We start from the raw sequence: 288,358 nt of genomic DNA, 5'->3' as shown, positions 1-288,358 counted from the left end.
CCTGCTGGAAAGATCAGCATTTGTTTCTTGGTCTCAAAGATTTTATACCATTTCCATAGACCACAAAACTAATAAGACAACTGTGAACAGAATATTGGAAACTACAGAAACCAAAATAATGTCTCCCAAATTAGCATTTTTAAAAAAATCTTCTTTTCTAGACTTGCTTTCTAGAAACAGCCCTTTTCTCGTCTTTGCTTTTTACTGCGGTCTTTCCCTGATCTACACAGATAGCAAGAGCAGAGCATCTAAATTTAGATTCAGATCTCCTTGCCTGCAGTGAAGCTACAGTGGTAATTTCCCCCTAGGCATGGGCTGCTAGACCTAACAAGGGCACGTGTTAGGATTGCCAACTATTCTTCAGACTGTTTTCAGATTTTTCACGTTGTGGATTAAATGGTATTGTTAAAACACTGGCGTTTATTAATTTTACTATGAATATAACCAAGCCTGACTTCTGACTCAATTTTGGTGCAAATTAGTGGCAAGTGAACAATCCTTAGGTCAAACTGTGCTCCGAACTGTACTCTGATGTATATGTTTGTGTGTGTGTGTGTGTGTGTGTGTGTGTGTGTGTGTGTGTGTATGTCGTAGCCAATCTCTTATATGTTGGAGGAGGGGGGCTGGGAAGATGTCACCTGTCTTATCTCTTCAAGTCTCAAATTCTTGATCTTAATTTCAACCATAAGTTCTTAATATATATATCTCTAGATCTGTTCTTTTTCCTAAGCCTTCCCCCTGTATTTCTAATCAGACAGTTAGGGATAATAATTGAACTTACTAGGGCTGTAGATGGGTAAATGAGATGCCGTATAAAATCACATAGGACAGTGCCTAACAGCCAAGTGATAATTATTATTATTGTGGCCACGGGGAGTGAACCAAATCAATAAATCTATCAGCTGTGATATACTTCATGAGAAATGGTATAGGTGTGTATGTGTGTGCATGTATGTATGTGTGTGGTGTTAAAATAAAAATCGTTCAAAGTCACACAGTCACATTTTTCTTTAAAAAGAAGCTGTGACTGAGAAATACTACTCTGTCTGACCTAGAATTTCCCTCTTCTTTTGCTCTGAACTTCGCAAATAATAAGTAGTTAGTAAATGTTTGGTACTTGTTAAAATGAGTTCACTAATATGCAGGTTTTTTAATGAGCCTAAGATTCTCTACTATTAATATATACATATTAATGTGTTACTATTAATGACATTTATAGCCACATGCCAGTCATTATTAAGTGCATATCATACGCCATCTCATTTAAACCTCACAGTTACACCTGATGGTATATTTTCTCTCTATATATTTTGCGGATAAATATACCGGTATGCAGAGCAGTTAGTAGCTGACACATACAGGAGCATGTGCCAAGTAACTGGGACATGCAGGAATAGAACTCAGGGTCAGTTGTGTCTAAAGTCTATTCTTTTCACCAAAATATTGTACAAAATTTAAATGTGTGTGTGAAAATATCAGAACGGCTACAGAACAGCAGTATTTACACCAATAACACAATCTTGGGACATTTTTCTGTAGGCCAGCCTGAGAGAGGTGCCCGTGGCCTCGCTCTCCCAGACAGGCAGGTGTATGGAAATACAGAATTCACCTGCTGCGGGAAATGCCAGTCAGAATTGTCAAGTGTCCCTTACTGATGTTTTTTGGCTTTGGATTGTATTTGAGATTTCATCTGGCTCTGAGAGGGAACAAAAGAGAGAAGGAGATTCAAAGAAAGAGCTCTGATACCCATCACTCTTTTGTTCCCAGTACTAGCCTTCAAAAGAAAATGCTTTCCAGTTCATCTTTCTCTGGCTAACATGCAGATATGTGATCAGTCATCAGGATGATCAGATGCACTCAAGAGAGCCTGTGAACGACCCAAAGGCAGCTTTAGCATCTCAGCAGACCAGCGTCATTGTCCAGGAAATTTGCAGGTAACATTTTTAGCTGCAGTGGAGAAAGGCTGCCATAACAATGCATTTGACCCTTTGGAGGAACGTTTCTCATTAGAATTTAACAGAGCAGTTTAAAATTATCAGAAATGGTAGCCTGGATAAAGTCCCTGTTGTGGCTGTGGATCAGTTTTTCTACTGCTGCGTAACTTAACTACCAGAAACTTAGAAGGCTAGAACAGTACACTGTATTTTCTTGGAGCTTCTGTAGGTCAGACATCTGAGCACAGCATCACTGGGGCCTCTGCTCAGTGTCTCCCAGGCTGCAATGAAGGTGTTGCCCAGAGTTACAATCACATCTGAGGTTTGGGGTTCTCTTTCAAGCTCCTGCAATTTTTGGTAGACTTCAGTTCCTTGCAAATATAGGACTGAATGCTTCAGTATTAAAAGTCTAAAAAAAAAAAGTAAGCTACTTTATAGTAACATAAAGCAAATCAGTGATGACTGAGGGAAGGAGGCAGGGTAGGAAGGGTGGATTGCCAAGGGGCAAGAGAACATTTTGGGGATGATGAATTTTTTATAATCTTGACTGTGGAGGTGGTTTCACAGGTGTTTACGTATGTTAACATCCAACAAATTGTTTACTTTAACTGTGTGTAGCTTATTGTACATCAGTTGTATTTCAGTAGGTTTTAAGAACTGAACATAATGGAAGAGTGACCGACATGCAAAATATAAAGTCTTCCTGTGATGAAGAATTAAGATGCCCTTAGCTTGTCACAGTGGAAACAGATTTGTCATGAGACCGACCTTTGCCTGGCCAGCTCGGCCAAGATTTAATTATTTGGCATGCATTTACTGAGCATCTGCTATGTGCCTTGCACTGCGTTAAGTACTTAGTATGTATTATCTTAGGAGATCGTCACGATAACTCTGCAATACAGTAACTTTGAGTGGCTCACTCCTTCCATAAAAATAAGTGCTTTGAGGCACTACACACAAAAGCGTTAATAGCCATTCACCCCAAACAGAGATCAGCAGTGTTCTGAGCGATGCTGCAGCAGGGGCCTCTGAGTTACAGGGTACCACAAATAAAACTGGCTGGCTTGGTGATGCAAATTTTTCTTCATAGACTGTATCTAAGAGTTTTTCTGGTTCAGAAAGCAAAAAATTTTGGGAGGAAAAGGGAGAGATTTCTCTGTCCCCTGATATTTAAGTCCATGAACAAGAAAATCTCTAGCCAGTAGAAGGCACTGCATGAAATGCATCAACCTTGTGCCACCTCTGTTTATTCCAAAGGGCAGCAAGGTCGATGTTGAGCTTTACTGGGAAAGGAAACTGTCTTGAGATGAAGGAGTGGAAAGAGGTCAAGATCTGAGATAGTATTGACCCAGATTAGTGAATTCTTACATGAAGAAATGAGATATTTGAATGAGAAGCAGAGTCAGAATCAGAGCAGTGCTTTCAAAGTTGCTGCCATAAAATGAGAATGAAGTGGTTGGGAGGAGAGGGTAGTGTCACAGTTATGTCTTAATCAGGCCTGGAAACTTGATGAAATGAAATCAGACTAGTGAGATGAGCCAAGACTTTGAAAATCATGGTTTTGTAGCTAAGGGACATCTCTGAGTCCTCGGTTCAGGATTGCTCATTCAGGTCTACATGCAAATGTATATCTAAAGTAATGTGGTTTATGGAATTTCTTTGATTGATTATGCATAAAAGCTGCAGACACCCAGCCGGAAGGTTCAGGAAACTGGCCTGTTGATCACGTGCGTGAGTCTAACCCACCCATGGAGTGGACATGACACGAGTGAAGATACTAAAGAGCTTTAAGAAGGATGATTTAAAAAAAAATTGTTTCATGCCTCAAATTCCATATTTACTAATAACTTCATTTTGAAGCTCTGACTGCTATTAAATGAAGACAATCTCTGAAGAGGTTAATATGCCTAGATGCCAAACATTTGAGAGTTGGAGGAAAGGTAATAATTAGGAGAAGAATTAGTTGGTTTTATGAATTTGTGCAGATGGAACTTTAAAATAACTTAGGAATTACAATTATAATTATTATATATTAGTATCTATAAATTATATAAATTGTAAATATAATCGAGTAAATTACAATTTATTATAGATACTAATATATAATAATTATAATTTATAATTTTAATACTATAATTATGATTCTATTGTTTAATTATAATTTATTTGATTACAATTATAATTATAGTATATAATTTTACAATTTATAGTGATAACATTTTAAGAATGATAAACCAAATATTTAAGATAAGGTGCGTACATTGCTTTTTGGCCTTTGTTTCCAGTGAAGTCTAGTATTTTCATGCAGTAGGAAAGTTGTTAATACAGAAGTATGTGCAATGTTAGATCACTTCACTGGGCTCTTAGAAATGTATCCACTACCGGTAAAGAAGGGGCTTAGATACAAAGGAGAGGAAATTTTTAAAAACTTCAGCTGCTGTATCATTAGACAAAATCATGCTATTGCAGGTGACTTGAATCTGGAAAGTAGTCATTGGAATCTAATGCAAAACCATCACTGATGATAACGTTGCTATGGCATCAGGATCATAGAACTAGCAGCATCTTCCGGAGTGAATGGTGGAAATTTACCTTCAAGGGCTGTGGAGCACCTTTTGTCTTTAGAGACTTGGTCAAGCGAGGCAGTTTGGGGCTCTGCGGGTATGTCACCAAATGCTTGTAACACACTTGAGCAGACTGAATCCGTCCCTCTTGACCTCTCCTGTTTCAGATTCCTTTATCTTCTGTGGTATAAATGTGTAGCCAGTCAGCAACTAAAAAAATTAAAACACAAAAAGAATTATCTTTCACATTGGGCACAAGTCCGGTTTTCAAAATTTAATGAAATTTTAAATTAAAGTAGCACATCAAAAGATGTTTCCAATGGCTAGAACTTGGTTCGATGGAGCAAAATTTGTACTAGGAGAGGTGCTTTTTCATTCTCTTGCTTTTCAAAAAATGAGTGGTCTTTTTACCGGTGTGATAGTGCTCATTCTAAATGTAGAAAACCTTGCTTAGAAACTCTTTTGCTTGGTTGTCAGCTCAGGATTTTATTATTTTTACATATTTATGATCTTCTCCCAAAGCAGTAATAGTAAAGAGATGCTAGCATGCCTTGCACATACCCTATGAGGGAACCATGTCATCTGTTTGCTGGACTAGACAATACATTGTCACCTCTTTGTCTTTGCAAGTCTTATCCTCTCTGCTTAGGACACTCTTCCTTTGTGAACCTGGGCATGGATTTGTTAGAAAAGATGATAAAATAATGGACCCTTTTCTTACAAATAAGCGCACATGCACAGAATTTTGCATGCACTGCCTGGCTTAGACCCAGCCCCCTTCAAAGTAATCCTTAACGCCGCCAGAAGTTGAAGCGTGCCCACATGTGTCATGGTATTTTGAATATTTGTTTATATATTTGACTATCCCCAGTATGCTGAACTCCTGGAAGATGAGGTCTATCCCTCATTCAGGTTTTATCACCAGGACGCTCAATAAATATTTGTTGAATGAATTGATTCCTCGAGGTTCAGCTACTTGAGGCTCAATTTGTTACCAATGGTAAATATTTACAAGCAAATTCAAAGGCTTGACACAGAGAGGCTTCTCAACAAAAGTGGAATGAATGTTCCAACATTTCAATTGCCTGAATGTTTGATACTTTGTAATGTAAAAGATGTTTATCATGTATTAATTTTGTGTATAAGCCAAGACACTCTCTCTCTCTCTCTCTCTCTCTCTCTCACACACACACACACACACACACACACACACACATGTTCTAATTAGACCTGGACAGTATAAAGAAGCTACTAAAATAGCCACTCATTCATATATAACAAGACATTCATATATATTAAATACGTTGATGCTCTGGGATTGTTATTAAGGCTCCTACCCAAAGATAGAGAAGTATCAGTCATCCTGTATTTCTGCCTTTCTGCAGAGAGTCGTCAGGAAATTCAGTCGGGTATTTCCTGGCTTGCTCTAAGATTGTTGAATTGGCGCTGTTGCCTCCTGGATATCATGCCAGCGCTGACCCCACCTTAAGATGGCAGGAGAGGAACTGAAAGGGAAGAGGGGCTGTGCCAGTTTTCTGTGTCTGCATGGCAACTGGCTCAGTGGCCACAGGCTGAATGCCTTAAAACCCACATGAATTTATTACCTGACAGTTTCCCTGGGTACGGGTTAGCTGAGCCCTCTGCTTAAAGTGTCACAAAATTAAAATCAGGGTGTCAGCCAGCCTGTGTCCTTATCTCAGGGCTCTGCTTAGGAAAGTTTGCTTTCAAGCTTCCTCAGAAAGTTTGCACAATTCATTTCTGTTTGCTTATAGGACTGAGGTCTCCGTTGTCTCACTTGTGCTGATCCTCAAACTGCTTTCAACTTCACGAGGCCATTATCAGGCCCCTGCCATGTGGTCCCTGCCATTGTCCCTCTGCCTGGAGGAAGGGAAGCCCCAGTTTCTTTTAAGTGCTAATCTGATTAGATCAGGCCCATCCAGGTATCTCTCTTTTGATGAACGTGAAGCCAGCTCATTAATAACCCACTCAGGGGGTCATATCCCATCACAGTCATGGGTTCTGCTCAAGGGGAGAGCGTTACACAAGGCATGTGCTCAAGGGGCGGGAATCCTGGGTGCCACCTGGGAAGTTTGCCACCACAGAGCTATTCTGGGAGGTGTTATGGGTGGAGCTGAGTCAGCGCAGGGAGAGGTTGTCTGAGATGGAAAGGGAAAAATCTCGCTTCTCACTGGGTCGTAGCCTGGAGGTGCCGTTGGACGGGAGCAGAATATGGTAGGAGATTTCCTCGGAGGGTTTGATGCACATTTCCTGAAGTTTGTGGGTATATGTAAAAATTGTTACTTTTTACAGCCAGTGTGTTTTTGGCAAAAGCAGAAGACGTGAGGGAATACTTGGCAGCGGAGAGGCAGTCACAGATGGTAATGATGAGGACAGAGTCACCCCCTTCCAGTTTCCTAAGGCTCCCAGGGAGAGGGCAGGGAGACACGGCCACTGGGCAGGGAGGCGTTGGGGCGTGGACTGCCTGAGAGAGGCTAGAGGGAGACAAGGCTGCCTCTTTGAAAGGCCTCAGGGCCTGAGGAGGCTGAGGGAACGTTTGAATCCTTCCCAAGGAAGCCATGCACAGAATCTCTTGTGAAGACCGTGTTATCAGTAGAGCAGACAGAATGGACCTGAGCCTAAGACCCTGGTGGCCTCCCCACCACCAGCAGGTGACCAGTTACTCCAAGAGGTCTCTGTCCTCCCTATTTCTCCTTCTGGTTTCCCAAATCAGGGGATCTGAGCTTTGAAATAGGGAAGGGAAGGAGTCACCAAGATCAGACCATTCCTTAACCCCGCTACAAATCTTTCCCATGCAAACCTGGTCTGCTGGGGAGAGGAGGAGATGTGGGTGGGAAGATGAGCAAATGCGATTTAAGCCAAGGTGAGATGAGAGTCTTAAACAGGCCTGGGCTTCTAGTGAAAGGTGTGGCACATTTCCAAGGTGTCCCTAAGGAATAATGACATGACACTGGACAGAGAAAGATTGAAAATAGTGACTGGAGAAGAATTAAAACATTTCGTGTTATAAACCCATGCTGAGGCTACTCAGTACAACAAATTACATGTGTGTTTAAAAATTTCTCCAAGCTTCCAACTTTTTTAATATTCAAAGCAATTTTTTCCTCCATAATTCCCAGTTTTCCAAGAAACAAATGATATCACTAAGTTACATAGCAGAGTGAATTGGATTCAGATATATTTCCGAAGACCACATTTTGATAAGGAAGGCTACAGTGAAGTCAGGGCACAGGGTGTATTAGTGGGATGGTGAAGAAGGGATGCCACGAAAATTGCCAATTAGGGAAATAGCATTTCTGGAGGGAAAAAATAACACATAGTTTGAAACATTTGCCTGCATAGGCAGGACATTAAAATGAGGTCCTACTATTTGTTTCTGAATGCAGCCATTATCTCTTGTTATGCACGGCATTTTAAAATAATGTGAAGATGCATCTGAAAATACAAAAGTATTTCACAAGAACTCAAAGAAGCCAGGAAACCATGGAAACAAAGCTGATTCTGTACATCCCTCTCTAAAATACGTTGACTCATTATGAGGTGAAAAAAGTAGTTCCTGTGATAATCATCTGAATATAATTGTGCTGAATGTAAATTGTGTCTATAAAACTTAATGATAAGAGGTAAATCCACTTGTTATTCTTGCATTGCTGGCTCAACTGATACCCATTCCAGTTTGAATTCCCAAGGTATATATAAAACAATATGCGTATGTATGTGTGTGTGTGTTTATTTGTAAGTCATCACAGTGATGCAGGAAAAACAGATGTGGGGCACGAGGAGGGCCGTGTCCCAGGTATCATTGGAGCCCCTGGGATGTGCCCCGCCAGGTCTGGGTCCTTGGCTTCATGCAACAGAATTCAAGAGCGAGCCACAGTTGAGTAAAGGTGGATTTATTTAGAGAGATCCATAGTGCACAGAGTGTAAGGCAAGAGAAAGGCCACAAGGTGTGGGGGTTGGGTGCTCAGGTTAAAGTAAAAGTAGGTACACACTTGATACACGGAGTGCAGGTTGTCTCCAAAGACGAGGGAGCAAGACAGGCTGCCACGAGGCGTGGTGTTGCCAGTTTTGTATCGCTTCACACGTCTAACAAGTGGGAGGACTATTCCAACTGCCCTGGGGAAGGGGCTGGGATTCCCAGGATTTGGGCCACCGCCCACTCTTTGACCTTTTGTGGTTAGCCTTGGGGCTGTCCTGGCGCCTGTGGGCATGTTATTTATCATGCTAATATGTTACAATGAGCATATAATGAAGCTCAAGGTCTACTAGAAGTCAAACCTCCCTCCATTGACATCCTTAAGGCCAACTGGGAGTTGAATCTTCCACCATTTTGGTGCCAATGGCTGTCATTCCTTGAATGGCTGTGCCCTGCCTCCTTCCCTCCTGTCTCAACAGCATCTTAATCATGGTATAAACCTTTAGAAAGATTTATCTTTAACTGTAGGCAAGCAGTAGTAAGGTCAAATTAGCATCAGGAGAAACCAGTCTTTTCCAATTTAACAATGAAAAGTATTAACTTTAATAGTAAATGTCACGTTCATATGTTGAAGAAAACCACGTGTCCCAGCAGAAGGAATAATAGGCTACAAAGAACTAATTTAATTTTGCTGGTTTGGCACATGGATAGCCAGCACAACAAACAGAACATTTGAATATTAAAATAACTTTGAAGACCTAGCACCATTAGAATCCAGTTTTGTGAAACTTCTTGGTTTAAGACCATTTTATGTAAAATTTCAGTCTTTTACAATAAATACTCCCAATATTTGGAATTTATTACTTCAAAGAGAAGGACCGTTTTGCTAGGAAATCCTGTGTGCCACATATTTCATGTATGGGAAACAAAACAGGAAGGCACCGATGTAATGTGAATATAGTGGATGGCAAGGCACTGATGATCGGTGAGCCCTTGAGTATGCAGTTGAGTAGTAACTGCATGCATTGTGCATGATTTTAAATATGATAACAGTATTATGAGATTTATTCTCTTCCAAGAGCAGACGTACCTTTTCATAAAGGAGAACTTGCTGTCTTAGACTGTCGTTAGGATGTGGATTTTTTCTATTCTGGATAGTTGAGAAACTGCTATATATACAGATATACCTAGATATACATACATGCATAAGATGTATACGCTTGCCTGTGCGAAGGATACTTTTGGATGGTAAGAAACCGATAGGAGCGGTTGCCCTGAGGTTTAGAATAGCGTGGTCAGGGATGAGCGGGAGGGCGTCTTAGCTTGGTTTTCTTCCAGAGTAGGTCCTGAGTTGAGAACTCAGGTGCAGGAAGCACAGGGATAGCAGTGGGGAAGGTGAGACAGGAAAAGGAGAAAACCCAATGAGCACATCGCCATTGTGGGCATACAGGGCTCAGGTCCTCCTGGGACGCTCTCAGAAACCGCGTGAAACACGCTTCAAAACGTTCTCTCCAGAGGTGCCACCCACTCCCACTCTTAACCTGCCCCCCTCCGGGGTTGACAGCACCCCAGGGGCGTTTTCTCCACACTTGCTGTGCAGAGAAGAGAGACTCAGATGCTGGAGGTGGAAGCAGTCATCATCTGTGCACAGATTCTCTGAGGTCCTAGAAGGCTGGGGAGAATGTGTTTAATTTCCTCCGGCTCCTGCTTCCACTATTCTGCACTGGGTTGCTCCCTGTTAGATCCCGCCTCCCACCCCTGGTCCTGTAGCCACCCCTACACGCTTCTTGCACAAGGAAATGTATTGAGCAGACTTTACTAAAGGTTCTGGCTCACCGAGCCTGGAACACCTTAAACAACTTAGAATTAATTATTAGCATCTCTGTTCTTAAAAAGCTTTTGGGGATCTCCCGTGCACCACTGCAGGGGTTCCCACCAGACCCTTTTCACCCTGGTTCCCCGCCATGTAGTTTCACCTTCTCTGTCTCTTCTCTAAAGCCCTTTCCTCTACCCACTTGCTGTTTGCAGGATCACAAATTCCCAAACTTCTTGGGCGGAGTAGTTTGACTCTAGGCTTCGCCACTTACTTGCAGATGTTTCACAAAGCTTTCACCTTCTCCACCCAAGGTGCGCTACCAAGTTATTCTTACCAAAGGCAGTTCTCTCCCTCAGAGTAACTTTAGCTCTTACTCTTAAGATAACAATCAACTTTTTTTTTTTTTGCTACATATGTAAGGTTGGTGTGCAAGAAATCATTTTAACAATACAGTGGGTTCTGATAGTGTTATGTATTGTCTTGATTCAGTCTGGGTCTATTTCTTAGGTCCTCAATTGGCTCTTTTTTTCCTACATAGTCTATGTTGGAATGTCTGCCCCTAGTTTCCAAGCCCTGATCACTGATGTCTCTTAGACTTTTTTACCCTAGGAATCACTGTGTAATGCTCTGTGCTACCACATAACTGGAGGTTAACTCTCCTGTGCCTCTGTGAAGGACTGATGTTCCTACAGCAGAAAGAGATTTTTCAAGCTTGTATTCAAACGGAAAACAGCACCCTTCCCCACTCAGCAATTTAATCTTCGTTCCCCCATTTGGTTCAGGCTATGGCACTTGCTGAGTGACACCATTAAAACATCAGAAGCTCCAGATATTAACTGTTTAATCATGGACATTCCAAAGGCACCTGTTGATTTCCTTTAATAACTATCACAGGGTACGTGAGGGATTCTCAAACTGAGTTTGAGAAAGACTTGTATTTCAAGCTGCAAGTCCTCTATCCTGAGCTGAGCTGAGTGGTTAATTTTAGGAAAACTTTAGGGAAATAAATTATGTTATTTATTTGCTCTGGAGCTTCTAATGTTGACATTACCCTCTCTTACAGTGAGGGAGTTTGACTAATGGCTTAGCCAAGGCAATAATGGCTAGAAATGAGAGAAGAAAAAAAGTGAGGGCAAGATTCTCTCCAGTCCCCACTCCCACCCCAATTCCCAGGCCGAGATGCACTGTTTACCCGGTCATCCTCTTAGGAGGGATATGAGTTCTGATGAAAATATGACTGGAAACAAATGCTAAGCCCAGCTTTCCTTCTTAATAATCTTGTTGGTAATTGGTCACAATGATTTCCCAAAAGGTTCTTGCAAATTAACATTCAGTTTAAACATGCAACTTCCAGTAAGCCCTTGAGCCAGGCCATGTGCGTTTAAGACAGCACAAATTTATCTGCTGAGGTTTTTAGGTGCCTGTACAGCTAGGCTTGTCCATTTTCAGGCAAACCTCTTTCCCAGAGGTTTGTCATTCTGCAGACAGCCTGGAAAGTCTAATTCTTGCTTTACCTCTGTCTCAACCCTCAGTGTCTCTCACGGTCAAATGCAAATAACACTGTCAAGCTGTCTAACATCATTGCAGTGACTCATAATGAACAATTCTTATTATAAAGCACTTTCCAATTGTACAAACGATAGCTTGTCTTAGAAAAGAAATAAGCTAGTATATGGAAAATATTGGATACAATGGTAAAATACATACCCTACCACCTGCTTCGTGTAAAAATGTCTCAAATGGGAATTTAAAGTGACTATTTCCTTAACCTAAACATGCAAAAGACCTGACTGTCTATTTGTCTATTTATGTATTAGTAAGTAATCACCTTTTAATGTTTAGGGAAATTTTTGCTTTGTTTTATCACAGACAGACATGCGCAGGGAACAGGGGGAAGCTAGGACGCAAGAAAAGCAAATCCTCCTTCCCTTCCTTTTCCTCCCTCCCCTCCACGCCCACCCTGGGTGACTGGTTGCAGCTGAAATGTACACGCTCCTTCTGTGAAGTCAGTGGACTCAAGTAAAGATGCTGACGTGAATAATACATTTGCGTGTAACACTTACATCTTACCGTTTCCAAAACGCTTTCACATAGATTGTTTCATTTAGCAAGAAGCATTGCACAGATGTTTTGTGGATTTGCAACCATTAAAAGTGCTTTCTGATTAAACTAGTCTAATATTTCAGGTTCTGTTTCACTCCTTATTTTATCCTGCCTTCTGGTTCGCAAAGAGATTTTATTATGCTCATGTAAAGTGTCGGTCATTTTCCAGTTACTAAAGCTCTTCCTTAAATGAAATCATAAGACAGGTTAAGTTGCAAAGAACTTTGGAGAAATTTTATTCTAACCCGTTTATTTTGTAGATGAAACAGTATATTTCAAAGAGACTTTGTGAATTACCCAGGGCCTGGCTCCATTTTCTGCTCTGAAATCTGCAAGGTTTGCTGATATAAAGTTTAGGTCTTTTCCTAATTTTTTTTTTTTTTTTACGCTTTCTGTGTTTTAGAAAAGACTTTTCAGAAGAAAATTTGATATTTGAAGTGAATGCTCCCTTTTTTTCTCTTGCCCAATGTTACCAGATATCTTTTACTTTTTTAGTTAAATCAAAGGGTTTTAAATTCCTAATCAGGTGTTGTTTTCACTCTCTTCTCTTTAGCTCCTTATAAGAATCTTGTAAAAGGGGCACAGCAGGTATTATTAGTCCTATTTTAGAGTTACAGAATTTGATGGCCAACAGGGACATGAAAAGATGTTCAGCATTGCTAATTATTAGAGAAATGCAAATCAAAACCACAGTGTGGTCTCATCTCACACCAGTCAGAATGGCCATCATCAAAAAGTCTACAAATGATGAACGCTGGAGAGGATGTGGAGAAAAGGGAACTCTCCTACACTGTTTGTGGGAATGTAAATTGGTGCAGCCTGGAGAACAGTACAGAGGTTCCATTAAAAAAACTAAAAACAGACTTGCCGTATGGTTCAGCAGTCCTACTCCTGGGCATATATCTGGAGGAAATTCTAATTCGAAAAGATACATGCACCCCAATGCTCATAGCAGCACTATTTCCAATAGCCAAGACATGGAAGCAACTTAAATGTCCATTGACAAATGACTGGATAAAGATGTGATACATATATTTACACACACACATACACACTGGAATACTAGCCATAAAAAGAATGAAATAATGCCATCTGTAGCAACATGGATGGGCCTAGAGATTATCATAAGTCAGACAGAGAAAGACATATATGATATTGTATGTGGAATCTAAAAAAATGATACACATAAGCTTATTTACAAACCAGAAATAGACTCACAGACATAGAAAACAAACATGATTACCAAAGGGGCAAGTGTGGGAAAAGATAAATTTGGAATTTGGGATTAACAGGCATACACTACTGCATATAAAATAGACAGACAACAAGGACCTACTTGTATAGCACAGGGAACTATATTCGGTTCTTAAAATAACCTATGATGGAAAAGAATCTGAAAAATATATATATATGTGTGTAACTGAGTCAATTTGCTGTTCTGGTAATATATGATCATATTTCTTTAGGATATATGCCCAGGGTTAGCATTTCTGAGTTATGAGGCATGTGTGTGCTTAAATTTAATGGGAGATGCTGTCAATTTTTCAAAATATCTGTACCAGTTTATGCACCCAGCAGTAGTGAATGAGAATTCCTGTTATTCCATTTTTTTTTAATACTTGGTATCTTCAGAATTTTGTATTTTTTTCCAATATAGGCAATATGTGCAGAAGTTGGCATCTCATTTAATTCCAACTTAATGTTTTTAAGAACGTTAATGAGGTTTAACACTTTATCATGTGTTTACTGATCATTTGAACTTTCAATTTTGTTTTATGACTGTTTACAACTTTCCCTCCATTATCCTATTTAAATTTATTTTTCTTATTTATTTGCAGAAGTTCTCTATTCAAGATATAAGTTCTTTATCAGTTATATATACTGAAAATTCTACCTAAAATTATCTGACTTTTCTTTTCATTCTTTTTAATGTTTTTCGAAAAATACAAGTTCTTAATTAATGTAGCCAAACTCTTTTAATAAGGTTAGTCTAGTCTAAATAGAAAAACTTGGCAAGAATATTACAAGAAACAAAATTAAGAACAAACCTTTCTCAAGAACACAAATGCAAAAACTCTTTAAAAATTGTAACAGGTAAAATCCTGCTTTATACATACACACACACACACACACACACAGAGTCACCTGATGATGACAGAGTGGCTGTGCACTGCAAATGGGAAAAATAATCTTTGCAAAATTAATACTGAGTCAATTGGATCTACCTATGGAGAGAAAAGTTTTCTGATCTCTATGTCACACTCATAACTGAATAATGTAACAATTGTATGGGAAAATATAAAACTGACTCTTTTCACAGACTACACAATTATCTATGTTAAAAAAAATCCTTAGGAATCTACAAAAAGCTAGTGGAACTAATAAGGGAGTTCAGCAAGGTCAAGGACACAAGTTTAATACATAAAAATTAAATGAAAGTTCTGCAGACTACAAAATTGAATTTTTGAAAATACCATTTACAGTAGCAAAAAATAATATTTGGGGAAAATTTAACAAAAAGTATGCAATGCTTGTACTTTGAAAACTACAGAATATTGCTGAGAGAAATTGGAGAACTAAACACGTGGAGATAAACAATGTTCATGGATCAGAAGACTCAGGGTTGATAGGGTATCAGCTCTCCCTCATATATTTCATATAGTCCCAAAAAATATTTCAGCAAGTTGCTTGTCAAATTGAAAAGCTAACTCAGAAATGTGTATGGGAATTCAAAGCACCTGTAAGAGTGAAAAAACCTAAACAATGAGAAAGATTGGAGGACTTATACCTGATATCAAGGTGATAGTTGTCGTAATAGCATAGCGCAGCCTTGAGGACAGGCATTCCTGTCCTAATATTTCAGGTTCTGTTTCACTCCTGAACAGAGAAGAGAGTCCAGAAATAGACTCACAGACATGATCAACTGACCTCCTACCAAGGTGCCTGCATAATTCAGCGTGGCAGTGACAGTCTTTCAAAAACGAATCTTAATGAATCTGAAAATAATTATGCTAGTGAAAGGAACCAGACATACCAGACAACATACTAACTGATTTAATTTCTATAAAATCCTAGAAAAGGCAAAACTGTAATGATGAACAGGAGGCTGCTAAGGGCTGAGAGTAGTTTTACTGCAAAGAGGCACAAGAATTTTAGGGGGACGATGGAGATGTTCTATATTTTGACTGTGATGATTGTTAAAAGAATATATACATTTGTCAAAACACAGATTCATGCAGTTAAACTCGGTGATTTTTTATTTTACCTCAGTAAAGCAGATTAAAATAATTTTTTAAAACTTGTGAAAGCAAACGCTCCCTCCGTGGGGATGGAAAATAGCGTAACTTAACAACACATTGAGGCTACCTTGGGAGTCGTCATTGGAGCAGCACCAGAAATGGTAAGTTCTTGGATCTCGGACACAGTGTTGTGTTCACTCTATCACATTTCTCTCACTTGTTAAAGAAATGCTTGTTAAAATTATGTTTGGTTGTTTCTGACAAGCAATACACGTATAAAATTAATTGGAGAATGAGGTGATTCTGCACATTTGTTATTTAACTATGGTTGGCCAAGATAAAGATGACTATCTATTTTAAATAGCCCGCATACCATTTCACTGGTAACAGAGATGAGGAAGTCATCTTTAGATTTTATACTGTGATTGATTTCAGGGCAAAAGAAAGAGGTGCATTACAACAGCAATGGTACTATTACCAGGTCTCATAGTGTGGAAATGAAGTCTCAGTCTATGCTGAGTGTCTGTACAAATCCCATGGGGCAACTTTTTTTAGTGAGTCAGCCTTTCCAACACCTCAATCGCTTTTCCTCTTTTTCTTTTTTTGCTAGAGTTTATATTTATCAGTACCAGTTTGTGCTAAGAAGAAAGAAGGAAGGAAAGGAAGAAAGGAAGGGAGGAAGAAAAGGGAAGGGAGGGGAGGGAAAGGAGGGGAGAGAAAGGAAAGAAAAACAGAAAAGGGAAGAAAACCTAAAATACCTAACATTGAATTATTAAGACTTCAAGATGCCAGGAATTGTGTCTCTGTAGTTTGAGTAACTTATCACCAGATAGCACTTTTACACACCCAGGAGTGCAGAATGTGCCATAAATTTCCAGCCAGTACTATGAATTGTGACTCAAGTTTTCTTAAATAAGCTTGTTATTGGCAGAATACAGTTACATAACTTGGTCACTTACTCTTCTCTACCAGAAATATTATTTGAACATGGAAATTCATGTTCAAAACCAAGCCTTTGATTCAATTTTTGATTCCTTTTACGCCAGCCCCAACCATATTCAAGGTGTTATAGGCAACAGGAAGACAGATAAAGCTTATCTGAAGGGCTCTGAGGGAGATCAAGCTACATATAAATGCTAATATTGAAAACATTATAATTATAGTACAAATAAAGTGCCTTAAAGTCTTGAGAAGATACTGATTCTTGCTGGTAAAATCAAGAAAAGTTTTATTGATGAAATATGAAATCCTCTGATTTTCTTTGTCTTGCAGTTAAATTGTAAATACACTGCCAGCATCTCTTCCAGTTAGAAACTTTCCATTTCTCCTCTTGAATGAGATGATGAAAGACTCAACATAAGTGCTCAAGTGTCTACCCCCTCTTCCCTGACCAGTACACCCAATGTTGGTTCTGACTGTACTAGGCAGTTTCAGCCTGCTGAAAACTTCCATGAAGGAATCACAGCTCATCTGTTCTTGAAACCAACTTAATACTAGTGTTCTTTACTTGTAATCCCTTCTTCTTCATGCCTCTCCCCCCAACTCCCCGTACATACTTGTATATAACAAGAATCCTCATCTTCCAGCCAGAAAATAACTAGTATTTATTGAAAGCCTATATGCACCAGGGCCAGTTAAAAACGTTTTATGTACATTGTCTCAGGATTTATTACGTGTGATACAATTAAACTCTCTCATAACACTCACACAAGAATGTGCGTTTATTAGAGAGGAGCAGCGTGGCGTAGAATAGAGAGGTCAAGAATTTCAGCCCTGATTGACACAACATTGTAAAATAATTATAAATCAATAAAAAATGTTTTTAAAAAAAGAATTTAAGCCCTGAAATCAAACTGCCTGGATTTAAATCTTAGCTCTAGTGCATACTGTCTGTGTGTCCCTAGGCAAGTTAACGTACTTTATCGTGCCTTAGTTTTCTCATTTGTACATGGGCATGATAATAGCATTGCTGTGGGCTTGGGCAAATTATATTGCCCCGAGATGGCTGGAATTACATCTCTCATCTCATATGTTCTTCTTACAGTGTGACTTTGCTATTTCCTCTCTGAGAGTTGGGATCTCTTCCTCCTGACGCTGGGAAGAATTCTGTGACTGCTTCAACCAATAAAGAGTGACAGAAATGAAGTTAGGTGACTTCCAAGGCTGGGTCAGAAACAACCATACTGCTTCTGCCTGGCTTTTTTGGGGGAGGCTCACTCTTAGACCCCAGACCCCGGGAGGAAGCCTGCGTATGTAGGCATTCCAGCAGTCAGCCCTAGATGAGGTCCCAGCCAGTAGCCACTATTCAGTGCTGAACATGTAAGTGAGAAGCCTTTGAAATGACTTCAGCCCAGGCACTGCCAGTGCATGAGAGGTCCTGAGGGAGGATGGCCAGCTGAGTCAAACCATGAAAGATAATAATAAAATGATTGTTGTTCTAAGCCTCTACATTTTGGGGTGATTTATTGTAAAGCAATAGATAGTTGATACAGATCAGCTGGGATTTTGGTTGGAACTGCTAGATGCGGCCTCTTCATGTAATCTGGGCTTCCTTACAGCATGGCGACTGGATTTTGAGAGCACATACCCCAGGGGCCTTGGAAGCTACATTGCGTCACTTCCTCTGTAGTCACAGACTCACTCAGATTCAAGGGAAGGGAACATAGATCCCACTTCTCAACGGGGTAGACGTAAGTGTCACACGTGGAATGAGAAATCTTACTGTTGCCATCGTGAAAAGCACAATCTCTTTATGGAACACGCACAAATTAAATCTGGCATTGTTTTTAGAATACTGCCTAGATCAATTTTATGAATGTTATTTTTGGTAATTATTGCTCCCAGATATAATCTAGGACTAATGGTGCGAAGAGAAAACAATCTGAGTAGAAGTCAGCCAGTGATTAAAACAAGAATAAATGTGGACTGCCCCAGACATGCCAGGATATGGTCTCTCTCTGTATTTGATCCTTTTCCATGTCCTGGTCCCCTTTCCCCCTTCGTAGGAGGTAACATTGTTATACAGTTCACGGGTGTATATCTAGAACATTTTCTCTGTACTTACATTTGTAAGATTATACCGTTTTTGATTTTCATTATATTTTTCCAAAATATCATATTGTAATGTACTAATTTGCAGTCTTCTTGTTCGGTTTTGATCTTTTGTCCTTTTTGTTTACTTAATCTTGCCTTAGGACACCTGCCATGCTAGTGTATGAAAATCTCCCATGCTAGTGTATGAAAATCTCCTTCATTCCATAGTTCCCCTCCCCCCCAGTAATAGCCATTCGACTTGTTGCCAATTTTTCATTCTGTAAACAAAGCCAGGGTTTGCATATTTTCACTTTTAACAGAGCCTCCCAAGTTGTCCACCACAGTGGCTGTACTGATCCACACACCCATCTGCACTGCAAGGAGCACATGTTGCCTCATATCCTGGTTGACAGTGGGTAGTATTAAAATTTTACACTTTGCCTCCCTGTGAGATCAAAAGCTGGTAAGTTATTTTATTTTAATTTCCATTTTTGTGACTGTCAGCAAAAGAGAACATATTTTTATGTTTGTGGGTCAGTTAAGTCTCTTACTATGTTTCTATCCCTTGCCCATTTTTTCTGCCGGGTTGTTCGTCTCTAGCTGATTGGTTTTGAAGGGGATATGCATATAAATTATGTAACACAGTCACGTTTTCCTGGATATTAATTGACTGTCTGCTATACATGTTGCAAATATGAGCACCCAAGGTAATAATTACTTTTTCACTTCACTTTTCATTTCGATGTAGACGAAGTTGTCGATTTTTTCCTTTATGGCGTTTACCTTTTGTGTTTTGCTCATTAAGGTCTTCTTTTCCCCCAAAGCATAAACACACCCCACCGTATTCATTACTAATACTTCAGTATTTTCATTTAGGTTTTTGGACTAGCTAGAATTGATTTCATTTAATGGTTTGAGATAATGCCTCTACTTCTGTACCTTTTCCTTTACCTAAAATATTGAGGGAGTTCGCCATCCTTTCCCACTGGTTTGAAATGCTGGCCTTTATCATATATTAAATTATCACACACACCTGAGTAAAATTCCATATTTTTCCATATTTCCAGAATGGAAAGTTCAGAACTTCACTCAGATATATATGATTAATCCATTTTGTCCTGTATCATGCATGCTACTTTGTCGCTATTTTATTATTATTTGGGAGGGGAAGAGGGGAAAGGTAATTAAGTTTATTTATCTATTTTAGATGGAAGTACTGGGGATTGAACCCAGGACCTCATACTTGGTAAGCATGTACTCTACCACTTGAGCTATACCCTCCCCCCATCACTATTTTAATTTTAGTGCTATACTTTTTTTGATGTCTAGTTGAGTACATCACATAATGGCTTTCTTCCTTTTCAAGCTTGTCCTGGTTATTCTTAAGCATTGGCTCCACCATATGAAACCACTGTATCAAGTTCCATGAAATTCTAGTGGGGATTTTCGTTGCAATTTTATTTAATTCATAGACTGTGAGTAATTAAAATATTTACAATATTGAGTATTCCTATCCATAAATACAGTTTACTTTCCACTTATTAAGTTTTTCTTTAGATCCTTCAGTAATATTTTATAGATTATCATAACTTGTTACACAATTATTGGTACATATAATTCAATAAAGTTTTTATTGCTTCTTAAATGCAGTCTTTTAAAATATTTACATAATCTGTTTTGTGTGTGTATGTAATGGAAAGCTATTAATTTTTCTTTGCTATCTTTCTGTCTGGTTACCTTACTGAATTCTAGTTCACACAGTTCTAGGTAAATAACTTTATCTGTTTCTTTTTATTTATTTATTTATTTATTTAACATTTTTTATTGATTTATAATCATTTTACAATGTTGTGTCAAATTCCGGTGTTCAGCACAATTTTTCAGTCATACATGGACATATCTGTTTCTTTTGAATCTATGTATTTACAATTTATATACAATTTATTTATTGTCTTCAGTATTCTCGCCTACCGATGTTTGAATTAACGTTTTCTTTCTTTTTGCTTATCTAAATTTTCTGCAAATAAACAGAAAAGTCAGAAAAGAATCAGTAAGTATTGTTTTTAAGGAAAAGGCTTTAGTGGCATTTCATTTTTCTTAAGTATCCCTAATTTTTAAAAATATATGTTGGAGAAGATAATTAAATATTTAATTTCAAATTTTAATTCACTGTCTTTTACTACTTTTTTCAAAAACTTGTTGTATTTTATTTCTTCTGTTAATTCTTTTAGAAAAACATTCAACTTTAATATTTGTTCTCAGGATCTATTTAAATCTGCTTCATGAAGTTTATGTTCACTACATTTACTCTTGGTTTTTGAACACAAAAATGGAGCTTGTAGCTCCATCTGGATTCTGAAGATGATCATTATACTTCCTCTTCCTGAGATTTAACTAGTCAAGCTAGCTTTACTTGAAACTTATCAGCAGCACTGAAAGGCATTATATTTACATGAAGTTTGGTCTTATTTATTTGCCTTTGCATCACTCTGCCTAATTGCTCCCTTGTGTTTCATTTCAACCATTAAGTTCAGTGATTTACTTTTGCAAATTGTTTATGGAGAGTTATCAATTTCTTTCCCCAAATTTCCACATTTACTATGGTTTATTTTCCTGTCATCGTGTATGAGTGTGTGTGTATGTGTGTGTGTGTGTGTGTGTATGTCTGTCTGTATATGATGTACATGAATGTATGTGTACACAGATTTAACTCACACACATACATTACTGTGTATCAGTGTATCTCAAGTGGGCTTTCGTGACTTCTCAGAGAACATCTGGAATCACTTTCCTGTAACATTGTTTCCAAATAAGTTGTGATACATATTTTAAGAGGAGAGCCAATATTTCACTTTTAATTAAAAATAATATTCTCTAAATATTACAGGAATCCAGTACTACCTTTGCATATTTCAGTAGGCATAAGCTGTGTCTGCCAATCTAGGCATCCTTCATCACTGGTGATGAGTTATTCTATAACATGAAGTCAGTTGATAGTTGTTTCTATGAGAATGGGGTCCATGGATACCTTTTACTTGCAGTGAGTGTGTATCTGTTATATGGTTTTTGGCATTGATCAGAGGAAAGGAAATAAAATGTGACTGGATAGTTAACCTGTCCAAATTCTCTATCTTTCTCTGTGTCTTGCATATGTCATTCTTAGTTTATAAATCCATGCAGTGGTGAGGTATTTGCTGTACCTGGAGTAGTTGGATATACAAAGTCCAGTCCCAAAAGAACAATGATTTCCTACATAATTCCTACAGAGAATTATGACTGTAATTTTGAGAGCTGTTTTTAGAGAAAAGTGGTATTTTGGCTTATGGAGCTTAGACCAGGAAAAATGGCATTTCTCCAGATATTACCCTTAAAAATCAAAATCTATGAGACTTCTAATAAACAGCCTACTCAGTAAACGTTAGTAGCAATTAAGAGCCATTGCAATTTCTTTTTCCTGAATGAGAGTTACTTAACTTTGATAGAGTTTCCAGTTAACTTCATTTCAAATATTTGAGCTCATTTCAAATTACTTTTTATCCTTTCATGTATTATTTAGCTACTTTTACTCTCCTAATGGTCATCCTTGAGAGCATATTTCCACAGTATGTCTTTAAAAAGGTCAACTCCCTGAAGTGGAAAAAAAAAATGTAAAAAGAGTCTCCAAACTTGAGTTGGTTTTTCTCCATCTCCTTCAGCAAAGAGAAATTAATAAATTCAGCTCAGCGGAGCGGGTTGGATGTTGTGATTATTGATGCAGATTATCAGCCTGTGTTGTTCCAGGTTGAAAAGAAGATGACAAAGTACGATTTTTGGCAAAGTTCTTGTGCTACTTTGACACATAGCATTGCAGGCATTGATTTTTATTCACATGATTATCACATCAGTGAAGAACTAAAATCAATGTTTGTATGAGTTCCTTTTCAAATAACAAAAGAGCGATGACTTTTTCTGAAACCCTCTAATGTAGATTCAAACTGGTCATAATGTACAAATAGACCCCTCCACTGGTGAACCACCCTTAGGCCCTGATGAGCGCTCAAAGGGTTAAAGGGTGCTTGAACAGAGAGGGCAGCTTCTCCCTTTAAACTTCCCTCTGGTTTTCTCCCTTCTCTTTGTCTACATTCTGATGTTCTGCAGTCTCTCCTGAAACTCCCTTCGGCATCTGTATTTTATTCTAGCTCTGTCCTGCAGTACTGCTGGCATGGCCAAGGAGAAGAGGCTGAAGTTAGGCAGTTGCCTCTGGCACCATGCCTGTTCCCAAAGTTGACCAAAATTTGATGACAGTAGGAAAAGATCTACAGTGTCATGCCTTGTATATGAGCCAGTTTTTTTTTTTTTTAACTTTCTGTTGTGTACTTTATATCTTTTTAAGAGAAATCCTACATATCTTAAAATCAAGGATATTCTCGTATATTAAGGTTTATATTTTTCTTTTCTCCATTTAGATCATTAATCAAAGTGGAGTTTCTTTGTTGACAGGACAAGGTAGAAATCCAACTACTCTCCGCTCCCCCCCCTACCCCGCCATGTGGATAATCAGTTGGCCCAGTACCATTTGTTTGCTGGTCATCTTCACTGATTTGCCTCTGTGTTGTATGTCATGTGTATCTAGAAATAACGAACTCTCTATTCTGTTCAATTGGTGTCTTTGTCTTTCTGTGCCCCCTGCCATACTCTGTTCATTATTATGGCCTTATAATTATTCTGGAGTGATACCTGAAGAATGAGTAGTCACATATTCTTCTCTTTCAAGGCCATCTTAGGTACTGTACATTGCTTTCATATAAACTTTCAAATCATGATCACTTTTATAAAAGTATCTAGTGAGATATTGTTTAAAATGACATAAAACTTGTAGATCTATTTGAAAAGAATGGAAATCTTTATTGAGTCTCCCAACCAATCAGCGTGGGTTGTCTATCCATTTATTTAGGTCTTTTTAAAAGTCTTTCAATACAGTTTAAAACTTTTCTTCAGGAAGATTTTGTGTATCTCCAGTAAATTTATTTGTAGCTGTTTTACGTTTTTTGTGGCTAAGTGACAGATTTTTAAAATTCCAGTGTCTAATTCTTCCATTGATACTAATATGTAGAAATATAAACATTTTCTACATTTATTTTTCATTCTCCAAACTTGGTCACTATCCTATTAATTCTAATAATTTATCATTTGGCTCTTCCGTATACACAGCCTTATTGAATGGCAGAGGTTGGCACTCTTGCTCCTTGAGCTTCTGGGCTTGGCCTGAACTACATCACCAACTTTGCTGGTTCTCCAGTTTGCAGATGGCTGATTGTGGACTTCGCGGCCTCCATAACCATGTGAGTCAATTTCTATAATAAATCTCCTCTTGTATATATCTGTGCATTTCCATCCAGTTGGTCCTGTTTCTCTGGAGAATCCTGACTAATACAGAGGCAGGTTCTTCCCCATAGCCTCCAGATCAGAGCCCAGCCTAGCCCACAGCTGGATTATAATCTTGGGAGGTCCTGATAAGCCCCCTCAGACTTCTAACTCACAGAGCTGTGAGATAATACATGAGTGCCGTTTTGAGCAGCGAAGTTTGCGGTAATTCATTACATACCAAAGGAAAACGAATACACTTACTTTTTTTTTTTTTCTGATTTCTAGTTAAATCACATCTTGGTTAGAGACTATGACACATACATGGATACATAGATACTATGAGTGTTACAAACTTTTGGACATTTGTTAAGACACATTTTATGACCCAATGTGTAGTCATCTTTTGTAAAAGCATGGTGTGTCCTTGATAAAAATATGCCTTCCGCCAGTGTTCAACACTGTCACACACACTCGTAGACACACACACATTCTCTAGATAAAACTTGTTATTTGTGCTGTTCACATCTTCTCTTCTGTATCTTTAAGGTTTGATTGTTTCTGCCTCCTCGATCTGTCAGCTTCTTAAAAATGTGCATTAAAATCTTTCATTATTCTAGTAAATTTTTCCATTATTAAGGCAACCATTATTAACTGTGGTCCATGTGGATTACATTTTCACATGTGCAAATATCTTTTTGTAGGAGAAGGTTATAGTCCTGACCAGACCCATCTCAAGAAAGGAAGAGAGGTTCTTCTAATATTAAAACAAACAAGTAAGTAAATAAATGTATCAGTAGCATTTTATTCAGTTTGGAAATCTGAATGAACCACCATAAACTACGCTTACTATGGAGCACAACTAAGGAACAAATAGAAAAATAACTAATATTTTTCATGTGAGGAAAGAAAGCATTGAAAGTTTGAAATTATTTACCCTGAAAATAAGACGTGCCCTGGAATCAGTCATGGAATTTTAGTGCGTGTCAGTGTACCCTCCTTAATATTCTAATTTAGTAAGTTTAGGGTGGAGCCAGAGAATATGAATTTCCAATAAGCACCTCAAATGTTGAGACAGCTGGTTCATGAACAACGATTTGAAGCGTACTGCCTTAAATCCTCTCACTGTGTGTAAAGAACACGGTAACCATTTCAGGCACTAGCATAGCAGAGGAATGAGTTTACTTCTTTCTCCCTTTGGCTTTGAAGTGAGACAGCTTGGGTTTAGACGCCTGCCCTGCTGCCTTGCTGGTCTATGTTCCCAAATTGATTAGTAACCCTTTTTGAACCTCAGCATCTTCCTCTGTATAGCACGCGTCATGATACCTACCTTGCAAGATCATTGTAAAGATGAATGATCTACATATGGTGTAGCACATAGTATTTTAGTGATTACTTTTATTTAGCATTTATAATTTATACTCTAAGTAAGAAAGACAATTTGTGGTACTTTGTCATTCTATAATAAGTTTTTACATATAATGATTATTTAATTGTTATCCAACCTTGTGAAGCAGTTCTTCTTTTTTTTTTTTTTTTTTTTCATTTTCCATATTAAGAAACTGGTGTTCAGGCAGATTAATGACTTCGCCAAAGCCAGGCAGCTAGGACTCAGTAAGTGCCCCAAATCCTTGGACTCCATGTCCAAATTTCTTTTCATTAGACCACACTAAATTTCTTTGAAATAAATACTTGTTAATATATTATTTGTAACCTAATATAATTAATATTTCGAGTCGGTCACATATAACTTGTACATCAAGGCAATGTTGTAGGTGAAATATGATTCCTATCTAATAATTTATTTGGTAAATAAGTAGATACTGTCTCTGAGCACTGTATTTGCCAATGTAACACATTATGATTTATTATCCAAAGTACAGTTTTGTAATTGCAACGTGATATGATGGATACACTCACCATTTTTCATGTGTATGTGTGTATATTTATCTTTGAATAACAAAGGAGCAAACATTTCTACCCTAGCAATGTTTAAATTAATCTGGGCCTAATTTGTTTGGATGCATATTTATCACCATCTTTACATGGGTTTCACTTGCACGATTTCTCAGCGACCGCTCAAAGCAGAAATGTTTCTAAGAAATTAATATGCATTTACATAGACTCAGAGCCTTTGTATTATTACATATTCTTAGGTCACAGGAAAGTTGTTAATAGGGATGGAATGCCACATGAATGTTACTGAATGAATATGCCCATGTTAAGACTGGGACCAATTAAATACCCTGACATAGCAAACTGGAAGTAAAAAACTGAGTCAATCAAAAGATCTGAGTTCACGTCCCACATAATTGGCTGGTTGTTGTGGTGCCATATAAACACAGTCTTAGTTTATTCCTTTGTGCTGATGAGGTTGACATGAGTAAAACTTAATTTAAAAACTTAAGAAAGGCTAGAAGTTTCTGTGACAGTTACTGGAAGTTTTTCAACTCCCCCCTCTTTCTGGGCCGTTGTGTTAGTGACTGTGGTTTTTGACTCACTGACAGTTGGAAGAAACTTGAGAACTTTTACAGGCTGCCGTTTCTTCTCTATTAGAGCTAATCTTTGTCGGGCTGTTGGCAGTATCATTTGGCTTAAGACTGTGGTGAAGCTTAAAATGAGTATCATTTATTCCTAGACTGCCTAACACTACTGCTTTGATCTAGTTGTTGGGGAAAATGTGCAGGTTCTATTGGAGTTAGAGTTGTACCTTTTGAGCAAACATGTTTTCTGATTTTCTTAAGCGATGAGAGAAGTTTCATGGGGAATTGAATTTTAATCAAAGAATCTGATTCAGAAATTTCTGCTATTGTAAAAGAGGGAGTTTTTTTCCCTGCCATTGAAAAATATATTTTCTCATGTGTACTGTAGCCTGCTTTATTGCTAAGAATATTTCAAGGTTTGATCTTTAAAAATGTGGATCATAAAGGCATCCCCCACACTGGCCCAAACAATGTCTCTGATGCAGTCGCTTTTATTTTTTCTTGTCTGAAGAAATAGGATAATGTATTAAAGGTGACAATTACTTGGCCATAATTATTAGGAGAACCTGGGTTGTCCGATGGGTTCATGAGAACAACATGCTATGAGAGGTTCTGGAAGGTGCCTGTATGGAACAGCACTGATGGGCGAGTTCTTAGGCAGTTGACTGAATGCACATTTAACCCCTTACTCCTGGCTAACCTTGCTCAAGCTGGATCTTCTACTTCATACCAACCCAACTCATGTTGTGTGACTGCCTCACAAAGGCACAGTGAAAAATAAAATGGTTTTGTTACCCCTGAGTGGCTGGATCCTTTCAGTTTGGCATTAGCTCTAGACTTTTTTAAATGAAAGGTTTATGAAAATCTGATTTGCTCAGGTGGTGTTGAAACAGACATGGAGGCTGTGACTTGCTCAAGGTCACACAACTAGAGGCAGAGCCAGGACTTGTCTCCAAATTTACACAAGCGCTCTTTTTTCCCAAGCAACAGAGCCAATATCAAGTTCTTTACATCATCAGAGAATGCAGCAAAACAAGCAAGGTATCTCTCCAAAGCAAGCCCTATCCTTTCCTAACTGTACTCTGAGATATCAGAAACAGAGCATGTTTGATTTTCGACCCTGAATCATCCACATGTATTTATTTTAAAAATGGTAACCCTTGTGTTAGATTGTGCAGACCTACATGGTCACATTACAATTCATTGAGAATTTAGGACAGATAAGGCATTTACTGGAAAGTCATCTTCTGCTCAGCTCCAGTTCTTAAGTGAATCCATTTATCTGTAGCACTAAATTTCATATCTGTCCAAATTTTCTCTTCCTGTTAGCTATAACTAAAGCTAAATGAGATTTGAAAGCTTTAAGGTAATGTCAACTAAGCTGATAAGACAAGTAACTGACATAAGTAGTTGAATGGCATGGTTAAATGGTCATGATGTAAACCATGAATATCAAATTTCCTGGCCCCACTCTTTTGAAGTGGTCCAGATCCAAAGAAGGGAACTTTGAAAGGATATAGAACTGAAAATAATGGCCATGAGCATGTTTATACAAAAATGAACTTTTACCTTCTACCCTGGGAAGCAGAAAGAAATGGACAGAGGCAGGTCATGTCAAGAAGAGTCAGGTATTTGATTTGCATTTTGTGCTTTGATGGATTTTAAGGGACGGTGCCGGGGAGACCCTGCCTGTTGGAGGGGCTTGAGGGAGCTTTCATCATCCTACTCGGGGAGGTTGTCCAACCCTCTATGAGTCCCCATAGGCAGTCCCAAGGCCATCGTGTAGTTAACTTCATTCCAAATGCAGCAAGAGCAACCAAAAGAAAACATTTAATACTGAAAGCAATTTTAAGAGAGGTAGTTAGATGAGAAAAGAAGGAAGAGGTGGAGGAGGAAGGTGAGGAGGAGGAGGAAAAAAAGAGAGATTGGTATCAGTCTGTGGAATATGTCAACCTCAAAAATTACAGCCCCAAACTAGATGACTCTAACTCTTGAAACACCGTCTGTGACCTCAGTTTGAAACTCATTTATAAAAAAATGGAAGTAATGTGTTCTTTAAGAAACAAAGGGACACATATTAGGCAACTTCTTTCTTGTCTAGGTTGGGTATTCTGGACTGAAGTCCTACAGAGTTCTTGCCTGAGAGTTTACTAATGTGATACCTTTCTCCAAACAAAGTCAGGAGCTCTCAGCCAGCCTCACAGTTTTGTGATATTATGACAGATCAGAAGAAAGTTCTTTTTAAAAGCTGCTGCATTCCATTTGCTAAATTGTTCAGGCACATAGTTAATAACAGAGCAAGTAGGAAGAAGCAGCATTGCTTACAACTATTAGTTCTTCCTTGATTTAAGGAAATAAAGTTGAGTAACCAATTCCAGCTTGCCCTGCTCTGTATTTAAAAGGCTACCATGTAACAAAAAACTGACTTGGCAGTCTGAACAGGACAGTGTTCTGGGTTCAATCATTTTGTGGGTCAGCTAGCTATGTTGTGCTCTAAATTCTGGCTAACCATTTCCCCCACGTATACTGTTGCTTGGAAACAGAAAGCGAAATAATATGTGAAAAATCAAATCCATCCCTACTACTGGAAAAGCAAATAAATGTGCTCAAAATGTGTTTCCTACATTGGTTGATGGTTGGTTGGTTGATTGATAGCATTGTCTTCTTGTACAAAGATGAGCCAAAAGAAAAAAAATTTACCTCCCCCCAAAATGACAGACATTAAAGTCAAAATGTATCTAGATCATTGTTTTCTTAAATAGAATACACATACATGTGTATCATAGTTTGTGGAAGAACTCACAGGAAGATACATTAGATTCAGTTCAACACATTTTTAAATGTCTCAGGAGCAACAAGAGACAATATTTATAGCTTCTCTGCTGGTAGTGGAGCCTCATAATAAGTTGGTTTCTATCAAGCATCACCCCCTACCCCTAAGATTCTTTTTTTAACTCTAAGACTTCGTAAATGCATACATATTCAGTTTTAGTTTGGACTCTATTTTGAGGTTCTTGGATGAAAAATGTCATACATTTTTGAGTAATTGTGTGAGTAACATTTAGCTAAAGATAGAATGTAAAACTTCTTATAAGTGGAAGGAACAGATATCCAGGTATAGTTTTACTTTTAGAGCTATAGTTAACTACCCTAAGGGATTACTTCCTAAGGGATTACTAAGCATATGGGGTTACCAGTCTACGAAGCATTTACCCAAAATGGTCCAAGTGTATGGAACCTCTTAGGTCTGTGCTGAACTATGTATGAAATTGAAAATGTTGTGATTGATCCCATTGAACGCAATGCGCCACGAGGAAGAGTCAATTTCATAATGATTAATGAAGGACAGGGTACAATTCAGGAAGCTCTAGGAAAAAGGAGAAACTGCTTAATCCTCCAGGGCAGCCAGCTTCTCTGGTTCTTCTGTAAAGTTGAGTAAAGTAAATCAAACCCCATCAGTTTCCCTAAGTTCAGATCTAATGAGGGACGTGGCATTCATTACATCCAATTGTGTAGCCATCTAGATCCATCATGATTTCTGATTTAAGTTGATGCAAGTATCCCAAGGAAGAGCTGGTTCTTTTTTGGGGAAAGGGTGGGGAGCACGTTTCAGATTTGAAATACTCAGCTCTGAAAACTTTCCAATGGACATTGGCATGAGGTTTATCAAGGAGGGGAAGGCAGCCTTCAGTCCCAGCAGAATGTGCTGTGTGCAGGTCCACTGCTGAACTATGGATTGAATAACTGAGTGTCAAATTAAATTTTGTTGCTATAACAACCAAACTAACTGGCCCGTTAAGGGTCGTTCCTGGTCAGTAATCCAGTCTGTTGTTCAGAGTATGACTGTGTTGAATGTCTCCAAAACTAATTCCATCAGAAGACGATTGAATTGGTGTCATCAGGCCTTACAATGTTGTGAAAGGACATTCTGAGACCTTTGGTTTCCTTCCTGAGTGTGCAATGACACAAATGCAAAACAATTATGTATTTGTCTCCAGTTATGGCATTTGGCACTTGGGGGGCACTTCGAAAGTAGAATGAATACTTTTGGTTGAATTTAAAACAAGCGGAGGACAGCCAACAATACAAGGACTTCATTGGCTCCAATCACATTTCAAAAGCTTACATTTTTTAACACATATCAGAGCTACAAGAGGAAACAAAAAAGTAACCATATAAATGAGAATGATTAAACCTGCTAGGAATCCGAGAAATGCAAATTAAAATGATAATAGAGATTCTGTGAGATTGGGCCAGAAGAGCCAGCATCCCTGACAGCTGCCAGGGAGTTGACATTGTAAATGTGTAGAGTCATTTTGAAGAACAATCTGACAGTAAATTTTAAGAATCAGAAAGTATTACTCTGCTTCTGAATATTTTTATCCTAAGGAAACAGTTCACAAGCAGAAAAAGGTTAGAGTTGCAAAAAAGTTTATGGCAGCCAGACTGGTTCATCCTTGTAAAAATGTGGGAGGATCTGAAATGTTAAGGCTTAGAGGAATGGAAAAATAAGGAATCTTTACTAAACAGTCAGGAAAAGTCATCAATGAAGACATAATGGAGCAATGGGAAAAATGTTAAGTGAAAAAAAAAAAGGGAATACAAAAATCTCTATTTTCTCCCTGATTACGGTATGTGGTATATGTTTCTATATGGACAAGAAGTGAAATGGGACAGAAGAAATAAAACCAGTTGTGCTTGAGTGGAGAAAATTTGGGGTCATATAGATTAAGAATCCCAAATGTATATATAAGAGCAAATGGAATTCTTTCGAAATTGCTAAGTATATGGTATTGAAATGTAGTTAAAACACTACATGAACCAAAAATAGTCCATTGTGAACTTTGGAGCATTTTGATTTTGAGACTTAGAGAACATAACCCTAAAAATGTTCCTTGTAGCTACTTTTTTGCTTTCTCGATACAACCCCCTCCAACCAAACTTGTATACATTTAAAAAATTATGAAAGCAACGTAAATACACAAAAAAGCAAAAGAACAATCTGCAATACATCCCTCCCCTGTCTCTCACCTTATTCCAGCCCTGCTACCACGAATACTATTTAACGTTTGGAACAAAGTAGTCTGAATTTGTAAAGCCAACTTCTATTGTTGGACAGTTTCTCTCCTTTTTTCCATCACCTACTATCAGCTAGCAGCAGCGACCATTTATTGATTCAGTCAGAGTGCTGGTTACTGTCCTGTTTGTTGTAGGGCAAATATCAAGGTGCTGATAAGAGAGAGGTCTTAGCCCAACCTTTATCGAAATGAGAGCCCTGAAATCCAGAATAAAATAGTTGGTAGGTGGTAGGGCTGGACATCCAGAGCCGTTCTCTGTGACTGCAGAACGCATGAATATGTCTGCTGTAAGCAGGACCCGCACTTACATCAGGGCAACCTTCAGGGGGAGAAGGGGACCCAGCTTCAGCTCTCCCCTCCCAAGGGATTCGCTTTGCAAAGCCCTCTGTCGGGGCTGGGATTGGCCAAGCAGGCAGTGTCAACGAGCCGAAGCCCCTGGTCCACACGTGCCTTGTTTCCCTGCTTTGCGCTCTCTCCCGTGCTGGACCACGTGCTCCGGGGGGTTCTGGTGCTGGGTGCTCACAGTGGAGGTTGTCTCCCGGTGGGCCTGTGGTTGTAGCAGAGTGAGGGGCCGACTGCAGGCCACTCCTGCTGACCCAAGTGGAATTTCTGTCACAGGATCGCGGGAGATTCTAACAGTAACACTGGGATGTCAGCTCACGTTCCTTCTGAAAGCCACTCTGATCCTAAGACTTGTTATTGCTATTACTTTTCAGCATGGCTGAGGCTATCTTACCATATTACATTAATCTGGGAGAATCCTGTTATTGTGGCATCTAAGGTCTGAATCGAGTGCTTGCCAGAACAACAGGCGAGTTCCTCTTGGCATGTGCTGCGCTATCCTCCTTTACATACTGAGAGGCCCCCGGCGTGCCTCAACCCAGGCTTCTCCAAAAGAAGCCTCCGCTTCCGTATCTTCCCCCTTGCGTCCCGAGAAAACCACTCACTGCTTTCTTCTGTCTCAATCAGGCAGACCTGGGTTAGAATCCTAATCCTGCCCCATACTAGTCATCCTGGGCCCTTCCCCAGTCTCCATTTCCTCGTCCATATAATGAATACATCGACATTTCATTTACAGAGTTTGTGAAAATCAGATGTTTAACATACTGCCCAGCACATGTAAGTCCTTGGAATGGTAGATCTATGTATAAGCTTTATTTACCGGTCCACCTGAACAGAGGCCAGGATTCAGCCGTTCTCAATCTGCCCCTCTATACCCTAGAAGTCCTTTTTTATTCTCTGTCCTACTCAGCATGCACATTCCTAGCCTTTACTGGCTGCCATCATCTGATTTCCATGTTTCCATTCCGATGCTGCTAATTACAGTATTATGCTGGCAGTTACTAACTCAGGCTCATACTCTATGCTCTCTGACCTCAGCCCACTTGGTCCTCACTGCAGTGTGTTGTTTCTCCCTACTAGATTGAATTCCTTCCCGAATCTGCATACTTTTAAAGAATCCCAGTTGCATGCCCACCTTCCCTACTCTCAAGAGACGATCTGGCCTCCTGTTACAAAGAACATCACCACTGTGTAACAAAGAGTGTGACAGCATAAAGAAATACTGTCATACTCTCTCTAAAGCTTTCCTATTAGAACTATCAGTTCTCTCTTGAAAACCATTCACTGTCTATCCTCCCATGAAAGGCAAGATCATGTCATGAGTTTGGTTTGATTTTATTTCCTTTTTACGCACACTACATTTCCACCAATCTGAACAAGAACCCCAAATCCCTGTCTATTCCACCTTTGCAAGGATACCGTGACCATTTCTTTTTTTAGAATGTCATTGCCCTGCATTTTCTATGTATCCAAATTCTTCCAGGCCTTTAGCAGCGTCATTAAAATTTCATATGCTCCATAAAAAAAAAAAAAAAAAAACCTTCAGTGATTGTTCCAGTTCACTTTCCTATTTTAAAACATACGGCTTTTTGTTCTGCTTTTAGGGTGCATTCCACCTTTTATTATGTCATTTGTCTACATTTCATCCCTCCTCTGAGAAAATGAGCTTCTTAAGAAAATGCAACCAGGAGTTACATGTATTTGTAGATTCTCAGGGAGCCGTTGTTGAAGTGGTGCACAGCCAGTGAAGAGGGCAGGTTTACAGGGCCCCCTCTGCTCCTCACCCTCTCTCTGCCTTTGAAGTCTCTTTGAAGTGAAAGAAACTCTACCCAGAGAAAAGCTCCTCAGGGAGACAGGTCAGGTGAGGATCAGGTCCTGTGTGTTCCATGGGGATCTTTGGAACTGAAGGGACAAAGAAGAGGAGAGAGGATCCACTTGAAATGTGGTCCAGGAGGCTCTGGTATCTCCTATTGCTGAACAGTGTCAATGACCCTGTACCTTTCTCTGACGCGGAGAAGTCACTTCAGTCCCAACCTTCGGGTTTTACAGATTAAAATTTTGCCGAGAAAAGCCCCTTCTACCCGGAGCTTGATTCCTGGTGATCTAGGTTCGAGGGTCTTACAAACTGAGAAATGCAAACCCTGCAAATATGTATTCATATTTGTCATACCTTTTCCTTAAAGAGCCTGGGTTAAGCACAGAAAGAATGGAGGGCCAGAAAGGAGGACAAAAAAAGCATTAATTCAAAATGTGTGTGGGTACATGTATGTATATACACGTATATATTCTCCTTACCTTCAGCAACGTCTAAAGAACAAGGCTTTTTATCTTTTATTAGATCTCATCTTATGCATGGTGACTCTTTGGAACTAGTGTAATCTTTTACTACAGTGTTGGGCTGAGCCTTCCAATAAAAATAAAGACTAAGTTCTTAAGCATAATGCTGGATTTCTCAGCATTTTTAAAGTAAGGAATCTTGTAAAATATTGGATTTCTCATTGCATATTTCTTTGATAGAACATTAATCCTAAATAGTTTTTAGAAACTTCTCTCCATGTAAAGTGGGGGGATCAGATCCCCTACATCTTTTTAAAGTATCCTGTTTACAATCAGAAAGGTGCCTCCTTACTTCTCTTTCTATGAAACAGTGACATCTACTGCTCGGTGGGGCTAATCCTGGGGGATGCTCTCAGGCTGGAACATCCAGTGTTGCCTTTGGAGCCAGAGGCAGGGCCACAGTCACCTTCCCGTCCACCGCCCCATCCTGCTGGGGTCCCTCGTGTTTGAACTTGTGCACAAGCTGGATTCTCTCCTTTCTGGATTAGTTTGTTTCCTCTGTAACAATTCTGTTAGGAAGTCTTTCCTCATAGTGAGCCCAAAGTTGTTTCTTTTTAACTTGTAACTTTCTCTTAGCCTTATCCTTGGCATAATGTTCAAGTAAAATTCCTTCTCCGCATGGTAGCGCTGGAGAAAGAAGGATGTTATGTCCCGTCAGAGCTTCCTTTTTCCATCTAAATTATCTCACTTCCTTCAGCTTTCCTGGACATTATTTCAAGCCCCTCTCTACATCTTTCCCAGTCTCGGCATCTCACCTACATCAGAAAAATAAAAATGTGCACGTCGCAGAAGGTCGATCGTCATATAAGTAAGCAACGTCATCCTTTTTTCAATGGCAACAATGATCCAATGGAGAAGCGAGTGGAATTTGAAGAGAGAAGACCTGGGTTCAACCCCAGCTCCCTCACAGAAGCCATAGGTCCTATGCAAATCACCCAGCCACTCCAAACCTTCATTTACTAGGCTGTAAAATGAACATGACGGTAACAACCGCCTAGCTGGTTTGCTCCTAGGCTTAAAATGCAATTCAACAAGGCATTCATTGCGCGAAGAGCACTTCGGCACAGCCACTCAGTCAGTACATCAGAAAACGGAAGCCTTCTTGTTATGAACCAGCTGCTGCTGGACGAGATAAACAAACATGAGGAAGGCTGAGGAGAAATGGAAAGTGAGAAGCAATAAAGAAAATAGAAGGAATAGGAGAACGCGCAGCATGTTTTAAATTAACTATAAACATGTAAAGGTTTGTAAAGTCTGAGCCAATTTTATGCATATCCTGTGTGCTGAGCTCATATCCAGTGTCTGGTGTATAAAGCAGATTAGTAAGTGTTTTCTGGATGAATGAACTTCATACAGATCAAAATATACTATACAGCAACAGAGAAAAACATCATAAAGTTAGTATTATCGTGACATTTCCTGTGTGAAATGTGATACAATATAAAAAGCCCAAATATAGAAGATGTTGAGCTATGCCTACGTTGCATGGTACATTTAATAGCCTGAAAGAAGCTATTCGTTCAGCAGTTTTTGTTATGCATTTGGAAACTGACGGATCCATATTGCATGCATGTGTTAAGCCCTTTTCCACACAAGCATCATCAACAGAAATTCATCTTTAGGGACTACCTGTGTTTCAGCATAGGTGTTAAGAATGCAAAGTATAAATTATCCTCTCTTCCCTAGAGGAGTTTACAGCAGAGTTGAGGAAACAATTAAGGCACATGAAATGATGACTAACAAGCACAAAGAATAAAAGAATTGCACAGCCAGTGGCAGCCAGACCATTCGAGCAGATGTCTCACGTTGTGCCTCATAACCATTGGGGTCATTTTCCATTATACGTGAGTCAAGCCCAGCAATTTTGGATGTGTATTATGCCTATTCTGAGTCAGATAAAGTGCCTAATGAAGAAAAGGAAAACGGGGAAATTTGAAAGTATTTGAATGAACTTTGAGTCAGTTCCTAAGGCAGTGGTGACCACCTGGCACTCAGAGAGTTGAAGTTCTTCAGTGGTCTTGAGGCGAGCAAGCTGGATGCTGCAGTGAGCTGGGGCCCCCAGTAAAGGGATTGCATTTTCTTGTCTGCGTTTTCAGTGTAACCTCTCTTTGTTTGGGCTCATCATTTGCGTAATAAAGAGAGGTGTTTCTGTGCTATTTCAGTAACAGAATCGTCATGAGAATAATATGAAATAATACAGGAAAAAAAGCTTTTGAAAATCTTGTTCTGAAAATGCAAATTGATATTTTCCCTTGTTCTTATTCTCTCGCAAGGGGAAGCACATTCTCCTGCCTTTCCAAAGAGGTCGTGCATGAGCAGGTTTAGTCTCACACCTCTTCTGTGAGTCATCTTAATCAGCCATGGTCTACTTTTTTAAATGGAGCCTTGAGGGGAGGGAAATAACTCAGTGGTAGAGCACATGCTTAGCCTGCACGAGGTCCTGGGTTCGATCCTCAGTACCTCCATTAAAAAAGTAAAAATAAAAAATGAGCCTTAAATAAAGACATATTGGATGGATCAGTACACCTAAAGTAAAGGACCAGTGTGGCAAGTTGACTGGTCAGTCTTACTAGTTGATGTGGATTCTGATGTAATCAATTTGGCTGCAGTGATCAGCATTGATCGTGAAAGTTGCTAAAATGAGTAACGTGGGCAGATATGTGGCAGTTTCCTTGTGTAGTATTAGAAACGATGGGTTTTAAGTGATTAACACACTTAAATACACAGAAGCCCTTGTTATTGACCTTGGCATATTCCCAGAAGTCCATGTCCCACATTCCCTGTAAACATTCACATGCAGGTCTTTGTGTGTTTTGTTAAGTTTTCATCTCATTTGGGTAAATACCAAGGAGGGTCTGGATCATAAGGTGAGAGCACGTTTAGTTTTGAAATAAAGTCACAAACTGTCTTCCGAAGTGGCCATACCATCTTAGATTCCCACCAGCGATGAATGAGTGTCTTTTGCTCCACAACCTTACCAACATTTAGTGTCGTCAGTGTTCAGCTATTGGCTTTTCTAGTTGGTGTAGTAATATTTCATTGTTTTAATTTGCATTTCTTTGATGACATATGATACGGAACATCTTTTCATTAGTTTATTTGCTATTTATATGTCTTCCTTGGCGAGGTGTCTGTTATAGTCCCTGGCCCACTTTTTAATTGGATTGTGCTGAATTGGGTACCGTGTACCAGGTACCACCCCAACTGGGTGGAGGATGGCAAAGATCATCACTGTGTCAACCACCAGGAGTAAAAGTCCAAAAAGTCCATTGCAGCTTGATACCAGTCACCAAGGAAAACACAACACAATCAAGCACTGGATGGAACCAGGCTTTACTTAAAGAAATGAGCCAGACAATGGAATATTATATTCCATTATTATTCAGCACTAATTAGAAATGAGCTATCAATCCTGAAAACACATGGAGGAAACTTAAATGCATATTACTAAGTGATAGAAACTGGTCTGAAAAAGCTGCATTCTATGATTCCAACTATATGACGTTCTGGAAAAGGCAACACCAAGGAGACAGTAAAAAGACCAGTGGATGCTGGGGGTTTGGGCAGAAGGAAGATGAATAGGTGGAGCACAGAGGATATTTAGGGCAGCGAAACTACTCTGTCCAATGCTGTAATGGTGAATCCATGTCATTATAAATTTGTCCAGACCCATAAAATGTATAGCATTAAGACTAGACCCTAATGTAAACTCTGATTTTAGGTGATAATAATACATCAATGTAGGTTCTATAATTGTAACAAATGTACTACTCTGGTGGAGGATGTTGATAATGGAAGAATCTATGAAGGTATTGAGGCAGAGAGTATATGGGAAATCTCTGAATCTTCCACTCAATTTTGCTGTGAACATAAAACTGCTCTAAAATATGTCTATTAAAAAAAAAAGTCAATGACCTGGCCAACTTCCTTTTATCCTCATCTGCTTTTTCAATATCTTCAATGTGACAAACTGTAACACACCAAGACATTTAAAATCATGGAATTTAAAAATATCTGCAGTTTATTTCAGTATATCTTTGCTTGAAAGACAATTATTCAGATGGGGGACGAAATGTAAAATGAAATAGAGATTAATAGTCAAAACCCTGAAGATACCATTTTAATCAAATAATCTGGATAATTTATTGGACAAGTTAGTAGCGCTGGAATTTTAGATAAATTAGATCTTGATTTGAGGGTCCGTTTTCCCTAGTTATAGCAACAATTAGACTTGTTTACCCTAAAAAATTGGGCTGCCATGGTCAGCTGAACATTGCATCACCATATGGACATTAGCTGAAAGGATCTCATAACATATCTGTGAGCTGTTTTGTTGAAGGTAAGCATGAACATTTTTCATATTTGCTAAGATTCTTTAAATTCTTTGGAGAACTTGAAGTCTTATAATATTTAATACCAAGTATTGTTCAAAGAAAAATGATCTAATACCAGGGACATTTAGAAAGGCTTTCATAAATACATTAAAATAGACTTGAGCTGTAAGACAGAAGTAAATGTGTCATGAAAATAAGAGAAAGAATACATGAGAATTTTTGGAAGTGAATGTATGCAGAGTTTCTTCTAAGTCGGTCTTCAAAAAGGAACATGTTAGGTCATTGTAGTTTTTATGAGAAAACCGCTAAGGGAATACGTGGGGGAAATTGGAAATATACTTATCAGCAATTCCGGATAACATGGTTTTGAAGATTAACTATTGGCCAAGGAAATGAAAACAGTGGGGCAAATGGCAAGCTAAATGAGTGTCTAACAGTCACTGAGGCTTTAGAAGTCAAACAGAAACCAGAGGAAATAGAGAACATGGGTTCAAGAAGAGAATCAATGAGGCAAAATAGGAAATGTGTGCTATTGGAATGACTATTAACAAAACATCAAACTGCTATACCTCTCTGAATAACACGGAACAGAAGCAGTAAATTCCCAAGGGTCTTCATTATGTTCAGTTATGTAACTTGTGAGTAAGGTATCTTGATTTTACGGTTAAACTGTCCCTACAGTAAAGCACTTAATAATATTGACAGCATTGCTGATCTACTGATGTATATAATGACTCAGTGTTAGAAATTGGTCACATCAAAGGCTCATGAAGAAAATTGAAATGGGACCTTTTTTCTTAAAGGAGAAAATAAATTTATAGATTTTTAACTTCTGGAGCCTCATGGAAAATAAGCAAGAGGCATGTTTAAAGAATGTCATTCCAGACAATTACAAATGCCTTTCTTTTGAAAAAAATAGTTTAGGCTCTTATAAAATGATGATATGACACCTTTACTGTTGAGTATTGTATTCTACTGGAAATCGCTCAGGCTATGGAATTGGGCAGCTAAGGTTACTTGCTGTTCATTATAATGCAAACTGTACAATTAACTTAACCTCTGTGAACCTCCATTTCCTCATCTGTAAAATGGGAATGATAAAAGTATTTACTCTATCATGTTCTGTCAGAAAATAACATATTCAGTGTCTCTAGCTCGTGTCTAGTTAGCATGGAACATTGAGCAAAGACAAACGTTATAACGAATTTGGTATTATGGTTTTAAAACAAACACTTTGGAGGAATAAATACTGGAATGAGACTATTCTGACAACAGTAGGTATCAGGCAAGTTATGGAATCTGGCCCAAGATATTATGACGAGATCTTTTACCCAAAGGGAAGGTTAGATTCAACATAACATAGGGCAATTACTAGAACAAAGAAATCTATTTCGTCATCACACTCCAATAATTTTAAATTCTTCAATCAACTCATTACAAATATATGTTTATTTAATATATGCTCTAAATAATAGCAACTTATCAAGTTATTCAGTATCCCAAAGGATAAGACTTTTGCAACATGAGTAAGTCTCATAGGAGAATAAAACGAGTGCCTTAGAGAAAACATTAGCTGTTCTATAAAGGATGCACTGTTATATTTCATATGTTCTTATGATTAAAAAGAGAGATAACTTAGCTTTTGCATCTACTCATTGTATTAATAACAGTGGGGCAATTTTTCCTGCAATTATTCTGATACAATATGAAAAGCCAACAGGTACAGAAATTAGTTTCACTTGAAAGGGAAGAAATCCCAGTTGTGAGAAGGAGAATGGTGCCATTGTAATCTCCATTTTCTGTCGAAGGTTAGAACAAAAATGCAAACATCAAAAAAAAAAAATTACCATTGTATCTTCTGCCACAGAGAGAACTCTTTGGAAATTCTCTCTTGATAGCATTTTGGGAAATTCTGTCTTTATAGCATTTGTTCCACAGCATCGTCAGAGCTTTGCACAGTGAATTCTACGGAGTGCAGAAGTTGCTGCCCCATAATTGAAGACTCCCGCTGTTACCGACACCTGCTCCTCCCTTTCTCACTACAGGAGACTACGTCTCGAGCAGTGGTCCCACGGAAGATCACAGTCCCAATGAGACCCACACCACCCTATTTATTTGTAAGCTCTGAGGAATAAATACCTATTGACCCCTCACTTCGGGAATCTTTGGCCAGAAAATCTAATGAAAAAGAAAGTATTGATTATTCTTTTAGTGGTAAGCTGGTGTCTCTGGTCATCTGTTTATGAGGAACACAGGCTAGGGATTATGTCTTTTAGACAGTATTAGGTTAGTTTCATTTCTTACGGCTTAGTGGTTCAACCTGGCTTCTTCTGGGTGGACTCAAAGCAGATGTTCGTTCAGGTCACCACCTTGGTCAGTTTCATATCCACTGGAAACAGACTTTAATTTAGTGCTGATAGATAGCATGTCTCATCTTAGGGTAATTTCATATGTTCAAACCAAATTCTTAATCTTTGCCATAAAAATATGAAAGGATCAGGCATAAAAGCATCTAGCTTCCCTTGAGATCCTAAAGTTGGCATCAACCCGTGATCAACCAGTCTTCAGATCTGATCTGAAAAAGGTAAGATCCTCGTAGGTACGTAACTGCATTAAGCTTCTAAGAAAAGGAGATGGGGAAACCTTTGACACCACCTGAGCTCATAAGTCTTAAGAAACCTAGACTCAGAAACATGGGACAAAATCAGGTACCTGGTATCCATCACTAAGTAAGGAGCTCTAGGGTGAGTCTCGTATAGACCGGGAAGAGAACAGAGGTACATTAGTGAGCAAGGTAACAATTCTACGTGTGATACACTGGCAGACCGTGTACATGGAGTGGCACGCACTCATTTATTCATTCATCCAGCAAATATTCATTGTCTTTCCATCAAATGCCTTGCTCTGTGCTGCACTACGGAGATGCCAGGATATTCACCTTGGCACTATGCCTGCTCTTAAGAACTCAGAGTTAAGGAAAATAAAGTCTCTGATGTACCTGATTTTAGTGTATCTTCAAGCACTGAAAAGAGAGTTGTACAAAAAGAACTTCAGAGTAAACCATATGGTGGGTCTCTAGTCATTCATAATAAGAAGGAATTGAGTCAGATAATTTCTCTCTTTTCTTTCAGCTTCTCAAAATTCCACAGTTTTGTTTCACATCTACAAATAATCTGTAAATAGACTGTAAACCCATTTTTAAATCATAAAAAATTTTTGTTCTGGTTTGTTAATCACAAAAATACCTCTTTTTTCAATGTCACGAAGATAATGCTTTGGAAAGCATCCCTTCATAGCTTGTTTTAAGTCTCACGTTTGTATCCTTATCATTTTTAATTTTTCTTATTGTTTTGTGCATAACTTTATTTTCATGTTGATATAAGGCTGATGCTTCTGTTATCACTTTTAAAACAGATCTGTCCATTTTAAAATTAAAACTGAGGGATGTGTAGAGATCATTGATCTGCTGCAGTTTCGGTCTAGCTTCCGGTGGGTGGGGGCAGGAGGAGGAGAGGTGGAGGGGAGGGGTGGGGGAGGGGCTGCCTTTTATTTCATTTCAATTCAGAGAACGTCTACTCTGGGCACTATAATAGGACTTGATGTACAGTGACAAACTGGAAGATAATTATTTTGAAGAGATGAGATACCCATGTGGCTGGTAAACCAGGCTAAAAGATTATCTGCCCTTAGAGATTCTTGGCTCTAAGCTGAATCGTTAAATATCAGCACATATGTAAACAAATGGTATCACACAGTCACATGCCCTGCTGAGATCCTACTGTGTGCCAGATAACTGGTCTACTGTCGATCCTCAGACCAACCACTCACATTAATAAACTGCCAGGAGTGCTGGAACAACCCATCGTGGGTTTTTCAGCTTCCTCCAGAATTTATCCCGATTGAGTCCAGTTTACCTGTTCTGGCCTCCTGCTCCGTGCACTCGTCTGTGTAGTTTTCAGATTCCCGTTTGGCACGGATCTTGGCTTCTCATGCTTGGCTCAGGATCCCCCACTGCTTTTAGACAAAATTCCCGGCTCAAAAGTTCCTGGTCATTACCCCTCAAAGAAAAAGCTGGTATTTGTCCTTGTGACCTAAGTATTGCATGCTGTGAATAAGAGACACTATCGACATCTGCTGTTGTGTCAAAATACACGGAACGCTGGGGCCAGCCCTCCAGAAGCAGCTAGACTCCGGATACACTCGAATCACTGTTTCATACAAGGCTTCGTGACCGGGTCCCTGTTATCTTCCTACAGACGTTCTCCTCCTCCACTTGACATGTTCTGCAATGAACACTACCTGTCACATCCTCTTACATACTTCATCTACTCTGGCAATTCTGAGTCTTTGTAGACTGAAATGTTTTCTCTGCTGTCTTCGCATTCTCGGGGTTCCTACATGTCTTTCGGAGTCAGCTGGAGAGTCATTTCCTTGAGGAAGCGTTCTGGCATCTCCAGGCCAAGTGAGGTCATCCTCTTCTGTGACCTCCACATCAGGTAATTTACTGTTCAGTAATTGCTTCACTTTTTGATCTGTTTCCCAAATCTACTATGATTCTGTTGTCTTATTAGGCAGCATCTTGTTCAGCTCTGCATCCCTGGTGCCTGGGGCAGGGACTGGAATGAAGTATGTGCTTCATTAAGTGTGGACTGGGTGTGTGAGTATGTTTGTAATGACGACGCCTTGGCTGCTGAATGTCACGCTTGTGGGGCTGTTCATGGGATAGTGTCAGGTTCAGAAACGCTTCACCTTCCCCCCTTAATAATTAAATCACCTTCTCCTGCTACCGCCTGCTCTTCTCAGGTTTTCATAAGAATAAATATTGAATATTTGGATTTTCCCATCTGGTGCTTGGCGATGTTTCTTTGCTATAAACACTTTTCTCGGCACTTGTTTCTTCTGCTGGGATACCAGTGTTCATCCCGTCAACACACTGTTACGTGTGGGAAGTATTTTACCGAGTACCCAAGCACCGTATTGTGATTGTTTAATTACCCATTATTATGACAATGCCTTCTGCCACCTCACTCCATCAGATCTTCCATCGGAGTCCTTCAAACTCAGCATAATCCTTCATTGCTGGAGACTTACAGCCTTCTCTTGAATTAGCCATCCTCATACATTAGCTTGGTGTTTCTCAGATTTGTTCAGGTGGCAGAATGCCTGGAAAAATGATGCTTGCTGATGTCATGAATTCCCATTTAAAGGAGAAGCAATTTTAGTCACAGAAAACATGGCTATATTCTATGTACATGAGATAAAAATCACAAAATCACATATCCTTGGAAAAGAATGAGATTGAACTAGACATAATTATTGAGTAATTTCTTTCTTTCTTTGTTGTGGAAAAAATTGCTTAGAAATATTCTACATAAAAAAAAATTCTATGTGAAGACTCAATACTTACGATGGGCCAGAATGTCTCCCTGGGTCGAAGGTAGTTTGTATATTTCGGAGTGGGTTAATTACTTTATACTTTGCGAAGTGCTCTTTCAAACAGAATTTCTATGGAACACATATGTTTCTCCACTAAACTGAATAATAGAATTTTTTCTAATTTATAAGTAAAGTTAATGAATATCATTTAGTCCATTTTGTGGTTTTTCTCTCGTGATTATTCTTCACTTTTTGATTCTTTTCATGTCATCTGCTAGTAGGTGACAAAATGAATTTACAAGTAATGAATGAGTGTTAATGCGAACTCCCTAATGATAATAATAATAATAATAACCACCCTTAATCATCTATTCTGTGTGTACTAAGCACTATGTTAAGAGTTTTATTTATACACATTGTATAATGTAGCTCTCCCACTAACACCAGGGGATTCTATTTCCATTTTACAGATGAGGAAACTGAGGCTAGAGAGACTAAATAACGTGTCTAATGCCCCTTAAAGTTTCTGTTTCTTCTTCATCAGTCTCTTACCCTGAATTTCAGATATTCTCTGGGAATTATATTGATGTGAACAGAGGAGATTATTTGAATTAAATTTCTTTGTGATATATTCATGTGATGGAAAAAAATTAACCCAGAACCTTTTTAGGCTGCGTTTCGTAAAGCTTTTATTTTTGTTTCTAGTTTTGTTGGAGAGAGGGTCATCCTCATTTTTGCCAGGAAGGAAGATGTGAATCGAACTTGAATTCCGTTAACAGTGAATGGTCTGTTGCGACAAGGATTCTGTAGTTTTAGCGAGGTTTTCTCAGTTAATTCTCAATTTACCTGCCCGCTTTCAAACTCTGTTTCCTTCACTCGTGGGATGCTGACCTGAGTGGTTTTGTTCTAACTCATGAGGCTTGAATAAAAGGCAGGTGCAGGAAAGAATAATAAATTAGGACCCAATTCATGGAATGATATATTTTCCTCCTTTGAAAGATAAATAGAGTTTTCTGGATTTATAGCTACCAAGGAGCTTTTATTGACACATGAAATTCTGAACATCATTTAGATAAATCATTGAGTTTTGCCCAGTCCCATCACATAATTTGTGATGCTTTCCAGTGCCTCTGAGTCTGGAAATCAATGACTGACTTGTACTTATCAGCATATGCCATTCTTCATCTGTGACAGAAAGAGCATAGGAAATAGATTCCTGTTAATTTTTAATAAGATTCACAAATAACATCCCTTTGGGGCAGAGAAAAGAATAGAGCTGTGCGTAGAGTTTACTTGAAGATGCATTAAAAACCCACATCAAATATCCATCAGGACACAGTGTTCTCACAGGTCTGGTCCAAATAGCCATCCACAGGGGCACCGGTTTGCTTAAAATGTGTCTCAGGGAGGGTACGCCCGTCACAGACAGCTCACCATCTGTGGCTTTCCACTAATGCTGAGCCGGTGTGAACTCTTTCCTAAGTCTGCCTCCACAGGCCTGCTCTCTGCTCTCCCAGCAAGACTGGGAAGGTCACGGTGGTGAACAAATGACCCGACCCCTTCTCCGTTCTGTGATGCCTTATGTCTTAGGGCACGCTTAGTGGCTTAAGGACAGTCTCATGGCATTTTTAAAAAGCTATGAGATATACGTACTGTGCGATGGCAAGGCATAACACAGTGGATCATTGCTAAAATGCTGATCTTGAGGAACAAAGTAATACCTGCCCGGTGATGCTGAATATTGTTAATCGCTCTTGCCTTTAGATGTTGTCCGAGACTTGACGCTTTTCATCCCTCATCCACTCTCTTCTCTTTGATGTTGATGTTACTCAGACTTCAATATCGTCACCCATTGCTCTTTTTAATTCACATACTGCTAATCAGTTGTCTGATTCAGTCTGATGCCTTTATCCTTTACCTGTATGCTTTTGCCTTCAGTCCTAGCCTCCTCTCCCCTGTGATCCAGTCATAGAAATCTAAATATAGCTGTACACCTGCAACTTGACAGGACCCGTTATCTCTGCCCTCTCTCCATCTTTTCATTTCCCTGTTGGCCATCTGTGTGTCTTCTTTGGCAAAATATCTATTCAGGTCCTCTGCCCACTTTTTCATCTTTTTTTTTTTTTTTTTTGATGTCGAGTTGTATGAATCCTTTGTGTATTTTGGATATTAACCCTTATGGATATACTTTTGATGTAAGGAGATTAGGCTGCTTTGAAAAGTCTTTCTCTTCTGAGAGTAGAGCAACATTTTGTTGATCTATGTCTTCTTGCTTATTGGCCTCCCAGTGACAAGAAAAAAGCACACATATTTATAAAATAGCGGATTGAGTGTGTTTGTGGTGACGTAAGAGAAAGAAACAAACTGGCCTGCACAGACACTGAGTGGAGGGCGTCACTGAATCGTGTTCTGATTCACCAAAAGAGAGATCAGCACCTCTGGTACATTTTTTAGGCACAGAATTTCACTCTGTCTTTTTCTCTTAATAAGGCAGAAATGGTAAAATCGGAGAAATGTGACCACTTCTCAAGTGAAAAATATAATCAGTAGGTCAAATCCCAAGATGACTCAGATGTTGGAATTACCAGTAGACTTCAAAGCAGTAACTATTTTCCGGGAGGTAAAGTTAAACACGCTAGAAATGAATAAAAAGATAGAAATTTTCAGCCAAGAAATTATAAAAAAGAATCAAATGGATACTTTAGAATCAAAAAATCGTATTTGTAACAATTCACTGGATTGGCTTAATTGCAGATTTGAAATGACAAAAGAGTCAGTGAAATTGAAAATAGAATAATACATATTACAGTCTAAAGAACTGAGTGAAAAAATTATGGAAAAACATGAGCAGAACCTCAGGGAAATGTGGGTCAACATCAAAACGACCAATATTCATATGATTGGAGTCACAGAAGGAGAGGAAAAAAGTGCAGAAAATGTATATTAAAAAATAGTGGCTAAAATTTCCCCAAATTTGGACAAAATTATAAATTTATAGATTCAAGAATCTCGTTACCCCCAAACAGGATAAACTAAAACAAACAAACAAAAATCCTTTGCCAAGACACATTGCTGCTGAAAATCAAAAATAAGGAAAAAAATCTTGAAAGCAAGGAAAAAAAACCTACATTGCACAGAAGATTAACTGTGGGCAATTTTTTTGCACACCAATTAAGCATCACTAAAGCCGGATAAATGGCATATATCTGGGTAAATATAAAGGACTGCTTTTTAAGATCTTCAAAATATGTATGACTGTTAAAAGCAAAAATTATCACATTTCTGATGGGTTTCAATGTATGCAAAAGTAATATATATGTGATTTACAAGATCAGGCTCAAGGAACCTGTATGGGTGTTAAGTCTTCTGCATTTTACTTGAAATAGCAGCAGAATAATGACTCTAAATAGACTATGAAATGGAGATACGTATATTTTCACTCCCTGGAGCAGCCACTAAAGAAATGATATAAAGAGAATTAGCCAATGGCCAATAGGTGAACTTAAATGGAATATAAAAAATAGTCCAATAATCTAAAAGAAGGAAGGGAAGGAGGCACAGAGGAACATAAAAAGAGGGGACAAACAAAAACCAAATAATAAAATGGTAGTGCTATATCTAGTTACATCAGTAATTACATTAAATGTAAATGGTCTGAACAAAACAGTCAAAATAGAGATTGTTAGATTGTATTAATTAAAAAAAGAAAGAAGAGCTGACTATATAATGTCTGCAAGTATCTCACATTAAAAATAAAGATGTAGCTGACGGGGAGGGTATAGCTCAGTGGTAAAGTGTATGCTTAGCATGCACAAGGTCCTGGGTTCAAACCCCAGTACCTCCTCTAAAAATAAATAAACAAGTAAACCTAATTACCTGCCCCCTCAAAAAAATAAATAAATAAAAATTTTAAAAAACTTTAAAAAAATCAAGTAAAATAAAGATGTAGCTGAATCAAAAGATAGACTACGTAAATGCTAATCAAAAGAGAGTTGGAGTAACTTTAGTATCAGTAAAACATACTTCAGAGCAAGGAATATTTCCAGGGAGAAAAAGGGTTAAGAAGAACATTGCATAATGATAAAAATGTCAATTCTGCAAGATAGAACAATCCTTTATGCACCTGGCAAGAGATCTTCCCAATACATGAAGAAAAAATTGATTCACCTAAGAGGAGAAATGTAGAAATCTACACATATGCTTGGAGAATTCTATACACATCCGTCAGTAATCAGAATAACCAGTAGACCAAAAAAAAAAAAAAATTGGTAAAAACATAGAACATCTGAACAACATTCTGAAACAACTTGACCTAATTAACATTTCTAAAACATTCCACACAACACCAAATACACATTTTTTTTCAAGTGCACATGGAACATCTTCTAACATCTGTGTATTCTTGGCATAAAGCAGTCTTGAACAAATTTAAAATAACTGAAATCATACAGTGTATACTCTCAGATCATAATGGAATTCAGTCAGAAAATAGTAATAGAAAAATACCTGGAAAATTCTCAAATATTTGGAAATTAAACCACACCCTTCTAAATAACCTATAAATTGAAGGCAAGATTATGTAACAAATTTGAAATTAATTTGAATTGAATGAAAATAAAAATACAAATAAATTTGGGGGGGCAGCAGCTAACATAGCGATTGTTTATAGCATGAAATGCTTATATTACAAAAGGTCACAAATTAAAGATCTAGGCTTCTACCTTAAGAAATTAGAATAAAAGGAGTAAATTAAATCCAAAGCAAACAGGAGAAGGAATAATGACAAAAGTAGAAATCTTTGAAATTAAAAAGGAATAGGGGAAAATCAATGAAACCAAAGTCCTGTTCTAAGAAAAAGATCAATGAAATTGATAAGACTCTATCCAACTGGCTGATTAATAAATATGACTATAGTAAAATTAAAAACTTTTGACCAAAATACACTAAAAATGAAAAGAAAAGATCACACAATAACAAAATTTTTGCATCATAAAAATCAAATGCTTAGTGAATTTTAGGATATATGGAAAACTTCTAAAAATCAATTAAAAAAATAGATAAAGGATACAAAAAGTCAATTCACAGGATAGTAAATACTGTTGACCATTAAACATTTTAAAACATGCTCTTACTAGTAGTCAAGAAAAGACGAATTTTAAAAATGAGATACCATGGCCTATGCATTAATTTGGCAAAATAATTGGTAAGTACAACACTGATGTGTGGGTGGAGCCATTGCAAAACTGATACTCTTGTACATTGCTGTTGCAAATGTAAATTGCTACCAACACTATGTAGAGCAATTTAGTGATTAGAAGGTAAAGATGCTGATACCCTGCGAGTGAGCAATTTAACTTTTATGTGTGTGCCTTGGAGGAACTATGATAGACATGCCTGGAAAACATGTGCAAGGATGTATGAAAATAAAAAAAGACTTATTTGTAATAGAAGAATAAAGTGGAAACAATTTAGCTTTATAGAATATAAGGCCAGTTAGTAAATCTTAAAATAAAAAATTATTGCATATTATTTATGTATACTACAGTAAAGTTCAAAGATAGAATAAGGAACTATGAAATCACGATCATCATCACATTTGAGCAGGAAGGTAATAGGCATGAAAAAGAAGCTATATTTGTGAATTTTTTTTTTGTTTTTAAATAAAAAGAAACCAAGAGAAAGAAAAATACCATATGATATCACTCATAAGTGAAATCTAAAAAAAAAAAAAAGCCGAAGACAAATGAACTTGAATATAAAACAGAAACAGACTCATAGACATAGACTACAAACTTGTGGTTGCCAGTGAGGAGATGGGTGGGTAGGGATAGACTGGGAATTCGAGATTTATAAGATACTGACAGGTGTATATAGAATAGATGAACAAGTTTACACTGCATAGCGTAGGAAATATATACAAGATCTTGTGGTAGCTCACGGTGAAAAAGAGTGTGAAAATGAATATATGTGTATTCATGTATGACTGAAAAATTGTGCTCTATGCTGGAAATTGACACAACATTGTAAACTGACTATAACTCAATTAAAAAAAAAAAGAGAGAAACCAGAAGCAAAAAATAGTAATAATTATTAAAAAGAAAAGGAGTACCACAATTATGTATAGCTTCTATTTATACAGTTCATTTTACAGTCCTTTTTACCCAGTGGGTTTTTTTGTGATGATAATTTCAGTGTTAAGTCAACTGAGTTACCCAGGGATAATGAAAAAAGGGAACAGATGTCCCTCATCCATCCCCTGATCTTAGCTCTCATTCCTAGGATAGGAAGGATCCTGATTTGGAAGGTTCTTCCTAATTTACTGAGTTGCAGTGTGACTCAGAATCTCTGATGTCCCATTCCTGACACCTGGTTTTGACACATTAGAATTTCTTCTTTTAATGGGGCAATGGCTTCACCAGTGCTAGACCTGATGGGGCTGTGTTAGGGATTTGTAACTTTCTTCTCCTGTACATGTTTTCAAGCATTTTAGAGAGCAAGTGAGTGTCATTTGAATGCCTTTTCTTTTATTTATTGTTTATTGAGTTATAGTCAGTCTACAATGCTGTGTCAACCTCTGGTGTACAGCACTATTTTTCAGTCATACATGAACATGCATACACTCATTCTTATATTATTTTTCCCCATGAGCTACTACAAGATCTTGACTATATTTCCCTGTGCTATACAGTATAAACTTATTTATCTATTCTATATATACCTGTCAGTATCTGCAAATCTCAAACTCCCAGTCTGTCCCTTCCCACCCACCCTCTCCCCTGGCAACCACAAGTTTGTAGTCTATGTCTGTGAGTCTGTTTCTGTATTATATTTATGGTCATTTGTCTTCTGCTTTATTTTTTTTAGATTCCACATATGAGTGATATCATATGGTATTTTTCTTTCTCTTTCTGGCTTAGTTCACTTAGAATGACATTCTCCAGGGACATCCATGTTGCTGCAAATGGCATTATGTTGTCATTTTCATGGCTGAATAGTATTCCAATGTATAAATATACCGCAACTTCTTTATCCGGTCATCTGTCGATAGACATTTAGGTTGTTTCCATGTCTTGGCTATTGAATGACTTTTCTTGCTCTCCATAGTGGCTCGCATTAACTGAGGAAGAGTTCTAAAAATGAAGAGTTCAAAAATGGAATGCTATAGTGCAATGCTCTGCAACAATGAGAAATAATGCCATGGAAGTATGTTCCCACAATAGTATTAGGTAAAGAAACAGCTTCCAAATCCATACTGTAATCCTACTGATGTCAAAATTTTGTTGAGATGAACAGTAATTATAAATACACGCATGCAGAGACTCATATTTCCCCAGGACGGGAGGAGAGGGGAATTAGTTATCCCAAAATGTTAAACGTGTTTATCACCAGGTAATGGAATCCATGGCCACACTTTTTTCTTTCTTTATTGTTCAACGGGTACTTTTACTTTCATAATTTAGAATGTTCAACTTCAGGCTGAAGACAGTTAATTTAGATAAGGTAAATTTCAGAAATACGATGTCTGTTTGCCCACTTCTGTGTGGTAAAGTTGGACTGCTGTCTGTGTTTGTGGCTAATTAAAAATAGTTAAATTTAATTTTCTTTCCACATTTGTTATTCAATTTGGTTTTGAAAGGCATACACTTTTCAGTCTTAGTGGTTATCACTTTTGGCACAGACCTATCCATGTATTTATTTATAAATATATATCTATACAAAATATAAAAATATAGTTTAAGTTCTGCAGTCAAGATCTAGGCTAGATTACTTTCTTTTCTAGAATATTTCTAAGACTAGAGGGTCCAGATGACTCCTTTGCAAGAGGGATGATTTATATTTTCCTCCATTTGTTTTAACAACGAAGTAATATTTTGACACTTATCACATGGACTTAAATAAAAAAGATATTTTATTAAAATATAAAGTGAGGGTACTTTTATTCTATCCCAAATAACAAAAATTCAAAATTATTTGCTTACGCTGCTCTAAGAAACAGTACATTTGTAAGAGCTTTGTTCTCCAGCATTTGGACCATACCTAACCCAAGTATTTCGATGCCATTTGCCAAGCAAGAGACGGAGAACACAAAAATGCTTGCTAGCGTATTTTTCTCATTCTTTTCCTGCTTAGATTTCTCATCCATAATACATCAGATTGACTTTTGTTGACACTTTAGTGTAAGGGCAGTTCACAAAGTTTCTTAGTGTCTAAGTCTGTAAGTTTCTTAGTATGAATAAAACATCAAAATATACACCCACAATTCTAAATTAATAAGATGTTTATTTTACACCAAAAACATGAAATAAAGAGCGGAATTCTGAGTGATTATATCCTCTGGCTTTTGGTAGTTGCAATACTGAGTTTTTTTTTATTGGCACAGTTCTGTTACTGTAATTTGAAATCAGTGCAACTTAAATTAAGAAAAAGCTCTGGTGGAGAATTATTTGTTTAGTCTAATTTGACATTTTTCCCCACTATATTTCTCTGTACCTGCTTAGTATATTTAAAGATATGCTGGAATTTTTTTCTGACGCAGTGTGTTTTTTCAGGTTTATTAAGATATCTGTGGAATCATGAGAACCTTTAGCTGGTCCCTCCTCCTAGGAAATTCTTTAACCAGGTGTCTGCTTTGATGACTCTTACCAACTTCAAGTCTCTGTTCTCTGGTCACCGTCTCCACATGGCTTATCTTAAAGACCCTGTTTAATTCTGCACATTGCGTATACTCACATTTTTCCCGTCGTCACTCCCCTAACTACCCTTGCTTTGATCTACGTTTTCCTTTCCCCATAGTCAGTTTCCACCACACGATGTAATCTATTTTTATATGTCCTGTTGAATGTGTATCTCTTTCTCCTAGAATGTAAGCATCATGAGGGCAGAAATCTTTGTCTTTTTTGTTCAGTAATATAGCCCAAGAACTAAAAACACTTCCTGGATCATCACAGGTCCTCCATATATATTTTTAAAATTATTTGAAATCAAATGATGTAGCAAGGAAATGTCCACAGACTATTCTACTGTTTTTTGGACTGTATGTGACTTAGCATATCCCACTGTAACTTGACTTCAAAAAAATAATATTTTCTAGTATAGTCACTGAACAAAGACACTAATGTTGCCCCAGCATATGTGGATTCTGTTGAATGAGTAAAAATAATGGCCACAGACAGATGACTGCTTAGTGCTTTGGGTATATTAGGGGTCATGTTATAGTCATTTTTAGGAAGGTTTTACCTAAGTCTCCCCTCTTGTTGTAGAGGTGCAGGTGTTTCACCAAGGAATATTTTAATCTAAGAGTGTTTCTCAACCCCAAACCATAGACTGATGGATTTTCCTCTTCTCTCCTGGAGACATACAGCTGCAAGAATGAGGGAAAGAAGGGAATATAAGATAGAACCATGACCAGGACTTTTAGTTTCCAAGGGCAGGCAGTCAGTGAGAGAGGCACGAGGGCCCATATTTGGGAGATGTTCTTTCACATCATCTTATTGTCATGCGAGAAAATAATGTAACAGAAATGGAGGGGGATTAAATGATCTAATGACGCCATAGCTACATTCCCTGGGATAGTCTTAGTGTCTTTGGGCTTTGGGGTGAATGAGTTGTTCCATAACATCCTCGTTCAAGAAAAACCAAAAGAATGATCAAGGAATGAAGCAAATGCATTTGACTGGCCCCAAGAAGCTGGTCTAAGCCATAATCGAGGGCTCTCACATCCGTGCGCTGCTCGGGATGATGGATGGTGTAAGTGCAGCCTGATCAGTGTCTTGGGACCAACGGAGAGCTAATGCAGAAGAGTCAGCGGTCTGTAAATCTATTACCGACATCTTGGATGAATCTGACCTTTTCAGTGCCAGGGTAGATGACAGAACAATACACTGGTACCAAGGGCTAGCTCCAAGCAAGGTTTGTACTTCGTTTCCAGTCAGATTTTAATGATGAAGCAATAAGCAGAATCTATAGGTACCCATAGCCTTTCTATCTTTGATTTTATTTTATCTTTCTATCTTTGTATTTTAGTAGGACAGCATATTTCACATAGGTACGGAAGAATGTATGTCTTACTTTGGGTACCTAATTTTTTTCTCAGAAAACATATCGCTGTCTTTGTGTGTTTGTGTTTGTGTGTGTGTGTGTGTATATCAAACAGTTCAAACAGATAAATCTTAACAAACCTAGAACTGGGCTACTTTGTACAATTTAATTGTCATTAACCATCTTGATTGAAGTCTGTTTCTTGAGTTAGAAACATTACCTTTTCCATTTAAACCTCGAAGTTTAAGTCCGTCCATTCATCAGGGAGGCGGTACAGCCACGTTGATAACAGCGTGGTGCTCTGGGTCACCAATTCTGAGTTCTAATTCCAGCTTCACTACTTACTAGCTGGATGACCATGGGCTGGTTACTAGCCTCACTGAGTTTCAGTTCTTTCCGCTATCACAAAAGGAGGATAACACCTCCCGGGCTCTTGTGAGAGCACAATTTGAATAATTTGTGTTTTGTAAATTTGAGTGCTGGCTTCCTGGCGCCCTTCACTGTTTTCCTCACTGTACGCTCGGGCAGAAGGGTAGATTGTTCTGCTTTTTTTGTGGTTGGGAAAATACTTCTAAAAAATTAATGGTGAATCCACTCATCTGAACGTATCTGCCCAGAAATTTCCAACTCACTCCTTTTGATTCTGAGCCATTCCATTCTGAACACGGCTTCCTTCACATCAGTTCTTTAGCTTGTAGAAGTAAATTATTTCTCTTCTTTCCCCCTCTTATACATAGATACGCTCAGGCAAAAGGACAGAGACTTTGTGATGGCTGAAGTGGCTCTGTTGAAGGATGGGGCAGGGTACAAGCACGTTACAGATCTCAGTAAGGTGTTGGTCACTGTCACCTACAGTTCCTGTACATGTTCAGGAGTTCCTTGTATTCATTTCACTATTTCATGTCTCTTGCATGGGCTCACACAGTCCCACGGCCTCTCTCTTCACGCAGAGCAGTTGGAACCTACTCATCCAGCCGGCCTGAGCTCACTTACTGTTCTCCACTCATAATTTCTTGCTTGCTACACACCCTCACTTCCACCGCCACCCTCCAGAGAAGAATCTCCTCTGTTCTGCTCTGCTTTACCTTCAGCTTGCTTTAATAGGATCTGAGCATGATTCTACTTGCTGTTGGTCTTGTCTACTAGGTGCTAGACCCTAGCGTCCACTGCCTCATCCTATGGGGGACAGCCTCCTATGGCTGTTTCTCACCACAGAGCTTTACTGCCAGGTCTAGGGTCCATGTATCCTGCTCTGATCTAATTCTCATGAGCCACCTACAACTGACAGGATTTGTGTTTATTATATGTGAAGTAGTATATCATGGTGGTTTGATGTCAAGTTATCTGACTGTGCGTCCTGACTCTACCAGTTTACCTTTTGGCTGGTTACCTACTACTTGGCTTTGGGCAAGTTACTTCTCTGTGCTTCAATTGTCTCATCTCTAAACTGAGATAATGGTAATGCCTCCTTGTAGGGCTGTTACAAAGTTTAAATGGGACATCCGTATGCTTAGAACAGAGTCTGACACAGAGGAAGCACTAATCAATGGTAGCTCTCATATTTTAATAATAATAATCATCTAAATAATTTGAATAGGAAACTCGAACAGTCAGTAGATCCAATTGCTTTATTTAAAGTGTCCTAGGAAATAAATTTACCATATGATCCAGCAATCCCATTCCTGGGCATATATCCAGAGGGAACTTAATTAGAAAAGTTCCCTCTGGATATATGCCCCCTAGTGCTCATAGCAGCACTGTATATAATAGCCAAGACATGGAAACAACCTAAATGTCCATCAACAGATGACTGGATAAGCAGCTGTAGTATATTTATACAATGGAATACTACTCAGCCAAAAAAATAATACAATAATGCCATTTGTAGCAACATGGATGGATCTGGAGATCATCATTCTAAGTGAAGTAAGCCAGAAAGAGAAAGAAAAATACAGTATATCACTCATATGTGAAATCTTAAAAAAAAATAAAATTTTAAAAGAAAAAAGAGGACACAAATGAACTTATTTACAAAACAGACTCACAGACATAGAAAACGAACTAATGGTTACTGGGGGGAAGGGGGTGGGAAGGGATAAATTGGGAGTTCAAGATTGGCAGATATTAACTACTGTATATTAAATAAACAAGTTTCTGCTGAATAGCACAGGGAACTATATTCAATATCTTATAATAACCTATAATAAAAAAGAATATGAAAACAAATATATGCATGTATATGCAGGACTGAAACATTATGCTGTACACCAGAAATCGACACATTCTAAACTGATTATACTTCAATTAAAAAAAAAGTGTCCTGGGGAACGATGGCCAACATGAATGGTTTTCATCCACTTACAGATAAATCAATGTGGAGGCTCATGTTGGTTATATTTGGTTTGGGGACAGGCTCTGAAAGGCTGTATAAATTTTTCCTGACTCTCACCTCAGGGGAAACAGAGATTATGCACATGCTGGGGGAAAAAAAGTCCACATGATGCTGGTTTTCTGTTTCTCTTTCAAAATGTAAATGATTCCCCTTAGGACACAGCTCTGTAGACCGGTACTCAGCTGCGTGGCTCTCTCTTGTAAATTTCCCTGCTGCTTTACATTGGAAATATCTTTTTAAAACCTTGGCGTAGTTTGTTAACCGAGGTTCTTCTTTAAAGCACCAAATTGCCTTCACTTGTGTCAGATCACAGAGTCAAGCGGAAGCAGCATCTCTAGGCTCGCAAACAATATTTTTCAAAGAATTAAGGGCTTGATTTTTTTCACTAATTGGCTAGTTCACTCACTGTCCTTTGACTTCATGTGTCATGGGATCAAATCTATTGAAGGTGTATTAGGTCAACTCACCAAGGGATATGATTTTTTTTTTTTTGCTCCTTTATCTTTTTCAGGTATATTAATAATGAATGTCCAGTCACCAAAATTACATCTCGCTTGAGGTTATTTTTACCATGTTGAACTATTCTGGTAGTATATCTAGTCTTATTAGAAATTGGAAATTTTGCTGATAAGGGGATTTTCATGCTCAGTTTAATAATTCAGCTCCCTGCACCCCTGGGCAAAATAAATAGCTAGCCGACTGCTTATTGGCAAAGTCACAGCCAATTATTACATTATTTGAAGCTTTAAATGTGCCCCCAAGTAAATGAAATTATCTGTGGGAAAACAAAGGGTTCAGGGCATTAAGGCAGCATTGTTTCATTACCATATGTGCATTTTCTTCTTGGAGACCTGCAGCAATTCCCTGATGTTAGATGAGAAGGGTTACTCCTCTAAGTTTTAAACACTGGTAAATAAGTTAGCTCAAATATCTATTTAGTAAGAATTCCAAAGAGTCGGGGTAATAGTATTGAATTCTATCAACTAATTACTTTTAATTTATTCAAGGTTTTGAGCACCGATTTTGCGTGAGGCACTGCTCTAGTCAGTTGGTACCCATCAGTCAATAAAGTTGTTAAAGATACTTGCCATTATAGAGGTTGGATCCCATTATGGGAAAGGGGTAGTGGTAGGGAAACCGACAATAAATGATAAATGTACTAAGTAATTCTTTGGGTATGTTAGAAACTGATCAATGTTGTGGGGGAAAGGAGACTGGGGAAAAGATGAATTTGGAGTAGAAAAAGAGGTCGCAGCTTAGAGAGTTTTGGGGTGAAATGGTTGTGCCACAGAAATGGTGCGTGACACACTTATGTGGGGAGGTGGAGAAGCCAGGAGAGCCAAGTTGCAGAAATCTCTATTTTCAGCATAGAAGTCCTGTCAGAGTTTTAAAAATGCATTTCATTCTCCCCCTTCTCTCTCCTGTTGGAGTGCAGTTCCTAGCCTTGTCTCTCAGTGCTAGAGATAAAATAAATTATAAAGGAAATGACATTACCTGGGCTCTCAGATCCTATGAGAACCTGCCTAATTTTGGCTCTTGTAGGTAGCATATTTCCCATTAGTTGTCCCAATTCACAGTGGATGGATGAGGAAGGCATTGAATGAGATACGCGGTTCAATTCAACAAGCACTTACCAGTACCTCTTATTTGCCTAGAACGACTTTTATTCAATTTAAGTGATACGGAGATGCAGGAGTCCTTACAGAGCCTTCAGCTGTGTCATAAGATGAGCCACAGACAAATGAATATCTGAAAGAAAAGTATGAGGCCATGCCAAGCAGACGTTGTGTATACAGTCACGTGTGGAAGAGAATGTCAATGTCATCTAGAGTTAGCCCAGGGCTTTCTGGACAAGTGAGACCAAGGTTAGATCCTTGTAAGCTTGAGAGTGGTGGTGAAGCAAGTTTGAGTAATTGGGGAAGGGGTGACCGCATCCCATGAAGACACAGAGGCAGAAAGGGTAGAGCTTCTGGGATGGTTAAGGGAGAGAAGTCTGGCCAAGGACTTCATGACCAGGAGTCATTGGCCACTGGACTAACAGAAGGATCTCCACACTCCAATGTCTTAGATGCAGGGGAACAGCACCTATATTAGACTGTTGTCCCTCCCTAAAGATGCAGAGCTGAACAGGAAGAGCTGGTTACAGAAGTAATTCTATTACCTTTCACCTTAGAAAGTAAAATGGAGACTGGAGATAATTATCTCCAGAAAACAAAACGGTGCCTTCTTTTTTTCCCGATTACATGGATATATTCTACTAATCTACGAGTATGGCCTGAATTCTTTCTGTCACTGCGGTCACAGACTTTGAACTTGAGTCAGGAGAAAGTTTAAAAACGGGGACTGCGCTGCTGAGATGGGAAAAGAGAAAGAAAAGGGGGAAGTGTTAGAAGGCACCCCGAGGATGCGCGTTTACCGCTTACACCCAGCAGGCTGCCCTCCCCCTGAACGCTTTGCCTGGCAACCCAGGATGCTCAGCGGAAGACACCTGTGCTCTCTTCTCGTGGGCAGCCTGGAGAAGCTGGGCGATCTGCAGGCCAGGAAAGGTCAGCTCCCAGCGGGGAGCTCTGTCCACGTGTCAACCAAGATTTGGGGAAGAGCAGGGCGCGTTTGGAGGTTGACACTTTGTCAGGCTCTCTCCCTCCTCTGGTTCCTCAGGTCAGGCCCTCAACTAGTCCCACCCCATTCCCAGGTTTTTGGCGGATGCTGTATCCCTGATAACCGCCTCCAAGAAGCTCTCCCCCCCTCCCCGCGGAGAAGCCTGCTCCCCCCGCAGCCGCCGCTAAGACCCGGAGAAGTGGAATTTCACTTTGAAACTCCCGTGCGGCGCGAGGGCCAGCGCCGGGCATGCTCAGTAGCCGCGGCGCGTCGGAGCTGCTGCTCGCGCTGCGCTGGCCCCGGGCTCCAGGGCTGGCGCGGGAGTTCCCGCGCCGCCTTCCGCGCCGCGGCTGCGGAGCTTCCAGAAGGCCGAGCAGCGGCCGCTCCGAGCGCCTCGGCCCCCGCCCCGCGCCGCCGCCGCCGCCTCCTCTGCCTCTGCCTCTCCTCCTCCCCTGCGGAGACGAAGCCGGTGCTTCCTCCTGTCGGCGCCGCAGACCGCCCTGCCCGCCCCAGCCGGGGACCTGGGCATGAAGCCCGGAGACCCGGGGACACTTGGCGGGGGCTCCTTCCAGTAACACTTGGCCTGAAGGGGCGTCGTGGCGGAGTTGCTCCTCCGCCTCTCGATGCAAACACTATGCGGAGAGCGGTCGGCTTCCCTGCGCTGTGCCTGCTTCTGCTTAGTCTTCACGCTGCAGGTAAGAGGTGGCCGGGCGCAGAGCCGGAGCTGTGGGTGAGATGGGCGCCTGCACATGCCTGGGGACTCTCGGAAAAGCTTGCCTCGCAAGGAAAGCCTTAAAAAGGCAAAGCAGGACAGGAGTGACCGGGAAGGGGTGAGGGAGTCATGCACCTGTTGGAAGACTGAGGTAGAAAACTTAAGCTAAAATCAGCTCCTGATTTTTCCTTACCTTGCATGATTAACAGTGAACGTTTTCCATACGGATACAGGTTTGCTTCCCCCACCCCTCTCCTCCATCTAGACTCCCAGAGCCTGTTTCTGGGCTCTGCACTTGACTGCCAAATTTTCCGGAGACAGACAAGACATCCTGCTGGATGTAACCTTTTCTACTGCAGCGGCTACATCCACAAGGTCTCTTGGTTTAGCGAGAGCTCACAGGGATGCATTGGCTGTAACCTGATGGACCACATTTCCGCCCCAAAGATCCCAATACACGATTCGTATTAATGATGCCGCTCCGGGCTCCTTTGGCCCCTGCTCTTGTCAGTCGAATTTTCTAAACCAATAAGAGGAACGAAAGATTTTTAAATAGGACCCTCTCTTCTCTTTCAGCATCACGGTCGGGTTCCCGGGGCACTAGACAAAAACCCAATCACAGTTTTAAAGCTGAATACACTGGGGAAGGCACTGTCCCTGGGACAGATTTGATGAGGTCCAGCCAAGAGTGACAGTGAGACGGACTCCCAGATATAAATATTTTTGATAGCAGAACCAGTACCAGGTTTCATATGGAAGCAAACCTTAGGAAGTACCTGGGGAATTTCATATGCGATGTCACTTACAGACCCTGCTTTTTGGCTACATGCAGCCTCCATGTAATGCAAGGACTTGCTGGACTGAATCCTTTATCATTTTTATACACACATGAACCAAAATAGAATATGGCAGAGAGATTTTAGAAACCCTACTGCGACAGCAGTTGTCCATGCAGTAGTCCTGTCGCTGTCAAAGACTATGTGTTCTCCCTGAGTCTGCCTGCCACCCAGCAGCACATATTCATTCATTCCTTCAACCAACATTTGTGGAGTATGTACTGTGTCCCAGGGATAGCGAATAAAAATAATGGGTGCAAAATTACAATTTTTGTGCTATCTCTTGAAAAGAGTGGGTGGATCCTTTTCTATGTGGGCAATAATGAGAATGAAATATGGTACTTTCTTATTTCTAGCTAATGCTATTTTAATGTATTGTAAATTTCTTGAACAAGTAATGTATAGGAACATTTAGGCTATAATTAAGTATACATATTAATTGTTATAATTATGTTATATTGTGGAATTTTCAATAATTCTTTGGCACCTCTTGAAAAATAGCAAATAGCTATGACTTGGTCATTAAATTATTTGCAAACAGTTACAGTGAATTCTTTTATTATCACATACAATTCTTTAATGTTGAAATATGAGATTAAAACATATGTATTGAGTTTTATTTACATTATTGTTTAATTATAGCTCTGATACAAACATTCATCCCCCCCCCACCAAAAAAAAACACCTCAATTCCTATGAAGTTTAGGAATGATTTAGCTGATCTATCAAAAATATTAGTGTAGTTAATTTTTTAAATGAATATATAACATTTCTAAAGATAACTTTATTAATATGTCTTGAGTAATTATAGCTTTAAAGTGTAAATAAAATTAAGCAGGTGGAAAACATTTCTAATTTTATTGTAGATGAAGATTTGGGATGAGGAAAATAGAAGACTATTGTTCGTCAAAGGAAAAACCTAGAAGTCTGTAGCTCTAGATTATACCTGGAGCTCTGCCAAAGAGTGTATTACCAAAGACAAACCAATCCATCTCTAATTTGACTTCTTAATTTGCAAAAAAAAAAAAAAATTAACCAATTTGAATTTAGTAAGGCAATGCACTGAAGGCTATCTTCAGATTTCAATTGGAAGATGCTGTGTAGAAATTAATCATATTCATATTTAATATAATGCTTCTGATAGGTGTTTTTCACAGTAGATTGCAAGTTTAATATTGTGGTTGTCTTTCCAGTTTCATTTTGAATGCATTTTAATTTAAACAGCAATTTGTGGGTCACAAGCTGTCATCAGATTAAAGTTCATCAGTTGTCTAAATAACATTGTTAGGACTTTTCATTAGAACTGAAACAAACCAAATTTCTTGATCTAAGTTCCTGCAAGCTTGGGTAATAAGAAAGTGGGTGAGTGGGAACAAAGATCGAGAAGTCACTGATTGTCTCTACTTGTTGAATGTCTGAGTTTGCCTCTCTTACAGAAGACTCTCCTCTCAGGATAGAAGCTGGCTTTATAAAGAAGGGAAATGAATTCTATATATTCAGGCCTCTTTGGCTGAAAAGCTAATTGATCCAATTGATTATACCCAGGGTAACAGCGGCTACTTTATGCTGGCAGAACTGATGACAATGTTCGAACCCTTTAGGGATGGGAGAAATTGACTTCCAGGATGTGAACGCTCTTCTTAGCTGTACTAGGAACTGTCGGCTTCAATGTAGTCATTCTCCTAATGATAAGGTAGCAAGCTGTTTACAACTTGAGTGTCATCGCCAGTCATTTGGTCATGATTGCTTGAGTCACTATGCAAAAGAAATTAAAAAAAAAAAAAATTCTGACCACCTCTGAGTTCTGACTGACTCAAGAGGACAGAGTTCTGTGGTTTGTTTGTAATGCCTATGGGAAAAAGGGGTAAGGGGGTACAATGCTATGTAATTAACATCTCTGACTAACAAATTACTGAGCAGGGAGTAATTGTTAGAGAACCTGGACCCAGCTCTTATCCATGGCAGCTGATTTTCATAGATGTCCTTAACAAGAGAAGTTACAGTGATTGTCCATCTGGCTGCTTACTATACAGGCGAAAGAACTATGTTCCAGTGAATGGTAGATAGTAAAGTATTTACTTTAAATAGTAAAGTGCCAGTTAACAGCACAGTCAGGATGAAAACCCAGGTTTCCAGGTCTGTGATTGCACATTGTATAAAACCCTGCGCTGATTCTGATAGGTGCGGCCACCATTGTGATAGTGGTACCAGATTCGTTTTACTTAACTCTCCTCACTCTTTACTTCTCTGTGAACCTTCATGATATATAAACTTCAGTTGAAAAGATCACTTCAGAAAGACAACTAAAAGGTAACCCAATAATATGAATGGTTAAAAAAAAATTATGTGAAACAACCACAGAGAGCTTAACTTTCTTCAGTGTTTCTTGTCTTCCTTTGCCCAAAGAACTACGTTCTGTTTCAGGAGATGATATTTACTGGGTAGTATTTTAGTTGCAGAGGAGTGAAGGTTTTAGCTTATCTTAAAAATTCTCGTGTGAAAGCTGTCTTTTTCCTAGTGAATGTATTACTAAGAAACACAGAAGCTGATTTCAGTGCCTTATTCTCTCCTCCAGCTCTGGAAAAGTTTATTTCAGATTTCCACGTTGTTCTTACCGTTGGTCTTTCTGGATGCCACAAGTGGTGCATCTTCTGAAGATGCCTCTTCATTCTCAGAGAAGTGTGTGGTCATTTTCTCTAGTGTTCGAGAAGGAAGGGTTCCTATGATGGGACCGAGAGGATCAGAGAAGTCATTTGCAGAAACACCACCCTCTAAAGAAAGGGTAGACAGATAGGAAGATGATATGTTTTAAGATGTCTTTTTTCAATGAAGAGCCCCTTAGAACTCCAGAATCAGTTTTTCCTGTTCAAAATCACTCCATGTAGTCCTCACAAATGCCAAGGTTCTCCTGTCTTCTCTCCCCCATGGCGTCTCTGATACCATCTCTCACCACTTTCCTCTATTTGTCTCTCTCCAGCCATCGTAGTCTCCTTCCTGTTCCAAAAAGATATCAGGCATTTGCTCACCAAAAAATGTTTTGTTTTGTTTAGTTTTTGCCTGAAATACCCTTTCTCCATAGCTCCATGGCTTAATCCCTCAATTTTAGGTTTTTGCTCAAATGTTAACCCTCTTAGTGAAGCCCTCGCTGACTCTCCTAGTTAATATTTCATCTTTCTCCCCCCAAAAGCTTCAGTACCCCTTTCCTGCTTTACTTTTTTACCAGAGGTCTTTCACTGTCTGTCATACCAATATCTTACTTATTTGTTGTGTTAATGTGGTTCCCCCTCTCCCATTAAAATGTGAGTCCCTTGAAGGCACAGACATTTGTCTGTTTTGTTTACTGCTTTATCTGTTGCAGATCCTCACCAGCCTAGCACCAGGGGATGGTGCCTGCCATAAAAGCTACTAGAGATGAAATAAATACATTAAGTAAATGAAAACAACACAGCAATAGTTCTGGTCTCCTCTTTTCGCATTTAATTTCTTGGCACCCAGGCAAGACACCTAGTCAACTTAGGCACTTCCAGAATGAACTTCCACAGAGCTCATTTATTCAAAACTCAGGTTGCTCTCCAGGAGCCCTGCAAACCCGGGGACTTAAAATCTAAAACAGGCTTTGCCACCACTGGGAACTGAAGGGTGACTAGGGATGGCCTTGAACTACCAATCAGCTCGGTGGCAAAGTCCTTCCAACTGATTGCCAGATGCTGTACAGCCCAGATGCCTTGCTGGTGGGCTGTGTTTTCACTTCTTAGTAAAATGCCTTGTGCACATGGGAATGGCCGTAGTAATAGGAAAGGATTGACACAGCTGATTTACAAGCAGGATTTAAGGCACAGGACAAACCTGTCTTCTTCTTTGGCATTTGAGAAGCGAAAGTGTATGTATATTTGAGATCACACATGCCTAGCACCGTGGAGATTGCATATTCTACTGGAGATCACACCCTGACTAGCACCTTGTAAAAATTCTGGGATGCATCATCCACATTCAGACTTCTTTGTTTCTCATCTACTTCTCTACCATCTCTTTATCCTGTCATCCTACTGTTGAACATAATTGAGGTGACCAGTTATCTTTTTCTTATCAGTGAATACTTATAGCATTTATCTAATTTGATCTCTTTCTGAATTTTGAAAATCCCCCTCAGTGACTTGCGTGGGGAGCATTGGTTTCTAGCCTGTCTCCTATCTGACTCACCATTCCTCAGTGGTACTTTTAGGTCTTCCTCCGAGCATTATTTAGTGGTTAGTGCTCTCTAGAATTTATGTGACCTTGGTATTTTTTTTCTTTTCTCTCTCTATAATTTCTTCGAATGATTATATTCAGACCTATATATCAAAGGTTCCTAAATTCATATTTTTATCTCAGATATTTCTCCTGAACTCCAGTCTTAGGGAGTCATTGGATATCCCACAAGTGTCATATATCCAACTGTTAATACTCACCACTTCCCATCACAGTTGCTTCTGTTTCTATATTGCCTATCATTGTGAATAACACCAGACTCCCCTACAGTCACCCAAGCCTGGTGGCTTAACAATTAATAACTTGTACCCTGCCTTTGCTGCTTTCATCCAAAAGCTCACCAAGTCTTCTCACCATCTCCTCTCCACTTTCCGTGTCCACATCACTGCCTTGGGATGGGTCCTTATTTCTCAGCTAGTATCTTACAATAACCTGCCATCAAATCCATCCTTCGTAATGATGTCAGAAATAGACTCCGAAAAAGCATACCTAATCATAGTCTCTCTTTGTAAAACTCTCCAATACCGCGATTTCCTTTTCTCTTAGGATAAACCCATACTCATTCACACGGGAAGGTCCTTTCCTATCAGATCTTTCCTAACTCCATCCTTATTTCCTGTCTTCATGTCCTGCTTTGTACACTGTATCATACTAAGAGCAAATCTCATTTGGTTTTATGCCTCGTCCTTTTCATACTGTTTGATTTATCTTAAGTACTCACACTCTGCTTCTTTTTCTAGATAACTTTTTCTCCAACTTCAGATCTTGGTTAGGCACTGCCTGTTTTGAGAATCCTTCCTTTGATACCCCACCTCATTCAAGAAGCTTTCCTAGTTTTTTTTTTTTTTATTTTTGAGGACTTGTATACTCCTTTATTAATGCACTTAACCTGAACATGTAAATTTTTTGAGGACAATAACAGAACTGTACCTTGTATCTCTGTGTACCCATGACGTAGAATTGTGCCTTGTTACCTAGTATTCCATCATTAAGTGTTCAGTGAATGAATAAATGTATTCAGGATGTATTTGGCAAAATAAATTATGATTAATTTATGTTGACAAAGAGATTATGTCTCATTTTCATGACACGCTCTTTCAATCCGATTTACATTCATTGGTTACAGAGAAGTGGAAATGGGACAGAAAAGCTTTCATTTAAACATGGTCTATTTAAGGTAAGTTTGTGTTCCATGAGCGTGGTGGTGGTTGAGTGGAGTTGTGTGTTGAGCTCCACCTAGATAGATACATGGCTGTGTGAATTTCTAGCTCTCCTTCAGGATGGGAATGAGATAAATGTACTTATTTTAAAGAGATCAAAGAATTAGATAAGGTACTTATGTAGGCAGGTAAGGCAGATAAGCATGATTGTTGTGCAGTAAGGAACAGACCCAGAACTCCTAACCCTGATTACTGATTGGGCATCATCTCTCTTGTAGTAGCAGACATGAGCCACTTACACTTTCAGAAGTCAGGTGGGGTTGTGAGGCAGTGGGTTCAATAAATCAAGACCCAAAATAAGCCAACTCTCCCTCCGCCTCCCCAAACCAAAAACAAACCATCACAGAAAAGTTCTGAGTATTTGGATGATGATACGCATCTCTGTTCTCTCTTTTTATGTGTAGACAAAGTCTTTATAAAACCACAAACTTTTTTTTTTTTCTTATGGGAGACATGCTTATACCTGAAGGATGGAGACTGGTTTTTGAATTATAAAGTCATTTTTTTTATGGGATGGTAGGACCACACATGACAAGCTCATTTATTGCCATTAGTATTAATGATAACATGGATGTTATGTTTCATGATATTGTTAAGTCTCTTAAAAGCTATTTGTAAAGTCTGATTCAGGGGGCAGAGAAAGCCATTTTTCCCTTTAAAGGAGGATTTTGAAAGATGCGACTTGGCCGTGAGAGCGTTCTTCATCTTCAGAGCACTTACAAGCGCTGACACATTTAGAGGAGCATTAGTAGTTCCCAACACAAAAGATCTTAATAGCTTGAAAAAGTTTAATGTTGAAATATTATTTTAAGATCGAATTTCCTAATGCTTACTCACCAAATAATATAACTGTAAGTGTCTATTATTGACATACCACAAAATGACAGCAAATTTAGATTATATTAGCACTTACCATTTAAATGTTTTTTTTTTTTACTCATGATGGCTATCTAGACTATTCTCTCATAATCAAATCTCATTTGATTTCAATATATGAAGATACTGATAGCCATTAAAATTGCAGCCACATGGACTGACAACAAAGCCAAACTAATTGTTTACATGAAACAGCGATTTGGATCAATACGTCTAATGGCGCTGAAGTAAAGGCCAAGTTCAGTGGAGACAAAGAATTTTTTTTACCTAGTTCAGACCTGAAACAATGTCCAGTTGTTGATTTAAATGTGCAGAAAGGCTTATGGCGGCCCTAAACTACTGATTCTTTGGAAAAGAGCACAAAATGAGCACCTGGTAAGAGTGTCTCACAGTGATTTACTGGTCCGTTCAGCAGCGTGTACAGAGCAAGACTCTATAGCTGTTTCACCACATTAATGACCCAGTTCTGATGGAGATGGGAGGGAAGAGGAAGCAAACTGCATAACCGTACAGAGTCAGCTCCCATCACTGGGTTACCTTCACTTACCTAGAAAAGATGCTCAGTACAAAATGTGCTAAACCTAATATCATGACGAGTTAGTCTGAAAGGCCATCAGTCCATCAATATAAAGGTGTGGTTTTAAGTTAAAGTAATTTACTTTCTTCATCTTGTTGATCCAAGACTGTTTTTACTCTCTCTGGAAGAAAATGAAATCGCTTAAGCAGAGAAGTAAAAAGAAAATTGAAATGAAGGAGAAAATGCCATGTTTTTGCACAGCTTGGAGCAGAATACTGGAGTAGTTAAGAGCATGGATACTGTGGCCAGGCTCAAATCCAAGCATGATCACTCACTCTCTCTGTAATTTAGGGCAAGTGACTTAATCTTTCCAATTCTCAATTTCCTCTTTTTAAAATGGAGACCATGTCCTGTACAACTGTAGGGTTGATGTTGTGTATTAAACAGGATAACGTAATATAAAATAAACTGCTCTGTCTTGGTAAGTGCCATGTTGGGTATGATCTGATGAGGGGTGGGAGAGATCAGATGCTAAGTGATCGACTAATATCTTGGATCCATTTCTCCTTCTTTCTGTCTTTGAGCCAATGCTAGAGAATCATACATGCCCAAGAGAGATTCTGGATTCCAACCTTGCTTTCAGCTGGGTCTTATCTGCATCGCTTTCCTTTGCCCTTGTCATGAGCCTTACTAAATGTGCAGGTTTGCGGTGGATCATGAGCTCTAAAACAGCCACCTGTCGCTTTTGGCCACTGAGAGGCTGGAGGGATCCGGCCAGGCCCAGGACGTCAGACCTCATTCTCCTCCCAGCTCTTCTTCACCACCAAGCCCCTCAATAAAATAGTTAAACATTCTCCCCCGCAATTCACTCAGCTTTTCTATCTTAGGAAAGATGTAACACACTGATCTACTCCTGATAAAAATAGCTGTATAATTGTATGGTCTTTCCCTAACAAATGTTCATATTTTTCAAATAACTATGAGAAAGCCCTAGCCCAGTAGCATTAATTTCCAGGGATGGATGAAGGGACCAGGACAGGATGGAGTAGAGATGTTGACCTGGAGAGCCTACCAGGTGCCCCTCAAATCCCCAAATGCAGGCAAAGGAGACCAGGGCAAGGATGCCTTCAGGTGGCCACTGTAGACCTCCTTCCTCACCCTCCTCTTGCCTGAAAATGCGGGCATTTGTCTCTGTGGTATCATTACTATGACAATATTTTAATTTTTCATTTGTTCTCATGTTCATTTTGCTCTGTTTTAATGTAATTTCTAATCTACTTTGAGAATTATTCTTAAACAGACATTTCTTTTTCTTGTGTTGCAAGTGTAGTCCAGCTTTCAAGTCATCTGGAGAACTCCACTGTGAAAAATGATGGTAATAGATTATAATCTATTTATAAATAATAATATTTTAGCTGTTTACATAACAATGGCTAAGGTGTAAAAATTAGATTTTTCAAATTTGCTTACTGCTTCATCTCAGTAAGTGCAAATGGAACTCAATTCCTATGATTTCAGCAAAGGCTAGTGTTTCTCAGCTTTCTAGCCATATGATTATTTTGCCCCCACTCTGCATTTCCCCAGAGGGCAAATCTTGACCAAGGTCTTCTCTTAATGGCTGTATAGAACTTAAGAGATAGTAGCATTAATTATCAGAGAAATGCAAGTCAAAACTACATTGAGATAGCCATCACACTGATCAGAATGGCTGTCATTAAAAAGTCCACAAACCATAAATGCTACAGAGGGTGTGGAGAAAAGGGAACCCTCCTACACTGTTGATGGGAATGTAGTTTGGTGCAGCCACTATGGAAAACAGTATGAAGATTCCTTAAAAAACTAAAAATAGACTTACCACATGATCCAGCAATCCCACTCCTGGGTTTCTGTCTGGAGGAAACTCTAATTCGAAAAGATACGTGCATACCAATGTTCACAGCAGCACTATTTCCAACAGCCAAGATACGGATGCAACCTGAATGTCCACCGACAAATGACTGGTTAAAGAAGTTGTGGTGTGTATGTGTGTATATATGTATATACCACTCAGCCATAAAAAGGAATAAACTGATGCCATTTGCAGCAACATAGATGGACCTGGAGGTTGTCATACTAAGTGAGTAAGCCAGAAAGAGAAAGAAAAATATCACATGATTTCACTTATATGTGGAATATTTAAAAAATGACACAAATGAACTTACTTACAAAAAAAGAAACAGACTCACAGACACAGAAGACAAACTTATGGTTACCAGATGGGGAAGGGTGGGGGTGGAGTAATAAATTAGGAGTTCAGGGTTTGCAGATACTACCTACTATATATAAAACAGGTAAGCAACAGGGTCCTACTGTATAGCACAGGGAACTATATTCAATATCTTGTAATAAGCTACAATGGAAAACAATCTGAAAATGAATATATATATATATATATATATATATATATATATATAATTTTTATATATATATAAATAACTGAATCACTATACTATACACCAGAAATTAACACAGCAGTGTAAACTTCAATTAAAAAAAAAAAAAAGATAGTACCATTCACTCCTATCAACCTCTCCTCCATGCATTCTTCAACTCAGTTCTCCAGAAACCAGGGAGCATCTGACTATTTCTTTCTGAGCCAACATAAGCCTTACTTCCTCCAGCCATTGGTCTTAACCCCATTTCTTCTTGATGACTTATGTCTAGTCACACTGTCCCAAGGGGTGCTGTCCTAATTGTATTGTGTTTCACTCTGCAATACTTATTTATCAGATGAGATATAACGCTATTAAAGCTGGGCGAAAATCAGGAAACATGAAACCCCTTCACGGTAATGTTGCCACCGGCACGTGGCGCACGGCAGATTTCCACTGAAATGGCTGTCAATTCTGTGACTCCCAGATAGAATTTTACACTGTGCAGCTCAACTCTGGGTAGAAGATCCAAATAGGAAGAACTGAGGGACACCCAGAGTAGTTACAGCAAGCTGTAAATGGGACTAGGAGCCACATTTTCCAATGAAGTATTTGAGGAAATATGAAGGAGCGCTTATAGTAAAGAACGTGCCGGAGAAGTTTACAAGTTGCCGTCATTAAAGTCATTTCTGATTCTTCTAGGATTCAGGTCTTATGAAAATAGACTAATTGCTTCGCTGTTTTTTTTTATTTTAGTATAAATATACTAGAAATATCCCTGGCCAAACACTTGAAACATTTAAGTTGTATTAGAAGAAGACACAGAACCTCCTCCTGATGTCACAGCCTAGAGACCAGGGTGAAGACTTGATTTTAGGAAAACCATTTCTAGAAGGAGGTGTTCCTGCAATAACAAGCTCTTTTGCCAGGGGGCCAAGATTGTTTGCAGTTTTTATAAATTCAATTATAATTCAATTAAAATTTACAATTGCTATCTTTTAGAAACACTCATTTTATTTTATTGTACTTTTTATGACAGAATTGCTGGTTTGAAGATGAACTTTTTTTGTCAAATCAGTTATTTGCACCAGAAATGGACACATTGTCATTGACTGTACTTCAATAAAAACAAAATCTTAAAAAAAAATGGCTGTATGGTGTCAGGAAAGAAAACAAATGTGTGCACATATAAATATATACATATATACATGTAACATATGTTGTCAGAACATTGCTAGGACACACACTGAATTTTACAAAATTGACTTGTATATAGACAGAGACACAATGGAAATCTCTCAAAACACTGATGTAATTTCCTATTAAGTATAGCTACCAGTGGGGAAGGGGGTGGGAAGGGATAAATTGGGAGTTCGAGATTTGCAGATACTGACTGGTATATATAAAACAGATAAACAAGTTTATATGGTATAGCACAGGGAACTGTATTTGATATCTTGTAGTAGCTTACAGTGAAAAATAATATGAAAATGAATATGTGTATATTCATATATGACTGAAGCTTTGTGCTGTACACCAGAAACTGATGCAACATTGTAAACTGACTATAATTCAATAAAAAGAAAGATTAATAGGAATGATCATATGTTATACGTGGAAGGTTATCTTATCAGACCTCAGTTGTCACATGTACAGAGGGCAGTTGTGTTCACCAGGAAGATTTAGTATTATTACTGTGGGTGCTTCTAATTGGAGATTAGTACTGTGGTGACCCCATGGGTTTGAATTACCAATAGGATTATAGAACAACTGGAAGAATAGTTTTAGTGCTAGCCTCCTTACATCCAAGGATATCACTCCTAAAAATCCCTGCTCCTTTAAGTTTCCAAAGGGTCATATACTATACTTATGGAAAAACTTACCTCATTGGAAATAATCAGTACCATGTGAAATCTAACTGAATTGAGATTCTCTTTTACTGATGTACATTTAAAAAAATTTTTTTTTATTGAAATGTAGCTGATTTACAGTGTTAGTTTCATGTGTACAGTAAAGCGATTCAGTTATACATATACATACATATGTATATTATTTCCCATTCTTTTCCATTGTATGTTATTACAAGAAATTGAATATAGTTCCCTGTGCTATACAGTATGTCCTCATTTATCTGTTTTATACATAGTAATGTGTATCTGTTAATCCCAAACTCCTAATTTATCCCTTCCCCACCCTTTCCCCTTTGGCAGCCATAGTTTGTTTTCTCTGTCCATGCATCTATTTTTGTTTGTAAATAAGATTTGTATCATTTTTTTAGATTCTACATGTAAGTGATATCATACATTTGTCTTTGTCTGACTTACGCCACTCGATATGATAATCTCCAGGTCCATCCACATTGCTGCAAATGGCATTATTTTATTCTTTCTATGGCTGAATAATATTCCACTGTGTGTGTGTGTGTGTGTGTGTGTGTGTGTGTGTGTGTGTGTGTGTGTATGTACCACATCTTCTTTATCTAGTCATCTGTTGATGGACATTTAGGTGGTTTCCATGTCTTGGCTATTGTAAGTAGTGCTGCTATGAACATTACATGTCTTTTTGAATTATATTTTTCTCCTGATATATGTCCAGGAATGGGATTGCTGGATCATATGGTAAGTCTATTTTTAGTTTTTTAAGGAACCTCCATACTGTCCTCCATAGTGGCTGCACTAATTTACATTCCCATCAACACTGTAAGAGGGTTCCTTTTTCTCCACACTTCTCTAGCATTTATTATTTGTAGACTTTCTGATGACGGCCATCCTGACTAGTGTGAGGTGCTACCTCATTGTAGTTTTGATTTGCATTTCTCTAATAATTAGTGATGTTGAGCATCTTTTAATGTGCCTGTTGGCCATCTGGATGTCTTCTTTGGAGAAATGTCTGTTTAGGTCTTCTGCCCATTTTTTGATTGGGTATATATATATATATAAGCTGTATGAGCTGTTTGTATATTTTGGAGATTTGTCCCTTGTCAGTTGTGTCATTTGCAAATATTTCCTCCCATTCTGTAAGTTGTCTTTTCATTTTGTTTATGTTTTCCTTTGCTGTGCAAAAGCTTTTAAGTTTAATTAGGTCCCATTTGTTTACTTTTGCTTTTATTTCCATTATTCTAGGAGAAGGATCCAAAAAAATATTGCTGTCAAAGAGTATATTATGTCAAAATATACTGTTCTGCCTGTATTTTCCTCTGAGTTTTATAGTATCCCACCTTACATTTAGGTCTTTAATCCATTTTGAGTGTATTTTTGTATATAGTGTTAGAGAATGCTGTAATTTCATTCTTTTACATGCAACTGTCCAGTTTTCTCACCACCACTTATTAAAGAGACTCTTTTCTCCACTGTATGATCTTGCCTCCTTTGCCATAGATTAATTGACCATAAGTGCATGTATTTATTCCTGGACTTTCTATCCTGTTCCACTGATCGATGGGTCTGTTTTTGTGCCAGTACCATCCTGTTTTGATTGATTGACTGTGGCTTTGTAATATAGTCTGAAGTTGAGGTGTATGATTCCTCCAGCTCTGTTCTTCTTTCTCAAGATTGTTTTGGCTATTTGGAGTCTTTTATGTTTCCATACAAATTTAAAAAACTTTTGTTCCAGTTCTGTGAAAAATGTCATTAGTCATTTGTTAGGGATTGCACTGAATCTGTAGACTGCCTTGGTTTGTATGGCCATTTTAACAATATTGATTCTTCCGATCCAAGAACATGGTATATCTTCCCATCTGTTTGTGTCATCTTCAGTTTCTTTCATCAGTGTCTTATAGGTTTTGGATTACAGGTCCTTTTCTAATCTGGTTGTAGGTATACAAGAGCCACCTTCATTTTTTGATGGGAAAACTGAGGCTCAGAGGTGGCTGAGGAGACTTGCTCAAGTTCACATAGATGAGGGCGGTTAGGTATTGAAACTACAATCTAGGCCCCTTATCTCTTAACCCATTGCTTTTTTAAAAAGTATGTTTCTAGGGGAGAGGGTATAGCTCAAGTGTTAGAGTGCATGTTTAGCATGCACGAGGTGGTGGGTTCAGTCCCCAGTACCTCCTCTAAAAGTAAACAAATCTAATTGCCTTTCCATTACCAAAATAAAATAATTAAATAATACAACAATAAAAACAAGTGTATTTCTTTCCTTTTTCAATACTATTATTAGGTATTTTGTATGTAAACTTTCACTGGTACTCTTGTACATTTTTAACTTTTCCTGAGAGGCACTTACAAATCAAATGAGAATCTTGTCATTTTTCATGTGGAAATTCCCGAGAGACTTCCTTGATGTTATCCATTTACATCTCCTTCCTGGAGAAGAAAGTGCTGGAGATCCTTGAAAAATTATGATTGTCCTTTTATAAGATGATCAGAGAACAAAGTTTCCTTTTTTTTGATTGTTCACTTTTTCAGGTCTCTTTGGAGACTGTTTCATCCTTTTGTTCCTTTCGCAAGTCACTGACACTGATTTAAACACTTGCAGTACAAGGATTTATTCTGAGAGGGTGTATGCAAGGCCATTCTACCTTGTACATCCAGGAACTACCAACACTGAATTTGAAATAATGAATCATAATTTACTCTAACTTAACATTGTAATTTCATACGTTTCTCTTCCCTTTGTTAAAGATCTCTTCAGAGATGATCAAGGTCATGTCCAGAGTGAAATTTCAATTGTGGAATTTTATGATCATCAAAACTGGATATCCTCGTGTAAATGTTGCTTCTGTATAAACATACTTTTATTTTAAATGCAGATAAGTATCTTTGACAAGCTACTTACCAGACATTTTATGAGACCCTTTGTCCCTTAGAAGTAGAGAAAATTGTCATTGAACTCTCAGTGAAGATGAGGAATCCTAGTACACATTTCATTTCAACTTTTCTCTCATTCTTTACAAGAACTGTTTCAGTCCTTCTCCGTTCTTCTGGAACCTCCCATCTTTCCTCCCCCATCCTCTCTCTCTCATGAGATGACTTCATCTCCTTCTGCACAGGGAAAATAGAAGCCATCAGAAGATAACTTGCTCAACTTCCACCATCAAACCCATTAACGTCCTTCATCTTCCCACCTCTCCCCTCTTGCTGTATTTTAATGGGAGAAACATCTCCCCCAAACCCAGGGCGCATCCCACTGCCTGCATTCTGGATGCAGCTCCTCCAGTGTTCTGGGGGAGCTCAGTCCACTGATACTGCATCTGCTTTCTCCTGTATTTTCAACCGCTCCTTCTCAACTAGCTTCTTCCTTTTAAGGATTAACTGTATTAAAATTTCTCCTATCTTGGGGCAAAAAAAAAAAAAAAAAATCCCTCAACCCAACCTTCCCTTCTTGAAAATACACTGTTACTCTCTTATCACACCCAAGCTTGTTGCAGGAGTCGTTATGTATGTTGTTTCTCATTTATCTTCCACTCCATCCTCAATCCAGTTAAATCTAGCTTTCTCCCCCAAACTCACACACGGAAACTGCTTCTCTATACATTTATCAATCATTTGTTAATGAGATAGATTTACATTTAGTGATGAAAAAATATGTTTTGATGCAGTTTTGAGTGAAAAAAAGTAGCTTACAAAACATAATATAGCATAATCTACTGACTTTCTTGCTGTGTAGTTCTGTGGATTTTTACACATGTATAGATTCATGTAAACACAGTACAGAAAAGTTCAAACACCCCAAAAACTCTTTCATGCCCTTTCCCCGTCCCCCAACCAATGAATCCTGATAACGGTTGATATATCCTCCAGCACTAGTTCTTTTTCTTTTCTAGAATGTTCTATAAATGGAATCATGTAACTTTTGGCAACTGTCTTCCTTGAGATTCATCCAAGTTATTGTGTGGGTCAGTAGTTCATTTTTTTTAAAATTGGTAAGTAACATTCTATTTTATAAATGTATCAGTTTGTTTTCCATTCATCCACTGAAGGACATTTGAATTTCCATTAGGGAGTAATTATGACTAGAGCTGCTGCAAAAGTTTCTTTATAGATTTTTGTGTGTGTGAACATGTTTTTATTTCTCTAGGTTAAGTATACAGAAGTGGAATTACTGGGTCATATGATAAATATGTTTAACTTTGCAAAAAAACCCTTCCAAACCGTTTTCCAGAGTATCTTTGCCATTTTATATTCTTATCAGCAGGGCTATGAGGCTTCTAGTTGCTCCAGCAGCACTGAGCATTGTTGGTATTTTTCATCTTAGCAATTCTAAGGGGTGTGTAGTGGTATGATATTCTCAATTTTAATATGCATTTCCTTACTGGCCAAATATTCATATGCCTAATTGCCATTCACGTGTCTTTGATCATGTGTCTGTTCAAGTCGTTAGCCCATTTTTAAATTGGTTTGTTCATTTTCCTATTGCTGAGTTTTTTGAGTTCTTTATAAGTCCTTGGTTGGATATGTGATTTCTCATTATAAGTCCTTTGTTGGATGTGTGATTTGCAATTATTTTCTTCCACTCTGTAGCTTGCTGTTTCATTCCCTTAACAGTGTCTTTCACAGAGCAAAACTGTAAAAATTTTGATCCAGTCCAGTTTATCAATTTTTTTCTCTTATGGATTATAATTTTGGTGTCATATGTTAAGAACTCTTTGCCTAACCCTAGGTATAAAGATTTTCTCTCATATTTTCTTCTGAAAGTTTTATAGTTGTACATTATATATTTAGATCTATGGTCTTTTATGAGTTCATTTTGTATAAAGTATGAAGTTTATGTAAAGATTCATTTTGTTGCAAATGAATGTCCTATGGTTCCAATATCATTTGAAAAGACTATCCCTTATTGTTTTTGCATCTTGGTCAAAAATCAAATGGTAACATTTTCTCTGGATCTATTTTTGAACTTTATTTTTTCCATTGATTTATGTACCTCTTCTTTTGCTAATACCACACAATAGTGAGTACTGGGGCTTTACAGTGAGTCTTAGAATTGGGCAGTATTTTTCTGCCACCTTTATTCTTTGTTTTCAAAATTGTTTTAACTATTCCATTTTAGAACCAGTCTTTGCTTTTCTCTCTCTCTCTCTGTATATATGTGTGTGTATATATATATACACACACATATATATATATACATATAAATATAGATAGAAAATTCTGCTTGAATTTTTATCGTAATTATTGAATAATTTACATCTTCATTACGTAGAGTCTTCCAATTCATGAACACAGTATGTCTGTCTGTTTATTCAGTCCTTTTTTGATTTATGTTCTCAGCATTTTGTAATTTTTAGTATATATATATCCTATAAATGTTTTTTTAACATTTTTTATTGATTTATAATCATTTTACAATGTTGTGTCAAATTCCAGTGTTCAGCACAATTTTTCAGTCATTCATGGACATATATATCCTATAAATGTTTTGTTAGAATTATACCTAAGTATTTTTTGTAACTGTTGTAAATATATTTTTTTTAATTTCAGTTTTCAATTGTAAATTGCTAGCTTATAGAAATTCCATTGATTTTCATAGGTTGACCTTATATTCCGTGAACTTGCTAAACTCACCTGCTAGTTCTACAAAAATTGTGGTGGATTCCTTGGGATTTTCTTTTTAGATAATTAAGCCATCTGCAAATAGAACAATTCTATTTTTTCTCCCCCAATCTGTATGCCTTTTACTTCTGTTTGTTTGTTTGTTTTATGGCACTAGTAGGACTTTGATTCAGTACAGTGTCGTATAGAAGTGGTAAGGGTGTCATACTTACCTTGCCCTCCGTCTTAAGAGAGGGAAGTATTCAGTCTTGCACCATTAAACCTAACGTTAGCTGTGGGTTTTTGTGTAGGTGACTTTTATAAGGTTGAAGAAGTTCCCTTCTATTTCTAGTTTGCTTAATTTTTTTGTTATGAGTTGTTGTGAATTTTGCCAAGTGCTTCTTCTGCATCAGTGGTATGGTAATGTGGTTTTCCTCCCTAGACTGTTAGTATGATGGATTACATTGGTTACTTTTCAAATATTGAAGCAGTTTTACATTCCCAGGATAATTAAACCCTATTTGGTTATGGTGTATTATTCTTTTTATATGTTTCTGCATTCAGTTTGCTAACACTTTCTTGAGAATTTTTGCATCTGTATTTATTGTGATATTGGTATAGAGTTTTCTTTTTTAGTACTGTTTGGTTTTATCAGAGTAATTTTGATCTCATACAATAATTTGGGGAGTGTTCCCTCCTCTTCTGTTTTCTGGAAGAAGTTGTGTGGAATTGAAGTTATTTTTTCTTTAAATGTTTGAATTTGCCAGTGGAACCATTTGATTCTGAAAATCTCTTTTTCAGCAAAAATTTATGTAGGAATTCAATTTATCTTATAATTTTAGGACAGTTTAGGTTTCTATTTCATCTTGAGTGAGTTTCATTAGTTTGTGGGTTTTGAGGAGCTGGTCATTTCATCTAAGTTGTTGAACATGTATGTGAAGGATTATACACAGAATTCTCTTATTGTCCTCTTCATGTCTCCTGAATGTGTAGTGATGTTCTTCCTTTCATCTGAAATGGGTAACTTGTGTCTTCTCTATTTCCTTGCCCATCTTGCTAGAGTTTTATCAATTTATTGATGCTTTCAAAGAATCAGCTTTTGTTTCATTGATTTTCCTCTACTGTTTCCCTATTTTCAGTGTAATTATTTCTGCTTTTAACTTTTTAATTTCTTTCCTCTGCATACTTTACATTTGTTTTGCTCTTCTTTTTTCTAGTTTATTAAAGTGGAGGCTTAGATGATTGATTTGAGATCTTTCTTCTTTTCTGATGGAACTAATTTTGCTATAAATTTTCCTCTGCTTACTGCTTCACCTGCATCCCACAAATTATGGTGTTATATTTTCATTTTAGTTCAGTTCAAAGTATGTTCTTGTCTTGTGATTGCTCTTTGACCTATGGATATTTAGAAGGGTGTTGTTTAATACCCAAGTATTTGGAAATATTCTTTTTCCTTTATGTTATTGATTCCCAGTTTAATTATGGTTAGAGAATATACTTTGCATATTTTCTGTTCTTTTCAAGTGTGCTGAGCTTGCTTTATGACCCAGAATGTGATCTTGGTGAATGTTCCATGTACGTTGGAAAAGAGTGTGTGAATTTTCAGAACTAGTTTTTTAGAGCTTTTTAAGAGTTTTTTTTTTTAAGAGTTTTTTATAGCATTGGTTGGAGTGGTCTATAAATATCTGCTTGATCCAGTTGGTTGATGGTGTTTGTTCTGTTTTTTTATAAATTTGCCCTTGCTGATTTTCTGTTTACTAGTTCTATTTATTATTGGGAGAAAAGTGTGAAAATCCACAACTAAAATTGTAGATTTTTCTATTTCTCTTTTCATTTTGGTCAGTTTTCCTTCATGTATTAATTTTTCTCTTAGGCGGGTGCGTACACATTTAGGAGTATTATGTATTCTTGTGTATATTACACCATTATGTACATCTTTATTCTTGTTAATTTTCTTCACTTTGAAGTCTATGTTGTCTGATTGTAATATTGTCACTCCAGCTTTCTTTTGATTCATATTTGCATGATATATATTTTTTCCGTTCTTTCACTTTAATGTAGTTGATATGAGTTTCTTGCACTTCTGCAAATGCAGATGAGTCCAGGGTCAAGTGGTTGGAGGACAGAGAGAGGAAAAAGCTATGATGGTTGGCTCTCTCTCTTAGAATTGCAGTTTCACTGATAGAGAGGAAGCTTCCTCTCCTGCAGAGTTTTGACTCCTGTAGACCCTGTTTAGTGGCCAAGCCCACTGCTGCCACAGGGTTGCATGGGGTGGAGAAAAGAAAGAGGAGAATAGAAGAAGATTCCTGCAGTCTCTCTTAGCTTTGAACTCTCTTTTTCAGAACTAGTCTTTTGGAGCTAGAGTATTTCTCCTGGAGCTGTCTTTGTCTGCACCCTGCACTGTCCACTATGATGTGGCTAGAGGATACTGGGGGTGGGGAGATGGTAAACTTACTGCTGATGCTGTGGAATTTTGAATTCTATTTTTCATCCCCAATTCTTCTGCTACTGTTTACATTCCAGAGTTCTCAAATACCTGTTTTATACATTTTGTTCAGGCTTTATAGCTCTATTTAAAGTAAGTAACATGATAGAATGTGTTTGCTCCATCTTACCCGGCCTCAGAATCTCCCATACCATTTTAAGCTCTTTAAAATTATTTTATTTTTGTTCAAGGGCTCCACAGTGGAGAATGGTTAGCTTTGTGCTTCTAGGATGCTCTCCTGAAACCTCTTCCTTGTTGAATCTGGTCCTCTGACTATCTAGGCTCAGCTGTCCAGTGACGACTTTTAGGTCAGTAAATCCTGCGCAGGTATTCAGGGTTGTCTTGTGTGAGCGCTCAGGTTGTCAATGACACTGGGCACTGCCAGTCACAGACTCCTTGGTTCACTCCTCCCGTGCCTTCTATACTTCCACAGTCTCTGATTTTTCTCCCTCTTCCTCCAACTGCTCCTTAAACGTGCTCTTTGGGTCTTGGCTATAGGCTCATTGTTCTTCTCATTCCACAAGTCTCTCTGAGGCAGTCTCGTCACTCAGGCTCTCAGTTTTCTGTCAGTATGCGTACGTTTCTTAAATACTGATCTCTAGTCCAGCACTTCCTCCTGAGGTCCACGTAAACATAATTGCTCTCTGGATGTTTCTGCTTCTATATATTATAGGCACCACAGGCTGACATTTCTCTGTCTCAATAAAGGGCACCCCATACATTGGGTTGCCAACTAGAAATAGAAGTATCCTTAAATATCCACTGCTGGTTCCTTCCTAGAATACTAATTCAGTCATTGAATTTATTCTCTCTCTCTCTTTTTTTTTTTTTTTTTTTGGTTAATTCCCATATCTTAACACTCTGGAATTCATCTCTGCTCCACCCCTCTACTGCTGCCTCACCTGGGCTGTCCTCTTTGAAATATTTTGCCTGGTAGCTGTACACTGACTCTTGCTTCTGCCTACTCCATTTTCTTGTATAACCAGAATAATCTTTGAGAGATGGAAATTTTATCTTGTTACTTCCCTCCTTAACTCTTATAAACTGTTCAATTTCTCTAATGTTTCATTTCTTGAATCATGTTATCCTCAATATCACTCAACCTCTCTGCATTCATTTCCTGATGCTCCGTAAACAAATTGCCCTAAAATTTAGCAGATTCAAACAATACATATGTATTATTTCTCAGTATCTGTGAGTCAGAAAACTAGGCATGGGTGAACTGAGACTTCTGCTGCAAGGTCTCTCAGAGGCCTTCAATTAAAGTGTGGCCAAGGCTAGTCTCCTAGATGAAGACTCAACTGACGAAAGATTTGCTTCCAAGCTCATTTACATGACTGTTGGCAGGATTCAGTTCCTCAATTGTTGTTGCAACTGAGGGCCTCAGTTCTTCCCTGGCTTTTGGCTAGATGCCTCCTACTTCACATGGACCTCTCCAACGTGGCAACTTGCTTCATCGAAGTCAGCAGGAGTCTCCTAGCAACACAGGAGTCATATCTTTTTTTAGTCTAATCATAGAAGTGACATTCCATCACCTTTGCCTTATCTGCTGGGTAGAAGTAAGTCAAAAGCAAGATCTAACTCACTCTCAATGGGTGTGAATGCCAGTAGATGTGGATCAGAGTCCCATCTGAATAGTCAGTCTACCACAGTCTCTTACCTCCTTTTTCATATCTCCTCTGTCAATTTCTCTGTGCTGCTTTCTGAATTATTACCTAAACTTTTCCAGTTTACTAATTTGCTTTTTAGTGGTGTCTGTTCTACTGTTTAACCCATACATTGAATTTCTCTAACTACTGTATTTTTCTTTTCTGTCATTTCCACTTGGGTTGAAACATGCCTGTTCCCTTTTCTTCAGATTCCTTATTCTTACTTTTCTCTTTTGTCTCTTTGGATTTTTAAATTAACTTATTTTGAAGCCCCCTTTGTTTTTCGTTTCAGTTTATTCTTTCTTAGACAGGAATCTTCCCACTTCTCCATCTTCTGACCATGTCTCATGGCAGTAGTTTCTGTGTGCTTTGTAATTTTTTAAATCTGTGAGTATGTCTTCAGTGGGACTTGCCTTCCATGGAAACATGTGGAAATTCCATTTATATCCTAGTTTCTAGAGACATCACTAAAAGATTGATTTTTCAGTTGCTTCTGTCTAAGACCCTGTAATGCATACAGGCTCTAAAACATTTCTTTCTTAATCACCTATGAATGTCTCTTCCTTGGTTTTCCTCCTACTTTACTGCCATTCCTTCTCACACATCTTTGCTGGCTCATTTTCATTCAGCTCCTTGACTCTAAATCTTGTAATTCTACCACGGACTCTGTCTTAAATACTCTTCTTAATCAATATCCAGTTACTTGGCTTTAAATTTTATCTGTATTGGATGATTCACAAATCTCTCCCTCTCCAACCATGAACTGTACACTTACTCAGTTTCTAATTTGACATCTCCACTTTGATATTTAATAGGCTTCTTAGTCTTAGCATTTCCAAAATGTTTACATGAGTATATTCATAATGTTGAAGTGAGGGAGGTGATAGAGAAGTAGCATTTGAAGACAGAGAAGATAAATCTTATTCCAGATACTAGCTCAGTGGTCCTCAAGGACACTTCCAAATCAGAGGAACTCTTATTTTAGTCAGAGAAACAAAGATCACAGTGTCTAATCATCTTTGGCAAATTATGGTGGCTTGATTTCTTAAAAAAATGTTATAGTCTATTTAGCATGCTCGCGATTGGAGACATGAAGACTGGTTTCTATTGCTATTTCAGAATCCACATGAAACGTAGTTGCGATTTGAATGCTCTAAAAGCCTGAAGTCACTGGTACCCAATGATTCCCAAGCTCCCGAGCTGTCCCATCAAGGCAAAAGCACTTGAGCCGACTGAAAAATAAACCTGTCTTCATATCCCTAAGTGAAAGTTGAAATCATATTGGTAAGAGAATTACATGCTGGTCACAGAGGCTTGATGGAGGAAAAAGCTGTAAAAACTAGCAATTCCTCTACTACGAATATTCAGTAAGAATTCGAGGTACCCCGGAATTCTTGTAACGAGACAGCATTTGTACAGCTTACTGTTGCTATAGGCACACTGAGGGAAAATCTGTCGTGCGTCGAGTTGCTAGGCACTATGTGGGTGGTGTGACTGTGTTGTGATCTGTTCATTCTGCTCATCATCTTATATAGAAGGTCTTAAATTTGCTTTACTAACTGGTGTTTGACCTAGTGATATTCTTTTGACTCACATGTGTGTGTTATCTGTTTCCTCCTGTGGCCAATGACAAACAGGAGAGTCATTCAAGTCAATGGATACTTACCTAACATACTTACCTTACCTAACCAATATGACTGGATTGCTTCATTTGGATGGCTGATTTACTAAGTAAGAAGGAGAGAACGGGTATCGTTGCACACCTGGAAGTGGCTACCACAATGAATATACTCAGATTTCTGCCCTCAGCCAGCTTAAAATAGTCTACAAGAATTTTTTTTTTAATTACACATAGTTGATTATAATATGAGCAGGATAAAAAAAAAGTGTAAAATAAGAATTGTATGAAATGCTATTGATTAAAGGAAGGAAAGCTTGAATATGATATAGATGGTTGTCATTTGAGGAAAAATTAGGACATCCAGGAAGAGACACTCAACAGGATATTAGAACCGTGCGTTTAGAGAAAGGGGGAAATTCCTGACTGCGAGAGGTCAGGAATATCGGAGAAATGGGACTTTTTCAAACTACACTCACTTCTGTCCACACAAAGTCTCTGAGATGCTTCCGTACCACCAAGTGTGTTCTCTTTGTTGAGGATAACGAAGCAAGGGAGGAAAATGGAGACTGACTGATCTAAATCCTTCACAAGTCTTACAGCTCCCTAAGAATGGATAATTCTCTTTATCAGATATTCTATTCATCTTACTGAATAAGGTCTTTGATTTTCGTTTCTGCTTCTTCCCCTTTTCAGGGTGCTTTTCAGGAAATAATGATCACTTTTTGGCAATTCATCAGAAGAAGAGTGGAAAACCAGCATTCATTTATCACCATTCACAAGACATTGAGAAGAGCCTGGATATAGCTCCACAAAAGATACATAAACATCGCTACCGTTCCTCTTCCGAAGCTCACATAAGCAAACACCACCAAATTGTTAATTCAGCATTTCCCAAACCTGCCTATGACCCGTCTCTCAATCTGTTGGCCATGGCCGGTCAAGACCTTGAAGTGGAAAACCTTCCAATCCCAGCAGCAAATGTAATTGTGGTGGTGAGTATTGCATTTAACTGATGCTAATGCCAATGCTTTCTTCCGTGGTTGATGCTTAAAAACAAACAAACAGAAAACTGAATGGTGAATAGTTATCATTGGATCTCACTGATTATTTACCACAGCATTTCTTACTCTTTTTTGTTATTTGATTATTGCCTGTTGGCTTCCTCTCAAATGTAAGCTCATAAAATAAGAGGCCTTATCTGTATGCTCTGTGCAGACACGTCGCATGGTGCATGGTATGTACTTAATAAGTAATTTGAACCAAAAATTGCTTTAGGAAGTCCTTATACTTATATCAGGTCATACCTGGCACTGAGTTTCCTGCCTTCTGTGATGATCTGTTCAAAGCAGGCAGGCCTTGGTCTCAGTTTATGTAAATAAATGGTACTTACTAAAGATCTTCTAATCACTTGACTCAGATGGTAAGAAATGAAGAGAACACTGAAGAGGGGGGTGTAGCGGGAGGGTAGTTTTCTGTAACTAGAGTAGATAAAGTGGTTTGGGAGTAATTAATTGATGGATAATATTCCTAATATCACTGAACAAGCATCATCCTTTATTCGTCAAGACGATGCAGTGGGCTCGTTGCTTATATTCTCAGGGTTTGTAGCCCAGGCCAGAGATTGCCCATTTGTGGAGGTGTCATAGTTTAAATCCATCCTGAGGTAGACACCCTATTTGGACTATAGTCTCTCTCAAATTGAAAATTACAGTAAGGAGACCCTGAAACTACAGATCAGTAGCTAAATGGTTGTTAATTGCATTTCTGCCCCAAACATAATCAAATATGTTGACTTTTAAGGCAAGATAATTCAATGAAACTGTGTTTGCATTTTGGCAACCTTTCTATAAACCTAATGTAATTAAATTTAACAAGCTTTTTTTCCTTTTCTTTTTTGTTTAAGTCTACTCCATATAAGGCACTTAACTTAGTACTGAGAGTCAAAGATCCCTTCATTGACATTTTCAGCCAGCAAACATCGAATATTTATTATGATCCAGTCATCATTTGGGGTATCTCAAAATAGAGTCACGTGAATTGGAGTCTCTGGTTTTGCTTGGGAAATGTCTTGGGGGAAATGTTGGTGACACAATAAAGACCATAAATTGAGAACATAAGATGAGCTCTTGTTAAGAGAAAATTTGTGGGTCATTGGGCCTCCTGAAATTTTCTGCATTTATGAGTAACAGATGTTCTGAAGGTGAAAGCTATGCACTGTGTCTATTGCGTGAAGACAAATGATGGTAATGATGTCGCCGTATCTGGACTTGCCTGTGCTAATGCTCGGGCTCATGAAAGGTGTTTGTCTAGTGATCATCACACACCCATAGTCATCAGCCCTTAAAGTCCCTGTGAATTACAGACCAAGGGGTCTGTTCTGTCTTGTAACATCATGTACCGTCCGGCTAATTTAAAATTATGGAGGATAAAAGGCATCAGTGAGGAACCCTGGCAGGTCCGTTCACTTTTAGCTCATTTGTGGTTTCATGCTTGATGAAGAAGCTGTGCTTTTTTCTTTTGAGTGATGATGACACAGTGGCAATAGGCGATTTTGCTCCATTCGCTTTCCTAACTGCTGTGAATCTAGTCTCTAACTGTGCTGTGGCTTTCGTAGCTTGCAACAGCGATTGCTGGTGCTAATGTTTCCTGTAATCCACTTACGTTACTTATGCCCACGGTGATTTAGTAGGAAAAGCAGAGAAGTGGAGTTATTTTTAAATAAATCAATAATGTTCGGCTTACTCAAAAAGCAGAGGGTCATCATTTAATCAGGTATCAGCTGGTCTGAAGGTTCATTCTATACAGAAAAGAGATTTAGGAATGGAATATAGAGGATGAAAGGGAGCTATTCCACTGCTAAATGATTTTGGTGGAGTAATTGATATTAGTTTGTGTGGCTAGCACGTACGTGTGTGTATATATTTGTATTTGAGGTATATTGCAGTGGTACCAAAGAATTAATTTGTGCCTTATTTTATACCAAAATGAGCAGTATTAATATGTATCCATTTTCTGAACTGGGGAAATGATTGTTTTGTTTTGTTTTGTTTTGTTTTGTTTTAAGCCAAGGTAAAAAGCCACTCCCAGCTTCCAAAATGTACTTGTATGTAACTTTTAAGGTTTCCTAGCTCAGAGGACAGATCACTTGTTTCTTTCTCTCGCTTGTTTCTGACATCCTTAAGACCATGCGTTTTAGAATGAAAAATGTAACAGGGACATGAAAGATGCATGTGTCCCTCCTCCTTTCCTGATTCCCAATTGCCCGCACAAAGCATTTCGTAAGAGCATTTGTCCACAAATGAATTTTTTTCCTTTTCCTTCTTTCCTTTATAATCGGGAAAATCTGCAGTTTATTTATTCAAGGAGAGGACAGCACAATTAGAATGTTTATCCCAAAGCATGCTAATTATGTTCTGGAAGCTCAATTAAGAAGCTGTTATTAGGATTTCTGTACAGATGCAGTACAGAGGAAATATGAACATCTTCGAGGTCAGTGCTGTGGTAGGAGTGAAAAAAATGGCTTCAGACAGACGTGTGCTGAGAAGTCCGTCCATGTACACTGGGCTACAAGCGGGCGGAGGGAGCCCTGGGGCGTGAGGGAGAGGTGGCAGAGGGGCAGATGCAGGCGTTTCCAGCTCAGCAAGTCAGGTTGGCTGCTGAGTGAAGAACGTTTTAGCTTGGGCAGAATATGAGAAAACTGGGGAATAGGAAGGCTTTGGAATATAAAGGGTGGTGAGATGATGGCTTGCTCCTCAGATGGATGTGAGGGAAGGAAAAGAAGAAGGAGAACTGAGAGAAGGAAGAGGAGGAAGGAAGGGAAGGAGAGAAGAGGGGACAGGAGGGGAGGGAAGGGGGCGGGAAGAAAAGGAAGGGAAAGGAGAAAGGAAGGCAAGGAGGGAGGGAGGCAGGAGAAAGAGCGGCAGTTCTTGGGGCAGTGGGAAGACTTTTATGAGCCTGTAAGAAGATGATGGGGAGTTTCCAGGATGGTCTCTGTGAGGTTCCTAGAATCCTAAAGCTTCTTGTCCTCACCACTCACCCAGACTATCACACAGACAGACGTTCTCTTGTTTTTTGACACAAAACATTCTTCGCAAAGATTTTTATCAAGTGGTTGATTTCGAAGACTGTTTAAGCCAGGAGCTTTGGATAACCTGTGTTTCAGTAACATCCTGAGCTCTGGTTTATACCCCGCTTTAGCCTGGTTATGCTGTTGACCAGTTTTTGAGTTTCATCTTACAGGTAAAGAGAGAATTCCTAGGTGTGATTTGAAGGGCTTTGAAAAGTCCAGCCTTCTCATTGCTTTGCTGTAGTCAATAAATTTTGTGGCACTTAGTGTATTATGTGTTGTGGATAAATAGTTGTTTTTTTAATAGACACATTGGTTTGATCATAATTTTGTATTTGTATGGAGAATGTCCCAAAAAGGTGAATTTAATCTATACACCTGCTGTTGGAATTCTGCCATGTCAGGGTAGCCTTAGTGGTTAGGAATATTTTGTTGCAAGTGGCAAGAATCCAGTCCAAACTAAAGAAAATTTCATGGTTCAAGTAATAACACTTCTGTAGTATATCTAGTTTTAGGTACCGTTTGATCAAGGGCTCAAATAATTGTCCAGGATCAATCTCCCAGCACTGCTTCCCGTGGAGTGACTTGATTCTCAAACTGGTTCTCTCTTCTTCATCTCATCATGTTTTCTCAAAACTGCTGGAGTTTTATGTTTGGAGGCTTCTATTCAGTGGGAAAGAATGAGTCTTTCACAACTGTCAGTACTAACCTGGGCATCCCTGTAATTAGACCAATTTAAGTTAATTAGTCACTTCATCCTGTAACAATTTGTGGCCCGGTGACAGAATTAGGCATATTATCTCAAACCTCAACCACATGCCTCACCCCTCCAGCATCCCTAAAAACTCCCACGCTGTATTGGGGAGGGGAGGTTACGGGAATAAAAATTGGGACGCTATTAACAAGCAGAAATAGATGCCAGACAGCAGCTAATGTATGCTGAAATGGAGGATCTGGACTTCAGTTTTGATTAAGATATGAGAGCCCCTTCAAGAAGTCATGAGTATGTGATGGCTTACAGCTTGGCTTCAGGAATGTGATTCTTGTACAGAAATGGGTAACTAAAATTATATTCTAAACTCTGACACTCACCCAAATAAGCAACAAATTGACTCTGACATAGGAGAAAACTTAAGGTGCCGGGGCTTTGTCCTAACACCCAGACTTTTTGCCTATGACAACTATGAATTAGTGCAATCTCTTGGTCTCGTGATATTTTATTCCAAGAATATTTCAAATGTGTGAAAACCACTGTTGCCTGTACACTTCTTGATAGTGACTGCTTCTACGTTGGGGACCGGGAAGGCTGCGTTGAGCTGTAGGGGAAACTGGTGCGTGGATGGTTCCTGAGTTAGGTGACTTGCTCGTGTAGGCAAACTCAGAAAGTGTGAAGACAATGCAGGCTTTGGGAAACTTATGACTTATTATGTGTCAACGGTATTTGGGGTCAGATAGTAAATACCGAGTCCACAAAACTAAATGGATGTCATACACAACCTACTACAGTGTAGTGCACGACTGGTATCTTTCAGTGCAGTCCTGGGACACTTGTCCCAAGTTCCTAGGAGGAATGAATATAAAAGCCTGAGAGAAAAAAATGTCTGCCATGTTTTAATATGGTAGGACATTTGTTAAAGAAGTCAAATGTGCGATTCTTTTCTTTGATTTTCAAATAAATGTGGTTATATTTTAGAAAGTTATTTCCTATCTTCCTTGCAAATGGCATTTTGTCTATAAACCCTCCCACCTTTGTCATTTTGGATTTTGTCTGTGTATTAGTTATCTGTGGTCACGTAACATATTACTTCAACATCTAGCAGCTTAAAACAAGGAGTATTTATTATTCCGCACAGTTTCTGAAGGTCAGGAATCCGGGAGCAGATTAGCTGTGTAGTTCTGCCTCGGGCTTACTGCAGCCAAGCTGTCAGCCAGGGCTGAGTCTCTGAAGACTTGATGGAGCTGAACAATTCACTTCCAAGCTCACTCACACGGCTATTGGCAGGAGGCTTCAGTTCCTCAACGCGTGGACCTCCCTCTCCACAGGGCAGCTGACCGATGGCTCCCCCAGAGCACGTGGAGAGAGAGAGAGTCCACACTGCCATGTATGACCCAGCCTCCAAGTCACACAGCATCCTTTCCACTGTGTTCTATTCATTAGAAATGAGTTGCTAGGTCACGCCCACACTCATGGGGAGGGGACTTCAGAGGACATGAATACCAGGAGGGAGTGGTCACTGGGGACTGTCTTGGAGTTTGGGTACCACAATTTTCAAAGCAAATTTAGCAAATTTGTTTTATGCCATTGCTTATTAACTATGACTTCAGTACACATGAGGATATGAGGACTTAATATAAACTTCAGGAAAGGTAGCTATGTGCACAAACCACGTTACTACAGAAACCACATCATATATATTAAAACTGGAAGAAACTATGTTAATATTACACCATCAAGAATTTAAAAAAAGGGAGGGTGGGGAAGGGATATCTCAGTGTTAGGTCCTGGGTTCAATCCCCAGTACCTCCATTAAAAAAAAAAAAAAAGAATTAAAAAGAAAAAAAACAACCTCATGATTAGGTGCTAATTTGTAGAGAAAAAGAAAAAATCAAGGCCCCAAATGAGTAACTTGCTCCAGGTTATACAGTTAATAAAAAGAGCTAGAAGGGGAACTCAAGTTCAAGTTTGTCTGACTCCACAACTCAGACATTTTAAATTTTAACATAAATCCGTAAGTTTGCTTTGGGAAAATATTGTTCATTTTTCCAACAAAAATTTTAACTCTCTGAATTACATTTTATTGAAGCTAATGATAAAGTTAATTTTCATCCTCTGAAAATGCACTCATTGATAGCAAGATATTCATGTTGTAGCCAGAAGCATTCTACAGATAGTAATAAAAAATGAATTATAACGTCAAAATAGATTTCATTTTAAGAAAGTCAGAAAAAAAAATTCTGCAGTCTATTCAGATAATTGGTTAACTTTTCACTCTTTCCTTAACCTAAAGGCTTCATGTTAAACTGTAAGATCTTTTTACATCATCACCTTTCCTTTTAATCACAAACATTTGCATTTTGGAAAGCTTTGTGCTTAGATTCTCCAGACATTATTGTACCCCTGCAAATATTCTTGAAGTAGAAATTCCATTCTTGAACTTGGCATCCTGACAGTCACAACTGTCACCATCTGTTGCGTTTCTCCATTTCTAGCTCCTAAAGCAGCAAGGAGGATGCTGGAACACATTTTGGAAATGTTAGGGGTCAAGCTTAGGCAACGTCTATGGGAAGTTTCGACACTGGACCTCTCGGTACATCTGTTTGTTTTGGATCATTTAGGCTCAACATGAAGATGATTGAAGTCTTAAGAGAACTGGTTTAATTATCATACTAATTGGACGTTGGATATTTTGTAATGTTTTTGTTTTAACTCCAAACATAATATACTTTCATAGAGTTTCAGAATATTTAGAAATATAGAAAGAGGAAGTAAAAATAATCCCTAACTCTAGATAACAATGTCATCTTGACATTTGTATCTATATGATATTTTATATACATGAGTATAGACCTTTTTTAACAAAAATATGCAATCTGAATACATACTTTTTTGTAGTTTTAAAGATTTATTTTATATTATGAATGCTTTTTCATGTCATTAACTGTAGATATCATCATTTTTAGGAACTTCTAAAAATTCCATCGTGTAATAATAGATTTTAGACTTTTATGTATTGCCAACTGATATCCCAGTACATTCAGTGATTTAAAGCAGCCAATTCTGAGAAGGAGAAATAAACTCAACTATATCAAATATAGTATTTTTTTATTGCAACTACTTACTTCATAATATTGAGGGGATTTAGAAAGCTCATCTTAAGGGAAACTACTTTCTTTATAAACTCTCTATATAACTGTAATATGGGATATTTTTTTTTCACTTAGCCAAATTATGTATGTTCCATAGACCTTAAATCTTAAGCAAGGGAAATATTTAAGGCAGCCAAAGAAGTTAGCAGAACCAAAAAAAGATGTTCTTTTAAGAACATATAAAATATTCTATTTCAGGACTTTTCATTGAGGAAAGTGGAAAGTTGTGTCTCATTACGTTGGCGCCTAAAAACCGTTTTTTTTTTAAGTCCAAAATTGTCACAATTATGTAAAAACAAGTGGAGTCTGCAGATGAACAAAAAGGGTATCTTGTCTTTGGAGCAAAGGCTTCCTTGTCACGTCTCTCTCTGAAAGTTACCCTTTGGTTTTCCAGTTGTTAGGAACTGTTCTTCTACACCCTCTGTGGGTGACTTCGCCCCTTTTTCTTTCCCTCCTTCCGTCTTTCTCTGATTCCCTCTAATCATAAATACCTATAAATCATGCTTAGATCTGTTTTTTGTTTGTTTGTTTGTTTGTTTTACCGTATAATGCTTTCTTTAACAATCTAACTGCCAATGGATGATCAAATGGGCTTTCTGGGCATCTGGCCCTGCCAGTGCACGATGGGATTCGCACCATTTAGCAAATGACTGAGTTCTCTCGACATGACCCCTGTAACTCAGATGACAGAAACAATTTGTTCCTTTCTCTTGTTTTAGGAGAACATAGGAGGTAAAAGTCTTTAGAAGATTGTCTCCCTGGGCGAAGGGAGCTTGCTCACTGGTGACTTTAACCAGTAGCACCTGAGCACAGCACGGCAGCTGCTTCGTCCCTTGGTGACCATGTGGTCACTCAGGAACCAAAGGTTCTTAGCCCCTGCCCTTCCATGCTTTTTCTTCCCAAATCGCCTGTTTTTGTGAACCAGGACTATTAGAGCAAATCCCACTTTTAACACTCAAACGCAAAGGAAAAATCCCTCCTGTGTTTCTCCTCTACTCTCTACATTACTCTCAATATTTCATTCACGACATTTCTGGCCACCAAATGTGAAGAGGGAGCGGGTTTCCCACATCAGGCAATTCTGTGACACCCGCTGGGTATCCTACGATTTAATTCCTTTTTGACACTGTCTACTTGGAGAGGGTAGATCCCGGGATAAGGGCTCAGCCCCACAGGACTGCCCCCCAACTCCAGGTGCCAGTCACAAGTCCAGGTTGTTACTATGCTTCTGACTGAAAATTGGAGTTCTCATAACCCCTTTCTTGGGTTTAATTCATTTGCTAGAGTTGCTCCCGGAAGTCAGGATAACATTTTACTCACGAGGTTACCAGTTTATTATAGAAAGATATAACTCAGGAAAAGGCAAGTGGAAGGGTGCAAAGGGCAAGCATATGGGGAGGGGCACAGAGCTCCCACGCCCTCTCTGGGCACACCGGTCTCTAAGCCCCTCCACGTGTTCACCAACCAGAAGCTCTCTGAGCCCTGTTCTATTGGGTTTTCATAGAGGCTTCATTATGTAGGCACGGTTGATTGGATCATTGGTCATTGGTAATTAATTCAATCTCCAGCCCATCTCCCCTCCCCAGAGGTTGAGGGGTTGGACTGAAAGTTCTGTCTGTCTAATCAGTAGGCTGTTTTCCCTGACAACCTGCCCTCATCGTTAGGGGGGTTGGATGGTCCAGAAGTCACCCCATTAACATAAAGTCTGGTGTGGTTGAAAGGGCTTGTTATGACTAACAGAATCCATTTCACCTTTTATGGCTCAAGTTATTTCAGAAACTGATGACAAAACTCACTAGTATAACAAAAGATGCTCCTGTTGCTCTTATTTGGAAACTGTAAGGGTGCCAGAAACTGTAGATGAAGACCAAAATATTTTTTCTTATTATAAATCACAATATCATGTCACCAGAGCCATTGTGTTTCCGTGGAAGAGATTGGTCATAAACTTGTACTTTAAATATTTTCCAAATTTTCTTTTCAAAGTATGAAAGTATAATCCAGCCATTATTCATATCCCAAGTTATTTCTTTCCTTACCTGTCCGCTATATTTGGACTGTCTGAATCCAGAAAAATAAATCAAGAGGACATCATCAACTTTGTGTGTCTTTCTGTCTGGCCCACGTTTTCATATGATTTTGTCATTTAACTGAAACAAGAAGTTAGCAACAGGCAACTTCAAAGAAACAGGAAGGAAAAGACCCAGTTTTGAGGACTAGAACAAATGTTCACAGACAGTCTGAGATTACAGGAAGAGATGTGTTTGCCCTCCTTTCTGGAAATGACAGTCATGTCACACAAATTCCAAGAGAGCCGGAAAGACTTAAGAGGGCACTGAGAATATGCATGAAGACAATCAGGGCTGAGAGTCTTAATCCAAGATTTCCTGGATTGCATTTATTAGTGCCATGTAGTCAATTATTCTGAAGATCTTGGGGGTTCTACCTGTGTTGTTTGTCTGTAGTTCAGAAGCCCCCTGATTGTCTTGTGCCCCCATTACTGACCTAGTGAAACTGCTTTGTTTAATAATATGATTATTATTCCTGCCTGAAAACATGGCAACTAGAATTAGGTGTTTAACCAGAACAAGTTAACATGTTGGTTCCTTGTGCTTTAAAAGCCATTAAGTTGCTTAGAACTGGGGTTTTTTTTTTTTTTTTTTTGGTTTTGGTTTGTTTCGTTTTAGTAGGAAATACTGGGTAGCAAATAAAAAAATCTATATTGAAACAGCCTTGTGGAAAATTCTTTGAATGTAGACTTTTAAAAATCAACAGTTACATTTTTTTATGGGCAAATGAATTTTTAAAAATCTCTTCATGTATGACAAGTCATGGTGTCATCTATATTCTCAAGCATAATTTTAAAAATTACAAGATCAAATGAATAAAGTCAAGTCTATGTCAAGCTATATGAGGAGAAATAGCTAAGTTATAGGAAACAAGGTGTTTTTGGTGAGTAACTAGTATAGATAAGTCAAGGAGACTGGAGAAGAGTACACAGATATTATCTGGAAGAAATCAAAAATAACAGGGGCCATTGGATCCTCAGACAAGCCAATGGTTTGAGTAGACCCCTAGTCCTTGCTCCTTGAAACATTCATTCATTTAAAAATATCATTGAGTGCCTCCTAGGTCCTAGGCAACAGAGTCTGGTGATACAAGATGGTGAGATAAACATGAGCATTGCAGCCAGTAGTTTGTATTCTAATAGGAGAAAGAAAATAAAATAAGTGAGCGATGGAGCACGTTAACTTCAGATGGTGGTGAGCGCATTGAAGAAGACAAAATGAAGTGATGTAGCAGGGAGAAAGTGGTGGGCACTATCTTGTATTGTCTGTTCAGGGATTCTGTTGTATATTCGGGGATACTTGGGGGTTGGATCAAGGTTTAGCTCCTAAATGGAACCTGGGTGGGAGAAGCATAGCTTTGGAGTCGGTGGAACTGTGTTGAAATCCCAAATCAGGTACTTACTGTGTTTCCTTCGGTGACTCACTTAACACCTCTGTATTTCACTTCCCTCGTTTGTAAAGAAGTGTTACTAATAATACCCATCCTATAGAATTTACGTGGGAATTGGCTGAGATAAAGCATTCAAAGCACTGAGCATCATGCGTAACACGCGGGAAGATCCTATAAAAATGAGCAGCTATTATTAGCCTCATATGGAACAATGGAAAATATATCTTTCTAGTCTTGGTACCAAGAATACTTGTATTTCTCCCGAGCCACTGGTTGGTTTATAATTATATCTTTTAAATCCTGTGAATCATGTTTCCCTCTTTCTCTTGGCTGCTCAATAGCTGGAAGCCAACTCTGTGGTCTACCTCTAGCAAATACAGAGAACTTTATTGAGTGCCTTATTTATTTTGTGAACCTCATTCTTGGCAGGATGTTTTCTCCACTCGTTTTCCTTCTAATTCAATTTCCTCATTTCCTTCCTTTTTATTCAATTTTATTTTGTATGGTATGTGTTTTTGTAAGCTGCCATAAATCTTTTGTGTAATATGTTCTGTCTAAACAAATTGTCACCACAACAAAATAGCAATCAGTATGGGCAAGTTGAGTCTGAATGTTCCACAGCAGGAAATCCCCTTGCAGGGAGAGTTTGTTTACCCCGTGGATTTGGAAAAATAAGAAACTATAATTCATATTTAAAAAAAAATCACAGTGTGTATAATGATCTGTTTGGCTCACTGCTCAGCAGGCTTCAGCCTCAGCCTGGTCCCAGTGTCATGGGCCAGTCTTCATTCCCACTGTGAACCGTCTAAGACAATGGGAATAGAATGGTTTTAGAAGAAGGAATCCTAGGTTCAGCTGCCTGTTCTGCCACTGACTAGCTTTGAGATCTTGGGCAAATCAGTGAGCATTTTGGAGTCTTTGTTTCTCCATTTTAATGGTGATTGTAATATCTGACCTGGCTTCCTCCTTTGGCTCTTTCTAATCAGTGAATGTGTTCTGTAAAGCATAACACATTGTCATAATGTCACCTGTCACAATCGTGGTGGTGGTGGTGATTACGTGGTGATGATGATGATGGTGGTGATAGTGATGATGATGACGGTGGTGGTGATGGTGATGATGTTGGTGATGGTGGTGATGGTGATGATGTTGGTGATGGTGATGATGGTGATGGTGATGATGATGACGGTAGTGATGGTGGTGATGGTGATGATGTTGGTGATGGTGATGATGGTGATGGTGATGATGATGACGGTGGTGGTGATGGTGATGATGTTGGTGATGGTGGTGATGGTGATGATGTTGGTGATGGTGATGATGGTGATGGTGATGATGATGACGGTAGTGATGGTGGTGATGGTGATGATGTTGGTGATGGTGATGATGGTGATGGTGATGATGATGACGGTGGTGGTGATGGTGATGATGGTGGTGATGGTGGTGATGGTGATGATGTTGGTGATGGTGGTGATGGTGATGATGTTGGTGATGGTGGTGATGGTGATGATGTTGGTGATGATGGTGATGGTGATGATGATGACGGTGGTGGTGATAATCAGCAGGATTGTCAGTTTTGTTGCTAATCTACTCTGTTCTCGGGGGGACATACCAGGACTAAAATTCTTGCCTTGTCATACAACCCTAGGAGGTACCCTTCACACGGCGGTTTAAGCTGACAGCATCCCCTGAAGCTGTCCATCCCACAGCCCACACAGCCACTTGTGGTGGCCCTGACCAGAACTCTCCATAAGTTCCATTGCTAATGACCAGGGTTCTTGACATCATCTTCCTTTCCTGAGTGTCTGCTTTGTTCAGACAACCGGCACTTCAGTTCCTCCGAGCCTAGAAACCTGCCTTATTACTAGTCTTACTAGTCTTGCTAGTCTTGTCTTTCAAGCCACAGCCAGCTCACACCTCTGCCTGCTGGTAACCTTCTGTGTTGCCATGAGCCGTGTCTTGTGAAACTCCCACCTGCAGTTCTTACCTGCTGAAAGCCGGACTGTCTTTCCTGTCAGCCGGAATGTGCTCACCCCAGCTCCGAGTTCACGTCTTGTCCCCTCCTCCCAGATGCAGCGCCTTCTTTTTGCCTAGACTTTTCTGAACTCAAAATAATGTACTAATTGCCTTTGGGATCTTAACATTTGCTGTATTGTTGGTAGTTTCTGTTACCAAAAAAAGACTTTTTTTTTAAGAAAAGTATCATTAATCCAAATGCAAAATAACATTGATAACCTAATAATTTGTTAATAATTTAATAATTTATTTCCAACTTATTAGGGAAGACTGGGTAATAAGGATTCCACATATATAAACACATACTCTAAGAAACTGAAACTTAGTTTTATGATTATGTAGGGATGTGAGTGTTTCAAATTTATATTACCCATTTCTCTATTTTAAATACATGTATAGTGTTTTAAAATTTTTTTAAATTGCATCATACTCTACAATTTGCATTTCTTAATAATAACAGGTCATAGATAACCTTGAAGTCTTTAATTATAAAATTAACTTACTTCTTCAAAATAGAAAAATAATTCTAAATAATTCTCAATTTTGAAGTTTGTATGTCCCACATTTTCTTAAACGGGTCCTCAGATTCACTATACAGCTGGTTGTTTTGTGTGTGTGTGTGTGTGTGCATTTTGTACTTGCCACAACAAAATTGCTGCAATAAATATCTTTAATTCACACTCTTGAAAAAGAAATGTATATATGTATGTGTATATGTTATCTGTGGACACATATGTGTACATAAATAACATTGTTCATTTGTGTATTTTATATATATGCATAAGAGATTTTCAAGAGAGATTATTTATCCCAAGAGGATTTTAACTGATAAATTACCAAATTACTATTTTCTGAACAGCTGCAGCAATTCACCAGTCATCTGTAAAGGCACCTGACTGGTTCAGAGTCTCTCCAGCAGCAACTGGCTGTTGATTCGTTTTACCTTTTCCTGACTGGGAGGCCGGGGGCGGGGCACTAAGAATTACTTTTCATTGTTGCTTACGTTTGCACTTCCGGGACGATGTAAAAGACCGAGCATCTCTCACGTGTATCGATTATTTGGATTTCCTCTCGTGCGGTGGCTTATTTGTAACTTGTATATCAGGTTAATTGTCTTTTTCTTAACAAAGACTCCTTCAAAAACAGTGGGAGAACAGACGGCTTCCGACACTGTGAAAATGGTACATTTATAATACGACCTCCTGTCACGAGAATGTCAGAAGAATGAGAGGCTTCTAGACAAGTCCACTGTCCTTAAGCCACCCTGACAACCATCTGGAGCTGCTCATTTACTAAGGATACGTAGAAAACTCGATGTTGTGATAATGATCAAGCTAGAGAATATAGGGTGACAATAAAGGAATGACCATGTATTGGGCTCCCACTATTCCGAAGGCACCATGCTAGAGGCTTTTCATCCCTCTGTCTCATAATTCTAGGTCATATTATTATTCTCATCTTATGATAATGACATCAAGGTTCATGGAGATGGTCACACAGAAAGTGTCTCGTTTGATTTTTAAAGATAATCTTCTTTCCACCATGTGGCTCTGCTTCCCCTCTCATCCGTGGGCTTTGGAAAAGGTCTGGTCAGGACTGGAGATGGCTGGCAACTACCCAAAAGGGCTCCAGCAAGAGGGGAATTATTCATGCAGGGAATGTCAAGGGCCTTCTAATAGACAGTAGGTTCCCTTGGTGCCAGGGAGCTCTGGAATTCACGGCCCGGGTCTGGTGATAAAGCTCCCTCTCTAACTCTCCCACAGCCTCCTCTGGGTCAGAAGAGGGTGCCCGACCCTTCGGCAAGTTCTATGCTGCTGTGTTAGCTTCCTGTGACTCCCACAACAATCACCAGAAACATAATCACTTGGAGACAGCATGTATTATCATATAATTCTGGAGGTCAGAAGTCCAAAATGAGGCTTTCTCAAGGCGAAAGTCAAGGTGTCTAGAGGGCTGGTTCCTTCTGGAGCCTCTAGGAGAGAAATGGTTCTTTGCCTTTTCCAGCTCCTAGATGCCACCTGCATTCCTTGGCTGATGGCCCCTTCTAGCAATGACATCCTTCTGACCTAACCATCCCTCATCACATCTCTTTCACTTTCTCTGACTCTGACCCTCCTGCCTTTCTTTTATAAGAACTCTTGTGATTACACTGGGCCCACCATAAAAATCCAAGATAATTTCCCATCTCAAGATATTCAGTTGACATCTTTGGGGGCCTGTTATTCAGTGGAGCACAGCCACTGATCCTGTGGTTTCTCCATTGGTAATGACGCCCCACTTTGGGCAGCCCAGAACACCTTCTGAGACACAGCATTCACGTGTACCTCCCCAAGGCCAGAGTGTGAGTGGCAAGGCCAGTATGTGCTGCTTGATGTCAGACCGGCCTTGCAATTTGGTAGACTTCAATCTGGATGCCGCTCCCAGAAATATTTTGAATAGACTTTATTACATTTTTTAAGTCGGGGATTTTATACAAAAATTTGCATTTCAAGTATTTATTTAAAAATTGGGAGATCTGGCATCACAGTGCCATGTTTTCAAATGGCTGCATAACAGCTTCTACCTTTAGATAGGGTGTGTTCTTTCCCATTCACCTTGGTCCCTGGCACTGTCTGATGATGAATTACGCTGGTCTGTTTCACTCATTTATTTTAACTGCTTGTACCCTGTAGTTTACATGTCTGAGTTTACAATCATGAGTCTCAAGCCACACCATTAACGTGCATATCAGAGAACATTTGTTCTGATAATTAGGGCGGGGACAGTCACTTTCTCTACATGTGCTAGAAGACTGTGTTAGTCCCTGGGTATCCAGGCATAGCAGAGAATGATCCTTGTCACCCAACATCATCCTGACATTTGCCGATTGGTTGCATCTTCCCTTTGGATTTCTTTTTTCAGCCTGACTCGCAGCCTTTGATCTACACTTGAGCCAGGCATTTCTAATCATCAGTTTTATATTTCCATTTCACTGAAGGCAAATTTTTCTACCTGCGGTTGGGAAGGTGACCATGTTTTCCTTCTTCCAAAAACTGTCTCAGAAGTATATATGTTCCTAAAAATTTAGAATCTACTTTATTTCAAATAAAGACTTTCACCATCTTTATGTCCACAGTCTTAGAGAGTGGCTGGCATATCATGAGTGATCTAAAATATTTACTGAATAAATGAATAAATGATGATAATGACTGATATTGATAATGATACCTAACATTTATAAGAACTTAGTTATGAATGAATGTTGCATCTTCAAATAAGTGAGCAGTTGCAGTCCTGATGGAGACAAGTTCACTGTGCCTGCCCTCCCACAGGCCCTGGAAAAGCAACGCTATTGATGATGTGATCCTCTGTTTCTGGCCATTAATGACGGGACCACAGAAAGATTTCTAAGCCGAGAACGTCCTATTCTTAGCTGACCGGGAACCTATGACATGGCCTTTTGTAAAGAGCACTCCCAAGAAACAAGCCTAGCCCTTTAGGGTTTTTTTCCTTTTGAGAACTCAGATCAAGAGAAACAGTCTGTCTAAAGTTGGCAGCAGATGCTTGAGCAAATGGGTCATGCTAGGGATTAGGGACTGGCTCCCAGTCTGGCCGTGTGCAAGTTGATTATGCGGAAATAATGCAGCCACTGAGAGATCAAGAAGAATCTCAGTTTTCCTGTGCCCAGTTACATTTTATGTGAGGCTTGGCTTTGGATGGCTATGAAATTACCTTGTGCACCCTTACAACTTTGCCTCCTCTGCCTTTAACTCAGAGAGGCTATCATTAAAACACTTTCCCAGAATGCTGCCTTAATCTGGGATCCGAGCATGACAACAGAATTTAATGAAGCAAGAATTGTGGAACAGCAGTGTGGCCAAGTGAAGATCAAAGGAAAGGAAATATTCTGACGGCTTCAGGCACTACAAACTCCCAGCAAGTCATTCTGAACAGAATTAGGATTCAACAGTTTTAAGCATCTGAATGAATGTTTTCCAACTTGTGTGTTCCTGAGTCCTTCAGTTCTGAATGGGGAAAAAGTAATAAAAATACCTGGGAAATATTTCACCCTCTTATAAAGCAAGAAGAAATGATAGCTATTGGCTCATTAGAATCATTGAGCTGAAAAGGATGCCACTTAAACAAAAAGAAACTATTCATATTTAATTGGGTGTTTTAGGAATCAGCTGGCTAAATTTGTGAAGATTGCCTTCTTAGTTTTAGAATATGCTTCCTGGAATAGCTACCTTCAAAGTGGGTATAATCTTTATAAAATAGCCTTGGCATTAATTTTTCACGAATTAAAAAGCGTGCTGGGGATTAAAGCAGAATAATAGACGTAACATTACAGAAAAGTAGGACACTCATAAATCATTTATGCCTTTCTTGCTCATCAGGACTTGGCTTTTTGAATCTTAATTGAAAACTGATGTGGCTGTATTGTTGCAAAAAAGAAAATTGGTGATTCTGATAGCAGACAACTTTCATTAGGGACTTAATTAATTTTAAGAGGCTGAGAGCCTGGTATATTAAACATACTTACACAGTCACGTTTAGTTGTGGGACTTTATGTAATTACAGTCCTCTTCTGGTCGGTGCACATTGTTTATCTTTTATTTTCATTCTGATCAATGCTAGTTAGATACAGCGTAAGTTATTGTGAGCTATAATAGTATATGGAAGCAAAAAAATAGTGTTAGGCCTAAGTAGGGAATAGGGCAGTTGGCTGATAAGAAGACATGTTTTACAGCAACCTTGACACTAAACCAGTCCTCACACCATCCTGTTTCCATCTTCCATGTTCAATTGCTCATCAGTCGCTATGAGACACCTGAACATTTTTTTAAGTCCCAAATGAGATGCTACTATAAAAGATAAATTGTTTCATCTTCTCCTTCTTTCTTTTTGAGAAAGTAAGCAATGGCTGGTATGCTTTTTTCATTCTGAAATTATTTATATAATTTCTTTAGTTTTTACTATTTGAATTCCCTAACCATCTTCGTTCCCTCCTTTAATACAAATAATTAGGTCTACTAGTTATCGGACACTTAACAATACCTGATATATTTGCGTCGTGCCCCCACCTTCTGTCCAGACGTCATTCTGTTTAAAATTCTTCCTTAAAAGAGCATGACGGTCCAAGGATCACTCCATTCTGGATTTAAGTTTACAGCCTGGTTTCAAAATCCAAACTTTATTCCTTAAGAACTAGACACAGAAGGCAATAGCCAGTGAGAGCCCCCTGTCTGTGTGCACAGTGATGTGTTTGGAGGAATCCTCACACCATGAAAGAGACTGATGGCCCTTCCGTAAGATCATAACTCCCCTAGGCAGAGGACCATAATTTGGGGTGGGAAGAATGGATACAACCCCAGACTAAACAGAGGTCTCTGTGTGACCTGAATGAGTTCAGAGTAACCCAGAGCATAGCCCAGACTGAGATCAGTCCCAGTCATTCCACAGGGCCTTGGGAGATCTGCATGGATGCCATTGGAAATCAAACTCCGCAAGGCTGTTTGGAACAGAACTGCCAGCCCAGCCTTATGGTTTTATAGATTTCACAGCCTGACCGATGACCTCTGAAAAAGCGTATCCTAGTTTCCATTTGCCAGGCAGTTTCTCAAGCTCAACTTTAAAGCCACCATATGAAAACATTTGGTAATTTCAAAATTAAATACTTATCAGTTCTAGGACTGGGAAGGACCGCACGTGAAATTAATTTTACAGAAACCCGTGGCAGGGAAATGGTTTAACCATAATGTTAACGAATAAATGTACTCAGAGGCTGTGCTGTGAGAGCCTTTAGTCTTTTTTTCCTGGCTGGCATCCTCTCACCATGTCAGTATCTCACCTTTCATTTCCTGCTAGACCAAGGGGAGTTTTTTCCACGGAATTTTCTCATCACTGGTCGTTTGCAGTGGCCTTGCTCCATTCTAAATCCTGTTGCATAGGGGTCTTTTATTTATTCAATAAATATTTATTGAGCATTTTCTAATGTGTCAACTGCTGCTTTCAATTCTGGAGATCCAAAATAAAAAATTCTCTTTTATTCTAGTGGGGGAAGATAACATATTCATAATATGTATGCTGTTTCAAGCATTGACAAGTTCTAGAAAAAAATAAAACAGCAAGCAAATAGAGAGTTATGTGGAGACCTGGTCGGCCTAAACTGGCCACGAAAGAGGCTTCAGTTTTCCATACTGTCTCGCACACACACAGTACAAAGTAGAAACTCAATAAATATTCATTACATGAAATATTCAGTAAGTGCTTGTTGACCAGGTTTTTTTTGTCTCTCGTGTGCCTTAACTTCCCTGACGAGTTTGCACTGTATATTCCTTATGAAAAAAAAAAAAAAGCTGCTCCTAACATTTATTTTTAAACTTCTATAAAACTCTTCATAGAGCTAAGCTTAGAAGGAGAACAAAGTATTGCTGGTTGATAAACCCAGATTCAGTCCTGGGCTTCTCATAGATAAGTGTGAACGTAAGGGAGCTACATTCACACAATAAGGGTGGGTCTTGGAGCACCCAGTAAAGGTGTATTTCACATTAATGCACAAGTTCCCAGAACATGTAACTAAATATCCATACATGAATTTGGATTTTCTAGGCACGCATATGATTTTGGAAATGAATAACAACCTTTTGATTTATCCTCAACTGATAGGGAACTCTAAATTCTTTAGGTTTTAGTTGTCCTAACTTGGTTTGTCTCAAGTAATTAAAGTTATATAGGATCCCGCTAAAGAAAACATATCTTAAAGAAGTCCATTCATGTATGCTTGTTATTATGTTGAAAACTGAAAAAAATACTTTGCATAAAAATTGCGTACTTATGTATCTGTTTCCTAAGTTTAACTGTATTAATTCTGGATTGGATTTTCTAGAATTAGTGTTTGTCTGCCCCAAATGGCATGCTGCCTTGTGGAATTCCAGAGATGCTTTCACAGAACTAGAAAGTTTCACTGTATCCTTTTCCCAAAAAGTGGCCTTGTGTCCTCTGTGTCTTTTTCCAGAAGACATCCTAGTGTCCACTATGTCTTTTTCTAGAAACTGTCCCACTGTGGATTTTATGAAAGGGAAGATCTGTGAAGCTATGAAAGGGAAGAGTCCGAACATAAACCACGAAGTTCAAAAAAGCAATGACTTGGATTGGACAGTAACAAAAGGTTTTCAGAATGAAGCAGAAAAAAAGAGAATGATTATTTCAGTAGCAGGAAAGGCAAAAAATAATGAGTTGAGATTAACCAGAATGTTTCTTGAGCACTTGCTTTGTGGTTATCCCCATAACAGGTGGTTGAAGAAGGGCAGAATCTGTCCCTTTGCCACTAAAATGATAAATCATTCGGGAGAGAAGACTTGCATACAAATCCATGCTCGCCCAACGCCAGGGTCCTGGTGTAGTGAGTTTCAGATTCACGCTCAGTTGATAAAGTTGCTTCCTATTTCTCAGAAAAATATTAAGGTCATCACAAAGGAACTCACTGTACTTCCTGTCCTGTTGCTCAGACCTATAAATGTCCCTAGACCTGTCTGTCTCTTTTTTTTTCCCTTTCCCCAAGCCTCAGAGGAAAGATCACGCTCCTGTCCAAAGTAAACCCTGTAGCCTGGAACTCATGCCCTTCCACTTTTCAGGAATCTGTTCCATCAGTTACAACCCACCCCCTAGAATCTTCAATCACCCCCTTCACTAACATTTTTCTCTCAGCATATGTTTATACATATGCTATACTATAAAACAAAATACAACCATGATAATATTAACAATAAAAAATTTCTCCCTTGATTGACCCTATGTCAGTTGATGTCAGCCCTGAATACGTATTAAATCCTCTGGGATCTCTGAAAAATACACTGACACCCAGGGACCAATTCAGGTCAAGGGAAACATAGTCTTTGAGAAGTGCAGCCCAAGTATTGGTATTTTAAAACACTATTCTGCTGATTTTAACGCACAACCAGAGCTGAAAAACATTGGTCTACATGATCCTGTATCTCACTGTCTTCTCCCCTCAACATTCAATCTTCTGTAACTCTTTATTTCCATTAAATTTTGAAGAATTTATAAACATAACACCCATTAGAGAGTAAAGACATTCTTAGGTGATGGAATTGGAAGCAGTTGATGAAAACTAGACAACTGGTGCTTAAGCTATTGGTGCCATTTATTGAAATAAGAGATACTGGAAGAAAATCAGGTATGTAGGGAAAAAAATCAACAGGAAAGCTTTAGATGTGTTGATGCCTATAAAGCATATATCTGGAAATACAGACAGTTACCAGTATTCAGTTGGCCACATAGAGCTAAGGCTCCGATCCATGCACAAAAATTAATCTAGGGAGTCATTAACATACAGTGGTAATTAGAGCTTAGGAGTGGATCACTTCACCCCAAAGAGAGAGCAGACAAGAGAATCTTTAGGCCACAGGGGTTTCATTTGATTGTTTACAGATGTATTATCCAACATTAAAACCGTGCATATTCCACAGTTAGCTCAGGGCGACAGAGAAAGGTAAGTCACAAATAGCACTGAGGCTGTGACAGGGAGGCGGGAGGGGAACCAGGAGGGAGTGTTGTCATGGAAGCCAAAGCAAAGGAGCAAGTAAGTGACAAGAGGGTCAGTGCACACTTCTGTATTTCTTGGGTTCATGACCTGAAGATCATTGGTGACCTTCGAGAGAATTGAGAAGTGGGATGTAAAGAAATTAAGACGTGACTGTAGATGCCTGTCCAGAAGTCTAGAGTTAAAGAGAAGAGGTATTGGCATCTATAGGAACATAGACTCCCTAAAGGGTCGATGGTGTCCCTTTTAAGTTTGAAGAGGCTCAGATGTCCGGACTCAGGGCAGGCTGCCTCAGAATCGGCCAAAGTATCACATTGATAAATATGAATTAGAATTGCTTAAGAAGAACACTCTGACCCACCTCTTGTCTCCCTGGAAGTGGGAAATAAATCTCCTGTGTGACTCTCCAGGAGGGAGAGAGACATCCTTATCACCAGAGGTCCGGAAGGCTGTGTAAACAAACTCTGCTAGATTCTTCACTAATTAGTACCCAAGCCTCTGTTTCTTTGTCTTGCCAGGTTCTCACAAATGTGTTGTTTGTCTTAAAGGTATAAAAGCTGCCTGCATTAGCCATTTCTGTGGGTCTCATGTTTCTACATACGAAACTAAAATGTGATCTTCTCCTAGTAATCTGTCTTGGGGCAATTCAATTACGAGACTAGCCAGAAGAACCTAGAAGGGTAGAAGAAATTTTTTCCTTCCAGCAATGTTCTAATACATGGCAGAAAGCATCCAGGAGAGAGGAAGCGATTAAAACTGGGTTGAGGGAAATGGGCTTGAGCAGTGGTTCCAAGAAGCCAGAGCTCTCGGGCAGAGATTTTGTTCGTCCATCAAAGAAAGGACATCATTTTGAGTAGAATCGTTACAAAAGATGAAGAAGAGCCCGAAATGGATGATGAGACACCAGTGTGTGTGATGGTGGGACTCCAGATTTTAGATTCCACATATGAGCGATATCACATGGCATTTTTCTTTCTCTTTCTGGCTTACTTCACATAGAATGATGAGCTCTAGGTCCATCCATGTTGCTGCAAATGACATTCTTTTATTCTTTTTTTATGGCTGAGTAGTATTCAATTGTATAGATATATCCGGAGGGAATTCGAGAAGATACATGCACCCCAGTGTTCATAGCAGCGCTATATGCAATAGCCAAGACATGGAAGCAACCTAAATGTCCATCGACAGGTGACTGGATAAATGCCATTAACTTCTGACTCATATTGGTTTCTCTTCTTTTGCCCCTGGGGCTGACTTGTATCTGGCAGTCTGTTGTGGAGAAACAGTATAATTGAGTTCCATTCTTGCTTTCTGGGTTTTGCATAGATTTTTTTTCCTGTCTCTCTGAGTTAAATCTTGTCACCCTAATTAGGCTTTTGTGTGTTCCCAAACTCCTATCACAGGTTCGTAGGCAATTTCACAAGTGGCCAATCATGTTCGTTGTGTATAGATTTCAAAAATTTCACCAGCTTGTCTTTGGAACACTTTCTTAATTCTCCCACCACTGCCAAGATCCTCCTCCTCAATGTGTTAACAGAATATTTTATGCTTCCTGGCTTATTCTATGCAAGGTAAAATAATTACTAAATAGTGTATATTCTGTTTTATAGTCTCAAAGCCAAGCATCTTGAGAGTCTCACCTCACTTTCTCAGTTTCCATTAATCCACACGGCGTAGCTCCACCTTCACTACTTTAATGAAACAGTCTCATAAAGGTCTCCATCACCTGATGGACCAAGCCAATAATTGTTCGTTTCTGTATAACTGGAAATTTTGATACTGTTGACTTTTCTCTTCATGACACTCTCTCCTCCTGATTTTTTCCACCATTTCTCTGTCTGCCTATTCTTTCTCAGCCTTCCAATCACCCTTTAAATGCCTGGGTTCCCCACGAGTCTATCTCAGTCCTTTGCTTTTACTCTGTGTATCCTCTCTAGTCAGTATCATTCTCACTCAAGATACCAAATACCCATTTGCTAATGACTTTCTGAATGTACGTCTCCAGACCAGATTCCTCTCTGCAGCTCCAGAACTAACCACCATTAACGGTCATTTGGTCATTCAACCTCTTCATAGATAATCTCCAGTCAGGTGTTAGACAGATGACTTAAATTTAGTCATTCTAAAATGAAGTCCCACATACTTAACCGTATCTTCCTAATCTTATTCCCCATATACATGCACCCAGATGCCCAAAACATAACTGTAGAATGACACTAGATTTATTCCCTCTGTCTCTGTCTCTCTGTCTCTCTTTCTCTCCCTCTTCCCAACCCCAGCCCCACCTCACTTACTGAGTCAAAGCGAACACCAGCTCTGCATAATTCTAATCCATATATATACCCTTTGCCATCCCAACTGCAATTATAATGATTAGGGACTTACAGTTTCCTTCCTTGTTTAGAGTCGTGGCCTTCAAAGTGGCATTCCAGACTCCAGGAATGATCGCCGTTATCTCTGAAGTGGTTATTCTTACAGGCAAATCTGTTCCTATTACTCAAAGTCCTCAGTAGTTCACTGTCAAATACTGCTCACCATACTGTACGTAGCCCTTCCCCGTCTTGGCCTTGAAAACACGCCCAATTCCATTCTAACTCTCCCCTATGTTCTCTATACTCTTCTTTGAACTGAACTACTTACTTAGGAGACTTCGCCACGCTCACTCTCCCTGCCCTGGCGCATGTGCACCTGTCTCTGTCACCCTGGAAAACACCCGTTCCTCCTTCACATCCCAGGAGGATGAGACGTCCCTCCTCAATGCTCCTGTTAGTTCTCTCCTACAGCCATTACCATTGTCCCGAAACTGTTGGCAAGTCTGTCTCCCCACCATACATGTCACTAATTGGATATGAAGGCTCTATGTTTTAACCAGTATATTCCCAGAGCCTGGGCATTTATATGTCTGATGAGATTTGTGTCTCAGTGAGCCCCTGCATGAGAATGAGTTCGAAGAATTGAGTCCTGAAAATAATAATTTTTTTTGTTAGCATATTCTTCCTAAGTTGTTTTAACATAGGTGACTGAAGAGATAAAGGAGAAAAAAAAATAATTGGGGAGTAAAAAGTGCTTTGGGCTGTGGCTGAAAATTTTCCTCTATTTACAAAAATGCACAGATTTCATTCTGTGAACAAGCAACTTCAGAAGATTAACTGCCTGTGATAGTTTCAATTGTATCAAACGATCCCAGTTTGAATAGGACATGGGGGCGGAGGGTCTTAAAAGAACTGTTATATGAAGGTTTTCCTTTGCAGTGCTTTGTCTTTGTTTCCATGAAATTTGGCCTGAAGCCCTTAAAAAAAAAAGAGCCTATATCCACACAGTACTTAACAGTTGCCAAACCCATCTTCACACCCTGATTTCATTCCATATTCAAAGTCTCTCCTTGAAGTAGTCACACAGGAATGATCATCTTTTTATATGGAGCATAAGCTCTCAGAGGCTACGGGGCTTGCCTAAGGCTGATAGCTGGAATGCACTGGAGCTGGACTTTTGGATGCCAAACGCACATTCCTTCTCTCCATCCTCGCTGCCTTCTTGGTGGTTTCTGTCTGCAGGGCTGTTAGTCACTCCCCAGCACAGCTCACATTCCTGCATTGTTTCTCATGGCCCCAAGGTTACTGGTCACTGTCAAGACCGTGGAAGTTATAGGAGTTCCCCTCATTTCGCAAGTGCTTTTCCTCAACCCTCTCCCAGCCGCCCCGGTTCAGGCTGGAGCTGCCAGCTCTGGTTAGCGACACCAGCAAACCCTTTCAGTGACCTTACATAATGATTATTGCCCTTGGATTGGTGTCTAAACTTCTAGTCTTGCATTTGATGGTTTTATGGTTCATCTTCCTGGATGTAAAACAACCATCACAACAATTTTTTCTTTAAATGATAAACTGAAATTCTTTAATTCTGCAGAGAGCTAGAATATTTATTGTACCATTCATGGAAGAATTTCTTAGCCCACATTTCTCTACACAAGGCTAAATTCAGCAGTGGGTGTGTTTTGTTTGGATTTCACAGTGCTTTAAAAAGCAGTTCAAATTTGGGAGATTTTAGGCAGAATATGTACTCTCCAGTTTTCCCTAGACCCCATCCTAGAGTCACTTATTTTACATTTCTGGCCTCAGAAGAAGTCTGAGTTTGCAACTCCTGTTTGCGTTAATATACCAAGTTAACATACAGCTTATATTTATCTAACGCCATGCATATACCAAGCACTGTTTTCAACATCTTAACAACTATTAGCTCATTTAATTCTCTTAACAAGTAGATAACTCTCAGTAGTAGGTACTACCTCATCAATCTCCTTTTAATTTTTTTTTTTGAGGTAATTAGGTTTATTTATTTGTTTAGAGCAGGTCCTGGGGATTGAACCCAGGACCTCATGCATGCTAAGCATGCACTCTCACACTTGAGCTGTACCCTCCCCACCATCCTCCTTTTACAGATAAGAAATAGAAGCACGAAGGGTAAAGTAAGTTGCCAGGCCACGTAGTTATTTAGTGGCTGAGCTGAAACCCAGACCAGGCAGTCTGGATCCAGAGTGAGGCTCTACACTCCAGTGCCCATACAGAGTGTCAGCTTCCGTGTGATTCATAAACGGAGACAGAAAGCAAATCACTGGTCAGCAGTTCTTCTCCAAGAAGCGTGAGCTGGGGAGCCTTTGTATAAATGAACTGAGAGTGCCTCGTCTGCATCTGCAGCAGTGAGCATGCGCCTCGGCGGACACGGAAGACTTGGGGTCTGATGAAGATGTGTCTATGACTTTAGTCAAAAAGAGCGAAAGGGCACATGGCATAGAGTGGACCCATGAAGTCTGAATGTGCTGCTCTGATTTTGTATAAATGTGCATTACTAGATTACGTTGGGGGAAGCAGCTGGCTTTGCCCTGCATTTTCCTTCTTAGCAGTTCCACCCATTTCTCTGCGAGTCCTTGGTACCACTCAGTGCCAGACAGTGTTTGAGTGTGATTCCCAAGGAAGCCTTACCAGTCAAGCTGGGGAATTGTATGTAATCGTGGCAAGGGACAGGGAAACGGTGTATGGCTTGAAATAACGATCACTTCTCACCTGTATGCAGGTTTAGAATGGAAGAGAGGGGAAACGATTCAGATGTCTCTAAGTTTTAAGATTTGAGAGAAAACTACTCCAACTCTGATCGTGATGATGGTGACATTTTAGCTGCTGGAATTTCAGAGGCTTGTAGTTGACTCAATCGGATAGATACAGAGATACAGAAATAGAGATTTACAGATATACCTCTTTCTGAAACACAGAAAGTGCAGGGTAGAGACCCTCCTAAACTTGGACTTCCACGCTCCTTCTCTTTCCCACTTGTTGGTCTATTTTAAGTTTTTTCATAAGCTTATGTGACCAATATTTTTCATTTTTGGTTAGGGCATTGCTGGCTGACTTGACTTGGGTCCTCTAGCGAGCCTGGGACCCCAGAACTGTCATGCCGAGGCAAAAATACTGAAACCAGAGATAGGATGGAGAGCTTCCTACTTTTCATCTTCTTAGCTGTGTGACCTCGTTTACATTTGTAAACAGAAGATGCAGTGGCTAGGTGCTGGCTTCTGCAGTTGGATTGCTGAGGTCTGAATCCTGTTTCTCTACTACCAACCATGTGGTGTGAGTAGCTTATTTAATCATTGGATGTTTCAGCCATGAGGCCGAGAATTATAGGAGACCCTTCTTCATAAGGTGGATGTGAGCATTGAGTGAGTTAATATACGAAAAGTCCTTCGCACGGTGGTTGCAGGTAGTAAGCAGAAGTAATTGTTACTATCATTATTAATAATCATTTTTGTGTTTCTGTTCCTCCTTTATAAAATGGAAGTTATAACACGTCCCTCAGAAGGTGTGAAGGCACTGGGCTGTGGAACGGTCATCATAATTGTTATCAGGTACATCGAGTAGAGGTTTGCTAAGGTAATATCCCGTGAGGACGGAACTTCTTTGAAAAGCCCTGAGATCCTACCGATAAATCATAAAGCATGTACTCCCAGCCCAGCATCTGACAACAGCTCCTTGCCTGCCTCTCTCATCTTGTAAAACATAATATCAGAAAATTGAAGCATATGAGGTGGAAGGAAATTTAAAGCCCTAACTTCAACATGGGCTTTGTATGAACAAGGGCACAGAAGCCCAGAAAGATAAGGTAGTTTGCAGTGTCACATGGCTAGTTTGTTACAAAGCTGATTCCTGAATTCAATTACTTGGACTCAGTCTAGTATCTCTTCCACTATACCCCGCTAATGCTGTCTCTTCTAAGTTCTCCCAATCTGTTTGGTGCCTCCTCTGGGGCTGAATTAAATTCCATGAAGGGGGTTAGCTTAACATCAGTACAGAATCAGCCTCTCCTGAGTAGGTCCCCAGTTTCTCCCTGATGAGTGCTGAGTATTTCTGATAATGATCAGCGTATAAAAAGAAACAACACAGTATTAACCAGGAAAACAATATGCTAGCGATGTGATGTTATGGTCACAGTTAATTGTGCTATTTTTAAATATACTTTTAATTCCAGATTTCTCTTAGGTATTTTTTCTTTCTGTAATTGATAATGTCTTGTTTGTTTTTTTATGTCCTTCACATTATCACATAAAGCATACTGAGTTCACATTGGTTAACTTAATATTTGTTGAAAGAATAATTTGAATCATTGATTTGTCTTAAGTTTGGCAACTCATCTTGACACCTGATTCAATTTTTCAACCCCTTACATTTTTCTGAGTCTCGTATTCACCAGGTTGTTTGGATATTGATTTGAAAAACTTTTAAAGTATCCACACCCTCTTCGGCCCCCTTCCCCTTCACAGCCACATGCTCATACACTGTATGCCTTCCTTCTAGAGCATTCTGTCCTTCTTCAGAGGATTTAGAACAGCAGTTAACTTTTAAATCTAAACGTAAGTAGTATTCCCACAGCAATGATACTAAATGCTGATGATCAGACAAAAAATATTTGAAAAAATAATGACTAGAAATTGAAAAATAGAATTTTTAGGAAGAAAATGTGAATGCATACCAACATTTAATTCTCTCAAGTGACTTCTTTTTTCTTCTCTATTCTGCCTGTAATAATAAACTAGTGTTTCATCAATTCTAAGACATACTTTTTTTTTTTTTACATCTCAACATCTCTAACATTAAGATGCACCTCCAGTTTGATGGCATCTTGCATTTATAATGGGCCCCTTTTCTATCAGAACAACACAGAACACAGTAGGTTGTTCTGTAATGAGGATGTTCCCAGTGTGATAAACGACAACAGTAGCAAGATGGGTCGCAATTGTGTCCCTGTCGTCTTATGAGTGCTTGATACATATTAACATCTTCAGTCCTCACAAATACCTCTACAAAGTGGATTCTCTGATCCCTCCTCTCTTCAGATTAGAGAAACAAGGGCAGATATACAGCTAAATAGATAAGGTCCCACATCTCATCAGTCACAGAGCTGGGACGTGAGCCCGGACTCCTTCCCAAGGCTGTACTCTTAACCTACCAACTACATTTTCCAGTTTTTTTCCACGTGAGACTTCAGGTGCTCTTCTGGTTTGAAACTCCTGGTTTGTCTTTTGCAATACTTCCCCATTTTCCATAAAATCATATTCATTTTCATTCCTACTGTTATTTGAAATTAATTAATCTGTGTGTGTGTGTCTGGGTGTTTTACCAGAGGGTCATTATTAGAGTCAGGATAAATGTGGTTGTTAAAAGAACTCCTGGACCAGAAACTACCCGGGTTCAAATACTGGCCTGGCCACTTACCAGCCCTCTTTCTTTGGGCAAATTACCTAACCTCAGTCTCCTTGTTTAAAAAATAAGTATTTAGTGGGGAGGGTATAGCTCAGCAATAGAGCACATGCTTAGCAAGCGTGAGGTCCTGGGTTCAATCCCCAGTACCTCCATTAAAAAGATAAATAAACAAATAAACCTAATTACCTCCCCCCCCCAAAAAATTTAAAAAGTAATTAAAAAATAAACTGTAATAAAAAATAAGTATTTAATACTTTTAGAAATTCTACTTGATAAGGTTATTTTGAGTATTAAGTCAAATAGCTTATGTATAAAGTATTTAGAATAATGCCTGAATATAATGAATGCCCAAAAGATGTTAGCTATCCTTTATGAAGTCACAGTATATGGGGCTGAGGTAAAAGGTAAGGGAATGAGGTCAAAAATGTCAGGAAGAAACACTCAGAAAAGTTAGCAATTTACTAACTCATTTGTATATTCAACAGAATACACATGAGGTTGTATTTTGTCCAAAGCAACCTAGGGGTGGTATCTTACTTCTTACAACTAAAGGTCTAGAGGAGGAAGACGCCTTGCAAAATGCCTTTGTGTTCAGCACAGGGCCTGGCACTGAATGAGTGAATGAATGAATGAAGGAATGAATAAGAGGGAGAAATACACCAATTCTTATTCCCCAAAAGAGTAGAGAGGTACAGACCGAGCTCTGAGTGCTCAAAGAAGGCTGAAATCACTTCCAGCTAAGATGGATTTGAAGCGATGCACTCACCAAATATTTGTGTCTACGTTGTATTCTGGACACAGAGAATAAAACGTCAGCCCTGCCTTCCTAAGTGATGCTTCTACAACTTGCTTATTTAGGTACAGAAATTAATGATGAGGAAACACCACTAAGGGGTCAGTCATTTTAGTTAATAGAGTTGGATTCATCTTATTTAATCCGGGAAGCTGCCTCTCAGTTGCTGCTGTATTGCTTCCTTGAACTGATACAAAACTACCTTATCTCCATAGAGAAATGTATCACTTTATTTACATACTTGAATTAACTTCAAGTTAATGACAGCGAAAAACTCAAATGAATATTTCAGTAAAGACAAATGAAACAGTTGCATTTAATAGTTTAAGCAACTGGGTATTTTCTTCGTTTGTTTGCCATTTCTTCTGCTCAACAATTAAGCTTAAAAAACAGGTCTTAATCGGTAGCCAAGAAGGTCACATGCATGTCTTTTGCAAGAACAAGCAATTTCATCCTCAAAGAACCTAATTTGAACTGATGAAAGAAAAAGGACTAAAAAAGCATTCATTCAATAAACATTAAAGAACTAGATGAAACAATTATCTTACCCAAATCACCTGATCATGAATAATTATGGCTACTTGTCAACTATATATTTATCTAGATAGATTGATTAACTTTTTTTCCATGGGAAAAAAATCAACGGGCATGTCGAAAAACACTTAAAATATGCAGATGGAAGCAGAACTCCTTTTCTTTTGCTTATTCCATCCACCAGGTGTCCCTCTTCTCAAACATGGTGATGTGTTACTACACAAATAAGTGTCATGCTGTGTTAATGAAAGTAACGTAGTTGAGTTGAATAAAATCCACGGACCATCCCGAAGGCTTAGTTTGGCAACTGCAAAATGGCAAAACCTTAGCAGCTAAGTCTAAACACTCTGGACTGAGATGCCCTCCACACCATCATTACTAAGAAGCTATCTGGACTATCCTTAAGAATTTACTTCAATGGGAAGGCTACTCCTGTCTGAAGCAGCCTAACTCTGGTCAGCTCTGCCTATGGGGAAATTCTTTCTTACTTTGATTAGAAATTTTGCTCTTATACCTATCACCCACTGTTTGAATTTCTACCTTTGGAAATTATGTGAATCATAACTAATACGTTTGTTCTAAATAATAGTCACCCAAATAATTCAGTAGCTCCTAAGTACCATCTACGTATTCTTTTCTCCAGCCTAAATATGTTGTGTCCCCAAAGGTCACTGAAGAGTCAGCTGTTTAGAATTATGGGTCTATTTTCATATAAACACAAAATTATAAATGGTGAATAGGGTTATGGGCTAGATCACAAAATGTGACTTAGCTTATATCAAGATGAAATAGTCAGAAATGACCCTTATTAAGTAAATACTTGTGAAATACCTAATTAAGGATTCCCAATAAAGGCTATTTAATTTGTTCATTTTATTTGATTGAATGGACAATACGCAGAAATTTATTAGAACGTTATTTTCCCAAATTCAAATCATACTTCTAAGCATCTATCACATATTCTGCCCTAGTGTTTTGGCGTAGCTGTAAGTAATCTGAATTGTAAATGATTATTTTACATTATTCAAAATCTGAGTAACTAAATAGCATTCAAAGTACATTTCCATTTTTACATTACCAGATAATTCTCTAATCTGATCATTACAATTTAATATCCATTAATCTTCATGAACACAGATGAGCATATAAATATCCAGAGGGAGTAGTACTGAGAAGGAAATTTGATCACAGAACCGGGTAATTATTGCAAATGGGGATTACTCAGCGCCAGAACAGCTGTCTACACAGTAAATCATTATGTTTTATTTTTAAGAGTTGTTTGATGGTTGGTTTAGGCCTGTACTGAGTCAACATTTGAACTCTGTTGATTTTAAAGGCATTCCTCCCATTATAGGTAATATGAGTGAGTGGGCATTTCTTGTAACTCATTGTCATGACCCTTATGACACATATACATTTAGGTCTGCGTAGTAATAGGTTATGGTCATGACCATATGAAATAGTGTTCTCTTCAGAATCTCAGTGAAAAGATGGAGTACTCCTAAATCAACTGACTGCAAATTATTTTCACTGAAAATCATTGTTTATGCAAATCAAGTAACACAAATTACACGCTCCAGCTATTTCTAAACTGTTCCTCACAAAAAATAGAACAAATGCTTAAAAATGAAAATCCAGCCAAGTTTCCCAGTTCTGCTGAGTCTTTCTGGGATCTCTGGGTGTCCATCCAGTCCTTAAAGCCACAGAGTCTGAAATTCAAAAATTCTCTGTCACTAAGCATTAGGGTTGTGGGAGGATTAGACCGAAAGCCCACTATTGACAAATCCCATTAGTTGGTCAGGCAGCAACAAGAAATGACTTATAATTTGGTTAAAATGGAGAGGAAGGGTATGGCTTGCCTGATCGGTACAGAATTTAATGTCACCAAGCCACACGGAAGGAGGTGGAGATGATTCAGTCACTGCCACTCATGTTATAGGATTTGAATTCATCAGTCATCTGAAATATCAGTGCCAATCAAACTCACCATATCACCATCTATACTAACTTTCGGAGAGGACGTGTTGGACCAAATGTTTTGGTTATGTTTGTGACTTGAGCATAACTTTAGTGCATTAATAGTAAATTTAATAAGGTGACAATTACTGAGCAGCTACTGTAAGCCAGACATGGTGCTAAGCATGTGTTGCATTGAATCTTCACAATATTCCCATGATACAGGCATCATACCAGCCTTACAGCTGCATTAACTGTAGCAGAGCAAGGTCTTTTGCCAAAGTTTTTGCACTTAACTCTGAAGTTCTCATGTCAGCTGTTTGTCTTCTGTGTCCTTCAAAGCAAGAAAGTTAGGCTTCCCCTCATGGGGTTTTACAATATGCCAAGCACTGGGTGTGAGAAATCCAGACAAATCAGTAACGACCTTCGTGCCAGGAGCTTACAGACAAGAGAGGAGAGCAGGAGAGAACGCTCAAATGTTGCAGAGGGAATCACGGGGAGATTGAGGAGAGACGGATGCGCACTAATGCTTTCTTCTTGGCAACTAAATAACTTCTCCTTGAGATAAACAAGTGAATCTTAAGCATCAGCCTATGCCAAGAAATTGTACTCTGGGCTCCATTCTTTCTCAAGCCCTATATACTGAGGTACCAGTTCACCTCCCAGATGCTCACAAGCCACATTTTTACAGGTCTTTTTAATTTTTAATTTTTAGTTCTTTTGTTTGTTTTTTACACGTCTTTCTAAAAAGCTTCCTATTAGTTTTCCTTGCAGGTAACCTCGTAATCTAGTCTTTAAATAGTCTTAAAAGCCTTTTTCCGATCTCCAGCTGTTGAAAAGAAGTATCTTCTTTGTTCATTTCTTTCCATTTCTCCTAACCGTAACAACATGCCCTAAACGAACTAATTTCTGTTCTACTTTGTTATTTAGATTCTTCAAATATTTGGCAATTGTTAGCCTGTGTCCTTTAATTGTTTCTTTTTTGGGCTACATACACCACATTTCACTACCCTTGGAAATTTTTTCTCCATTATTAGTCTGTATTTATTTTTTAAGTTTTGAAAATTTTTTCTCTCCTCGTCACACTGCAGCACTAGGACCCGTGCTAATACCCTACGGCAGCTGGGTCATAAACCCAAACGCAGGGCACTTAGCGGCAGGGAGGCAGGATCATGAGCCTATTCTAGAAAAATCATGGAAAAGACAGCTCACCAGACAGTTCATCAGTGATGGTGACTCCGCAGAGCGAGATGCAGGAGTTAGGTGAATTGCTCTCTTTTCTTTCCAGACTTTCCATTTTTCTCTTAGCTTCCTAGGCGGCATTCACGTGGCCATTTTTAGAACTACTAAGCACAAAGGACAGTGCTGGATTTCCAGCCTTTCTTGGGCATTTTAAGCAATGAAGCCCTAGGATTCATGATGTGGTTGAGGTAGTTCTTAAAGGAACTAATAGACTTTATAGGTTAATGAAAAAGTGTATGCAGTTGCGGGTGTGTGTGTGTGTGTGTGTGTGAGATAAAGGTGATTAATTCAGGAAGAACACAGGAGTCATCCTAAAGGGATATAAAAAAAGCATTCTAAATGTTGCTGCTCTTCTAAATGTGACCTACTGTGACTCTGAATTTTCAGTCTCCTCTCTTAGATGAAGTAAATTTATATTAAGGGTCTGTCCAGTGCAATTCCTATGGTTCAATAGTCTTCCTTCCTTTCTTTCTCTCTTTTTCTTTTTTCTGTCTTTTCCTTCCTTCCTTCCTTCCTTCCTTCCTTCCTTCCTTCCTTCCTTCCTTCCTTCCTTCCTTCCTTCCTTCCTTCCTTCCATTTGTTTTTCTAACAGAGATAAGTGCTTCCAGTATTTTCTCTTGTTCTTATAGTGAACCTTGTATTGGCGGGGGTGGGGGGGACGGAATTTCCTGTGCACTTCTTCAACTCTCACCTTCCACTCAAATCTTCCTGGAAGAAGAAAGTGACCCCCCCGCCCCCAACCCTCCATGCCCCGCTTTCATGATTTTCAGAACATTAATGAGAACCCGAACCAACTGCCTTCACTTCAGCTATGCCCTTACTGCTCTTTCGTATTTTGTCCTCACTTTTTACCTCTTTGCCTTTGCTTACCCAGCTTCCGTCCACCTCGCTTCCCTGACTTCCCCAGTGTTCCCTCTGTACTGTCTGGTTCAGATCCAGGCTCCTTTTCAAAACTCTGATTCCAGTAGACCACAAAGTCTTCCCTATTTATGTTTTTTTATATATACTTAAAAATGTACCTGAGACTTTTATCTTCTATGTATTGATTATTGTTCCTTTTTATGTTATTATTGTGGTCTTGCCCTCAAGCAAATTCTGATTCCCTGAGAGCGTGCGACATGATTTACACTTCCCTGGTATTTTCCTGCCATACCTAGTACAATGCTACGCATAGATTGTACTTATAAACTGTACCGATTTTTTTTTATTTTCCGTAAATATTTGTCCACTGGTTACTCTTTTCACAGTATCCAATTGAAGTGATTAGATTTAGAATTTTTGGAATGATAAATCTTAAAATCAATCAAAACTATCATATAAATCAAATCCAAATATGGCATGAACCTTTTTATGTAATATAATCAAAATTGATCATTCCCTCAGTTGCAGGAGGGAAGCATAAAAATAATTTACCTTTCAGTCTTATTTTATTTCATTTAGTTTCAAATATATAACCTTAGACCACTTTTGCATAGGAATGCACTGATTAGAGGACCATGTTATCTTTTTGTAAAAACCATGCTCAAATTTTATCATATCTGATTTCTATTTTTGGTGTCTTTAAAAGGCACAGTATGAGTACAGAATCCTTCTAGGATTTTATAATTTTTCCTAGTCTAGTATAATTGTCTAGCCCAAACCTAGGCCTAATTCAACAGAAATTCTTTTTAGCAACATAACGTGTCCTGAATCTTTCAAAGTTTTCAACTTAGTTTTCATAGAAATAACAACAATCTGGTTATGGCACTCATATTAATCATCCTACATAAGTGTTCTTAAATTACAGCAATGACAATAGTAAGTGTAATTGGCATTAACAGGTTTGGAAACACATCCGCCTGACTTTTAGTGAGCAGACAGTGCGTTGGTGCAGAATCACACAGGCCTACTAGGAGCGAGCCCACTCATCTGCAGCACACAGCAGGCCTTGAGCTTTGCTCCTTGTGTTTCACAGAGCGATTGGGGGGTTCACTGGAGGGCACTTACCCTTGGAGAGATGTTTGAGAGCGTCTGTGACCGTCGCATATTCTTATGGCCATTGTAGACATTGATGTTCACCTCCAGAGGGTCCTAGCACACAGTCAACACTCAATAAATAGTATCCATTCACATGTTTCATGAGAAAGTTGATTATTTGTAAACGTTTTAAGTCCACAGAGACATCTGTAGACTGTTTGGCTTGCAGCCTACATTTCTGGGTTAAGAGGAACCATCACCAGGGAGCATAAAGACGAACGGTCGGTAGAGAGTAAAGGTCCAGTTTGTTCCTTGTATTCACGGGTTCAACCATCAACACATTGTCTTTTTTTTTTTTTTTTTTTTAGTTAACTACTCTTTGCCAGCTTCTGCTCTCCATGTATCAAGGTCCATTACACAAAGGCAGACCATTGTCAGATTTTAGTACAAGTCTTTCTTTCTTTTTTTTTTTTTTTTTCATTTCATGGGTGATTTCTTTCAACTCCTGGAGTAAAATATGTTTTCCAGACTTGAACAGAACAAGTTTCTTAAGATATGTAAGTAAAGTGTATATGCAAACCTTTTTTCTAGGATTAGCTCTGCTTCTTTAAATATACCAAAGGGAACAATAGAAATTATAAGGCAGAAGAACTAGAAGATTTTAAGGGATAGCTGTAAATATCACGCTGTGGAAGGCTTGGTAAAGCTGGTCTACACCAGATCTCCGGAATCTGTGAGTGGTACCTTGTTTAGATAAGAGGTCTTTTCAGATGTGGTTAAGGTAAGGGTCTTGACTTGAGGAGATAATCCTGGACTATCCTGATACACCCTAAATCCAGTGACAAGGGTCCTTATAGAAGACAGAGGGTAGATTTGAGACAGACAGAAGAGAAGACAGACAGAAGAGAAGAAGGCAGTGTGACCACAGAGACAAAGGTCAGAGTGATGTGGCACAAGGCAGGGGCTGCATACAGCCTCCAGAATCTGGAAGAGGCGAAGAACAGATCCGGCCATAGCGCTTTGGGAGGAGTACAGCCAGGCCAAAAGGTCAGAGTGATGTGGCACAAGGCAGGGGCTGCATACAGCCTCCAGAAGCTGGAAGAGGCGAAGAACAGATCTGGCCATAGCGCTTTGGGGGGAGTGCAGCCAGGCCAGCAGCTTAATTTCAGACTTCTGGCCTCCAAAACCATGTGAGAGTGAATCTCTGTTGTTTTAAGCCACCAAGTTTGTGGCCCCTTGTTACAACAGCCACAGGAAACTAATATGCGTGCCATAAGTAAGTCCAGTCAGCATGTGTCCTTAAACCCTATAGTGGGGACAACCCAAGAGTAAATAGACCCTTAGGTCTTCATTAGACAAAGATTTCCAGAAGAACAGTATTGGAGCTACTCAGTGATTTTATGGATCTGGTTGTGCTAATTATAATCTGTTGTGTTGCTTTTAGAGAATTATGGGGGGAAGGTGAAATATATTCATATTGAAAAGCAAAATTCACAAGTCATACATAAAAAGTGGTAGCAGTTGGTTACAAATACACATCAATGAAAAATTAGTCAGTCTATCTAAGAAAGAAGTGGAAATTTTTATTCAAGCCGAATTTGACGATTATAACCCGGGAAGAGCATCTCAGAAAGCAATGAGAACTGTTCCACCTGTTAGAAATCAAGGCACAGTTATGTAAGGTTTTTGAGACAGAGGACCTTACATCAAGTGATGTTTTATTGACAGTTTACGTAATCCAGATCTCAGCGCCATGTGGCCCCTTACGAGATCGAGAAGGGATGTTATTGTTAAGAGGATGTCTTGTTGGTGCTGGGAGAATGGTGCTCTTCATGGTTGAGTAGGTATTTCTGCCGATTGAGAGACTTGGTCGATGCATAACAGAGATACACAGTAGAGGGGAGAGAGACGGCCAAAGGGCAGAGAAAGTTTGTATGTTTAAACTTCTCTTGTCTTGCCGTAAGATACGAATTTTATTTCATATACAGTATATTTTCATTTCCGTAGGAATTGTTTTATTGGGCTTTTAAAGAGGCAATAGGATTCCAAATCCCTTTCAGGGAAAATATTAACATTGTGCTTAAAAACTTATAAAATTAAATTTGAAGATATGCGAGCAGAGCGCTGATAAAGGTTTGGCAATACTGATACTAACAGAGCACCATGGGGATATTAACAGAAAGACTCAGCCACAGAGTGTTAATAAGTTGTTTTATTAGTACTGAGTGCTCATACATACACTTTCATTAATAAAATGTTAATTGGATTTTGAATTTATAGTGAAAACTAATATGGTGAGCAAGTAAATGATTACATAATAATACCTGGTATCGGAAATCTCTATTAAATTGAGGGGAAGGTTGCCTTTACTTTTATTCAGCTTAAATAAAACATTTGGAATATGTTTTAAAAAAAACTTACCGTGCTGTGTAAAATCAGAACTGATGTACACTTTCAATCCTGACGTTATTTTCAGTAGACTCCCAATTTCATGACAATGGTTTTCTTACTTCACCCAACCTTGAGCGTCTCATATTGTGCAGTTATGTCCTAGTTTTCAGCTGTTTCCTGTGGACTCTGGTACTCAGAGTCAGGGAGTCAAGTTGCAAGACTGAAGTCGTAGAGACACTAATCATTTTTGGAAGGTCACCCAAGTCAGGGTTGAGAGACTCAGCCAAGGAGTGACAGCCAGTTTGTGAAGCAAATGGAGATACATAAGAAATATGCAAAACTATGAGATACCTCTACAGGAAATTAAATGACCCATACCGTATTAATAAGCTTGGAATTAGATCTCCTTGGCATGTGCCATACTGAGGCACTGTATCCTACTCTCTGCTGATTCACGGGTGGTTCAGGTCCAGGCTGGCTCCAGCTGTTTGTCTGTCGTGTGGTGTCTGGGTGGTAGAGTGGAGTCCGAGTCCCATGACAGTTGAGCTGGAATGGAATTTTCACTGCATAGCTCTTCCGGGGCAGAGAAAAGGCTCAGTGCAGGAATTCCTCTAGGACCAACCAAAGAAGGCTGAGAGTTACTGAGAGCACAAAAGAACTTGATTGCAGGGGTCTCTTATCTCTGAGGTAAAGCTGGTTTAAAAAAAATCAAAGCTGTAAAAACTCAAGACAGACAGGAAGATAGTCTGAGCACATTGATCAGAGTTACTTCTCTGCATGGTCACTTCATGGTGTCTCTGTTGAATCCAATCCCTGTCCTGAAGATTTTGACGGAGATTATTCTGGAATTCCCTTAATCTTAATCTCCCGCTGTGTAGTGAAAGATGTTCAAGTGGAGACACGAGGACAACTCCTCCCCCTCCCCAGGGCCCCAGCTCTCCTGAAAGGGTGAGGAGTTTGCAGTGAGCGCACCCCGTGGTTTGCAACAATGATCCACTGTTAACTCTCCCATGTGCTTTCATCCTTGTGGTTCAGAGTCACTGAAATCTCTATCCTGTGTTGGAAAGAGTAGAGTTGAAGCAGCAGTCCAGCTACAATCAGAGACTCAAAACTTAATATACTTAATTCAGAAGTGGTTGTGGGAGGCAGAATTATGCCCCCAGAGATGTCCATGTCCTAATTCCTGGAAGCCGTGAGTGTGTTACTTTACGTGACGGGGGGAAATGAAGTTGCAGACAGTTAAGTCTCCTAATAAATTGACCCTGAGATAGGGAGATTGTCCTGGATTTCTGGGCCCAATGTAATCACAACGGTCCTTGAAAGTAGAAGAGAGAGGAAAGAGAGCAAGTCAGAGTGATGCAGTGTGAGGTCTCAGTGTGCCACTGCTGCCTTTGAAAATGGAAGGAGGGCGCCACAGGACAAGAATCATGACGTCCTCTAAAAAGTGGAAAAAGCAAAGAAACAGTGTCTCTTCTGCCCTGGCACCTGTGAAAGTGAATGTGGTCGGGTAGACACTGATTTTTGAAAAATCAGTGAAACCCACGTCAGACTTCTGATGAACAGAACTGAAAGATAAACTCGCATTTTTTCAAGGCAATAAATTTGAGATAATTTGTTATGGCCACAGTAGTAAATTAATATAGTGGCATCCCAGGAACAAACACGAAATCAGAATCCAGTGACCGTAGTTACTTAATTCATGTTTCAAAATCCAAAGGCATGGTCCCATTTATGGGACAGCAGTCAAGCCAAGAAGAGGGCATTAATATTGAAGCACAGCACGGGCACTTTGGTTTTGAACTACCAGTGATTTGTACCTGCTTCTAAGAAAGGCATTTTAAGCATCGATAAGAATACCAACCAGTGTCCGAGATCCACAGGTGGAGGGAGAAAGGCTAGTCTCCATCCCTGGCCCACAGAGGATGCGAACAGTCAATCCGTTGCCAAGAAGGTAAGCCCAGAACCATATCATAACCAGGCTCTCTGTACTTGTCACGAGGTTGATAATCCAATAATCATTTCTTTTACTTGCTAACTGCCTATGGGTATTTCTTATACCGTTAGAAGAAGGGGGTTTGCAGACCATTAAATGTTATCTCGTGGAATGTTTTATCCTCCTAATTTAAATACCCCAAACCAATGTTGATATAATTACACTAGATTATAATAATAGTTTTTAAATAGCCTGTGTAACTTCACAGATGAAGCATATGTTGCAATTATAAATTCCCAAGACTTTTTCCCTTAATCTTTAGCAATTTAAAGTATCTGATTTGTGGTAATCTTGTTCAAATTATCAATAATATATTGAATGTCTCTAAGGCATATATGTCCACACATACTGCACACACAAGATAAAGAGGAATAAGAAAGACTGTGGCTTTACTTCCCTTTTCTACAAAACTCCATCCTGGTACCTAGACCAGGTGGACAGGCAAGTTGATCTATGAGTTCATCAGAGGCCCACAGTGTGTCTTCTTGCTGCTCCATTGTACTACAGGGGATAATTCTATCCGCATTCACATCACCATGTCACAACATCACTCAGCATCACAGTGTCCACATTCTGGTCCATAAGGGGAGACCAGAGGAAGCAGAGGGCAAACAGCTTCTGTTCAAAGGGATGCAGAAAGGTGCACACACACACACAACTGCTACTGACATCTCGTTAGCCGGAACCGAGTTACACAGCCGTCCCAGGCTACAAGAGAGCGTGAGTAATGTGATCTGTAGATGGGTGACCACATGTTCAGCTAAAATTTGGAGGATTCTATTTATTAAGGGAAATGGAGAGTCTGGATGTTGGGGGAATAATTAGCAATCTCTGTTTCGAGAGTTAGAACAATCCCTACCAGTCAAACCAGCTTTGTCTGCTATTCTTTGTGTGTGTGTGTATCCTCACCTTATTCCTGTGGTAATTTGCCTGGTTTTGACCTGTTTCTGGCTGCCTGTTTGCTCCCTTTGTCTTCCCTTCTGTATCTATGTTTGCCCATCATGGCTTCACTTGCCCTTGCTACCACCTTACAGTCCTTTCCCGGTACGTTCCTGTGATACCGTTTTTGGTTTATGGTTGACTGTCACTCTTGTATTCTGTGTGTAAGTGGTCACCTTCCCAGCCAGCCAAATAAGCTGGGATCCCAAATAGCTCAGGGTCTTCCCTTCCATTCCCAAATAATCTCAACCAGTGATGTGTGACGCAAATCATCTTTATGCCGACAGCATCCGAGAGCTTTATCCTTTGCCAGAATGCATTACGGAAGAGTGACATCAGCAGGTTTTACGTTTTAGTGTGATTGGCCTTTAGAGTAGATAAAGCTTGTGCTGAATAGTTAGTAGCTCTACTTAATTTAGACTTCTTTGAGACAAAATCTACATTAAGTGGTCAGTATGCAACCTTATTCGTGATGGCCCATCCGTTGTGACGTAGGACTAGCAGTGATGCGGGTGGACCTCCAAGGATACCACCCCCGATGGGTTACTTATTCCTGTACTTTTTCTTGTCATCTTTAAGACGCTTTCTTGGCATTTTGAATTTTTTCTTTGCTTGTTTTATAAAGGAATGCCAAGAGAGTGAGGTCTGGCATCCATGGTCAAAGTAAAGAGACGTTTCCAGGGCAATCGCTTTCTCTGTAATAATCAGCAAAAGAAATATATAGATTGAACTTGTAGTGGGGAAAGTATAACAGTCCACCAAAATGAGGCATATTGGCTTTCTGTCAAAGTAACTGATTAGTGCTTATGAAGGCAGCCAGTGGCCTCAGCGTCATAAAACACAAGAAACAGAAGAACACTCAGAGAAGATACAGCCCAGCATCCTTCATTTGACTGATTGAAACCCACATCCGAGGAAGTGGGGGGATTTTTGCCCGGGAAAGCCAGAACCGGAACCAGGGGTTGATGCTCAGTGCAGAACCCGGTATCTTGGATTCCTGACTTACCTACATTTGTAGCTTTTATCTCTTCTTACTTGTTCCATTTATTTTTTGTTTACTAACGCAGTTGCTTTCATTTGGAAAATGCTGAAGGAAATAAAGTCTGGTCATTTGTCTAACCAGTTCTACAGATTCCACATGCCAGGTAAACATACCCCAAGTCAGAGGAAACAAAAACACATGCAGACACATATACGAGAGTAGAAAGAGAACTGTAACACTCTTTGAAGACTTCCAGAAGTTCACAACTTGAAAGACCTTTAGTAGTACACAACTCAGTTGAACAGCAGAATGGTTTTTTTGTTGTTGTTGAAGGTCATGAAAAAATGAGTCCCAAGTCAATTTTATAAGCTTGAAATAATATTGTATCACTGGCTTTTGTCCTAGCTTTGATCAAACTTGCCTATGAATTTTTAGAAGGAAAATTGGACCTAACTCTTGAGAATTTCTTTCCTGAATGAAAGGGTCCTGAAAACGATAGAATTTCCTAACTGCTTGAAGAGCAGCAGGAAGCTGGGCAGACACGGGAACAGCATTGGCCGTGAGGGGGCTCCCCTGGGGCAAGAGTTCCCTCCCAGCTTCACTAGGGCTCCTGCTCTCTGTCCCCAAACTCACAGGGGTCAGAACTCCCGTTTCTGGCTTGTTTACCCAGGAGTCATCAGCGAGATTCGTGGGAGCTTCACCCAAGAGTTTGTCACCAGCTTCTCCAAGGTGGTGCACAGCTCAGGGACAGCCTTGCCTCTGACTACAAGCCAGTGCTCTTTTCACGACGTCATCCCTGCAACTAACTGTGGACATATGTCTGACTGTAAATTAACTCTGAGCGTCAACTACTTCCAATACGAGATGCTAGAAAAGTGTTTTCCAGCCAGGAAGGCAAGTGATCAGGATGGATGCCTTGTATGTAGAATGGCAAATACTGTCTCCTAGAGGAACCTCCTTAAAAAGGTTCTTTTTTTGAAAGGATTACTCTTTAAGGATTATCTGGGAATAACTTCATTCTATTAGTCAACAATTACATTTTGAGGACCTGCTATGTCCTAGGCATGATTCTAACCTTGGAGGAATCAATAAAAGGAAGGAACACCCTGCCCTGATCAACCTTACGTTCCCATCACTGGAACTCTCGTGATTTGAATAACTCAAGCAGTTTCTCTAATAGGTGCCGACACCAAATTAATTTGAGGAAATGAGCTAATTTTTGCACTTTGCACTAACCATGTGATTCTGTCAATTGAAAAGGGAGATTTTCATGTATTGAAACTTTCACTTTGGTGGCCAAAGAGATTTGGGGATATGTAGAGGAAGATGGCTCAGAACACTGTCATTCAGTAGGGCTTTGCGACACAGATATATAAGCTTGTCACCATAAATATGGAGCAAAAACCTTCCACTCTGTAAAACATTTAAAAAAAAGACTTTTAAATAAATTTAAAAATTTTTTAAAGATTGCGTAAGTAAGTGTAAATATATTTATCTTTAAAAATAAGTTGCCATATTGTAAAGGCCAATAAATATATTTATCTTTAAGAATAAGTTTCAAAAATGGGTGCCATATTCTAAAGGCCATCGAGGTGCTATGGGATGTCCAGAGTCCCACAGTAGCAGCAAGGGCTTCTCTGGTGCCCCAGTGCCAAAGGCTATTTTGTAGTTAAGTTTAGTCCAAGCCCCATGAGGCTGTTATTTGTGGCAAAAAGCAAGGTTCCTGTTCCCCACAATGTGCCCAGGCAGATTCAAAAGTTAATAGCTGCCTGAATCTGTAGAAAGCCTGCTGATGGAGTCAAAGCCAAACTCATTGTATGCCCTCTTCCAAGTGTGATCACACACGTGGCCGCGGTGGCTGTTTGAAGAATTGTAAGGGAGGGCATGAGCAGACCTGGGGAAGCTTCTCCTGTGTATTCCATCGACGCTACCTGGGGCCTTCTCAAGGGCATTATAGATGCCACATCTAATTCCATCAGGGGTCTCTCTGGTTTGCCACATGCAAAGTGAGCTCACCACTTGTCAGCTTAGATAACCAAACCATGGCAAGGTGCAGGGACAGGGAAGCATTGCTTTCTCCTACCTGTTGAGGCTTATTGTGGGGTTCGGGTCTCCCTGGGTGCAGGTGATGGAAGTGAGGGCACTGTCCTCATTAACCCTACAAGTCCTCGCCCTCTAATTCCCCCCCTGAAAGGTGGTGGCTCTCCAGCTCCCAGGCTGTTTCTTGTCTCACCATCCACTCCCAGGACTTCAAGCACCATCTTTACACTGAAGTCTCCCAGGAAATTGTCTCCAGCCCACCTGGGTGTCTCATAGCACATCCTACAAAACTTGTCAGAAACTGGACTCATCACCTCCACGCCCCGCTTCCCTGCCCACGTATCCACCTCGCCTATTCCTGCCCCTGTATTTCCAGCCTCCGTGAGTGACAGGAGTCACTCAACACTCACTTTCCCACCTAGAAACCTGAGTGACATCCCCTATACGTCCTTCTCCCTCACTGCCGCTTTGAACCCATCACCACTTCCTGCTTGTTCTCTTCCTGTGAGCTCTTCAGTCCGTTATGTCCTCTGCATCCCTGTCAATGTTACGTCCTCAGCATGTTCCCAGAACCGTCATGGCATCCTCCTGTCCCAACCTCTGTTTCTCTTCCTTGACCCATTCTCTTAACCACTCAAGTATAAGTGCGAATCTAATGGTGCCGTATGACTGCTAATATCCTTCAGTGGAATCTCATCACCTTCAGAATAAAATCCAAGTGACTTTCCAGCCCCCTTTCTCACACTGCACACTCTGCACTCCACCCTAGTACATTAAATGACTTGAACTTCTCCCAGTGTACCACATTCTCTCAGGTACTCTCTGCCTGGAATGCCCTTTGTCTATAATATTTAAAAATTTGAGATAACATTTAAAAACCAGAGGTTTTCACATTTCTTAAACATCTGAGTTTTGAACTTCTCTTGAAAAATCCATTCTGGCAGCACAGAGCCCGCGTTCCCACCCAGCAACTATTGGCCAGAGTTCCAGGCAGCCAGCCCTGCAGATAGAAGCTCGTCTCTCTATCTCGCACCACTAATCTCAAGCCCTGCTGGCTCTGCTCATTGACTTTACTTGTCTGCTCACTGTTGGCATTTGAATCTGCAATCCCTGACCTACAGAAATGCAAAAGCTTCCAAAATCATTTACCAGTGAATCATAGAACTTCCAGCATATGGGACAGTTGCAATGCCATGACTTAAATAGTGTTGGCTTTAGTGAGCAAGAAATTCTGCCCTGTTATTCTATTCCAGGCATTGGAAGTAACAAATTTGGTAACATAAAGTTTTTCTGGCAACGCTTTGCTTTATTGCACATCACAGATACTGAGTTGTGTTTTTCTTTTTTTTTTTTTTTTCAAATGGAGGGTTTATGGCAACCCTGCATTGAGAAAGTCTGTCAGCACCATTTTCCAACAGCATTTGCTCACTTCACGTCTCTATGTCACATTTTGGCAATTCTCACAATATTTCAAGCCCCTCCACCAGTAAAGAGATTCCAACTGGCAGAAGGCTCAGATGATGGTTAGCATTTTTTTTTAGCAATAAGGTATTTTTAATTGAGGTATGTACACTTTTTAACAGAACGCTATTGCACACTTAATAGATTACAGTATAGCGCAAACATAACTTTTATACACACTGGGAAACCAAAAAATCCATGTGATGCACTTCGTTGTGGTACTCACTGTATTGTGGTGGCCTGGAACCAAACCTGCAATATCTCGGTGGTGTACCTGTATCTATTGAGGTCTTCAAGGAGACACTGGAAATTGCGAAAGAAAGATTTTGTTTCAGAATGTGAACATTAAAACTAAAAACAGGTCGGTGAGCAAGAATGTGTCGCATCAGGTTTCATCGTAATTTGGGTGCTATAGAAAAACCCTTAAGTTGGGTTTGAGAGGTAAGATCTGTGTTGGAAGGCTTCCTGACCATTAAGACTTTAAGCGATCTGGGAAGAGCCATAGGGATCAGAGACCATAAATGTGACCTGAAAAAGGAAATGCTTTCCTTGGAAATAAAAAGCTTCTTGTGGCTGCACTCAGGTGAGCCCACAGGCGGGCCTGAAGTGACAGCTTGCCATCTGTCCTGCAGGAGCTGGCTCTGCGCAACACCAGCCCAGACGAAAATGGTAACACTTGTGTGGGCTGCTCTATTTTGTAGCATTTGTAACAACAGAACACTTCACGCAGAAGGAAGCCAGAGCCTTCCGCAGCTGATTGGGGGTGGGGTGGGGTGGGGGGTAGAAGCCCTTATTTCCTCTGAATCCATCTTCTCCACGCATGGGCTCCGAGAAGCACCTTTCAATTTTCTCAGCATTCTGGCTCCTTGTTACGGAAAATGACAAATGATAACGTGAAAGAGCTTAGCTGAGCTTCACCTGTGCTGGTGATTGGTGATGATGCCTGCGAGCCCATTAAGATTGTTGGCTCCAAAGTAGTGAGGTCCTGCCGTCTGGTGACCTGCCAATGAAATGCTTTTAAACTTACTCCTATCCCCAAATTCACAAATTAAATGGAAGACTAATTTAATATATTCAATATCTATCATTCACAGTTTTGCATAGTAGGGTTAAAAGTGTGAAATCTCTGGCTTCAAATCACTACTCATTAGCTAAGGGAACTCGGTAAAGTTACTTAACCTCTCTGTGCCGCATTTTCCTCACCTGGGAAATGGGGATAATGACAGTATGTTTTCCTTAGGGTCGGGAGGATTTAAAGAGCTAATACAAGTAAACTTTAAAAAGTGGCTAGCACCTGTGTTAGCTGTCATCCTCACTCGCTATGTCAGACACTGTCCTAGGTCCTGAATATCTACTGTGAACAGAGCAGATAGGGTCCCTGCCTTCACAGAGCTTATTAGACTTGTGGTTGCCTATGAAAAGTGTAAAATATTTCCTGGCTACTTTGATTCCAACCATTTCCAGACAGATTATTTGAATGCAAAAGAGAACTGAGAGCCCCTGACGGCAGCCTTTTTTCGCTGGCAAGGAGATCATATCTGTTCACAAGGATGTCCCCTGGCTGAAGCACAGAGTGTTGACAGCCTGGTCAGGTGAGAGATCAGTGATTGTCTTTTAGATTCAGAGGTGCTGGTTTGGCGATGCTGCTGTCCATAGCTGTCACAGCTTTAAAAAGTAACACAAGCTGCTTGAGCAACTGTGGTGGACTGTACTATCATTCAGGAGATTCACTGCTCCTCCCTGGGAGAGTACTGATGGCAGACTTGGCCAAGTGACTTGCTTTAGTTGATAAAATTAGAGTGACGTGACATTTGTCACTTCTAGGCAGGAGCTTTAGAGCCAGGGTACGATCAACCATGCTCTTTTCCCTGCCTCTGAGATTGTGGATGCACATCCAAGAGAAGCCTGGGTCTCTGAGATAGGACCCTTTGTATATGGAGTGCATGAGTGAGAATAATTCTTTATTGTTCAAGCTACTGATGATTGTGGTGTCATTTGTTACTGTACCATCATCTAGCCTGTTTTAACAAACACATCATGCCCAGGTATGTCTGGTTGCTATGATGGCCAGAAAACCCAACTGCATCAATCCTTCAACCTCAGGACCTCATACTGCCCCCAAAGTGCACTTTTTTGTTTGTTTTATGTCCTTGATGGCTCCATTAGTGCTTCTAGCCTTGCTGTTCCCTTGGAGGAAATTCATGGTAGGAGAATGAGCTCTAGCTCTAGACCCACATCCCGAGATGGAAGTCCAGCTCCTTCACTATCTAACTTTGTCATCTTCAGCAAATCGATCAATCTAAATGTCAATTTTATTTGATTTTACAATATCTTTATGTGATATCATAAAATCTGCTTAATGTACCCCAAGTTTGTTCTTAGGAAACACTTTATAAAGTTTTGTTTGTTTGTCTTTTACTAATATAGAAAAGTATTTTTAGTTCTTAAGAACCCCCCTCAACCTATGAAACTCTCAGCCAACAACACCAGTTGACTGACAGGCATGGCTACAAAAGGCGGGGCTCCTTGGATGATTGGTTTATAAGTGGGAGGTCAAGGTCCTCAACTGGTATGTCCTTACTCAGAAACGCACTTCTCAGTCCAAAAGTCCCATTCAGAAAGAAGAGACTTGATGACAACTTTTCTTGGCCTTTCAAGGGACACATTTTCCTATGCCAAATAATATTACAGTTGTCTTTAAAATGCAGTCAGGGAGCAAAGCTTAGACCCAGCCACCAATACACAGAATTATTTTGATTGAAAGAGTAGGTAAATAAATGCATTCATCCCCAAGTCACTCTCATAAATGCTTTGTCATCACTCACATCGTTTGTAATAGCTCAAGGATTTCTCCCAGCCCTGGAAGACTCAAGGCAGAGTAGGAGCAGAGGCAGTTAGAATATTCTTTCCTATCATTCTTTCTCAAGAAGACTCCTTCTCAGTCTTCCAAGGAATCTTAATTGACAGCACAATCTGATTTAGATTCATTCATTTATTCATTCATTCCTTTATCCAGTTTTTACTGAGTGACTATTAAGTGCCAGTTCTTGTTCTAGACATTGAGGTACAGACTAGACCAGTCTCTGCCTGCATGGAGCTTACATTCTGATGGGGAAAACAGATAATCAATGACTAGCTATATAAATAAGATGATTCTAGGTCATGATAAATGCCATGAAGGTGATATCAGAGGGCCACACCCAAGGTGTCTGGAAGGGGGCAGGGTAATGCTAGTTCAGGCCAGGCTACAAGAGAAGACATCCTGAAAAGCTGACCTTTGAATCAAGGTCTGAACTATGAGAAGAAGCTCATGAAAATCTTCAAGTGGAAGAACATTCTAGGCAGGGGAAAGAGTAAGTGCAAAGGCCCTGAGGCAGGAATAAGCTTGATACGTTCACAGAATAGAAAGCAGGCCGATATGATTAGCAGGTAGTGATTAAAGGGTAGAGGAGGTAGGGGTCAGATCCTGTCGGGCCTTGAGAAGTAAGACAAGGATTTTAAGATTTTCTTTTGGACCTAATGAGAGTCACTGGAGAGTTTTTGGCAGAGGATTGGCATGATCTGAAGCAAAGAACTAATGAATTGAAAATGTTTTGCAATCATTCATACCCTTGAGCATTCAAGTGATCGGTTGATGTTGACAATATTTTTCCTCAATCCCAAAATCCCAGCACATGAATTGACAAGGCTAGGTGTGCTCATGGGGCTAATAAGAGAATATTTTAAATCAGAATTGTTTGGGGAAAGCGTAGGATAAATATTCACCCTGTCTCTAACTGTGCCTAGCCATATGCATCTTGTGGGGAATAAAAAGACTGGGTTCTTAGCTCTGTATGATTTGTAGACGGTGTTTCTTGAGTGTTATTAAAAAGAAACTTCAAGGAGTTTCCAGGCAGGAGGTGGGGAGCAGATGACACAGCGGGGCTTGATAGCAGGAGTCGTGTTCTCAGCCGTGTTCTCAGCGTTACCACCACCCTGTCCCTGGGTGTGAGGTGATGGATGTGAGTGCCCCACCCTTCCCACCCTCTTCTCACCTTCTCCATTATCACTACTGCATTTGCACCTCACTCCTTCTCCTCTGCACCCCATTATCACTCTCCCATTTCCAGATGAATTGGAGGAAAGGTGTTACAAGAATTTCAGCCTTTTTCTCCATAATAACCTAGGATTTTGATGACACTGACATTTATTCCTCCTGCCATCTCTTTCTCTCCTTCTGTCATTACCTCCTTCCTCCCCTTCTTTCCCTCTCATCTCTCTCAACACCTCCCTTTTCTAGGAGGGTTTCACCCACGACTTCAGAAAGCCCCAGACTAAAATCCACTATGGTAGAGGTAGGTACTTTCTGAAAAAGAAGATTGATCATCAGTATAGTTAAATCAGGGATATTTACTTATCAAAGCTTATTGTTTAATAAAAGAAGACTCATGATAGGTTTTCCATATTGAAAATGGCTGAGATTGCTGAAGTGTCAATTATAACATGGCAGCCATGTTATCTTACATGGGTTTTTTAAATTTATTTTATTTTACTTTGGGATGGGTCATTAGGTTTGTTTGTTTGTATATGTTAATGGAGGTACTGGGAATTGAACCCAGGACCTTGCGCATGCTAAACAGACACTCTATCACTGAGCTATACCCTATCCCCCTTACATGGTTATTTTATAGCAATCATCTCTTCCCCCATTTATTGAGAAGTTTTGGTGTGCCAGGCACAGTGTGAGATGCTGGAGGAGATATAAACAGGCAAAGACACACTCCTGCCCTCCAGAACAAATATCCAGCAGGGCAGTGGAGACCCCACAAGGTACCATAGGACAGGAGAGGCAGTAACAAGGGCGATTACAGAGGCAAAACCAAGGATAAATGGGAGATTAATTCCAGCCGGCACCTTGGGAAGGCCTGGTAGAGAAGGGATTTGAGAAAAGACCAGATGACAGGACCTCTCCCTGCTTTAAGGCAGTCCCAGGCCTCTCTCCTCCATTAGCATTAAACCAAGGCCCACGCACCTGCATTTCAGATAGTCAGTGGCTGCTTCTGGCTCTGTAGAATTCTGAGCTGTGTGTTGGGAATCGGGTGCAATTTTATTAGCAGCAAGATAAAGTAGTGATGGCAAGTGAGCGCGCTCAAGCCAGGCTGCTTGGATTGGAATCCTGCCCGCATCGAGTAGTCTGTAGGTGACTATAGGCAAGTAGCTTAACCTTTCTCTTCAGTTTCCTTGACAGTAAAGCGGAGTAAAAATATTGTTCACATGAACTCCTTCTGTCATTCATGGAAGCACTTACAACAACCGTTGGTACATGAGTAGCCCTTGATGGATCTTGTATGTAGATGGGGAGTAAATGGATATAAAGCACTTAGAATAGTTCAGTTCTGGTGGCCCACTGTCAAAGCCGGACGTGAGAGTCACCTCTGTCCGGTCCTGATGGAGTGGGGCTTTCTCGTCTTTACGCTTACACAGGCGCCCCCTTGCGGAGGCAGAGCCAAATATTTGCAACGCCGTCTTGCTCTCCAGTTCTAGGAGGACGCGAAAGCAGGAAGACGCGGCGGCTGACGTCACCAGCCGCACGGCCACCCCGTGGCTTCTCCCAGGCCAGGCAGCCGCTGCGATCAGGGCTAGCCAAGGGGCCAGTGATCCATTTGGAATCAAGCACTGTGTGTAAACCATGCGATGGGACTTTCATCTGCCTGTTCATGGTTTTTTTTTTTTTTTTTGAGGTTATCGAATACAGTTATACTTCATACCCTTCACAGTGGCTTTTAGCTGTCAGTTCCCCAGGGAGATGTTAAAGTTCATTGGATGATCGCCCCTTATACTTTAAAAAACATTTAAATTTCTCGAAAGTATATATTTCTTCAACTGAAAAAAGATTTGCTGAGTGGCTACTGTATGCCTGGCACTACGTGAGGCCTGAGGACGCAAGAGGGAATAAAACACAGCCCCTGACTTGAAAGGCTCATTATCAGACAGTTCCAGCACAGACTGTTGAGTGGTGAGTTAGGACCCAGTGAAGGATGCTGTGAGGACACACAGTGAGGGGCTGCCTCCCCAGAGGGAGTGGTGTCTAATGCTGGCGGCTCCGTGGATGCTAAGGGTTGCTGAGGGAGGGAGAGTCTGGTCCTGGGGGTAGAGGAGCGTTTCCCTCACTGCTGAGCTGCGTCCACTGCTTACCTGGCCACAGAGCCCTGCCCCCACCCACATGGCCACCTAGACAGTTGAACCGGGGCCCCCAGGCTGAACCCTCGACCCAGCTCCTGATGAGACAGCCGGAGTGGCCCTTTCTGGCTAGCCCTGCCCTGGTTGGCTCTCTCTCCGCTGCTGCTGGCCTTGCCTGCTGGCCTTGGGGACCTCTAGGTGGTCTGACCTCTCCCGGGCAAGGACCTCCCGGAGCTGGGGTCAGGCCTTGCCCTCTCCCGGGGACCCCAGTCTTCACTGTTGCTACCGCATGCTGGGGACTGGAGGGAGGGAGATGAGGTTCAAGCTCACAAAGCTAGGAGGGAAGTGTGATACGTGGAAGTTGTAAAAAAAAAAAAAAAACTATTAACATACAGTAAATACTGGGCACCATGAAAATACAGGGGGAGGAACTGATAATTCTGCCACTGGGTCAGAGCCAGGTCCAGGGCAGTTTTCCCTGCTCATCGCCCTCTCTCCTTTCTTTGAGACACTGTGGTCCATGAGGCTTTGACTTGACTGAGAATTGACAGCAGGGTCCGGTTTCCCGATAGCTGCTTCTGTCTCTGGTCTGCCTGTGGGTCAGGTTCAGAATGTGCTTCAGTGGCTCCTCACGCATTGCTGTCACAGCTGCATAGTGTTACGTGCAGTTACGACAATTCCTCTGCCGTTCGTTCTCTTTCTAAAAGCTTAACAAAAAGATCGTCTTAAACTCTGGGTAATCCTATAGTACCGGCCATGTTATTTCAAAAAGGAGAATGCCAGTTCTGTATGTGTGTATGTGTGTGTGTGTGTGTGTGTGTGTGTATGTGTGTATTTTGCAACTTTGCATTGCCAGGGGGGAAGGCCAAGGGAGGGAACATTAGGGAAAAAAGGAAGTGAGCTCAAAATGTTTTTACTTGGTTTTTTAAAAAATTGGGCTTTAGGGGAAAGGGTTATACCCAAGGATTAAAAACACACCCACAAAATGGGTCTAAAGATGGATCAAGCCCCATGACCTTAATGTTGTTGGATTTATGCTCTCATCAGCCAACAAATTAAGAGATGAGAGGCCATTTCCATCAGTTACGGTCACGTGAATTCAGTGCCTTTTCCTGTAGTGGCAATTTACTAAAGGCCAAAAGAGCATCTTAAACTGCTTTTTTTTTCCCAGAGACTACTTATTGGCAGTGCTGCCGTGGTATTGATGGAGAGAGTCACTGAACTTCCTTCGTCTGTGTTCATCCAGGTCGTCCCTGGGAGGAGGGAGGAGCTGTTTTTATAAATGTGAACCAAGAGAACAGAGGCCCCCACGCTTGCCATCTAATTGCAGAATCCTGGCACCTCTTGCTTTATCCTCGGCTGCTTCCCCACCATGTGTCTGACACCAGAGACATGAAATTATGAATAAATGAAAAATTGGCTCAGCCTCTGTAGTGCATGACACATGCTTTTCATGAACATGAAAATTCATTTTTTTTAATTTGGGAGAAAATTAAACCTAGGTTCTGGCATTAATTTCCACATGTCTCCCTCCTGGCAGCGTGAGTTGTTTATTTCTATGATGTAGAAATGTGTGTTTTGCAAACGCCGTCCATTTTCTAAGGAAATGTTTGCTGTCTTTCCCACCCCCTTGTATGGATACCAGTTGGTTATTCAAGTCTGTTCGAGTTTTCCGCCACCTTCTGGGTTCCCTGTGCTCCAGGTTAGGTGAAATTGTCACCTCTTCAGTGCAGCCTTTTCTTTGTATTTCCTGCAATGCCCCAGGACTGTGCCTTGTATGCAGTGATGCTCAGTGAGTGCTGATTCAACAAGTGAGAGCCTTCTGGAATGTTAAGATTGGTTCTTCCGTCAGTATTTGGAATTCTACACATGAACCACAGAAATCAGATACATCAACAAATATTTCACTCACTTAATGAATATGTGGATTTCTCCCTTCCCGTTCTCCCCCACCAACTATGCTCCAGCCTCACTGGCCGTCATGATGATTCTAAGTATGCCAACCTTATTCTTCGGTCAGGATCAAGGCACTAGAAGACGTGATGATCGCTTTCGACATATTCTGCATTTATATGAGCAGTTCTCACAGATACTGAAACATCTCTTGAAAGATGGACATCTCCTTCCTTGGGGGACACAGTCCTGCGTGAATAACACCTGCTATCTTCCGTCATCAGTCTTTTTGAACTGACATTTACTTTGGAGCTGTTAAAGAAAAATCTTTTCTGAGACTTGTTTCGGTGATCAGGAATTGGGGACTGTTGGGATGGGTGGCAAGACGGTTACAGGAGGGGAAGAAACCGGACTCAACTCCGAATACAACCAAGACAGCTGGGCCTGTCTAGAGTTTTGTCAGGAGCCACTGTCAGTGTGTTCTTGCCCCACTGTGCTCCAGCACAATAGAACAGAGTGGTGTCTAATGGTTGTTTGGGGGCAGGTCATCCATCGTGGTGTAAATCACGCATGTCAAGCACTGTTGCTGACATATACATGCAGGTCCTCACTCGCCCCGAGTCTGGGCTGCAGCCAGTTTGCTTCCATAGAAGTTGTTTCATTTCTCCCTGTTATTTCAAGCTATCTTTAATATTCTTCACTCCAAATATAAATATCCCTTTTTATTCTTGTTTAACTGGTTGCTTATGTTTTCAAAACATAGTTCCTCTTTGTTCGCATGCCACAGGTTAGGTTGTCATAGTTGGAGAACTTCCCTTCATAGATGTAGTTAGACTGAATATCTTCAAGCAGTGCTGTGATGTAGAAAGTGTACACATTGGTATTATTGGACTATTTGATTCTAATGCCACTGCACCAACGAGTCTGACAGGAAGCAAAACATTTAGAGGCAATGCGCACGCTCAGCCATCCTCTCTCTCCAAGTCTCCATACTCCGTTTTCTCCAAGGCTCCGCCCAGTCAGTTAAGGGCACACTCCATCCTATGCCCTTAATTGACCTTCCCCTTCCCTTTCAAACTGCCTTTTCTCTAAAACTCTCTTCTGAGATCAGAAAGAGGAGAAGACCTGAAGTTTCCTACCGGGGAGTGATGACGCAAAGGTCTACATCTTACACGACATTGCATGCTGTAGTAGTCATCTCAAGAAATGCGAAATAAATTGAAGTGAAATTTTTGAGCAGCTGGAGTTATCACAGCTCGTTGGCAACATCTACTCAGATTATGACCCTATTTGTGACCCTGACCATAAATGCATCACAAAAAGTGTTGAAAAATACTTTTCAAAAAATACTGGCCAATGCCAGTTTTTTTCCCACTTATTCTTTATCTTATTTCATGCTTCCATTTCTCTGGAGTACTGTGAGCTCCTTGAAGTCAGGGTTCATGCGTCTTCACTTCTGTGTCCACTTCACAAGTGGAATCTTGCTCAATATATGTTTGTAGAATTAAATCAAGTTACAAGCTTAGAGAAGGTCCTAGCACATCTCGCATTCAAAAGTAGGGAAGAGAAAATAACGTAAAATTGGTCTTGATTTTACCAATCAGATCAATGCAGTATTTTTATTGTTTGTGTTATTATTATTTAAATTTCCTGAAAATAGCTTTAATACAGATATTTTAAATTCATTTAATATCTATTATTTTGTGGGTGATTCAATATAGATTCTTGGTAGAGTATTCCATAAGGTAAAATGAAACAGGCCTTTCAAGGCAATGTGAGAGCTATGAAGCAACTATAACTCAAATCAGTGTAAGATGTAAGTAGAGAAACTCCAAAATCTTAAATTATATCAGCCCCATTGTGCATCACTCCCTTCCAGATTATCGGTTAGTCTTCTTCTGTAACTACTTATTTACAAATAATTTCAGACTTCCTGAAAAGGGGGAGAATAATGCTCTCACACATCCTTCACTCAGTTTCCCCTGTTGTTAATATTTTATATTGGCTTTATCATTCTTCCATTTCTCTCTCCCTCTTTTTCTTGTCTTCCTCTCTTCTCTCCCTTTCCCTCTCCTTTCTTTTTCTAGGTAGGTAGATAGAGATGAATGGACATATAGAGGTGTGTGTGTATTAAATATATCCCTTTTGACAAATCTATCTCTTGAAATACACATATTTCGTTCTTAGAGGGTTGAGTGCTGTAGGAAGAGCCTGGCCTTCTTTAAATCAATCTGGCATTGGAACTAGCATTTCCTTTTTCCGTCTCAGCTTTTCCTCAGCCTGGTGAGCATCACTGGGTACCAAATCGTAGAAGAGTGATGTCTGGTGCTCATTTCTTGATCAAGTAATTCATCATGGTTTAAATTGTAGATGTCAACTTTAAAATATGGTAAACTTTTTGGAATGATTTGAGAATATACTGCAGACATGTTGAGCTTTTAACCCAAAATACTTCAGTATATGGTCTCTAAGAACAAGAGCATTGTCTCTCTTAATCATAGAATAACTATTAAAAGCAGGAAAATAACATTGATACTATTACCTAATATACATGCCTTATTTGTTGCCAAATGGCACTATAATGTTCTTTATAGCAAAACAAAGAAAGGAAGGAAGGGAGGAAGGAAGGGAGGGAGGGAGGGAGGGAGGGAGGAAGGAAGGAAGGAAGGAAGGAAGGAAGGAAGGAAGGAAGGAAGGAAGGAAGGAAGAGAGGGAATCTTCAGACTAGTGATTTTTTAAAATTGTTTTCCTTGGAAAACTAAAGCAGAGGGTCTACAAATCTTTCAGTTTGCTTCACATTTCATATACTTTAAGCTCTGTAAATAAATTTTAAACTATTTTTAAAGACAAGTATGTATGCTAAATTTAAATTGAGATGTGCTGCTGGCTGGACTCATTTTTGTGTAGACCTTAAGGTTTCTCCTGCTACCTCTACTGAACTGAAAAATGCCCCAGCATCCATTCATTTGCTCATCCACCCGTGAATCAGTGCTAGTAGTGTTGAGGTTCTGCTGTAGCCCTGTTCTGGACGAGGTAAGCTGTTAGACTGTGATCTTTCATTGCTACTTCGTCTATGAGTATTTCAGAATCCATAGAAATACACCGAAGCTGAGGCTGATAAATGTTACAGCTGTCCGTCATCCTTGGTTTCAAATCAAATATCTTCATCAATTTCTTGATTGATTTTGTAAAGATCAAATGTTAGAACTTAGAAGCTGGAACACAGTTTTTTATTTTAATGTATTTTAAAACTAAATATTACTCTTACCTTTTTATTTTGAGGGTTTCCATGTGCATTTATATGCAAAAAGGGATTCTGTTTCTGATAATGTTTCAAAATAACTTGTCTAGACCTGAATGGTTTCTGAATGTTTTTTGGTTCAGACACCCATAAATTTCAAAAATGATTATATTCCCTAATGTATGTATGCATGTTATTTATTAGTAAGTATATACTAGTGTAATTGTGCTTTATTCCCTGATGTATGTATGCTGGCTTATTTATATAATAAGTATATGCTAGTGTACTAGTATTTTATGTACATTATAAAATTTACCCAAAAAAGAAAATTCTAAAGAACTAAGTAAAAATGAATATAAATAAAATTTTAATAATTTTTTCCTTGACTCTTTGGGATCATCTTGTTGATCCAGTCGACTCCTTCAGACCCCTTGTGAGTCCTTGTACCACACCTTTCAGTTCTTCAGGGCTGAACTCTTCCGGTTTATTACCTATTCTTGGCTATGGTTTTATGGTGATGACTACTATTACAGTATACAAACCTGTTTAAAGGTCATTTTTCCTGAGGAATGCTTATTCATTTTCGCATTTGTCTATCACCTCTCTAAAGGTCACTTTTCCTAGGATGTGCTTGTCCACTTCATACTTGTTTATAAATATATGTGCACTACAGCATGACTGTCTCATTTTTACTTGTCATAAAATTTCAGATAAGCAGCTTCAGAAAACATTTGTGCTAGAGATAAAGAATGATAAAGAGGTGACTGAGCAGAAAACCATTTTACCACAAGCAATACCACCCCCCTCATGCACCTCAAGAATGATTTAACTCAGGAAAGAGCATTTCTTTTAAATTAGCAATAATTTCACGTTCAGTGCAATACATGATAAGGAGAGCAGGAAGAAACAGGTAAAATCTACACGTGTGTCTGTCAAACAATTGTAAAATTGTTTCAGCCATAGCACTTGAAAGGTAACTAGATTTTGAGATCTCTGAGGGTAGGGCTAGTGTTCATTTTTATGTGTCCTAATGTGCTTTTGCAAAAACAGGACCTTAAGTGTTTGTTGAATGAATGTCAGTGGATTAATGAATGATCCTGTTTTCCCAGCTTTAATGCCAATCATTTTGGTCAAAATTAACAACCTGAATTGCTTAGCACATACAAATTGCTTGAAGTTCTATGTTCTCTTTGAAGTCTTAATTTTCATGGTGCTGAATCTGCCCCCCTCCATAGTTCAATATGTTTGTATTTCCTTCAAACTCCTATGTTAATGGCAAACTAAATTATGAGAGTCTGACTTCTGGCATTTTTGAATCATTTTGTGATGAGGTTCTGTACTACACTTTCGGTTATCCTTCTTCTGCATTAGGTTCATTGAACTCCTTGCATATGTGGTTATAAGATTTTCATTAAATTTGGAAAATTTTCATCTATTATTTCTTTAAGTATTTTTTCTGATTGTCCCCTCCCTTCAGGGACTCCATTTACATGCATATCAAACCACTTAAGGTTGTCCCACAACTGAGGCTCTATTCATTTTTTTTCAGTCTTTTTTCTGTGTGTTTCATTTTGAATCGTTTCTATTGCTGTAATAATAATAATCTGTAATCTCTAATCTCACTAATCTCTTCTTCTGTCTGGTCTAATCTGCTTTTAATCCTATTCTCTGTATTTTTTATCCTAGACGCTGTAGTTTTCTCTGTAGAAGTGAAACTTAGGTCTTTATTATATCTTCAGTATTTGTCCTTAGAATACTCATACTCTCCTGTACCTCGTTGAGCGTATGCAGTGTCGTTGTTGTAACTCTTTTAATGCCCTTGTCTACTAATTCAATCATCTGTCATTTTCGGATGTTTCTGTTTTTTAGCTTTTTCTCTGCAACATGGGTTGTATTTTGCATACTTTGCAAAATTTTTATTGGAATCCAGACATTGGGAATTTTAACTTGTTGAGTGCTGGGTAATTTTTTATTCCTTAAATATTTTGAGCTTTGTTAAGTTTCTTTGTTAAATTTCCAAATAGTAAAGTTACTTATGAAATGTTTGATTCTTTCAAGAATTGCTTTCAAATCTTTGTTGATTCTTTCAAGATTTTGTTAAGTAGGAGCAATGTTTAATCTGAGGCAGGAGTCATCAAACTATAGCCTGCCGGCCAAGTACAACCCACTGTCTGCTTTTGTATGTCTTGAAGCCACCACTCAAATACCATGAGCCACAAAGTCAAAACTGGGACATCCCTCTCCATACCCAGAGCCTGTCACTTCTGGTGGCCATGCCTCACTGCTGTTCAGGCCTTGCCTGGGACACCACTTTCAAGTTGGAGACCTCACTGTTGGCAACCTTGAAGTATCAAGTGGTAGAATTTCAGTCTGGGAATCAATAACTTAGCAAGTCACTCCCCTCCAGCAAGCTGCCCATGATAAGATGGTCTTATGGAGAGCCAGGCACAATAGAACCTGGGTGTCACTGGGCACAGAGTGAAATTCACCAAGGTAATGACCTGTCTTAGTCAGTTTGGGCTACTGTAATAAATACCATAGACTGAGTAGTTTAAACAAGAAATATATATTTCTCATGGTTCTGGAAGCTAGGAAATCCAAGATCAAGGTGCCAGCCAGGTCATTTCCTGGTTCCTGGTGAGAATTCTTTTGTAGAAGGATGTCTTCATGCTGGGGCGGCCTCACGAGAGGGCAGCAAGTCCTCTGGTTTCTTGTCGTAAGAGCACTCATTTCTTCATAGGGGCTCTACCCTCATGACCTCATCTAAATCTAATTACTTCCCAAAGGCCCCACCTCCTAAAATCATCTCATTGGGGTGCTAAGGTTTTAACGTTACGAATTGAGTGAGGGCGGTGCACACATGTTCAGTCCATAACACTGCGTACTAGCTTGACCTTTCCTCTCAGGCTAGTGCATTCATTCTAAGAATGTCTCCACAGATGACAGACATAAAGCATTCCTACCACATGGGGTGGCCCATTACAGTCACATGGGGAGTGGGGTGAGAGTCTTCTCCCTCGTCATGTGAGTGTCTACTGAATGTATTTAATTTTGCCTCTTCGCCTATAAAGCTTAAAATATTTACTATATGACCCTTCATAGGAAAAGTTTGTGGACCTTGATCGAGGATTTAACCTTGCCCCACTACTGAGGCAGTACCATTCTGAATGCTCCATCAAGTACCCTGTGTATTATGAGGCTTTGACACTCTGGCTGGTGGAAACAGGAACTATTCCCAGCTCTGTGTGAGCCCTGTTCCTCCCGTTCCTTTCTGGTGGTTTTGTTTTTTTGTTTTGTTTTTTGTTTTGTTTTTTGTTTGTTTGTTTTTTTCGCCCCTCTGCCTCAGGAAGTCTCCTCCCATCTGTATGCTAATTAAGACTTAGCTGAATATTCGAGCTGGACTGATCTCTGGAACAGTCTCTCTAGGCAGCTCTCTCCTTTCCATGCAGCTTCTGTTCTCTGCTATCCTACCCTGCAGTTCTAGCCTCCTTCCTCTTCCTAAATTCTGAACTCGGAGATACGTCTGGGATCCATTCAGATTGTCCTCTGTCCAGGCAGAAATCTGCAGAACTGGTAAGACTCCACCCATTTGGTTCCTCCTCTCAGGGATCATTGTCTTGTGCTACCTGGTGTCCAGTGTCTGAAAACTTGCTTCATATATTTGTCTGGTTCTATATTTGTTTCAGGCAGGAGGATAAATCAATCCCTGTCATGTCGTGACGCCTGAAGGTGTGGTTTCTGACATCTCAAATTTGAAGAATTAAAATATCCATGGGATTTAAAATTTTTATCAGTTAAATTGAATAAGATAGGAAATGGATTTTTGATAGGGAAATTTCTAATAGGTTTAAATACTATTTTGGCAAGAAGTAAAATCTCCACCTTGAGACAAGCTGGGTTTTCAGAAGGTTTCCCAAAGCTTGTGGTGGGTCAATAGTGAAATTATCCTTTGTCTTTTGGAAGGCTTTGCCAAGAGGGTATACTCTTTATTTAATTCTAAGGTTTTCTCTTATACTTTGGATGTCAACATTTTGGAAGGAAAATGAGTCAAAGATACGGCACTCATTAGCTAATGCCATGAACAGGATGATGATTTATGTGCTTGAGCAAAAAGATGAAAAGCTTGGTTCCCACTCCATATTTTTAAAATTTAAGACATCACATATTATAGCAAAAGAGATATTGGCAAAAGCAATGGTTCTCAACCCTCATTTGGAGATAATCCAAAGTTATTATATACCATGATCCAGTGGGATTTATTCCAGGGATGCAAGGATTGCTCAACATCCACACATCAGTCAGTGTGATATACAACGTTAACAAAATGAAAGGTAAAAATAATATTATAATCTCAATAGATGCAGAAAAGCATTTGACAAAATTCAACAACCATTTATGATAGAAATTCTCAGCAAAACAGGTATATAGGGAACATACTTCAACATAACAAAGGTCACAAATGGCAAGCCTGCATTTAACATCATACTCAATGATATAAAGCTGGAAGCTTTTCTCTAAGATCAGGGGGAGGCTATAGCTCAGGTGTAGAGTGCATGTTTAGCAAGCATAACGTCCTGGGTTCAATCCCCAGTGCCTCCATTAAAAAAAATAAATAAACCTATTTACCACCGAAAATTAGTAAAAAATTAATTAAGTTCAATCTCTAAGATCAGAAACAAGGACATCCACTCTCACCACTTTTATTCAACATGGTATTGAAAATCCTGGCCAAAGCAATTCGGCAAGAACGAGATAAAAGGCATCTAGATTGTAAAGGAAGAAGTAAAACTCACTATTTGCAAATGGCATGATATTATATATAGAAAACCCTAAAAACTCCGTCAAAAAACTGTTAAAACTAATAAACAAACTCAGTAAAGTTTCAGGATACAAAATCAATACACAAAAATCTGTTACATTTCTTAGCACTAATAATGAACTATCAGAAAGACAAATTAAGAAAATAGTCCAACTCACAATTGCATCAAAAAGAATAAAATACCTAGGAATAAATTTCAACAGGAGGTTTAAAGTCTGTATAATGAAAACTATAACACATTAATGAAAGAAATTGAAGAAGACACAAATAAATGGAAATATATTTCATATTCATGGATTAGAAAAATTAATATTGTTAAAATATCCATACCACCCAAAGCAATGTTCAGACTCAGTGCAATCCCTATCATAGGTCTTGGTCATGATTTTTTTTAATCTGACACTAAAAGCAAAAGCAACAAGAGCAAAAATAAACAAGTGGGACTACATCGAACTAAAAAGCTTCTGCACAGCAAAGGAAGCCATCAACAAAATAAAAAGGCAGCCTACTGAATGGGAAGAAATAATTGCAAATCATGTATCTAATATGGGGCTAATATTCAAAAGGTACAAAGAATTCATACAATTCAATAGCAAAAAAAAATCTGATTGAAAAATGTGCAGAAGATCTGAATAGACATTTTTCCAAAGAAGACATACAGGTACTCAACATCACTAATCATCAGGGAAATGCAAATCAAAACCACAATGAGATATCCCCCACATCCGTCAGAATGGCTGTTACCAAAAAGACAAGAAACAACAAGTGTTGGCGAGGATGTGGAGAAAAGGTAACCCTCATACACTGTTGGTGGGGATGTAAATTGGTGTAGCCACTGTGGAAAGCAGTACGGAGGTTCCACAAAAAATTAAAAATAGAACTACGATATGATACACCAATTACACTTCTGAGTATTTACCTGATGAAAATGAAAACACTAGTATGAAAAGATGTATGCAGCCCCATGTTTGTTGCAGCATTGTTTACAATAGCCAAGACATGGAAGCAAACTCAGCGAATATCAGTGGTTGAATGGATAAAGAAATTGTAGTGTGTATATATATTACTCAGCCATAAACAAGAATGAAATCTTACCATTTGCAACAACATGGATGGATCTCGAGGGCATTATGCCAAGTGGAATAAGTCAATTAGAGAAAGACAAAATACTCTGTGATCTCTCTTATGTACGAAACCTAAAAAAAAAAAAAATCCTCAAAAAACACAAAGCTCATAGATACAGAGAACAGATTGATGGTTGCTAGAGGTGGGAGGTAGGGTGGAAAATGTGGGTGAACTGTGTGTGTGTGGGGGGCTGTTTAGTTTAAGTAAACTGAATAATTTTTAAGTGCAGCAAATTATATCGAAGAATGTGCTGAAGTCCTTTCCCCAAGATTCTAAAATTCATTCGATACCCAAGAATTGAGTTTCAGAAAGAACATTAAATAATCAAGCAATGGACCTAGAGGTTGAGTTTATAGATCCAGAAAGCAGGGGGTACAGATTTCTCATTGCTTGAACTATTCAATGACATTTTTAATCTGTCCGTGAGCTATGAAAATGGAAATGCATCTGCGATAAAAATGGAAAAGCCATTTAGCTCTAGTTTCAGCCATGAGAAAAGCACTTTCTGAAGCATGTGCTTTTTCTTACCCCTAAGATGATGTCGTTTGGACAGATGCACACCCTGAACGGCTTCTCAGGCTGCCAGCTCAGCTCGCTGTGATAGACTGCCAAGAGAAAGAAAGCTTTTCTTCTTGTCATTAATAGTTAATTGTTACTGCAGTGTCTCTGATGGGAGATGTGGGTTAGGGAAGTCATATCTATCCTTTCTAAAAGTGCTGTGATATTATTAGAGGTGATCCCGCGGCAGAAAATAAACCTATTCCTTGGAGGATTAAATGGAGTGGTCCTATGGATTTCTCTGTCTTCTCTCCTTTGGAGCACTTGAGAGAGTCACTCACTGTCATAAGTAGTCCCCCTGGGGTAGTAAGTCAGTGTTAATGTTTCATGAAAGCTCTCGTGTTCTGGAATGATCTGGATTGATGCATCACTGGGATTCGTCTTTTTGGGGGCAACATGGATGCCCATCGTAATGCTTCGCGTATTACTAAAGTGTTTCTTTCACCTGCTGTATTGCAAGGGTCTCTTGTGCAACTATATTGGCATGTGAACAGCATTTTGCAATACTCTGAGCTCATTCTTCTAATCTAACCCCTCCGAGGTTTTGTGGCTTCCCTAATTGGGGAGAAGACTAGAAGAAAAGGTGACAAAAAGAGGTCAACTGGTGAAGAGAAAAAGCAGAATTTTAAACTATCTTTAAAACATGGCAGAAAGAGATCGCTTTGAAAGTCCCTACCAACTGAACAGTGTATCTTATAAGGAATTCTTTTTTTTTTTTGATGTGAAATACCTTTTAATATTTTTCAGACTGGTTAACATAATGCTTTTGATATATGGGCTAAATAAAACATATTATTAAAATTGGTTTTACCTATTTTACATTTTTATTTTTAAATTTTAAAATTTTTTGATTGAAGTCGGTTTACAGTGTGTTGATTTCTGGTGTACAGCATAGTGATTCAGTGATCATATATATAGATCTATATATCTATAACTGAATATATATATATATATATATATATATATATATATATATATATTCCTTTTCATTAAGGAATGCTTGACTAAAGTAAAGGGAGCTGAAAAACCGAAATGATGTAATATCTAAAAGCAGGAAAATCTTGATGTAGATAATAGTCAATACTAAATAAAACCATTGGAATTTTACTGTATTTGCTGCTTTGGAATTAGGCAGTCAGGTGAAAAAAAAATCAGATGAAGTCTTTACAGAGCAATGCAATGGATAATGCAGTTCAGCAGAGTTGGGCCTTATGGCCACTGCTTATAGCTGTTTGACCTTGGGCAAATCGTTGACTTCTCTGCTCTTCATCTGTAGTTTCCTCATTGTCAGAGTAGACATGATAATGGAACCCCTACTGCATGGGGATGTTGAAAAAACCCAGTGAACTTGTACACGCAAAGGGTTCCATAAATACTGATGCTGTTATTAATAATCTGAAATATCCAGCGCAACTTACTTGCTTCAGTTGTCCAGAAATACACAACGCAAGTGGCTTGGAGACCAGAATGGCTTGGGTTGACGGGCTAAGATTTCTGTTGCGTTTTGTAGGGAAGCTGACTTCTACCTAACAGTATTGTTCAGTTGGGGGCACTTACTTGGAGGCCATCGTTTTTGCTTTCAAGCATTTTATAGGCAGGTTTCCGCCCCCCCCCCAATCCACAAAATGTATTAGAAAATGCATACTTTAACTCATTTAATCAGCCCAACTGTGAATATCATCTCTGAATTCATTTTCCCTCTGCAGCTACCCAAAGAATTTCACATCTGGGGACATGTTTACTGAGGTTTTTGACATAAGATCCCAACAAAATGAAGATGAGGATTTCATATTCTGTAGGCACCTGTCAGTTCATCCTCATGTCCTGTGAAATTATTATTTCAGAATAGAACCTCTCTTTGTCAACTTTGCATTGGTTCAGGAATTCCAGTTGTGTCCGTCAAATGTAAATATCCATGCTGAAGATAACCTTTTCATCTGGTATTTTTATTGATGAGAAGTTTTCGTATAGTGAATCTGCATCTCCCTATCCTCACTGTCATGGACAAATCACGATATCCAGGAGCCCACTGACTTTTTGTAAGATGCTTCATTGCACTAACATGCATTGCCCTTTAGAAGAATAATCCCAGTTGAGGACAAGATGTGCAGTCGTGGAATTGCCATCGTGCATTTCAATTAGGTTTTATTTTCTTACCCACAGGTCTTAAAGCTAATTGGCTCAGAGAGCTTTTGTCTTTCTGTGAAAGACAGACACATTATTATGCTATTTGCTAAGGGAAAAGAAGCATGCTTGGCACTGAGATTTCCATTGTCATTTAAATGCTAGGTAGGGTACATGTCTCCCCACGACATCCTCATTCTAGTTGAGAAACCACTTAAATTTCAAATACATTGATCAGAAAAATGTTTTCTCAGTAAGCATTTTCAGGCAACATGAGTTTTTGGTAGAGGTTTCATATTTATTGCACATACGAGCGGCATTGTTGCCTTAAGTCAGTATTCTAGAAAATGATCCTTTAAAACTCAAGTAATTGTTTAAAAGTTAGATGATTATTTTAAAAGAGGTTTATGCATACTGACATTTTACCACTCATTTTTGCACGTACCTGGAAAATAAGGAAAAAAACCCTTTATGGAAGCAATGATATTATGTCTATATTCTTAATGACTAGATTTTTTTAATATTACAACTCAAAGTTAGAAGATACACTGGGCAGTTCTGTGGCTTGACATTTAATAACTGCTACAAAAGAAATTCTAGGGACTGTGTGTGCTTTGAATCCTCCCATTCAACCACAGCAATTGTTTATTAATTTTAGATGATGTTTTTATTGGGACTGAACCTGAAAATAACTTCAGAGTGGATCTTTAGGGTTTAATGAACCTCAAAGATGCTTACCTGGATGTATTTATAGGGGCATAGTGCAAACAAGGAGCGATAAACCGTGAAAAGTGATGACATCGCTGGGCAAGTCCTGCTGTATTTACATGACTGCTGGAAGTTGTTTATCTTTTCCTTGTGTGGTATCTTACAAAACAAATTACTAATATGCCTTCCATTCTGAAGAGCATCTAAATAAAGTGGAAATTGGCTCACTAGCATTCTGAGTCCAGCTCTGCCCAGATTCAATAATATATTAGTAAGGAAAAATATTAAAATCTAAAAAAGGGTTTCACAGTATCTTTAAAGAAAGTACAATATTAAGTATTGTTTATTTAGCTGCTATGTTTAATTTTTCCCTCTCATTCTTAGCTGAATTAATTACACTGATAGATGAAACCATATTCAGTCAATTTAGCACTTACTAAGGGTCTGTACTAAAGGCTGAGACAATATAAAGTAAATACAAAGATAAAGATATTTGAAACTTTTCATCAAAGAATTTAAAATACATTGAACCAAAAATTTATAATTTAGTACTAAGAATGGGTAAGTAACTTGTATCCATTAGGAATGCCTTTAGCAACAGGAAGCGAAATTAAATTAGCAGAAGCTCACACAATAAATCATTTTAGTTTCTCACACGTAAGAAGTCTGGATGAGCAGAAGTCTGTAGATGAGGTCAGACTTAATAGTTCAACCATGTCCCATCCCTTCATTTGCCATCCTTAGCGTACGCTTCTGACCTCGCGCTTTCCACCTCATGATTGCAAGGTAGCTGCCACATCTCTGAGCATCATATCAATGTTCAAAGCAGGAGAAGAAGCAGAGAACTCTCTTCTGGTCTTGCCTCTTTTATGAGGAGATGTAAGCTAATGTATTAAGTGTTCTGCCTATAGTTCTGAAACATGCCACGTGACCACACTTAGCCACAACAAAGGCTCAGAAACGAGTCCTTAGTTTTTCCAACCCCTTTGTGGGAAGTGGCAAGGGAGAAAGAAGGGACTTGAGAATTGCTGTTGGGTCAATCTCCCAGTAATATCTCCACATGGGACCAACTAGAAAAGGCAGAAAGAAATTAGAGCAATTTCGGATCTGGGATAAGGGTATCTTGGATGTGGTACTTAGGCTGGGACTTTTAGGATAAGCAAGATGTGATAAAGGAGTTGCAGGCTACAAGACCATTCAGAACAGAATAAGCCAAGGAAAGGGAGGGAGATATAAATGACATGGCTTGTCTGGAGACTGAGCAAAATGTCTGGATCTAAGGGACTGTACAAAAGTTCTGGTGGGGAAGTTGTGTGCTGAGAATTTACAAAGGGATTTGGAGGTTCATTTATAGAGGACTTTTACTGTTGTGCCAAGTAGTTTAACTTTCAGTGGTTTCCCAGAACCTGCGAAGTCTTTTGATAATTTGGACCTAACCTGCTTTACTTTCCCATTCCTTCCTGATGCTATACCCCAGATATATGACTACACCGTTGGTCAAACTGGATTTCTTATCAGCTCCCCCTCCAAAACACAGAAACACAAACAAACAAAAAGCAAAAACCAAGGCTCTCTTTCTATAGCCATGTAAAACCCCCTGCTGTGGATTCTACTGAAATCTTCTACTCACCCCTTTCCAAACTGAAGTTCTACCCACCAAGGCCCCGCCCATCAAGAGATGTAGTGGAATCATCTCCAATCACCTTAACTGTATCTAGTCCCTCTTTTAAACTCTTACAGTATTTTACCTGTTTTGGTCCTGTGTTGAGAAGGATGAGCTAGGGCAGAGCCAAGCTCCCAGCCGAGGTGCAAAGACTGGCAAGAATGATGACTTAGTTCAAAGTTGCTTTCATTTCAGATGATTCCCAAGCAGGCAGTCAAGCAGGGCCAGGGATACACACAGGACTAGGAAGCCAGTCAGTGGACGTAGCTCCCTGGTTTCTCCCTGGTCCCTCTTGAAGTCATGTCTGGAGTTGAGTGATCAACTCGGATCTAGAGGGGTAAGAAAGCTACCAGATCTGAGGCCTGCAGATTCAGTGCCTTTTATACACTTGGCCAGGGGAGGGACCACATCAGCACTTCAGGGTCTATCTATGACCACGTAAATGATTTTTTTTTTTTTTTTTGCTTTGGTATAATTACATTACACATTCTTTTTCTGGCCGGAACCCATGCACACGATCTTACCACATACTTTTTCTAACATTAGAGTTATTTATGTATGTCTAGTAGACATTGTGACACAATGGTTAAGAGCGTAAACGCTTGAGTCAAATTACCAGAATTTACATCTCACTCCACCACTTACAAGCTCTGTGATCTTGAGCACTGCACCTCAGTTCCCTCATCTGTGCAGTGGGAACAATAATGGTGTCCATCTCGTTTGGTGGTTGTGAGGATTAAAGGAGATAGTCCATGGCTCTTTAAGCCAGTGCCTCAGGTTGGTTGATGTCATTTGTCAAATTTAGATCATCCTCTGAGGGAGAAGACTATCTCATTCATATGTTGTGTATCATATTTAAAGTTTTCTATGCGAACAATAAATATTTGAGAAATCAATGAATGGATGACTGAATTCATCAATTTCAGTGTTCCACGGCTCTAAAAATAAGAGCAACCAATGACACAGGGTGGCAGTAGAAATTTAAGATGAATGGGCTTGTCTCAAACTCAGAAGATCATTCGTCCCATTAAGGGGCAGCCAGCTCCACTAAGAAACTGCTGGTGCAAGTGTACATTTTATGCCTTCCCTGGAAGGCAATTTGGCAAAACTATCAGAAGTTCTACCAAAAATCATTGATTTTGACCCAATAATTCTAATTCTATAAATTTTAAGAAAGTAACACAAGAAGTGCACCAAGAGTGTTGTAGGAGAAAATGGAAACAACATAAACATTCATCAATAAGGATTCATTAAATAAATTTTTAAAATTTTATATAATGATAAGACAAGCTAATTTTGACTGAGAAAATGACATTCTATATTCAGTGAAAACAAAAGTATAACATCATAGCGTGGAAGCTGATTTCTTTATAAAAAGTAATAATAGTAATAAGAATATATAATATCTTGTTTATGTGTGAGAAAACAAGCCTGGGTGAGGAAACCATAAAATATTAGTTGCTGTCTTTTAGGGAAAATATGAATGGTCTTTATTTTTTTTAATTCACACTTTTTAAAAAAAATTTTCACAATGACAGAAAAAAATAAAGCTTTCTTTTTGTAAAAGCTGTCATCTTGAAACTTCAGTTTTTACAATCACCCGTGTAATGGCCTGTGGTTCCCAGCATGTTCACACATTCATCAAGGCTGTCAACAGTCTGTCTTTGGCTGTGAAGGCAGTGGGTGGTGTGGCGGAAGCAAAAAACCAAGAAGCAGATTGATTCTAACAGACCCATTTCTGTTGTTACCCTCCCTCGTGGCCTTGGGCATACTTTCTTCAGTTGTAAAGAGCCATATGGATTTTCATATAATAAATATTACTATGAAATGTGGGTAACTTTACTTCCTGTGTAAGTAGCTAGCATCAGGGGTCTTTAAATGCTAGAACAAAATAGCCCTAACCCGCTTACTGTAAAGAACCTAGTAGGAATTAAAAAGCCAAATTTGGAGTTAACACACACACACACACACACGCACACACACACGCACAGGGCCAGGACCAGGGGGAGGCAAAAGAGGCACTCAGTGCACAAAATGTAATGAGGCACTTGTTAGAACCGGAGAGAAAGGGTCAGAGACAGCTCAATGGCAGAGTCAGGTTTATTGTGAGAAACCTACAGAGGGGGTGGCCAGTCAGACTGGAGCCCACTCCCTGCGTACAGGCTTGGTTATTTATGCCTGGAGGTAGGAGCTGATTGGTGGGTTCTTATGCAAATGAGGGATTCTGAAAGTGAAAGAGGCGTGTCTGAAAGAGAGGGGCGTGTCTGAAAGGGAGAGGGGCGTGTCTGAAAGGGAGAGGGGTGTGCTGGAGGAATTCTCTCACCAGTAGTTCTCACTCTGGTCGGGGGAGGCTTTTACAGGCAAAAGGTGGAAGTTGTGGCTTGTGGTCGGTTCAGCTTGTTTCGAAATGGCAGCAGATCACCAAAATGGAGTTGGTCTTGTCTCTTAGCACTCAGTCTCCGGGTTGAGTTGAGTTCAAGTATTTGGCATTTTGGGGATTAGAAATGGGATTAGAATCAGACGATCTGAATGACCCTGAGAGTGAGTGCCTCCTTACATCTTGTACCTTATGTACCTCTTCCCCTAGTCCCTGCTGTGCATAAGCATGTGGGCACACACACACAGGTGTGCACACAGATTTGCACACACTCACACATTTCAGCAGCAGTCCAGGAAAAGAAATGACAAATATTTCTGTAGAGTGATTGTCAATTCTGTAATGTCTCCTTATCAAATACATAGAAATGACCTGATTACACATAGGAAGAAGAAACTGCTCTGTCTTCTGATAGTTGAAAATCTCTTTACTCAAACACTATCCTGTCCTTTTTACTTCCAGATGATCCCCATTCTGTTTCTTCATGGACATTATTATCTTCTTGGCATGACCCCAGAATTCCCACATTAGAGTCCATAGGAACTGTAGTAAAAGTTCCCATCCAGTGGTCCAGTGCATCTTCCATACATCTTCTTACCATAAGCTTCAAGCTTCACAAGTTTGGAGAGCAATGCCTGTTGCCCTCTGTCTACTTTAATTCACATACTGCTTTTTTCTTAGTGTTTCCATTTAGATTTAGTATCCAAATCTGGACATTGAACTTGGTGTTGACCTGGCAACCTCAGAGGATGCTTCTTTTGGTATTACCTCACTAGTCTTTTCTCTGTGATCTGAAGCTGCTAACTCCCCCATGCCCAGAGTAGGTCCTTGAATCCATTAGTTAGACGGTCTTGAAGTAGTGGAATTGGCAGGGTGCTGCGGGGATTGTGGGGACAAGACAGCAGTTTAACATGACCGTTCTCTTTGGTGCACAGGCAGGTAGCAAGTGTTTCAGTGACAAAACTTCAGCATGACCCCAAAGCAAAAATTTACTTTTATAAGATATGGTAGCTATCCTTTCTAAATTTTGATTTTGAAGATAAAATTAACAGTTTAGCCTTATGAAATTAGACGCTATGTAGGTATGTGATATAAACCAAATCTACATGATAATTCACCCAAATACTCATTCATTCACATGACTTGAGGTAGGTCATTCTGACATATGTAGACCAGAAGTTTCATTTATATTGCTATTTTAGTCTTAATCTTTTGTAAAATAAGAGATTTCCAAGGCATATATTGGCAGAAATTTACTCAACACTGAAAGCAGTTACTTATTATGTTCTCATAAAATCATATATTGAAAATGTAGCACGAAGTATAAACACCAACTATAGATGTTGCTCACAAAGAGTAAAGATTCCTGGCATGGAGTTTTGAAAACTTGGGTAAGAGCCCCAGATCTCCCGATAGCTGTGTGACCTCAGATGGGAAGCTACTTTCCTCTGAGTTTGGTAAAATGTATCAGTAAATTGAGGGAGAGAAGACAGCATAATTTCTAAGATCCCATTACATTAACATGCCTTGCTTCTTAGCTGTTATCTAACCAGTGTCTGCAAAACGTATAACAGTGCACTTGGAACTAATTACAAAATCACTGCCCAGTCATTGCCATTAATATGCAAAGCCATTTTAAGTGTTATGTCATATACCTGATTCCTATAACTATATATCAATTTACATCTCACAAAATATGGCTTCTTCTACACAGCCCTCTTCAATATAATTTGCACATCATTGCCTGATAGAGTAAATGAAACAGTATTTTATGAATCATGAAAGGACATCTGTGAAAATATTACTCTTAATAAAATTGTATTAATTTAACAAATTATGTTTGCAAAGACAGCTGTTTTAAGCTGGTGTGGCTTGCATTTTGTGAGTCATTCAATAATTACTTTAGTATTATCATTCATTTCATTCCAGTGAGGACTCCATGTAACCTAACAGTTTTTCTTTGCTGTCAGACAAGTGAGCTAAAGCAAAGGATGACAATTATTTTGGTTGTACAAGCATTCTGTTCAGCAATGTGGGTGAAAGACAAACTGACTCTTACTGGCTTCTGATAAATATTCTCTCAATTTTGTAACCACAATCTACTCTGCTACATCCCCACACCATCTGTTTTTACCTTCATGTCTGTAGGATAAGAGCCAAAACTTTTTTTTTTAACATTTTCTACTGATTTATAATCATTTTACAATGTTGTGTCAAATTCCAGTGTAGAGCACAATTTTTCAGTTATACATGAACATATATATGTTCATTGTCACATTTTTTTCTCTGTGAGCTACCATAAGATCTTGTATATATTTCCCTGTGCTATACAGTATAATCTTGTTTATCTATTCTACATTTTGAAATCCCACTCTATCCCTTCCCACCCCCCCCCCCCCCGGCAACCACAAGTTTGTATTCTATGTCTATGAGTCTGTTTCTGTTTTGTATTTATGTTTTGTTTGTTTTTGTTTGTTTTTTTTTTTTTTAGATTCCACATATAAGCGATCTCATATGGTATTTTTCTTTCTCTTTCTGGTTTATTTCACTTAGAATGACATTCTCCAGGAGCATCCATGTTGCTGCAAATGGCATTATGCTGTCGGTTTTTATGGCTGAATAGTATTCCATTGTATTAATATACCACATCTTCTTTATCCAATCATCTGTTGATGGACATTTAGGCTGTTTCCATGTCTTGGCTATTGTAAATAGTGCTGCTATGAACATTGGGGTGCAGGTGTCATTTTGGAGTAGGATTCCTTCTGGATATATGCCCAGGAGCAGGATTCCTGGGTCATATGGTAAGTCTATTCCTAGTCTTTTGAGGAATCTCCATACTGTTTTCCACAGTGGCTGCACCAAACTGCATTCCCACCAGCAGTGTAGGAGGATTCCCTTTTTTCCACAGCCTCTGCAGCATTTGCCATTTGTGGATTTTTGAATGATGGCCATTCTGACTGGTGTGAGGTGATACCTCATTGTAGTTTTGATTTGCATTTCTCTGATAATTAGTGATATTGAGCATTTTTTCACGTGCCTGTTGATCATTTGTATGTCTTCCTTGGAGAATTGCTTGTTTAGGTCTTCTGCCCATTTTTGGATTGGGTTGTTTGTTTTTTTCATATTAAGTCATATGAGCTGCTTATATATTCTGGAGATCAAGCCTTTGTCAGTTTCATTTGCAAAAATTTTCTCCCATTCCGTAGGTTGTCTTTTTGTTTTGCTTATGGTTTCCTTTGCTGTGCAGAAGCTTATAAGTTTCATTAGGTCCCATTTGTTTATTCTTGCTTTTATTTCTATTGCTTGAGTAGACTGTTCTAGGAGAACATTTTTGAGATGTATGTCAGATAATGTTTTGCCTATATTTTCTTCTAGGAGGTTTATTGTATCTTGTCTTATGTTTTTTAAGTCTTTGATCCATTTTGAGTTTATTTTTGTGTATGGTGTAAGGTAGTGTTCTAGCTTCATTGTTTTACATGCTGCTGTCCAGTTTCCCTAACATCATTTGCTGAAGAGACTGTCTTTATTCCATTGTATATTCTTGCCTCCTTTGTCGAAGATTAGTTGACCAAAAGTTTGTGGGTTCATTTCTGGGCTCTCTATTCCATTGGCCTATATTTCTGTTTTTGTACCAATACCATGCTGTCTTGATTACTGTAACTCTATAGTATTGTTTGAAGTCTGGGAGAGTTATTCCTCCAGCCTCTTTCTTTTTCTTCAGTAATACTTTGAGCCAAAATATTCTACAGACTCAAGGAGGCTGTAGGAGAGAGAAGAGTTCAATCACAAGAACTCTGAAAAAAAAAACTGTTTTTTATCAGTGTCAATATTATTAGATGGGTGTATTAATCTAGGTTCTCCAGAAAAACAGAACCAATAGGACGTATGCTTATATATGTGTGTGTATAAAGATTTGTTGTAAGGAATTATCTCACATGGTTATGAAGGCTAAGAAGTTCCAAGATCTGAAGTTGGCAAGCAGGAGACCCAGAAGAGCTAATGATATAGTTTCAGAATGAGCTTGAAGGCCTGAGAACCAGGAAAGCCAGTGGTGTAAGTACTAGTCCAAGTCCAAGTCCTAAAACAGGAGATCAATGTCCCAGCTGGAAAGCACATAAGCAGAGAGACCAAATTCTCTCTTACTCAGTCTTCCTGTTCTATTCAGGCCTTCAGTGGGTGAGGCCCGTCTACATGGGAGAGGGCCATCTGTTTTACTCAGTCTACCAACTCAATGTTACTCTCGTCCCGAAACACCTTCACAGACACGTCCAGAAGAACAGTCAACCGAATATCCGGACACCCTGTGGCCTAATCAAATTGACATACAAAATTAACCATCACCATGGGCAATCTAAGATTGTAGAATCAACTCTGTCCATTTAAAGCTAAGAAAGCTGAACTCCAGAGAGATACAATGACTACCCAACTCATGCAGTTAGTGGGTGATCCTGGATCATAACCTAAATCTTTATAATTTATAATATATATAAGTATATTTTCATTCAACTCTCATTCTACTATACCACAGTAGTTCTTTTTAAAAATTGCCGTTCAAACTAATTCAAATACAGTCTTCTCTATGTTAATCTCATCTGTGTGTGTGTGTGTAGGGGGAAGAATGCTCATGACTTAATAAATACGTGATCTTAGGAAAGTCATGAACATTCTTGAGCCTCAGTTTCCTCACTTGTCAGTGAGGATGCTCATTGTACCGACCTTATGAATTTGCTGTGAAGATTAATTAGGCCAGTGGGTTACAGTGAGTGGAACATAGCAGGTGCTACTGACCACTAGCTCTTATTATTAATGTTGATATAACATCTCATATGTTCAAGTTGTTCCTTATTCCTATCCTCAGCCCCATCCTCCTCTGCCCTAATCACTGGCCTGGTACTTCAGCTGCTTCCTTTTTCTCTGTGATACTGTATCTCATTCTGTAAATGCTCAGGTATTTCACAGTCAAGCTGTACAACCACAGACAGAAAAAAAATGTCTGTATATCTGGAATGTCGTGGTCCAAGGGAAAAGCGACTCAGACAAGCTTGGAGAGGCAGGTCATTTTTGGGTATTTTATTATGACTATTTTTGTTAGGTTTTGGGTTTTTGCTTTAGCAAAACAGCCAAACCAGTGTGTGGACCCTCACTCACTACAGTTTGCAGCTGTGCATCTTAGCAACACATTCCAATGTGGGTGTCATTTTCCAGGTAACCTGGGCATTAAGAGAGCCCAGAACTCCCTAGGCGTTCCTGTATGTTATTTGTATTGTTGTGACCCTTGGCGCCTTGTGAATCACCTGTTACAATGTTATTTATGATGAGCAGCTAATAAAAAGGACTGGCAGAGGGACCTGATGTGCTGGTCTCTGAGATGATGCCCCACGACCTGTCCTGCTGTGTGACAAAGTGCTTGTGATGTGGATTATTTTGAGTGCTGTAAATTTACATACAAAGGCTTGAACAGGGCTTCTTTTATGAAAACCCATCTCTTCGCTGAAATGATTTATACATATTTGAAGTGCTCTCATTTTTCTCATCAACAAGGATATTTTCTGATGTTTATTTCTCAGAAAGAGTTGACTTTTTTGTTACTAAGCAAAACTTCCGTATACATATGAAACCTATACATATCCAGGTGAACATATATGTCCATGATGGGAAGAAAAAAAATCAGTGCTGTCCTAATGACAAAGAAATGATTATCACTCCTGGACATTGTTTTTTGTTAAGAAGTACATATTGGCTTCTTCCATGGCTCTCAACTTCTATCAGACATCATCTTAATAGGATATCTTAATTCAATACATAAAGGTAAACTGTTATTTCAGAGGAACCAAATTTGTGATACTTGGAACTCAATCAGAATCTTTAACTTCTGATGAGTTAAGAAGAACTTAGTCAAGCAGTTATAAAATAATGCATGGTGTGGTGGTGTGTCTAGATTTGAGTGTGTTTTATTTAATGTGGGTACATATAATACACAAGACATGTGTATACGTATTTAATACATAGAGACAGAGACCCTACATGGCTAAATGGTATAGTTGGGTCTGTAGGTATACTGGAGTGCTCTTTGAAGATAAGATTAGTGTACAGGTGTGGCCAGGGAGATAAGTGGACCTTAGACTTCTCTTCCCCTGATTGAAAGGTTAGATGCTGTTAAAAGCTGCTCAGGGAGTCCCTTGTGCAGGGTCTCTAGACAACTGTTTGTTATTTTCTGCTTCCTTCCACTCTTTGGTATCTTCTCTTTGCTTCCGTTTGTCTGTTCAACAAAAAAATTTATTGAGCATCTACTTATGTGCCAGGAACTATGATGGGCGCTGGGATGAACAAAATAAATGTGGCTTACTCTTCAAATTGTTAACATTCAGAGAAACACATAAAGTAAAGGCATAAATGTAGTTGTTAAGAGATCGTAATAAGACCTATGAAAGAAACACACAGGTTATTGATAAGGAGTTTGTGTGGAGGGTGGGAGAGGAGTGCCTCTTTGATAAGATGGTGAGAGTGGCCTCCATGAGGGTGGACACTTGAGCCAAGACCTGAAGAAAGAGAGAAAAGCAGCATTTCAAGATTTGCCAGAACAATATTACAAACAGAAGGAACAGCCAGTAAAAGCGTTTGCAAAGCAGAAAGGATGCCAGTGTGGACGAAGAGACGAAGATAGGGTTAGTGAGGTGAGCTGGAGACAGAGATACGTAGGGCTTCGTAGGCCAGGGTGAGAAGTTGGTACTTTCTTCTAAAAGCAGTGGGAAGGAAGCCTTAACGAGGTTTTGCATGGAATAGATGTGATCTTACTTACTTTTTTTTTAGCCAGGTTTTTTTTTTCATTATTGAAGTATAGTCAGTTACAATGTGTCGATTTCTGGTGTACAGCACAACATCCCAGTCATACATATGCAAATATTTGTTTTCACATTCTTTTTCATTAAAGGTTATTACAAGGTTCCCTGTGCTATACAATAGAAACTTGTTTTTTTAACCTGTTTTTATACATAGTGGCTAACATTTGCAGATCTCAAACATTTTTAAGGGTCTCTTGATGCTGTGTGAAGAAGGGATTGGAAAGGAACAAGAAAGGAAGCAGAGATGCTATAACAGTATCCCAATATGTAGATAATGGCAGTTTGAACCATCATCTCATATAGATACACATACATGATTATTAAGTGGCTGCTGCCTTAAGTTTGAATGCATTTTAACAACCTTGCATTTTCACCAGCCCCCCCCCACCTTTAATGTTTTTGCCACATTTTACATCTTTTGTGTATCTTTTAACTACTTTTGTGGATATAGATGATTTTACTACTTTTGTCTTTTTAACCTTCCTATTAGTTTTGTAAGTAGTTGACCTACTACCTTTACTGTGTATTTGCCTTTAGAGATGAGATTTTTTCCCTTCATCAGTTTCATACTTCTAGTTGTGGCCATTTCTTTTCCTCTTAAAGTCGTTCTTGTAACATTTCTTGTAAATTCAGTTTCATGGCGCTGAATTTTTTTTTTTTTGCTTTTGCTTGCCTGTCAAGCTCTTTATCTGTTCTTTAAATCTGAAGGACAACCTTGCCGGATAGCGTATTCTTGGTTGTAGGTTTTTCTCTATCATCATTTTAAGTATATCGTGCCACTCCCTTCTGAGAGAATTTACTAGTTACTCATCTCTTGCTGCTTTTAAGATTCTCTCTTTATCTTTAATTTCTGCCATGTTAATTACAATGTGTCGTGGTGTGACCTCTTTGGATTAATCTTGTTTTGGACTCTCTGTGCTTCCTGGACAGATCTGGATATCTGTTTCTTTTCCCAGGTTAGGGAACTTTTCAGCTACTATGTCTTCAAATATGTTCTCTTCCCTTTTATCTCTCTTTTCTCCTTCTAGGATCCCTATAATGTGAATGTTAGTATACATGCTGTTGTCCCACAGGTCTCTTAAATTGTCCACGTTGTTTTAACTCTTTTTTTCTTTTTTTCTGTTCGGCTTGAGTGATTTCCATTTTCTGTTCTGTTCCTTTATAGAATCTAGTCTACTGTGGATTCCTTCCAGTGTATTTTTTTTTCAGTTATTGTATTCTTCAGCTCTGTTTAGTTCTTCTCTATATTTTCTAACTCTTTGTTAGACTTCTCATTGTGTTCATCCATCCTTCTCCCAAGTTCATTGAACATCTTCATGACAATTACCTTGACCTCTTCCTCAGGTGGATTGCTTATCTGCACTTTACTTAGGTTTTCTTTTAGGGTTTTATCTTGTTCCTTCATTTGGAACATATTCCTCTATTGCCTCATCTTGCCTAATTTTCTGTTTCTATTTCTATGTATTGGGTAGACTGGTTACATGTTCTGAACTTGGATGAGGGGCCTTATGTAGGAGACATCCTGTGGGGCTTAGCAGTGCAGTTCCTTGTGGCCACCAGAACTATATGCTCTAGGGGTGCGCCCGTATGGGCTGTGTGGGCCCTTCTGTTGTGGCAGGGCAACTGCTGTGGGCACACTGGTATGTAAGACTGATCCTCAGCCTGGTTGATTGCCAGGCCTGTCTTTTGCAGAAGCCGCTGGCCTCTGATGGATGCAGCTTGTCACGGAGCCGCTGGCCTGGGTCCTGAAGCTGATGTCAAACTGCTGGTGGGCAGGGCTAGTTATTGTCATGGCTGGCTGCTGATGTCAACCCATGGTGGGTGAGGCAGGGACCTGGGTTGGCTGGCTGAGGGGCCCATGGTGTCCCAGAGCTGGTGTCCACCAGTTAGTGGGAGGGGCCAGGGTGCAAGGGGTCCCACAGCTGGTGCCAGCCTGCTAGTGGGTGAGCTGAGTCCTAGTGTGGCTGGCTGCAGAGCTCTGGAAGTCCTGGAGCTGGTGTCGACCTTCTATTTTTAGACCAAATATGTCACTAATAATAGTAATTACAACAATCATTTATCTGAAATCCCTCTGTGTTAAAGCATAATAGTGTGCATATGATGTAATGGGGAAAAATTATCAATTACAGAATCAGACCAACCTGTATTTGAATACTAGATTCATTATTTAGGCTTTGTTCAAATCACTTTAATTTCCCTATCAACTTTTTTTGTGTATATATATATAAATTTTTTTTATTGAACTATAGTTATTTTACAATGTTGTGTCAATTTCTGGTGTACAGCATAATGCTTCAATTTCCCCATTAAGTAAGAGATTGATGGGGAAATTGAAGATAATAAAAGATGATGATAATCTCTGCTGTCTAAGTGCTGGTGAAGGGTGAAATGAGACTGGTATCTGTAAAGTTGCTAGCGCAGAGTAAGACATTTTGGAGGAAATACTGGAACCTTTAGAAGAACTTTATCATGAAAATACCTTGTGAACATGTATTTTTTAAAAGGAAGAAAGAAAGAAAAAAAAATCCTTCATGCAACCCACCTTGTCTATAACCCATAGAGTTCTCATACTATAGTTTTGCTAAATGACTTTGAAAAATAAAATCCCCGTGAATTTCGATTCTAGTAAGCTGTCGAAACAGCAAGCACCTGGGGTATCTCTTGGGAAGGCACAGGCTGCTACAGTAGAGCTGGGATCAGCAGTGTCTCTAGAAATAGTACCAGGCAGTTGCCTCCAGGTGACTAAATGAGGCTTCTTCTCAGCACACGAGCTTAGAAAGCTTTATGATTAGTCCGACTTGCTACGGTGAGGAAATAGCACAAAGAAGAATACAAATGGAAGTCAAACTCATCACAACACCCACCCAGTTTCTAAACAGGTAAGAGAATCGTGGCATTAGCGGCATTAGGTTAAGAGGGTAAATATTGAGATTTATGCCTGCATCTGTTCATGTGTGCATATATGAGTCAGCAGAGAATCTTTGTGATATTTAGGGAAATAGCCTCAACATTTGAAATGGAAATAAAATGCTGTGCAATTACTCAATATCTCTGAATAGTAAAGCCTTGCCATCGTGAGAAGTTTCTCGTAAAATTTGTATCCTTCCTAAAGAGAATGGAATTACAAATACGCCCACTCAGACAGAACTGAAAATTTCCATAAAAGATATTGAGTGGAGCACCTATTTTCTTGGGTTTGTTTGGTGTAGTTCCCATACTGACACTGGGAGAAAGAAGCCCCTTTGGTTTATGATAACTAGAAAAGGAAAAGGAGGGGTTACAGTGGGCGGCGTCATTAGATCTAGACTTTTTTTTATCATATAGCATCTTGGGGGCCCTGCCTTTGCGTGCAGGCTTCACTAAAAGACTAGTCAGTATCTTCCATTGTAATCGGATGTGGGGGACCGGATGAATGGAAGTTGGTGACAAGAGACATGCCCTGTCTAATTCCCAGCTGGGGACCTCAGCTTTGTTGTTTTCTACCGGTAAACCAAGAACCTTATTATTAAAGCTGGGCCATCCTCATATGACTCTCATGAAAAATTATGTATGAATTCATTAGTTAATCTGTACAAAAAGTGCTATCCTTGGGTGAAAAGCCTCACTTATTTCACGTAAGTTTATTTCAAAAAATACGTATTGAGTTCCTACTGTGTTCTCGGCATTGTATGAAGTTCTGGGTGTACAAGGATTAAAAATAAGAATTCAGAGTTTTTAAAAATAGTCTAGTGCTTCTAGAGTTGATCCAAAGTTATGGATTATTCTAATTTTATCTATGGTCCATAATGATGAGTGACAGTGTCAAAAAACAGTGCCTCTGCTGTTTCCATCCATATTAATAATAAAATTGGATTAATTTCCTGTCTGATTCAATGTTGCAGAAAACAATCATCAAGATGACCCAAATATACCATTTGATTCAAGAAGTCAGTCTCCATTTGCCACAAAATATAGCACTGTCAGATTTTTTTAAAAGAATGCCTCTAATGTGAAATATGAGGAGATAATAATGCCAAATGTTGGCTTGGCAATCATTTCAAAGCAGGGTTTAGGGTTTAGCAGCAAGATTTTAAACTAAAGAGAAATCAAAGTTTTTAGTGATTTTCTTTTAATGCCTACCTAAGGAGGACTAACCTTTTAAATCTGTCATTTAATAGAAATTAAAGCCTTAAAGATGTGGCTTCTTAATTTTATGTACCAAAATATCTTCCTCTATAGCTTCCACAGCCTCAAATTTATCTTTTAAATTTCTGGCGTGAATTATTCAGTTGATAATTGATGCCGGATTGTGTTGTACGAAATTAGCCATTTCTATATTTAGATGTAACAAGTAAGAATAAAATATGTATCGTTTCCTTTGTCTTTCTGATCAATCTATGTACTTCTATCTAACAATCTAATAATTAGATCAGAGATACAGCAATCCCAATAAATACTATGACCCCAATCATGCCAAAAGAAAAAAAAAGAGTATTACTGGGAAGATTGAGAAGTAATAACAAGATGAAATTGGCACAGTCATGCTGTGCATTAAAGTTATGCTGCAGACAGCATCACTCAGAATCTTTATTTTCTAGAAATGAGATGGTTCTCGGGGTGCTAATCACTAAAATAACACATTGCGGAAAATTATGTGCTTATTATTTTGCCATCTCCTTCTGCAGATGGAAAAAAAACCCCACAAGAACATTGACTAAAACTTATTCCACGTTCTCTCTTTATTCATTTTTAGTTATGCAGAAAATTGTTAATTCCCACTGTGACAGAAAAATCAAGATTACCGAAATAAAATGAAAGGACACTAAATCACAGAGTTTTTATTTACATCCCCCAAAACACATGCCAATAAACCTCATTTGATTTTGCCATGTTTCTTGGAAAAATTGGGTAGTTCACCAGGAGAGTGAAAAGCAGAATCCTGTTACAGTCATTGAAGTGAAACATAAAATATTTCATGGAGAGAATGGAAATAAAAGTAAATTTATCATGTTCTCCCGTGGATGTTAGACTCCAAACCATCCTTTTGATCAGACTGATGTTTCAGAGCACGTGTGGTCTCCCTGCTGCCTCACAGCTCAAGCTGTTGATTGAATTAAGCACAAAAAAAGAAAAAGGGAACCATCCCCCTGCTTTACCCGCATCTGGGATGAAGCACCTGGTGGCCTGTGAGGGTTGATAATTTCTTCATTTTTTAAAGTAATTTTTGCTTGGTGGCTTGAGACAATATCACTTTCTGACAGCGAAGCAAAGTGCTGGAGGAGCTGAAGGATTACTATTTTTGACTTGGACCTCTATGATCAAGCATCCCTAAATGCCACTTAGAAGTCAGCTTGGTCTCAGTTCTTACTGGACCCAGCAGTCAGGTAGCTCCTCCATCCTTTCCTAGAAGCTGTGCGAGTGGAGTGGTCACGGCTGTGAGGCTTGGAACTGTGTCATCACGACGGGGCTGGAGTGTGGAAACCTGGATTTGTCTGACCTCGTTTTTTTCAGGCAGCGTTCGCCTGAGCCTTGGGCTTTTGTCCATAGAGTTTCTGCCTGGCCTCGATTCCAGCCATTTTCCACTCAGGCTTTTGGGTACTGTGTTCTGCCTCCAGCATGAGAGATGCTGCAGGGAAGAGAGGGGGAGTAGCAGCTCAGGGGAGGCTGAAAGCAAACACAGGAATAAGAATAATAACATTCAGTGCAAGATGGAAAACATAATTAGGGGAGATGAATGTGGAAATTTCTGTTGCCTTGAACGTATAATAATGAGACTTGAAAACTCTGCTAAAAGCAAATAACTTGCTATTACATTTGCTTACTGTACTCAGGATAATATGCTTGTGGATAAATCGTGATTTTTCTCCTGTCTGCAAAGAACTTTGCATTAAACCTCTATTTTCTTCTAGCTCATCCATAGATACTGTTTGTAACTTTCATTCAAATATTCTTATAAGTGGACACAGAATCACAAAGTATTGGAATGATAGTATCATAAAAGTACATAAAGTATTATTTTATAATTTATAGGTGCCTTATCTCCTCCATTGTATTTGTACTTGGAAAAGTCAGGACCATCACCATTTCATGATTTTTAAAAATAGCTCATTTTAAGGATGGGGGTTTACTTCAAATTATATAGAATTTAAAGTTTTCAGAACAATGTATGAAAGTTCTTAACTTAATTGCTAAATTATAGGAGTCTTTAAAGGCAAAAGAAAAGATTTTTTTTTCCCCCACAATAATGTTATTAGGGGATGTGAAAGGGAACACTAATTAAGTGGTAACATTAAAATAGAAAAGAGAGATAAATGAAAAACTAGGTTATAAAAAGCTTTTCGAATGAGTAGAATAAGGTCTTCTCACTAAACTTGACTCTGTTTCAATATTAATATTTAATTTGTAGTAGGAGAGAGAAAAAGAAAAGGGTGATGAATATGAATTGAATTCTGTATCTACAGGGCATCTTCCATACAATTCGGGATCTGGGTTCAATGTTCACACAGCCATAGTTAGAAAGGGTGGTGTGAGGCATCAATGGAAGCAGAGAGTCTGAAATCAAAGAACTCTTCTTAAAATGTGCTATTTTAACCTTAAACCTCCGATATATATATATATATATTCTTCCAAAAATTAGATCGCATTAGCAAAAGTCAGATTGTTTTGACCATTGCTTTCTCCTCTGACCTAGATTTCCTAATTGACTTTTGGCTAAAGCCCCTTGATAAGTATAACAATCAGTAAATGTGAGCCCTGGAAATCCCATCAGGCCACTTCTTAGTGTATTAATAGTATTGCTGTTCCAGGAAATAAGACCTTCATTTAATCAACACAGTTGCTACTCAGTTCCCTCTTGTACTGAATATCCAGAGGAGCAGGTCGTTTAACTGTTTTTAACATTGATGTGTAGTGCGTCCCTATCTGTAAGCAAAGTTTACAGAGCACTTTTTATCTGTCAGTTTCAACTGCTTTATGTCTGATAACGTATATGATCCTCAAAAAGCCCTGTGAAGGGGATACAGTTATCACCTCCATTTGACAGATAAAGAAACTGAGGCTCTGGGAGAGTTAATAATTTGACCAAGGACACTCAGCCCAGGATTAAATCCAAGTCTTTCCTACCCCCAACCCGTACTTTTAACTGTTACATTATACGTGGCGAAGTTTTATCTGGTATTTGCTTACATACCTGCAGCTTCCAAACACACAGTTATTTCAAGTCATGTCCAGTCTCTCTAGCTATTGGTAAACAGAGGAGGCAAAAGCTTTTAAATGTGTGAGCCCCTAATTCAAGAAGCTCCTGAATGTCTCCCTTGGTCACAAGATCTTTCCTTTCTAAGCGAGAAATGTCGATGCTTTTCTCACTCACTACCAAGATTCCCTGAGCTCCTTCAGGAATCATTTGAATTGATTTAGCTGGTCAGTTGCTTTAGCATCTCGTAAGTGCCACAGAGCCAAGGATGTAAGCAGCCCATGCAGCTGGCGTTGCAATTGTTTTCAAAATGTCTCGAAACAATTACTCTGACCAAAACTAGTATCATCATTTCATATGTTAAAATGGTGAGCTCATCACAGTGTAAGGATCTTAAAAAAGAAAGATTAAGTCCCCTGATGTACTATTGCTTTAGGATAAAGATCAAAGTTCTTACCACCTGGGGGAAAAAGATTTTTCTATCTATTTACCATCCTATTTTTCTCCTTAGTTCTCGGCAAAAGTTGGACCTGGCGTTCTGCCTGTTTTTTCAGTATACAGTCACTCCTTAACCCCCTAAAAGTCTCAACATACACTAATAACACCCTGATTTTAGTTTATGGATATCAAATTGTACTAACCCTTAGAAACTCATTAAATGACCCTTTGGGACAGAAGAAAGTCTGAGGAATTGCACATCATGCTCCCAGATTTCCACACAATGACCCTGCACTTGCAAAGACGTTCCAACGAGGACTCCATTGGCTTTCCAGTGGACAGTGGACCCCATTTTGAGAATCCCTACTTGACGGCCATCAATTATTTCTCATCAACCAACCCAGCAGCCTTTTTTTCTTGGTCTGTGTGTTTTCTTAACCTTCAGCAGCACATAGCAGCAATGACAAACCTCTCTCACAAACTCTACCCCGGACCCCACAACCCCCTATGCCTGATTTCCCTCTGACCTTTCTACCGCTGCAGATAGCCGTGCTGACATCAAGGCCAACCGACAAGAAAACGTTTTAGAGCCTTCTCTCCTTCCGGGGATCTGGGCGGCAGGGGGCAGTGTGATGTCTGACCCTGTGGTGCCATGCGTTGGTGTTTGAGGGGGACAGAGAAATAGCATCCTTCTTCTCCTGCCTGAGAAAGACAGAGGAGGCAGCCCTGTGGAGATGAATATATGTCTATAACCTTACTGCTGATGGCGCTGCTGGAGATGTCACTTAGGACCATGACAGCACACTTCTGTGACTGCCCCTCCTGCTTAGGCAAATTTACCCACCAGTCACAGGCACACTGGCCAACGGTGGCCTCACCTGAAAGGACACAGCCTTTACAATGTGCTTTACCGCTTGCAAAAAGAAGGCTAGATTATTGGTCCTTACCGCAAGCAGATCCCGAAAGGAAAGCCCAGAGCTACCCATGCCCCAATATCTCCTTCCAGATGCACCAACTATACAAGTCACACCCGCTCCCCTGGGGCGACTGAGGAGGGGACGAATCCTGGAATATTCCTGTGTTTCAGCTGCCACCACTTGGAATAAAACAGCAGGGTTGGGGAAGAAGTGTTTCCCCCTAACAGTATGGAAATAGAAAAGCCATAGAAATGTGATACCTCTATTACCACATTAAAATGGATAAATATTTGTATGATTACATGTTAGATATATATTGGTATATCTAACATATATATGTGTATTATATTCTATTAGCTAGGTATCAGGAAAAAACTAAAACTAAAAACACCACAGTCTTTTTTTCAGGGTGATGGGATAAACTGTTATGAATAATTATTTATTTCTTTTTCCTAATTCTTTGTATTTCCTAAATCTTCTATCATGAGCATGTTTAATTGTTATAATTAGAAAGATACATTTTCTTTTTAACTCACAGATATAGAAAACAAATTTATGGTTACCAGTGGGGGTAGGCAGGCATGGAGAGATAAATTGGGAGTTTGGGATTTGCAGATACTAACTACTATATAGAAAATAGATAAACAATCAGGTTCTGTTTTACAGCTGTTGAATACAACTGTATTCAATATCTTGAAATAGCCTATAATGAAAAAGAAAATGAAAAGAAATATATATAACTGAATCACTATACTGTACACCAAAGATTAACACAACATTGTAAACTGATCATTCTTCGATAAAAAAAAAATTTTAAGAAAGATGAACTTTAAAATTCTCAAATTAGTCACAAGAAATAAAATTAAATTAAAATTCTCAGATTAGTCACTGTATGTTTGAGGGCCATTTATAACCAATACAGCACACAACCCAGGAAACTTATCTTGATTTTGCCTGTTAGAAGCTAGTTTCAAAACGTTAAACTGATATTTAGTCGAAGTATCAGAGATACATTAATTACAAACCAAATATAATGATAATTGTGTAAAATCAGTTCTTGTGTGTTTTGAGTGGTTAGGCATTTCAGGTGAACTACTTAACCAAATACAACCTCCTCAAGAGATAATTTGGGTTTTGTAACCCTTTCTACCCCAACCGTGGAACTCAGATTCTTCCCATTATAATTTTTGATCCTTGAACAACGAACACGGGGGTTAGGTGAGCCGACCCCGCGTGCAGTGGTGAACCTGAGTATAACTTTGCAGCTGGCCCTCCACATCTGAGGGTCTGCATCCTTGGATTCCACCAATCCTTGGATTGTGTAGTTCTGTAGTATTTCAGTGAAAGAAATCTGTGGATAAGTGGGCCCATGCAGTTCCAACCCATGTTGTTCAAGGGTCAAATGTAGTAACTACACAGTGTTGAGGGTGATGACTGATGTATGCTTTCATTTCACTAAGATTTATTAAATACCTACCAAGTGTCAGGCACTCTTCCAGGCCCTGGGGATATAGCAGAGAACAAGACTGACCAGGTCCCACAACAGCGGAGCCCACATTTTAATAAAAGGGAGATAGACAATAAACAAAAAATAAACAAGAAGCTGTCAGATAGTGATAAACGCTATGAGGAAAATACAGCGGGGTGCTGTGACAGGGAACGGCCAGGCTGGGAAGGCCTCCCTGAGGAGATGGCATTTAAACTGAGAGTGTGAGGTCAGAAGGAGCCACCATACAGTGAGGGTGAACCACTCTCCAGTGGGCAGGCAGATGCCAAGGCCCTGAGGTAGAAATGAGCACAGCTTGTCTGAGTAACTGGAGAAGGAACGGAGTGGCTTGACAGAGAGATATGAGGTGAGGTTCAGAAGGAACAGGAGCCAGATGAAGTAGGGCCTTGTAAGCCATGGAATTGAATTAACTCTAAATATAATAGAAAGTCATTAGAGGATTTTGAGAGGGAAAGAGAAGCTGAACTCCTTGGGGAAAAAAAAAGATTTTAAAATGGATAGAGAAGACCTAGAAACTATGAATGAAAGTCTTGTCTGAAACAGTTAAGAGAGAGCATATCTTGTCTAGTGTATCACAAAAAGTTTGCCGGCAGAACTCAGAAGATGATTTTAAAAAAAACACACATATTAAAGAATCGAAATCACATTAGAAACAAAAGAATTAGATCAGATTCTACTGAAAACATATAAGGACATAGAGCAGGCCCGAGAAAAATTCAATTGAATAAAGAGTATACAAGTGGTAAGAGAAAATAAGTACATAAAATAAAGCAGTTAAAGAGAAAGAATATAAAATTACACAGTTAGTGTCTTTAAAGATGAGTCCAGAACATTTAGTAGAAAAAAAATCATCCAGATGTATAATAGGAGAAAATATTTCTGAAATAAGGAGTCTAGGATATGTAGACCTCATGGAGCATACTGTTTTGCAGGAAGTATCAACCCAAGGAAATATCCTGGTGAAGTTTTTTTTAACTTTAAAGATAAATTCTCCTGTGAGATTGCAGGCAGAAAAAGCAAGTTTTCTACAAGACAGGCTAGCCTCAGGCCAAGGTATTTTTCATAGCAACTTTCAATGCCAGAAGGCATTGGAATAATAGCAGAGTTTAAAGGCAAAAATAAAAATAAAGATTGAATCAAGACTTCAATATTCAGCCAACTTGTCATGTATTATTAAAGGCACCGTAAATACATTCTCAGACACATGACACCTCAGGAAATATAGCACTCGTGAACCCTGCTTGAAAGAAACTATTTGATAATGAAATCCAGCTAAATAAGAGATATGTCAAAATAAAGAGTTCAGGAACGGTGACACCCTTCTAAGAGAGAGCTGGTCACGATCATGACTGCTTGACTATGCAGCTAACACGACAGAACTTTAAAAATTATACTTCAGAATATCTTCACCAGGGTAAATAGTGCTAACACAACCCCGATGTTTTAGTGACTTGATGCAGTGAAAGTTAAACTCGTGTCACTGTTTATTAATGAGAAGTGTTGGGCGAGGCCTCTGCTTCCTACAGTCATTCGGACCTCAGGCATCTTCCTTTGTGTGGCTCCACCATTTTTAATACAGTCTTAGGGTCACCCTGGAACCATTCAGCTTGTAGACAGAGGGAAGAGAGAAAGAGAGGGTAGAGGAGACATCTTCATTCTTGACTGCCTCAGACTGAAAATATCACTTTACTTCCAGTTACATTAATTGGTGAGAACTATTACATGGCTCCACCAAGATATAAATGGGGCGAGGTTCCAGGAGGAGGCAATAGGTTTGGCGAGTAGTCTCTATTACAGAGAGTATAATACAAAAATTGTAAAACATAATAATATAATAATATTAAATATTATTAAATATAATATTTATAATATATTGTATTATATTATGTGCAATATTATATATTATATATATTATATGATGTATTACATATTATATGTTAATACTTTATATTATAATATAAATATAATATTAAATAATAATATAAAGATAATATAATTATAAAACTGGAAGATGATCATGAGAAATGGTGGAAAGAGATGTGTATTTTCTCATTTTTCATAGCAGCAGTTAATACTTCCTGATGTTTATAAATTAAGAAAAAAAGACTTGAATATATTATCATGTATTATTTAATATTATAAATATAGACACTGGAAGAAAAAAGAAAAATATAGAACCAAAAAAAAAAAAAGACCAGACCACTTAGCAAAAGACAGAAAACTGAGGAAGTATAAAAGCAAATTTTAAAAAGATAGCATAAAATAAAGTAACAAAACACATTTAGATCTGTTAAAATTATAAAAGTCAGCAGGATAAACTAAACTATTAAAAGTAAGAAATTACTAGATGAGAATCAAAATATGATATTTGATGACAGTATGTATTGTAAATACAGAAATAGATCTCAGATATATTAAGTGAAAAAAGCAAATTGTGGAACAATATATGTGGTTCCATCCTATTTGTATTTAAAAATAATAAACATGATGTGTAACATATATGGATTATTTTTACATACTATATGCATAGAAGATATTTGGAAGAATACGCAAGAAATAGCAATGATGTTTCTGAAGATTGGAATGAAAGGTTAGGAGAGGACATGCGTACTTTCACTTTTCACTGTATCTCTTTCTATACCTTAAATTTTATTGTGATAAGTACGAGTTTTTAATCATAAAAGTTTTTTTTTTCTTTTCAGTTTTATCAGGTAGAATTATCATAGTTTGACTGCACATATACATTATGCTGTATACTGCACTTTTTTTTAGTTTACATCTATGTACTGATCATTGTTTCTAAGAACAGATTAGAGCTTTAGCTTTTGAAACTTACATAATTATCAAAGGGATAAAGCCAACCACAAAATAAGAATCAACAGAATACAATAATCCAATCGTAAAGGACAGTCAAATGTGCTTATACATATTCAAGAAATCAGTCATCTAAGTTATAAGTAATAAATAGTTCATTTGTATTTTTATTATAAAAATTTAAACAAAGATAACTAAATTCCAACATAGAATACTCTTGAAGAGCTGAAAGATACAAGCAAAGGAAGGGGAAAGAGGAGTCATGGAAATCTGACAGAATGGTCTTTGAGCTGAGTCCCCAGGGAGAAGGAAGAAAGCCTAGCCAAGATCCCCGTATGTACTGATCCAGTGCAAAAAGGGCACGGCATGTTGAGGACACCTTGAGTACAGCTGGAGTATAATGTACATGGTGGACAGGGCTGGGACGTCACACTGGGAGGGCAGGGCAACTGCAGTGAACCAAGGACTTAGGACCTTTCATGAAAAAATGAGATTTCCTCAAAGTGTTTTAAGCAGAATTGTGACTTGATTGAGCTGGCATGTTGCGCAGATCCCTATGGTGTTTATATGAGGAATGAATTAGAGACGATAGGAGATTGGCAGCCCATGAAGATTCTATTCACACAGCCCAGATAGACATGATAGTGGTCTGAATGGAGATGGTAGAAATACAGATGAAGCAAAGATGGACTCAACATTCAAAGGATACTTAGAAGCTGGAATAGACAGAACTTGATCTCAGTGGATGTCATGAAGAGGGGGGCGGATAAAAGATAAGGTAAAAGAGTTGAGTCAATATGATTTCCAAATATGGTACTTCATTCTGTTATATGAAATATATAACTAGAAGTAAATTTGGTTGTGCATGAGGAGAGGGGAAAAGGTAAGTTCAATCTGGATGATATTGAGTTTGAAGTGTAAGTGGAACAGGCAGGTAGAGGGGAGTAGGTGGAGGACTCAGAGGAAGATGGAAACCTGAAATACGGAAATAAAAATCGTTAGTATGTAAGTAATAGTTGAAGACAGCACAGAGCCTCATAAGAAGGGATTGGGTGATGGTATAAAATGCCTCTGACAGGTCAGGGTTTTCTTCTTTGTTCAGAGGCATAAACAGAGAAACTTCTGCTTTCATTCTGGGGAATCACTTGACAATCCAACTACTGGCCAAAAAGGGGAGGCTCCTCTCCACGAATGAAGTTAGAGACCCCAGGTAGTGATGAGCACGTGTTCAAGTGAAAAATAGGTGAGTGGTCTCCTCCTGCCAGGTGGGTCCTGAAGGAAGCTGGGTTCATTGGTGGCTGTTGGGAGTTGAGACTGGATTTCTTTGAGGGGCTTGGAGGACCTCTGTTTGGCCTTCCAACCCCTAACGGGGCTACCAGGCGTGGGCCTGACTCTTACTGGGGTCGATCAGATGACAGACCAGGCTGCCTTATAACATCGAGAGGTAACTAACATTTAGAAACTTGATACCCCCCGCCCAGGCAAAATAATTCAACTGTCCTTTAACTATAAATAGCTAAAAGCCAATCACATACTTAACAATTTAAACGTAACGCTGGTGCCTAAATTCAAGTACTACATTTTAATCAATTTTCTCAAATTGATTTATATCTAAGGCTCACAGGCTTCAACTACATTAGTGGACTGTCTGGTAACCAAAGAAAGAAAATCATATTACAGTGGTATTTCTTTTATGGGGGAGGCAGCCCAGGCCCCAGAGAAAAGGAGTTGACTCGGGAATCTCTTTAGAAGGCAGAGTCCCAGTAAATTTAAATTCAGATGGAATTTGAAATCTTAGAATTTTAATGTTTAATTTTTTTCCTGTATGTTTATATATTTGGAACAGCAATAAAAATATTCAGTTGCTTTTGGATAATAACTATTTACATTATTTACTACCGCGAAGTGGCTTAGCATTTGCATTTGGAAAGAGCATTTTAATCTCTCTTAAAGTTAAAAACTTAAATCATTTGTATGTTAAATAATAGAAATGACCAAATGGGTTTAGAATTCAGATGGAAATATATCTCCAACGGTTGTATTGGTAACTTTGAAATTGTGACACTGTTCTTGCCATGGAAATTTATATTTTATCATAGTCGTTATGATCTCACCTAATAGAGACTAATAGGGAGGGAAGAAGATGTGCATTTCTAGCATCTGTCCAGGAGGAAGGAGGTAATAAATATTCTCTTACTATAGGAAGTCAGATTTATTTTATTTTCTCTGAAATAAAATTCTTATTTTGTCTAGAATCTTTTCTTTTTCTCCAGTTGCGCTCATATGTAAAGTCTGGCACATATTAGGTCCTCAAATACATATTTTTTGTACTGCATCACTGTTTGACAGGGAAATAGAAATACATGCTTGCTCTGTGGGATCAATTCAGCTTTTCACAGGCAAGCAGAGAACGGAAGCAAAAAATGTTTGACGTAATGAACCGGATGATGGCAGTTTTAAACTAATGATTTCAACTCACATCTACGTTTTAGTTAGAGAGTTTAGATTTCTGTTTCAAATGCACAGTTTTACCTCTTGGAAAGTTGCCATTTTGAGTGATTTTAAAGCTTGAGTTCCTGTTTCACTGCCATTTACCATTTCAGCCTGAGGAACCTAGACTTTCATACTGTTTCCACAGTTACAGGCTTCAAGTTAATCGTGGCCCTGGGAATTGAGTTCTCAAGTGTGTAGACAACCCCCTTGACTCTCGGTTCCCAGCGTAGACTGTTGGCTCCAAATCCTGCCCATGGGAATCCAGGGTTGTGCCCGCCTGCTCCCCCTGCCTGACAAACACTGCGGGAGCCAGAAGTCCGACGGTGGTTCCTCAGCAATGCTTGCAGGAAACCAAGGAGCCCATCTTTGGCTTTGCAAATGAAGGGGAATAAACAGCTTCCAATACAGCATCTCCTATCTACTGGAACTTTTCACAGCCTTGTAGAACTGAAAGGAAGCTATTGGATAAAAGAAAGCCTCGGTTTCTCAAACCAAGCTAACTGAGTTTTTCTAATCTCTTGGGGTTTCCATAAAGCATGTTTCTGTAAAACAAAAAGCATGCTTAAAAGTACAATGCTGTCTTTCTCATTACTGCCACTCATTTTCATATGCCATTCATCCTTCAAGGCTGAGCTCAAGTCTTACTTTCTGCATTAAAGTATCTTTTTATATATTGGAAACATTTCTAGACTATAGAAAAATACAGGAAATAATATACCAAACAATTGTGAACCATTAGATGGTTTTCATTAAATAAGAAAAATATTACTGATGGTGTTGATGTAGCTTTTCTACTGACCCTCAACATACATCTCGTTCCCCCTCCCCTGAAGCCAGTTGTACCTGATAGTTGGGGTGTTGAGTACAGCTTTCCAATGGTTCTTCCCTTTACTGGATCTCAGTTTTTTTTTGCAAGGAGTCCAGTTCCAGCTCCCTAACATGACAAACCTCTATGGCCACTGGCCCTACACAAGCATTAAAAGGTCCTAAGATGCGTAAGCAGTCTGAAGCTTCAGCTGGGTTTACCATTTTGAATGGGAACCACTACTCTTCTTTGACCTCCCCAACTCCCTCTGATTCCTGTAGCAATGAGCATTTGGTCCAGTTTCCAGTCACCTATTTTGTACTCAATTTTATTTATAGAGGATGTGTTATTTCCTAACAAAACTATAAATTCTTGAAGCAGTACCATCCTTTTACAGCAAACTAGGAGAAGGTCTTCAAAGAGTTCTTACATTTTAGTAGTTTACACCTATAAGCCAGTCTCTGTATCAGGGAAGTTTGTACATAGAAGTGTGCCTCACTTTACAGAACAGATCATGTTGCAGCCATCCAATAGTTCCTGATAACCGACTCTGGTCAAGTTGGTGAATTAAGCATTATAAAATAATAAAGAGATGCATAAAGGTTTGGTTTCCCCACCTTGCGAAGGATCTGTCTCAAGTTGATTATGATGCATTTTTGAAAATACATAGTTAACTAGTTCATGTTCTAAGTATAATGACAGCATCCTTAAATTAAGGATGTAGTGTTCATTTTGTTTGTATTTTAGGAATTTTTAAACATCTGATTGCCTTTTTTCCAAAACAACCTAAAAAATTAAGTGTTTGCCCAAGCAACTGAATAAGAATTGTTAACTGTAGACTCCATCATCAGCACCGTTGGCCTCTTTACCAGAGTTTGGAAATGTATTATTGCACCTCATTCGTTTGCCTTGCACTGGCAGCAAGTCACTGTATAGAGAAACTGCCAAGCCTGGTGTTATGGAACTTACGCAGCATCTTCCTCTCTGACTGTGTGTGAGCACAAATTAAATATGTCCTCCGGCTTGGGTTACTGAAATATACTTGGCCACATATTACACTCTGTCATCTGGTCTTAAACTAAAGTGAAAAAAAAACCAACATACACTTCAGTGAAATTCTTTATGAATTGATCATTCGTATATGTTCTTGATTATAATGAGACAAGTTCCATAGTTATACAATGTACCATCTTCTTCCCTAACACCATTTAAAATTTCACGTACAATGTCCCGATAATTTTATCTCCATTAAACATTCAGTAAAGCGCTGGGAGTGTGAATTTCTCAAAAGTCACAGAAATTGTTGTGGTCAGTCATCCATCATTAGGAAATGAATATCCTAAATCAAAGATTTACTATACTTTGATTTTTTTTTTTTTTATCTTCCAGACCCTGCAAATGGATGTAAACCAGCTGAACATAACCTTGCTCCGGATATTCCGCCAAGGAGTGGCGGCTGCTTTAGGACTCTTACCCCAGCAAGTGCACATCAATCGCCTCATTGTAAGATGCCTGCATTTCACATTCCCACAGCACAAGCCTTGATTTTTATTGAAGGGCTCAATAATAAAGAACAGTAATAGAGAACACCCATGTTATCGTTTTATGGCCCATGAGCCACATCTGGCGTACCACCTGCTTTGGTAAAGAAAGCTTTATTGGAACAAGCCACACCCATTTGTTTACATATAGTCTGTGGCTCCTTTCATGCTACCACGGCAGAGTTGAGTAGCTGCATCAGATTGTTTCGCTAAATTGAAAGCTAAAATATTTGCTATCTGGCCCAATAGAGAAAAAGTCCGTCAACCTTCTTATAGTTCAAGACTAGGCATCCTGATAAGTAGGAATAGAGGGGCCCAATATACTTGTCTCACCAACCTGCCACTACTCCCAAAATATTCTCCCTGAGAGGGAAGACTTCCATTTTAGTTCAGGTGCTGTCTCCAGACAGCATCTTTTAAAACCGCTTCCAGCATATCAGGACGAAGGATGGTGGATGCACAGGCAGAGGATACTGAAAAAAGAAGAAAGGAGAACCAGTCCTTAAGACTGCAGCCCAAATGGAATGCAAGCATAGTGCTGAAAGGTCGATGGGTATCTGTGGTGGGCGTGGGGTAAACCCACAGGATATTTTGTATAAGGCCCACCTTTAACTGTTTGTCAATCACCCACATCCTTTCTCTTCCCGCTTTCCTCAGTGTTTGAGGACCTTGATGTCATCCAAGCACAGGGAATTCAAGTAAGGATTTCACATTCTCCTTGCCTTAAATTCTTATGCTCTCCTGCTTGGGCTCAGCTTTCTACTGCATCCAACCTGCATTTCCAGCTACGGAGAAGGATTTGCTGTTTAATTTTGGTTTAGAGTTTCTGTTCCTTTTCATTTTTCTGTATGTGGAAGGTGAATTGTTTCCGTCCCCATAATAACTTTTATTCTGTGAGCCACCTGTTTTCTGGGACTAAATAAGCTTAAGAAAACAGAGTTTTAAACTCAGTAGCATAGAAGAAGAAAAACAGTGGGGAGGGTAGAACTCAGTGGGAGAGCGCCAGCTTAGCATGCACGAGGTCCTGGGTTCAATCCGCAGTACTTCCGTTTAAAAATAAATAATAAATAAATAAACAAACCTAATTACCTCCCCCCCAAAAGGAAGTTAAAAAAAAAAAAAGAAAAAAAGAAAATCAGCATTTCCCAATATCCTGGGAGTGAAATTGATTTTTTATATCCAGCACGTATCTTGCTCAAGTGAGAAGACATAGGTCTTGTCGATGTCTTAGATCTAGATTTAGACTTTTTATATATACTCAGGTATCTAAGATGCACTTTTATGTGTATAGATTTAATGAGCATAATAGCTCTTTGAAGGGATAACAGAGGGATTTGCCACGCCCAGGAAGAGGTATGCATATCCTCGGAGAATGTTAGCATTTACGCGCGTCTACTTCTAAGAATAATTATTATACTAGTTTAAGTTATAAAGATACATGGGACAGCAGAGTATGGTGATTAAGAGCATGTGCTTTGGAGACAGACACAGAACTATGGTCCATTTCCAGCTTGACTGTGTCGCAGCTGTGTGACCTAAGGCAAGCTGCTTACGGTCCTTCAGTTACAAAATGAAATAGCTCTAATTCCTCTGCCCTGGAGGTATTTCGAGCATTAAATGAGATAACAGATTCAAGGTACATGGGAGCAGGACAAGCATAGAATAACTGCTCTAGCCTCACTATTATTGTTATTAGGTCATAAACTATTTAAATGATTATGAACACCTTCCACATCAATATGTGATGTTTAGTCGTTGTTGGTTGTTCGCTGCAAACACGGAAACGTTTTTTTCTGGACTGTTAGAAGTACACTCCTAGAACGGTGCTCTGTCCTATACTTGGCTGAATTTCTGATAAAAAGTTGCATTGCATTAAGAGAAACTGTTTCTAGCAGGAGAGAATTCCATGTATCAAAGAAAAAAAAGACTAATAATTCCCTTTTATAAGTGTTTTGTGTAAATTGTAAAAGATGGACAGTTGCGATCTATCCATGGCAGTGTCATTTTTGTGTGGTGTTTGTTTTGTTGTGTGTATGTGGTATCAGCCATTTACGGTAAGAAAGTCTGTCTCCGTTTCAGCTAAGGACGGAATACTAATAGGAAAGTAACATGATCTCATTGCATGACATGTGCATTCCGACCAAAGACTAGATCTTAGAAGTGTGGCATATCTGCGGTGAAAAACAGGATCAGGGAAGCAACTTCAAAGCTAGCATCACCTTCCTTAGTCCAGCCTTCACTTTAATTCAATTTACTAGAAAAATAGTGGGGTGGTAATGTCTAATCATTGTCTTGTTCTATCAGCACATCTTGTTTTATTTAATTCGTTTGATTTAAAAATGCTTCTTTAAACACAATTACTCAGGGAACATCTGAACACTATCTTTCAAAAATTACAACACAGAATGCAAAATAAATCAGCATCCAGTGAAATATGAAATTACAAACCTTGAGGTGTCAACTAACTGGATGAAGGCCATTTGAAAGTTTCAGGCTTTGGGCTGGTAATGTGCAGTGCACCGGAGAATACCTAATACATGTGATCTCCAAGATGACTTTTAGGATTCTAAAGCTCTGATTCTCTTTAATGTTTCCAAGTTGTTGGAAATGTCTCTTAACATATACAAATCATCTGCTTTTACTAGGGAAAGAAGAACAGCGTGGAGCTATTTGTGTCTCCCATAAATAGAAAAGCAGGAATTTCTGACGCCCTGCCATCTGAGGAAGTGCTGCGTTCACTTAATATCAATGTTTTGCATCAAAGTTTGTCCCAATTTGGAATTACAGAAGTCTCCCCTGAGGTACGTTGACTATTTCGTTTAAAAATGTGCACAGTTAGCATGACATGACCCAATTCTAGGAGGCTTTGAGATGAAAGCTGTTTGTTGTGTGTTATTTAATAATATAGAAATCTCCCTAAGGGTTAAAATTCTCTGATTTCACACTGTATATGTTTATTCCTGAAGGAAGGTCATTTTCACATCAAAATCTCACTTTTCTACACTTTCTTCTCCAAATCCTTATGGTCTTATGATTTATTTTGACCTACCCAGTAAATTGTCTAGAAGAAAAGCCACTTAGATATATTTGTCAATTGATGGCTTGAACCTGAGGTGCCCAAAACCACATCCTTAAATCTTTCTTCCTCTACAGGTTTACTCCTTATTACCTTTGTTGTCAAACTGATCACCAGATATTCACCTTTTCCCACAACCTTGGGATTCATTTGCAATGAGATTTTTTATTTTGCTAAGGAACCCAGTCTTAAGGACTATGAGTATTTTCTAAATTGGACACTTTTCATATTTCCCCTGCCACCTCCACCATTCTCATCCCTGAATGAATTCAGTCTCTTTTTGACTTCACCTCCTCTGTTCCACTCTAACAAACTTGCCAGGATGATCATCACCCCAAACATATGTAAATAAATTCACAGAACCTTGAGGAAGCATATGTGAACATTTTAAAGATATAGAAAGTACATGGCCCATAGAAATTTAGTGATTTCATTAAGGTGACAAAGCAAGGCAGGTTATAAGCAACATTTTTTTTTCCTTTTTCAGTTTTATTAGGTAGAATTATTACAGTTCAACTGCACACACACATTATATTTCATATAAATACATAAATACAGTATACTGCACCTTTTTAAATTTACATATTACTGTTTAATTCACATGTACTAATTATTGTTTCTAAGAACAGATTAGAGCTTTAGCTTTTGAAACTTACATAATTATCAAAGGAATAAAGCCAACCACAAAATAAGAATCAACAGAATGTGGTAATCCAATCATAAAGGGTAGTCAAATGTGCTTACACATACTCAAGAAATCAATCATCTAAGTTGTAAATAATAAGTAGTTCATTTGTAAAATCTAGACATCTTATTCCTGGTCAGTTTCCCTTCGCAGTAAAGCTCATTGTCTCTCGTGACAGCAGATGTCACGGGTGTGGTGTAGAAAGCTGTGTCACAAGACTGAGTTGGAGTCCCAAAGCCAGCACTTAAAATGTGTGTGACCTTGGGTGATTTAATCTCTGTGAGATTGTCTGTCTTTACGTAGTATCAGCCTCTCAGAGCCTTGGTTTCTTTATATCCTAAATGAGTACAGAAAAAAAGGAAGGAAGGAAGGAAGGAGGGAGCGTGGGAGGGAGAGAGACAAGACAAGAAGAAGAAAAGAAAAAAGAAAGAAAAAGAAAGAGAAGAAATTGGGTATAGTCCTTATCTTATAAACTTGAAATATGATAAAAATTCTAAAAATACGTGGAAATCATCACATAGAGTAGGCACTGAACAAATATCATTTGAACGCAGGCTGGACTGGCAGAATTAAAATGCATTTCATCACTGAACCAAGACTGTAACAATCTCCACCTGGTCTTCCTGCATTTAGTGTTGGCTCCCCTCCCTGCCCTCCCTGCCCCCGACCCCAACACACACACGCGCGCGCGCACACACGATATTTTCTTTCTTGCCACCAGAGTAATCTCTAAAAGCAAATCCAGCCATGCCCTCCTAATGTCATGACTCTTCTTTGTCTTCCTAAATGCTACAGAATCATGTCTGATTTCTTAACAAGACATATGGTTCTTTGCGGGCTGAGCTGCATCACCGTTGAGCAACACTCTCTTAGCTTATGCCTCAGCCATTCCAACCTTAATAGGGACCAGGACATCCCACACCATCTCTCCCCTCCACGCCTGTGTGTATGTCGCTCCATCTACACACCTTTCACGTCTCAAGATGAGTCTACGGTAGAGCGGAGCCTTCCCCTGTGCCTTCACAGCGTGGGTGCCTGCTCTGCATTCTCATTGAGCTCAGGACAGTAACGCCTTATCCCGTGTGGGTCTTCAAGTCCATCTCTGTGCTGTAGTTCCTGGAGAGCACATGCCATTTCATCATCTTACCTGTGTCCTCCGTGCCTTCACTCAGGGCCTGGCATACAGTGGGTGTACACGTAACCAAGCACAGTGCTAGGTGGTGTCCAAAATCAGAAAAATAAATAAGAAAACAAATACACAAATAAATTAAAAAATGAGTTTTGCTTTTCAAGAGTTCTAATAGGGCCACAAGATACAAGCAGATAAGGAGAGTACAGGACTAAGATAACATAACCACACTGTCCATGGGAGTTTTGAGAAACAAGAGGCCACTTCATGCTTCAGAGAGGCCAGGAGAAGTGGTCACCATGAGCTTAAACAGCCAGACCCTCTCCATCCCGACCTGCATGTGACTCCCTTTCGTACATCAAACCCAACTCTATTCTGGACTCTTCCCAGACTGGCTTACACACATCATGCCCTGGACAATTCTTTTTTAAAATTTAAAAAGGCCATTAGATCAATTTATTCTGCTTCCCCATAATAATATAAGCATTCCTTCCTGTTACTTTATTCTGAGTTTAAATGCCATTCCAAAGGCTTTAGGAACATGGCAGCTTGGTGAGTTATTCACATTTGTCAACCCAGAGAGGAACAGCATACCAAAAAATTAGTTAAAGTCAAAGTATTTTGGGATCTTCCAACACACCTCAGCCTGGTGAAGACGAGGAGCTTAGCCTGAATGCCTGTCACAGAATTAGTAGCTCTCAGTTGACCACAGGTCTATACTGCATTTAGTAATAAAAGCATATTTGCTGATCAAAGTGTGATATGTTTTTATAAAATAGTGGGAATCTAGGAAATCTAGACTCTAGGAACCACTGTGTTATCAGAGACTGGGAAGTGTTTTGATTGGATACAAGGCGCATTGGAGCCATGGCTGATGGCTTGTGTGAGCCTTTCGTTCCGGTGCTTCTAGAAAGGGCCCGGCATTGCCCTCTGACCGGAGGCTCCAGATGCAGACAGAAGATGGCCGTCTGCTGTGTGCAAGGGCCTTCCCGGGGAGCTTCAGACACATGCAACCAAGAGGCACAGCAAAGGCATTTGTTGACAGTGGTTTAAGCTGATGATAACAGTATTCTGTGAGTTTTCCCCATTTCTTTACTCATCTTAGTGGTTGATGTGTGAAAACAGTTTATGCCTCAGCTCATTCTTTCACATTTTTTATCCCCAAATTATATCTCTGATATGGTAACATGTTTATTACCAGGAAAAAAAAATGAATATTGGTGTTTTGGGTTTTCATTCTTCACGTGGATTACAGAACACTGTGAATGCTGTCTCAAAGCCTCTCTTCCTACACTCATATAAAATACTTTCAGGGAAGGGCGTGACTTTTGTTGTTGCCATTTCTTTATTTGCTTGATTTTGTTTAAATCAGAAACAATTCTTGGGAAACAAAGACAAATAGAATTTCCTTTTGCTTAATCATCTATTTTTATTTCACTTTTAAGTTTCCCGAGAGACAAAGACATTATTTCTTTCATATATTTTATATGGTACTGAGAATGTTGTAGGACCTCAAGTATCATTTTATTATAAGATGCTCATAAAGATTAAAAACCAGACTTCCTCTTGCCTAATAAGCCAAATCTCAGGGAAACAAACTTAAATTCATTATTTTAGTTTGTCGATTTTTAAATGTTTTTACAAAATTCATTAAATGTCTGTTGAAACAACACATTCTGTGTTGATATTGAAAAAGAAATGATTTGGGATTTTGTTGTTGTTGTTTGATTGCAAATTACCCCAGTTTCACAGGTCTTATATTTCAAAGGAGGAAGTTACCGTCTTTAAATAACAGGCCAGTGTTCTGACTAAGCCTTTCATGGGATGTTTACCAAGAGAAAAAAAGGTATACCAGATAAATGTAACCCATAATTCACGAGTTTGGTGATTGTTCCTTTAAACATTAGCCAGCACTCTAAAGAATCCTACAGTCCTGACCATACAGTACCAAGAGGGAATACACTCAGCGTTAACATGTATCAGATCATTCAGACCAACTGTTTACCTTGTGCATAACACAGCAGAAGTTTGGCATTTATCTAACAAAACTCTGTTATGGTAGGATGCATCTCATTTATCTGCCTAAGTAAATTAATTAACTAACTAATTTATTTCCACTTTATTTTTATTCTGTGTGCTTCATTTCTCTAAAGAGATGTAGCTCGTAATGTCTCTGTATTATCTCTCCTAGCATTTGGGATCTCTCTCAGCATTTGGGGTCAGAACTGGTTTAAAAAAAAAACAAACAAGAAAACTATGGTACATCAAATAGTGAAATAGGATGTAGAGAAGCCACTGTTAGCAATACAAGAAACTGCCCAAACGTTAAATAATAAAACAAAACACGTTAAATGATAAAACAAAACCAAACCCAGCAACTTCTTTCACTGCAACAAAGTTAAAGGGAAAGTGGTGTGGTTATGAAATAAGAAGTAAAGATGATACAGTGACGTTGGTTTGACCCGGCCACAGAGCCTCTGAACTATTGAACCCACAGTCCCCTGTCAAAATCTAAAAGGCATCATGTTAACCTCATATAAAGGTTAGATGGGAGATTCTTGTGAATTATAATCTTATGATTTGTGGGATCTTAACTACGAACTTTTCCATTTATTACCCTGCCCTTATCAAGGGATTTAGATCTCTGCACAATTATAGTTGTGCTCAGTAGGAATAGCATGACTCAGAAGGAAATCTATTTACCAAGAAAGTGCAGTGACTAAGTTCTGGAGTTCAAAACATGTATCTTTCTAACTGGGGGTGGTGTAATGGCCGGGGGGGCGGGGGGAGGAGGGGGAGGTTAATTCTTCCATCATTACTACTTTGGTTAAAAGAGAAAACAAAATAGATTTGTCTTAAGCAGAAAGGAACGTGTTGACACTCTAGGAGGTGCAGAACGATAGCGGGAGGAAAAAAAAGAAAAAGAAAGAAAGAAAGAAACCAAATCAGGTTAGGAACACAAAATCTCTTTCCACCCACCTAACCACTCCTTTTTATCCAAATTTTACATGAACTAAAGCTCGATCTTCATACTTAAACTTGACAAGTTTATGCTGCCTACTTGAAGGCTTAAGTGGTTTGCTTTAATAGCAAACAATAAGTGTTATTTAGTTGATTGCAGAGAAACTCATTTCCATGTTTATACTTGATTTCTACAAGAGTTTTCTCTTCTGTTAGTTTCCAGCTATGTTTACAGAGACGTTGGAATAAAATCTGATCTGGCTAAAGTCAGTGATAAAAGACAGGTTATCACTGGAGCCCGAGACTGCCTTTTCAGCAGGACATGTTGGTTTCTAATCATTTCATCAAGCAAGCATTTTCAGATTCTCCATCAACTTACTATTTACATATTTTAAAAAATACATAAATCATTTCTTGCGTCTCTAAATTTGTCTGTCTTAAAAAGGCAAGATATTACTGTGAGCATATCAATATTTTATGAGCAAAGGAAATGGAAACTTCAAGCAATAGGAATCTCCCCCAAATAGTTACTGTAACCACAATCGAACTCAAAGATCCTTTCTCTTCTGTTTTATTCAGCCCCCCACCAAGACTCATTTGAGTTTCAGGATATAAGTTTTTATAAAAATATTTTTCAAGGCAAATGTTTCTTTTTGTCTGATTTACAAATGGTGAAAGTATTTTCTTTTTTAAAAAGTCTTGAAAAATAATTAATAATGATTTCAAAATTCAGACACCTACAAGATCAGATTTGTTAAAGTCTTTTTTTTTTTTTTTTGAGACAACCACTATTTATTTCCCGTGAATCTGTCAGTTGACAAGGATCAGCTGAGTGGTTCTTCTTTTCCACATAAACTAGACTGAGGTCATCCCAGTGGTTACATTAATCTTGGACTTCATCTGGTGTTAGAATGCCCAAGATGACCTCTCATTTTCCAGAGCTGCGCTCCAGTGTGACTTTTCACCGTTCACTAGCTCATTGTTCAAAACTTTCTGAAATCTGTAAATTTCACTGAGTTATAAAACGTAATTGCAGTTTAAGACGTGATTTTAGTACGTGTGCTTTTTTTCAAAAGAATGGATAAAATAAAACTCTCATTCACATTTTATCCATGCTTTTTCTCTACCCTTCCACCCCTCCAATAGTAAGCTAAGCAAATAAACAAACAAATAAGTAAAAATGAAACTGTTTATTTTACCTTTTATCACCAAAGAATTCTAGACGTTTGGTGTTCCCTGTTCCCTGTTGCTTTAAATAAAATATGAAATCCTGACAATTTATGTGGTTGGGGTGGTACATTCATCAGGTTGTGACAAACTAGACTGCATTAAAAAAAAAAAAAGGATTTCATAAAAGAAAGAAAAGAAGGAAATGATGGCGACATTGTTATTCTGTTTACTTATGCATCATGAGATTTCGTTTGCACCTGTTTCACTTTTGTTTAAAAGTTAAGAGCAGTGTCACAGCACATAAATCAGGGTGTTGGTGTTGTGGGAGGGGCCTGAAAACAGGAGAGCTTCAGACACAATTTCCTCAACACAGGAAAGAACAGAACTCTCTCACCTGTGAACCAGGTAGCTTCCAAGAAAGACCTTGAGGGACATTTATGAAGCCTGGGACCCAGTATGCCATGTCGGGCGTGTTTGCTTCTGTCCAGGAGATAAAATAATGTTTTAAGGGATAAGGATGGAAATCTAGTGTCTTGGAGCAGTTTGAGGAGCAGCTCTGGCAGCTGGAGATGTAGGTGTGTTCTACTACACTGAGTGAAATCAAGCTAAAAATATGTCTAGTGTCTGATAAGAACGCCAGCCTCTTGAAGCTCTCATTTAACATCGGACTTTCTGTTTTGCTTTTAAAGAAAAATGTTTTACAAGGACAGCATGAAGCGGACAAAATCTGGAGCAAAGAAGGATTTTATGCTGTTGTCATTTTTCTCAGCATCTTCATTATCATAGTAACGTGTTTGATGGTAAGTTTGCTCCTTTGTATATCTTATCCTTTACTGAGCCCACTGCTTAATAGTATTGAATACATTGCCATTCGAAAGAATGTTGAAAAGACTGGGAACTGAAGCAAGACTGTGATTCTGCGGTTGGGAATATTTCATATCTAACAGCATAGCTGATAGCTAAAGGAAGACCTGCAGAATTATGGATTCTGACGTGCAGAATAAGGCTGTGATTGCTCTGAGGCTTTTAGTAACTTGATCAACCCTGAGAATGAAGCTTTAGAAAGAGATTTACCGAGGTCACTGAAGCCCTCAAAGTCATTAAAGTCTCATGGGCATACTTTGGGCTTACTTTAGTTCTTCTTTTATATCATCTTAATGCAACTTGGGAAAAATTTTAAAAAGAAATATGTCTTAGGGACAAGCTTGCCTCTTAAAGAGTATAAATAAGATTGCCTTATTTTTAAGGGGCTTGAAAAGCATTCTATGAAATTTCAGGCATGAAAAGGAGATGATTATAGGCTAAAAGTCTAAATCATCCGTATCCCACTGATGTTTTAGGTGAATGAATAATATAAAAGTATGAGTACATACTGCAAATAGCTCTGTAAATTACAAGTTATAGATGTAAGGCCTTTGAAAGTATATTTCTAATTTAAAAAAAAAATAGAACACAAAATTAAACACACAGAACTTGGCAGTGCTCTTTGGTATTAAATGAGTTAACTAATTACCTTTCAAATAGAATGATGAGATTTCCCTGTTCTTTTGAAAATACTGGAATATAACTTAAATATTTCAAGTTTACAAACGGGTTTTAATACGTTTTCTTCTTGTATGCTATGTTCTTTTGAATTTTGCACATTTTAAAAAAACATTCCTTCCTCAGGTTTCAAACGCCTCCTCCCCACCCCCAAAAGACATCTTCCTGCCATCAACACTGTTGCTAATGGATTTTGTTTATCTGTGCTTCTCGTCCTGGGAAGGGGTTTATGTTAGAAAGATTAGGACTCAGTTTGGAAGGATAAGAGGCTGAGTGGGTCTACACTAGAAGGATATAAAACAATTAAGGCCTTGAATAGGGTGAAGATGGGCATATTTCCTAGAATCTAAAATACAGGAAACAGCAAGCTTCCATCATCATGAATCCAGAGGCACCTTCTATGGGCCGGACACTAAGAAAGAAGATTTCTAAGAACAGTGACATGATCAACAACAAAAAATAATTTAGGAATTGAGTAAGAAAATTGATTTTTATATCTTAAATGGTGGAGATTAAGGAAAAAGAATTTTCCTGAAAGAAGTTGGAGGTTTTATGGAAATTTTGGCAAAGACCTCTGGGTGTTTTTTTTAGTGTATTAGAGGGTGTGGTTCTGTGTTATGGTTAACTGTGTGTTTTAAAATACGGGTTTCTTCTTTTATTTAATAGAGGAAATCTCAAGTGTTGTTTTGTCTCTCACAGGCCACAATTAGGGTGTTTTTTCTGCTTGGAAGGAAGCGAACAGACAGGAATAGGGAGTGATCCAAATGGAGATTGTTCAGGGAGGGAGTAAATGGGTAAGATTCAGAAGAGCAAAGGCAAGGGTGAAAGGGGAAAGTGAGGAAGCAGTGACGCGCAGCCGTGAGTACGGAGGGCGGAGGGAGGCAGGGAGGGCAAAGCTCACTGTCACATGCAAGGTATGCTGCAGATTCTGCATAACTCGGGAGCATCTGTGTATCCAGCATGACTGGATCAATCCCTACGGAACATTCTGAGCTCAAGTGGCAGTAGGACCTGTAGTTGCCACACCCTCAGCTACCCGGGCCGGGAAGCAACTAACTCTTCCTTTCCCAGTGTCTGCCGAGCATCCATGTGACAATTAGAAATCTGAATAAGTCTGCTCCCAAGTTACTAGAACATTTGTATCTTTTTTTTTTTTTTTAGATTCCACATACAAGTGATATCATATGATATTTGCCTTTCTCTGTCTGACTTATTTCAATTAAAATGATGATCTCTAGAACAAATCGAGAAAGGAGTGTTTCAGAAGTGTGCAGGTGATTGACTGCTCCCTGCTGGGCTGGTGGGTAGGTCCGTCCCATTCATTCAGGGCACAGGTTCCTGCCGAGGATGCCCCGTGAGCCTGTTCTGTTGTTGGTGCTGTGGGCAAAGTAAGGCACAAGACAGGTAAGGTCCCTATGCTCCTGAGGCTTGTACTCCAAAGGGGGACACAGGCAATCATTAATACCTTTTAGAAATCAAAGAGTGAACCTGCTCTGTGATTCCAAGTATAGGACATTCGGGAAGAGGCAAAATGAGAGAGGCAGTAAAGAGATCAGCAGTGGCCAGAAGTTGCAGGGGAGGGGTGAGTGGTTGGAGCACAGTGGACTTTTAGGGCCGTGGACCTGTTCTGTGTGATACCGTAATGGTGACTATATGACACCATTGGGATTTGTCAGAACCCGTAGAATGTACAACACTAAGAGCCCGAATCTAGAGTCTAGACTTCAGTTAATGAGAACATAACCGTGTTGCTCCATTGTAACAAGTATGCCACACAAATGCAAGATGCTAGTAACAGGGGAAATTGTTGAGGGGGTTGTCAGGGGGTGTCTATGAGAACTCTGTGCTCTCTGCTCAAGTTTTCTGCAAACCTGAAACTACTCTTTAAAAAAATAAAGTTTATTAATTTTGTAAAAAATGAAAAGCATTAAGTGCTGTAAAGAGATAGCAGTGAGTGAGTGGAGCAGTCGGAGACATCGGAGACATGGAAATGGAGGGGAGAGTCTCCCTGAGGCAGAATAAGCCTCGCCTCTTTGCCTTCCAGAAGGGTGGGAGCTGAGTGTTTGGGGCACAGCTTTGATGTGATCTGCTTTGTGTATTTCAACGATCCCTGTCTCTTCTGGTGGAGAGTGGTTGGGGACAGAACATGGGGTGAAGTGTGGGTTCAGGAGGACACTAGTGGCAGCTGTTGCTTTAGCCTGATGAGAAATATGATGGTAGCCCGGAGTAGGGGGTGGTAATGGAAATGGAGAAAAGTGAAGGATTGGGATTTATTTGCAGGTGGAACTGACCCAGACTTGCTGGGTACTGATTCTCTGGGAGGAAGAAAGAAAAAAAATTAAAGATGACCCCTAGGTTGTTTGGCTGGTTATCTGGATGGTGGTGCTTCCATGTCCCGGGAGAGGAATGCATTGGCGATGGGGAGTTGTGAGAGAGAAGAAGCACATTTGATCTGTATTCCCACAGTTCTTGAATAAATGGAAGAAAGTACTAGAATGATATATTTCAAACATCATCTTAAATTTTAATGTGAAAGGGTCACTTTAAAAAGTAAAAGGGGAACCTGCAGTACATAGAAAGGAATTAATATTGATAGGTAAATAAATACTACCTGATAGACAGGGTCAAGATGAAGTTACGTTTATCTGATACAACTTACCCACTGACAAGTCAGCAGTTCTCATTTAGGGACTAGTCAAATGTGATTCTCTAAAGGACGCTTATCTTTGTATATTTCAAATGTTTTTGATAATGATCTTGATTCCAAGTAAGTTTTTCACTTGGATCTCTCAGTAATAGTTACACTCTCACTTTTGTGATTTTCAAACGTTATAGTCCGGTTTCTGTTTCCCATAATTTTGTTGATTCCATGGCGAAGGAAAAGCTCTAACTCAGAATTTTCCCTCTGGCATTAATTAGTTGTATTTATGAAAGATCAAATGCCGTTATTTGTGTCCAAGGCTTCCTACACATTACAGAAATCACAAGCGTGTGGTTTTATTATGAAATGATATAGGTAAATTGCCGTCATGGAGGATTACGTGCTCTGTAACAATAACATAAGGCTTGGCAAAATTTTTGAAATGTGGCATATTGTTTCCTTTCCTTAAAAATTTTTTTTTTTAAATGTATGTTGCCAGGCATAAAATTAGACATGCATGACATTTTCAAATGTGTGACTTATTTAGCACCTCTCAAATGTGAATGTAGAGTGGGTGGTGCAACAAATAGAAACTACAATTTTCCAAGAGAAAAAAAAAAATGTGTTGGCAACTTCCAATCCATTCAGTCTGTTTTAGGTGGAGGACTGTGTTACTAAGAAGAATGAGTCCTTAAACTTGAGTAAATCATAGAAAGAACAGCGTTTATCATCTACATTAGGTCTCCAGTGCCCTTAGAGGTTTACTAACAAGTGCAAAGGCATTTGTGGAACGTAGGTAGAGCCGTCTACAAGCCAGATTGCTACTGGAAAGCAATTTTAGGAAACACATAAAAACAGCTGTTTGGGTCAATAAAAGTTCTGGCTTTTAAAACCCACAGAAGAGGCATCCATATGTCATCCAAAGAGTTTCTCTAGTCATGGTCTTGGTACCTGAGGCAGGAAATTCTCTATCAGACTACCTATTACAGTCGAAGCATCATGCAAAAAATACATGTCAGAAGTGGACATAAATAGCCACACCTTTCTAATATGTTATATATAATTCCTAGGGCTTAAGGAAAAGAGGACCAGATTCCTAGCTGGAATACTCTGGTTATAGAACCATTCTCCAAAGCAGACATATGTCTCAAACTAATTTTCAGTTTTTTTTCTGTATTCATAAAAACCATTGAGCTCAAAATACAACCCTCTTAATAATAATAAAAACACTAATAACTATAATTAGTTTCTTCCATTTATTGCACATTTACTGGCACTAAATTTTCTGCCTGGGACTAAACACATAATGTATTTTTTTTTAATTGAAGTACAGTCAGTTACAATGTGTCAATTTCCGGTGTACAGCACACTGTCCCAGTCATGCACATACGTACATATATTCATTTTCATATTCTTTTTCAACACACATAATGTATTTTTTAAAACCACTTTATTGACGTACAGAAAGCTGTACATATTTAATGTAACCAACTTGGTGAGTTTGGGGATAAGAATATACCCATGAAACCATCACCACAATCTACATCATAAATGTATCTATCACCTCCAACATTTCTTCCCACCCTCTTTATTTATTATTATTATTTTGTGTTGTGATAAGAACACTTAACATAAGAGCTATCCTCTTAGCAAATTTTTATGTTTGCAAATCAGTAGTATTAACTGTAGGCTCTCTGTATAAACACATCATATTTTAGTTTCCTAATTTTACTGATGAGGAAACCAAGATTCAGAGGAAATATATGACTTGACCGAGAACAAGCAATGGGTAGGTATGTGTGTGGGGGGGTGTCTGAGGAGAGGGGTTGGAATTTAAACCCAAGTCTACCTGGATTAAAAGTTGGGGCTCTTTACTGTGATTTCATGTATAAAGAATCACGCTGTGATTTCTCTAAGTCCTGTCACTCTACCTTGTGAACATCTGTTTCTGGCCACAGAGGTGTCTAGTTATCAATGAGGATGCCTGTGCTAATCAGAGACATTCAGCCCAAGCAGAGTTGATAAACGGGTACCACACCATACCTGCTGTGGCTGCATCTCTGTTTTTGCACTTTGCGTCTGGTACTGGACATCACTTTTGCACATCCTTCTCTTCTGGAAGCCTGTGAATTCCCAGAAGCGAAGATTGTGTGCTGTCTTTGTATCCACAGTGTTGTTTCTGGAACGTGGTAGCAATTGACTCACGTTTATTCATCTAAAAGAAATGAATAAATGAGCTACTTCAGAACTATCTGTAAACGACTGTAAAGGACAAATGCTGCGGACTCTTGGTACCATCATTTTGAGATTTGAACATATTTTAACCCAAACAGATGTTTTGTGTGTTGTGTGTATCCACTTATGGGATTTTTTTATTGAAATATATTTGACATATAATGTTGTATTAAGTTTAAGGTGTACCACTTATGAGCTTTTTTAAATGAAAATTATAAGCTGCAAAATAACTTTATAGGATTCTTTTTAGCCTCTTCTCATCTCTGTGTTTCTCTGGTTCTCCTCTTCCCGCTGTTATTTTTTTTTCTCCTGCTAGAGTTTTGACTTTTACAAATCTTCTCATTCAGTATTTCATTCTCTTTCCTTTTTCAAATGATCAAATGACTCTATTGTGTCCCAAGTTTAAACAGGAAGCTCTTAAAAGGTAAGTCAAAAAAATACTGATTTACCACTGCTATGGCAAGCTTTTAGGTTGAGTTTGGAAGCAAAGTGCATTCATATAGAGAAATATGCATATGGTATATGCCAGACCTTGCTCTGCACAGAGAAGACTTTCTGACACACTTTCCCAGAGGCTTTGGGAAAGAGGATGGGAAGAAGCTGTGAGGATTTAGAAGATGGAGTAGAATCCTCGCAGGCATTAAGTCAGGAAGCCTGGATCTTAGACTTTATTTCTAACCTTCCATAAATCATTTGATCGCTCTGGGTTTAATGTGAGATGAGGAGATTGTACTAGATGGTTTTTAAGGTCCCTTACACCAGTTTCTTGACAGCAGCACTGCTGACATCTTGAACTGGATAACTGGATCGGGGGAAGAGGGGCTGTCCTGTGCATTGTAGGGTCCTTAACAGTGTCCCTAGCCTCTGCTGGACAGATGATAGTAGCACCCCAGCACACACCCAGGACGACAGCCAGAAAAGGTCGCCCGACATTGTCAAATGTCCCCTGAGGGGCAAAATCCCTGCTGGTTGAGAAACACTGCCTTAGAGTTTAATTCCAGGACAAGTAGCAACCTCCCCGGTTCTTTCCGCATTTTGTCAGACAGCCCTACTCCCTCCGTCGATCTTTGAACAGTGTCTTAGAAGCATCATATATCCTCCAGGCTCTGCGTTCCCCTAATTAAAGATGCAGCAATCAGTTTGTACACATAAGACACAGCTATAGATTAAAAAGTTGACCTCTAACCGGAGATGAAATAAACAGATGACTGTCAATTACGTGGCACAGGTTTTCATCAGGAACATATGCTCACGAACGGTAAAGAAGGACTTTGGACTAGAGTTTGTTTTACACCAGCAGAATCGTAAAAGTCACGGGTTGGGAACCGTTGAGAAGGCCAACATTTCTTTGGCTTCCATATTTCCATTTTTGAAATCTGCTTCTCCAAAGCCCAAATGTAAACAGGCAAGAGAATCTTCTGGTTTACATATTATCTTTAGATGTGAAGAACTTACAATATACAATAGATGCGTTATCTGCTGTTAAATATATTTTTGTAAACGTACAGGTGTTTGTTTCTTTTCTCACTCAGAAAAATAACTTGCTTACGGTGAAAAAAAAAAAGTGATCCCACCTTCAATTCTATTGCCTCATCTTTTAGTAATTAGGCATTTAGCTTAACACGTAAGTGTCATCTGATTGGTATTGTTCCGGGGTGGGTTTTGTTTGTGCAGAATGGTGGCAAAGTGCCTTTTGAGGGTTACAGAAACTGAAAAGAAGCAGTAAGTTAAAAAAAAGCCATCTCCATCCTTAGGCATTAGGCACAGGTAAGAGTACGAGTCCCCAGTACTTTCTACTCTACAGAAAGCAGTTATAATAAAGCTAGAAAGACTTGTCACTTAGTGTTAGACCTCTTTTTTCCTTACACAGTCATATTTGTCACAGGAATATTGAGAACCCATTGTTTTCAAAAAGCTAAGATTTAGCTTTACCCTGCCGTGGTCCATGGCGACTACCAGTATAAAAGTGTCCAGGTTCTGAGGAAGTGAGCTGATACAAAAGACAAGAAGGATTCTCTTTAATTTCCTGGCAGCTCAAGTTATAACAGGCATTTCTAGTTACACGTCATATGTCTATGATCCTTTTCCTTAAAAAGAGCGCTCAGCATACAAAGGATGCCCTCTTAGATTTGGTGGTGTTGAGAATCATGTGAGCAGAAGGTTATGACTTCAGAGTCAACCTTTTAAGAATGATGGTCTGGCAAAGAGCATGTCAGGGGTGGAAAGTGATCAGGCCTGCCAGTCAGAGGTGCCCTGGGGCTTGGCTCTGCTCCAGCCAACTGCTGACTGCGGACCAGCCACCGTGTTTAGCTGGACTGTGATTCCTTTAATGTACCATTAAGTCAGAAAGACCTCTAGTGACCGTTCGAACTCTAATTTCCCCTGTATCCCTAATTAACAGTCACTGAATGTATATTCACCCCTCGTTTTTATTTCTCTGCTCTTCTCAAACTTCTTTCTTGTTATTACTATCTGAGATTTTGGAACTGAGACATAATTAAATTTATTTTTCCCTCTGCGTTTAAATAATTCCCAAGCTCCCTTTTATGTTGCGATTTCCCGTTCTTCAGTTCTTCACTGTGACTCAAGTTTCTCATGACTTTGAGTAAAATTTTCTCAGGCCGGGTACACAGGTAATTTATTCTCTGAGACCTTGTGTATTTGAGAAATTCTTTTTGTTGGCTTCGCCCGTGGGAGCGTCAGTTTATCCAGGTGCAGAATTCATGCATCCTTTGCAGTATGTATTTTTTTTCTCAAAGTCACAAAAAATTGCCCCATTTTCTTCTCACATTTACTCTTCTTTCAATTGGTGTACTTTTCTAAAAAAAATTAAGAACTTGTTTTCATCCCATATCCCTAAATTTCATAGGAATAGGATGCCGTCTGCTTTGTTCACCATGGAATACGCTGTACTTCTGACCACATGTGACATGAGAGGACAATGAAAAACAGTTTTGAATGACTTGCTTCTTTCTCATTTATTCTGATTGATCATTTACCGTAACTCTTCTCTGACATCCATATCCCGTCTTTTCTCTTATTTTCATCTTCATTGCTTTATTATCCGTTTCTAGGTGTCTCTCATCTTTGCATGTACACCACTGATGGCATTTTCTGTATTGTCAGTTCTGTTCCTTATTTTTTTTAGTATGTTTTTAATTGAAGTATAGTCAGTTGACAATGTTGTGTCAGTTTCTGGTGCACAGCACAATACTTCAGTCATTTAAGAACATACATATATTCGTTTTCATGTTCTTTTTAGCCATAATTTACTACAAGATATTGAATATAGTTCCCTATGCTGTATAATATAAACTTGTTGTTTATCTATTTTATATATAGTAGTTAGTATCTGCAAATCTCGAACTCCCAATTTATCCCTTCCCCCCAAGTAACCATAAGTTTGTTTTCTATGTCTGTGAGTCTGTTTCTGTTTTGTAAATAAGTTCATTTGTCTTTTTTTTTTTTTTTTTTGTAGATTCCACATATAAGTGATATCATGTTATTTTTCTTTCTCTTTCTGGCTTACTTCACTTAGAATGGCATTCTCCAGGTCCATCCATGTTGCTGCAAATGGCATTATTGTATTATTTTTTATGGCTGAGTAGTATTCTATTATATAAATATACCGTAGCTTCTTTATCCAGTCATCTGTTGATGGACATTTCCATGTCTTGGCTATTGTATTTAGTGCTGCTATGAACACTGGAGTGCATGTATCTTTTTGAATTAAGGCTCCCTGTGGATATAGGCCCAGGAGTGGGATTGCTGGAGTTCCTTATTGCTTAAAAGAAGATTTACACCCTGCTACTGAGTTCTCAGTTCTTTGAATTCCTTTTCTTAATCTCAGTCTGATACCTTTTCATCTTAGATTGTTGTGTTTTTATTTCATCCTGATTCTCTTTTATAATCATATTTTGTTAAGCAGAATTTTTTCCACCAATATATTTTGAGAATACTGGATGAATATTTTCTAAAATTTTCCTGGAATAAATTCTCATCAGCATTCACATCCTTTAACAAGAAAAGTGCATATTTAGACTTTCTATCTTTTCAGTAGATTTCAAATATAGAGATGACTAGAATTGAAGGGAAATTTGAAAGAAAAGGAAAGAAAGAATTAGCCTCAAGACCAATTAGAGTAAATGCGATTGAAAAGTGCCAGGACAGCCCTGTCCCCTAAAATAACAGTCATTCAAGCTAATGGATTCCAGAAACTGAACAGGGGAGTTCAACTGACCGAGGGCTTTTTAAGATGCAGATGTCTACTATAATTGCAGGTAATGGGTTAAGTCACCGCTTCATGCAAATAACCTGAGAACAGGCTTGAAGAAACACAAGGACATCCAGTTTTTGTAGGAATTGGAGTAGAGGAGTTAGCAACAGGAAAAGAGAAAAAATAGCAAATCATTACACTGTACACATTAAATGTATGCAATGTTATATGTCTATTGTATCTCAATAAAGCTGGGGAAAAAATAAAATAAAATATATAAAAATTAATAAATGTTTAAAAGAGAAAAGAGAGAAGGGGAAAAGACTTACAAAAAGGGAAGCCCGAGGACAGGAGAGACAGACAGCTCACCTCTCAATGTGTCCATTTGTGTCTCAGCAAAGTCAGCCCAATTCTTTTTTAAAGTTTAAAAGTGAAGATGCTACCATGTCTGAATTGAATTAGCCAGTCCAGAAAGAGCCCTGAGAATGAAGGAAAGTGATACTTTTGCTTTTTTAACACATGTATTAAAAATTAAAAGGGCCAAGGGGCAAGAAAGAAAATTCTAGTGGTTCAAATTATTCTTTGATACGTGCCCTAAATTTAGTTTTTTAAGTATTTACCAGATACTCAAGTTAATATGTGACTAATGCAGATATTTACCAACATCAAAAAATTGTGGCTTATAGCATAACTAGTCTTTAATTAATATTTTTCAAGACTTTCTTCTTTGTATGTTGCATTTGTTGTATGTTCTTTGTATGTTGTATTGAGTACAAATCTCTGTTTCTATAAAAGTCATAAGCCCCTATTTCCTGGGCTGTTCCTTCTGTAAGTTTTTCATTTCAGTCATTTTCAGTAAGTGCTTACATCGAACCAACATCTAGCACTTTTTATAAAATTAGCCACATTTGCTTCTGAATATACATTTGAGGAGTGAATTGATGTCCATATGTAGAACCTGTTTTTTTTATTTTTATTTTTATTATTTTTTAATGGAGGTACTGGGGATTGAGCCCAGCACATCCTGCATGCTAAGCACGTGCTCTACTACTGAGCTCTACCCTCCCCCCGATTCATGTCCATATATATTTAATATATTTGTGCCCTATAACTAGAAATGACTAGTACATCTTTCTGAGAGAAGTCCTCAGCACCACAAAAGTGAGAAATCAACCAAGAAAGCTTTGCTTACTTGAATTATCATTAAGCCTCATTTTGAGCTGTCTTCTAGGTTGGGGTGGAGGAGATCATACTTTGTTGTTGAACGTGAAAAAAAAAATGTGACAAGAGCCCTTTATATCTCCTTCTATAGATTCTTTACAGATTAAAAGAAAAATTTCAGCTCTCCTTGAGACAAGATAAAGAGAAAAACCAGGAGATCCACCTGTCACCCATTACGTTACAGCCGTCACAGGCTGAAGCAAAGGCAGCCACCAGCATGGTCCAGCCTGAGCAGGCTCCGAAGATACTGAACGTGGTCGTGGACCCTCAAGGCCAGTACACTCCTGAGATCAGGGCCGCCACCTCTGTCTGCCCTTCTCCTTTCAAAATGAAGCCCATAGGCCTTCAGGAGAGGTAAGAGCTTTCTCTGGATCCCCCTATATATTTTTTTTTCAGAGTATTCACCGACTGAAAAAGGTAGGATGAATGGGATATTGGGTAGAATCATTCACCACCCAGTGGACACCAGCAGGAAGCAGTCTTGCTTGTCCCCTGAAAGTGTCTAGCTGTGTTATCAAAAATCTGTGAGTTATATCTGATTTTTTTAAGCTGGTATAGACCCAAGCCAAGCCTTCTTCAACTACAGGACAGCGTCTATAATCATATATTGAATGCTTTTTGAAGGCCACTGACCTCACATAACACTATTTTGTTTAATTGTCACCAAAGCTCTTAGGTTATTTCTCACCAAAAACTGCATTGTTTGGAGTAAGGTAGGAGTCTATGCCACAAATTAATTTCTATAAAGTTTTCCCTCTGCTTCCTTTGAGGAAAAGAATAAAACAGTAAATATCTCAAGCTTCATGACATATCTTTGCTGCCTTACCTGCCTTCGTGATGTGCTTACACGGGTACATTCCTATTTAAAGCAAATCTAGCCAATGAAAACTAGAAAATGCAAAGTACTTAAATGAGGGGCTGATTCTTCACTTCTCCAGGATGTTAAGTTAAGTTTTCTCATGGAATTTCTTGAAATAAGAAATTTGATGTTTATACTTAAAATAAGATTAATATGTCCAACGTTGCACGTCAGGGTGGTGGGGGAACTGAGAGCTCCTCAAGGTACGTGCCGTGGTTCATTCTCCTCTTATGTTCCTGTGTCTCCCTTCTCTGTCACTGTCGTTGTTGTTGCCTTAGGTTTTTGGATCATGTGTATAAATTTTAATTATAGATCCCATCCCATGCACACATACACACACACACATCATTTCAGAAAATGGGGCTTTAAGAACTGCAGAAAACCTAGTTGGTCATTCAGATATCTTCGAAAATATCGTCAAAGAACAATGACTGAAGGGAAGAGAAAGGCACTTCGCAGTGGTTTCCAGAGTCCTCTAAAAGGCAAACGCTTTGACTACAAAACAAGGAAGTGGAGAACAGTCAGGTCATTCCTTCTACCTCCTCCCCAAAACATTGGTTGGTTTCTTTTCAAACCCACCTAGGTCTCCATGGGCCACTCTCTTACTTGGATATCACTAAGTTGCTGTCTGGGCTACAGCCTGGAAAGGTAGACAAGATGGAACTTTCTCCCTGAGGCCAACCAGGGGTCAGGAGACCTGGATTCCAGACCCAGCTCTGCCGTTTCTGGATCGAGTGGTTTCAGATGAGCCATTTACCGATCTGGGCCTCGCTTGCTTCTTCTTCTTCTGAAGGGGTTAAACTTAACTTCTTCACTTCCTTCAGGCTCTTCTTCTCTTGTTACCTAAGTTAGTTTCATGCCTTTCTGTTTGCTTCAAAGGGAAGCCTTGCAGTAGGCGTCTGAGCACCGGTGGGGTAGAAGGGCAGGCTCTGCTCAAATGGAAGTGATCGGGGGTCATTTTCTATAGGTGATTTAAAGATGATAATAAAACTGACGAAGAGTCAGAGTAATTTTTATCATCATGCACCACGGATTCTAAGCAGGGTCAGTGGTTCAGTGCTCTCGGGAGTACGTATTCCCAGCATCCTGCCCTTTGAGGCCACTGCTGAGCATGTTTGAATTTCAAGGAACATAAGGTTAAATATCCATTAATTCTCTTAAATGAAGTGAATGTGTGAGAAAGGAGAGTACGGGGATGGTGTCTTGCTCATCTTTGTGGTCCACGTAGGGGGCTGTAGGGATCAAGTGTGTGGTCAGTATTAAAAGGATTCCCTGGTCTACAGACATCCCTGCATGCCACCCATCGCCCCCTACTTCTTGCCCACCTCAGAGCGGGAGAAAGCGCTTCCCCCACGAGGGTTCCGGGTTCTGCCCTCCAACCCTGGTAACTTCCTCCATCAATTTTCTTCCTCTGTTTTCAGCTCCCCTCTCTTTGCTAATGCTACACCCTCGGCATAAGAAACAGGTTCTCTTTTGCATCAGAGAAACTCCCTTAACCCAATTCCTCCTCTGGTTCTTGTCTTTCCCTCCTTTCTCACTCGTGTCTCACATGAGTTGAGTATATCTGATGCCTCTTTGGTCTTTTTCCAACCTCCATCCTCCCGATTTCTCTCACATATGCTCACCGAGCATATCCATGGTCCAAAGCACATGTTTCATTGCTTTTCACATCCAGCACTAATGCCTCCTCCCTGTTTGAAACTCTCTCTTCCTTTGGCCTCTAAGACATTATATTTCCAGTTCTTGGGTGACTGCCTTTAAGCACACACACGCTCCTTTAGCCCCTTGACTTCAGAGTTTTGTCAGAGAGGCAGGCGGAGCTGGACGTAATGCTTTAGGATTCATCCATGTAAAAGATGGTAAGAAGGAGTGGCTGTGGTTGGATTACCCAGAAAGAAGAGGTCCTGAGGCGAGGATCAGAAGGGAGGAATAAAAAGGGAACATGGAAAGGGAAATTCAAGCATCACTTGCTCTCGGAAGCCATTCCAACCTCCCTCGAGTCTCCTTTCCCTCCTTCACCTGGTCCACCTGCCAACACCGATTCAGCTCCCTGACCTCCACTCCCCTCTACCCTCGTCCCGTAGCCTTGTGTGCCTACAATATTTATCCACTTCTTAAGGGTAGGTAAAATGTCCACTTACTAATCTATCTTACCCCGTAGACTCAAAGCTTCCTTGAGAGCACCTTTGTGATTTAATCGTCTTTGTCTCTTACATATAGAACGTAGTTCCTAAAAAGCAAGAGCTCCTGGAAATAAATGCTTAAATGAATGAATGAATGTTATAATGAATAATTCTCGGGTTAGCGTCCAGTAGTTGTAGTGAAACACTTTGCTTATTCCACTATCCCTGTGGTCACCCCAGTTTTCTGCCATAATTCGCTGCCAGGACGGCATGATGATGCATTTTAAGAGTGATAAGTTATGAAGGCTATACAGTGTTCGGTACAGTCACAAAACTTTCCTGAGAGTTTTAAGCCTTAAAACTTAATTTATGTTTCTATATTCTAACAGTGCCTTTAAAATAGCCTTCCATCTCCTGATCCTGGAGTGAAATAATGGTCCTCTGTTTATTGCATGAAAGTCTGGCTTCATTAACATCACTGTGAAACCATAAAGGCTGCATTCTGAGTCACTTGTCCCCAAAATCTTTTGGGCCATGCCATATAAATCTCTCATCCCGGCTGGGGAGAATCTATGACTCTGACATTACTGATAATAAAACATGATTTTAAATTAAAAATAAGCAAAATGTAGAGACTAATTGCATATGCTTAACTGAGTGCAAAGGATATACCCTGAAAGTTATGAAGATTAAAGTATTTGAAGGTGAGGGACATAGCAGTTCCCTCATTTCTCCCTATTTCTAGCTGGTCACCAGGTCATACTGACTCTGGCCATTTGGATTTTTCTCATTATCGAGTTGTCTCTTTGTAACCATCATCCTGGACCCAGCTCTTAATATTTTTATACTTAAAATATTGTGTCTTATGATTATAAAAATGATACCAGGACTAGTCTGTGTTCAATATTTCACCTTTTCGGCCTGGTCTAATCATCCTCTTTCCCTTAATTCATACAATACATCTTCAGATTTCCCTTGCTGTAACAATATTTGCGTTATGTTACAATGCTGAGTAAAAATCCTCAATAGATTCTTTCTGCCTACAGGATAAGGCACAGACCACCTCGCTTAGAGGTCCTGTACTGCCTGGCCCTGGTCATTCTCTGCAAATCTGCTTGCCTCTGTGACAGCCCCCCCCCCCCCAGTAAACCTCCCGCTCCCTCCAGTGTGTTCTCAGCGTGCCGCGTTCCTGTCCACACGTGCACCTTTGCTTGCCTGGTCCCTTTTCACCTTCCTTGTATCTGTCTCTTGTCTCCAAATCCCAACATGAAACCTGCCTTCTACCATCGGCCGTGACCCCATTGGCGAGCCTTAACACCTCTGAATCCTCACCTGCACCGCTCCTCCAGCAGTGATTTTAATTAGAGAGTATTTCAGAAAGGGACTGAAACTGATTGCTCGTGGATTGTCCTGTCCCCTCACCAGCCTGTGAGAATCTGAAGGACTCCGCACAGGCTCAGGATGCTCTGTGTCTCCCACGGGTCCTGTAGTCCTGGCACATTGTAAACGCTCGAGAAACATCATAAGAGTTAACTAACTGATCAGTGTTGCTCTACATTTGGGGATCTCATATTTTTATTTTCAGAATTCCATGAAAGCAAGTAGCCTAATGATAAACTACAGAGCTAAATGAATGACTCAGCAGGTCAACTAAGTCCTTATGGTGTAGGTTTCCCAATCTGCAAAACAGGTCTGATAATATCCGTTCCACCTTTTTTCAAAGGATACCAGAAAATTAACAAGCAGCATAAAATGGCATTGTGCCTTTGAGAAGGAAAAGAAAATCTAGTATTCCTTTTATTTTTTATTCTCTGGTCCCATTCCACAAGCCTAGACTAGGTCCATTATATTTTTTTAATTTTATTTTATTGAGTTATAGTCAGTTTACAATACTGTGTCAAATTCCAGTGTAGAGCACAATTTTTCAGTTATACATGAACATACACATACTCATTGTTGCATCCTTTTTCCCCGTGAGCTACCACAAGATCTTGTATATATTTCCCTGTGCTATACAGGATAATCTTGTTTATCTATTCTACATATGCCTGTCAGTATCTACAAATTTCAAACTCCCAGTCTGTCCCTTCCTGCCCCCCTCCCCCCTGGCAACCACAAATTTGTATTCTATGTCTATGAGTCTGTTTCTGTTTTGTATTTATGTTCATTTGTCTTTTTCTTTTTAGATTCCACATATAAGCGATCTCATATGGTATTTTTCTTTCTCTTTCTGGCTTACTTCACTTAGAATGGCATTCTCTAGGTCCATCCATGTTGCTGCAAATGGCATTCTGTTGTCATTTTTATGGCTGAGTAGTATTCCATTGTATAAATATACTACATCTTCTTTATCCAGTCATCTGTTGATGGACATTTATGCTGTTTCCATGTCTTGGCTATTGTAAATAGTGCTGCTATGAACATTGGGGTGCAGGTGTCTTTTTGAAGTAGGGTTCCTTCTGGATATATGCCCAGGAGCGGGATTCCTGGGTCAAATGGTAAGCATATTCCTAGTCTTTTGAGGAATCTCCATACTGTTTTCCACAGTGACTGCACCAAACTGCATTCCCACCAGCAGTGTAGGAGGGTTCCCTTTCCTCCACAGCCTCTCCAGCATTTGTCATTTGTGAACTTTTGAATGATGGCCATTCTGACTGGTGTGAGGTGATACCTCATTGTAGTTTTGATTTGCATTTCTCTGATAATTAGTGATATTGAGCATTTTTTCATGTGTCTATTGATCATTTGTATTTCTTCATTGGAGAATTGCTTGTTTAGGTCATTATATTTTTGAACTCAGGAACATTGAAACTTTTTAACTGAATTCATACAGTTGAACCTCCCATTTGACATTGTAAATAATTTTTTTAAGCGTCAGTTGACTTACAGTTTTTCTGATCCTGTTTATAAATAGGGCCACTCAATGTTATTTAACAGCTATTAATATCAAATTAATATCAAAGGAAATCTATTCCCTTCTAACAAATGATTTCATTTCCCATGGTGAGTGTGCAAATTTGGGGGGTGTGTTCAGGTGCCTGCCCCACACCTACTGTGCATATAACTTGTTCATCTGTGAGGTGGAGAACCACAGGTGCCTTGCCCAGGCCTTATGACAGCCAAACCAGACAAGGAAGGTCATGTGGCTGAAACAGCAGGAGGCCACAGTTAGCTCCTGTCCCTTCTTCTGTCCCATTCCTGCTCTCCTCAAACTCCTCGCTTGTCACTCTTAAGGAAACTGTACAAAAGCCAGCTTCCAAATGCCCCGTAAGCAAGTGATCCCCTTCGGACCCTAGAATGATATGTATTCTTCCACGGGAAGAAGACAGAGAACTTGTACATACGAGTTTCTGCCATTTCCCCTTTAGGCTACTGGATGACTAAATAGCCAGTTTTAGGGAAAGGAAGTCACCAGATAGATTCACCTTATTTCCTCATTTTTCTCATTGGATTTTCTGTTAGAAGTAAAAAGTACACAAAGACAGTTAGAGAACTGTCCAGAAAAGAAGGCTAGCCTGGTGACTTACATGTGCCTCAGAAGTCAGTCAGTGAACCTGCAGGAATATGACATTGTAGGAATATGACATTAATGGAGGTTTCCTTTCTGTCACAACCAAGGCCTCCTCAGGCCCCCGAGGGTTGCTGATACCCAATGAGTAATCATTCTCCAGCTTCACTTAAACGGTACCGTGCTATGCTTTGTGTGGCTGTCCGTAAATACTGTGCAAATGATGGTACAGCACCCAGGTGACGGGCATTTCAAGGTTTTCTTGGGGGCTGCAACCTGGCTGAGCCTGGGAGATTTCTATCAGAGCCAGAAGGATGTCTGCAGTGATGAAAGCAAGGAAAACACAGGCTTCGAGGAGAAACCACTGAGTATTCGACACCTAGACTCAAAGCCTTTGCTGACTGTCACTTCCTCCATCAAGGTGCGATGTCTTGACTTCTGTGCCCGGTTCTCCCTAGCAGAGAAGCACTGCGGTGCTCAGAAATTTTATTTTATTTTATTTTATTTTATTTTATTTTATTTTATTTTATTTTAATTTTTATTGAGTTATAGTCAGTTTACAATGTTGTGTCCATTTCCAGTGTAGAGCAAAATTTTTCAGTTATACATGAACATACATGTATTCATTGTAGAAATTTTAACTAAGGAGATACGTACTTAACTGTTCCTCCATTGAGCTCCCTTTGGAGATGTAAGTAAAGAAAAGAGCATATGATGTGTACAACGGAGGATCAGGTTGCCAAGTAGATGGAAATACTCTGGGAATTAAACTCCGTATTCCCGAATTGGACCCATCTGTGAAAATGGATTCGACTCCCTCATTTTCTGGGGAGTAAAACTGAGGCCCAGAATCCTCTCTTTCAGGGGTTAGGGGAGGTTCCCTAAAAGCAGCTGAGACAAGGATTCTTGTCCGAGTGATTTGGGAGGAAGCTGTCAGGAGAAGCCCAAGGGAAGGTAGGGGACAGAGGAAATGAAGCCGAGCAAAGAGGCGATTCCAGCTGATGTCCGGCCTCAGCCCGGCCACACAGGGAGAGCGGGAGCATGAGTCGGTCCACCTTGAGGCCAGCGGGCTGACCATCTGTTCCCCGTGGAAGTCAGCCATTGACTGCAGGCCATCCTGGGGGATGTTGGAGACATAACCGCCCAGGCACCTCTGGACCAAGGCTGCTCCCATCCGCAGAGGGAGACTGTGAAGCTGTGTGCCGTCCACAGCCAGAACCCCAGCAGCGGGGGAGGGGAGGGGAGGGCACCAGCCCCGTGAAGGTGATGGGGGGGGGACCCCAGCAGCATTAATGCACTTGCCAAAGGCTAGAACACGCTTTATAGCAGAGCTCAGTGTATGCGCCTGGTTTCCTTGCTCTTTCCGGGCTGTTCTACACCTACCGCATTGCCTCCTTCAAATAAACGCTGCTCATGTGAGTGGGGCCTGGGACCAGCACCAGGGAACACAGTCCATCACCCACAACTCTTTTGCTCAGCCTGACATCACGGGTGTCATAACAAACACCCCTTCCACAGTCAATCCTAATTTAATTCCAAGTAACAGCAATAAAGGTGACAACTCAGTAAGACTGAGTGACCCTTCACGTGCATTCTCTCGTTTAACCCTCACAAGGGATTTGTATTCCCCTCCAGCAGTGAGGAAAACTAATGCTCAGAGAGGTGCATTTACTGCTGAAATAACGTGATAGTAAGTTACCGGGGTGTGAGAATGACAAGCGGCGTTTGAACCCAAGCCATCTGGTTCTAGAGGCTGAAGCCCTAACTGGTACTGTGGTGGGGGGCGGGGCGGTGAACAGGGGGCATCCCTATATTCTATGGAAAATGAGTGAAGATAGATGGCATCAACATGTTTAGTAAGTAGGCGCATTTTGGAGGGTCATGCTGTTCTTCCTCTTGGCAAATTTCACTCTTGGCTTTCAAGATGTCTTTCAGATTCTAAGTCAGGGAGAATTCAGTTTTGTGGGGTAGTTTCAAAATACTCGAGGTGGAGAACCATTTCATTGCCAGCCTTGTTTGTTTGTTTTTTCATCTGGTCGTTCCCATTCTGGAAGCCCGGTGGGAATCCCACACAGAGGACCAGGACGGGGGCAAAGACGAATATAGGAAAGAGGGAGAGGGAGACTGGAGGCAGTAATCCAGAAAGCTGGGAGGTCTGTATTGTCCAGACAGCCTGGATAATGACTGAGCCCATTTCGCTTTGTGTGTGGTGGGCAGGGGAGGTGGGCGGGCACATGTTCATGCTCCTGCAGCGAGCTGTTGCCTGTGCATGGGAAGAGAGGACAGATAATAAAAGCTAACGCACTGACCACTGACCTACCATATGCCAATCACGGGGCCGGTGTATGTCTTATACACTCTTCACGACATCCCTTGAGGTGGGTGTTATTTTTCTGCCCATCTTGCAGGGGAGCTAACACAGACTCAGAGCCACCAAACACCATGCACAACGTCACAAAGAAATAAAGGTGGAGGTGAAGATTCAAATCTGGACAGTCTGGCTCCACAGTCTGCACATATCCACTCTGTTCTGCCTCATCCTAGATGAGACAGATGATAACATTTTAAGCGTATCTGTATTTTGGGGATCATAGCCTTATAAAATATTTTATGGGGCTGTCCAGACTTGGGGAGGCATTAGAGACATGCACCAGCCCTTCATTAACGGTGAACATCGAGCTGTTTTCCCTTTAATTTGTAGGAGAGACATGACTGCATTTTTATAAAGGTGGGTTGGGGTTCTGAAGGTTTAGAAAAAAAACTTCAAATGGTTCTTTATTTATTTTTAAAAATAACCCATTGGGATTGAGAACACGGAGGCAAAAGTTTTGGAATCTGCCCCAAAATGAATGGCAAATCAGACAAAAGGTAACAGTGGAAAATGAAAAAAAAAATGGCAGTGGATACAACCTGGGGAGAGCAGAACAGAAATCAAGATCTATTTTTAAGGAATTAAATGTAGCAGTGTTCTGCCTAGAAAAGTAAAAATTGGCGACCACTTGTTGGCAAGCAAAGAACTACCCTGTCTCCGAGCAGAGTGTCTGAGCCTTTGTGAACAAGTCCCAAGCGTGGAGACCTGGAAGCGGCTCTGACAGCCATCACTGTAATAGCTATTTCCTCTCTCCACCTTCCTCAGTTTCCCACTTGTGGCCCCTGGCAGAGTAACAGGACTAAGTCCCGTTGGATCCTCGTACCGCTGTATCTTCCACCAGCCCACCCATCACACAGGCTCCTTCATCCTGAGATGCAGGCAGAAGGGGCTTCTCAGCACACGCCCCCCCGCCCGCATCCTTCAACATCCATCAACTTGTAACCTGACCTTGACACCGGCGTCCAGCTTTACGAGGTGGTCTCCATTCCCTCCCACACTATGGGGGGGTGGAGAGGTGGGGGGCAAACTCCACTTACCTTCTGGGACTCTTAGAGCCATTCTACAGGGTATGACGCATTTTTAGAGAGAATTATGTGCTTCCCTTAGCTGCATGATGCTGGCGTCTCTGTGGAGTTCTCGCCCTGACCCTATGGAAGAGGTTATAGTGGTAGAATTGTTTGAGGTTTGCGTTCGCCCATCACTCTGCGTCTGATCAAATTAGAGTCTCACTGGGGAGAGTGCTAAATGCAGTGCTTTCTGAAGTGAGATTTCAAGTCTCGGCTAGGGGACCATGTTCCAGATCTTGGTGTACAGGTGAACAGAAGTAGGTAAAATTGCCCTTTTCTGTGGAAGCATTTTAATCAGGGCAGGCACAGACAATTCCCAGAGTACATTCTGCTTCCTATTTTGAGAGAGACCAGCTTGGAATCTCAGTTACTGTGTCAGGAGAGTGTACCGTGGAGGCAGAGACGTTTGCTTTTGGAGTTACTTGAAATGTGTCATAAAGCTACAGCTCAGGGTCCCACTCTTTGCACTGAATGGGCTGCTCGAACCTTGTTTTCCTGTGAAGTGATGCTCCACTCTGTTCTCATCAGCTTCTCCCAGCTATTGATACATGACCTCTAAAGCAAAACACTGAAAAATCACGGCTCACCCACGGCAGGTGACTTAAGCAAAGTTATCTTTCAACGGATGGTTTTTCACCTCTAAGTGTATTACAGACATTAAAGTGTCATTTCCACTTAGCAGTGCGTCATGATTGTCTGGGTATAATCGAAACATGGTGGCAGGGCTCTGATCTCTGATGTGCTGTGAAGCTGGCCCCACGGAAGCCCATCTGATGGCAGTACGTGTGGAAATAGTGCCCTCTAGTGGAGAACTGCGTGTTGAAGCCATTGTTAGCTCGTCTCATCTAGGGAAAAGGAAGCCAGCGCTTGTTTTTGCAAAAAAAAAAAAAAAAAAAAAAAAAAAAAAAATCCATAATGATTTTTGTCCTCTCTAGTAGCTGACGCAGGATCTCTTTTGGCAGGTACTTTAGAGAAAGGTCTCATTGTAGTGATTAAAGAGCTCTAACTTGAGAAATAACAAATGGATGTGAACATTTTCAAATACGATGTGCATCCTGACAATGCTTAGCTTCCGATCGTTTTCATTTCCCACTAAATCCACCAGTCATTTTAAGGACAATGTGTCAAGCGAAATTATTATTGCCTAATATGTCTTGTAATATCTCCATCCTTTTATTTAGGAGCCAATTTTTTCCTAAATCAGAGGTTTCAGTACGAGCCTAGTAATTCTTCCGTCTTCCAAGCCCTTTCACCCGCCTGCCTCACTTCTCATTTCCCTGCTTTTCCCTCCTGATTCTGATTCCCCCCCCCCAACAGGGTGGTGTCTGTAGCACAATGCCTGACACATACTACATGTTCCATAAATACTTGTTAAATCTCAACAGGAGAAAAGGAAACAGTTCGTAAAACTAGATTCATTTTATGGAAAGAATCACTTAAAAAAAAAAGCAGATGATCCCCATTATCATTCTGTTGCCCTACAGACAGAAGTCTCGCGGCGCAGGGAACTATATTCAATATCTTTCAATAACCTTTAGTGAAAAAGAATATGAAAACGAATATATGTCTATATATGCATGCCTGGGACATTATGCGGCACACCAGAAATTGACACATTGTAACTGACTGTACTTCAATTTTTTTAAAAAAAGTCCCTGGTGCTGCCTGTCCTGGTGAACCACCCTGAGGGTCTTAGAGCTGCTCTTCCTGCATGACCTTGATGTCACACTACACCACAGGGCACTAAGACGGGGTTATAAAAACCCTCATTTTCCTGCTCTGAGTACAGTCTCCTGAGTGATTAGTTTCACTCTTGCTATGTTTTATTTGCTGTTGAATTTTGGCTCCTACGTTAGCATTTTGCTACTAAATCTCTGTTCAGAAGAATACCCTTCTCCTGACAGAATCCTTAGTCTACCTAAGGATTCTGAGAAACAAATTGGAATTTTAAACCCACTTGAAGCAATAATGTGAGTAAAAATGAGGAAGCGCTAAAGGACCTATGAGAGTGAATATGTTAAAAGTATGGCAAAGACCTGCCGTGTACCCTGAGGGCGCAGACCTCAAATGTGCATCCTTAGGCGCGTTCGTCTCTGATGGACCCTCCCACTGCCTCCTTTCCCCAGTCTGTTCTTTTCCTAGTCAGCTCGCTGTCTCGTTGCTCACGGCAGCTTTTCCAGATCTGTACGCTTCTCCTTAAATTCCCTCCTGCTTCCCCCATTCTACCCATAGAAAGAACAAAGACCTCCAGAAATAAACTGTCTCTAAACTACCCTCCTCCCCTCTCCTGACCCTACAGGTGCCTACACACACACCACACACGCGCTCGTGCGCGTGCACACACACCACACACACACACACATCACACATCACACACACACACACACACATCACACACACCCGCGCGCACACACACCATACACACACACATCATCCTTCTCTGTTTCCTTAGTTCCTAGTTCTACACCTGTAGTAGGGGTTCTTTAAATATTGATTAAATGGTCCAGCGTTAGCCTTACTCATTTATTTCAGCTCTGAAATGTCCATTTAGTTCCAGAAAGTGCCAGACAGGGGAAACTTCCCACTTGGCATTTCATTTCTGCATGATTAATTTCTCCAACTGCTTAATGCGACCAACGAGTCTTTTAGGTTTTGTTTAAGGCCTTCCTGCTCCTGTTTAATGAAGAGTCTTGTAAAATTAAAGAGATGCTATTCTGAACCTGTTATTACAGAACAAGTATGCATCAAGACACTTGGGCAAGAAACATCATGCAGTTGAATGATTCCTCGTCTGTAAAATAATGGCTTAGAAATCTAGACAGAGGTCTTAGGTACCAAGATTGAAAGTTTCTCCAGGAGAGGCAAGGTTTCTTCATGTTTGGACATTCTGTAGAGCTGTGTGTGGGTGACTAGCCTTATCTTTGTCTTTACTTTCCGATTACACGTTTTAAAACTTCAACCTTCTTTTTTTAAAAACGATAATCATGAAAGTTTTCTGGAAGAATCTTCCAGCCAACTGCTTGTTCCAGATGATCCTTATAATCTTGACTGTGGTAATAATGGCTTGCTTTGCCTCCACTGTTTTGTAGAAGCAGTTTATTTTACTTTTAAACCAGCCTTTAAAGTGTATTATCTCAACTTTAAAAGTGTTTTATTGTCCACTCCATCCTCATAATTCCTGGAGTGTTAAATACATTGGGGGCAGAATTTAATAGGAAAAAAACCCCTCCTATTTTAGCCTAAAGGTGTATAAGGGAAGGGCTTAGGTACTGGAGCAGTTCAGAATAGAGTGAATTTCCTTCCGGTTGAAGGGATAAGAATTAAAGGATGTAATCGATAAAGCGTTCTGCGTCTATTGGGTGTGGGGGGCAGAGATCTTACGTATTTTGTTACTTGGGCAGAGATTGAATCCCAGAGCTTGGCTGGTAGATATTTTGGAAGCGTGTGCACAGACATATTATTAGAGCAATTAGTTCCTCTATTAAATGCGAAATCCTCGAGAACTATGAGGGACGTGCTTAGCAAATATTGTTTTAAGAAGTGATGACCCAAAGATTTCTGATTTCTAATTTAAATTCCCTTCCACACATGACCTGTAGGGGGCGCGCTGAAACAACGGTGTCCCCTGAAAGCGAGCATCGCTCAGCGACCGAAATTCCCCAGTTAGACTGTACATCCTTTCCAGTGATACCAGTGAAGTCAAGGGTGGGGAGGGTGTCTCGTGAAATCTTGAATATGGTGTCAATTGAGTCTCCCTGAAATATATTTGTTATCTGTCATCCGGTCCCGAGGTGGGAGGGTATGCTCAAAATCAAATGGCAGTAGAATGTCATGATCCTAAAAATATTAATAATAAGTAAAACAATTGACACATGGCTTAAACGTGATTATTTGACCTCACGCATTTTTTCCCCTAAATCATTCTTATTCTTCAAAATACTAAACCGTGTAATTCAGTAAACGAAATTGTAGGCTCCCTGGAATAAGGATGCGGTCTTACACCTTTTGTATTTGTATTGTATCAAAGTGCCTGGCACACAGCATTAGACCTTAATAAATGCTGAATCCCCTCCCTCTTTCCACTCGCTGTTGGTGGGCATGGTGAGAGTCTGGAAGTAGGTGGTGATATAGTGGAACTAGGGGCTTCTTAAAAAGTCAAAAACACAGCATTTTAGATTTGAGAGGAACTGTCCTTAGAGTAAGGGTTTCCAAATTTAATTTTACATCACACTCCTTTAGGGAGATTTGTAACATTTCTAAATATTCTAGACAGAAGCATTTCTAGATAGAAATTTTTTTTTCTACCTAGACAGAACTTCTAGCTAGAAAATATTCTGGAGTCAAACTAAAAAATTTAGCCTCGATAGCTCTGGAACAGAGTTGAGGAGACACAGATATAGAACTACACACAATAGACGTACATCAGTATAAACACATGCATGTATATTTTAAAATATATATATATTTAAATGCATATATTAAAATGCATGCACATTTAAATACATATATTTAAATGCCTATAGGTATTCAGATATACTTAAATTACTATATATTTACATACTTAAATTACTCTCATTTGGGAGCCATAATCTTGGTGGTCCTGGTCCAAGTCCTGAGGATATTCCTGTATCTATGCAGTTAGTGTCAGAGCCTCAGTCATGAAAGGAGTGGTCACACCCCTCATTGGAAGCAGAGCTCACAGACTGAAACAAGTCATCGATTGCAAACTCGGAAAGTTTTCCAGTGATTGTCTAAAACCAGTTTTACTTTTGGTCCCACTCTACCCCAGCAGCTCTTACCTGCTCACTTAACACTGGGCTCCTGGAGCTGGATTTATTACTAAACTATTCAGATCATGAGATGTGGGCCCTGGAAGATGCCCTGCTTGGTGTTTGACTAATGAAGGCACTGAGACGAGGTTAACTAACTTGTTTACAAAGAACTGGAAATCCTATAGATTTCCAGAACCAGGTCCCTCAACCACAGAATCGTGGCTGGATGCGTGGCTAGCTATAGGTTATGCCACATTTTGAGCTAAATCAGTGGTTTTCAACTATGTCGCATAGGGCCTCCGTGGAGAGGTGGGTTGCAGGGGCCTGGGCCCTTCCCAGGCTCCTCAGTGAACCCAGCCCTGCATGTACTTGTCTGCCTGTTAGCCTTGCAGGACAGATTTTCTTTTCTTTCTTAACCAAGAGCCCCCAGTTTTGAAAAGAACTTGAAGACTAGCAATATCATTGTTTCCTCGGATAGAGGCAATCAGAGACCTGAAGGTGAATACAGGTCATGTTATGTTCTGGTACTTTATCAGCCTTTGGCACTTTTGTTCAGATCATGCTAGTTGTCCTTTTCAGAAGCATTTTTTGGTGACACTCTTTGGGTCTGATTCCTCTGCATGGGTGCAGTGAAGTAGCTGGACTGTGGTCTGCCCATCCATCATTCCCCTCAGACATCTTTACAGTTTTCTAGGGCTGCTGATAATGAATATAAATCCAAAAATAATTCCTCAAAAAGCTGTTACTTACCCTCAGATATGTTTTTTCTTGGCCACTTGGAAAGCTAACCACAGTTAAAAAAAAAAAAAAAAGTGTCTAATAACTTCTCCTGGAAGTTCTTTTATAAATTTTTCTTTTTTAATTCTTTACAGATTAAGTTTGATATGTTATGTATCATTTATGCTTACAAGTTAATTATTCTGTTTTTTTATCCTTACAACCCATTCTAAAGTTGGTATTCTATCTTACCATTATAATTAAAGTCTTCAATCACCTTTTTCCAAAAGTAATTCAACTTTTTTTCCCTTAATTGAAGTACCATCCGTTACAATGTGTCAGTTGCTGGTGCACAGCACAGTATCCTAGTCATGCATATACATGCATATATTTATTTTCATATCCTCAGTTTTTTGATGTTCAGTAAAAACCTCCATCCAAGGGGACTTTTGAATCAATAAATGTCTGAGTGTTTTAATCCTCTGAGAGAGGAGAACTCAGGGCTAGGCACTAGAAGTCAGTCGCATCCAGCATGGAGCCCTTAGAAGTTTATGAGACAATTTCAAGATTCCTTCTCCCACCATACAGCAGTCTGACAGCCGTCTATGCTCAAATACACAGAATTAATATGTGATATTGCTAACACTAGGTGGGAATTTTGATGTGTATATTCCTTCTTCCAAAAGCTGAGCCCAGCTTCCTCCGTCTCCTCCTTACCTTCTTCCCTGTATACATCAGAATCTTGGGGGGGGGGGGAGAAGACAGAAATAAGTAGGAAGGAACTCTATGTTTTAAATGCAAGCAATCCCATGATGATAATAGTAATAACAGTTTGCAGTTTATTGAGCACTTACGACATTCCAGGCCCTGTTCCAAATGCTTTACCTGTGTAACTCAAATACAGCACAGTCTGGCTCTTTTTATCCCTGTTTCACACAAGTAACCATGGCCCCAAGAGGTTTTGTCACTTGCTCAAGGCACCTAGCTGGTCATGGGAGCCATAGAAAGGATAAAGGTGGTCTGGCTCCAGATCCCAAGCTGTCAACTGCTGGACGTACATTTCTAAGGCCTTAAATTTCTACCCAAATTTAAAACCTGATTTTTGCCTTACAATGTCTTGTAACAGTACACATATGATAGATATTTGTGCATAGAATTGGATTTTTGATGAAATGTTCATGAATTAAATTGACAAAAGTATAAGCAAAAAGATGAAGCAGACATAAAAGAAAGAGAAGGAGTTGGTGGGGGGAGGGGTCAGTGAGGAAGGAGAGGGGGCATTGTTCCTTCCTGGGCTTCAGCTGGGGTCTTCTGGGCAATGTCTGCAAAGTCATGTTGAAAACATCACCTGTCATCATGATCAGTCTCTGATGTGAGTCCACATTAGAAGCAATATTATCTAAGTATGGTTTTCCTATTTAGGCTTAGACAGGCCCTAGAAAGGAGAGACAAGCTCATTGAGTTTGCCTTCAACCAGAGTTTTGCTAGTCCTGAAGGGTGAATGCATTCATCCTAGAACTTGACAAAGAGTCTAGAAATAAAGACATCATTCCACTCATCTGTCTCAGAGTGAGATGTTGAGCCCTTTGACATGTAAAGTTTCGGGACAGTTGGTAAATGAAACAGTAAACAGATTGTGTTACTTTTTTAATTCTTTTTTAAAAAATCAGCTTGTTCTGAATGCTTTTCTCTTCTTTCCCCCCATTTTCTCTGTTCTATTAAAACCATTTGTTTTGCAAGAACATGTCAGTGCATATAAAGTCACCCAAGTTGGCTCTTGGTATATTTTTTCCCCCACTATTCAGCTCCCAGATCAGTAACTGGGGAATCTGAATTTGTTCCACTAAATTTTTAGTGACAGAAGCATAAGACTGTAATACACTGAAAAGTTGTAGATTTCCTGACTAAAATATAGCTGCTTTTCCCAGATTTAGTGGATAATTTTACTCCATTGTGCTTTATTTATTCTTAGTAGAACCCGAGGGGATTGTTTTCAGGATAATTGTTCAAAACCGAGCTACAGGTCAACCCAAGGGCATTCTCCTGGGAACAGTTTGGCTAAAAGATACTAAAAGATCTCTCCTCTTATCAAAAATATTTTTTTCTTGAACATAAAGACAAGTGAGGAAAGGTTTGACATGAGATAAAAATAACAACAAAAATAAGTCAGTGACTACTTCCTTATGTGATCTTAGCGCACAGTTCGATGGCAAATAAATCGTGTCTCCCAGCCCCGTCTCCTGCTGCTTTTATACTAGGATGATATATGTGATGCCTTCTGTACCCTGGAAAGGGTGCCCTCTACACCCTGCCTTTCCCAGGGCAGTAGTACTGGCCATGAGGCAGTGCAAAATATTGGTAAATGTGAGACCTCAATGTTTCTCCAGCCCTTATTAATTTTTCAATCTTCAATGAACTATGTAAATAAGACATTCTTATTGCAGAAATGTTGAAAGCACATTTAAGCCAAAACAAAAACATGGAAGTAATTTCATAGTCAGTCCCACCACCAGAGGTGACCACCACTGACATCTTGTGTATATCCCTCTAGACTTAACGAACACACACCGCCGCACGCTCACGCACACACGCCACCCCTAGTGGCCACTGGTAACCACGACAGCAGGTGTAGCAGCAGGAACAAGCCGCAGCAGTAGTTCCCACAGTGGCGGGAGCAGTGTCAGCAAGTCAGCAAGAGCGACAGCAAGAGAATCTGTCTCCACAACGATTGCCCAGAGAGCTGTGGTCACTGTAGCAGCAGGATTGAAAAACCTCTCGGCAACAGCAGTGCAGCAGCCGTCATCATGTCAGGAATGCCAGGAAGGAGTCACGCAGCGTTTATTCTGCGCCCAGGACTGTTCTAAGTGTTTTACATACATTATCTTAATTAATCCTTGCAACGGTCTAACAAAGTAAGTGTATATCCTGTCGCCCCGTTTTACAGATGGGAAAACTGATGTGCGTTCGGGTTAAGTAATTTGCCCAAGACCACACAGTCTGAAGGGGCAGAACCTGAATTTGAAGCCCAGCCAAGTCCGGCTCCATAATCCACTTTTAATCAGGACACTGGTAGTAATAGCAGAAGTTGCATGAATTCTAAACTACAATATGAGGAGTATTTTACAACTTATATACCTTATATAAATATATATTTATATTTATACATAGTGCATATTTATATAACTATACCTTATATATACTTACATATTTATAAATATATTTATATTTCTATTATATAACATATATTTTATATATATATTTATATCTTATATATTTATATATAAATATAATTATGTAAATATTTTATGTACATATGTGAGTCCACATATGTACATTACATAAATATATATAATCATATTTATATACATGTATATAAATATATATATAAATTAATATAAATATATGCTTATTTATTCATATAAGTAAATATAAATATATATATATATATTTATATAAGGACTAAATGAATTTGAGAGTGATTCTGAAGTTGAAAAAATAGAATTGAGGAAATGAGCTAACTTCCCCCCGAAAAAATCTCTTACAACTGAAATGGTCATTTCTTACAGTTCTCAACTTAAACTGTCTTTCAAAGACAGCGTCTTTGGCAAACATTCTTGCTCCCTATCTCATTAGTCCTCAGCAGTTTGTCCCTGTCCCTTTGATGCCCTTGTCTAACATTTTGGAGACCCTTGCTGTGGTTTCTTAAAAGTAAAAGGCAAATGAATCATGCTGCTTAATTTGTCACATCCTCAGCTTAGAGATGTGCTTCCATATATTTATATATGTGCAGTATTTGTGCATAATTAATAGTTGTTTGTGAATGAATGAATAAAGTAGTGAGAAATAAAATGTCAGAATCCACACTGAAGGCAAACAGAACTCTGTTGGACCAAACACATAGGACCATAAGAAGAATCCTATTTACTGCTAATGGCAACACCAGCCTAGAGGGTAAGAAAAAACTTCAAAACAAACAAAAAAAAAGTGAGTGTTGTTGGTTCTTTGGTTCTATTCTGGTTCTGTTTCACCTTCCACCATTCCAGATTTTGAATGTTTAGGTTACAAATAATATTTGTCGTATTTAGTCTGCATGTACACTTGGACTGTCCTTAAAAAAAAAAAAAAAAAAAGGCCACAGGAAGCTATACTTCAAAATAGAGTAAAAACTGAAACAAAAATTCACTCCAATGCATTAGTAAAATTTTACCTTTTGCATGATGAGAAATATTGAGTCTTAGGCAAAATATATGACCCCTAACATAAATTCTAGTTCTTGTATTCTTTTTAATGATTTCAGGTTGCCGGAAATGGCAAAATTCGAAGTCAGTATACTTTAACTGTAAAATCACGTAAAAGGAGAAAAAAAGCCCTCAAAAGTTATCGTAGGGCTTTTCTGCTCAGAGTTTCAAGCTGAAGTTCTGGTGATATGATTTGATTCAATTTCCAAGTCTCTTATCTCTATTTTATTCTTGTTACTGCAGTTGCTACTGGTTTTAACTTGTACACAGGAAACCAGTGCCAATCAATTTTGTTCCCAAGGTGACAGGAAGCCCTGGTTGGTCACATGTTGATTGTGTGTACTGTTCAGGCTCCACCCATCATATTTTCTTCCCTTTTGGCTGAACTTAAGACAAATTAATCAGTGGTCGACATCTGGCAGACAGCTTTGGTGTCTTCTCAGTGATTTGTTGACCTGCACAGTTAAAGCCTAAAAATCCAGTGCATAAAATTTGTAGACGCTAAATATAGATGCTGCCAAGAATCCCTTGTCAGGACTTGCATGGATGGGCAACCTTTTGGCTTCTTCTTTGAAAATGGGAATTTTCTCGAGGAATGAAACATCTGTTGAATAAATAGTTCACCTTTTTTAGGATGGTGAGTGGCTTACCTCACCCTATTGTAAATTCCAGAGATGAAATGTGTAACAGGGGCCAAGGAAGGGCTCAGAGAATGGTAAGCTTTTTAACAGGTCTCTGCTGTTTGTCATTAACTTTAGCCACCTGCGTATCTTCTCCAAAGTAAGTCCTATTCCACATAAACATACCTCTTACCACTGAACACTGAAAGCAAATATTGGGACCCAGAACATAACAAATAACCTAACTCGTAATTAAAAGCTAAGCCTAAAATCAGTCCAGATGACCGTCCCATCCTTTGAAGCCAAACTTCTTTACAGCCTTCTCTTTCAAACTCATGGCTTCTGACTCTATAAAAAGAAAAATTATAAACTGTCAACTCGCTTTGCAAACTCTTTTAAGAAATCATTACTTTAAAGACAGTGGCACTAAAATCTATGTCTGATGTTATCAGGTCTAGCAATAGTAAGGATCATGAGAAATATATTTAAAAATGTGTTTTTATTTTTATTTTTTTCTGTATGGGAGGATGAAGGAAGGTAACAATGCAGGAAGGTGAAATTAAGATAAACCTAAAAAGGGCAGGTATGTTGGACCGGAAAGGCTTTTCCTGTTCCTAAAATTCCTTGTGTTCTTACACAGGAAAAGCATTCTTATTCAGCACAGGCATTTGCAAGTCCTCGGCGCAAGACTTAAAAGTACCCTGGGTTGTGGTGGTAAGAAGGCAGGAAAGAAGTGGGTGGGAGAGGAAGTGTCCGTGGTGGGTTCAGAACCAGGACCAGTTTCCCAAAGGGTAGAAATTCATCCATGTCGCCTTTATTTTGAGAACAAACTCTGCTGGTTTGTTCTTTCTTACTATTTTCCACGCCAAAAATTGGATACATTTAAAGTTGGAGTTGACTCGGGTCGCGGAGTCACCAGCATTGGTAAGCATGCTGTTTGAGACTTTGCTGTCCTCGCTAACCCTGCCAATTCCAATGTCATCCAACCATCCTCCCAAAGACTTCTTTCCTGGATGCGTTAATGGGGATTTTGATCCACTTGTTTTACTTTTCCACAAAAGTATCTTCCATAGAGAGTCTAAGTCTGTGAAATAAAGACAAAGGGCCAGAAATGTTTTACAATATTTTGAATCCTAGTCATTTTGCAGGGCCATAATCCTGGTTTTACCAATAACCAGAATGAAAACCCAAGATGCTAAGTAAGGATTTTTAAGCATTTGCCAAGGCCCTATAAGGAACTTGGCCGTGACCCCAAGTAGAATCCTGCAGGAAACCTCAAGAGCATTTGAAAAGCATTTCATATTCTCTCCCCCGACCCCTCATATTAGTTCCCCTTTTGATTTGCGTGACAGTCTATTTGGACAGAAGCAACCTGCTGTGCATCTGCTCTGCTTTCCACGTGCGTTCTCATCAGCAGTGGGAAGGAGTGGGCCCAGGGCGGGTGGTTACCCCCCACTGTTATTCACAATAGCAGTGGGTGCCCCTCCTCTGCAGCTGGGCCAGGACAGGTGAGTGTCTATTCCTGGGCAGCAGTATGACCGAGCATGAGGTTGACCGACACTGACAGTAATCAAAACAGTTCCCTTGGTTCTTTAACATCATTTCTAACCTACAGAAGCAGAGAGCTTTAGGACGTTTGGCAGTAGTAGTGTGTGTCAGTAAGAGCTTCTGCAGGGCATCCAAGCAAGAGAGAAAACAATGGGTAAATATCTACAAATGCATTTCTTTCAGGGGCATAGGGCAAGTGTGTTTTTCTGAACGATCTTGTTTCTACAACACATGCGTTTTAAGTAACTGAAACTCTCTTAGCTTGTTTAGACTAGAAAGCACTATTGTTACGGGGTGGCTCTCTAAACAGGCAATCCCTATCCAGTGAAGAACCCAATCTGAGCTTTAATCTAGAAAAGTTGTTGGGGCAAAGATAAGAGCATAGGGGGAGTAAGATAATTTATTGAGCATGTGTAAGTATAGGATAACATCTCGTGGTCTAGTGTTCATACCAATAAGGAAAATGTCCCAGAAACTAGGAAAGACTGGATATGACTCCACCAGTACCTAAGATTTGTTGAGCAACTGCCATGTGCCAGGTGCTGTACAAGATGCATTTCAACTATGTGATATCATTTCCTCCTTGTAACCACCTCAGGGAGGTAGATTTTATTATCTCGACTTTAACTATGAGGAGACGGAGACACAGACAGTTAAGTAAATGTCATAGGTCTCGCCAGCTGCAGAGATGGGATTGAGCCCAGGTCTGTGTACCAGCAAAGTTCGCCCTCTTTCCTGTCTCCTGCCTCCCCTGATACCCGAGGCATCCCATAATTCTTCTGTTTTTGCATTTTCTGTATTCACTATTGGACTGTATTCAATTTTGCCAGTGGAGAAATAGAACCATTCTAAGATAAAATAATTGTTTCCACCTAACCTTCATAAACGGATCCCTCTTGGAGAAAAGCCGGTGGTGCCACTTTCCACCCCTAGGTGGCACCTGTGGGCCACAAACAGAAGAAAATTCAGGGTCAACAGCAGGTTGGGCTCTTGCTTTTGTTCAAAGGACATTTGAACAGTTCGCTTCTCTGTCCTCAAAAATCCTGCTTGAGAGATACGTTGGCATTTTAAGATTTAAAGCCAAATCGAGTAAACAAGGAGAGGACCATGGAACGATCCTAAAGCTGACGGGGAGTCGCAGGAGCCTTCCTTCCCAGAGGTACCTGATCACCTATAGAAGGCAGTCCCTGCAGGGATGTTGTTTGTATTCAAGACAGCAAATGCACTCAACAGGGCTTCTCAGCCGCGGTGGCCATGACCTTTAGAAGATTCTCGTTTGCTATCAATCAGAAGAGCTTTTATTTCTTCGTTAGCAGATAAAGATTTATTTTATATGGAAGCAATAGAATTCAGGTGCTTAAGGCCTTTGCAATTTTCGGTTTAAAAAAAAGGATGTGTTGTCCTCTTGTGCCCTCCTACACCCCCACCCCCACCCCCAGCAACACACACGAAACAATGATGCAGTTGAATCAGGAAGTTTTCTAAGGTTCATTAGGATTTGCGTTTAGAAGGGATTTCTGTGATAAAGCCCACTTTTGCCTTAGAAACGATCTGCAGGAAAAGATGGGGCGGGGAGCCTGGCGAAGTTTGCATTCACGAACCCCGATTCCGGTAATGCTACGCGGCTTATCGAGGGCGGCCGAGGAGCGAATTGGCAGCACATGAGAAAGCGTGATTATTAAGAGGGAAAGCTGAAATGGCCCTGCCGTCAGCTGTTTTCCTCCACAGGATACTGGGCGATTCCTGTCCTAACCAGATACTGATTACTTAAAGCTTAGCCCCAGAGTTCTTGTCACAAACGATTTCCGGAGTGTATTTTGACTTGCTGAGGTCTAAAGAACTTTCACAATCTGTTAGGTGTGGACCTGAACTCCAGGAACAGATTGTCTTAAGTGCCTCGTTTTCATCTTATTCACGCTTCTGTGAATGTCCTCATCTGACATGGAGAGTTTTGGGTGGAAAGTATACACATTGATAATTCAGACAAATGAAGATTGAAAAAAGAAGTCCAAATAACTTAATCTTCAAATTGCTTTTATACAGTATTTCAAACAAATGCAAACAGCAGTAAATATTCCAGTCTACGAAATTATACATTATTATGTTTCCCCATTTTCATGGCATTGCTGTGTTTTATAAGTATTTCACCCCATCTGTGATATTTAAGTTCAAAATCAAAATAAATATAATGTTGAGTATTTTCAGAGTGAATACAATTCCTTCACATGAAATACAAAGAATTAGTGTAACAACCAGCTTTTCAAAATATTCTACCAAATATTCATCCCAAAAGAGTAAGACACAAAAAGAGTGTTACGTTTGTCTAGAAAGCAGTGGACCAAGAAGTTTGGTTTTTTAAAATCTTTTTTAGAAGTATAACTACCAGTGTTAAGGCTTACAGTACTTTATTGTATCAAATGCCTAGCAATTCCAAATACTACAAATAAGATAATATTCAAATCAAAATAACAGATTTTCTGAAATTCATTTTATCCTGAATCCAGTCATTTGAGAGACCTTTCAAGTACTGTGGCTGTGTGGGTTTTTTTTTTAAAAAGAAGACTTTATTTTTCATTTCTTAGCATGGATCCCTATTCATACCAAAAATCAAGAAGCATTATTAGAGGAAAATCAAGTTTTAATTACTAGGTGATAAGTTTTGTATTATTGTTATCAGATTTTATCATTGTTTGCTGCACAATAAAAGCAGATGCTAATTTTTTTTTCTTTTGGAATCAATGAAAAATATGATAAATATAAGAAACTATTTATTTCTAGTCAGTCTTGAAAACCTCCAGGTACTTAATTCTTATTTGCCTTCCCACATCTACAAATCTCTGACATACATAGAAGAGGTCCACGGATGCATAGAAGACATTGAAATTAGGTCAATCATGTGTATGTTTATCTTTGTAAATGCATTGACAATTTCAGAAAGAGTGCAGAAGAACCTGAAAAGTGGTGAGCTTTGAGACGTAGAACCAGAAAATCAGGAGATGGAAGAAACAAAGGAGAAGGGACTTTTTTTCACTTATCTCCTTCTTTGGCATTTCAAAACTTTAAGTAGATATTAATTTTGTAATTATTAAATTAATGTCTTAAAAAGTAAAACAAGTAACGTGTTGCTTTCTTTAAATTAATAGATAGTTATAGCACAAATATGTCTCCTCAACATAAAATCAAGTAGGCGTGGAACATCACCACATTATTTGAATAATAATGTCAGTAGACACAGTCGTTAAGACCAAGAAGGTAGCTTTGGGTGTCTACTTAACAATAACCAAGCAGTGACAAAACTACACTTCAGTATGTGTTACAGAGACATCACTATAGGGTTAGCATCCCACGTGTGATTCTTGATATCGCACTGGCTTCTTTTTTATGACATATTTTATTTACAAATATATACAGTATTACAATATGAACATCTATGCTTCTACCATGGAACGTAATTAATAGACCATTATATTATAAATACAATAGGAACTCTGGTTGCTTTTAACTAATCTAATTCCTCTTCCCCTCCCTCAAAGACAGTCACTATTCTGCATTTGGTGTCTAATCATTCCCATAGCTATTCTGGCACTTTGACTTATCATCTGTATTATATCTATAGTGTAGTATATAGCATATATATTATAAGTAATATATAAACAATATATAGTCTAATTTTGCATAAACTATATACAAGTGATGCGCCAAAGTATGTATCCTTCTGCCTTACTGGATCTCAGTTACCTAAACATAAGAGCTAAAACTGTAAAACTCCTGGAAGAAAATAATAGGTGTTAATCTTCATGACCTTGGTTTAGGCAATGGTTTTTCAGTTATGACACCAAAAGCTCAACAACCAAAGAAAATATTGGTATCTTGGGCTTCGTCAAAATAAAAATGTTTGTGCTTCAGAGGAGAATGTACAAGTCAGGGTTCTCCAGAGAAACATAACCAATAGGATGTATGTATACACACACACATACATACATACATACATACATACATACATACATACATACATACATATAAAGAGATTTATTATAAGGAATTGGCTCATGTGATTTTGGAAGCTGGCAAGTCCCAAGATCTGCAGGGTGAGCTGGCAGGCTGGAGACTCAGAAGAGCCAGTGACGTAGTTCCAGTATGTAGGCCAGCAGATTTGCAACCCAGGGAGTTAATGTTTCAGTTCAAGTCTAAAGGCAGGGAAAAATTGATGTCCTAGTTCAAAGGCTATCAGGCAAGAAGAATTCTCTCTTATGTAGGGGAAGGTCAGCCTTTTTGTGCTATTCAGGCCTTCAACTGATTAGACAAGGCCCAGTTACATTATGGAGGGAAAGAGGACAATCTGCTTTACTCAGTCAACTGATTTATTTGTTAGCCTCACCCTAAAACACCCAGAATGGCAACTGATCAAATATACCTGGGCCACAAGTTGACACATAAAGTTAACCATCACAGATACTGTCAAGAAAGTGAAAAGACCATGCACAAAATGAGAGAAAGTGTTTGTGAATCATCTATCTGATAAGGGTCTAGTATGCAGAATATATAACTTTCTGACTCAAAAAATAAAAAGACAAATAATACATTTTAAAAATGGGCAACGAGTTTGAATAGACACTTCTCCATAGAAGATACACAAATCACCAGTAAGTACATGATGTTCAACATCATTAGTCATTAAGGAAATGCAATTGAAAACAAATGAGACCACTTCAAACCCACTAAGATGGCTTTAATCAAAGCTATAGATAGTCACAATTATTGGCAAGGATGTGGAGATATTAGAGCCCTCATAGATTGCTGGTAGAAGTGTCAAATGGTACAGCCACTTTGGAAAAACATTTGGCAGTGTCTCAGAAAGTTAAACCTAGAGTTACCGTATGACCAATGTCACTCCTACATGTATAGCCAGGAGAGATGAAAACACATGTCCACACACACCAAAAAAAACTTGTACACGAGTGTTCCTAGCAGAATTGTTCACAATAGCCCAAAGTGGAAACAAATCCAAATATCCATCAACTGATAAATGAATAAATAATAAATGTGATATAGTCATACAATAGACTACACGATGCCATAAAAAGGAATGAAGTATTGATAGCTACTATAACATGGATGAATCTTGAAAGACACAAAAAGCTATATGTTGTATGATTTCATTTATATGAGATGTCCAAGATAGGCAAATTCATAGACAGAGTAGATTAGTGGTTTCCAGTGACTGGGGAGGAGGAGTGAGGAGTGACTACTGGTGGGTAAGAAGTTTCTTTGGAGGGGTGAGTAAAATGTTATATGGTTGACCCTTGAACAGCACAGGTTTGAACTGCCCAGATCCACTTACTTATACATGGATTTTTTTTCAGTAAGTGTGTGGATTTTCAACTGTGTATGGGGTCCAGTGCCCCAACCCCTGTGTTGTTCAAAGGTCAACTGTAAAATTGATTGTGGTGATGTTTACAAAGCATATAAACTATACTAAAAACTGTTGAATTATATACACTTTTTAAAAAGTTAACTTTTTGATATGTAAATGATACTTCAGTAACAAAAGGGGAAAGTATATGTAGCTTTGATTTGTATCAGAATGTTGGCTGTTTCTAGAAAATTAGTTGGACAGTGCTTCTGACAGTTTTTCATTTTATTTGATTTGGTTGAAATGTGCCAATTTAAAACATTTTTATTTATGGAAAGCAAAGGGATATATTTCCTACAGCAAGTATAAAAGTATTCTTTACATGACAAATTTCAGTTCACTCTTAAAAATGTGTATGGCATTTTGCGTTCCAGAAATATTTATTTTTTTACCAGTCCATCTGCTCCTTGAACATAATATAGATAATAAAACACAGTATCCAAAGTAAGAATTCTTGACTTTGTCTCGCACGCATGGTATCTGCTCTTGGGTGAATGGCTGTTCTATTTTCAGGGTGATCTTGCAATGATTCCACCTCACGGTGGATAAAAGAAGACCCAGAAGTAAAAAATGAATTATTATAAATGGCATGAGGTCAACAAATCCCAGTTACTTGAGGAGGAAAAGCTTATTTTAACTATTGGCAACTTTGTTCAGTAATTTATATTTAAACGTCTATCCTTGTCCTCGGCGTCACTGATAACGTGATTGTATATTTACATTGGCAAGAATGTGGTCACTGTGAGACCAGGTGCCCCCTCTTCATTTATCGCTAACACAACTCTTCCAGGTAATTAAGGCCTTCCTTCCACCTGAGAAGTGATGGCACTTTAGATACAATCCGTGGCCACTGAGTAACCCGGCTAAGTCATTTGCTCTTCACTGGCCAAGAGGAAGCAACTCCCTCCTCTGAAATTCCAAGGTGAAAGGCCAGTGGCTTTAGAGGGCCACCGTCATCCTGGCCTGTTCCTCAAGCATTTGAACAGCCCAAAGCCCTCAACTGCATTGCTGGGTGGTGCACTTTTAAATCAACACTGAACAAACACAGGAATGTGTATTTAAATAAATTACCATTCTTGGATAAATATTTGGGGAAGCTCTGGACACAGTAGATTTTCATAATTTTGACTGAGTTCATTTTAGGTAATGGTAGACAGTGATGTGCTCCAGTTAATGACTTAAGATACCTGCTTCTCCCATCAGCTGACTGAGAAGGACTTCTAGAAGCTTTCAGACAGGCACTCAATCTAAGTACTTTTTAAAGTATCTAATTCTTTCCATTAAATGTGAACATTTTCTTTGTGAAATTTTGATTTCACAAATGTTCCTCTCCAGTGATTGAAACGAAGTTTAAGGATTTGTTGTAAGACAACGTGCTCTTAAATATAAATAAATATTCTTTACTGCTGTAACTTCCTAGTCATGATTCTACAGCTTACCAGGCAGCAAAATATTGGAATCTTCTGAATAGGTCTCCTTCCTCATAGTCTATAATGTCCTCACGATCAGAGGCCATGTTTTATTTATCCTGGTACCCACACCTCCCCGAACTATTTCTGGAAAACAGTAGGCATTCAATAAATGTCTGTTGTTGAACTATGTTCATCAGGGTTTCGTGGTTAAGAAGGAAGTCTCAGGAATAATGTGCCTGTATTCACGTACCTTACTGTATTACTTTTGGTAAATTACTTAACTTCTTTAGTTTCCCCGTAAATAAAATAGGGAAAATCGTTAACACTTCTCTCAAAAATTGTCATAGGAATTAAATGAGATAGTACAAATAAGCCACTCCTGGCAGGCTTAGCTTAATTAATGTTAGCTGCCATCATCTTCATCAACATTATTAGCATGTATGTTATTAGGTTACATCACAACATTGCCGCGTTACATTATTACAACGTTATTAGCAAACACAGCCACCTTGGGACTGTGGGTGCTTATCCTGGGGCCAACTTGTACTGCTCTGAGAGTTGAACGCGGAAACCAAGCCCACTCTCCTGCTTGACTCCAATCAGAAGAAAGATGGAGTCAGTGAAAATCAATACTTTCTCTTTTCTTCCTTCTCTTCCTGCAACCATCCCCACTTCTTACCCAAAAGAGGGGAGAAAAGAGGAAATGAGCACTTTGACTGCAAACACATAACAAGCAAGAATTCCACATAAGCTCTGGGATAAGAAAGGATACCCTTAAGCTTCTGGGGTGGTGTGTGGAGAGAGATGTTAATTAAGTTTAATATCCATCTGAGAAAAACTAAGAAGGCAAAAGCAATGCAGGGCATCACAACTCAGAGACGTAGTAAGAAAATGTGTTGCCGTGGTTACATTTACTAGCCTGTTTATTTGCTGCCTGTTGCCCAATAGGCAGAGCCATAAAGATATATGGCATCTTGAGCTGTGTGATAAAATGTATATTTTCATTCATGAAGCCATGGTAAGAATTTACCAAGATATATTGTTTTTGTTTTAGATGATGCTATTTGCTAAAATTTCTCTTGTGTTATGTAACCACGTATACAGGTTGACTTCAAAATTTAGATGTCACACCAGCTAAAAAGAATCAGAGCTACCACTGTCCGTGGGTCTATGCATTCCAGTGAAGCGTTAGAGCTCTCGCCGTTTAAAAACAGCCTCTGGGAAATGTTGTCATTGCTTCTGGCCTAGTCTTTTCTCCTCTTTTCACTCTCTCTCTCTCTCTTTCTTTCTACAATCAACAAAACTTTTATTAAACTTTAATAAGGAGACATTTTTCCCATTAAAGTGACACCATGATAAAGTTATAACAAAAATTGATCATAAGATCTGGACAGTTTTTGGGTGACTCTGCAGATCAATTTCAGGAGTATTGCCATTTTAACAATATTAACTCTTCCAATACTTAAACATAGTATGTCCTTCCATCTATTTAGGTCTTTTAAAATTTCTTTCAATAATGTTTTATAGTTTTCCTTGTAAAACTTTTGCACTTTTTGCAAAGTTTATTCCTAAGTGTTTTATTCTTTTTGATGACATTATAAATGGAGCTGCTTTCTTAACTTCATTTGTGGATTATTTATTGATATTATAAAGAAAGGCAATGATTTCTTACATTGATTTTGTATCATGCAGCCTTGTGGAACTCAAGTATTACTTTTAATATATTTTTTGTGCAGTCCTTGGCATTGTCTGTATACTCGATCACGACATCTGCAAATAGAATAGTTTTATTTCTTCCTTTTCAATCTGGATTTCTTTTGTTTCATTATCTTATCTTAATCTCGCTGGCTAGAACCTTCAGTACAATATTGAATAGACGTGGTAAGAGCAAGCCCCTTTGTCTTGTGCCTCATCTTAGTTACACAGCTTTGAGTCTTTCACCGTTAAGTATAACATTAGCTGGGTTTTTTTTTTTTCTTAAATAAACATGCCCTTAATTAGATTGATAAAGCCTTCTACTCCTGGTTTGTTGAGTGCTTTTATTATGAAAGAATATTGGACTTGTCAAATGCTTTTCTGAGCCTATTAAGATGATTATATGGGTTTTGTCCATTTTTCTTTTAATAGGGCAGATTACAGTGTTTCATTTTTGCATATTGAACTGCTCTTGAATTCCTGGGGTATACCTCACATGGTCATGGTGTATAATCCTTTTTATATGTTGCTGAATTTGGTTTGTTAATATTTTGCTGAATATTTTTGTATCTATATTCATACTGATATAGATTCATATTGATATTGATTTGTAATTTTCTTATATTGGCTTTGGCTTTGGTTTGAGGGTAATACTGGCCTCATATGTGGAGCTGGGAAATACTTCTTTCCCTTCTGTTTTTTGAAAGTGTTTGTGAAGGAAATTATTATATTTATTATATTTATATATATTTATTATACTTATATATATTATAATTAATATTATAATTAATTCAGTCTCTTTATTGTAGGTCTTTTTAGATGAATCTTTGAATTCTGTCTCTTGTATTGAATCAGTTTTAATAGTTTACATCTTTCTAGGGATTTGTCCATTTCATCCAGGTTATCGAATTTGCTCGTGTCCAGCTGTTCAGGGTATTCCGTTTTTATCTTTTTATGTCTGTGAAGTGGGTAGTGCAGTCCCTTCTTTCATTCAAGATTTTAGTTGAGTCTCGTCTTTTTTTACTTGGCCGCCCTAGATAAGGTTTGTCCGTTTTGTTGATCTTGTCAAAAAACCAACTTTGGGTCCATTGATTTTTCTCTATTGATTTTTTATTCTCTATTTTATTTATTTCAGCTCTTATCCTTATTATTTCCTTCTTTATGCTTGCTTTTCATTTAGTTTGCCCTTCTTTTTCCATTTTCTAAGGTTCAGTTACTTTATTTCTTCTATTTTAATGTAGGTACTGAAAACCATAAATTCTCCCTCTAAACACTGCTTTTACTGCATCCTGTAAGTTTTGGGATGTTGTATTTTCATTTATCTCAAAGTATTTTTTAATTTCCCTTGTGATATCTTGTTTGACCCATTGGTTATCTAGTAGTATGATGTGAATTTGCACATATTTGTGAATTTCCCAAATTTCCTTCTGTTATTAATTTCTAATGTTATTCCATTTGATAAGAGTGTATAATTAGTATGACTTAAGCCCCTTTAAATTTATTTAGACTTGTTCTGTGGCTTATCCTGGAGAACAGTCCATGTGCACTTGAGAAGAATTTGTATTCTGCTATTGTTGGGTGGAGAGTTCTGTAGATACCTGTTAGGTCTGGTTAGTTTACAGTTTTGTTCAAGTCTTTTATTTCCTTGTTGATCTTCTGTGTAGTTTTCTATTCATTATTGAAAGTGGGTTATTGTAGTCTCCTAGTATGATTGTTGAATTGCCTTTTTCTCCCTTCACTGAACTGTCAATTTTGATGCTCTTTTTTAAGTGCATATATGATTATAATTCTTATGTCTTCTTAATGGATTGGTTCTTTTATCATCATAAAATGTCCTCTTTGTCTGTAGTAACATTTGGGGAAAAGAGAAGTGGAAATAGGTTAAGTTAAAACACCACAAGCTTCACCATTCTTACTGATATTCAGCAGTTTTTCTTGAATAAATTCTTCTCAGATTGCTAGAAGCCTTTGGTTAGTTTTCAGGGTTCTTAAAAAGTTGATTTTGACCATTTTTGCTCGGATTTTCAGTGCTTTTGTAGAGACTTGGATTCTTAGGTGTCCTTACTTTGCTATTCTAGAAGTCCTCTCCTGCCCATTCTTTTTAAATATTCTTACTGGTGGAAAATATTTGTCCTTTGAAGGTGAATTTGAATTTTGGAAACTGTCAAAAGTCATGTATAGTGCTGTATGGTATATAAGTTGACCAATATCTGAATAGAACTAGTTTGGGGTAAAAAATGATTTGGACTACAAAATAACAAAGCTGGATTTCTTCCATGGGTCATAAATAGACTAAAGACAGAGAGGAATGCCAAAAAAAAGAAAATTGTGAACAATGGCAGCTTTGTGAGCCATGTCAGATCTGAACATACATTAGAGGATGAGTCCAAAGAAGAATGATCCATGTTTCCAAACATCTTTTAGAATTGCCTTCAGTTCCATCTGTCATGGTAAATCGTCTTCTTCTCACTATGGTAAAATTAAAACCTTTAGTTGATCAAATGTATCTGGCCCTTGTCTGAGATTATCTCATTTGGTTCTGAACCGTTCATTTACCCTTGTCTGGGTAGAGCTTTCAGCAGGCTACACAAAGACCCATATGAGACTGGCATAGTTGAGATTCTAGTTACAGAATGCCTTTGATATGTCTACAGCTGTATAAAGGCCCCAATTTAAAGAACAAATGCTTCATTAACTATATTTCTAAAGCTCTTGTTCTGTTCCCAGTCATGACAACACAGTTCCATGCATGCAAAGACTTCCAAAGTGGTTATTTACGCTAACATTCATATGCACATAATACCGGATCGTCTGTGCAGGGGCAAGGGGAAAAAATTTCCCCACTTGTCTGACTTTGTAAGAGGGAAGCATTGCGTAGGCTCCTGCTGCTTATCCGTGTCCTTTAAGGAATCAGAGTTTCTCTTTTTAGTGATTAATTTCTAAGTTGTTCTAACAACAGTAACTCTAGCTACAACCAGAGGTGAGAATACAGACTTACTGTCCTACTGCAGTTTTGCAGTCTCTTACATACAGACCTAGCCGTATCCATTCTGTTGCTTTACAGCTGTACATTTCATATTGTACTGCTGGGGTGTAAAAGTGCACCTTCATTGCTAGATAAAACTAAAAAAGTAGTCTTAAACTAAAAAAGCAGACTGATTTCCCTAAGGATTGAGGAATTTGGTTTAAAAAACTTGGGCTGCACCATCAGATGTTTTAAAAAAAAAACAAAAACCTGAAGAAACTGAGAAGTTGTGTATTTTGATGATTCTCATTTTAGCCGGGCTCTTTGGAACATTGTTATCATGTGTGTCATTTCTGGTCTTGAAAATAAGTGAATGTTTTTAATTCATTTGTAATATTCAGTACTAAAAGAGTTCTTTGGTAGATACTTAGGGAGACCTGCAGTTATTAACTGTGTTGTGTTACTTAGAAAATAGCATTGTGCATGTATGTTGGTGTGTATATATCAGCTAAAATTCAAAGAAAGATTTCTCATTTCAGAAAGAATGGTTTATTCATTGAGACTTACTGCCGTTTCCTCAGCATCATCTTTTTCTTAACGTATGAACTTGGAAAAACTAAACTTGGGAACTAAAATTAGAGCTACCATCATTTTGTTCTTTTGTTAGAAGGGAAACAGCCTCCTCACCATGAGTGACAGTCAAAACAAAACCAAATGCCAAAAAAAGAGTAAAAAATTAATCATGCTTGGATACAAGACAAAGCACTACTTTTTTTTTTTCTTTTTTATGAACAAAATCACCAGAGCACTTTAGGATGTGGATGCTCAGGGGTTTTTTCATTGATATTCACTAGACTCAAACTAAAAATCAACTGTACCATTTCCTGTACCTCGGTAAGCTTGGCTTTTCCATTCTAAATTTTCAAGTTCCCATCTAACGTGATTCCCCCACTTCCCCTGTTTCCAGAGGGTTGGACAAGCCAGCAGAACACAGGAATGTTCCATAGCATTACCCTAATCAGTTCATTTGCAACCATTTATACACTCACACAACAAAAGTGTTGCTTTCCGTGTGTTCAAGACTGGATATAGAAAGGAGAATAAAGTCAAAGTCCTTGCCCTCAAGGAATTCACACTTTAGGGTAAGTCGTTTCTAGTGAATATGATATATTAGAGACATATTGGAAACATTGTTAAGAGGTTTCAGAGGGAAGAGACCAGAGCATTTGGGGGATTGAATCTGAAAGAGTTGGGCCAAGCTCGTTTCAGGCAGAGAAAGCAGAGATGCAGGTTGATTCGCCCTCCTGGACAACAGATCTGGATGAGGATGACACAGGAGATGGGGCTGGAGAAGTACACAGGGACTAAATGAGGAAACATCTTATGTCCAAGGGCAGCTAGATGTGGGTTTTATTATATTTTCAGTGCTCAAACATCCTTCTGATGAAATCTGGACGAAACCACATTGAACTAGGAGAATTTAGAGTTAGGAAGCTATTGCAAAATTCTGAACAAGAGATGAACAGGGTCTGAGCTAGTTCAATGTCATTGAGCCTCAAGAATCAGCCTTGCCTCTTCCACTCTCCATGTATCTAGTGATTTATCCAAACCCAGAGATTTTGAGTTAGTTTTTTAAACTCTTTGACCTAAAAATTATCATGGAACTGAACAAGCATTAGATTCAAGGTTATTTCTCTGTCTATCATGGTGAAAAACTGAACACAACTTAGTGTCTAAAACTAAGGTACTGGTTAAGTAAGCTGTGATACATCCATCCAGTGGAGTACTGTAGGGTGTTTGCAATTAAACAAATTTAGAGACAAGACATTTGTGATATATTTGGTTAAATAAAAAGCAGGCCATAAAGGAATATGTAGACTGAAAATCTAGATTGTGTCATGTGTATATAAAACTTGAAGGACAGACACTTAAAATGTAATTAGCAGTTACTCTTAATGTTGGTATTATATTTTTCCTTCTTTCTGCTATCTCTACTTCTCATTTTTATAGTGAATATGCATTATTTTTGAAACTGAAAAACGTTGTGAATTTTAAGGACAGGAGGTTAAAATGTTAAGGGCTTGAGGTATGAAAAATGGTCCCAACTTAGGTGACCACTGACTTTCCATATGTAAAGCTGCTACTGACTTCATCACTGACCAACTTTCCTAACCTTGCCTTCTTCACGTATCTATCAGCGTATGTCTTATAGCTCCCACACAGCCCCGCGTGCATGCAGTGAGTGAAGAATCACCACATGATCATCATTCATGATAGTAGTCATTTACATATTATATTACATGCCAGTTACTAGGCTGGAAATGGTCTCATAGTTTTGCTTTTTTTAACTTTTAAAATGTGAGCCAGTCCTGTGAGTTTTGTTGCCATCCCCGTGTGCAGATTAAGGAGTCTGAGGCTGAAACAGCTTGAGTGACGCGCAGAGCATTGATTTGAACTCAGATTCCAAGGTCAGTGCTCCAAGAACAATGCAACAAATTGAATTTATTTTTTTTCCAAAGCCAATGCTCCAAGAACAATGCAACAAATTGAATTTATTTTTTTTCCAAAGCCAATGCTCCAAGAACAATGTAACAAGTTGAATTTATTTTTTTAATGATTGTTTTGGTTTTTATTTTTTTTAGTAATTAAAGACGGGTGCAGTAAATTTTGCTTAGTGCTATCCATCTATAAAAGGTCCGATATCATTGTTTGAATTCAAAAATATTTATTTAATCACTCAGTAGGGATGGCAACATTCTACCTAGTGAGTAGGTGCTTTCTAAGTAAGGAAATCAAGCATTTCTCACACCAAAAATGTTCCCTGCATGATAAGATTTTTCTTTTTACTTTAGAGTGAAATGCCTTTGTCATCTTCCTGGGCCTGGACCTGGTATCTTGTATTCTTAATACTTTTCTTCCCTACAGGATTTCCTTTGGGAAATTTTATTCTAGATGCTCACAATACCTATTCAGTTATTTCAGCTTCTACAAATTAGTAACATTGCATTTCTGTCACAATTTAACTTTCCAAGAGCTTTGAATTTAAGTCACAATTTAACTTAGCACTCCATATCCTCATCTTGGTTTTTGTTTTTGTTTTTCTAAATTTGCCCTCTGATCTGTCAAGCAATCCAGGCTGGGACTTACTACTATACATCATTTATTTGAAGGTAAAGAGATAGAGAGAAACAGCAAACAGTTTATTAAGTACCATTACCCTTGGAACTTAAAAGTCATAGAATCTGAAGTTTCAAAGAACTGGGGAGGCCAGCCTACACATAGTGAAGGATTTCCATCTCTTTATTCTGACAGTTTTTCGTTTGTTATTCAAGTAAGTGGGAACCTCTTTTTGCTTTTGTCATCTTTTTCTTTCACCTTTATTAGAAATCTCCTAGAAAGCTGAATATGTGGACAAATTGAATGAACAAAATGAATTAAGAAAAAATGAAGTTGGTGGTTGGGGTCTTAAGCTCACCTTTACGATCAAGCCAAGGTTATCAGATTTGTGATCATTGTGGTTATAACACACAAAGTGGAAAGGTTGGAGTGAAGGTCTCAGACTCACAACATTTCAGATCTGGAGAGGACTTCAGTATTAAACTTCTTACTTCTCACCGTGTAAAACTAATAAATTACACACATTTTTAACAGAACAAAAAAAAATTAAGATTAGAAAAGCGCTCAAAGACCTCTTTGCCTTCATTCTGTATTAAATTCTTCTTATAATCTTTGGATGCATATTTTTCCGTTGCAAGGACTTCGAGATAAGCAGCTGCCACCATTTCCCATTGAAACTTAATTTCATAATCCAATGGTTTCAGAAGTACATCTTCCTGGACTAGTGGCCAAAGGATTGCTTGTTTCATTTTGTTCTCTTACTCCCATTTCCATCCCTTGCTGGCGGCGAAACGAAGGGCCATGCTTGAAGTCCTCACTGTTCTTGGCAGCCGAGGTACCACATGGAGAGCAGCCATATGTGAGCCTTCGAGCCCATGGACATCATGCTGGAAGCTGTAGCCCTTCTGCCTAAATCCAGCTTCTAAAATCCAGCATACACTCCCAACTACCAGGAAAATAAAAATGCCTAGTTTCTAAATTATTCCAGCACCCAATGGTTCTTGTATTTTTCGTTTATATTTTCTTTTCACCTCTTGGTCACAAGGAGCGATAAGGCAAAAGTTGAACCATTTCAACACAGTTGTTTATAGTCTCCTGCTGAAATGAATGTGTGGCCCTGGCCCATAATATTTATACATGTTTTCCTTTTAACTTAATTGTAATTAGCGTGCTGTTTATTGCATTCCTTTTACCTTTCCTTAAGAATTTGCTTTTTCCTTCAATTGTTTGCATTGGTATCTTTTGAATTTCCTCCCTCTTATTTATTTTTTGGCATAAATAATAATTGGTGCTACAGTGGGAGCTTGATAAAGCTTTTTATTATGTTCCCTTTTGTCCAACGGCAATCATGAGGCATTGAAAAATAAAAAGTCGAAACAGTTTGTCCAGAGTTACATAACAAAAAAGAAGCAAAGTCGTTAATACGACTGTGTGTTCTTAGTTTTCCACATTTGGTTTTTATTAAAGGTCCAGATCTCCTTCCGTTAGTTCTGTTGTTTAAAAATTCTTTAGATTTTCGTTCCTTTCTCTGAATTTAAATTTTCTCTTAATTTCTTAAGCTTGTGTTTTTATCTTCTTTTTGAAATGTCTTTCTGATTCATTCCTCCCTTGTTACTATTTCGTTTAGGGAGACTATAAAGCAAATGCACATTCTCTTAGTTCATTAAAGTGGTATTTTTCTCCTTCAGATCATTAGTCAGTGACAGCTACTTAAATATCTAATATCCTCATATTTCTCCGACACATGCCTTCCCTAGATTGTTTAGTAAATTGTATTAGGAATATTGATAACCTATTCAGGGAAATGAAACCTAGGTCATTCTCACCTTTGCCGTACCCCAAAGTAAATTACAAATAGATTAAAAGGTTAAGTTTTTTTAAAAATCTAAACTTCCAGGAGAAGAATTTCTGTGTATTTTAAAATAATACAAGAAACCACAAAAGATTAGTATCTTTACTTTTTTAGTTTGTTTTAATATTTAATTTGTAAATTTTAACATTTGACTAAATGTCAATATATATTTTTTAAACCCTTAGTATTTTAAGGCAACAGTATATGCAACAGCTATGCCTGAGAAATAATTTATATCATCTATATCTTAGCAATCAATAGTGAGTTCATAAATGCCACAATATAAACATTAAGAGCATGAACCGACAATTCTCAAAAGTAAGGGCCAATAAATGAACAATAGTCATATGACAATATATTTATCCTCATCTCTAATCAAAGAAATCAAAATTAAAACAGTAAGTCACTGCCCTTACTGCCTATAAAATAGCAAACTTGAAATGTCAATTTAAATGTGAGTGAAGTTTATGTGAGTCTAGGTGGTTTTAATTTCTTTTCAAAACTCCTAAATTTTAAATTTTCTACAATAAACATGTGTTAGTTTTATAGTAAAAATAATAACTCTTCAAAATATATATAGATGTTTATTTAATCCCTTTTCTCCAACCCAAGACATGACTAAGAAGTGTACACATTTTTATGTTGATTCTACTAATTCTATTCCCTGATTCCACTATGTTTCAGTTAACCTAGATATTGTCTGTTCCTCAAAAATAATAATTAGCAAAAGCAGAGATTTTTCCAGGCTAATGACATCCGATGGTAATATTTCATGGCCAGGACAGAAGAGCTCTCATGAGAAGGGATGTTTTGTGGAGAGTGTTCTCTGGAAGGTCAACAGCCTGTGCAAGTTTGGCTCCATAAATGAGCTTTGAGACATTGTCTGAAGTGTTGAGATGAAGTGTTCTGGAGTTATTTAGGGTTCAGGGGAAATGGGTTTGCCATAATAAAAGGAAATTTCAAGACAAATAGGTTATTAAGAAGGCTGTCCTCTTCCTTAGTGACAAACTATAGATTCTATCCATTGATTTCAAAACCTTAAAATTAATCTTAGTGTCAACAATGCTTGAGTTTTTATGAAGATCTCTTAAAATGGATGCCTTAGAGAAGCAAAAGGAGAGTTATATAGGCCTTTATTCATTATTACCCAAATTTACTAATTTGGCATCTCTTTTTATAAGCAGTTTACTTAAACTATCGTTTAACCTTTGTAATAATCCTCTGAATAGGTACACTGAATTATTCATTTCACAAAGAGGAGGAAATTGAGATGTAACAAGTCTAAAAGGCAGACCAAAGGTCTACCACCACAGAGGCATGGGAGAGGCAGGATTTGAGCCCAGACAAGTACGAACGGAAAGGTTGAATTTATACCCTGAATACTACACTGTCTCCACATTCTCCTCCAGTCATCCTAACTTTCCCCCAACAACTGACTCCATTCCACATCGGGCTCTGCAGAGTCTGACCTCATCTGCCCACCGTACCCTTGCTTTTGGAAGACAAAGCAGGAGGAGCTTTAGAACCAAGTTCTAACTTGGATTGAATCTTTGCTCCGCTCTCACGTTCCTGTTCATTATTTCTTTACCTGTGAAATGGGGGGAGATAACACCTGAGAGAGCTGCTGTGAAGATTGAGATACCATGTGTGAAAGTGCTTAGAACAGAGCTTGGCAAATAGTAGGTGCTTAATACGTATTTGTTTCCTTTCTTTCTTCTCCTTGCTGGACATTCTCCCTTACCAAGTCAATTTGAATGAAAACGCTTCCATGGTTCCCAGCTGATCCCAGAATCCTTAGAAAATGTACTCATTAGATCAAAAGGACCTTAGGCGTGGATCCTAGAGGCTCTTAATCCTCCAGGTCTGGGCTGAGTATGCTAAATGTAAGCCAAAACGGAAGTTGATATAACCTGATGTTCTGAATTCTCTCTTTTCTGGACCTGGGCAGGCTTTTTATAGTGTTATTTCTATGACTCTTGTTTCTCTCTCAGCTCTCCTACGTGACCCTGCCCCCCAATTCCAAAATACATTTCTACACAACTGAACTCCAGCTCAAATTGCTGCTCAGTGATTTCTCAAAGATGCCTTATCATTTCCTGTTCTCACACTTTTTTTTTTTTCCTGCCAGACTGTCTCTCTGAAATAACCCTCTACCCCAAATTTATCTCTTATCTTCAAGGCCCAACTCAATTCATCCTCCTTCGTACATTTACTCTGACCACTCTGGATGGAAGAGACCTTGCTTTCTGCTAAACCATGGTAGCACTGAGTAGCCTCCAATTGACAAGTTTTGTATTTTAGGGCTGAAAATGGACTGAATGGAATAGTAGTTTAAAATAGCATTTGATTAGCAATCCCTTAAGCTGCTTCTCCCAGCTCCTTAGTAAAATACGTATGAAACCAGCAAAAGTCAAGTTCTCACAAATACACTAAAAACTAAGACCAATAAGGCAAATCAGAATCAGGAAAGAATTTCTGCAGTTTAAAGGCCAAAAGAACTGGTTTGGGAAACTTTAAAAGCTGCTTTCCCACAAAAAAACAGATTAAAATTCTTGGCCTGGAAGTAGAACCAGTCTTTGTTCCTCCCCGACTGCTTATCCCCTACTCAGAAACACAGGAGCCATGTCCATCGCCACCAGCAGCCACCGGGGGGGGGGGGGGGGGGGGGGCAACCATTCCTCAGTCAGGTAGGTGATAGTTAGTGAGGTAGCCAGAATGCTGTCTCTTAATCAGCTAATGCAGTGATTCAAGAGCATTAAACATAATAGAAACTATAAAAGGTTTTTCAAGAACATGCCAAAAAAAAAAATAGCGGGTGTGTCAATATTGTATGTGGGGGGATGGGGGGAGGGTGAACTGGATGAAGGTGGTCAAATTGTACAAAATTCCAGTTATAAGATAAATATGTACTAGGGGTGTAGTATACAACATGAGGACTGTAGTTAACACTACTGAATGGGGTATTTGAAAGTTGTTAAGAGAATAGAGCCTAGAAGTTCTCACTACAAGAAAAAAAAAAACTTGTTATTTGTTATCTATATGAGATGGTGGATGTTAACTAAACTTACTGTGGTAATCATTTTATAACATGTAAATCAAACCATGATGCTGTACACCTTAAACTTACACAGTGTTGGGTATCAATTATGTCTCAATAAAACTGGGGGAAAGAGTCAGATGTGAGGCCAGACATAAAATTAATGAGAAGGAAAGTATCGAATATTGGTAAAATTTACAGTGAAGATACAGTTATAAATCTCTTCAAGTAAGATAATGGCTGAAATATATAAATGTTAGAAATATAAGGGAAAATAACAAACGTAGTTATCATGGAAGACTCACATACATATCTCAAGCTATGAAAAATCTAGTAGGAAAAAAGTAAAGAAAAAATAGATTGGAATAGTATATTTAATAATATATCATAATATAATATATAAAGTGATGTGATGTACATATATGTGTGTATATGTATGATTTATAGACATATATACCAACAGATAAATAGATAGAAAACCAAACTAGCAGCCAGCAAAACATCTGTGAAATATTTAGGAAATTTTATTATAGTATTTGTCTCAAAAAAAGAATCAAGAAATCCCAATAATTAGTCTTTCTGATTTCCATGTACTATAAATAGACATGAATAAGGAAAATAAATGGGCAAACACTTAAATTACCATCAAATTAAAGCAAGAGTTAAAACTACAATTACAGACCACTTAGAAATTAATGAGAATAACAACGTTACTTATCAAACTGTAGAACGACACCAAAGCTGCAACGAGAAGCAAATTCATAGGAGGAAAGAACTGATACTTTTTTTAATGGATTTTTTGTGGTATGGTCTAATAATTTTCCATTTCTTAAAATTAAGCTCCAGCCACGTATTTCCTGATGTAATACTCCACACATGTGCAACACCGTTCAAAGGAAATGGCATGCTGGACCTAGTCTCTACTTGTATTCTCTTTAGTCAACTTGTTTTGACCTGTATTTGCCTGCTGTCCATTTCCTTGGGACACCAACCACTTGGCACCATACTTGACCACCTGACTCACACCTCAGGCCTCTTTAAATTTAACAATTCTTTAAATACAATCTCTGACTTTGACCCTCAGCACATACTATTTTATAGTTACTCCTTGGTTCCACACAGCTAATGTACTAGTAAGAGACACTCATACCTTCTATTTAGGACGCAAGGAGCCTTTCTATGTTGGAAGAACCCCACCTTGACTCCCAACCAGAGGAGGGGAATAACAAAGGGAAAGTCAATTGTAACTTAGAACAAGGGTCTGTGGTCCCTTATAAATTTATCACAGAATTAAATAAGGACATGCATGCATATGCAAATACATACATATACTTGCGTGTCTACATACATACGTAAATGGAGGATGCAAAAGCTACCTTTTAGGGATTCATCAGAGGTTAGAAAAAATGTATACATTTTAAACTTTTAAATTCTAGGTCAATGGCAATAACTTGAACTAAAATAAAAAGATTGTTTTTCTCCTCTGAGCTTTCTGTGTTCAGTAAAATCATGAGTATAGTATATTGATGTCAGTGGATATAGGATTATATACTAGATTCTCATATATACACATAAATAAAGTTGGTTTGTGTTACATCTCATTCCTCAATTCAAATGTGATGTTTACTTTTCCTAAAATTTTCACTTCATATCATTAGCCATCTTGTTTTTTCTGTAGCAGCTATACCCCTTAATAAATTATAGTGCATTTTCTCAATTCAGAGTTATTTCTGACAACAAAACTGTCAGTTTCCTATAAAGAAACTATGAGTAGTTGCTGTAGTCAACTATGGTACCATAAAAGAAAACATTTGGTCTTTATTTCTGTAATAGTTCTTACTGAATTGTGTGTGTATATACAGAAAGACAAACTTATATGCTCAAAATAATTCATGCAGTGTTTAAATCTAATAACTTTCTTCTCCAATGTAGACGAGGGTCCAACGTATCTCTTACGTTGGACATGAGTAGCTTGGGGAACGTTGAACCCTTTGTGACCATACCAACCCCACGGGAGAAGGTAGCAATGGAGTATCTGCAGTCAGCCAGCCGAATTCTCACAAGGTCACAGCTGAGGGACGTCGTGGCAAGTTCACATTTACTCCAAAGTGAATTTATGGTGAGCTGGCTGTTTATTATTCATTCTTAAGTAGGTATTTTGATTTACTGGGCACTAGAGACATATACTAAAATGACACTGTCCTCCACTCAGGCAGCTTACACTTAAATGGTTATAGTTCAAAAGCTTAAATGCAAAAAATTTAGATCCAGGCTGCATCTCACCAACTATTGGTAAGTGTTCAAACTAGAACATGATAGTGAAATTGAGGCAGATATTCAGGAGCTGGCCAGACAAAGAAGTGACAGAAAGGAGCTGGGCATTCCGGGATGAAGGAACAGCCTTACTGTCACAGCTTAGGAAATTAAATTGTTCAGTTTGACAGGAGCATTGAAATTGAAGCGAGGAGTGACAAAAATTGAGCTTCGGAGATATAAAAGAAATCCACGTCTCAGTACACATTTAAGGGTTTAGACTTGTGTTTGAAAAAGATCACTATCTGCAGTAGAGTCAGCATTAGCAAGAGGTATTTTGGAGACTCTAGAGATAATCCTGTGGTACTGTGATGGTGGTCCAAACTAAGATAGTAGCAGTGAACATTGGGAGAATCTGCAGATATCTACAATAAGTGAGCTTAATCAGGTAAGGCAGCCAAGAGAAAGGGAGAAGTTAGGGATGACACCCCTGTTCTTGGACTTGAGCAACAGGGTGCATTCAGTGCCCTTTGATGAAATAAGGAACACAAGAGGTAGACCAGATGTGAGCTAAAGATGATGATGAGTTTCATTCAGCTAAAAATGATGGTGACAGATGTGTGCTGCTGGTGATAACTAAATGTGTGAGAATTTCTTCCCAAAGAGCATGGAGACAGATGAAACCTTAGACAGATGCCCAGGGGAAATATCCATTGTATAGAATCCCTTGCCTGATGGATCAGTTGTACATGTGAAGCCATGTCTGTTGGGTATAATAAATTGGCCACCCTAGGATTAGTGCAGATATTCGCAACCACCCTAATGGTGAAAGGTCCAACAATGGTTTAGATCCGTTAGCTTTATCAATTATTATTAAGTGTCCAAAGTAAAATACAAGGATGCAGTTTTAAAAATTAGACTTGGTAGCATGTCATCTTTTTATATATGAAGAAAGTGAGACGTGGGGGTTAAAAGAATCAGTCAACAATCACACAGGTGGCCAAAGTTACCCCTAGTATTCTTGTCTAGAACCACAGAGAGTTCTTTGTTCTATGAGATAAGCCTTTGACATGGGCTACTTCCCTAGAAGGAAAGATGAGGCCAACAAGGAAGGTAGAGGAGAAGGATAATGCTAGAAGATGACAAATAGTCAGTGTGTGTCAGAAAAAGGAAAGAGCAGGGAGAAATCAACGTATTTACTGCTTTACCAAAACAGACTAACTTGTTTGAAATTACCAAGCGTGAGCATGTGGTTTCTATTGAACATCCAACAATCTGCTTATTTTGGTAACTTGGAACTGAGAACTTGTAACATCCCGTTGGAGCAGAGAGGAGGAATAAATCTCACAAATAGCTAAAATAATGCAAACTTACAAAATGATATTTTTAAAGTAAGCTACTCTCTATAGACCAAGCCTTAAATTCATCGTATAGTCAGGCTTTTCTCAGATTTTCAGATTAACTGAAAACAAGGACAATTTTAATCAATTTGTAGATAATTTCTTTCATTTCAATGAATATTAGAGTGTTGAGTTCTATTTTCTGCCAGGGAAAGTGAAAGTAACAAAAATATTATCTTATGTGATCTAGGGATAAAAGTTATTTCGTTTCATACTAACCTTAGTTAAGCAATCCTTTGCAGAATTTTAAGTTAGAGAACATCCTATTTTGTATAACCAAATCTTTAAATATTTGTTTGGACCATTTTGAAAATTTTGACTTGTTGTTTTCTTTGTCCAAGTTGGCTTCAGACGCTCACCTTACAGGTCTCACACAGAGAGCCACTTCTACGCTAATTGTTCCTTCCCCCATCATTTGACATATATTCTGATTGAATAAGAATATTTATATCCTTCTCAAGTGGGAGATGACAATGCCTGGGTGCCCTTCACTAAAAATAATGCATTTACAACCACAAAAGGAACAGCACAATGTCAATCTTTTCTTAATACAAAAAATGCATCATATGATCATCACTCGAATCAACAAAAATGTCCTTTATATTTACCATTTGGGGAGGAAGGTTTTCATAATGCTAAAAGAATTACAATTCATGTTAAAAGTGAATCCATCATAAAGAAGTTTTTGGTAATGAACCTACAGAAAGACTGGAAGAAATTGGAATACATTGTTTTAAAAGCAGATTTTTTTTTGTTGCCTGTTTATAGATTTCCAGCAATTATGTCAGAACAGGATTCTTAGAACCTAACCAAAATTGCCTGTGTCTCTTTAGTAACTACAGATATAGTAATACTCTCTAACACACAAAGCCTTTTCTTAAAGTCAGCTTGTCAGGGTGCAGCTGGTATGTTTATGAAAGGAAGGGTGTTGGCCAACCAGAGGGGTGGTCTGTTGTTTTATAAATGACTTTGAAGTCCAGTAGAACCCTGGATCAGATTACCCCCTGTGAAGACTTCCTTTGTGGCAGCATTAGATACACTATTTGATATCATTTATTATTGCAGGAAATACCAATGAACTTTGTGGATCCCAAAGAAATTGACATTCCACGTCATGGAACTAAAAATCGCTATAAGACCATTTTGCCAAGTAAGTTTCTTTCTTCCTTCCTTTCTTGCTTGCTTGCTTTCTCGCTCTCTCTTTCTTTCTTTCTTTTCTTCCAAGTAAATAGTTTGTCTTGCAGAGCACAAGCCTTCCCCATTCACCCCCCACCTCACCATCTCCCATCCTCACAATTTCCATATACACACTTGGAAGCTGCAAACACATATCAGGACTAATAATCATTCAAGTGGTCTGAGGTTAGTAACTTTATCTTGTATTACTCTGATTAGAATCATCAGCTCACAATTCCAGTTGACACATGGTTCAGGAACTTTACTGTGGCACACATTATGGCCAGATGATTTTCACTAAGGGTGTCAGGCAGATCAATGGGGAAAGAATAGTCTTTTCAATAAATGGTGCTGAGACAACTGGATATCCACCTGCAAAAAAAAAAATATATATACCTCACACAATATACAAAAATTAATTCAAAGTGGATCAGAGGCCTAAATGTAAGGGCGAAAATAAAATTGTTCATACAAAGTAGATGTAAATTTTCATGACCTTGAATTAGTCAGTGATTTCTTAGATATGACAGCAAGGTATAAGCAACAACAAAAAAGCATACATTGAACTTGATCAAAATTTTAAAGTTCTGTGCTTCGAAGGACACCATCAAGAAAATAAAAAGATCACAACATTGTAAAATGACTATAACTCAATAAAAAAAGTTTAAAAACAAAGAAAAAGATGACTCACAAAATGGGAGAAAATATTTGTAAATTATACATCTCATCTTTAGAATATTTAAGAACTCTTATAAGTCAATTATAGAAAGACAAATAACCCAATTTTAAAATGGACAAAGGACTTAAAATAGACATTGCTCCATAAAAGATATACAAATGACCAGTGACCAAATAAAAAATTGCTCAACACCACAATGAAAAAAAAAAAGAAAAAAATTGTTTAAGAAAAAACACAATGAGATACCATTGTGTATCCACATGATTATAATAAAAAAGACAATAGAAAGTGTTGGCAAGGATATAGAGAAATGGGAACCTTCATGCTTAGTGGGTAGGGATGTAAAATGGTGCAGGTGCTTAGGAACAGTCTGGTGGTTCCTCAGAAGGTAAGACCTAGGGTTACTGTATAACTCAGACATTCTACTCCTAGGAATATACCCAAGAAAAATAAAAACATGTGTCCACATAAAAGCTGTACACAAATGTTTGTAACAGCATTAGTCATAACAGCCCAAAGAGTAGAAACAAACAAAATATCCATCAAGCAATGAATGGATGAGTCAAATGTAGTATCTTCACACAATGGAATATTATTCAGCAATAAAAAGTAATGAGGTGCCGATGTGTGGTGCTACAACGTGGATGAACCTTGAACACATTATGCTAAGTGAAGGAAGCCATCACAGAAGACCTTATATTGTATAATAACATTTATACGATGTGTCCAGTTAGGCAAATCTGTAGAGACAGAAGCTACAGTTGTTGCCTAGTGTTGGAGAGCGTGAGAAATGACTGCTAAAGGGGATGGCATTTACTTGGGGGATAACAAAATGTTATCCTTCCTAGAAACATTCTATTTGCTATCTTGGATCTTCACAGAAGAGTCTGGGAGCTACAGGGGCTGCCTCCAGAGCCATACTGCTGGGGTTCAGATCCAGCCACACCACTTACTGTATGGCCGTGGGTAAATTCCTTAACTTCATCTGTGAAGCAGGAGTAATAGTATCCACCCCACAGGGTTGTTGTCAAGTCCAGTGCTTCACACACAACAAAGTGTTCAGTGTTAGCTTTCTCATCGTAACTCGGAAAGATATTATTGTTCCTTTTTTACAGAGATGGAAACTGAGGCTTATAGACATTAAAGAAGCAAGATTCAAACCCAAACACATCTGCCCACATGCTTTCCACCACTGATGGTTGCACATCTCTGGGAATTAAAAAAAGTAAAAATAAACTCTGTGACGGCTCACTTTAAATGAATGAATTGTTTTGTATGTGCATTCTATCTCAAAAAAGCTGTAACCAGACTTCATTGTGCTTAACCTAGAGTCCCTGTTAAAAACCCAGAGTCCTATGCCCCACCCCAGGGATTCTGTTTAAGTAGGTTCTATTGAACCCAGGAATCTGTATTTCTAGGAGTTATGAGGGTGATTTTGATGCAGATGATACCAGGACCACACTTTGAGAAACAGTGTTTAGACTATGTTAAAACTAAATTTAAGTCCATGAAATTGATCAATGATCAAGCAATGAGCTAGATGTCAGAAACCAACAAGGAATAAGGAGCAGCACATAAGATCAAGGAGGTCACAGACTAGAGAGGAGAGATACATAAACAAGTAATTATGTTCAATACAATAAGAGCCAGAATAGAGATCTTGCCCAAGTGGTGTAGGATTATGAAGAGGACTGAGTAAGTAATTCTGCCTAGAATAGCAAAAATACTTTGGAGAGGAAGCAATATTGTCAGTCATTAAACAGATATAGTTGGAGCTTTGGCAAAATCCACAAACATCTCAAGGCAATAGCTCTGGAAAAATGGAGCCACAAATTTTTTTTTTTTAGCTATTGACATTGAAATAGTTGAGTCTTCATAATTCAGTCCATTAATTCACTCATAAAATACCAAATTCTCCATATTTATGGTAATAGAGCATGAATTACTGTTAATGGTATCTTTGGGTTTCCCCTTCTGTTGGAGTTGGAAACACATTGTAAATATTACTCCATTGTAACATATTTTCAACTGGTCTGCATAGTTAAATCTCCTCACCTAAGGGGTAGTCACTGTTGAAAGATATTTTCTAATTACAGTTGGCTGGAGGCAATGAAAGTGTTAGAACCAGTGACTCTCTCTCTCTCTCTCTGACTCTCTCAGGAATTTTCATCTGAAATTCACCAAACATAAATAATTAGGGCGTGTACATCCATTGCAATTATTATACTTAACCACCTAATCTCAGAAGGATTTGGAAATTATCAGGATTATTTTAAAGTTCAGCCTTCTCTGTTTCCTGCCCAGATGGTATCAGACGACTGCTCCATCGTCCTGTGTCAGCTTTTCCATTCCCAGAACTGGGTGGGTCACTTGAACCAGGGCACCTGTGCTGACAACTGATGTTGCAAATGACGGATTTTCTGTTGAAAAATGTCTGTAGCCTGAATACCCCACCCACCCCCTGTTGAGCAAAATATAATTTAGTAAATATAGCCTGGGCAAGCCACATTGTTGGTTGAAAATCATCACAAAAGACTGGAATGAATAAGAAAAGCTGCTATTTATGGTTTATTTTAGACTGTAATATGGGATACATTTGAAACACTCCATAAAATAATAATTTTTCAGTGATGAAGATTTTAAATATCATAATTGTTTTTATTGTTTCAACCTGCAATAAACTCTCAAGTTGGAAAGGTTCCGGCTTGTACATATTAGTGAGGTGATATAATTGGGAGGATGTTCTGCAGCAGAAATATGGATGGCCAAGGACTAATTAAATTGTAGCTGTTTTTCTAAGGATGATGTCAGCCTCACTCAGAACATTCTTAAGTGATAGATTAAAGGGCTAAGGTCAAGTTTATATCAAATTACTTTGCAATATAAACAAATATTAGTGATGAAATTATGTCTATGTCCTAAACACCAGAACAATGGGGAAAAAACTGTTCTTATATCAATATGAAATTATTTGTACAACAAAGGATAATAATAAATTTTATGTATATTTCTTTCATGCAGTCAGTTTGTTAGTACAATATAGATAAAATTTAAAAACTCTATTTACTCTGGCCATCATTTTATTTAAAAATGTAAAGTCTGGTGATGTTTTCTACCTAAATTATGTTTTCTGTTTTATTATAATAAGCACCTGGAACAGAGTGGCTATGCAAATAAGCAAACCACTCATTAAAGCCACAAGTTGTGTGGCTGAGGGAAAATTTTGGAGTTAGACTTGATTTCCTGTCCTGGCAAAAGCATTTACAATTTATGGCAGGCTACTTAATCCTTCTGTACCGTCCTTTCTTTATCCCTAAAAATCGTAATAGTACTGTTACCCTGTAGGCTAGTGAAGGAATTAAATACTCTGTAAAAAAATGCCAAGGAAAGTTCCAACTAATAGTAAACCCTCAGCTAATGTTAGTTTCTCCTTTTCCTCTCTACCTAACTGAAGATAAATCCATCGTCAACCCCAAACGCAATTCCAGAAAATAAGAACACTAAGTGTGGAGAGAGAAGTTTCCAGTTTCAAAAACAGGGTATTGAAGAGCCTTGCTTTCTCTTACAATGTTCACATGGATCTTAAAAAGTGAATTTCACATAGTCACCATCCTGCATTGCCAAAATCAGCACTGTCCACCAAAACCCTCCACAGTGATGGACACGTGAGAGCTGTTAGCTACGTGTGGCCACGACCGCTTGAAGTACAGCTGGTGCACCTTAGGGACTGGCTTTTAAATTTTTAGAGTTTCATTAACTTAGGTTTTCCTGCACGTGGCCAGGGGCTACCATCGTGAACAACGCAAGCCTAGAACCTTCTCTTTCGCCTGCAACAAATTTGAAAATGACTCCCAGTCACCCCGAAGGGGTGGCCAGTCCCTGCCTTTCCTTCCATTTCCTATTTATCTTGAATTCATCTCTGAAAACTACCCGCCCCCTCTTGTGCCTGCCTTTGCCTGTCACCAGCAGTGATGCACATGTCCCTCATCCAATGGCGTCTTCTCCGACTTCAAACCTCAAGCCCATTTCTTCCTGGAAAGGAAATCTTCAGCACAGGATAACTAACCGTTCACAAAATCTGATATGATGCCAATCAAAACATCAAGACCTGGGTACCACGCTGTCTGATAAGTAAAAGGTTTAAGATTGCCAGAAGGTAATTTAAAGAGACCAGGGTCGGGAAAGTTCATGTGTTCTACACACCAAACCTGTATGTGTTTGTAATTGGTTGAGAAGAGAAAGGAAAAAGGAAGGCGGGAAGACACCAGAGAAGGAAGAAGAGAGGAAAAGAAGGAAGGAAGAAAAGAAAGAAAGGACGGGAGCTGAGGAGGAAGGAAGGAGAAAAAGGAAAGAGGAAGAAAAGAAAGGAAGGAAAGGAGGAAATGAAAAAGGAAGAGTGTAAGAGAGGGAGGAAAAATGATCAGTGTTCAATTGATACTTTTATATTGATATAAATATTAATTAGTTAACACAAATATTAATAATATTTCTAATTGTTACTGTCCAGATGTGCCATGAATGATATGCTAAATATTTAACATATAATCCAGAAATATCAACTCTCAAAAAAGTTGTCCTGGTGAATTTGACTAATATGTAGACTGACAGTGCATCACATGAATAAAATTATAACAGTAGTGGTGACAATGGCAACAAAATTTGGGGGGTTTTTTAATCGTTGGATTTTTTTTTTATTAGATTATACTAACATTAAAAAGGCTTTGGTTGGAACCGTACATTTTCCCCTGCTCAGACATACATTGTATTCTTGTGGGGCTTTTTTGTTTTTTTGGGTTTTTTTTAGTATTTGGAAATCTCTGAATACTTAGAAATACTACAAATTACCAATTTCCAACATAAAGCTAATTTAGCTTGACAGGAAATCTGCTTCTAAGCAATTCTGAGGTCGAGTTCCCAGTAACTCATATACATTGTAGGCATTATCAAAACTGAAAAAAAGTGAGCCTCTTTTCAAGTATGAGTGGTTTAGGGTGTTTGTGGAAACTTTTAATAATCAGTGGATACCGAAAAGGAGTGGAAATTTTCCTGTCCCCTTTGCTAAGAAAGGAAAAAACATCTAGAAAAAAACCAGAGTTTTAACTCTGTCTAATCAAAATTAATTCTGATATTAAACACTCTCTGAGCCACATACCAAATAGAAATCACAAAGGACAAAAAGTTAATTAAATATAGCCCTTGCTCTCAAGGGGCTCACCACAATCCATTAAGAGCAGGCAAACATTTAAGCACTTAAAATACAAGATGTTAAATACTAAAATGAAACTCAAGGAGCCTGAGCAAAGGAAGGGCTACCTAATTCTGCCTGGGAAGACAACGGAGGGAGGGCTTCAGAAAGAAGCTATTTCTTGAACTGAGCCCCGAGAGGAAGACTTTACCATGCAGAGAAGACAAGGAAATAATGTGTGCAGAAGCCAAGAATCTTCAAGAACATGGCCTGTTTGGGAGATGGCCAGAGGGCCACGTGACTGGAGCATCTGGTCCACATAGAAACGTGATTATTGATGAGGCTGTGGGAGAAGGTGAAGACTTGCAGGACCGGACCCACTAAGGAGCTTGGGTTTCATCCTCTAGACCTTCACTGTCCAGTAGAGCAGGTACTAGCCACATCTGGCTATGGGAATTTAAATTAATGAAAATTAAATAAAATTAACACTTTAGTTCCTCAGTTTGTATGGACTACATTTCAAGTGCTCAGGAGCCAGCCTGACTAGTGGTTACCATTTTGGACAAGGCAGCTAGAGAACATTTCCATCAGTACAGAAAGTTCTGTTGGGCTGTGTTGCTCTAGGCAGTCGAATTTTCAGTAAGTATTCATAATAAAATGAGTGCAATGGACAAACGAGTTCGTAAATAATGTCTTCTTGGAAATTCACAGAGTGTATTAGCATAATAAAGATCCCGAGAAATCCTGAAGTAAAAGGAATGGGGTTCAAGTTTGTTGAATTCAGTGTTTTCCATACTTATTTGATTACTGAACCCCCTTTTATTAAGGATGATCTAATTTACACATTATACGATGCCATTCTATATATTACGGAAGAAATGATTTATAGGTAAGAGTTTGGGAAATACTGCTGTAGGCAATTAGGGACCATGGATGTGATCAGATTTTACGTTACAAACACCGCCTTGGCAGCTATGAGAAGGATGGATTGGTGAAGAACAAGACTGAAGGCAGTAAAACCAGATGGGAGAGTCAGGTCCCTGTCTAAGAAGAAAGCCTTGGAAAGATGGAGGCAAGATAGACCCCAGTGAGTTTTAGGAAATAGAACGGACAGAGTAAGAATGATTGGACATGAAGTGTCCAGTCCAGTAGGACAACTAGTGTGCACACCTAACAAAGAATAACAGGGGGTTATCAGGAACACGTGGAGCACGTGGAGTTTCACAAACCTGTGGGATACCCAGAAGGAAACAAAAACATTTTTAAATGTGGTCTCTAAGTGAGGAGAGTAGCCTTCGGTAAGATATATATTTGGGAGTCTTCAGGAAATGGGTAATAAAATCATGGGAAGGAACCAATTACCCAACAAGGCAGCGTCAAGTGAGCACAGAAGAGGGTCAAGTTGAATCCTAGAATCTGCATCATTAAAGGGGGCAGACGAAATAAGCAGGAAATTGAAAAGAGACCACCGAAGAGGTAGCAGGAAAACCAGAATGCTGTGACCCTGCATCCGAGGGAAGAGAAAACTAAAAAAAAAAAAAAAAAAAAAAAAAAAAGATATATGGTCAACAGTTTTTGAATTCCACAGAGAGGACATGAAAAAAGAAATACCACCATAGACTCATTGGGTTTAGTAACAAAGGGTCAGGAGCAGCATGGGCAAGAGCAGTGTCTGCATAAGACTAGGGTTAGGGTGGGTAGAGTGTACGCAGAAGGACTGAATTGTGGATGGGGAGGCAGGAAATTGGGCATGACGCACTCTGAAAATTTACCTGTCAGGAAGAAGAGCGACAGGACAGTTCCTGCAGAGGAATGTATGGGACTGACTTCTAAAGAAATGGAGGGGACCACTTAAATCAATGCAATAGATATTTATTGTCTATTATACATAGAAGCACTGTGCTAAATACTAGGTCTTCTAGAGATCATGAAAAATCCTTATCCTTGCCCTCAAGAGGTTTAGAATGTACTGCGTTAAAGAAATTGTAAAGGGATGATTTGATCTTAACTCATATATGAGAATGTTGGTAAGAATCACTACCATGTTTTTCGTAACATCATGGTTCGCAAAGAGCCTTGCAACTTCTTGACGGAAAGTGATTTTAGAATTTAAGACAGCGTTGCCAGCACTGTAATAATTGACTTGTTATCAGATATTCATGCTGTCAGTGAACGAACCCGTGGTAACAAAAGACAGCTTCTTCCAAATAGTGAGAGGAGATTCGGGCCAGACCGAGTGGTTGCTCAGGACAAAAGAGAGGCCAGAGTTGGGAGATCTGAGGCAAATCCCAAATGCAAAGAACAAGAAAAGGCGCAGAGATGAGAAATGGGGTCAAGAATCGGAAACCCACAAAAAAAATAACATGAAGTAGAAACATCATCTCAGGCTTATGGGCGAGATTTGTGTCAGGATCAAGGGTCAAGACGGTCCCAAATGTCCCTCAATAAACATAAAACAATAAAATAAAATGGATCAAGAGCCGGACACACAGACACACCAGCAGAAAACATTGACACACGTCAGATGGTCATGTTATGACAACAAGTGTGCTGTGTACGGGTTATTGGTGCTCCAAGGAACTTTTAAAAGAGTTAATCTGGTTACTATATTCTTTCTTGTTTTCTTCATTAGATCCCCTCAGCAGAGTGTGTTTAAGACCAAAACATGTAACTGATTCTTTGAGCACCTACATTAATGCTAATTATATTAGGGTAAGTAAATAAATTTAAATTTCTTCCTGAAGAGCATGTCAATTTACTGTTGGGAATTATTGGGGGGTTTTGGGTTTTTTCCCTCAGAATATATTGATTTTGATTTAACTTGGTTACTAGCAAGGCTTTTTTTTTTTTTTTTTTTTTTTTTTTTTTTTTTTTGCTTGCTTGGTCATAGTAACACTAGCAGTGGGTCATTTATAGCATGTTTTCCCTTCCTGCGTGTCTGTGGCTGCAATTCTCCTTCTGAGATGCTCTGGAAAGACCTGAGCATTAGAGCTGTCAGTACCGTATGCTGCACCTGCCCTGCTGGGAGACAGCCAGGTAAATTGCGGTGCTAGAATCCTGAAGCTGCCAAAGTCTGTGTTGCTTTCGGACTAGCAGGGCTCTTTTGTTTTAAAGATCTTTCACCCAAACTTTCGGCACGAGGCATGACCTTCAAAGCCAACATGTTGTCTCTTTACTCACACCAGGGCTACAGCGGCAAGGAGAAAGCGTTCATCGCCACGCAGGGCCCCATGATCAACACCGTGAATGACTTCTGGCAGATGGTTTGGCAGGAAGACAGTCCCGTGATCGTTATGATCACAAAACTCAAAGAAAAAAATGAGGTATGACCTTTACCCAAGTACGGAACGTTATATTTTTCCCATGCTGTAGAAGCAATGTTGTATACGTAAAATTGCCACATACTGAATAACAGATCTGAGATGGAAACTTTAAGACATTTAAAAGTGAAGTAACTCTGCTTCCGAAAAATGGTCCCTGGTGTTTTTCTACGAATGGCAACTTTCCTTCCATTGAATCAACATACTTGGCATACACGGATCACATTTGTACCCGTGTATCTCTGTAAGGAAACGAGGGGCCATGAGAGATCCCTCTGATGTACAGGCAGGGAAATAAAAAATTATTCATTTGCATCCCAAGTAATTTTTTTTTTTTTTTTGGCGCAGGGAGGTAATTAGGTTTCTTTATTTATTTACTTTTGTAGGAAGTATTGGGGGTTGAACCCAGACAGGACCTCATGCACCATAGGCATGCGTGCTAGTGCTTGAGCTACACCCTCCCCCTCCAAGTAATTTTTGAGCACCTGCTAAGTGACAGGCCCTGTTTTATTTGCTGGCAATATATTAATAAACAAACACAAAGATTCCTGCCCTTGGGAGATTTTAACTTTCTAGTGGGGAGAGACAGATAAAAAATAATAAACATAATAAACTCATAAAAATAGGGCATCTTAGAAGGGAGAGATGCCCAAAGGGGAAAACAGGAAAAGGGGTTAAGGGCGGTGGGTGTGCTGGGCTGTAGGGAGAGGGTAAGAGGAGGGGAAACTGCAGGACTTGTGGGCCAGGGAGGATGAGCCTCGCCAAGAAAGTGAGATGTGGAGAAAGGCTTGAAGTTAACAAAACCCAAGCAACTTTCTCAATATCTTCATAAAAAATAAAAAAATCCAAGAAAGAGACAAAATTTGATTCTACGTCCATACTAGTAATTTTTTCTCAGGACTGAGTTTACAGAATATTTGTTTTGTATTTTGCATCATAAAAAGAAAACTGTGTCATTGCGAAAGGTGCTGTCCCTGGGACGGCTTACACTTCACGGCATCTCATTGAGATCATTTACCATCTGATAACTAATCAGCATTTGTGCTTGTTTTCTTGTCGAAATTACTGTACCAGGGCCTCACCATGACAATAAGAATTTAAGAAAACTGAACTTTCCCTGATCCTCGCTTGGTGAGTTATAACTGTTGATTGTAGCATAACCCTGCGGCTAATCAAGAAAATTCAGGCCCACAAACAGCAACTTGTAAGGTTTTTTGTTTTTTTTTTCTAAGTTTGTTGTTTTCTTCCATTTTTTGCTGCAATAGATAAAGGATCTTTTTCTGACATTTATCCTGGAAAAAAAAGTACCTTTTTGGCCAGTAGATGAAGTTACATACTTCGTTAACTATATGCTGATTAAATAAATACATTTCTATGAGTCTTAATGAAAGCCTGAGGTAACAGAATATAAATAACCCCTAATATCCTCAGTTGCTTCACCCACTATCAGTCTGTCAACATATTAAGCCACTGACAATTCCTGTACGTTTGAGTAATATCTATAACAATTTACCTTCCTGGTAGGAAAAGATTCTTCAAGTGTTAAAGGTGTATATTCTCTGTGTATATACACCCCTGCCTCCACACATAGGATTTATGTAATGTGACAGGCTAGCTAATCTGAAAAACCAGTCATGCTGGGTAAAAGATGATATCACATGCACAGCAGAGCTTGGGGGAAAAAGTAAAGAAAATCCCAGCAATCAAAAACTGAATAAAAGGCGCAAAACCAGAGAATTTCAGGTTACTTGTGTTTCAGTGGACTGGAGACAAAGCCCTGGGCTTTGCAGGAGGCAGGGCTTAGAACTGAGACTTTCCATAAAGTGAGCACCTGCAGGGCCACGCCTTTAGTCGGAAATGGTGAACCGCAAAAATAAACTTGCCTTCCGAAATAGGACTGTAACAGGAAATTAATCTACCGAAGTCTGGCCTTCTCGTGGGATAACTAAAAAGGTTCTCTTGAGTATTCAGAATTCAAAAGCCAGGAAACGCCAAGTGTTAAGTAATTAATATAAATTAGGAATTTTTATTTATAGAAATCATTTCTAAATTAAATTATATTACTTTAAGTAATTAATTAAAAAAGTGATACCGCGTTGGTAACGCTCTGGGGCACTTTACAGAAACAAAGGCAAAACCTTTCTGGGTGCATATACCCTTCAGCATACACTTCACAGAATTTCAGCAGAGAAAGTCCAGCTAAACATAAGCTCAGAATTCAAAATTCTGAGACAAGTAAAAAAAATAACATAAGGAAAAATCAGAAGAAATTAAAATAACAGAAACTATAAATATAAGCTGTATTTTTTTGTATAATTAAACACACAAAATATAAAATTTAAAATCTTGACAAAAGAACATGTTGTTATCAAAAAAGACTAGGAAGAGGGGGAGGGTATAGCTCGAGTGGTAGAGTGCATGCTTAGCATGCGTGCGGTCCTGGGTTTGATTCCCAGTACCTCCTCTAAAAATAAATAAATACATAAGTAAACCTAATTACCTTCCCCCACCAAAAAATAAATAAAATTAAATAGGAATTTTTAAAAAATTAATTAAAAAGAGATTTCCTTTATAAAAAAAAAGAGTAGGAAGATTTAAAAACAAACCAGAGTCCTGGAAATAAATACCATATAGGCATTAAAATGAAAAAGGAAAACCTCACTAGTCCAGTTTATTAGCAACTGGGCAGAGCGAAACAAATAATTACTAGATTAAAAAACAGAGCTAAAGAAATTACCTGGGAGATCAAAATGACCAGAAATATGAAAGAGAAATTCAGATACACAGAGAACAATATTTAGGTGGCCGGGATGTGTCTAACGGATGTATTAGAAGAAGAAAAAGGAGAATGTAGAAAAAAGAAATAACATTTGAGGAAATAGTGGGATTTTCCAAAACTGGTGACAGACATGAACTTTCAAATTTGAAAAGCACAGTAAGTCCTAGGCTGGTTCAGTAAAAGTAAATCCACAGCTAGACACATCTGCGGAGCTGAAAACACTACGGAGATGATTTTAACAACCAGAGTGACTAACAGTAGAAGCCAAAAATCAGTAGAATAATGCCCATAAAGGAATGAAAGAAAGTGACTGACAACCCAGGACTCATCCAAAGTTCAGCAACCTTTCCTATGACTCCTGCCCACTCTGGTTTGAATTACAATTTTCTAAATAGACTGTCACGATGCATTTTCTCAAAGCACATTCATACACTTACTCATTCTATTTCTTCTATTAAAAATAAAACCATCCCAAATCAACATAGAAAATGCATTGTGATTTATGTAACTATGTAAATATTAATATGTAAATGTTTTGAAACAAAAAAGTTATATTTCCCACAAAGAACATGACTAATTTGTCAGTGTTGCATATTTATTAAGGATTAATACTTGGCAGAGCATATGTGAAACAATATCTCACAAGGACTAGAGAACACGCTGTAGTAACCGTGTAAGGTAAATGGTCACGTTTGTTGTCTAGAGCATTTCAGTCCTCAAATTGTGTGATATATTTGTTCCCTTAAAGAAAGAGTCAGAAGAATGCTTTTATTGCTTTAAGCTGCTCTTGAATCAGGGTTTCATTAGAACAGAAGAAGCTAAGGTTGTTGGTTAGTCAGAAAGTGTTCCTTAGAAATTGAGCAGGATGTGACATATTTTAAATTCCAATGTAGGGGAGGGTATAGTTCAAGCGGCAGAGCGCGTGCTTAGCATGTACGAGATCCTGGGTTCAATCCCCAGTACCTCCTCTAAAAATAAATACATAAATAAAACTAATTACCTGCCCCAACCCCTGGTCAAAAAAAGAAAAAGTTCAATAGGGATGATATGAACAAGTGGCAAATATGCCAAAGCCTCAACAGACAGTTACATTCTTCCCTTCTGTCCCCAAGACCAAGGTTGTCATTCTAAAAGAACTGCGGTATGAGATAAATGTATATTTCAAAGTGACACTGACTTGATCCATTGGTGATGCTCAAAACTCTCCGTCCTCAATGTGCAAAGGAATAGAGCCGTCTCGTCCTTTCTTTTTCAAGCCCATCATACTTGGAGCTAACTTGTTAGTACCATTCTCAGAATTCACATTCTCCATAGGAGAGCCAAGTAGATCTGTTGAAAGCTAGAATTTTTTTTAAATATTGGCCACACCCATTTGGGATTTGCCCCGGATTTTTCTCTTTGGCTGCACAATTTGGAAATTGGAGAGGTATTTTTTTTTCCTTACCATTTTTAGCCTCTTGCCTTTTTAAATGTCTGGGATACATCTGGAAATATCAAAGTCAAATAGATTACGTTACGTGTTTTCTATGTGTAATTTGCTACATGTATTTTCCTGGACCCAGTCCTAATTCCAAAGATCACAGTAAAGATTTTGACTTCAGTTACTGTTGATTACTCATTAAATTAAAATAAAAATTCCTTCCCATCCAGATTCTCTAAATACGTAAATATAACACTGGAGAGGAAACTTTGATGTTTTACAGATCAAAATGATACTGAGAGGTCTGGCTCAAAAGAAATACGCAATAGACTTCACGTTACCAGGAAGACACTGTTTACTGAAAATGTGCCAACTTTCAATTGTGTTAAGCGTCATTGTTTGGAATAGACAAAAATCATTTCCTCCAAAAATATGTGAAGGTGGAGTTATCTTTAGAAATTCCCAGGCTTTATATTTTCATGAACCTTTCTACTTTCTAATAAGAAAAAAGGAATAAATGAATAATTGCCAGCTCTCTTATTCAATAGCCCCAGGATCTCATGGTTACTCACTTTTTACAAAATGAGGAAAGAGCAAAAATATTTTAAAATAGAGCTGAAAAATCAGTTTTCTTACACTGCAAGAAAAGAAGAGTTTTTATTGCAGGTAAATTTGATTTCTTCATTTAGATAAATCTCAAGAAGGGAAATCCTCTTGAAAGAAAGAAAACATTGAAAACACAATGTTTAAACTTTTCATATGAACTGTTGCTTTACTAGAGAAGACACAGTGGCCAAACTGGAGTTAGATCAGTCTAAACGTGACAAGAAGCATCCGCGTATTTCCAAAGTCTTCAGACTGGCTCAGACTTTTGGCTAGAAAACAAAAGAAGTAACTGTGAATATTGGTCATGTTACATATACTGTGGAAGATAGTTTCTACCCACTGCCATTTATTGAATGTACATAGTAAGCACAGTTCATACATAAATTCAGTTTATTTTCACTCTAACTGTACAAAGCAAGATTTACTATCCCCATATTAAGGCTAAGAACCCTGAAGCTCAAAGGTTAAACCATTTGCCTAAAGCCTCAGAGTCAGTGAGTGATGGAGTCCAAATTTTAATCCAGGTTCATTTGATTCCAAAGCCCACACACTTAATCGCTGCCCCAACATAATGAACGAGCCAAATAAGGATGCAAGACATTAGAAGGCAGGGGACCCACTGTTGGCTTCAGGGAACAGTAAGACATGGAATTTATCGTTCACAAAGTGAGGGAATCCCTTGGTGACTTGGCCTAACAAAATAACTTCTCTGAAGTATTTAGCACAGCCGTAGACTCTCTCGATATTCACATACACCTTTCATTTGAGTTCAGGTATGTGACTTCAATACTTACAAACCCCATTTTGTCCATTCAGCACTTTGCAAACAGTTTAATCTCAAAAAGTGAAATAAAGAAATTCTATTTTAAGTATTCCCTTCTTTCACTCCCTTCCTTTCTCTGTCTGATAAAATTACGGAAAAGATTTAATTACATTTACGTGTCCAAATAGCTCATATGGTGCCTTAGAGCTTTTCAGTAGGGACCTCCAGAGTAGGCAGGTGCACAAGGGAACTTAATCTGGGCAAAACAACCGCACATGGACACCGCATAGCTTGCGTGAGTTGCGTAGTTTGGTGTGGTTTGAGCACGTGTAGCATAGTAGGAGGGGAAGGGAGATAGGACTGGAATGTTAACTTTTGCCAAAGAGTAGAGAGAATAAAAAAGGATCTGTATTCAGTTGTATAGTCTGCTTTTAACATTGTATTATGCGTGTTCTCAGTGTCATTTAACAACTCACCAAAAACATGATTTTAAATGACTGCTGGAATTTCATTGTGTGAACTCTAAAAATGTGTGGAATCATTTCCTTATTAGCAGATACTTAGATCATTTCCAATTTTTTTATCCACATCTGTGATTATTTCATGAAAGTATATTTTTAGGTGTGAAATTACCTGGCGAAATGATGTGAACTTCTGAAAGAACCTGTTCCCAATGTGTTTTCCAGAAATGGATCTAACCAGACCATCATCTTTAGCATCTGGAATTCTCCAGCTAACCTTGATGACTTTCAGTACACAGTTCCTCTTCCTCTTTATAAAACATCCAGTGCTGTGTTTGTGCACATTCATTCATTCAGTTACCAGTTTTTTAATCAACCATCAAGCACCCGTGTTATGCATTTGGATTATATCTTTTTTGACGAAATGGACAAAAATCCTTCCCTTCGTGGAGTTTACAATCTGAAAGGGTATAGCTGAGTGGTAGAGTACATGCTTAGCATGCACGAGGTCCTGGGTTCAATCCCCAGTACCTCCATTTAAAAAAAAGAAGGCGAGGATACACAATAAACAAGAAACAAAATTTTAAAATATTATATACAGTTACAAAGTGTTAGGTGCTGTGGAGAGGAGAAAACATATGGCAGAGTAAGAGATGGCAGACAGTTTGCTCTGAGATCAGGTGGTCATTTTAACATTTATAGATGGCAAGCTATATGAATCTTATGAATACGAAAGAAGATAAGTAATGGCTTCATTAAGTCAAATTACAGCTACTATGGATATGTCTTTATTTAAATACATCCGAAAAAGAGGTTTTTTGCAATATAAATATTAATTCAGTGTATCCCACGTTTACCTTAAGTTTCATTATAAAATCTGATGGATATTCAGATGGGAATGACTGGCTATTCAATATGTAAGTAAATTATAATTAAAAAGTAAGTAAACTTTCTTAGCTGTACATTTGAAGAGAAAATGAATTTTTCTGATAAAACACTAGCAACAAATGTTAATGATGCTATGTTATATTCCAAATGCATGAAATGAAAGTAAATCATCTCAATCATTTTAAATTAGCTTAAAAAATTAGAGTTTAAGTTAGAGAATCAAGAAGGTAACTCAAATATACATAGACAGTCTAGAAACTGGGCTGTTTGAGCTCCCAAATAATTAACATTTATTCGGTACAGACAATGTGTTTTGAAATCAGTCTTTACAGTCAATGTATTTGTAAATCCCTCTGTAAGTGAGGACACTGAGGAACAGAGAGGTTAAGCAATATGCCCAAGGCCAAACAGTCAGCAGCCTGACTCCCAACTCCTCCTCCCCCTCCCCCTCCCCACTGTACACGCCCTCCTCAAGTCTTCCTCCTACTTGTGGTGGGAAGGGAGCAAATTCCAGTGCAAGCAGTGATGGTGGCTGGAGAGCCGCGTGTTGAATTGCTTATAGTCCAGGTTAAAATCTCTGCCCATTCTCTTTAGGAAGGAAAGAGGAGATGCACATGGCATTTTGATTTGGTTTAAAGGAAAAAAAAAATGCATTGAATCTGTTCATTCAAAGTAGTGGACAAGGTGGGAAGGGTATAGCTCTGTGGTAGAGTGCGTGCCTAGCATGTATGAGGTCCTGGGTTCAATCTCCAGTACCTCCACTCAAAAAAAAAGTAAGTAAGTAAGTAAACCTAATTACCGCCCCCGCCAAAAAAAAAAAAAAAATGACTTAAAGTAGTGGACAGTTTGAAAGTGTGGATTGGAACAGTGATGGAGAAGTCATGCTCAAGTTAGAGATGAAGTGTGAGGTGAACAAGAGGATTCACACTTTGTACCAAGAAGGAAAATAAACGAGCAAACGAAGTCCCATAATCAGGGACTTGTGTGTCCAGACAAGGTCAGCAGGGCAGTGTTGGAGGACAGTGGAGACCCAGCAACTGGTATGCAGCTTTCCTGGAGGAACAGAATTAGATACTCCATGGTGAGAGAGGCAGCCGGACCTAGCACTGCCCAGCAATGCCCAGCAGCCCGAATGACTAGGGGCTTGACAGTTACGCTACCCAAGCAATTAAGAATGGCCAGACATTCAGAGGCTGACAGCCCCTAGGAAAAATTACTCACCTGTCCTTTCAAACATGCTTACATTCCAAACATAACTTGGCGCTTCAATTTTTAATCTATTAGAGTCTTTTCAGTTGCTGTAGCCTGCTTCACTTCTAACTGGTTAGAAGCCTGCTTATTTGACACAGCTAAATTAAAAAAAAAAAAGTTCAAGTGGAGGCTTAAACACACACAAAAAAAGCCTCTAATGTTTTATTTTGTCTTAAACCAGGTACATTTGTTGATATTCAAATTTGGTCTTTATTTTATCATGGAACTGCCTTTAAAAAAATATTGGTCTAAAGCTGGAGTTCTAGGTCATCTAGTTTGTGTAAATCATGCCCTTTATACAGCATTAAAATGTCCCATTTCAGTTTTTTTAAAAGGAGGGAGAACATTGAAAAGTTTGTAAAACAATATGAATGCAGAATCCCGTCTAGATTTTCAAGCTTTGCTCTTTTATAATGTTCTCACCTGTATCTGATTTGACTGCAGTTTGCTTTACTAATTCACTTTTTCCCCCCAGTGAAAACGTAATTAATGTGTGCAATTATTTCATAGAACAGTTCTTTTTTTTTTTTTTTCCTTTCTCACTCGTGTTTCATTGATTGAGTTACTGGGCTCCAGTAACGAGTACAACTTCCATTAAGAAGTTCAGGCGTAAATACCACTTGGTGAACGCGGCTCAGCAGATAGTGAAGATGTGCTGGATTTAGGAAGAGAGTGGACCGAGGGCATTCAGTGTTCTGTGAGCATCAGCGTATTTCGTAGAGAGAAGGGAGAGTGCTGGTTAATGCTGTGCTGCAAAGCTGGTCGGTTAATAGTGCAGAACTCAAAAGATAGAAAGTTGAATTTATAAGGTGATATTTGCTCAGAGGGTCCAAGCCTCCAAGGAGATATTCTCAGAGACTCCTACCAAAACACCTGAGCTTCAGTTTCCTCTGCTGTAAAATGATTTTAAAAACAATAATAACCATAATACCTACTCTCTGCTCTGCCAAACTCAAATGATCGTGGAAGGGATTCAATGATATAATATTGGTGAAGGCACTTTGAATATTAAATTGCTGCATCTAGGTTAGTAATATTTAATTGGAACGCCAAGAATAACTATGACCATAATAATTTTAGACAATCTGACCCATTCTGTCCTTCTCATATGTGAATGTAACCCAAATGTCACTGTCTTCTTTTTGTTTATTTAGAGCCACTTTCTATTCTGTTTTTAATATGTGTCTTTAGCTCACAGCACAAATCTCTTTGATTTTTTAAATGCATAGAATTTAAAAAGAAAGTAACTTAAAAATAGATTACTTTTTTCCAGGCAACTAAAATGCTAGCTAGATCTGCTCCCTTTATGCTTAAATAGCCCCAGTGGGGGTGGGGGGGTGGGGTGAGAGAGAGGGTCAAAGAAAGAAAAATCATAAAAATAAGAGTTTGCATCGCTTTGGATTGCATTCTACTTTTGCTATAAACCAATATTTATAAATAATTGGTTGACGTCCAGAATCTTTACAGTCAAGGTTCACTAATTACTTGTTTGTATAAGAGACACATGACCTTCTGGAAACCTCTTTTTTTCCTCCAAATTATGAATTCTCAGAATTAACAGAAAATTTTACTGAAAGAATCAGCCCAGTTAGCAGAAGAACAGTGATGATTTGGGGCTATATTCTGCGAGATAGCATGCCATTCTGAATTACCTACAGTTGGTGTGGCTTCACAGTATTATCTGTAAGAGAGCATTTTCCTTCCTTGCATTTTCTTGTTTCACGTCATTGTTAACACCACAATAAAGAAACCCTGAAAGGCTGTTCATGAAGATCATTTGAATGTGAACTTGTGCTCTTAGAAGTAACTACATTTGCAGCTCCCCCCACCTCACATTCAAAAGCACCTACACTTATCTGGTCTCTTTTTCTAGTTCTCTTAAAAGGGGTGGTGGTGGGGGGGGACGTATTCAGTGTGTAAAAATAAGCTATTGTATCTCTGAGAGGAGATGGGATGCTAATTAAGGGTTGTTTGAATGAACAAGTCACATTGCATTGTCTACTGGGAGCCGGCTGCCAATTGCATTTTTGGTAGAGAGTCAAGAAAAACATTCAGGAGGGCCCCGGCAAGCTTGGGAGAGAAGCGAGCAGCGTTTCCATTTATCAAGTAGGTGCACAAGCCTCTGTTGTATTGTGAGGAGTCAGGGTGCAGGCTGGGAGCTCCTGCCTCGCTCAGCTTCCCATCCTGGTTTCAAAAGCCACCTTCGCAGAGAAGGGCCAGCTCCTTAGGCCCGATCGTGGACAATGGGGCACGTATGCCAGACTGCTGGGCCACCGAATGTCTCTGTCTTTGTTCAATACCTTTTTCGAGATTCTTTGTCACTCTTCTTGGATTCATCCAGGAGGCATGGGTTTTAAGACACACAATAGCTCGGGTCTTGCAGCGAAATAATTGATGCTCCATTGAAAGAAACCAGGCAGACTGGTTAGTATGATTATCTTTAACAAACCGGGGGGGATCTGAGACGTCTGGCAACTGGTAAATGAGAAGGGAAAGAAATTGCTGTATTTTGAAAAGGTTTCTTTTCTTAATGTTAATGTTGTATCAGCCAGAGTCAGCCTTTAGCCGGTTGCCTGATCGTCTTGGAGGTGGGGTGGCATGTAAATAGAGGTGAAAATGATTTACTTTGTTTGGAGAAGGACCAGAACATAGAGGATGCAAATGTTTTTATTGTAATGGATGAAAGAAGCAGTGATTCTACTAGGTGAAGTGACTTCCTTGTGGTTCTATGATCTAGAGTATTTTGTGCTTAGCAGCATAGAGTCCGGAGGCACGTTTCTGATTCTTTACTGTCTTTTCCTTTAATTCTATAATTTTGTAAATTTTTTGCTGTTCTTTTAAATCTTTAAGTACTTAGTATTTTTCAAGTGTGGTCATATGCCTTTGACATAGATGTGAAGAAACAGGTGTCCTGAGGATTCAAAGCTCTCTATTAAAGGCAACAGGTGAAGGAATTTCGCTGTAAATAATGCATGTGTGTTTGAAAGAAAGTGACAAGTTCTATTTAAACAATATTTCTAAAATTAAGTTGCTTCCCTGGGCACTCAAAATAAAACATCAACTTTTACTCTTTACATTCTTAATCGTTAAAATATATGGTAAAAAAATTAATAGTTCTTTTGCAATTGTTTAAAGGCAAAATAGTAAATAATATGAGCTTGTATGGATGCTTGAATCTTATTTTGTAGTTTTTCAAATAATGTAGCTTGGATATTTTAAAAATAATACAACATTTAATGCATGATCTAATGCATTTTTAAGTAATGATCAGATCACTTTAGATCAGAAACCCATTCCATAACCCAGCAGTTGTAAAATATAATAACAATAATGCTAATAGTAATATCATCATGTTTTGAAAGCTTACCCATTTAAAATACGTACTTTAATGGTTTTAGTGCATTTACAGAACTGTTAACATTGATACTTGATTTTTTTTTTTTTGACTAATAAAATAGGAACTTTTGAGATGCCTGAATGATAAGTGTTCCAAGGCCAATAAAAACCATTCACGTGTGCTGTGTTCTTCTGTTCCCTTCTCCAGAAATGCGTGCTTTACTGGCCAGAAAAGAGAGGAATATATGGGAAGGTGGAGGTTCTGGTTATTAACGTAAATGAATGTGATAACTACACCGTTCGAAACCTCGTCTTAAAGGTAAGACTGTGTAGCTGCAGGTGTCTACGAAGTAGACAGTGTGAGAGGGTGATATTGCTGCTTTAAATGATTTATCCTGAAAGTATTGCAGATTCAATTTAAACAAATTAAATAATATCAAGATCAAGGAGGAATTAACATCATCCCCTTTTCTATTTCTTTGTTGTCAGCTACTATCAGTATGTGGAAATAATTAAATTAATACAAGTAGACATTAAGGAAACTCACTAAGTAGGATGCTGTGATCTAATCTGCATACATGTAACATCCCTGATTTAACCTTTTGACTGCTTTTAACTTAAGGCTTGTGCTGGAGACTTTATCATGATTTTTTTTTTAATGTCACTTTGGTCTAAGCAGATTTGAGTAAAGCCTGGAAATTGTGAAAGGGAAAATCTGCACTTGTGGGTGGCTGTGGGAGGCAAGAAAAGCCCGAAGTGTTGATAAGATCTTCCAAAACTTAGAGTTACAGTCATTTATAGGGACTTTCCTGGACCAGATTACGTCACAGAAAAGTTATCTTATTTAAATTACAGGCAGCAGATGCCATGGTATTGTTTTTACTTCTAGAGAGCAATTCTCCCAAAGAATCCAGTTCTATCCAGAGCCTCGCTGCTGGGACAGCATCATGGCAGAGAGGACGGGAGTAGAGGCGGGGGTGCACTGATGGGTTTTAGTGGGAAGTTCAGGGCAGCAAGGCACTTACCAGGACCTGTCCTTTCACAGGCGTTCTTGAGTGCCTAGTCCATCACAGGCCCCCAGCTGGGCACTGGCTTTTGAGATGTTGTACCTGGACCCTCACTCAAAATGTTTCTAATCTAGTGACCCCTTGTCACTCCTTTACTACCAGATTCCTCACTGCTGTCAAAAACTGGAATTTGCGTTGACTGTACAATTATTGGAGTGACTGAATATAAAGTTAAGTGTTCTTATATTGGTCAATATGTTCATAATAACCTGTCAGAAATGTTCCAAGAGCAGAAACCACATTCCAGCCTGATTCTTTCTTGGCTTTATTTTCATCTACCCTTATGTTTATTGTAACAAATTACAAATATATATTTAGCATATGCACATTTTCTATATTGAATGTATAATTTCTATATTAAGCCTATATTTCTATACTAGATATTAAATATGTATTTCTCGTTTAATAGAAGGAAGACTGTCAAACTTTGACCTCAGCATATTTACAGGAAAGTTTTCTCAGGGTAAAAGAGTAGTCTTCAAAAATCCCCTAGGTTTTTTTTCCACCTAGAAGTAAGTTGCCAGCAAGATGGGAGTGATAGTCGGCATTCAGTCTTGCGGTTTGGATGACTTTTAGTCCCACAAGTAAATGAAGCATTTGGTGGCTGTTACTATTTCCAGCAAGGAAGTCACACCCAACACGTGAAGCATTACTGGTACACCTCATGGCCCGATCACAAGACTCCAGACAGTGCCCAGCCCCTTCTGCAGCTCATGCTGGATGTGGAAGAAGACAGACTTGCTTCTGCAGGCAGAGGGCCTGTGGTTGTCCACTGCAGGTAAGGGATGGACGGGCCCTTCTGCCAAAGCAACTGGCTATGGCTACCCTTTGGAGAGTCATAGAGCAGGTGGAAGTTGGGTTTTGCTTCCTGCTTCTGACTTTGCTGATAAGTTAAATATGTGTTTAAACTGGTTAACTTCCTAATAGTTGAGCCTTGATCAAGACGATACTTAACAGAAATGAAGTGACATTATTGGCATGTTGTCAGCAAACAAGCACACAGTGGAGGGGGGAGGGTAGAGCTCAGTGGTAGAACACATGCCTAGCATGCAGAAGGTCCCGGATTCAATCCCCAGTACCGCCACTAAAAACAAATAAATAAATAAAAATCTAATTACCTCCCCCTCACAAAAAAAAACCAAAACAATCACACAGTGGAGAAAATATCACCTCTATAGTAATAAATAATACTATATAATATAAATATACAATAATATATAACAGCTCAGGGAACTGGAGACCTCATTCAGTCCTCTACCTTGAAACGCAGATTCATTTAGGCTCATCAGTCTCCTGTGGGCCAGGAATGACATTTTTTTTCATTATCAACAACTTTTTTGTTGTTTCAAGATGGCACCTGAACTTTACTCAGATTGTACCCTGATAACATTTATTATGTCAAATATGGTGAAAACCAGTCAATTATTCTAAAAAAAAAAAAAAGTTAACCTCATGAAAAACAGGTGGAAATAAGTTTATGAAATGGGAAGTGGGCAAGTGGTAATTGACCAAGAGGGAAACAAAGCGCTGTGACCGGAGCGTGCGGTCCTGGAGGCCAGGCTGACGAAGTGACAGACGTCCGTGGTGGTTCTCTTCCCTAAGCTCTAGCCTGAAGGTCTTTCCCTCTGGCTTGTACCTCTTCCCCCTGGTTTTCCTGTTCGTGTGCCCAAACTAACGCCCATATTTTAAAGTTATTTATACAACCCATCATTTATCCTCCATACTTACTCTAATTAATTTGTGTTATTTTACTTAACCTCCTAGGTCTTATAAGATAGCTTTTGATGATATTTTTAATTTAAAAAGGTGTATGACTTCAGATGATCGTGTTAGCCTTCTTTTGAACCTTAGTGGTTTAATTAAGAGCAAAATTCACTATCTGTCTATTTATCCAAAGCGTCATTATCTAGTTTGTAACATTAGGCCTTCTCCTAAACTTAGCCTGGGGCTGAAGAAAAGGACCGAATGGGCCATATTCTAGGGCTGGAACCGTCCCCCACCCAAAGCCATAGAACAGGATATCTAAAATGAACAAACCATTTCCCTCATAAAACCAGGTCCCTTTCTGATTGCTGTTTCTAAGAATGAGACCATCTTTTTTCCAGGCACTCAACATCAAATGTTGACAGTTATCTTTGGCCCTTCTCTCAGCTCCAGCCTCCGTATCTAATCAGTCACCAGATTGGCTTTCCCTTCAAAGCTTCGCCCATAATCACCACTTCCTGCCCAACCACCCAAGTTCAGGCCCTCGTGACCTCACCCATGTATGTCAGAAGTAGTCGGCTAATTGCACACACACACCCCCCAGTGCCCCGTGCTCCACCCCCACTGCCACTGACTGTGCACTGCTCCTGGGTGATGTGCCTAAGACCCTCCTTCATCACATGGGGCCTCTGCCCAAAACTTCTCAAAGGCTTCGTATTGCCTGGAGCAGAGACGTTCTTAACCTCAGATCCGTGGATTAGCCACAGGGGTCAGTGAACTCCTCGAAACGACTTGAACAGATTTGGGTAGATCAAGTTAGGTGAATTTTCTGGGGAGCAAAAGCCCATTGTTTTCATCAAATTCTCAAAGAAAAAAAACAACCAAAAAAAAAAAAAATAGAGTAGCATTGTTTTTAAGGATGAAGTCCAAACCTCTTAGCTTTCCAAAAAAGATCCTTTATAGGCCCATGGATGGGAGGGTATAACTCAAATGGGAGAGCACATACTTAGCATGTACGAGGCCCTGGGTTCAATCCCCAGTACCTCTTCTAAAAATAAATTTAAAAAAAAAAAAAACAACTAATTTTCTCCCCCCAAAATAATACTTTCAAAAAAAAAAAAAAGATTTTTTTATAGGCCCCACTGTACCTTCCCAGCCTTATCTCCCTTATCTGTTCTAGGAAAACTTCCTCAAGTCAAGCCACCCATTGTCACACATCGTGCTTTCTCATCTACAGCAGTTCTTTCCTTACACCAGTCATACATGGAACATTCTCTCTCATTCATGATTACCAAAAACCAAAACGTCTGCCATTCACAGGGTACAGCTCGGGTCCCGTCTCTTTACCAAAACAAATTCTGGATAAACACTTCGACTGGAAGGGACTCATTCCTCCTCTGAATTCCTCTGCGCTCACATCCAACAGGAAAAAGGTGCCAAATAGGAGAAATAAGAGCTCTTTGAGCGCCACAAGGGGAACTATTAATTCAAATCATGAGGACTGAAGAAAGCCTTGAAAAGCTGGAAAAATGTTAAAACAGGATCTTGAAACAAGGACCAATGTTTGTGGTTTTAAAGATTGGTAGGGAGGGCATTCCTGAGTGAAGAAATACCATGAACCCAAAAAGGAAAATTGGAAAATAAAAGAGATGTTTCCAGTGATTCAAATGAAAGCAGTGGCCCAGAGGGTACAAGGTAGACAGCAAGAAAGACAGAAAGCTTGAAAGCTCGTCACATCCATATCATGCAAAGTCCTGAATATCGTGATAGGGTGCTTAGACATTGTGCTGTGACTCTTGGGAGCCAACTACACTTTTCGAGTAGAAAGTGACATGATCAGGTCCCTCGTTTAGAAAAATGAACCAAGCAGCTGTGTATATCATGAATTAGTCCAAGAAGAGACTGGAGACTTGGAAGCCATAATGAGATCATGGCTAATCATGAAGTAAGATTTCAAAAATGTGAGCACAGTTTATAGACAGGAAAGCATGGATCCCAGCAGCTCGGCAGAGGTGGAAAATAGAAGAACTGGTAGCAGATTGGAAGTGGGAGGTGAGAGAGGGGGAGATGTTGAAGACGGCTCCAAGATTTCTAGGCTGAAAAACTGGTGGCTGACTGGTAATGCCATTGAGGAAAAAGATAATTAATTCTGTTTTAGGCACATTGGATTTAGATACATTGAGCGGCAGCAAGTGTGAAATAGAAGCAGCGAGAGAGCCAGCTGAGGGGCAGGATGTGGATCTAGAGTTTGGGAGACAGTTGGGGGATTTAATTGTAGATTTGAGAGAAATTTACAAAAGGGTGGTTGACATGGCAGAGAGACAGCAAGCTTGTTACGTTGATAGCATACCGTCTAAAGGAGATTAGTGTGTAAACCTTCCAGAGAGGTAGTATTTCTAGTCAACTGTTAACCTTGATTAAAAAAAAAAGACTTGGAAATATGTGCCTCCAGCCACATCCTTTCTCCTAAACTGAACCAGATCTTCAGTTATCCGCTAGCACCTTCCACAGCAGTCTATCCAAGACCACACGCCCCACTCTCTCCTTCAGATCAGCCCTCATCCCAGAACCCCCCCTTGTCTGGATAGCACGACCATTCTTCCAGTCCCACCTTTGACTTTTGGCCTCTCTCACTGTTCACCTCCACTCCTTCACTCTCCTGCTTGCGATGTGTGTTAAGTCCTTCCCCTCCTTGCTACTGCCCAGACCCGACCTAATTTCAGGCCTTGATTATTCTTTGTAGAACAACTGATGCCTTTTCCACTCTTCCCCCCACCCACCACCTCCCTCCACCCCACTCATCCTCCTGCATGTGACTGCGGGGCAGAGTGTTGTGTAAGCACCCAGCACGGGGCCACGTTTGTACACTCCGTCCAGGAGGGCTGCTGCTGCTGCTGCTGTGGGTGTTATTATTATTATTATGACTCCTGATGTTTCTACTTTTAAAAATACCCCTTTAAGGGGGGAGGGCATTGCCTAAGAGGTTGAACGTATGCTTAGCAGGCATGAGGTCCTGTGCATGAGGTCCTGGGTTCAACCCCTAGTACCTCCTCTAAAAATAAATAAACAAACCTAATTACCTCCTGCCACCAAAAAAATAAATATTAAAAAAAAAGAAAATACATTTTTAAAAATGAATGATAAATAAATATACAAATAAATGATACCCCTTTAAAAGAATCTTTTTTTTTAAAGTTCTTAGAATGCTAAAGGTGTAAGTGTTTCTAATTATTATTTTTAGGTATAAAATACCGTTTATAAAGAATGTAAAATTACTCTCTTCATTTCTAATGTTTGTACCATTTATTTTGGGGGACTATTATCACTATAGTAGCTGTGAAAAAAAATTGGTGATGAAACATTCTTGTTTCTGACATTAATTTAATTTCACTTTCTTTTCACCGCAGATTGTTTTTATTTTTAATAAAGGAGCATACTGTTGATTACTTTAATAAATGCTGTTTAGGTCCCCTAATTATTTTCTCCAGTCCTGTTGTCCTCTCCACCACCCACACCAGAGGCAGCAGTGTCTTGAATTTGTGGTGTGTTCCCCCACGCCGTGCTTCTTTATTGTTACAATGCTGTACAGATACATAAACGACACAGTGTTAAAAAAAAAAAAGAATATATTTTATCTTTGCTATTTTTCCTGCACCTTTGAATTCCTTGTCTGTTCCTTTCAGTGCAGGGATAGGCAGGACGGGGTGTTTTATTGCTACGTCCATTGGCTGTCGACAGTTGAAGGAAGAAGGCGTTGTGGATGCTCTCAGCATCGTCTGCCAGCTTCGTGTAGACAGGTGAGTGGCTGCCGGCTGGTGTCATAGACACTGCAGAGCGGCGTCCTCGTGACTGCCTGATCTGATCAGCCTGACTTGGTAAACACCACAAGCTCTGAAGTCTTAATTCTCTATAGAGATCTTGTAAGATGCTCAATTAAGAAAATATTATGTTTAAAAGCCATCGAAGAAAATACTCTTTGCAACACCGACTCTCAGGAGCCCAACACCAAAAGCTGATACTTAACCCCTCCGTGTATGTCATGCAGGCTGTGCATGGGGGCAGCTGCTCCTCTTAGTCTCACCCCCATGCTCCTCTGGAGGTACGGTCTCACTTGACCTAACTGGATTTTCACTTTTGAATCTTGATCTTTTAAAATGAGGCATATGTCCTGCTACCAAGAGTCTGGTTTTTTTTCACTTTGTTTTTTAATTGCAAAAAAATGCACATAACAAAATTTACCAGCTTCACCATTTTTAAGAGTACAGCTCAGTAGGGTTAAGTCCATTCACACTGTCATGAAGCCAATCTCCAGAACTCTTTTCATCTTGCAAAACTCTGTGCCCATTCAACAGCAAATGTCCATTTCGTGGCAACCACCATACACTTTCTGACTCATATAACTGGAGTCATATAATATTTGTCTGTCTGTTACTTGCTTATTTCACTTAACATAATACCTTCAAGACTCATCTGTGTTGTGGCATGTGTCAGAATTTCCTTCCTTTTTAAGGCTGAGTAATACTCCATTGTATATTTATACCATATTTTGTTTATCCATTCATCTGTCAGTGGACACTTGGGTTGCTTCCACCTGTTCGCTGCTGTGAACATGGATGTACAAATAGCTATTTGAGATTCTCTGGGGTATATACTCAGAAACGAGATCGCTGACTTGAATGTTAATAATATGTTTAATTTTTCAAGGAATACCACACTTTCTCCTGTAGCAGCTGCACGACATACAGTCCTACCAACAGTGCATTAGGGGTTCCAACTTCCCCACACCCTTATCAAAACGTTATCTGTTTGGGTTTTTTTTAATTGAAGAAGAGTTGACTTATAATGTTGTGCTAGTTTCTGGTGTACAGCGCAGTGGTTCAGTTATACATATAGATATATTATTTTTTCATATTTTCATTATAAGTTTATTACAGAGCTTGAATATAGTTCCCTATGCTCTACAGTAGGACCTTGCTGTTTTTTTTATATATAGTAGTTTGTATCTACTAATCCCAAACTCCTAACTTATCCCCCTCCCACCCCATTTGGGTTTTTTTGAATAGCAGCCATCCTAATGAGTGTGACGGGAAAGAGTCACTCTTATTTATAGATGGTTTGATCACCTTTGTGACGATCTCTGTTTACGTGTTGAAAATAGAACAAACAAAAAATTTCTTTCCTTCCTTGCTCTACAGCTAAGCCTGGGGAAGTGAACAGTTGAGTCGGTGATGGAGAAAGTGAACAGATAGGTGCCTGTTGAGATCAGGCACAGAGAGAAAGATGCTGTCTGGGCATGTGAGCAGTGGTCCTCCCCGCTCCGCAGTTCCCTGTGCTATCGTGGGAGGAGAGTTGTCCTGAAAGGCTGGAATATGAGTTTTCTTCTTCCTTTCAGACAGAGAATATTTATCAACCACTGCCTAACCCCAAGGCATTCTTCTAGATGCTACAAGTACAGCATTAAACAAAGTGAATGAGGCTCTGCTCTCCTAGGGCTTACATGCCAACAGAGAAAGAGAGGAGTTAACCAATGGCAAAGAAATAAACAGGATGCTTTCAGACAGAGATAAATGCTACGAGGTAATAAAACAAGAGAATCCCAGGAGCTGAGCCTCCTGGAATTTAGCCCTATGACCCAGAGTTTCCTAAAAGTAAAAGTATATAGTGGGGAGGGCAGAGCTCAGTGGTAGAGCACAAGTGTAGCATGCACGAGGTTCTGGGTTCAATCCCTGGTACCTCCTCTAATAAACAAATAAACCTAATTACCCTTCCCCCCAAACAAGAACTGAAAAAAAAAAAATCTTAAAAAAAAAAGTATATGGCACCTCTTAAGATTGGTTCAATAAATACTGACTGAGCACCTGCTATGTGCTGGGTCCTGGAATTTCAGAAACAAACAAAAGGTTTGTTCTAAAAATTCAATGAGAAAGAATATATAAAGCGCTTAGAACGGCGTCTGGCCCACAGCAAGCCTTCAGTAAATGTTCCCTGTTGCTATCATCTTCCTTATTATTAAAATTATCAATCAAATTTCTCCTGTCTTTAAAAACTAAACCTTCAGATCCCCTTTCTGGGTGATGTTTTCCCTCCCCTTCCCTATCATTCCTTGTTTCCTTTTAAATAATAATTTCTAAGTCTTGGTAAGTCTATCTCCCCCCCTGTTTTTGTCTTAACTTTGACTGGCTTATTAGAGGCTGTTGACCATGGTGGTTAAGATTATGGGCTCTGGAAACAGATTGTGTGGGTCTGTATCCCGGCCCCACCACTTCCTGGTGGTGTGGCCTCCAGCGAGTTACAAGAATTCTCCATGCCTTGGTTTTCTCATCTGGAAAATGGAAGCAATAATAGAATCTACTTCCTATTGTTGTTACAAGGAGTGAGAAATCATCTGTAAAGGGCCTGGCACCGAGTTTAGCCACAGGTGTTATCAGTAAATCTAGCGAGAACCTGAACGCGCATCTGTAAAATGGACCTAATGTTACGGATCCCAAGGGGTTGCGGGAACGGTGCGATAAGATTACACCTATCTTATCGTGCTACACCTGTGGTGTCCTAAGTTGAACACTTAAGTCTAGGTTCCTTTCTCTCTTTACCACACCCCTGGCTTCTGTCTTTCCATGCCCCACAAGTAACTGCTTCCAACAACGTTTTCTTTTCGTGCATCAGAAGATCAGCTTCAGTGATCTCTCCTCCTCTTCTTCAATTGCCGTGTGAGTCTCCTGAACCCCCTTGTCGTCCATCCAGTACTGTCCACCCCAACTGGATAGAGTCCACTCACTTCAATCAGACTCTGGGGCCACCCTTCAGCGAGGTGAGGGGTCCTACGTCAGAGGGTCAGGGACAGCACCCACTGGCTGGGAGCTGCCCCTGCAGTGACCTTGATTTCTTCTGCCTGGTGCTTCTGTGAACAGGGGTCCCGTAGGGGCCCCACAAACCCCCCCAGGGACTCCAATTCTTAACCATGTGCCCTGCTTTCATATTAGCCAGTGCCGGAACGCCACGAGTGCCAGACACATAGATCTAACAGACTCCAAGCTGGTGTCCAACACCAGCTCTGACCCAGCTTGGAACAACACCCTGGAAAAAGAAGGGCTTGGTTTGCTGGTTGTTGGGGCTGGTGTTCCTCTTTGATCTTCCCTGTCCACCCTCTCACTCCCACCTCCCCCGCCTGCTTTTGTAGCCTGACCTCCACCTTGGTTTCCACTTCCCAGTCACAGTCCTCTGTCAAGTCTCCCAAACCGTCCTCTAGCTTTAAAGAGAATCACAAGTATGTTTTTAAAACCGTTATCAAAATGCCTCCCCTATCGGCTTCTTCCTTCCTAAAGCAAATGGTCAGAAATTTCAGCCTTGGCCTCCCAGCACCACCAAGGTCTTCCCACCAGGCTTGTCTTTTTAGTCCTGATCGGATCTTCAAAACATCTCCAACTTCTCTGCCTAGAGGTTCCCCACCCCCTATACTTTGAATTTGCATTACTGCCAAAATGTGTCTCGATATCACTCTGACTGCTTTATTATTCAGGATGCCTTCTACCTAGATTTCTCCTGAGCAGCTGCTTCTGTGTTTTGGAAGCAAATCATCTCCTTGAAACTTTCCTTGAAAAGTCCTTCCTTTGCCTTCCTTCCTTTGCAGGATTAATATAGATTTTCTTTTTCTCGCCTCTTCCTTCTGCTGTGCGTTTCCCTAGTTATTACGAAAAGCAAAATGGAAAACCTTCCTCTGTTCCTTTACCCCACCCAGCTTCTTTTCATCCATACTTTTTGCTTCTTGCTTCAGTTTTTCGTCTTTCTCCTGTCATATTTTGTTTTTAAAATTCCAGTGCGTAGGTGACTGCTGCCGCTGACCATGACCCTAACTCATGCCAGTAAAGGGAAAACTGGCCTCAGAAAATCCCAGTGTCCCCAGCCCTCGTCTCTGTGCCAATCCTTGCCTTCAATTTTGGATCTGTCTTTAGATGTTACAAGATGCGCTGTTGGACACCAGAGATTTATTTAATCAGGGCCGCCCCACCGTGGTCTTCAAAGCACATGTCTCCTTTAACTCCCAAAATGGACCCAAGAGTAAGAAGAGAGGTATTCCTTGTCCTCATTTAAAAAAAATAATAGTAATAAGGAAACAAAGAATTCAAGTCAATCGCCCAACATCAGCCAGCTAAGAAACTGGCAAAGTAGACCTCTTCGGAATCCAAGACTTCTGTTTTTAAACTCGAAGGTACGAATGTCATTGATAAAAGTAAACAGGCTTTTTTATATCTTTATTCAAAATTGCTAGACAAAAACATATCTCTCTGATAATTCTTTGCCAGTTAAAAAATGCAATGACACCATAATTTTTAAAGCAATGTTTAGTATGAATGAGGGCTATCTTGTAAATAGAGTGAGTGATATTGTCAGTGGTCGCTTTAAGAATGTAATTCGAGGGACGGAGGAAAGTTGCCTCATCCCACAATGTCTGTCTACGGAGGATATCTGAAATACTACTTTAGAGAGTCAATCTTTGGTTAAAAGAATCATTCCTTTTTGAAGTTCCCTGACCTAGACTTGGGAGGTGAGGATGACATCTTGGCTATTAACACTGTAATCTCAACAAGGTGATCGATCCTTTTCTAGCTCAAGTATGCTAGCTACAGAGAGCGTAACTCTGCACATTAGGAAGACATTCAGAGCTGAGGTTTTGATGAAGAGGACTTGAAGAGAGGGCTCCAGGAGAGGGGCACGCCTGAGGCCCTGCCCTGGAGGAGTCCGGGGGACAGCGCTGGGCACTGAAGGGCATGGAGAGGGAACGGAAGAGCCTCAGCAGATCAGCTACCTAACTTGCAGGGCCCAGTGCAAAAGGAGAATGTAGACCCCCTTTTTAAAAAATTAACTCTTGCAAAGAGAATAATACCATATGATTTCACTCCAATGTGGAATCTTTAAAAAAAAATGAATAGACACTATGAACTCATCTACAAAACAGAAACAGACTCACAGACATAGTAAACAATCTTACGGTTACTGGGGAAAGGGGGTGGGAAGGGATAAATTTGGGAGTTTGAGATTTACAAAAGTTAGCTACTATATATAAAAATAGATTTTAAAAAAGAATTTTCTTCTGTATAGCACAAGGAACAATAGCTTGGATAACCTTTAATAAAAAAAATATGAAAACGGATATATGTACGTATATGCATGACTGGGACATTGTGCTGTACACCAGAAATTGACACATTGTAACTGACTATACTTCAATTAAAAAAAAAAAATAACTCTTTCAAGACAGTGACAGTAGAACATTAACCCAAGTACAGGGTCCTTCTCAGCACAGGGGGAGGGGGCTGTTGTGACTGAGCTGACCCTGTGGGGAGGTGTTTTAGGATGGGCATTTGTAGATGGGCCTGACTCCTGTGTCCTGTGAAACAGGTACTGAGATCTCTGCTCAGAATAATGTTCCTGAATCATGCATATGTTCGTTCATTCATTCAACAAACATTTACTAAACACCTACTACTAAACGTGCACCAGGCCCCTGGGTCTGGCGGGATTCCTTTACAGACTTTTCCAGGTTATGTTTCTCAGGCCACAATTTAATGATTAATTAAACTATGAGAGCCTGTTGGGTGTCAGACTCTCTTAGACTGGACCCAGGCATTCAATCAATCAATCAATCAATGCTTCTCAATTAAGTTGGAGAAAAAGCTATATGCTATATTTTCTTAGAACCCATCTTCACTTGAGTGGTCCACCTCCACTAGGTATTAAAGCAAGAAAGATCTGAAGGCTCCCCCAGCGTGGAGGTCCATTTCACTCCCTTTAAGCACTCTTTCACATTTATTTAACCACATAAAACGTTTCATAAAAACTGTCTAAATGGGAGGGAAAGAAGTTGTAAATCAATACATATGAACTGGTCCTTTCAAGAAGTTTGGTGGTGAAGAGAAGACATAGGCGTTTGAGCCTGGGTGGAGACCATTAAAAGGGGGAAAGGAAAGGGTGGGACTGACTGGATTGGAAGCATCCAACTGAAAACAGTGAGGGCGACAGAAGACAGAGCCGATGTATCAGAGAGCTGATTATTTGTACTCTGCAGAGTCCAGGCTCCACAAGATTTTTCCTATCCTTTCATATCCTCTTTAACAGTGGCCTCTACCCACTAGGGATCCAAAGGTGCACACTGCATCTTTCTTAGAAAGAAAGAGAAAGAGAGAAAGGAAAGAGAAAAAAATTACAACGCCTGATCATTTTTATTCAACATAACAAAAAACAGGCAGTTGGTACTCAGATCACAGGTCTGCATTTTAGCACTAAATTCAGTTGGTCTGGTTTAGAGATGACTGTGTTACGCTGAGTGGATATTTCCAGCGTAACAACCACGACAAAGCCATTTGTTGTGGATTCCTCATTCCCTGGCAAGACATTATTTTTATTGGCTTTAGGGCAACTTCTATTAATAGATGCTACAGTTCTCACTGCAGATTCATGAGTCTGTAATTCTCCTATTAATAATACTTCTGAGCATATTTTGAACTAAAGTAGGATTTCTTTTGTTTCCAAGGAGGAGTTCAGATTCAGTATGAGACACCCACAGGTGTTTTATTTAGAAGTACGGTCGTAGGTCATTCCTTCACTGCCATGGTATTCATTTTGCATTAAAAGACGGAGTCAGTAGCAGCAACTGGACGGGGCACTGGCTGGTGGGACTGGTCAGCAGGCAACCACTAGAGAATGAGATGCCAGATTGCTGGAGCAGTTGTCAAGGAGTTTGGTGCTCATCCTGGCTCTGCCCCTAATTTCTTGTGTGGCCACTTGTCACTCCAGGCTTCTCTATCTACATATGTAGAAAGAGAAATGATGAGTATCAATGGTCCCCAACCTGTTCTGGTCTGAGGACCCCTTCTTAAGAGTAAAATATTTCATAGACCTCAATCTGATGGTTGTATTTTGAATCCCATAAGGCTTATAAACTAGTCCTGCTTTATTATTTAGAAAGCCCCTCCCTATCTTGTTTAAATCTTCCAATCTTAAAAATCACTAAATTGTTGTGAATATAGTACCACCTAATTAAGAATTCCAGTTGCTATTATAGTTGAACCAACCAGCCTTCACTACAGTTAGAGCCGGCTACAAGAGATTCATTTAGGCTTGAGTACACCACGTGTCCATGGCGTGAGAGAGGGATGAAGGTCATTTACACAAGGAGTGTGAGAGATGCTCCTGTCTCTTTAAAAATAATAAAAATAATCCGTAGCAATGAAATGGCCCAGGGTACTGAGACTGCCTCACGTGCATTTGGAGAATGACTGAGGAGCAGTATGTGACCATGAGAAGCCACCTAGGCAGGGAGAAAAGGAATGTGTTCCGTTGTAGGTTGACCTCAGGCAGCTTTTTCCTCCTTGTATTTCTTCTGATCCTACTTGGCACCTCTGGACCCTGGAAGAACTTGAAAACCATTTGGAAAGTGAAACACATAAAATAATTTGTGATCCCAAAGCCTTTTTTTTCCCCTCTTCTTTCCCTCCCGCCCCCCCCCCTTTTTTTTCCTTCCCCAGAAACAGGAAACAAACTGTCCAATCTTCCCTTTTGAGAGTCAGTGGTGAAATCTTCAGTTGGCTTCACACATCCTTACCTTGGAGGCCTTAAATTGGAGTAACGTCCAAAGACCTTGTTTGTGGCTTCCCAGACAGGATAGGAAAATGCTTCCAGTGTGTGTCATATCATTGTTTAAATGTTTTGATTAATCACTTTAGTTTGATGGTTTTTTAACTATAGAAACCTAAGAGGACTAATATATGTGCCATCAGTTTCCCAGGGTAGCATGCGTCCCCAGAATATTCTTTGTTTCCAAAACTTGCTTAAAATAATTCCAAAGCTAAAATTTCCACCTGTTGCTATAATTTTTATCAACCCCATGCTTACATTTATCCATACCCTTCTGTGTTCCCAGCTAATCACAGGGATCCCCTTAATAAGTGAATTTCAGAGATCTCCTTTGAAGATCAGGAATTGAGCATTTTGGTTTACTTATTGTAAGAACACTTGAAGATAAAGCCTAGAAACTGATATAGATTTACATGACATCACAGTTCCCGAGACCCCAACAAGACATCCTCTTGTAAAACAGATGATGCCGACTGAATCTTCCGAGTGGTTGCCAGGACAACCTTTCCCTTCTCAGCTTGCAGTCAATTGAGTGTTAACTTGTGTCTTCAGAAGAAAATTGGCTACTTTCAGGGGGGAAGAAAATGGAACTCGAGAGCTGCTAGGACAATGAATTACCATTGAATTATCATTTGACTTGTGTTGGCTTTGATGTTCTACAAATACCTTGTAGAGAAAATGTCTATATTCAGAATACCTGGTCAGAATCAGTCCAGATGTTTACGTCTGCGTTCTCCCTCCTTGAAATGACATGCGTATAAAGAGGTGAGGACAACGTCTGTCCTAGACACCCCGAGTTCGGCAGCAGATGTTAGCCGTGTTTGACTCACGCCCAAGTTATCGGAGCTTTGCCCAAGAGGAACATTAACGTCCACGTCTTTTGTTCTAAATTTACTGTACCAAACTTTACCAAAAGAATTCCAGATTCAAAAATAATAAAAAGCCAAGGAGCGTAGGTTCCATTGTTAGCCCAGAAGTGAGTCACCGCTGCAGAATTTCTTCTGTCTACTGATTAGACCGGATACGCGCTGGGCGGTGCGGCAGGAAAGGCTTGTTGCTCTTTGTATGTGTGAGTTAATAGTCACAAAAGGTCACAATTTTAACATGTTAAAAACCAAATCTCTCTCCTGGGCATCTGGAGGGTTTGTTTGTTTTTTTTTCAACACACTCTCCCAGTAGCAAAGGGGAAAAAACTGTTTTTTTTCCCTCCTAACCTGCGTTTACCCTCCGCTGACACAGCTACGTGCCTCTCTGCATGGAGAGGGAGATGACAGTGCTTTTTGTGTTTGGCGTGGCTAAGGGCAGGATATCTGAATCCATTCTGGCCTGGCCAAACGCACTGTTCATACTCCGTGGCCACAAAGAAATCAGAGTCTTGCAGCCAACACCATTTTTGCGGTGTGAGAAGTGACTTTCTTCCCAAGCATGAAATGGGGCATAATTAAGATGCATAAATAATTTAGCATCCAAACGAAGGCACTTCTAAGAGTGAAAGGGGGCCTTATTAATAATAACACCAGGGCAACAGGAGTAAACCAGGACTGTCCCAAGCAAACCAGATGCATGATCACCCGAAGGCATCGTGTTAACTAATCATTTACCAAAAGAGGAAGAAACAGATTTCACAGCATTTAGTTAGTACTCACTGAGTGGCAGTGCTCACTGTGCTAATAAGCATTTCGTGGATTATCTCATTTAGACCTGGCAAAACTTGAAACCTTATTTGGTAAATACTATCTGCTTCTCAGGCATCACTGTAGGACCCCGGGCTCCTGGGAATCCTGTGAATAGTCTTTGGCTAGACGCTGATACGCCCTGAGCCATCTAGTCCTCACAGTCTTGTGAGGTTTGTCATTCATGCCACTTTATAAGGGAGGAAAACCCAGCTGGGAAGGACTCAGTCCTTTGTTCAGAGTGCTGCAGCTATTAGGTTCAAAAGCAAGGATTCAAACTTGACTTCAAGCCCACTTCCTACTACGTCATCTGCCTCCGCTGTAGGTGACTTTCAGACTGGCCAATATTTAGAAACGTATTTGGGTCTTTCCACCCAGGCTTGCTGTACCTGGGCAGTAAGACAGAGTAGTTCTCTGCCCCGTGTGCTGTTAGTTCTCCAAGACCCTCAGGGGACTCATTCCAGAACCTTCCAACCAGTCCTCTTTGACCAGATAGCACCAAAGAGTAACCGTAACAATAAACATAGCTAACAATGTTGTATCTGCATGTGCTTGGCTATGGGCTAAACATTTTAAATGGATCGCCCTAATTATTTCTCCCAGCAGTGTTATGGGGTAGACACTCTTATTTTATTACCACATCATTTTGCAGATGAGAAAACTGAGCACTACAAAAATTTTGTAGTAAGGGTAAAGCAACTGATAAGTGGTGGAGACAGGGTGGTGTTGGTGTCTTTTTACCTCTTAACACATGTCGGTCCCTAACTGGTAATGAACCTGACACCCTGGCGTTCCAAGTCTGTTCAAACTGACAGTGACTCTCATAGCTAACTGAGTTCCTTTGCCCTGTTTTTACATGACCTTCTTCTTTTTTGATCATCTAATTCCTACTTGGCTGGAGGTATTGTGGCTTAATGCGTTACATCCCTTGGGAAAAGATTTGTATCCAAAGAGGATTCTCCAAGGCAGGATCATGCTTTAAAACAATACACTAGGTAGCAGTGGTGATGTCCACATGCTGCCTAACTGATGACAGCCTTACTCCACTGAAGCGTCAACGTGATCACCCTGGAAATCCTTAAAGTCTTAACCTTGGTTGAGTTTCAGCTATGATCTGTTGGAGGTCAAGGATTGTTTAGTGCCTGCTCTTTACAAGGGAGTTGAAGGATGCCGTTTAAAGTAATAAAAAGAGCGTCCATACTTCTGACCTTCGAAGACCAGCTTTCATTAGGAACATGACGTCAGTGATATAGATCCAGACCTCCGCAGGTCCGTGGAGCCCTGTCTGTCCTGAAAGGTACCAGCAGTCCAAGTCAGAGCTCTCCCGAAGGCTGAAGTAGCACAGGGCTCTCTTGAGGGTTCCATTATTAATCTAACATTGTTCATTTATTCTATAAATGTATTTTGTACATAGGCACTGTATTAGCTTCTTGAGTATTTTTTACTACAACCAGCCTGTAGAAAGACTGTGTGTCCTGTAACAGAGTAAAATCTGCAGGGTAATCCTAGAATTTAAGTTCTTAGAAAGATTAGCAGAGAATTCTACATACCAATATATGCAATTGGACATTTATTAAATATTTTAAAAGGTGATAGTAATGAGTTCCTGAATTTGAGCCAGCCTCCAGTTAATGCATTCTGGGATTCTCTTTGCTTTCTTTTAGCCTGAAGTTTCTTTGTTTTCATATAACGTGAGACCAGCATAGCCTGGGTAACCTACTTGACAGTTACTTACTTGGGACTATTAAGTGCTTTTCACTTTTGCAAATATGAGAAGACTATGATATCACGCCTGCTCTTAAAGGGCCTACCACCTAGTTAGAAATAGTTTTGGAATGGGTTGGACGGTACATCACAAGATATCAAACCACTTACAGTAAAGACCCGCTTTAGCCCTGTCTTTTTTCTGTTCCTTTATAAATGACAGATAAAAAGACACAAGGCATGCTTATTGGATATCTGGAGGACGCACATTGGGGAGTGAGAAATAGAAGGCTAATATGCTGAATGATAGAAATAATGATGTCAGAAATAATGATGAAATCAACAGGTTGAAGTAGGAATAAACAGAAAACTCTGTATTTAGTTTGAAAAACTCAATACCAAAAGCACAGGATGGGAGGGAACTGTAATTTTCACATTCCAAAAATATCCCACGGACTTCTTCATTAGCACAAACCTTCACTCCATAGCCTAAAATACTTGCTGAGCACCAGGCACGAGGTAAGGTACTGTGGGATCTTTCCCCCCAGTGCACCTTCAGATGCAAACTCGTTGGCCTATTTCATGCAGCTCAAGGGAGAAATATTCCCACTGACCAGATCTCATCGGTTGTAGACACAACACTCTAAGAAGGTCGTGTTTGATAAAACAGCCTGTGGAAGGCGGGAGACTAGATTGCTGAGTGACAGGGAAACCAGGCTGTATAGAAATATTGAGTGGCCACAGGATGTTTAGTCTAGAGAAGAAAAGATTATGGTGCTTTGATGATTGTTTTCCAGCTTTTAGAGAGCTATCGTGTGCCTACAGGAGGAACCTTAAGACTTTTTGGGGTTATTTCAGTTTGACCAATGGGGTGAAAGATAGAGAGGGTCAGATGCATTCAATGTCTTCAAAAGTCTTCCTGCCAGCTTTGGCAAAGTCTCCCACTGAAGGTACCTCACCCATGAACATTCCAGACGAAACTAGCTGACCATCTGCCACGTAGACTGCTCCCTCCTGGAAAGGCAACATTTTGTTGGCAGCTGGAATGATCTCTGAGGATCCCTCTGACGCCAGTTCCTTCCTTTTCATTTTTCAGAACAAGTGGGAAGTAACATAACTTTTCATATACCGTCCTTAAGCCTTGAGATCCACAAGAACTTTGCTAGCCTACAACTAACGCCTTCATTTCCCCATCTTCCCCACCTTCGCCAGCAGAAACAATTATTGACGTAGTTAACAGACTGTCATAGTTCGTATTCTCCAAGCATTAAAATACACTGCTGACCCATGTGGGGTAAAATGATAATTAAACCCTAGACCGAGCCTTCATTCGTCCACCAGTTGGACATAGAAATGTTTGTGCTTACCGGAATATACAAGAAGAGGAAAATTTTGCCTCCAAGAGAGGTCAGTGGTCCAGAGCCCACGAGATGGAACACGTATAAGGCTCCGCAGATGGTCAGCTCAAGGAGCGGGACTGGTGAGCTGTGTGGATGCCAGAGGCAGGGAGGAACCTCTCAGCTCCCTGGAACTGCCTTAGCATTAACGTGGCTGTGTTTCCCAAGCTTCACAGTCAAAGCCAGCATCTTCCGGACACCTGTTGTTTTCAGGTGTGCCCAGATGTCATCATCCAGCTAAGAAGAGGAAACGTTAACACGTCCTTAGCTGGCCGTTCCTCTAGTTGACTTACGATCCAGAAACAACTTATGTGCAGTTCTAGGGAAAAGGACCAATGAAATGTTTCTGTCAATAAGTTGCAGTCACCCAAAACCGTGTATTTACCTCTTTATTTCTTGCCAGGTGCATCATTTTGGCATCATGTCGATCTGCCGAGTGTAATTTAGAAGGATGAAGTGCTACAAACTTAACATCGCTGTTTAGAAGGGTGAACTCTTACTGCTTTAATATCTTGCAAGCTTGTATCTACGGAGATGAACAAGTAAACATAGATTCAAGCCCAGTTTTAGTTATTACCATGAATTAGCAATCACATTGCAGTGAGGCCCTATATCTCAGTGTTTTAAGCTGAAGTGCTCAAATGGCCTAAAAATAATTGTTGTGAATGGTAGCAACAGCCACTAGGAAGAATTAGTTAAAACATAAGTTCAACATTGGTTGTAAGATTGCAGAGTTATGGAAACTTTCCAAGACTTCAAATAGTTACTAACAGCGATGCGGTTATTCAGTGAGCGGTAACATTTATCCTAGCTTTGCAAAGTAAAAGAACAAAACGTGAGATAGCTATTTTATATATAAAAGTATAACGAGTATTATTATTATTATTATTATTATTATTATTATTATTATTATTTCTCATGAAGTTGGCCACCTTCTACTAATCCACAATAAGAGGTACCCTGAATAACTAGTGACGATAATTATAATTACAAAGGAGAAAAGGCAAGAACCAGTTCCCTTTTTCCCAAGTAATTTAAGGGCCCACCTGCTATTGTGTTTAGATCCCCAGCACGCCGCACCCAAAGGCTAATGTTGTTTCCACATAACATACTCAAATAGATCACTCCAAGGTAGTTCTTTTTACTTGCAGAAAGAGCAACGTTTCGCAGTTGAGTTTTGTTTGGTAGATCCGCTTCAACGTTAACGCAAGTGCGTAAATCAGGATGATATAAGACGAATGATAAGGCATCAGAGAAGTGATACTGACACTCCAGACATGTGAATTTATGTAACCCTTACAACAGTCCTACAAAATAGGTGCTGTTATTCTCCCACTTTAACAGATGAGAAAACTGAGGCACAAGGGATTTTAAGGAACTTGCCCAAGGTCACCCAGCTAAGAACTGGCATCCCAGGGATCTGAACTTGGGCAGCCTGGCTAGTTCCAAAGTCCAAGACTTAACCATGAGGCTGTACTGCCTCCCCAGTCATGGTACGTTGGTAAAATTAATCAAATGCCTAGCGTATACCCGGCCTTGTGTTAATCCTTTCATTACGTTAGCCGATTGAGTTCACCTGTTGGGTCGTTTGGACGTAGGTAGGAGGGGTAACAAAAGAATCACCAGGTCAGCTGTTGTGCCTTTGGCAAAACACCTGTGCTTGGGTGAGGTCTCTGTGCTACTTAGGAATGCAGGACGTTAACAGTAAGCTATTGCATCATCTCTCCCTTGCAGGGGTGGAATGGTCCAAACCAGTGAGCAGTATGAATTTGTGCATCATGCCCTGTGCCTGTACGAAAGCAGACTTTCAGCAGAAACGGTCCAGTGATTCTCTGAAGACTTACCAGACCGTCGATCTCTAGGGGTGATTAATTGATTAACCACCTGAGGCTTCTGGAGGGAGCTTCCTGCAATGGAAGGAAAGAGACGCCGGGACGTCATTTGGGGCATGGATTGTGGAAGGTGGCAACGCATTAAAGATTGCCAGCCTCTTGTGTATAGGAATGCATTTGTAAGCATCCCCTAAGTTGTTCTGAAGGTCCTGTGCTGATGGAGGTATGACACAGCGAAGGAGGATTTTGTTTTGTCTGTATTGACTATCTGCTTCACAGAATATATATATGAAATAGTGATATATGTCATCAGATGATGACGGGAAGAGCTGCTGAAGAAATTATTATTATGTGTTTAGATGCTTTAATGTTTGCAAAATCTGTCTTGTGAATGGACTGTCAGCTGTTAAACTGTTCCTGTTTTAAGTGCTAATTCCTTTCTCAGTTACCAGAATCTTGCCGCTAAAGTTGCAAGTGATTGATAATGGATTTTTTTAAAAATAAGTCCTTGTTTTTGGAAAAAAAAAATCAAAAGCAGTAACTATTTTATATGGAAATGTGTCTTGAAAATATTACCTAGCAAATGTGTATTTATCAGTACCTCCTATCAATCAATTACAGAGCACAATGGTTGTCATTGGGTATAAATGTATTTACTCTACTATAGAGGTGATTTCTGCTCCAGGACTCTATCCACTGAATTTCTACGTTGTGAATCACTTTACTTTCAAAGGGAAAAACAAATTTGTAGCAAATGATGTATTAAGAATTTTAAATACTCGTCTCTCTTTTACTAAGAAAGACTTTTTGAATATGCTGTCTACCTGGAATCTCTCTCCCAGTAAAAGGCAGATGCCTTTGGGAAGAGTGTAACCTCTCCCATTTCCAGAGGTTCTTCAAAAGGATGCTGCCATGGATATCCTTAAATTCCTAAAGGATTTAATCCTCAAGAGACAAATAAAGTTAAAAAAAAAAACTACACTCAGCAAACACTAGATGTTCTGCTCAGATACACATTTTTAATGCAGCTATGTTGACTTTGTTTCCTACTGCCAATAAACTTCTCTTAATACTAAACATTGAGTAAGGCATGCATTTTTTTTTTCCTGTTTGGAGAGAGACCGTTATCTGTGTTATCTGTGGGGGAAAGCCTGAAGTCAACAGTGTGATGGGTTTAATTTTAGTCTGCCTCTCCCCAGTGGAGATGACCATTTCAAAATGTAATATTGTCATCACTTGAGCGATAATGATCTGGAAGTGCCATCATTATGTGGTTTTCCTTGACAGACTCCTAGCATATCATTATGCAAACAGTCCATGTTTATGTCTTCAGATCGCTTGTCATAGACCCTCATAAATTACACGGTTTGCGTGTATTCAGCAGAATCACATCACCTGAAGAGATGTAATGTTGTAGGAACATTGAATTACCTAAAATTACAATTCCTTTCTTCCCTTTTGAGCTGAAG

At 39.2% G+C, this 288,358-nt stretch overlaps 1 protein-coding gene and 1 non-coding gene across 3 annotated transcripts; one reads left to right on the top strand and one right to left on the bottom strand.

The window, feature by feature from the left end:
* Nucleotides 1-19,831: 19,831 nt before the first annotated feature.
* TRNAG-ACC (transfer RNA glycine (anticodon ACC)) lies at nucleotides 19,832-19,905 on the bottom strand. Its single transcript has one exon. It is a non-coding gene; the product is annotated as a tRNA-Gly (tRNA).
* A 39,436-nt stretch (nucleotides 19,906-59,341) lies between these two features.
* Nucleotides 59,342-287,966, top strand: PTPRR (protein tyrosine phosphatase receptor type R). Of its 2 annotated transcripts, XM_010988223.3 has the most exons (14): nucleotides 59,350-59,639; nucleotides 83,688-83,986; nucleotides 178,023-178,136; nucleotides 180,820-180,975; nucleotides 187,885-187,995; nucleotides 199,142-199,404; nucleotides 242,297-242,483; nucleotides 245,083-245,167; nucleotides 253,690-253,769; nucleotides 254,243-254,380; nucleotides 266,090-266,200; nucleotides 267,569-267,726; nucleotides 272,336-272,449; nucleotides 286,792-287,966. In XM_010988223.3, the coding sequence occupies exons 1-14, from the start codon at nucleotides 59,579-59,581 to the stop codon at nucleotides 286,883-286,885; spliced, it is 1,971 nt and encodes a 656-aa protein (XP_010986525.3). In that variant the 5' UTR covers nucleotides 59,350-59,578; the 3' UTR covers nucleotides 286,886-287,966. The 2 variants fall into 2 exon arrangements, with proteins under 2 accessions (XP_031318985.2, XP_010986525.3); XM_031463125.2 differs by lacking the exons at nucleotides 267,569-267,726; nucleotides 272,336-272,449; nucleotides 286,792-287,966 and adding an exon at nucleotides 267,051-267,560 and having other exon boundaries at nucleotides 59,342-59,639.
* Nucleotides 287,967-288,358: the final 392 nt, after the last annotated feature.

The sequence above is a fragment of the Camelus dromedarius genome, chromosome 11 (assembly GCF_036321535.1).
Source record: "Camelus dromedarius isolate mCamDro1 chromosome 11, mCamDro1.pat, whole genome shotgun sequence".
Lineage (NCBI taxonomy): Eukaryota > Metazoa > Chordata > Mammalia > Artiodactyla > Camelidae > Camelus > Camelus dromedarius.
This window is presented reverse-complemented; position numbering and strand designations above follow the sequence as displayed.

Bases quoted from the DNA above. Each gene is read 5' to 3' on its own strand.
- PTPRR (XM_010988223.3), top strand. From the start codon at position 59,579: ATGCGGAGAGCGGTCGGCTTCCCTGCGCTGTGCCTGCTTCTGCTTAGT. The intron at 59,640-83,687 runs GTAAGAGGTGGC...TCCCCTTTTCAG, and splicing joins GCTTAGTCTTCACGCTGCAG to GGTGCTTTTCAGGAAATAAT. The intron at 180,976-187,884 runs GTACGTTGACTA...TTGCTTTTAAAG, and splicing joins TTACAGAAGTCTCCCCTGAG to AAAAATGTTTTACAAGGACA.